Below are 288,358 nucleotides of genomic sequence, written 5' to 3' on the forward strand. Positions count from 1 at the left end.
TGGGGTGTACAGTGCTTTTAGGAATACGGGGCAAGGGTGAATTTCTAATTAGCTTAGTCTTATTTTCCTCCAAATATAGATAGGTACTTCTTAGCTTTCTCAACTTTAGTACTTGAGAATAGGCAGCCAAGTGTGGTCTGGGAACTATTTGCTAGGGAAGTGTGTTAGAAAAATGGGGATCCAAAAATTATTTCTATTTTAATAAAGAGAGGATAAAGTTTTTAATGATGATAGCTTTATGGAAGTGCAACCCTTATCCCCCTCCCCCCTTGAATAATTCCCTTTATAAACAGAGATAAACTAGATACTTGCTTCACAAGCTACTGCACTGTCACATTGGCATTGTGTGCTGGTTTGTGAAGTGCTGCGTCCTTGTTTCAATATGCCCAAGCCCTGAAACTCCTAGGGATAGACACGCGTGCTGTGGGAGCTACCTCCTATGCTAAGGCCCACTGCGAATCTGCAAGTAATGGTCCTCTCAGGAAAGAAGTTGAGGGCACTTGGCAGTGGAAAGTATCTCGCCCATACTGGAGATAGTGACAGAGTTGGCAATGAGGAGGTGACTAGTCATTCTGCAAGGCCTGGTCTGGGGCCAGTTTTCATTTTCGTCTTGTTCTCTTTCTGTTTTTCTTTCTCTCTTGCTTTTGTTATTTATACCAATGAGCAAATGTTGCTTATTTTTAGCAGCCTTTCTATTTTGCTCAGGCACTGATCCTAAGTAATGGAATGCCGGTGGCCCTCCCTAAGGCACCATCCCACCTCTAATAAGAGCAGACAAATGCAAGCTTTGGTGTAAGGAGTTATTGATTTGCTTCCAGGCAAGTAGGTATGTGCAATACATGTAAAAGGTGCCCATGCTTACCATATTATTAGCACTCCAACATCTTAGCAAATGACCTTGCATGATCTGCCTTGGGCTGTTGGTGAGAAATTATTTCTTTATGTGTATAGCTGCATAAAGCAAGCAGCCTTGCAACTTGTTTTAGAGCATATAAAACCAACACTAAAAACGCAAACACACCCAAATATACACACCTGTTTACACAAAACAGAGCAAAAGCAAAGTCCTCCCTCGAGCACAGACAGTCTCAGTTCTGGCAGGAGCAAAGTACATGGACCAATTCATGGAAGCAGATGTAAGAGTTACAAAGATAGGAGTACATGATGCAAGTACTATTTTTTGCCTTTTCTCTTCTAAATGTGTGTTACTGCGGAGATGCTAAAACAAAGGACAACAGAGTCCTGAGGGAAGCAGTTATGGGAGGAGTTTCACTGAGGTGTGGATGTCCAGGGAGCCCCTGCCTCACAGATTAGCAGCTGACCAGCAGCATCTTCCACTGAGTGTCCTAGAAACGTTATGTCTACTTTCCTACTTCAGGAGACAAGTGTATGACCTTAGACACTGTCCCTCTTCTAAACCTCTTTAGGCTGGAAATAAAATGTAAGGGAGGGTGTATCCAACCTGAGACAACAAAGTTTATCCTTTCCTATCCTTACTCAAAGTATATCCAAAAGAACTTCAGAACCAAGCAGGAGTAGCTACATACTTAAACTGTAAGGTAGGAGATGCAAACTTTTATGTCTTGCCCATCCATGCCAGTCCTGCATCTCCCTGAGGTACGAGGGATTTTTCTGGGCGAACAAGTGCCTTTGGTCACTGCTGCCTACTTTGCATCAACAGAGCTTCACTGCTAGACACTAGCATTTGTATTGCTGTTGGTCAGGTGTTCTCTGGCTTATGCCTATTGCAGTTTTGGCTGAAGGAAAGCAGGTGAGGAAGCTGTCCCACTCCCTTAGGGTCACTGGGATCCCACCCAGCCTGCTGGCATAGCTGCGCAACTGCTTGGTTCTCTCAGTAGCGTCTGACTTAGTTTAAACATTTTTAATTGGTTTTTGTCTTCCCCATTTTCAGGCCTGACTCATTTGATAGGGCTTACTATGTCATGCTTATGGTCTGCTTATGCTGGCAGAGGAAATGAATTTGCTGCTGATGTAGGAAGACAGGAGACTGGGGACATTACTCAGGTGCAGCCAGAACAGCTGATGGCCCAGTGCTTAATTTGCTAATGCTGTGTCTACTCAAGTCTTCTCGTTTTTGCTGCTGCTAGGGGATTACCATTGATTGACATGGAAACGTATCGGAGACAGGAGGAGAAGAAACCTTGTTTAGGAAAGAAAATTATGCTTCCTTTGAGGGGGACCCAAATAAGTTTTCTATCACAGATCTTTGTAATCCTTCCCCCCTGCTCCCATTGCTGCTGGCTTTTTTCTTACTCTGCTGGATCTCTGTGATGAAGTAAGTCTTCTCTGTGCCAACTCCCTGTCTTGTTATTGGCATTCAAGATCCAGCTCTTTAACTATCCCCAACCTGGTGGAAAGGGGGTAAGGTATCTATTCTGAAGCTGCTCTTTTAAATTCAGCCCTATTTGTATACTATGATCTGCATGCCTCTCTGCCCCCAAATTACTAAAATTGCAGCACAGTTGTCCAAGGCTTATTTTTTAGTAAATGACTCTTATAACTGGCATTCAGATTAACTACCATCATAGTCTGAAATGCAGCAAGACATTTAACATGTGTGGGATATGATATGCATCTCAAATAAATACAATACTGCATCAGTAGATATTTTCATATTCTCAGGTAAGCAGGCTGGTCTTGGGGAAAAAGGTTAGTCTATTAACACCTCGGCTCAAAGCAAGCCAACTTCCTTTCTACATGGAATAATTTTTTTTTCACATAAGCCCTGTAGTGCCTCTGCTGTGTTTGCGCTTGTAAGTCTCAAACATCCCAGTACAGATCGCCCTTTATGAGTGGAATCTGACATCATGTGTCTGCATTTGAAATTCACTGCGCGCGGGCTATCATGCACTGGCTTGTGAATTCTGTAGGTGTAGGGGCTATGGGCCCGTATTTCAGGTGTGAAGAATACAGAGCATCCATGTGTGCAGCTCACAGCTATGAGTACTTTTGGCAAAGCTTTATAAATTCTGTTGATTCATAGCTGGCATCTCACAGTCTGTATGTGCAGGATTACATATAAATATATATGTCCTGTACATAACAGGACCATTTAGAGCATGCCTATAGCATAAAGGTAAAGTGAACTTGGGCACAAAAGTCATTATACCTCTGTGGAAGACTTGCTGGGGAGAATATTGAAAGGTCTTTTGTCTGCCATAGCCCAGGGCTCATAAGTGATTTTAGGTGGCTAGTGATCTATGCTTCTGTTTATGCAGTTCCAGCAAGGATTAAGGATTTTTAACCAAAGACAGTTCAGAAATAGGTGATGGTGGGAGAAGTGATTGTAACCAGCGTGCCAAGGAAATCTGAGAGATGGGAAGGATTCCATTCTGGATCATGAATCCTGAGGCTTTCATGGATAAAAAGTTGCAGCTGGAGTTGGAGAGAGTACAACGACACACAAATCTTCGGTTTAATCATCTTCTAAAGTCATGCCCAGTGTTGGCTTACAGAAGATGAAAAAAGCTAATGAACCCTGAGGAGGACTGATCTGCAGCTGTCCTCAACAGCTTTCTTGAAGGAGGTCTTTTTTCATTGCATATATAACTGCTGCATGTTGCTGTTTTAAGCTACTGTGTCTTGGCTACTCCAATATGCTCATTGCTGGAACTATTTCTTAAAACTCTGGCCAGCACCTGAAAAAATATTATTATTTAAGATGGCATTAGCATCTAGGTTCCAGCCACAATTTTGTGCTGGGGATAAAATAGTTGAAATATGAGAGGCTGTCCATGCCCTAGAAAGCTCATTTTCTATCTGCAAACACTGAAAGAGGAAATGGGGAAAAGTGATCTAGATTTTTTTCATCCAATATGAGCTGGCTAAACCAGTTAAGGAGATTCTTAACAGGTGTGAGATTGCTAGATTGCTCCAATCTTACTGCAGAAAATTTGACGGGGGGAAAAAAAGCCCCAAACAACCCCAAAAAATTGTGTCAATCCACACTCAATAGTGGGGCTAGGAGAAGGACCTCAGGAACAAAGGGTAAGACTGAATTTCAGCTTCTCTTGCTGTCTTTGCCACTAAATTCTTGTGTACCTCTATAAAAACCTGTTCACAGCTGTACTAGATCCAGAATTTACACCTTGCACTACTGTATGCCAGAATGTGTGTTAATCTTGCACCAATTACACAATTTACAAGAGATATGCCCAAGTGAACTAGAGTGACTGTAACTATGCTGGTGCAAGAAGTCCCCATATAAGGTGAATTCTTAGCATGCAAAGTATAGATCTGTAAAAGCAGAGTGGCATGACAATCTAAAGGAAAAAAAAAACAGCCCAAAACAAAACCAAAACCACCAAAGGAGAATATGTTGATGCGATAGCTCTAGTGGTACAGCACTGCAAAAAGCAAATGGTTGTGCTGCAAAGAGGAAGGCAAGCCTTTAACATCTAAAATGTAAAAAAAGAAAACCGAAACACCAGTTTGAAAGGTGTCTGTCTTTGCTCAGCAGATAATTTTTTCTTTTATTTTATATCCCCCCCCCCCGCATATTTCCAGCTTTTTAAAATCAGGAAAGTTTACTGGGGGGAAACTATTAATGAAGCACAGTGGAATGGTGACAGGAGGAGTAAGTGCATATATATTCAGGAATTGAAGGGGTATGTTCACAAAGAAAAAAGTGCATTACCAACATCTGTTACTAAAATATGATAATTATCTGGAGGTAAGAGTTTAAGGCTGTTCTCTTTGCTCACAAGCCCATGTAGGGTAACTGGAAGAGCCCTGGGGTGAAAATTGCAAGCTGTCTAAACGCAATGCTCAATACTATGGCTGTGTTTTTAAATTGCTGCAAGTAAAGGTGCCTTTTTGTCCTAGCAAGGATGAAGCGTTAAATGAGATGTTTTGCAAATGTTTAAATATATGCTTTTGTTAATATGTTATTGGCTAGTTAATATTTTGAGTAAAATTAGTCATTGTGAAAGCTTAAAAATTAACTCTTTGCAGCTGATCATTTAATCATAACTAAAGGCAGTGAAGGAAACCTGAAACATTGGGTATTTTCAGCAGTAAAACTGAGGAGGGTATCTTCTGAAATTCTCTAATATTTCAATGCAAGAATCAGAGGCAGGGGATTTATTTCAAAGAATTGCTTTTGGAAAAATATTCCTACTAGTAATTTCTTTTTTATTTATGGAATACCCAAAAGAGGGTAAAACTTTGTGAAGGAAAAAAAAAAAAAAACAACCTGCAACTTGCGGCTAAAGGTGTTAATACTACGCTAACGAACCAGAGCCTTTCCAATGCGTAGCTGGCAACATTACCACCCATCTGTGCCGAGTGGGATGTGCAAGCAGAAGTCAGGGCTGAAAACCCTCCACCTGTTTTGAGAAAGTAAGTGCGCACACACTGAAGTTACTCAGCGTATTTGTTCCGTCTTCGCCGGTCGGGGTGATGTTGTTACTACTACTTTTCTGCTGTCTCATATCTCCCACCGCCATGTGCCAGCTGATAGGGGAGCTGTGACATACCACACCCCCGTGGCTGGGAAGGGGGTCACATGGACCCGTCTCATCCAGAGCACTTTAAAGAAACTGATAAGCTCTATCTCGTTTAACTTGGCCTTTGGAAGACACTTGTGGAAATTTCTGCAAAGGAGGTGACATCAGTTGTTGTCACAGCTGCTGTGTAAGTCTGCAAGACCGCGTCTGTTCAGTATCTGGCCCGGGTGTGTATGTGTGTGCAAGCAGATATTGTTAATAGATTGCATTTAAATCAAAAACAGTTCATATGAAGCTGGCAGGGAGGTTCGATCACTCAGAATAGTTGCATTATCGTTGAGATTTAAGGCAGTGATGGAGTACCTAAACTTAATAAAGCAGAAAGATGACCAGCTTTGGAGGGCCGATGTTACATTTGAAACAAACCTTGTCCTGGGGGAATTCCAAGTGTTAGCATGTGGGACATACTCCAGCCGCTAGCTGCTCGCACTTAAAATAAACCAGGCAAAATCCCATATTGAGGCTCTACCGGCAGAGGCAAGCTGCTATTGCAAACCTTTCATCTCCCTTTTTCGTCCCATTGGGTCAGAATGACAGTATTTTTAAAAGAGCATTTAAACCTTAGCGTTTCACACAGCTTTCCTTGTGCTTCTCTCAAGTGATGTGTTTCTCAACATAGTTATAAATTTAGCAAAGAATCTGGTTTGTGCAGGTTGAAACACTGTCCCAGGAAGGCTGGAATTAAAAAAGGGTTAGAAGGAATATTTCTACCTTATGTGACAATGACACTGCTACCAATACCACTGCTTTCCTAATCTAGGTATTTCTGAAATCGCAGCATAACTTCATTAAGAGAGGACTATTCTTCTTATTAAGTCAAACTGGGGAGACCCTTCTCCTTAAAGAGAAACACATGTGACTTTAGGGTGGTTTGCTTTTTGCTTTTTTTTGCCTTAACATATTGAAGAGGAAATAATTTAATGTGTCTGTGGAAGGCACCATAGCAGAATTTCAGGAAGACAGACAGCTGGGAGATGCATGGTTATTTGACAACTAGAATATGATTAACTTTGAGGAGGTCTGAAAATAGACTACGGTACTCTTTGCCTTGTCTTGTGATTTGAGATTGACTTCAGGTTTGTTTTTTTTTAAATTATATTTTAATAACTGACTATTATTCATTTCTAAGGTACTGAGATACTTGGGAGGGGTGGGAAACAAGCAACTTAATGCAATCTATGCAAATAATGTCTAAATTTCTTTCTTTAAACTTTATCCTAGATGAAACTTCATTCAAGACTTCTCAGTTTTTCTGTGATGAAACCTGTTGAGCAACGTAGTACACAACGTTTAGGAATTTAATGCTCTTATTACTGTCAAAGCACAGATATCAAGCTATACCAGTCAGCTTGAGAAGTGTACAAGTGACTGCCACAACCTACCTTCCTGCTTCTTTTCTTCTTCCTTTAGACACAGACACACAAATTCTTGTTCAAACCAACAGGCTTATCCAGAATATATTTATAAGGGTGAACTCTGTCAGGCGATGGTTAATCATATACAGTGCTAGAGATATCTTTTGAAGGTATCCTGAACACTGTGACAGAAGTATTTGTCACTCAAACTATTTATAATTCTAAGAGTTTGGAGGGCAGACAGATTTTTTTTTTTTTTTTTTTTAATATGAAATGGAAGCTCTTCCTTTGTACCAAAGAAATGGGATATGTCTGTATGGATATGTCAGGCAGATCTGGAGCGTGCTGTTTTTGGGAAGTGCCATGTTTGCACCCTGGACGCTCTGCCACTCACCCGCTCAGCCTTTCTGTCTCACAGATGACTTTGTAGCTGCGTGGCAGTCAGCCCGTTGTCTGCTGGACCTCTCACTTCTGTGGACTGTTGGAAGAGGTCAGTGCAGGGTAACTTAAGAAATGTGAAGTTGTTTTCCACATAGCACCTCCATTAGAAAATTTTTAAGGGCTTCCAAATTGAATAAAACTATGAGCCTCGGCTCTAATGGTAACCACACTGTTACATTATCTATCTATCTATATCTATCTTTTGGGGGGTGGGAGTGGGGGAGGGGCAGATTGGGGAGGGATAGAGTGCAAAACTATACTCAGGCCAGTCAACCTTTGAGAAATAATACTGATAACCACCTCAAGCAAATAGTTTTGAGGACTTTTTGACAAAGTTTACATGCAGGTCATCCTTCCCTACTATTCCTTGTTATGTATCTTGAATTATTCTTAACTCTGTGTTTTTGGGAATCACAGGCAATATATATATACATAACGCCTTCAGCAGGCACGCAAGGAATGTTATGAGGGTAGCAAGCTTCCCGTTTCCCTGGTCACTCAGAAGATTTATGTGCTAGTGTAGTGAGAATGAATGATGAGCTGTTGTTCATCGACAGAGACCTTATGGGGTTTTGGACGTTGATAACCTTTGTGCTTCAGGTTTTGTTTTGAATAAATAGGAGAGGAGAAAATAGTTATTGGTAGATATAAAACTGGACAGACAAACTGAAGGGTATTAGCCAAGCTCTGGCAGTAAATCTGAAAATTGGAGATATTTATACAGTTGGAAAAGGAGCTGGGGTATTTTCATTATTTTGGCACACAGTATTGGCTTTTAAAGAGTCAGGAGATGCGCCTGCCTAGAATTTCAGTCTCTTCTATTTTTTAGGTCTCTGTGAGACGATGTGATATATCGCAGCTTTGGTCTGAGCACTGGCCAAGTATAAATGGAGGGGCAGATTTTGAACTCTGAAACTGAGAAGTCTCTAGGTCACTCTAAACTTGCCTGGAGACAAGGCGTGTTAAAGTATTTTTTTTCCGTTCAAGAGCAAGATAAAATGTCCATAGACAGAACCACTATTACTACTATATAAGTTATTGACTTCAACACCTTTCTCATATCATATCAAGTTAATGACCGTTTTGTGCGTCTGGTATACATCCAGAACCCCTGTTGTAAAGTCAAGGTTGCATGAGATATCCCAGTTTGCATTAGTAAATGCTATAGCACACTATATTATTTTGACAAGTATCATAAAGATATATAAACAGAAACCATGCTTTTAAGATATTTTTTTTCCTAAAGGGTATGAAGTGAAGATTAAATACTGAACATTGATTTTAAGATATATTATACCCCCCTCTCCCCAAAACATCGATATCCCAAATAGTAAATTCTTGGGACCCTAAAAGCTAAGAGCCTGAAATTTTTTGCTTTTATACACCTAAAATGTAGCCATCTTTAACAGAAGCCTAAGTATTTTATCTACTGGAACAACATTAATTCAGAAGAAACCTCTGTCTTCTGTGGTATTTAACATTTCGTAATACCCACTTTCTTAAATTTTGGTTGTCTCAAATATTCCAGCAGCTCCACATTATAAGCTCTTGAGGCTGATTTAAAATTTCACCATGCATTTTTTTTTTTTTTTTTTTTGCAGTGTGATAAAGAACTTGAGCCAGGACTTAAGGGCTTAGGTCCTATTCAGAAGTTACCCATGTGCAAAAACAGTTTTCTGCGATGTATGGGAAAGAACTGGATGCTCTTATGTATGTGCCTGGAAGTTAAATCGCTGTGATCTGTTTTTAAAAAACAAGAACCATAAAAAAAAATCCACCCCTGGAATGACATGAAGCTTGTGCATTTTCTTTTTAAAAGGCATTAACTTAGTGTTTTTATGCGTACCTATGATATGGTGGTTGGAATGGCATTTGGGAGCACTCCTTAACAATAGTCACCGTCCTCATATCTGTGCTGGCTGTAGGGGAGACAGATTGTTATTTACCCCTGTCTTGTTGTATAGCAACCCGTGGAGGTTAGAGGAATAACTGTGTGCATTGCTTAGCATTGGCAGCCAGGGTGGATGGCAGCAGTGATGGGGAGAGCCTTAGGTACCCCATGCAGAGCTACGGGCAGTGGTGCTGTTGAGCCGGGACTCTGATGGAGAGAGGAGGCAGGAGGACTGGCCAGAACAGCCCCATTCTCCCACGTGGAGCAACCAGAGGAGAAGGAAGGGGACAAAATTCTCTTTTGGGAGCTGCATCTTTTCTAGGTGTGGGCCTGTGCTTAGATGATTTCATTCATTCATTCATTACAGAACTAAATCTAGCCAGGGACATAAAAAACAATAAGAAAAACTTCTATAGATATGTCAGGGATAAAGGCAAGACTAGGGAAGTTGTGGGCCCTCTCCAGAAGGAAATGGGAGACCTGGCCACCCAGGATATGGATAAGGCTGAGCTACTAAACAACTTTTTTGCCTCAGTCTTTACTGGCAAGGGCTCTAAGCACACTGCCCAAGTCACGGAAGGCAAAAACAAGGGCTCTGCGAATGAAGAACTGCCCACAGTAGGAGAAGATCAGGTTCGAGACCTATTAAGGAACCTGAAGGTACATAAGTCCATGGGACCTGACAAAATCCATCCATGGGTCCTGAGGGAGCTGGTCGACGAAGTTGTTAAGCCGCTTTCCATCATATTTGAGAAATTGTGGCAATCTGGTGAAGTTCCCACTGACTGGAAAAAGGGGAACATAACCGTGATATTCAAAAAAGGAAAAAAAGAAGACCCAGGGAACTATAGGCCAGTCAGTCTCACCTCTGTGCCTGGCAAGATCATGGAGCAGATCCTCCTGAAATATCTGCTAAGGCACATGGAAAATAAGGAGGTGATTGGATGGAGACAGCCAACATGGCTTCACCAAGGGCAAATTGTTCCTGACAAGTTTGGTGGCCTTTTACAATACTGCCACAGGGTTGGTGGACAAGGGCAGAGCAACAGACGTCATCTACCTGGATTTATGCAAAGCGTTTGACACTGTCCCGCACGACATCCTGGTCTCAAAATTGGAAAGTCATGGGTTCGATGGATGGACCACTCGGTGGATCAGGAACTGGATGAATGGCCACACTCAAAGGGTTGTGGTCAATGGTTCAATGTCCAATTGGTGGCCAGTGACGAGTGGTGTTCCTCAGGGGTTGGTACTGGGACCAGTGCTGTTCAACATCTTTGTCGGAGACATGGACAGTGGGATAGAGTGCATCCTCAGCAAGTTTGCTGATGACACCAAGCTCGGTGGTGCGGTCAACACGCTGGAGGGAAGGAATGCCATCCAGAGGGACCTGGACAGGCTTAAGAGGTGGGCTACTGCAAATCGCATGAAGTTCAACCAAGCCAAGTGCAGGGTCCTACACCTGGGACGTGGCAATCCCAGGCACAAATACAGGTTGGGCGGAGAATGGCTGGAGAGCAGCCCTGAGGAGAAGGACTTAGGAGTGCTCGTGGACGAGAAGCTCAACATGAGCCGGCAGTGTGCACTGGCAGCCCAGAAAGCCAACTGCATCAAGAGAAGTGTGGCCAGCAGGTCGTGGGAGGTGATTCTACCCCTCTACTCTGCACTCATGAGACCGCACCTGGAATACTGTGTCCAGCTCTGGAGTCCTCAACACAGGAAGGACATGGACCTGTTGGAACAGGTCCAGTGGAGGGCCACGAAGATGATCAGAGGGATGGAGCACCTCCCCTATGAAGACAGGCTGAGAGAGCTGGGGTTGTTCAGCCTGGAGAAGAGAAGGCTCCAGGGAGACCTCATAGCAGCCTTCCAATATCTGAAGGGAGCCTACAGGAGAGCTGGTGAGGGACTCTTTGTCAGGAAGTGTAGTGACAGGACAAGGGGTAATGGTTTTAAATTGGAAGAGGGGAGATTTAGATTAGATACTAGAAAGAAATTCTTTACTGTGAGGGTGGCGGGACACTGGAACAGGTTGCCCAGGGAAGTTGTGGATGCCCCATCCCTGGAAGTGTTTAAGGCCAGGCTGGATGGGGCTTTGAGCAACCTGGTCTAGTGGAGGTGTCCCTGCCCATGGCAGGGGGGTTGGAACTCGATGATCTTTAAGGTCCCTTCCAACTCTAACCATTCTATGATTCTGTGATTCAGCTCTGAACATGTAATGGAAAATCTTGCATGATTACAACTTAATGTACCATAGCCTGTATTTATAGCTGAGTTGGCTTGAGTTAACAGTACCTTTAGAGATACACTGCTTGCAAAACATGCACCACTAGCCAAAGCATGCCTTCTATCAAGATGGGTTAGGAATATCCAGTGCTTCCCTACAGGCATGTTGCTGCCTGTAGCTGAATTTAATAATACTAGATTATTGTAGTGTGGTTTATACTGGCTTTTTTCTTCAGTCTTTTGAATCTATTTATTTACTTAATTTTCCTACCATCAAGAAAAAAGCTCAACTATGAATACTTGCAAAAGCAGGGTCAGATGCCAAGACTGGATTGAAAGAAGATATTTAGGTTCTTGGGATGATGCTCAAAAGAGCCTATGGGCTCAGCTATGCTACAAGCCATGTACACTATAGAGATCCCTGAGCTACTACCACGATTGGAAACTCTGTTAGTGGTGTTGTGTTCTCCCTGGGCTAATTAACAGGGGTGCCTCTCAGCATACCTAATTAGCTCCATTTCTGCAGCATCCTCAGGGGCAGGGCTAATTAGCGTGCATGCTTTGCTATACAGACACAGCTACACTGCCTCTGGGATGTAGGCTAGCCTCTGTGCATGGCATTGCAATGTACCATGTAGACAAGCCAGTTTCCTCAAAGTTACCTCAGGATCTCTAACAGCCTTTTGCTGTGTAGACTTGCCTGCTGCGTTAATGAGACCCCAAAAGCTTATGCAGGGAGAAGGATAGCAACTCGGGATGTGGGCCAGAGGGTAACATTTTGGGAGACAGATGTTTTAGGGTGAGTCCCAGATTCATTTGCATTTTACTTTACCTCTGCATCTACTTGTTACCTTTGGATTAAAGACAGTATTAAAAATAAGCAAAAAAATAAACCTAAATTGAGGTGTACGAAGTCTGAAGCTGCTACCTTGCTCCTTGCAGGTTTTTGTTTTTAGATTCTCAGCTAAACTTAGAGCTACTAAAAGTTAGTAATGAACCAATAAACAAGCATTTTTAAAGCATATTTCCCTATTGCTGTGGTCAAGTAATAATGGTAACAAAGTATCCCTTATGGTTTTACAGACCCTGCTTTCTCTGAAGTGCATTGCAAGCATGAGTAAGCACAGCTTCACATAAGCCAGGTCATGAGGCAATACAAGGATTCCCATAGTACCAGTAGCAAATCTGAGATACAAAGACGAGCCAAAAGGAACTTGCATTTATTAGAAAGAACACGTTCTCTCTGGTTTAGCTTATCCTTGTGCTGTGCTCCTCAGAATTTTCTTGTACTGACATTTTTCTTATCAGCACTACTTTAACTCCCTGATAGCAGGTGATTGCAGATTCAGTTTAGCTGAGCTGACCTGAAAATGTTGCATTGCACTATACAAGAGCTGCAGAAAGGTGGTTTATTATTCACAAAGGGGCTGTACACTGCAGAGAGCTGATAAACAAAAGATCCACTGTTCCTGTCTTCTGCTTACAGTATCAGTAGCAACAGGCTGCACTGATACCTTCCGTGATAGTTCAGCCTTGCACAGAAAAACAGGGCCATTTGTGGTTGCAAATTCCAGCCTCTGCATGGAGTCCTCACAGGGGCTCAGCACCTCCTGTGAGCTCAGTGGGAAATTCTTCCTGACGAGTGGAAAAGATCCGTGAGAGACAGCCTAATACACCTCTGAATCTTGCTTCACTTTATTCTCATCGTTCTAACAACCCCAAAGATACATAACACACAGCTCTCCAATTTTCTCTCCTTCCCACAAGGAAAGCCTGTGGCTACACCTGCATCATATCTGACCGATCTTGGGAGTGGTCTGAAGCCTGCAGTGCTCGTTGTCTTTGCTGTGCAGAGTTCAGGTTGCCCAAGTTGTGCCTCCTTCAGCAAATGATGGTGATGCCCATTTATGAGACACTTTCTTTTCTGGGAGGACAGACTGGATATGTGGAAGTGGCTTGGTCAGGCAAGGGGAGGTGGCTGCTGGAGTCCCTCTGCAGCCATGTATGTCCTTCAGTGCCTTGACATACACAGATCAGCCCAGAATGCATACCAGCAGGTAAAAAATCTAGACAGTCCCTAACTATGTCCTTAAGTTCAACCTCAGGGATGAGCGTTACCGAAAATAGAGAGCAGAAGTAGCCTCTGCTTCTCTCAGTTCCAACAGGGAGAAGTACTGTGAGTGATGCTGGGCCTTTCTCTAACCATGCAGGTGGGAGAGGGGTCTGTTGCAGCCAAATCACCCTGTGCCTGGTTCCACATCCACCTGCCAAAAGCAGCAACCTACTAAACGCTGCTGTGGTGCAAAAGGGACCTATCTTCCTGACCTTACTGCTTTGATCCATTGTAGTTAGGCACAGCAGGTGAGCTTTCAAACAAGAGGTGAACACGATCTTCTAGCAAGAGCTCTTTGCAATACGCTCTTCATAGAAATGACTTCTGGTTTTAACAGCTGACGTGCAGTTAGAAAACAGCATTGTCTACATGTACGGATCCCCCTTCATTGAAATCTCAGAAACATTCTTGCTTGAACAAAGTGCAGAAGAAATCTGGGATTAAAAAAAGGCCTCATGAGCAAAGAGGAACAAGAGACAATAATGGATGTGTGTCTCAGCAAGACTTCCACCGAGAAGCCTCAACATGCGTGCAAGGTGAAAAAGAATAACAGGATGACTTCAGCATTGGCTTGTGATGGGCAAGGGAGGGCCCTTTTCATCACCGTCTGGCAGAAAAACGTATAGCTTCAGAAAAGGGAGGAAGTACAGATCCTTTCTTCAGAAATATAAATCCTTTTTTAATAAGTGACTGAAACTGTAGGAGTTCCTAAAGACTTTAGTCAGCTTTCCTGATCCTCATATCTTTAACTCTTTCCCTGCCTGATGGAATGCTGTTATTGCTTTCACTTTCCTGCTTTGCTCAATCTTCTGTGTGTTTTTGGGAGAGAGAGAGTGCGAGTGCGAGCAGTGTTACCTTACACAAAGAGGTCTCCAAAAGGTCAAAAATCAACACCAAGACCTGCGCCAGAAACAGCTGAAAGCCAGGGTGGTTCCAGAGTTCCCAGTGGCTGTATGATCCCAGTCTGAGACATCTGTAGTGTAGGGCTACTGCTTTTAAAGGAAAAGGCATGCACATTCTTACTGAATGTGATTTTTTTTTTCTTTTTTCTTGGGGCTTAGGTTCCCGTAACAGATTCATCTTGCCTATCTTGAGCAATGCATCTAGTTGCTTCAGCCCTGTTTATAGTCAGTGAGGCTAAATAAGCATGTCCAGAGGGCAATTCATCCCACCTGTGTTAATTTGGGGAGGTGGGGGTGGTGATGGTGGAAATAAGTGCCCCTGGGGAGGGCCTGCCTGCTCCAGCTGACCACACAGGGAGCCCAGACAACTTTCTGGGGCTGTTTTTTGTCCATGGCAAAAGCCTGAGTAATGCAGTACTGCCTATGTTTTTGATTTGGCTGAAGCAAGGAAGTACTGGTAGTTACATGGAAGAAGCTGTTACCTGGCTGTTTTCAGGCTGAAGCCCTGAACCTTAACCAGGCATCCCAAAAGTGTAAGGAAGGGTCCCCACCTTTGAATAGAGGATGCAGATAAGAAAAACGCTTGCAATTTAAATATGCTTGGACTTGAACAATTGCTACCAGGATCTGAGCAAAAGACATGAAGTCAGTATTTGCATGCTGGTTTTGGTCTGTTACTGTTGAAGTTGTGATCAGGTTTACAAGCTATAATAATTTACAGAGAATAAGATACCCTTGAAACTTATTTTGCCATACAGATAAAACGTAATGAATCACCTAGTGTCATACTGCCAAATTTTCCACTACCCTCCTTATGTTCTATTCTGATATCTGCAATCCACCAGTTTAAACAAAACTAATGGGGTTTGATTTACTTTGCGCAACAAAAGTCAAGGCTAATTTTCATAGAAATATTTAATTTTAGTACTGAGATAAGAGTGACCATCCCAGATTCTGATAGACGATTTTATCAGTGCAGTCCAATGTATAACTCTTGTTGCAACGACACTCGCCCTGAATAAAAAGCAGGTATGCTAGCAGAGATGAGAGATTTCCCAGCCTAATGCATCCCAGATGATTTCAGTCTGGGCGTATCGCATATCTGTGCAATCCGGGTGAGGCTGGCAACTCTGTCTTGCTCTCTGCTGCATTTGTTGGAGCCAGCAGCCAGCCGAGGTGCTCAGCACAGCAAGGCTGGGTCTGCTGGGTCCCAGGATGGTGCAGAATTCTGCTGAGAAGAGAAAGATTCATGAGACAAGCTCAGTTCTGTGCTTTTCCATAAGTGGATTGCTCTGCTGACTTTTAGCAAAACTGTCTTTAGCACATGTGTGTGGGAGGGCAGACAATTCCTTTTTAGATGACCTTATTTTGTGTCAAGCCAAATCCAGAGCAGTGATTTCTCTCTTTTCCCTCTTTTCAAATTTCTGGAGCCTCACTGAGGAAAAAATAAATACTTACAGAAATCTGGTGTTTATGTGATGGAACAAATTTAAATCGGAAGCAAGTTAGCGAAAAGTTTCTTGCTGAAACTTGAAACTATACTGAAACATAAAGCCTAAAGTCCCAGAGCTGTTTTCCTGCTGTTCTCTTCATGACCTGATTTACGAATTTATGTGTGCTTAACAGGTATAACCCTGACATAGGATGTATGTTTCGGTTCAGGCTGCAATTCCTTCCCGTGCCCTCTCCCTGATTCTCTTGCTCCCCATGGCAGCAGAAAAATTAGGACATGTTTTCAAGGTACTGTTCTTTCTTCCTTGGCCCCTCATACTAGCTGGATGACTCATAAGCCAAACATTGATAATATCAGCTGGCAGTTATTTAAACCTGAGGTTTCAGGTTAAGGAGTAACAATGAATGCAAATCTAGCTAGTGAGAGACTTTGTAATGCACGCGCATGTGTTAGAGCTTCAAAATTTGTAAGGATTGTTACTACAAAGCCCTATAACACAAAATTATAAGACGCTATATAGGGAGTCCATTCTAGGGTGTCCGTTTTGATGATGTGGAGGTGTACCTGCTTCTCAGGTACCCCCCAGAAAATTGCAACTTGTCCCTGGCCTCAACAGAGAGGATCCTATTGTTTTCCTTGCAAACACCACTTGTTAAAAACAGAAGATTGCTGGTCACTTGTGACTGCCTCCTGAAAAAGGAAGGTATTGTACGGTAGTTTAAAAAGAAGTGTGGCATAAGTACCAGTAATTAGTTAAGCTGTGCCTGGGAATGTTCCTAATGCATGGGACATGGTCATCTCTGCCTGTGACCCATTAGAGCATTCCCTGGAGACAGGGCATCCCAGAGACCATCCCAATAGGCAGGCTGCACACAGCCACCCACTTCCACAGGCTAAAAGAGGTTGCTAACATAGACATGGGCCATTTGCAGGACAGTTGGCTATGGTTCTCAGCAATGTCCACAGACAGATTTCATGGTCTCATTCTTTCAATGCAGTAATATCAACTATGATGCTGTCAGAAATGTTTCAATTTAGAAAACGTCCTGCTTATTCTATTAGGGGGAATATGGCTGCTTATGCCCCACATAGAATTTTTTTTTTTTTTTCCCCTGCTGTGGATGGACAGATGGCTTGATATTTTCTGATATTCTGGAAAAGAATGAGATTCTTTGCTGTAGTTCCTCACCTGTACTGCTGAAAGAACTGCGTTGCTGCTGCTGATTTACTTCTCTGTGGGGTTGCTGGTAATAACTGATACAGACTCCTGGGTGAGAAAGCTCTGACTGAGCCCTAGGCTGAAGCAGTGAAACACCCGTGAATATACAAAGTAAGCCAGCAGCAGACAGGAACAGTCTTAATTCTTGTCCTTTCCTATAGTGGTGACAGGAAATGGAAGAGCCTCTGGGATACACCCTCACTCTTCCTCTTCTTACCTTTAGGGCAAAGTCTGTTTCTGTTTCCAGCAGTTGTCCAACCTCTACCTTTTCCTCGCCCCTAGGACTTTAGATATGCATATTTTTTCCAGGGAAACCTGAGAGAATATGGCCTAGACTATATTAATATAGGTATTGAGATTGCTTACTTTCAATATTGAAATACTTTTGACATTTACTTGTGTGTGTAGAAAAATTAATCTATAATACTTATGTTAATAATGCTACTGTGGACAAGAAAAAAACCAGACACTTCATACGAAGTGAGATTCTGCTTAGACAGTTTGGTAGGTGTGTTACTGACAGATGGATGACTGCATTCATGTAATCCTTTACTTTGACTCATTTTTGTCTGTGTTTGGACAAAAGAGGGATTAGGAATTATTTTTTTTTTTTTTAGTTTTGGAAATTCTAGCCAAGTGTGGGATGATACTGAGAAGAATGGCTGGGTCTTCTACCTGTAGACCTCCTGGGTTTGTGACTTGTTGGCCTATATCACTTGACAGAACTTATTTCATTGGGTTAGTTATATTGCACTGGGTTGTATATTCATTCAGGAAGAGAAAGACTTTGATCACATCATCATGAATTACCTTTAGGCTTAGTCTTTACAGGGGATATTAAATTAAACTACTTAAAATCCTGGAAACATTTGTGAACAAGGCACATAAACACATTAAAACATCCTAGAACAATTTACAAATAGTTTAATTAGTATTTAGAGTAGCTTACCTTTAGCACATTTAATAGCCAATTCAGCTTTTGAAACCAAGCTAGTTATGTGCCAGACTGGACACAGGAATTAATTTCAATCACCTAATTTCCCATTATGTGTTCACAGTTCATCACAGTCCTCATGAAAGATTCATTATTCCCAGGAATGGGAAATTCTTAGAAAAAGCTGCAGATGAATATTGGAAATTGTGGGACAAAATTTAAACTCCAGCAGGTCTTGTTTATACAAGTCCAGTTCAGCTGATTCAATTACAAACCGTTTGTTCCTGTTGTGTAAGCATGACCCAAATGAGATATGAAAGTGGAGTTACTTTTCTGAAACCCCATCCCATTATACCTCACAGCTGTGTCTTTTATCTGCCAGTGTGGTTTTGGACAACCGTAAATAGAAACCATACAGACCTCCATCTATAGTTGCTAGTTGTAACCTAGCAAAGTCTGTAAAGTGGTGCAGAATTCTGTGTGCAGCTGAATCTCCTAAGTTTCTCCATGTAACCTACTTTATGTTATGTATTCACAGCATTTTCAGGTGTTTTTCCAGAAACTAATCCTACTAGTGTCACCTTGCAGGAAAAAAAAGCCACAGTACTTGAAAGCAGACAGTCTCTCATGAAAGTTCACTGTGCCTTCTTTGAAAACAAAATACTTTGGCTGTTTTTAAAACTTGTGAGGAAAACCCCTTTCCAAGAACTTCACAAAACTTTGCACTCCTCAGTCTGCATAATGGTAGATAGAAGACGGAAACACTTTAATGAGTTGGAGGTTGTCAAAGTTACTTATCCAAATAAAGATTAATTGGCTGAGTTCTGTTACATGGAATAAGTGATAAGAACAAAGTGTTCCGCCCAGGTTCTGTGAACAAATTAAATTATGCCTTCGTCCCCCTGCAGCATCAAATAGTTATGCTGTAACCGTTGCTTCCTCTTCCAAAGCGTTTTGTTCTGGTTTCATGCACTGTGCAATTGGTAACCCATATTTACTTCACAGGGGTTAAGGCTGTGTACCACGTTGGTCTTGGTCTGTTCTGTGAGACAGTGGTAGCAGCATAAAGTATCAGTAGTGTATTCATACTGGATTTTAGTAATGCTGTGTAAATATGTCCAGAGAAGAAAAGAATTTCCCCAAACTAGGAGACTTTTTTTCCAAAGATTTGTAAAAACGCAGTAATAGTTCTGTATTCATGTACAGCCTGGCATTCAAATACAGGAAAAGAGGAGGAGCAGCAAGAGAGTTTGGTGGCTATGTCTGGTTTGACGGATACCACATGTTTTTGTAAACTTAATTTCTAAACCAAAGTAAACTGCAGACATTTGGATAAACAACTGATGATATCTAAAGTTTCATTAATGTTGCTCATTAATATCTGTTTCTGTACCTCTGTTGCAACTACCTTTGCATGCTCTTCTAAAACGTGCCTACTGTCTCCTTTTCAAGAGCTCCTTCTAAGAGAAATGCCCTTAAGAAACAAGTCAGTAAAATATTTGCCAAAACACCCCTAAATACCCACTATTTCATGATCTGTAAGTACTATTGCTCAATGTCCATGCAATGTTACTGATGATAACTTGCTTTATTTCATTATTTCAAACCTTTTTTTGGCCGTTTATTGCAATTCTTGGGAATCAAATGATAAAACCTTCCTAGCAAGCTCCTCATGCGAATTCCCTGTGCAATCAGTAATGAATGGTGATGGTATCTGAAGAAAAGCTTTTAAGTTCTTTAGTGTTTTCTAATCATATTTAATACTACATTTTTCATTTGTTTTTTTCCTGCAAGTAAGACACTATCACTTCTTGCATTTAGTGCTACGTCAGGAGTCGCACAGAGCTTGGATCCATTCACTAGCAAATAATATTGCCACAAGGACTGCTCTTTTTCATTATTCCAGTTCTTGGATGGGAAGAGTCGCTCTGTGTGGCTTTGAGCCTCTTAAGTCACTTTTGTTTTCTTTGTCAAAGGCCATTCTTGGAAAGTTTTCTGTTTGTTCTCCTGCCCCAGCTAGCAGGGATGCTAAAAAAGGGGTGCAGCTGTTTGTATGTTTAAATAGGCAAAAAAAAAATTCATTTTGAATAAAGCTAAATCCCCTCAAAGACTGCTACTTATCTGCTGATGTGTTGCGTAAGCAGTAGACTTTCCCCAGAAATGGTTTAGGGCTTCCAAGGTAATGGTAGGGCTATCGTGATAACATGGGACCAGATTCCTAGCAGCCTTTGGACAGGCTCTCACTGGCTCCAGTGGGACCAGCTCCTTTTTCTGCTCGGGGTGGTGAGGAGGAGAAGGAAAGGGCTTGGGATCATGAAGAAAACAGGAGTCAAGTAGCATGTGACAGAACTGAACTTGGCCCAGTAACAGAATTGTGAACCAGAAGACTCTTCTGCCAATGTTGTTTACACGGGTGGGAGCTCAGGTGCAGACAGTGTCCATTCTCTATAAGGGGCTAGCATACATTTTCCTGTAATAGTTAAAACAGAAAGGGAAGTGTAGCTTGCCCAAATAAGTGCTAAAAGAACTCTGCAAGTGAGGAGTCAGGGGGGCAAGGATGACCTGGATTAAAACCAGGCTGGTTATTGACTGGGACATATGTGTTGGGACACCAGTAAAGCAGAATGTTACATAGAACAGCGAATGCTGCCAAAAACACAAGAAAGTGCAGTTTTAATAACAGAATACAACTGTGTTGTGTTTAGCAGATGTCTGATATACTATTTATCCTACCACCTGCAAGATTAGCCGCCAATGTAAATTCTGAGAAGAGATGAAAGTATGGTGCCAGTAAGCGCTCTTTTTAGGAAAGTAAGACCAATACTGATTTATTTACCTCTATTTAATGTAGTGTCTAAAATGTACTGGGTCTCTTGCAAGAAGGTCTGACACAAAAGAATAAATCCAGCCTTTGATTGTAAGAGACTAAAATCCTGTTGCTTCTGAACTTTTTTTGCTCCTCAGTGTGCATTTTACACCACTGAACACCAGGTTTTGACCAAATTCTATTCAAGTCAGTGGGACAGCTTCTGTTGACTTGAGTAAGGTTGCTATAGGAATGCACCTCATCATACTATCTCACAACATTTAATGGTAGCTTTTAAGGTCAGTTCCGGTAGCATTACTTGACAAATGGTACGAATTAAGGCCTTATCCACCAATTTTTAAATATTCAGGTATCAACACTGAATTTTGACTGTTGTTTCTATCTTCCCATATCACTTACAGTAACGCTGAGTGACTACTCTATACTCCATCTGCAGATGCTGTAGTTTGCTCCTCAAGGTTCCTCTAGACTGTGAAATGATTTATTAAGATATGATCCATATCGGAGAGATTGCAGATCAGAAGTAGTCTGATTAAAATATTTGGCAGGCCAGGTTTGCTTGAAGATATGTTAGGAGACTAAAAGAATGATCTAGAAAAAAAGAAGTTCCTGTAATGAGTAAAATATTTTTCTTCTTAAGTGTTTCTAAGAACTTTGTCTAAGTTATCCATTTAATCTCTTCAAAGATTTAAGAAATTACATAGACTCCTAGATATTTTCCCTTACAGCAAATCCTACAGTACTGCCAAATGAATCCTTCCTGGTTTTCTCTATTTCATTGTGTATCGCGGTGATAGCTAGCATGCAATGATCCAGATCTTTGCCTCAACCAGATTGCTCTCTGGCTAGCTTACCTCCAAGACACGTGCTGGCATGAAATGAGAACAATAACATAGATGCTAAACATTGGTCTTTGAAAAATTATGAAAGTTGCTAATAAATTATTCTGTATCATTTTTCAGGTCTCACAAACCTACCTAAATTTAGGTGGCATGAAGGCCACCTATATTTATAAAGGGCTCTGAGTTATCTCAAGGTATTTACACAAGTACAGCTAAACTTGAGTTGCCTAGATTCACTGCAACAAACCTTGGAGCGTGTGGTCACAATTTAAGAGTTCTGCAGTTCGTCAAGAAGCCAAGGCTTTGACCATGTGTCCTCAGGTGACTGATTAGGTAATATTTGTACACCTCTACAGAAACATAACAAGTTTGTATAGAGAACTATGTAAATATTAGCTATTATAGTTATTAATTATGTTTTGCCGACTGAGGTAATCTGTTAAATTCACTGTTGTACGTATTTAGCAGGCATCCCTGACTTGTGGGGTCCCCTCTTCCACGGTGTCCGAGGAGCTCACATTTCTTTAAAAGATCCTTTAAAAGAGCCTTAGCTCTTCACCCCACACGAGCAAGCATGCGTGCTGACCCTCGTGTGGCACCATGCTGTGCATGCTGTGCTATGGGGTGCAGGATGGGTGCCTGGAGCCGTCCCGGGGTCCCTGCACTGTGCCCCACCATGCAGCATAGCTGGGGGATAGACAAACTGCTCATGGTCACATGGGGGGCAATGGGTTTTCTAATACTTGTGGGGAAGCTTTAGCCCATCCATCTTCTCTCCTAAGGCGCTGCATGCAGTGAACCCAGAATTAATCTGGGCATCCACCACGCCTAGGGGAGAGTCTGCCACATCATGCAAGGCTTACAACATTGGGTTTCGTTCAGGCTTGTAGCAAGGTTGGGATGGTGCAGGGTTCTGCGGACTGCCTGCCCCATGGGCTGAGTGTCTGCTGCCCGGCATGCCTCCTCCCCCAGTGAAGTGACACTCCTGCCTGTCATGCTCTCCTGCCCGCATCTTGCCCTGGGCTGGCTTTCTCAGGAAGGTAGCACTGGGCTGTTCACAGCCATCGTGACTGCCTCTTGAAACGAGGCCTTTCTCCTGCATCTCAACAGACCTTGGTTTAATTTGGGCGGCAAGCGCTTACAGATTGTACCTTCTACTTAATAATGTTTCTGTGGCAGCTGTTTTGTCCAGCTATCATAGTCATGTAAATGTTTTCACCCAAGATCCTTGGATACTTACTAATATGGTACACTTTCTCATGTGTTTGTTAATTGCTACTTGTTTGCCCGAGAAACTTGCCGAATTCATAACATATTTTTTCCACTCTGCTTCTGTTTCAGGGTAATGCGTAATCTGCTACTCGAAACAGCTTTTTCATTCTCTTCACTATAATAAATTATCAAACTGAAAGAAATGGAACTAAGCTCCTTTAGCTTAAATTCACCGAGCTTTTGTTTTGAGGTTGAACAGTGAATCTTAGAAAGCTTGTTTTTCATTTGTCCTGAAACCTTGCCCCTCCTGCCTCCCCCTTTTCATGCCAATAAAAGGTAACCAGAGACAGCTGGGGGCTCTCTTTCTACCTCCCTTGAATGGGAGCGTCTTCTGAAAGCCTCTTTCATGTACCTGCAAAGACCCCTCTCTACTAACTGCTGCCGCCAAGGTTCTCAAAGGTTGAATAGGTTTTCATTGCCTGCATTTCTGGTCTGAAGCAGACTGAGAGAAATGAGTGTTAAGTAAACGCAGTGGCAGCCCTGCCAGCGTCAGCATTCCAGCCAGCAGCGTCGCTCTGGACTGGGACACCGCCGGCACAGGCTTCTGCACATCCAGCTGTCGGGGGGTTGTTTTACTTGTTAGCAGTTGAAAAGAAGAGGGATGCAAGGCAAAGCGAAGAGTGGCGAGTCTGGTTTTTATGAGGCTGTTTATTCTTTCTATAACAAGTGTGTGGTGCCTTATTGATGTTGAATGGGAATTTAATACAGCGATAAAGTAAAACTGTAAACTTACCAAGTCTGTTTTCAGCTGCCTTTGTTCTGTACCTCTAAGCATCTGCAGAAAACATGTTCAACAACACTCAAACACTTCTGTGAAATAAGGTGTGATCTTATTCAGCACCTTCTGCAGAGAACTGATCACGCTGATCGAAGTCAATAGAAAATGAAGGTGTCTGTCTGTCTTTCCATACCAGGCCTTTTGCATGTGAAGTCAGCGTTCGCAGGCTTTTAAGTGAAAACAGTTTTATTTTCAGTTTTCTATCATGAGCATTTTACAAATGTTCTGTTGTGGTTTAGAGATCAAGATTTAGGAAACAGGTACTTGATAATAGAGGTTTTTGGATTTGGTGTTTTTGTTAGGGCAAGCAGCCTAATGCCCAGTTTACAGTGGAAGTTTACACATGGAAGGACTGTGCATTTATAACGTGCTAATAACAACGTCAGAGTATTGTCTGTTGCAGCAGGGGAAAGAACCTGAACTGCATGAATTGGGGCTTTGTTTCCACAAACACCTAGGTATTGTGTAGACAGGAAAGTTTCCCCCTTCTACCAAAATAACCTTATTCCTTACCACACGTAGGCACTCCTCTACCAGTTCAAGACCTTCCCAAGTGAAGACAGTTTTATTCAGGAATGAGAATGCGAGCTCAGGAAGTTATCTTGCTGCAAATGTAGCGTGGGTTATGCAGATGCTTCCACCTTGCTCTCTTCCAGTTGCAGCTCTGTGAGCTAGAGAGGTTACTCCCATCTCAGCTACTTGTTCAAGATCCTTTGCTGGGTGATACCAATCTCAGCTCTGCCATGTAGCTGCCCTGGAGAATGCTCTCTGTCCTGTTTCACTCCACTGAGATGGTGGCTGGAGCTGCATTAAGGGCATCTTGAGACATGTCAGCATTATCTAGATAAGGTACGTAATGTGGATGTACTAACGATGGCCAGCGTAATGCTGTGGCAGTGTTAGTATTGACTTCTCAACCTAATATGTGTGCTTTTAGGAAGAAAATGACAAGTAAAAAGAAAAGTAAAAAGGCTTGTGGCTCGATCATCAGTGGAGATGTAACTGTAGAAATGGGAGCTGGGAAGAGTTACTAACATAATGCATATCTTGTTCTGCAGCAGTTGTGCACCACCTACGACCTGTGGCAGACACGATGGCGGACGCTGCAGAAAGGTCCTGTGGTGAAGATGAGTGGGAGGCCCGGCTGCTGAGCAGAGAGCTGTTGGGCGGGCTGCAAACAGCCTCAGCAAAATCGACTTGTCCATCTCCGTTGTGCCCTGCAGCATCACTGCTTCTGGGGCCCAGCTGCACGCCAGTGGGCTTCTGGCTGCTCAGAAACACGAACTAGAGTAACTTGCCCTAATAGTTTTCAACTGTGAGTTCCCACAGCATCTGAAGTTGTGTTTACAAAAATGTGTACATAAAGTTACCAGTCTTCAACTGTCCCAGAGAAAAATTCACGTGTTGACTTAAGAGTGACTACTAATGAAGAATGCTTCAACTTCTTGGAAACTGGATGTAAAACATCTTCAGAAAGGTGTTTTTTCCGTACACTCAGAACCAGGCCCAATGCACCTTCTATTTAAGGTAACGAGAGTCACAAGTTCCTGAAAATGAAGACCCTTTTCCCCTCTTTCCCCTCTTTTATTGTTGCCAGTACTTGTTACCGTGTCATTAAGATTATTTTTTTTTTACTCCTAATTGATGGTGCTGTGTTATTTGAATAGTAATTATTTTCAGTTTTGTACGTAGCTGTTTGTCAGTTTATTGAAATGAACTGCCATCCGCGCACCCTGATCAAAGCAAAGGGCATGAAATCCCACGTGTTGCACTTTTGAGAGCATCAACAATGAAGCTAACCTTTCACCCTTGACTTTCTTTTAACCCTAGTTTTGAAAGACAGTAGCAAACAATTTAGCTAACTTCTTAAGTGAAAGAATATTCAAACTAGCTCGATTGTAATGCAGTGTCCTTTTCAAGTGAATGGGAGATCTCAAAGTAATGCATACAAATACAGAGGCTGGGTAAGTTCATTACTTTGGAGTTTCTGGTGTGGCAATAGCAGTGAAATGGTTAAAAGGTTGGCTTTAAAGTGGTCACAATTAGGCTTCAAAGTTAACACCCCACCCCACTGAGATGAATGGGAGCAGTTGACATTTCTTAGTGCTATTGTTTCAGTCTGGCTTGCTATAGCTTCTAAAATAAGACAACAGTACATCTGTTTACATTCTGCTTCCGCAAACCCAGATGGGCTAGAAACTTCATTGTTTTTTAAGTGGAAGCTTAGATTCTGGAGAATACAGCAATATCCACGGGGTATCTGTAGGAAGAAGAGCTGAAAGCCGCCTTAATCGCAGACATCTCCCCCTTCCCTGTAAACTTCTGTTGTCCCAGGACAAATATGTAAACCACTGGGGTGAAAAATAAAGTCATGTATGTTTGAAGTGCTTTTTACTTACTACATGACATGCACACAATAACTTCTCAACAAGTCCCTAGCGTGCGAATTTTCATAAATGGATATGGGGGTTTGAATTTTTTTCTCTTTTACTGTAAAGTAGCATGTGCTCTATAAGAAGGTAAAGGTCCTGCTTTTACTGAACGTGGTAGCTTCTCTTAACCTCTTCTAACAGAAGAACTTCTGCTGTCTCTAGAGAAGCCAGAGTTTCACCCAGGAGCGTTTGAGACCAGGTGTTACTTTCTGTATTCACATGAGTAGAATCCTATAATTTATCTCTGAGAGCGATATAAGAGGAAATAAGATTCTTGAGAGGTATGTCTTGCATTTTTCTGATGCTTTCAAATGGCAACTACATTAACTGCAGTAAGCTCTTACAAGCTGGAACAGTTTAATAATGGTGCAAGTAGGGCCAGAATTTGTAGCAGATGGTCTCTATTACCCCGTGCCTCAGTTTGTGTAGGGAGTACCCAGTGTCCTCTCTGACTTTTGTTGAGGGGTCTGCACAGTGGCAAACTGCCCTCAGTAGCAGCCAGAACCCTATGAGAGCTACTCTGATAAAGGCGGCCCATTAGATATGCTTAGGCTGTAGATTGAAACCAGCTGTGAATCTGTCGGAAAGATTTTCCTCATTGTGCTTTCATCAGAGTGGAAAGTTTGTTGCTCGTTCTGCATACATATATGTATTTTGGGCTTCCTTGCTCTGACTTTGTGAGTCCTAGAGCCTGCCAGTGATAAGGGCTCTCATGCATACAGGCTCCTTGTGTACACTGGCACCCACAGACCCTGCCTGCCTTTTGCCCATGGACATCACAGCGTGTGCTTCGGAAGTGACATCGTGGGTTCTTCCAAATGGCATCTCCCAGATTTCAACCCCTGGTGAATCGTATGGTGAATGTAAGCGTGCCATCTGTGGTTTGGGCTCGTGAAGCTTGTTTCCTGCCCAGCTTCAAGCAGCATTTTCACCCAAGTATAAAATAAAGCAGCCCTGCGCCTAGACAGGCCTCCAGGCTGTCTGAGACAACCGTGGGCATGTCAAGAGTGTGAGCTGTCTCCTCTCTTGTCCTTCTCTTCCCTCCCTGTGTTAAGTGGGAGAGTGCAGCAATCTGGTCTGTATGAAGAAAATACCTGAGAAAACCCAAGAGGAATATTTATTTTTGAAAGCTTCTCTCATGAGTTTGCGTTATCTATTTAAAAAATTGCTTAAAAAATAAAGTAATGTTAAATCATGCTAGAGAAAAGCAATTCTGATGTGACAGAACTCCTACAGTGTGCAGCAAGAACCACTCAATACAGCTACAGGAGGAAGGGCATGTTATTTAATCAAACAGGGATTTAGAGAACAGCATCAAATATGCATTTGTTATATTTCTTTCCACTTTCTGTTTCCCTAGTCCATTTCTGACTGTGGATCTCTATAGTATTGCGTAGACATGAGTTATGTCTTACACATCTTGTGGAAGAAAAGAGATATCTATTAGACCTTTCAAATACAGGCAAAATGACTCCTTAAGGCTATGGTCGGTCAGAGGCAGAGCTTGGAAAAGAAGTTAGGAGGTGTGTTGGCCAGTTCTGTATATTTTAGTTTGCAAACTGACCTTATTCCCTGTATTACAATAGCATCGTGATACCTACATGTTCAGAAGCCTAAGCGTTGCATTTTCCCCTAACACAGAGAGCTTCCTGAATAGACATGAAGAAAATATTATTATGTCTCCTCTACCACTTGCGCCCTAACCTGCTTTTTGCCTCATATTCAAAGGTGATTTTGATAACAGAATTATCTTTTAGGGAATATGAAACACTAGGGATTCAAACGGACAAATCCAGACAGGGCAGGAATCAACTATTGTGATGACATTTTAATGCAACTTCTGAAAAATTAATGTGTTATGAGAAAAACCCCCAACTTTTAATTTTTGAACTTTGTGCTGTTTTATTTTTGTTTCAAAAGAAAATTGAGCCTTCTATTTGGAAAACATTTAGTTTTGAGTAAATTGTACGCTTCCCTTTTGTGGTGTGTTTTTTTAGTCACTTTATAGTTTGCATGCCTACTGCTCCCAGTCTTTGTGCTGGTCTGAGCTTGCTTGCCAACTGATATTTGCCACTGAGCAGCAGAATACTTGTTCTCTCTTTGAGCAGCTTGGTACGGTATTGCAGTCATTATCCCATAGAAGAGGATGAGGGATACCAACAGTCACTCCTATAGCTCTCATGAGTAATGCAATAGCAAAACAGTCCAGCAAATTGAAACAAAATTGAATACTAAAAATTGGAGTTTTTTCCCAAAATAACCCAAAAGTTTTATTTCTTATTGGATTTTGGAAAAAAAAAAAAAAGAAAAAAATTGATATTTACTTACTCGTCTCAGTTTAGGAAAAAATGTTGAATACAAAAGTATTTTATAGGATTAAATTTCTGTCTTTTTTTCAGCTCTAATTATGATAATGATGTGCAAGGATTTTCTTTCCCCCTTTCCCCCTTTTCCCCTTTTCCTCTTTCTCTCTTTCTCCCTCTCTGATTCCTTTTTCCACCCTAGACAATGAAAATAATTTAATCTAACAGCTTTTACATTGTGGTCTGTGGACTAGAGCTGGCTTGTAAAACGTTTTCTTTCAGTGATTTTATTGTTCAAGAACTGATGCTTCCTGTTACTTCTGGCCATGCATTTTGATTTTGTGAATGAGTAAGCTTAGACAAAAGAAGAAGAATGGTAATCAAGTATATACCTTTTGTCCAGCTTTATTTTCTCATTAAATTAAAAATGACATCAGAACTGCAAAGGTAACAACTCCTCTGAAAGATGGGGTCAGCTGAAGAAAGGCAAAAAAGGCAGCAGTGAGTAAGAGAAGTCTGGGACAACTTCACGTCACGCATTCAATAAGGAAGAGGAAACAGCACAGGTAAAACATAACACAGCATTGGCTCTGACTGCATCTATTTTAAACTTGATGGCATAGGAACTGTTTTGCGTTGCTTTTGAAGGAACAGAAAGTCAATGGGGTTCTTGCTCTTGGCGGGGACTAACAAACCAAGTAGTGATCAATTATGATTTAAATAGATAAGTGAGAGCTACATGATCTTACCTACTGCATCATACTGAGTTTTTTGTTTCCATATTGCTGCTTGTGGTTTTACTGTTCTAATGTTTAATTTTTGTATAGTTTGAAGGTTGTTGTGTACGTGACTGGATTCACTCCCTACTGGGACATAGGCCAAGATTTTCAAAGTGATTGTTTATTTTGAGTGCCTCCATTTTTTTAAGGGTCCAAAAGTGAGAAATTTTAGAGAAGGGTGGCTTTAAGGGAGTGCAGAGCATGCATCTTCTAAAATTTGGATGTGTCAGTATGGCACAGAAAAACAAAAGAATTAAAAAAGGATGCAATCAAAATCCTTATTCACTCTTCATCGTTTCAGTGTCTGATCTTTGGTTTGCTGAACTGAGGTGACCAGATTTGGGTACTGCTGTGCTGGAACCCAGAATGTGTACCCTGCCATGGTCCAGGCTAAAGGAAGCAAAGCTGAGCCGTGTGACAGCACCCTGACTCTGCAATTCTCTTTATTAACCTCCTAATTGCTCTAGGGCTTTATCTATGATTTAGATGTGGTCTTCTGCAAAGAGGTGTTGAGATCAGTGCTGACTGTACCTTATGGGGAATATATGTAATAGCTACAGAATATATATTGTAATGCATACATAATCTGTGTATTCCATCTTTCTGTCCATTGTGTGGGTGAAACTAGCAATGCATGGGTAGCAAGAGGACAGGCTTTTTTAAAGGACAGCATGAGCATGGGTGCTGTCAGGATAGTTGGCTTATAGTTCACTTTTCCCTCAAATTCTTTCTTGCTAATACAGAGCATTATAGTGTTTGGGTTGCAGAATAAAGTTTATTTAAAAGAAATACTGGTGTTGAGTTTAAAAAAAAATAAAAAAAAATAGTAGTCCTGGAAGCATTTCTATAGATTTTTGTTTTTTGAATGCCTATTTTTAATCCTAGATGTCAGCTGACATAGGTCCTTTAAAAATGCACTCTGGATTCAAGGAAAGAAAATAACGAAGGCTAAGCTGTGTAGTCTTAATTGTTAAAAGTGCAACAATAGCTTAAAAACAGGCTGCAAAGCCTGTTCTCACAGCTGGAGGAAGGTATACTTTATTAATAGTTGCAAGGAACGGGTGGATAGGGCTTGAAAGAGGTGACAGGAGATATAAAAAGGAGCCTTGTAAAATTAAACCATTGCCAAACCCCTTTAGTGAACAATTTATGAAAGAGCCTGCATCGCATAACTATCAAGATAATACACAATGAATGCGATATAACAGCCTCTGAGTGGTATGCCTCACTGAATGTTAAGGTGCACCAGTGGTGCGCTCCGGCTCTGCTGTGGTGGATAGTTTGGTGGGCTGGAGATGAGCAGCCGTGGCTCGCTAGTCCAACAGCTTCCGTTTTCACAACTAGAAGTTTCTGGCTGGTAAGCCACAGATGATGGTTGCGGTGACTGGAGAGGGCACTTGCTGAATAATCATCACACTTCAGTATTTTATAGTCTGATAAATCCCCCAAACGTCCTCACAACTGGTAGCCAAGCTGGCCTGCTAGTATGATCTGGGACAAATAACTCTATACCCATTTCCTGGGGGAGGCAGCAGGGAAGATCCTTCTTCATGGAGATTTCATGTAACTGCAGTCCCCCCAGATTAAATCCCCAGTTTAAGCACAACTACCTGTTTTCTGTGGCCAGAAACTGCACGGGAAATAATGGGGACTGCAAAATCCCCCTCATTGCTCCAGCCCCAGCTGCAGGACCTCTGTGATCCCAGACCACCTGGGTGTCCAGCAGTGCAGTGTCCCACATTAGGCTATGCCTGGTTGGTCTTGACAGATCCAGACTACTGCAATTTCCCAGTTGTTCCTTAAAATAAGTCCTTAGGTAACTGCCAATAACCCCCAGAATTTGGGAAAGCCTTGGGAGCAGAAGGGCTGCAGTGCTAGGGAAGTTTTGATTTAATTTGAAAGCATATATCCATAAAATTGCTTTAGTGCAGACTCCCTGTCTCATGCCATGCTGACTCTGTGTGAGATCTGACATTGTTCTCCACTCTTTAATCACGAAAGCTCTGGGGGGCAAGGGAGAGGAAATATAAGCAAAAATCTAAGCCTGATTTTTACCATCATACAGATTTAATCCAAGTTGCCTGTGCCAATTGTAATCCCTCCTTTCAGGTTTGTCCTTTCCATGTGGGTCAATGGCAACTCAATGCCTGATGCATCAAATCTGGAAACTTGCTGAGACTGTCAGTATCCCTGGCAGCATCACACAGTGCAGATGACACTTATTTTGACTGTGGTACATGGCAAATGTATTCTTAGGGCCAGTCTTTGCTGTGGGCATGGTGTCAGTGTGGCTTCCCTGCTTTGCTACTGCTTCCCTCTGTTGTAGGTGTGTTGCACTGATAGGAAGTGTTGTTTGTTTTCAGCTTTGTTTTAACCATCTTATCAGGTTGGTTTGTTTGTTGTTTTGCTTTTCCTAAGAAGGTTGTTTTTCTTTTTCACCGGTGATCTTAGCCAGCTTCACTGGAATCAATGGGAATCTTTGCTCCTGCTACTCTGCAGCAGATGTCTTTTCTAAAATATTTGGTTTCTTTCTGCATGTGGTACAAAGCAGGTGTACCCTTTAACAGCTACTGTTTGTTTGCAAGGGGAATTGGCAAGGTAGGTATTTCCTTGCAGCTTTTCCTGCATATTTTTCCCCCGTCCTTGTTGTCCTCTCTGGGTAGCACCAGTACCGGGAGCAGCAGAGGAAGTGTGGGGACAGAGGAGCTGCCATGTTGTTCAGATTTGCTTTGGGTGGTATAAGCAGTTAGCTAGTTAGAGGACCAGCCCTGCGATCAAGTTGGTGTTTCTATGGTTATAAGCAAAGTAAAAATGCAAAGGTAGATATTACTTGTGGCAGTGCTGAGGAGAATTTGTGTTGCTAAAATGGGAGAGGAATTGCATTCCCGTGAGATGTTTGGGATTTTGTCTGCTGGATTCTTTTCGCATACTGTGCGAGGGAAATGTTTAAGGGGCTACCCTTTTATATAATGTGTAGGAACTTGTTCAGCCTAGTGATAAAAAGGGGGTAATTGCAACTGCATTCATTAATAACTTGCAAGCTGAGAATCCGTTATGGTAGACTTTGTAGAACATGATTAGAAGGAAAGGCAAAGACAAATGCTTTTTGTTGCAGCCACTGATAAGGTGTATAGGCACGTTTTTCTTATCTAAGCCATGCTAGCATGTGACAGAAAGGGAGAGAACACCACTCCTCATCCTGCCTAAAGGGGTATTTATTTATTATTTCTATTGTCTGGTCTGATTGGCTTCCTCTGCTCAGATATGCTTTTGGTGAGAAAGGGCTCCCTTTCTTTCATACATTCTACCCAAAAATGCTAAATCATGGTTTGGGTCCATGTTTCAGCTGCTCTATACTGAAACATGTCCATCAGAATTTCCAGTTTAGTCCCAGGGAGGCCTTTCTTACAATTTCCGAAATGATGAAAAGTTGAGGTTAGAGATACTGCTAGCCATGCATCTGATCCACAGAAAATATCACTTATGTTAAAGGAAATATTTCAATCTCCTTTGTTCTTTTTACTCAGTTTGGATTTAAAGTGTTGGCCATTCTAGCTATACCAGAGCATGTTAATGGCTGCTGTACATTATTACTGTTATATTCCAGGTGAAATATATGCTTTCAGGACCTACTCCTTTTTTTACTAGATTAGGAAAAAAATTTATATAAAATATATATAAAAGATGTCACATGAGGCCGAAACTGTAGCCCATCTGTTGGGAGACTTCTTGCTGATATAGGAGAGGCGTGGTGATGCCGTGCTTCCTGAAGCAGCAGGACTATTACTTCCAGTGACCGAGGCACATTGCCAGTGTGTGGGGGTCCCTACCCTAATTTTTCTAAGGTAGGCTACTCTGAAAGTAAGGTAATCTCCCTGCCTTTCCTTTACTGGCCTTTTTACTACTTTTAGGCATCGGTTGCCTTCCTGGGTCTTTTTTATGATAACAGTTATTAAAAAATCAACTGGTTTGGGTTCCCCACCTAAATAGCTTGACTGAGAACCTATGATACTTGCCGTTCTCCCATTTCTTCAAAGCTAGACTATGATTCATGAAAACTTGCAAGTGGTTTGTTTAATATACTGTTATTTTTTTGAGATTTTTTTTTTCTTTTCTCTCTCAGCATTGCAGCCCATGAAGCTTCCTTGTACTTTGGTTCTTTAAACGTTATTCAGATCCAAAAATAATTTTGCTCCTTACTTGGACTTTGAACCCTTTGAAATGAAATCAAGTGAGTTTGCCTGTATTCATCTTATTAGGATCCCAAGAGCTTCTACTGTTTTCCTGTGTAGGAATTACCATAGTTGATTAAAACAGATTTGATCTTTTGTCTAATCATCTAGATCAGCAGGTTAATTTGTGATTTTTGATCTACAGCAGTATCACAAAGTTGTAAGGTATCACTGCAGTCTGACACTTCCATAGGAAAAAAAGTAATTCCACTGGGTTTAGCCAGGGTTTGTGAACCATAGTGATTCATATAAAATACACCTGAAGTTAGAGGCTATCAGTGCAGTTAGGCTATTGACTGTCCTCAATTCTACAGAAATAGAGAAGATGGAAAAGTACAAAGTACGAATGATTCCATCACTGTCTCCAAAACCAGGACTAATCATGATGAGATAAACACAAATATATATATGACTATATACACACATATATATAATGTATATACATATGTATGCAATTCTGTACATGTTCTGCATCGGCTCTGGCCTCAATTCATTAAGTTACTAATATGCGTGCCTTATACTACATATCTATACATGTGATAAACATACGATGATAAAAATTAGACCAGGCAAAAATGTGTTGCAGAATTTGTGATCCGAATGAGAAGACTTATCCCATATGAATGCCTACAGTGTGGTAATTTGAGTTCCTTCCTCTGCTGTCCCAGTAAGTGGTAGCTGCTCTAGAAAACCCTCTAAGCTTTCTGTAACCAGATGTGCCACTAGTAATCTTTCCAAAATGTGATGTCAATGGAGCTGCAGCTGGTTAAAGGGCTATGCAGGGCAAAAAGTGGTATTAGTGGCTAATAAAGGCTAATTCTTTTGCAAGCAAAATTAACTCGCTTCACTAGCTTGTTATGACTTGAAGTGTCTGGCCATTGAACTATGCATCTGGCTCATTTGTTGCTCTCAAAGAGATCACACCCTGACTGACAGCTGTACTGGACTGGAAAAAAGTAGCCCAAATGAGTAAGAACAAGAGGACTTCAGTTTGTGCAACTTCAGGACAGTAGCAATCCATGCAAACAACCTCAACAAGCAAAAGCGATGAACCCAACAAAGAATGCGTGTGATATAGACCCTGGATGAGGGCACTAATTTTCCTTAAATAACTAGTTACTAATTCAGAACTTTGTTGCCCACAGATGCTGCCTCCCACTCACATTATATGTGACTACCTAAAAGACACAAATGTCCAGTAACTGGTTGCAGCAACCCTAAATACTCTCTAGGAGCCTAATTTCCAGCAAGTCCCCAGTCTTCTTGTGATGCTGTAAAGTGATTTAAGCAGCACCAGAATAGCCTAAGCTCTGTGGATGTGTATTTATTTTTACTCACTGATGTTTTGGGGTAAATGCCACATCAGAGTGTTTTTATTATCAAGTTCCTGTTCCTGCACAATGCAGCTGTACCTATTCTAAACTCCTTCATCAAAGGGGACCATTTCCTTTTTTCTTTATCTCAGATCAGTTTACCAAGAGCATTTGTCCCTGACTTCCTTAAGCTTGCCCTGCATAAAAGGTTTTTAAAGTCCTCCCTGCATCCTTTCTTTCCTTAGCACATACTTAGAAATGTGTGTGTATGCATATAAATGCGTACACACACACGTGCCCATGCATATTTTAATCAGTTTCTGCTTCAATCCTGCAGCCTTGTGCATGGTCAGACTGGCAAAGGACTCATGGAGAAGGTTACTGCCAGAGAGCAGCAAAGCACACGCTTCCTCGTGTACTTCAGGTGCTTCCAAATGGCTTTAAATGCCTTCTTTATTTTATGAGATGGTTCAAATTTCTGAACTCTGTGATAATACCATGTAGACAAATGTGCACAAAGGTCAGGACTGATTGCTTTTTCACTGTGGTACTGGTTTTGCAGGTGATTTGAGACTCAGTGTTAATACAGGTCATCAAGAGTGAGAGGTTGGTGATGTTACCTTTTGTGCAATTAAACCCTTGAATGTTGTTCCTGGATTGAGTTTATAGAAACCACATGGAAGTATTGTTTTTTGTTGTTAAGTAAATTCTGGGTCCCAAGGATATTTTTTTCATTATCAAATAGTATTTGAGTTGAAAGGAGACCTTAGACTAATGAATGAGTGAGTTTGGCCTCTGTAGCGTGCCTGTGACATTGCTTTCCTTGCACCACAGAACCCTGTGAAGAGCCGCCACTAGCATTTTGGTAGAGGCTGGAATATGAAAGAGAAATCTCCTGAGAGAAGACCCATAGGTCCGACTCATCACCTCCAAAATGACAAAGGAGAGAATTACTAACTTATATAGAAATATGATGCTTGAAATTGGGCTTTTGCATCTGTATTGTTTTGTTCCTTGTGAATTTTTTTCATATTAGCCATGGTTGGGTACAGCCTGGATGCCCAGCCCTGTGAGAGGCGGTGAGAGACAGTAGTACAAATGCTCTTTGCTTACCGAGGATCTCAGAAAATCATGCAAGATGAAACTCCCAGTATTTTCTTTTCACTCCAAAAGGGATTTTTCTCACACAGAAAGGAAAGTAAAGGCTCCTTGATCCAGTGGTAGACATAAAGATATACTTAAGCATTGGGTAGAGGGGAGTCTAACTTACGATGTTTAGTAAATGATAACTTTGCACATTGAAAAGATGAGAAATTACAGAAGAGAGATTTGGTAACAACCAGGATGGTAGAGAGGAGAATTGGAGCTAGCTTTGGATCCAGAACAAAACTAGCCAACCAGGAAAGCATTTGCAGAGGTAAGTTGCTTACCGGGGTTCCAGAGAGATTGGCGCTGAAGAATCCCGCTCTGTTTAGATGCTGCCACAGCGAGAATGGCAGAAATACATCAATGCTGCTGACCATGCTCAGACTGCAGGTGACAGCCACTTCTCTGAATCTCAAGCTCAGTAGTACCATGTATTATCAGCAATGACTGGTAGAAAATTTCTAAACCTATTTTAACTTCACTGAAAAGTCAGAACAGTCTGTTTCTTTTTGGATTGGACAGTTTCTTTGTAAGGAAGCAAAGAAATACTGAAATAATGTAGGACATGAGATCTTCCTGCTCCCATTAGCATTTACCATTGTCCTTCCTCTCAATTTGTGTCCTCTAGTAGAATAAGTCTCATTTTTGAGTCCAACACGGGGAGGGAGTGGCAGGATGGGATCCTTTTAATCTTTTTCTTGTTATGGGCTACACTGTGGCCAGTGTTGTTACCTTTCCTTCTCCTTTGCCTGCTGAAGAAACTCAGTTCTGTATGAGTATTCTTACCGTGTCCTGCTGTTACTGCTGTACCTCCATGGTTTCAGTTCTTGTCTTTTCCCTTTTATCAAAGGCAAAAGCACTACTCAATCTTTTTTGGTAACAACCTTTTTTTGCTTCTACAGTATCCCCGGTTTCTCCTGCTGTAACTCTACATCTGGAGGTTTTTTCCCTGCTTTTCTGTCTTTAGTCTGTGACGCTGGTTTTGTGCAAAAAATAACACCATGCTACAGCAACAGCCAACAGTAGTGCAGTTGCCCCAGTGGTAAGCTGATAATGCAGACAGTGCTGAAAGACTTCTACTTTTGTGCTTTGAACTCCTTGTTGGAGATGGTTTCCTGACTTGTCTCCTTAGCACTGATTTGCTTTGTATTCTGAATGCAATTGCTCTGTTGGTAAGAGTTTACAGCACCTAGATCTCCATTTTTCCCTAGTGCAGGCAAAGCAGCAGTGACGACTGCCTCTCCCTGGTTTTTCCTTGGCAAACTTCCCAGAAAGATGTGTACTTAATTGTAATTAGCTCTCTGTGGTCAGCAGCAGTATCTCAGCTTTTAGTATCTCAACAACGTCTCTATATTTAACTCTGTATGTGTCTAAGGCCTCACCTGCTCTCATACAGACTGACTCTCTATTACAATTAAGTTGAATATATGTAGCAGAAATGATCACATTTATTGTATATACAGTTAATTCCCCTTTCATTTGCTGCTTCATCAACTTGTTGTGACTTCAAAACAAAACCACTGAACAAAAAAAACCCCCTATCACTTTCTGGGGAAGGCTTCCTCTGTGCATCTAGTAGATCATACTAAAGCTGTTATTGAGTTTTAGGCGGAGAAGCAATTGCCTGTCAAAATGCCTCAAAAGAAACCAAGAAATGAGCAGGCCATAAACCCAGGAGCAACACAAGAGTGGGAATATGAGACCTGCAATATGTAATATGAGTCTTTTAGTCTAACCTCCCCCATTTCCACCCTGGTGCTAAATATACTGCTGACGTCCTTGCAAGAAAACAAATGCACTGCGCTTGGACATCAGTGCTGCTGGAAGGGCAACAGGCACCGTTAGTTTAGGGTTATTTTCATTTCTGTAAATTGCCTAGACGATACATGAAAAAAAGAAAAAAATTCTTGTAATTGCATCTGTGACTGTGGAGGTGAAGTTTGTCAAATATCAGATCACCTTATTCAAATGTTTAATTTTAAATCTAGCAAGTAATTTTGAAATTATACATTTAATATAAACGAAACAGCTTTCAGTCCAGGTACATAACATGCTCTCCAGGAACTTCTGGATAAAGAAAAGTGAAATTTGCATTTGAAGTGCATTAATAGCTGTTGTAAGGGAAGAAGGTTATTTCAAAATGTTTAATGTGCCTGCAGCATTTGCATCAGATAAGTCAGCAGTAGTCTGCTAGCCACTGTTGTATTGTATTTTATGCAGGAGACAGATAACCATCCCTGTGTGTCCTGGAATGAGCCTTTCCCTACTGTTGGTCATGTGGTAGTTTTGTTTTTTCTTGCCTCTAACCTCAGGGAATGTAGGGAAAAGTCAAATTGTTGAAAAAACCCAAACAGATTCAGGTTAATTTGAAATTAAAAAACTCAAGTATTTTTTTCTTGTATGTGTAAAAATAGTATGTTGATTTTGAAACATAATTATCCAGCTTTTCCAGATTTCATCTTTCACCCATCACCATCTTTCCTGTACGGTTTTATAATCATGTTTGGTCATCCCCAAGCTGAATTTTTGGGGAAATGTGTGATTTGCCACTTTGTGCTCTTAGGACTGTTGATGGAGAACAGAAAGCCCATCCAGTCTTGTAAATGACACCTCTTCAGTATTTCTTCTGAAATAGAAGACAGTGACTCTTGTTTTGAAGTTTTATACGTAACTCTGTTTTGTTTTATAATAGCTAACTGGGAATGGTTTCTCTTAAAAACGTTGATAGAGCTTTGCAGCAAGCTTTTCAAGATCTCTTTCAGAATCTCTTTCTGTCACCATTCAATGAGTAGTTCAAGTCTCTTTTTATAGCTTTTATCTCAGAATTTTCTATTTACTCCATTGTTAAATGAAGTGTTTAATTGGTTTTAAAATATTAAATATTGAATACAAGTTCCTTATGAAATCAGGTAGGTTTTCTTAATGTGATTTATTTAAATGTGTTTTGTATAAACAGTAAGTTTCACTAAATCATTATGAGTATCTCACAGATGAGTAATACTTCTTATAGGGTATTTTTTTATAAGACAATGTGCTGCCTCAATGCATGTGGATTGCTAACATCTGAATCTGATCACAGGGGTAAGGACTGGCATGTGCCACATGTCAGACATGGTGGGTGGGTCATGGCTTGGTTGCGGGAGCTCTCATGTCAAGTTGTGTCTCGCCATGCTCCTTTCTGTCCAGGATCAGTCTCAAGTGGCCATGGAAGGACCATGGTGTCAGCTTTTCAGTGCAGCATCCCTCTCCCTGGCCTCTGGGGGAGACAGTCACCCCTGTTGAAGGATCCTCCCCAGAGGCTGTTGCCTCTGAGGGGATTACAGAGCTGTGTAATAACTGTGTCTGGCGGGTTGGGATCCCGGCGGAAGGGTCAGGAAGCAACGCTGTCCTGAAGATGCACGAGAGCAGCATTGCTGCCATACAGAATAGGAGTAGGCGATTAGAAGTGTCTCTTGTGTGTGAGACCAGATAGGGTCTATAAAGTTTGGGAAGTGCTGCTTTTTGCTGATTTTTGCACTCCAGCCCCTACAGCAAGCTTACTGCTGGCTGACTGCAGAGAATCACCTCATGATTCTGAGTAGCAGTTTCTCCATCTACAAAATCAGGCGTGAGGATCAAAGTATCCTGAGACAGTGGGATGAAAAGAACCAGGGTTATTCTGATATTAACAGCAAGGAGTATAATCATAAAGGGAGATTCTATGTTCTTACATTCGGAAAGAATCAAATGCTGTGAAACTAGAGGAATTGTAACAATAGCATAAGGAATGCTGGTAAAATACCAGCATGACATGGCTTGAGTTAGAAATATTATATTTTTTGCCACATGTTAGGAACCACTAATCCTGGTGGCTACTGTAACTGATTAAGAATTGTATGGGAATCTGTTTTCAATATCTGTGATTTAAAAATATCTTGGAATGTAAAACTGGAAAAGAAAGTATATTTCCTGAAATCTGCCTCAATGCCATTTTGTCACTGTCTAATTTCTGGTTTTCTTCTGTTGAATTTTTTTTTGTTATTAAAAAAAATATTATTTTTTACACTGTTTCTTCATTTTCTGGAAGAACTGACATTTATCATAGGTCACACGCTGAAAATTAGCTGTGTACATACATGCTTAATTTTTTTTTTCAGAGAGAATGTTAAGCATTTCAGGGAGAAGAATCTATTTGTCCTCCTGATTTCTGTAACATAAAATGGTGAGGAAACTTGAAATGTTTTCTGCATGCTTCTGTGTCATGCCTATTGATTTTTTTAAAAAATATTTTTTGCCTTAAATATTTGACCATTACAGCTGAAAGGATCTGATGAAACACCTTAGGTTTTTTACAGTTCCTATTGTCTCTACTTAAAGTGCATTAAGCACTTAAGCTCTGACTAAGCTTGAATGGATGCTTTAAAATAAGAATTATCTTCCATTCTGTAATAAGGAAACAAAAACTGTAGAGCTACAAGTATCATCATGGCCACTTTTCATCATAAAAAACTCAAACAGCTTTAACTCACTGATAGTGTGATTTCTGCCCTGTGGACTTGAAAGCTCAATGAGAAGACTTTCCTGTGCTCCGGAGAAGAACAGGGTATCAACAGTTCTGAGGCCAATTTCTAGCTCTGACACAGATTTCTTTTGTGGCTTAGAACAAATTATTTCTTCCTCATACGTTTTAGCTTACTCACCAGCTATATAAAACCTCAGAGGTGTATGTGCTTGCAAGATGCTTTAAAGCGGTGAGGCAAAAGTTTAAAGATTCTTTAAAAAAGTTTCTGTGAGGCCTCAGCTGCTTCTGCAGTTGTCAGTGGACGTTTTACCATAGACTTAAATGGTCAGACTTAGGTTTAGACTGAATTCTGTTAAAACTCCAGCTACAAGAGCTTTGTAAATTTGAAGTATTGTTTTCAGCAATTGCTTTCATTTAAATTAGTGACTTTATGTTGGTATTCATATTAACAAGGTTTCTAGTTTCCCTGACACTTTATTCAGATTAGAACTTCATTCTCCTGAGCTGGATTTTAGCAAGTATTCAGGCAATTAATTTAGTTGGTCCGATTCTTCTCCTTTCATCCACCTAAAAACATACCTTCCATCATCCTCAAAGGCATATCAAAAAAGCAGCTCATGGCTGAAATGTCACCATATTTAACCGGTTTGATTTGGAGATGGCAAGGTCTAGTGTCCCTGAACCTCAAAAAGCACTGACAGTGTTCCCTTCATTTAATAAGGGATTTGTGCTTTAAAACCCTCACTGCCCTTAAATGTGATATGGAAGTAGGAGCAAGTGCTGTTCAGATACCAGACCATAGGCTGTAAGTGACTCAGTAGGACCAGAGGATTGGCTATCCCAGCTCAAGAGCACTGTGAGCCTCCCAGCAAGGAGGCTACCTACTGTCCTGGTAGTAAGCAAGGAACAGCACGGTGTACTAGCACTCGTGTCTGCTGCTAAAATTGATACTACCAGGTTGTCCCAGGGCAGGGGACAGGTTCAGCATCTACATATCTGTCTATATCATATCAGCAGTGGTGAGCTGATTGTCTCCTCCTGCTAATTGATCCTTGATCTCCCATACATCTGTAGGCTTCCTAAGGTGTATGGTAGGTACCTTGCTGCTTTGGAAGGCTCAGGTGAGTAGTTAATATGGCCACATATGAGAAGGTTGGCCACAGCTGTGTAGATAGTCCCCAGTTGCTTCCTCAAGGTCGCTGTCCTCAACTTTTGTTTTCATTGAGCTCCAGTAAGCCTGCTCTGGCCCATGCTTCAGTGTTTCGGTACTGGCTGAAGCAGATAGTACCTGAATGATAACATGCATCAGCAGCAGCCCAAGAGCATGAGGTCTCCTGCTGCCTTGCTAGCTGTCCTAATGGCCGTGCAAACATTTTATGCAGCAGTGATTTCAAAGTGGCATTCCTCTAGACTGCACATCAATGAAAACAGTTCTACCAGGGGGCAGGCCTGTGTGTCTACTCCTATCAAAGACTGCAGTTGCAGGCTACACATAATGAACCAGATATCTGGCATCCTACAGCAAACCTGTGAAAGATGCAAATCTTAATGCAAAACCAGGAATTCCAGCAAGGCAGAACTTTTCTCAATATCTGACTGAATCTAGTGGCTCCTCAACCTGGAATGGTTTGTATACAGTAGTAATGCTTAGCAGCAAATTATTGAGCAGACAGATGGAGGCACAACAAATAGTCTTATAGTCTCAAGAAAACTTTCAAATGCAGTATTCTGATTTAGGGAATTTTGTCCTCAGTGTCAGAAAAACAGTTCCCCTAGATGGACTTGGTAGCTTAAAAGCTCTGTGATTTTAATAAGGTTGTTTTGGACATCAGAACTTTAAAAAGCTGAAATGATGTAAGGTGTTGGAATAAATGTGTATGCAGAGTTTGGTCTTCGTGGCTTTACAGAATTACTCAGACTTCCTTTATTTAAAAAAAGGAACCACATTTCCCACGTCTTAAGTGGGACATTCACTATAGGACATCCCGACAGTCCCTATAGTGAAAAGAAGAACTTGGTAATCCTCAGCTTGATGATAGGGGTCAGTGAGATGCAGAAATAAATGCTCCTTGAACACATTGACCCAGATGCACGTGCAGGGGTTAAAGGGTTCACAGCTCAGAGGAAATGGTATAGTGGCTAAAAGCTACCTGGCAAACAAGGTCAGCTCTGAAGCTATTGTGAGTTTTCTACTCAGTGGCCATAACACTCCTACTCTACTACAAGTGATTAACGCCCAGATGAAGCAGTTTTTTTTATATTTGGAATTGGCTGAGTTACTTTTCATGGTTGGAACTGAGCTAGAGAAATGGTCAAAAATATTTGAATGGTCTTGGCACGTTTGGCGCTGTGTAACTACTGACAAAAATGTAAATGATTACATGGTAATTAGAAAGATGCATGCCAGGTTAGTAGTGTGAGAATGTCTTGGAAAATTAGATTAATGACTGCATGGGAGACACTCTGGTAAAGCTCCCGTTAGTCATATGAACATGTTTGATGAGAATGTCCGTAAGCTTGAGCAAACACAGTCTGAACCAAGTGCTTATCCTGTTAATAGAAGAGACTCCCAGAGTCATACCAGCATGATCCATCTTTCCGTGTGCGTTTACACATCCCGTTGTCTTATCCATGAAGCTGCAATGATCAATTGGGGCAGTTGCAGTCAGTTGTTCGAAGACACTTAGGGCAAATAGGTATTTAGTGGAATTGCCAGAAGCTACCAGAGGCTTATTGCTTTTGATTTGATGATGTTTTTGTGAAAATCCAACCCAGGGCTAGGTCCACCAAAGAACTTCTGTGTTCTAATGCACCTAATGGAATTTATCCAGAAAAGATACACTATACTGTGCTGAGGAGCATGCCTGGGCACCTTGGGAGGGAATGCACGATACTTTGTGCATACCAAGGAAGAAACTGCTAGCAGGTAGGAATTGTTTGGAAGAAAGATAGGACTTAGCTTACTTCACTTTCCTTTGCGTTCAGGATGCAGTTCAGCCTCCTTCCTCCCAGGTTTCTCAGCCATAAACTGTTGTTGAGTGACACAGCTTGGCACTGCATGGCTGACATAATCTTCTGTAGCTTCCTAATGTACAAACAGCTCCCCAAAACTCTTTAGACAGTTTTAGGCCCTTTTTCAGCTCCTAAGAGAGTCTCCTTTTCAGCAGCTTTTCAAAGTGCTAATTCACAGCCCACTGCTCCTTTTCTCACATTGTCTTTATTCCCTCTAAAATAAATCTCTCCTTCCCTGACCCTACTTAACTTGTAGTCTTGTAGTGGCTACAGAAACACCAGCCTCCCAATTCAGTGGGATTAACACTGATACTGATCTACTATTTCATTTCTCTGCTGATTAGAATTAGTCTCTCCAACTGTTGTCTCAACGATCAGCATCATTATTTTTGCACCACTAATATTTTTCAGCTCTACAAACTCTTACATTTTGTAGCCTGATGAAAGGTCCACATAATCAGCTAAGTGTAACCATTTATATCCATGGAAATATACATAATGAGACGGGAAAGCTTCAGTCTTGTTTATGGTCATTTATGGTCATATGCTGAAGTACTGTAATTGGTTTTAGATATTTTGTTTAAAAAAAAGTTGGCTAAATCTTGAGCTATGTAAGAAAAGTGACAGTAGGCTTGCAAAATAAGACCCATGGTATGCTGTTGAGAGAATTAATCACGTTAATTCCAGGAAGTTTAGAGTGACCTCTCTTACTGTCCACAATAGAAAAGAAAAAGAGATGATATTTGATTATGCTCATTAGTTAACAAGAAAGAAAGAAAGAAAAAAGTGGCCCTAAGCATTGTGAGGGGAAAAAAATCAGGGAAATGTTTATAAACATAAGACCTCATAGCCAAGGAAACCAGCTGCCAAATGAAGCTTTGGAATCAGCACTACTGAAGATATTCACGGCTCGGCTAGATGTCCATCTATCAAAAAAGGATAAAGAAATCAGTCCAGCCACAATGTAGGGATAATCCAAAAGAGTTCCCTGACAAATTTTTACCCTCAATAGTGTATGATTGAGTTGGAATGGGAAAGGAAAGCACTTTGACTTGCTAGATCTTTCACTGATATAATCTTAAAAACACAAATTCTTCTGTCTTTTTAAAAAATTATTGCTAGTAACTTTAAAAAAAAATTGTTTATTGTAACTGGAATGTGTAGGCTTTGCTGTAATTTCAGACATGTTGATCCTAGCTTAGAGTGTTGCTACATTTTCTTGAAATTAAAAAGAAGAAAAGTTCTTTTTAGAATAACAAAAATAGATCTTAGAATGAAAAGTTGTTTCACGACATCTTTTCATAGCAATTTTCTGGACATTGTCAGATCACTCATACCAAGCCTGAGGAAAGACTGTCAGGAAGACTGTTATTCTTTGCATGCTTAATTAGAACATAGTTTAATTAGAGGTATGAAGGATGGTAAGACTGGTGGGTTAGGATGGTTATAATGGTATGGTTAGCTTTTTACCTCTATGTCATGACTTCAAACACAGACCAAGAGAAATATTTCTCATTCATTACTTCTGAGTTACTACTCAGATGGGTGGTAATGACCTAGTTCTAGTGGGTAGGATGGTAGCACTGTATACTGTAGTATTGTGTTCAAGACTGAATTGAGCTGGCAGGCTAAAACTACTGGTTGCCAAGAGCTGGGGTGCAGATTTTTAAGGGTATCTAGGCATTTAGCATTCAAGTAGTTGCCTATCGCAATTTTAAGACATTTGAAAGCCTTCACCTTGAGCTGAAGTAACTGGAGTGGAGTTAAGGTACCTAGTCTCTTTACAGGAAGCTAAATATACTTTTATCTGTAACAATGAGCACGTTTAAAATTACAGCCTAGCACCCTCAACAAATTTTCATTGAAACGCTGTCCCATCACTTTTCAATGTAGCCTCAATAAGCCCCTGATTTCCCCATTGTTTATCCCAGCACATACTGTAGAAGGGAAGATGGATGACAGTTCGTTAGCTTTTAAGTGCTCTGCTGCAAGCGTAGTCTCCTTTCACAGCGATGTCTTCCAGAGCCTCAGTCATATGAGAGATAGCAGGCTAGCCCAGAGATGAAGCAGATAATATGGTTTTGAAGAGGCGGTTTCAGAAATAGAATTAGCCTTCAATAACAAATGAATCTTCAGACTAATTCAGTGCATACTGATTTTCTGCAGAAATGTAACACGTAGAATTTAATATTTGCAAGAACAGTACTGTCCATACCTTGCATTCTCTAATTTATACTGTAAAAATTAGTGCTAGTTTCTAAAAAAATGCTGCAGAGTAGATCAAGGCTAATTCTTTGCAAAAGTCTGCCACGTTGTCACTCTGCATTATGAAAATGTGTCACATGATAGAAGGGAAGTACGAATATCTGCTATCTGATATATACAATTGAAAAGGGAAAACACAGAGTGAAATCATCAAGCCACATTAGCCAAAGTGAACAGATAAGAAAGGGTATAACACTGGAATTGTAAACAATCAAGCAGAGATTACACCTCTGTGTGGAACTGTGCATGCTTTTTAGATGTGAAAACTAATGTATTGATAGTAGAAAAAAAATTTAAAATCTAGCAGTGTTTATTACAGAAAATGTTCAAAATGCTGTATGGATGGGGCAATAATCGTTTCTGTGTATAAAAAAATGCTATTTTTTGTCACTTGAAACTGGTCTGCAAACAACACAACTTTAAATGAAGGGAAATTAACTGCCACTGGACTCCAACTGGGCTTGTGTACATATGTGCATCCTGTGCCCCCACACCCGGCTTCTTGCCACAACTTTGACAATGTCACCAACTGCATGCCACAGCTCTCGCTGCTGCCCTGCCAGCCTGGCCTGGCATCCAGCACACCCTTCTTAGCCACCACAGGAAATGGGTCATGCATGTGCTGCTCATCGCCCGCCTCTATCTTCCCTTCTTAACGTTTCTGTGAAACCACATGTGCTCAAGTTTGTAAATATGGACATCAGATAAAACGCAAGAAAGCCTCACCATCGGAAGATTTTGCCTTTGAATGTGGCAAAGTCTCTATTTCTCTTGTTCCTTCCCCCTCCACCATCGAGAGAGAAACCACAGTGACAGGAAGAGCGCACCATTTCCTCTCGAAGAGACCCATTACTGCTGTCAGTAGCTCACATTTACCCAGATTTTTCTCTTTCAGTGTTGACACAATTTCAGCTGCACAAAATATGAGACTTAGCTGTACACTTTAAGTCACTTAAATAGGACATTTTGGTAGAGGAAACAGTCAAATCAGGTTACCACATAAACGGGAGCTTTTATAGTTAACCATTCAGGCAGTGCTGCTGACTGCTGAGCTAGCTCGTACTAAGAATGTGCAAGTTGTGCTATTTTTACTTGCTACTTGTCTAGCACTGGACTTGTTTGTAATAATTCATTTATTCTTGCTTATACAGGTATATATCTAGCAACAAGAATTTAGAAGAATTTTCTGAAGCTAATAGTAGTCTCACAAGACTTCCATTGAGGAGGGAGAGAGAAAACCTTACTGAAAGAAACTTTGAATGAACTTCAGAAAAAATGTCCAAATACACTTGACATTCCTCTCAAAATACTCACGTTTTTGCCTGTGGCGAGCACACTTCATTACCCTTGTCATGCCACTTCATAACTTCTTGTTAACTTTTTATATTTTACCTGCTCGTCTAGTTCAGTGGGTTTTATTTCCCTGGTTTTCAGCCACTACCCTTTTCCAGTTTTCACTCTTTCCAGCTTGCACACAGACACCATCTGGCTTTATCCCCAGGGTTTCCTAGACAAGGGCAATCTAGTTAGCCTTGTGAAATCCAAACCCCAGGCAAAACAAAAACTGTACAAAACCTCCACAAGACAGGCTTTCTCACTTCTGTGTGAGGGTCATCTACATTACCCATAGCAACTGTCAGAACAGGAATCACATCTTGAGCAGTAAGCTATCTTCTCAACCAACCTAATCTTTTCCCCAAACTCTTCCTTTCAATTTACTGGAGTTACTACAAGTCTGTTCCAGTCAAGAGAAAGTTTGACCAGTGTGTGTGTATAATTACAGAGCTTCAGAGTAGAACATCATGTAAGAAACTGTCTATAAAAATGCTTGGAATAAAGTAGATTGAAAACAGATTTACTAAAGAAATTAGGAAGTCATTCCAGTGTTCTTTTCTGTTCTAAATAACATAGTGCAAATAAATCTCTGAGGCAAGATTCTGGACAAAGACATTCCTTTGAAAAGAGACCACAAGATTCCTGGTCTTCTTAATGGAGAAAACAGAAAGAATTGGTCTCAGTCTGGGACACTCAAAATGCTGATCCTTTTGAACAATGTGGACAAGTACAGAATATTGTCCAATGTATTCATCCTTGAGCAGAAATAAACCAAATTTCTCTGTGCTCTGTCTCATAGGAGCTGAAAAACCCCCTCCAAACCTTCCCTTTCTTTTTCATGTTTGCTAGTTTCCGAAGTTTCTGAAGGAATTTATTTGGGCAAGGCATTTTGAGTTGTATATCTGATTTTCCCTGAGTAATTATGATCTGGTTGCACAGTTCAGTGGTTTGGAGCCACATATGGGTTTTTTTCAGGCTTTGGGAATTGAAAAGTCAGTAGGGAACTACGTATCTACATAGGTGCAATTCCCTAGTGCTGGCCACGGAGTTAGGACTGAGGCGAGTTCTCCACAACAACACAGCCATCCAGACTTTTAAACTATAAAGACTTCATTTTTATTTTTCATTGTTTATTGTATATTCTTGTCTCTCCTGACTTAACAGTTGCTCCTGTGTGTCTTCATAGGAAGAATGTGTATCGTGGTCCTGCTCTGACAGAATAGGCTCAGTGAAATGAAGAAGGCAAGCGAGTTTTCTGCTGTTGTACACCATGGAAAGGTATAAATATAATTAGTTGCTTTCTCTGCTTGGCATTCACAAGATTGGAAAGGAGGGTGTATGTAGCAGTAGTTGGCGATAATAAAGTTCAACCTTGTTAAATGCCCCGTGAAAAGCAGCATATATTGCTGTCTGCTCTCAATAGACTGAGATTGTATGACATTTAAATGATAGAAGACGGTCATGTAAGAGGTAGGTGATATTAGATGTGCTATCTTTGCTTTATAACGTTCTCCAGTGAAAACTACAATTTCACTTTGGTTTAATAAGCATGGCCTGATGACATTGGTAGGTTTATATTTTGAAGTGAGCACAAGAGTAGAAGTAGACTGGCTAATATTAGTAGAGAGCAGTGTCTGATATGAATTAGGTAGTTAGAATTTTGCAGTCTAGAACTGGGGTTTTGTTGCTCTTTGAGCTGTCTTCTAAAATGGTGGCCTTTTCAGTTAACACTCTACAGAGAAAAACCTTGCTGGTTTAAATTCTTGTGTCAGTTAACAAACTCAGTTATTTAGCAACAGCCTTAGAAGGGTGACTTTTAAAGGATGTGAGATGTAAATCAGCAATCTCTGTTTTTAATCACAGCGGATGCACAGGTTCCCTTTGAGTCCTAAGGAAAGAATCTGGAGCTGGAGACTGCAACATGTTTGAATTAGTTTTGGTGTTCATTTTGCAGATTTCCAAGGTATCTAAGATGTGGCTAATAATAATAGCAGGTGTTGTCTGTTTCTCTCAGCATGTGGCATGAAAGTAGTGTGGTCACACAGCTATGCATTATTTACATGGTGTCAATATGTCAGCAAGTGGGATGGCAGAGAGCCAGATTAAATCACTTCTGATTTTACATACAGGACACTGAATAATAACGCTGTGTCATACTTGAGGACACTGGAATCTGGCAAATCAGCAGTAGCTTAATGTGCCAAGCTCATTTGAATAGCTTCCCCACACCCTGAAGGATGAATCAAAATCAAGAGTCAAGGAAACTATGTAAAGTTGGCGGGAGTTTTGGTGGTGGCTTTTTTTGTTTGTTTTGTTTGTTTGTTTTTCTCAAAGCAGAAGATTGTATCCAGTAAAGAGATGCTCTTTGATCACTTAATATAAAGATACATGGGTCTCTCATGCAAGAATGTCTCTTCCTGAGAATGGGCAACCGCCCTATAATACATCTGTTTGCCATTTATCTTTGTTGTCTCTGGTATATCTGCTTGGTACGATTACTTTCTTTCATTAGTTTTTTGCAGAAGCTAGTGCAACAGGTCCACAATCTCAAATGATAAGTGGCATTCACAGTAAGAGGCAATCACATTATTTAGAATGGGTGCTTTAAGGGTTTGGGGTCTTCCAAGAAAATCTAGGAGTGCTGTTCTCAGCCCTTGCTTCTTCTGCACCAGCTCTAATTTCTGTATCACCCCTAGAGCTGGTTTACCTTGCTCCTGGTAGGAAACTAACTCAGCAAAATAAAAATATGAACAGATTTTTCTTGGTTTAGTAATCCAATTGTGTTCACCAAGGAGCCATGTGAAAACCAGAGAAAATGGAAGGGAAGGAATGGGCCTGCATGCCAGGGAAGGAAGGATGCAGGGAGAAGTGAAGGGAGCAGGCCTGCTAGATGAGCAGCTTCTGCTCACAGCAACTGTCTACGTATTTTACCCACTAAACTGAATGTCACTGTCCTCATTTTATACATAGGGCATAATGCAACTTGTTCGTGGTGCTGCTGTAGAGGTGGGACTAAAGCAGAAATGATCTTAACTCCTAATCAAGGACATCACTTGCTGGCCCTCTGTAACGAGTATTCCTATGACAGACAACTGCTGAAGAGTGAGATTTGTGTTCATGAGGAAGACGAGACCCCAGCAGTGCACTCTCCTAGCTAGTGCTCAATGGTCTCTTGGCAGTATTTTGTTGTTTCCTGCAATCAGGTCTGCTAGGGAATCTTCTTTGCAGATCCTATCCTCAACAGCTTTCCTTTACGTTCTTTGCATAGAGCTGACCTTTGTCCTGGATAGAGTTGAACATTTAGATCGAGAGGAAATGGCCTCAAGTTGTGCCAGGGAAAGTTTAGATTGGATATTAGAAAAAATTTCTTCACTGAAAGGGTTATCAAGCATTGGAGCACTTCTGGCCAGGGAAGCGGTTGAGGCACCATCCACGGAGGTATTTAAAGGATGTGTAGACGTGGCACTTGGGGACATGTTCCACATGGTGGATGTGGCAATGTTAGGTTATGGTTGGACTCAATGATCTTAAAGGTCTTTTCCAACTTAGACAAATCTATGAATTCAGCCATAATGCAAAACCTCACCTTAGAATGGTTAATGCACAAGGAGGGAGCTGTTAAAAGAAGCATCCAGAATACTGGGATTCATTTTACCTTGTCAACATGATACCCTTTTTATGAAACTAGAGCTGTGTATGCTCATAAAAACCTTTTATTTTTTTTTTTTTTTATTTTAAAAGATAATGCAACCATTGGAGTCTGTGCACAGTTCTTTCAAGTTAAATGTTTAGTTCAACATTCCACTTCTATTTCCTGGTAGAAAATGTTTTATATGAAAGCAACTTTAACCTTTCAGAGGGGTTCATTTACTGTTATGTTTGGTATCAGCTTTCAAAAAAATGCCGTCTGTATTTGGTGTATTACAAGTTCTGGTTTTAATATTGGTTTAGAAAAAAGAGAGTCATATGCCATAAGTCAGAAATAAAATATTGCACCAGAATTCTCTCTGTACATGAATTCACCCCATGAGCAAGTGGCTTAAAGTAAGTCTGCTCACTTAAAGCCAAGACTTGGGCTCAATCTACCCATGAACCAGCTGGTAACAAATAACACATTCAACTCTTGGTCACAGGAAACTGTTAGGTTGCCTTTTTATAGACAACTACAGCCCTACAGCTCCTGAAGCACAAGGGAATATCATAAGGACTTGGAGAGTGTTGAACACCTACCATATGCACATAAAGAAGGGTAATAAAGATGAAAGGCCTGAACTGAGCTTTAATTCCTATTTTTCTGCTTTTGATTTATCAACTGCTTCTGCACTGCTGCAACTTTCTTTGGCCTAAAATTAGGTAGAAGATGCTTGAATTGCTTAGTCTGATCAAATTAGTCAAACTTAGGCTTCCCTCTCTGTCAGTGTAACAGATGCTAAACGTAAAACTTTAAAGTACTCTCTTCCTTTCTTTTCAGAATTATTGTGTGTTCGTTTCTGAAGTGCTGACTGCTATAACCATCCACTGCAGTGGGCAGTTCCTGGCCAAGTGTCGCTGTTATGGAGGTGTTATGGAGATGAACAGTCACGGAGAAATGGGCACTGAACTGGTAGAGCTGTATCAAGGTGACTCTGAACTAGAGCTAAGGCTGACTTGGCTGGGTGCAGGGCCATAAAAACATGTCTGAGCTGCTTTTGGGACCTTAGTGGCTTCTCTTCTTGGTGCTGCAGTATGCTGTAGCACTATCTCAGCTGTCATGTTTGCTCAGGACTCTCTGCAGTGTGGTCCATTGCCATGTATGGACGTATTCTGGGAATTATCCTCCACAGGGCTTCTGCCATCAATAAGCACCTCTTACAGAAAAAAGGGCCTTTAGACAGGCCTGGCCATGAGCGAGACAATAAAGGCTAATCCTCTGTGCTGCTGAGCCTCAGCTTCTAATAAAGGACTCAGAACTTGTAAGGGTAAGGCTTCAAAGTAACTACAGATTTACAGAGGGAGGGCAGATAAGAGGGTTGTAGCCCACCCATTAAGACCACCTGGTCTTAATATATGGTAGCATTCAGCCTTTGTGCGACACACTCTTTCCATATCCTAACCCTGTTCTAGCGAGTGAGATTTCCAAGAACTCTGCTGGCGAAGTACTTGTCAAAGTTGGGTACACTACAGAGGCCCTGTCAGTCATACGGAATAGTTTTATCACCCCTTGAACTGCAGCAGCTAAATCTGACAGTGATGGTGAAGCAGAACATTAGTAAAATAATGTTTATGACATTTAATATCAATAAACTTTTCTGTTGATGAATGCATGTCCAATGCTTTGAAGATGGAAAGGTCTGCAAAAATGCAAACTATTATTTTATCTGGAAATGTGTTTTGTGGCGTCCCAAAGAGTATTCACATTTCGTACTCCTTTTTTGTCCATATGCAGGAGTTCTCATGAATTTTCAGCAATGAGTCCATATGGGAATAATTTCACTGTGAGAAGAAGGCTTCCATTCTATCAGGAAAAAAGGCTGCATGGAAATCACAGAAAGCTACAGAAGAGAGTATCAGTCATTGTTTGAAAGCATTGTGGCCTATGGAGATGGAAAACAGAACGTGGATTTGCCTCCAAATTTTATAAGCTTCTAGAAACCCCAATGATGAGAAACAAATGCGAAAAGTTCACAAAAGCAGTGGTTGCTTAAGAGAAAAAATTCTTAAAGCCCTGTTGCTTTTATGATGAACAGACCTGGCATGAAGGATATTAATTATCTCAAATACCATCGTTTAAACAGGTAGAGCTATTCCCGGTATTTTTTGCTTGCCACCTAGATTAGTGTTACACTCCTCAGTTGCTGAGGAGTTAACAATGAAGTTATCAATCACTGGAACTAATTATTAAGTGGAACAGTGACCTTACCATTTCTCGAAGTCTTCAAACTGAGAGTGGATGGTATGCTTTAGCAAATGATGAAGACACAGCTGGGTGAAATTATATGATTTTACTAAAGAGAAGACAACACGAGATATTCTATGTGGTCCTTTCTAGCCTTAAGAGCTATAGGTCTAAAATTTCACAAATACCTTTACAAAGACTCCTTAGAAGTAGTGATGACCATAGTACCAATCTGAGTCCATTTCCTCATTTGGTGTAGATTATTCCAAAGTATTTAAAAATATTACAGACTGTAGTACTGCTTCTACATGTTTCTGTCACTATGGGTCATATTACTAGCATAATTTTACAATATTGGAAATCCCTTTTGGAGGACTAAAGTGACTCTTCCTCTCCCCCAAAGAGCTCAATGTACTTCAGTTCATGAAAGCATATATAAGCAAGTAAGCACGCATGCTGCTGCTTTCCTGCCAGATGTATTTTGGTCATTAAAATCTGAAATCAGTAAGCTAGATTCACTCAGTGAAATAAAAGACAATCCAGGAAGGAAATCATAGAATCATAGAATGGTTAGAGTTGGAAGGGACCTTAAAGATCATCGAGTTCCAACCCCCCTGCCATGGGCAGGGACACCTCCACTAGACCAGGTTGCTCAAAGCCCCATCCAGCCTGGCCTTGAAGACTTCCAGGGATGGGGCATCCACAACTTCCCTGGGCAACCTGTTCCAGTGTCCCGCCACCCTCACAGTAAAGAATTTCTTTCTAGTATCTAATCTAAATCTCCCCTCTTCCAATTTAAAACCATTACCCCTTGTCCTGTCACTACATCTCCTGGCAAAGAGTCTCTCTCCGGCTCTCCTGTAGGCTCCCTTCAGATATTGGAAGGCTGCTATGAGGTCTCCCTGGAGCCTTCTCTTCTCCAGGCTGAACAATCCCAGCTCTCTCAGCCTGTCTTCATAGGGGAGGTGCTCCATCCCTGGAGGTATTTATGAAACGTGTAGACATGGCACTTCAGGGCATGCTCTAGTGCCCGAGATTGTTGGTTTGTGTCTGCTGTGGGTGGGGTGGGGTGTGGTTGTAGGCATTTGGTTTGTTTGGTTTTGGTGTTCTGGGATTTTTTTTTTTGTGTTTGTTTGTTTTTGTTGGTTGGACTCGATGATCTCAAAGGTCCCATCCAACCAAAAATATTCTGTGATTCTGTGACCCGTGGGTGGATTTCATCAGGTCCCATGGACTTATGCACCTTCAGGTTCCTTAATAGGTCTCGAACCTGATCTTCTCCTACTGTGGGCAGTTCTTCATTCGCAGAGCCCTTGTTTTTGCCTTCTGTGACTTGGGCAGTGTGCTTAGAGCGCTTGCCAGTAAAGACTGAGGCAAAAAAGTTGTTCAGTAGCTCAGCCTTATCCATATCCTGGGTGGCCAGGTCTCCCATTTCCTTCTGGAGAGGGCCCACAACTTCCCTAGTCTTGCCTTTGTCCCTGACATATCTATAGAAGTTTTTCGTATTGTTTTTTATGTCCCTGGCTAGATTTAGTTCTGCCTGGGCTTTCGCTTGCCTGATCTGGTTCCTGGCCACTTGGACAGTTTCTTTATATTCTGCCCATTCTACCCGTCCCTGCTTCCACCCTCTATAGGCCTCCCTTTTGGTCTTGAGCTTGTCCAGCATCTCCTTGTTCATCCACACAGGCCTGCTGGCTATTTTGCCTGACTTCTTCTTTTTCGGGATGCACCTCTCCTGAGCTTGGAGGAGGCGATCCTTGAATGCCAACCAGATTTCTTGGGCCCCTTTCCCCTCCAGTTCTTTCTCCCACACTACCCTGCCAATCAGACCTCTCAGGAGACCAAAGTCTGCTCTTATGAAGTTCAGGGTAGCGAGCTTGCTGCACACCCTCCTCGCTTTCCTATGAATCTTGAATTCTACCATTTTGTGGTTGCTGCATCCAAGGCTACCCTTGAACTTGACATCCTCCACCAGTCCCTCCTTGTTGGTAAGAACAAGGTCCAGCATGGCTCCTCTCCTTGTTGGCTCCTCAATCATTTGAAGAAGAAAATTATCATTAACGCATTCTAAGAACTTCCTGGATTTCATGTGCCCTGCTGTGTTGTCCTTCCAACAGATATCGGGGCGGTTGAAATCCCCCATGAGGACCAGGGTGTGTGAGCGTGATGCTGCTTCTATCTGCCTATAGAGGGTCCCATCCTCCCTGTCACTCTGATCTGGTGGTCTGTAGCAGACCCCTACTGTAACATCACTTGCCCCTGTTCTCCTTTTAATCCTGACCCAGAAGCTCTCTGTTGGGTCTCCATGCATCCCCAGGTGGAGCTCCACACACTCCAGCTGGTCATTGACATAGAGGGCAACACCCCCACCCCATCTGCCCAGCCTGTCCTTCCTGAAGAGTCTGTAACCCTCCATTCCAACACTCCAGTCATAAGAGCCATCCCACCACGTCTCAGTAATGCCAATAAGATCGTAGCCCTGGAGGCGTGCGTGCATCTCTAACTCCTCTTGCTTGTTCCCCTTGCTTGAAATTCTAAGATACTTGTCATTGTTGCAGACCATTTCTAAGCTAAGCTTTCATTTTCTTCTTGTAGGGTGACCTGGCTCACTGCTTAAAAGAGAACCTTAAGATATTCCGCCAATGTAAGAATCTGGAGGAAATATGCAGATGCTTGTCACATACAGGCATTCAGATTGCTTTATCAAGCAGTCTTTTCTGGTTCTAAGTTCCATAAATTTATAATTTGTGCTGATTCAAAAAGTTCAACTTTCTCTTGCTAATGCATTTTGTGCTCTTGAGAAAAGATGATTGGAAAAGCTGGATGCTGAAAAAGCGGAGCGGCCTTCGACTGCTCATAAACTTTTCAAATATGTTAACCTTTAAAAAAACAACAGCCCAGTTTGTAATAGCAATTCCAGCATTGTCAGTGACTAATCTATTTGCCATACAAAGGCCATAGTAAAATATAGGTGTGTATGTTTAATACTTTGATTTCATGGATCTACAAGAATGATTTTGGGTTGATTTGGTTGAAGGAACTCCTTGGTTTTAGTCCCCTAAAGACTGTCTGTGTAGCTCACTTCTAAAATGTATAATAATAAATAAAAAAAAAAAAAGAGGGGAGGGGATTAAGAGGTTACTAAACTTTTGAAAGGTTGGAGGTCTAGACTATGTTTCCATTCACCAAGGTGGTTCTCAAAAGCAGTTTTTGAGCCACACTGCAAGGAAGCTGGGAAGAGCTTGAACCGGTAATGTTCCCTTTGTTATGTGGATATATAGAAAACAGTTTTCTTGTCCCGCAAGGATTCTGTTGATTTTGAAATTTTAGGCCTGGCATGAGGATCAGTGAATATATGAGTGACTTAAGAAACAAACAAACATATTTCATTTCAATGCTGACCTTTTTTTTTTCTTTTTTAACCTTTTAATATAAACTAAATTAAGTTTCAACAGGAGAAGATGCTTTTAACCGCAAAGACAAGACTTTTTGTTTTAAAAATGTTGAAATGGCACATTTCTAGAATTTCAAAACCTGTTTTTCCATTTTTTTTTTTTTTGAGGACAGGAAGCTCTTCTGGGAATAATTTCAGATTTGATGAATTGTCAGTTGTGATCATCTCTCTTCTTCTGTATGAAAGCCCTGTTCTCACTCCCAACTTTAAACTCAGGCTTCCCGTACTTTCCAGAAGTCTACGGTACGATGTAACTAAGTGCCTTAGTTATCTTACTGATGCATTAGAGCGAGACATAGATTTTGGGCAACTGCCATTATCTACTGGTGGAATAAGACAACACTGAGAATGTTGTGATGGTCTTAATTGGGATTCTTCTTCCTCTACAAGTACATGAGATTGTAATAGTTCTGTGTTTTGTGTTTCTGCATTTTACATACATACTGTTTCATGCCAATTATTGGTTCACAATTTGTAAACAAGTAGATATGTTACATGTATTACATGTAGAAATTAATTTCATTAACACACTGAGTGCTTTCTTCCATTACATCTGTCAAGAAGGAGTATTTTCCTATAACTAATGGCCACGGTTGTGCTGATGGGACAAAATCTGATGCCTTCAGTGAAGGATTATTAATGAACCCTGCCTTAAGAAGCCTGTATGGCTCTTATACCTAGAAGCAAACACTGGATATTTTTGACTTTTGTTGGCAGTATTTGTATATATTTGTATTACCCTAGAAATTTAGGGTATTTATTTAGGAATTTATTCCTTTCACAATTTGACTGAATAGACCATCTATTCTGCTAGGAAGAAACTAAGGCACAAATTTCTCTGTAGCCAGAGGACCCACCCGCTCTGCAGGCTGGAGATGGAGGAATGGTGGAATGGAAGCACCAAGGGCTAGGTAAGGTCTGCACAAATACTGCCAAATTATTCCAGTGAAACTCCTTACGCTTCTCTCCTGCCTGAGAAAAGAAATCCAAGTTGAGGTGTTCAGAACTCTGAAAAGAGTGGTTGGTTCATAGGGGTTGAAGATGGAAATTATCCAGTAATTGAGAAGGGGTTTCTTCCTTGGTGAACCAAAAAGATCTTGCACTCAGCAGGCTCTTCCCTTCCCTTCTCCAACTGAGCACTACTGTATAATGTCTACCAGTTGGTAAACGTATGTTACGTTATATATGAACAAAACAGTGGCATTTTTAATAACTCATAATCCTGCTGTTTGGTAATATTTTAAATGTATTCGATTTATAAAATTGCATAGTTTACTCAGCTATGCTTCCATAGGCATCATTAATGAGTACAGCTTTAGAGTGTCAGGGCCCAGGGGGCACCAACAGGCCCCAGTGTCCCTGCCCAGCTCCTGGGGCTCTCCCACCCTGCCCACAGCCCAGGACCCCAGGTCAGCCCCCGGTGCCACCAGCTTCTGCCCCAGCAAGGCCACAGCAGGGACAGTCTTCAGCTCCTTGAGTCCTTGCTGTGCCCAGCCCTGGGCCCTGCCAAACCGGTCCCACCCGCAGGCCCACAGCACAGTCTGGCCTCGGCCTGTCTCTGTCCCCCAGGTGGTGCCCAGTGTCCAGGGATGGAGCTGCCCTGGTGCCCCCCGGCTGCCCACTCCTGGCTGAGGCGGTGGGACAGGCCCTGGCTGGTGAGGCCCTGCCCTGATGCAGCCCTTGAGAGCCCTCCACTGCCAGCAGTGCCCTTGCTCCAGGGAGCCACCGTCCCGCATGGCACCCTGCCACAGAGCTTGTGGTGAGCCCTTGCTACCCACAGTGAGTAGAAATACCGCCATTGTGTCCGGACAGAGCAGACGCAGCCTTTTCTAACAATATATTCCTGTGAGGCAGCATGAGCCTCCAGAAGGAAAGGGCTCCTCATGGCAGAAGCACTGTCCTTCATTCTCCCATCTTTTTCCAAATAATAGTTTTGAAAGATGCATCCCATTATCCTTCCAACCTAGGAAACCAGAGGTCTTTTCTATTTTCTGTGCCAAGACCTCCTTTCACCCTTATTGAAAACTGGCAGCGCACAAAGAGCAGCTAGTGGAATATCCCATTAGCCAAATGCATTACCAAAATTAAACGCCCTACTCGTGTATTAGCCTTCATGTAACAGAGAACTCTGAGTGTCATCCCTTGCTGTCTGTGCTAATCAGTAGCACTCTTTCGCTATCCAGTTCATTTTGTATTGTTTCAAATCCTAAATTTGAAGCATAACACCAGTGTTATTTTTGGACTGACAGAGCACCAATGCATTGTAGAAGATCAATGGAGACATTTTGGCAGTGGAGTAGGGAGCAATGGGGGCTTGTGGTGCTGCCCTTTGCGCTTGGAGTTGAGGCAGAAGAGGAGGCTTGTGACGGGGGGCAGGACTTGCACGCTGCTTTCTGTAGGGCACAAGCAGTTTGCAGCTGAAGGCAGAAGGCAGAGGAGATTTGGTTTTTGTACACCTTGAGCACCATGAAAGTGACTAACTGCTCTTTCATTTTGAAACTGAAAAGGAAGCACATCAGCTTGTGGTTCTGCTGCTAAAATAATTTGTTTCAATGGCAATTCTTGTTTCTGAATCCCGATGATCATTTGATTTTGCTGATTGTGAGTTTGGAGCATATGCAGACTCAGGAAAATTTTAGCAGCTTCTATGTGACATCAGTTTTAATATCTTTCTTCATGACTATGGGATAAGTACTTCTCTATAAAAAGAAGAATAACTCTTCTTGTGTACAGTTAAATGGCAATTTAAAAAAGGCAATTATTTGGAAGTTAATGGTAATGGCATTTTACTGCATTATCTACTTTGCCTGCTTAGAGCTGACTCGGGGCAGCATCCTGAACCTACAACTGCATAAAATAAGTGGTAGGCATCATGGCACATAGAAACCTTGTTGAAAATAATATTGGCTCTGAAAACCAAATGACCTCTTGGGAGCCTAGACTTAATACTAAATTTTTGATCATATTTATGTCTTGAATTCTCACTGTCTGTTGTTTTGGAAGTATGTTTGGATGTTGCAACCTCCTCCTGTCATTGCGTTACTTAAGTATCATATTAAATGTGATATAAAAGCTTATGCATGGATGTTGTCAAAAGATAATGTTCATCCTCAAAATTGAGAATACAATTAAATGACTTTATAAATCAGGAAGGCATATCACATTTTCTACTGTTGGTTGAAGTACCAGCTATCAGAAGGGGCAGTGCTGATAAATAGTGTGAATAGTTAGATTTAATTCTTTGTTAGGATAAAACAGAAGCACTGGATTCTGAATAACTTTATATTAGCTGCACTCACTGAGAAATGATGCTCCTGACTATTTCAGGTAATTGAGCAAGCTTATGTATATATTGCAGACTGAATACAAGCCCTTTCTGTTGTTAGGAAACCATATACTTAATACTTGAAGAAAGAGCCAGTCTTTACATTGGGACATTTTTTTCTTTTCCACCTTTGACAGCATGTCTTCTGTACTTCCACATTCAGCTCATAATAATAATTGCGACTGTTGTTATCTAGACAAAGACACCTACTGTTGTAGATTGGTCCTGCCCTGACTTCATGATGCTTCAGCTCCTGCTTTCAGCTTAAATTCTTGCAGGAGCAGCTTAGGACTTTGACTGAAGGAACCTGTTGTTTTTAATACAGCTATGAAGGGCAGCATTTCATACTGACTTGCAAGAAAAGATTTATTCTGGACTTTGGAGATGTTACTTTTATGCATATTTTGGAGAATTGAAGGGAAATAAGTAGCCTTCTACCCTCTTCCCCCTGAAGCAAAGAAGTTTGACAGCTGTGAATGGAACAGGCTGAAGCCATTTTGGAGATGGATGTTTAAGTTGTACAGCATGGATAGGATTCTTTAATAAGTATTCTCTCTTTTTCTTTCATTACATGAGGTTTTGCTTTTCTTGGATCACACAGATTCTTGTAAAAATGTAACAAGCTACTATTCTGAATATGCCAAATAAGAAACAGATGGATCTCTTTAAAGAATAGTCTATCAGTAATATTAAAGGGATCTCATGTTTAGGGACCAGGCGCCTCCCTTTCCTCATGCCAGCCTTCTTGGCCTGAACAAAGAGGCTCTTCTAGCAATGACTTGCATATGGCAAAGGAGAAAAAGGAGGTTTTGGTAATTACAAAATAAAGCACAGCATTTTTTTCTCTTTTCACAATGTATTTTTAATGTGCTATAACATTGGCTATTATGCACAAGGTTTTATGTGGTGGACTGATTTAAACACAAAGCTTGACCCCGTTGTCAATGTCTCTTTCACATCACAATTCAACTGGTGTAACTCCATTGCCTCAGTGGAGTTCCTCTGACTTGAACATGTTCCTCCCCGATTAATACCAAGTAGAGCCACATGACTAAGCAAGAGCCTTCTGAATGAAGAAAATTCCAGTTGGGATAGTGTACAATAGGATGTACATAATACTCCTTAGACACCAACTTATTTATTTTAGATTAGAGCTTTACTTCAGGTTTTGCTTTAGCTGAAGTGGCCCTGCAGTCTTCTCTTGCCTTGTGACACCTTTCTCAATAAAGAAAGCTTAGCGGTATGAATGACTAAGTACTGTGTGGATGACCATCCTCTCCTTCTTCATGAACACCTTCAAATACCACATAACATATATTTCTGTGTTATATAGTATCAAAACCTGACTTACCTGCTGTGCTGAAAGTAAGCCACAACAGCAGCTTCAGAAACTTCAGAGTATGCCCTTTTGAGCTTATTAGACTTCATGTGAGTATACTTGGTGTGTCAAGTCTTGGATTGCCCATGAGACAGCCAAGTGGGTAAAGGCAAGCATGAGACGGATTCTCTATTTCTTGTAGCCACCCTGACTGCTCCCAAGGGTGTTATGGGCAAATCATGTGAGTTGCACAAAAGCTGAGATGTTCCTTTACTGCTGTTATTTTCTATTACTTGGGATATTTCCAAAGTTGGGCATGTGGGATATACAGTACTTGTTTGTTGATGAAATAATAACTTAACCTAGATAAAGCACATACATACTGTTATTTTAATAAAAGAAATAAGGCTCACGTTTAAAAGGGAAATATAATACAGTAAACATCCTTCTGTACTGGCCTAGTTATTTTTCTAAACTTGTGTGAAGCTGAGGTATTTGCCTTCCAAAATAAAATTTCTGCAAGAGTCTGCAAGTTCTGTAATACCTTTTCCATTATCTGTTGAGTGAGCCAAAGGTCTGCGGTCAAGTGGGCATCTCAGTTACAACTCTTTTTGAGCATCTAATACATTAGGCTTTAAGTCCCACAGATCTTTCTGTTCCTGAGCAAAGCTGTTAAGCATTTAATTTTCAACTTCATCTTAGTTCCAATGAAAACACCAGAAAGTGAATCCAGTCTTCAGCTGGTGATGTGCATGAGTCTTGGATGTCCATGATGTTTTGGTTTAAACTATTCAAAGTGACCAGGAAGATTTGTTTTTTTTTTTTTTTAAAAAAACAACACCTTGATTTTACAACAACCTGAAAACACAGTGAAAGAACTTATGTTTTCAAATTTTAACACTATATCCCCTAGAGCACTGATTTTTTTTCAGTAGTTATTGAAGTCTTGTAAGAATGTCCTATTCAGATTTTCTCACCTTTTTGTGCATCTCACTTTTAATGCATTTTAGAATGATTTTTAAGATTTTTAGAATGATTTTTAAATGTTTGATACATCCGTTCTTGTTCTGTAGATGTTACTGCCACTCCTTTCAAATTGTAGTAAGACTACCTGTTGTAAACAAGGTAGAGATCAGAATGGAGGTAGATGTGAGTGCCGCTACCCACGGTATTGAGGATAATTATGCCAAGTTACTGGTCTGGGATGCTCCCACTCAGAGATGGCTCTCATCAGTGCATCTGGTCTATTGTAGAATTTCAGTGTTAAAATGAATATGTTCCCCTGATACTCTGTGACCTCTCAGAGGACTCCAGATGGAAACACCCTTCTTAGACAGAAGAAATTAGATTAGGGAGTGAGAAGTGTTGTGAAAATAGGTAGTATCGCCTTCATAAATACATCTGTGTTCAGGATCAGTCCGGTGTGAAGCTACAGGAACCTGATGCCACCATTTGTGCTTAGACCTGCTAAAATAGGAACCATTAGAATCTACTCCAGGCCTTCTGCACTTCCATCTCTAGCATCCCTGTGATCCTTCCAGGTGGCTTAGAGAGTGTTCATTAGGGACATCAATATGGGCTTCCCATAGGAGAAATAATGTCTCCTTCCTTTATAGCTGGAGCAAATAAAGGGGAGACCAGCAACTGCTTCGATGCTCAGTGATGGTATTGGTGGGCTGAATGTGCCCCAGAATTAAGTTATGGTGTCAGTATAGTGGAGAGAGTAGAAGCATTTGCCATATCTTGATGGGGAGAAAAGGGTGCACATGGAAAAAAGTGTTTTGTATTTGGTATTCTCTCCCCATAACACCAAGTATTCTGGTAGCACAAGCTAACTTGCATTTAGAAATCTTCCTAAAAATCTTCAAAATAGTTTGTCTTTACAGTAGATGAAGATTGCCTAAAAAGATGATTTCCTGCCTGATGGGATGTTTGAGGTTTCAGAATATATGTAGTTTATTTTTGTATTGAATTAGAACAGAGAATCAAAAGTGTTTGCAGAAAAAAATTTGAAATGTTTCTCTTTGATACTATCAGATCAAATATAAGAAAAAAACTCCTCTCCTTTCACAGAAGAAATGCTGGATATCTGATGATGACAATATTAATGACCTTTGAAAATGCATTATAAATCCAGGGCAATGTCAACATTGGTATTAGTGGTGGATAAGTTTGTTTAAATAGCATTTAAAGCAGCTTATTCATGAAACACAATCTTTTGGATGTTTAGAAATGTCTTATTATATTATTATGCTTAGAGCTTATAGTTATTATATTTAGAGCTGACCTGTTGCTCGTTTAGCTGGAACTGAGAAGTTGTTCTTGCAGTCTGTCCTATTTGCTTGGGAGGAAGGAAGGCTGGCAAAAAGCAGCATTGGTGTGAAGAGGCACCAATAATGTTCAGATGAACATTGAGAGCGTTAGGCCCTCTCCGTCAGAATGGTGTTATGTACGAACATGTTCTACTGTCAATTGTAGCCAAAAGAATCCTAGTTTAGTGTCTCTGGACAATGCTGGTACTCTTTTTTTTTTGCAAAGAACAATGCTGGCCATACTTATCCATGAGATAGTCATTAGTAATTTGATTAGCATTGTTCTGAAATACGATTTTCCAGCCAAAACCTAACAACCTTCCCCTCAATCCCCCTCTGTGAAAACTATGCTAAAACTCTGTAAAGAACAATGAAGTTTTCCAATTGTTTAGTGGGCACACTTTTGTTCTTTTCATGTCTGTACAGTAAGGGGAAATCTGCAAAGGGATGAACATCCTCATCGCCTGCTAAGTTCAAGAAGAAGGACCAGAGTTTAATTAGTCTTTAACATCTCTTTCTAAGAACTTTCCATTCAGAATTATCAAGATGACCTTATCAAAATGCTCTCTTTCAGCAATGAGGGAGTGTGTTATATTTTAAACAAAATACACAATGCCATGCTGATTTGCAAAAGCCCAGGTGATTCCATGGCTCTGAGAAATCTGCTATATGTAAGGACCTATGTATAGTTTGATGGGAATTTTTGGTATTAAAAGTAAGACATAGGTCCAGCTCCTGAACAGAAGAGGCTTGGTGCTGCAGCAAGGGCTTGGTACTGAGACATGTCTGAATCTGAGCTTCATTAGTGCTAGGTGGAAGAAGTGTTCCTTTGCTTTATGAGTTTAGGGTTGATTAGTGTGAGTGATTGCCTCTGCAGTCTGATATTCTATTTCCAAGGTAAGCAGAAGAGGAAAACCATGAAGAGACAAGACTAATGCCTTCTGCAGACTATGCAGTACTTTAAGACTGAGACTTCCCTGCTTTCAGTCTGTGTTACAGAGGTACTAACCATCATCAGCTCAGGAGTATACCTGTGAATTATAGGATCTTTCTTACCATTTCTGTAACACTTATATGTCTCTCCAGGTCTGCAGAAAATGAAGCTTTCTGCCAATGGGAGATAAAAACATAGGTATGGATCTATTATACTCTGAATTTTTAACCATGTCAGGTGAAGATGAAGGGAGAAGATATAAAGGAAATTTAGCTATTAAAGTTTGCTTCTGTGTTTCAAGGCTGGAATAATTACTGAGAATACTGAAAGATGTGCATGACAGCCTACTCTGTATCTGCTATGGTGGTAAGCCCTATGTTCATGGCATTGACCGTGCAGTTGTCACTCAGCAGCAGAAGCTATCAATTCCTGACTTTTAACTGTCTATGGACAAGACTTGATTTCTTGAGGCCAAGAGTTGGAGCCTATTGAGAAATATGTAAAACTGTAAAAGATAGTTGCCTAAGCTATCAGCAAAACAGTGATATGTCAAGGCAAGGAGAGGCATGCCTGGCTTACCCCATTTTGTTTCAAGGGAACTGAAAGAATGCATGTCTCTACTCTCTTTATTGTAGTTCTGGTGAGGTTTTCTATTAACAGGAGAGTGTTTTTCTCCATCAATTTGTGAGCCATCACAAAACAGTTCTGGTCTTTCTGTATCCTTCAGTGATGTCAGATAGGGTAGAATGCAGGATGTCTGAGCTTCAGTAACTTTTTTGTAGCTATGTAAAGTTGCATAAAGGAGACATCCCTTCTGGCTGGCCTTGTAGAGATCACAGAAATGAGTAGACTACATCTTTCTCCTTGATGACCTTGCCTAGTCTTTTCCTCAATATCTCTGGTGCAGCTACAACCTGTAGGATCATGGTGGAGTGTGCAAAACTGGCAAAAATCAAGATGTCAGCCGATAGTTGTGGCACTTTACAGAATCATAAAATTGTAGGGGATGGAAGGTAACTTCAGAGCTCATCTACTCCAACCGCCCTGCCAAAGCACGTTCACTTAGAGCAGGCCAGACAGGAACACATCCAGGTGGGTTTTGAATATCTCCAGAGAAGGAGGCTCCACAACCTCTCTGGGCAGCCTGTTCCAGGGCTCTGTCACCCTCAAAGTAAAGAAGTTTTTCCACATGTTCAGACAGAACTTCATGTGTTCCAGCTTGTGTCCATTGCCCCTTGTCCTGTCACCCGGCACCACTGAGAAGAGCCCAACCCCATCCTTTTGATACCTCCCCTTTAGATATTTATAAGCATTGATAAGATCCCCTTTCAGTCTTCTCCTTTTCAGGCTAAACAGACCCAGGTCTCTCAGCCTTTCCTCATAAGAAACGTGCTTCATTCCCTTTATCATCTTCATAGCCCTCCACTGGACTCTTTCCAGTAGTTCCCTGTCCTTCTTGAACTGGGAGGCCCAGAACTGGACACAGTACTCCAGATGTGGCCCCACCAAGGCAGAGCAGAGGGGGAGGACGACCTCCCTCAACCTGCTGGCTGCACTGTTTTTAATGCACCTCAGGAGGCCATTGGCTTTCTTGGCCACCAGGGCGTATTGCGGGCTCATGGTCATCTTGTTGTCCACCAGGACTCTTGCCACAGCACTATTTCATCCCCAGAATTTTTGTTATGTGTTGCCCTCAACCTGGTATTGGCTGAAGACTGAGAATGGTAGACGTCAAAGATCATCTCTGTGCTCTCACAAAGCCGCCATTTCTGTGTTCTCTGACACAGTCTTGGGACACCTTCTTTCAGCATTCCTGGCATCTCTTCTTGCCTTTAAACCTGTAGTCTGGATAAGGGCTGTGCCATAGTTGATGTTTTAGAATGACATGTTTCAGCAGATGATGAATGCGGATGTCCTAGCATCAGAGATTCAAGTCCTGATCCTTTTCTGACATGCAGTCCTCACAAGTATTTTTAAGGCTTGGGAAGGTCTACGGGTAAGAAAAATACTTTTTTCTCTTAATTTGGAAAACTTCAGTATAAGGATCAGGACTTGGACTGTTTTCCTGAATTCACAGCAATGCCAGGTGTCTAAGACTGAGGGCTTCAAGGAGGTGCTAGGATTTTGATGTAGGCCAAATGATGGCGTTGGACATGACCTTCTTAGAAACAGTTTCAAAGGTAATCAAGAGGGAGCAGAAAGTCTACCTATGATTAGCTAAAGTTGTCTGTGACTAGAGGATGGGTAATGGGGAAATGAGAGAGGCAGTGGACCCTTATCTGCATTTTTTGATTGTATTCAGGCAGCACTACTATAATGATATACATGACATATTGTGTAAGGCTGAAAAGCTATCAATTCTTCATGAAGTTACAGACGCTTGTTTCTGCTGAAATCCTGCAGAGATGGAAAATGATGGCTGCCTTCCCTGCTGCTGAGAAAAGCTTGCAAACCCTGATAACTGATTTTGCAGTAACTGACTTCAGTGCCAGTGTCTTACTTATGTGTCCTGTGTTGGCAGTTACAGACAATTATTTGAGCTGGAAAGCTAGGACAGCATGCATGAGGTGTCTGTTTTTGTGGTTAGAACCTGGGTTTTGGCTTGTTGCAATGTTAAATTATGAATCTGCTAAACTGAAAACTTAACCAGCTAAGATCTGGGAGTGAAAGACCATGTGCTGCCAAGGTTTCACTATGGTGCTGCATGGAGCAGGCAAAACAGGGAGTTTGCAATGTGTTGTTAGACTGGTTGCAGGGTGGGGGGGAAGTCACAACTATTTATGGAGCATCACTAGGCTTGAGGATCTTCCATGACTAAAAGACATTACATAAGAGCGATCTACACACTCAAAACCCTGTAAATATGTCCCTTCTCCTGTTTCTGCCTGGACAGATTGCTCTGATTGATCTAGATTGTAATGAATGCTCTTGTCCGCCCTTGTATGTGAGTTGTACTTGATCTCTCCAGAGACACATACATCCTAGATATCGGACCTGCGGCCCTCCATGCCCTGGGCATTTATTGTGTTCTTGTCTGAAAACTATCTCTGTCTCTGGATATCTGCCATACCAGCCTGCTTCCTGCAGGTGCCTATAAATTGTGAGATTTGTATGACCGTGTTCCTGGATTATGCATGACCAAGCTCCAAATCGTTTAAGGCATTGTTTTGGCTTGCTATCTTGCATATAACCTTCAGTGCCTATAGTTTGGTCCGATAATGGCCCGGGATCCTGATGGTCCACATGACATATACTGCACATAAATGGCCCATAGAGCCATGCTGCTCTGATCCAAAGAAAAATGAGATTCTTCTGGGATCACTCTCACAGTGAGACAGATCAGACTTTGTATGCTACAGCTGTGGCCTTATAGTGGTCACAGAGATGAAGGCATAAATGTGGCCATAAATAGGTTAAAGGCTAGAAGTATTGTAGAGGTGGTTTATTTTGCAGGAGAGTTGCGCTCTGTAGGTAGTTGAAGGTGATAGCAGCAGTATCCAGTGAAAAACAGCATTTCTTTCTCCGCACAGAATAGTAGAAACAGGGCCTTGAATTTACTTACAAAGGAAGCGGGACATCCAGAAACATCATTTCCAAATCTTTCATGACTGGAGAAGGGGAAGCAAAGGCCTCCAGCTGGGTGCAAAGGCAATTCAGGGCACAGTGAAGTACACAGACGATCACATTTTTTTCCCAGAAGAAATGGGTGTTCTGACTTCATCTGAGATTTAGGCTGAGTTAAGTCTGAGCTGCCAAAGCCAGTCTTTGGTCTGTATTATGGATCAGTGACCACTTTTAGGCGGTTTCACTCAGGTTTCTATCATTTTATGAATCAGACAGTATGATGTTATCCATTTATGAACATTTCCCTCACACAAATCTTTTCAGCAGCCCATGAGCTTGTCAATCTGGGCAGAGGTAACTGTTGTGGTGTCAAAAAGGCACAGCTTTATTAGGCTGTGTTAAAATGGGAAGGGATTTTTTTTCAGCCAATTAGTACTGAAGAAAAAAGCAAACCTCATGTCTTCCTCAAACACAGCACACCATGTACTTCTTATTAAGGACAATATGTGTGCTAAGTGTCACATTTCAAACTTCAGCTGGTTTTGCTGTTGCCCTATTCAAAAACAAGTATGGTTAGAATTTCATTACAATGGGAAAAGTGTGTGTGTATATTTGTTTCCCACTGTTCCATAGCACAAAAGCTGTTGGGAATTTGCTCCCATTTTAGCAAGATGTACTGGTGTTGTGTTTTGTTTTGTTTTTACCCTAAAGCATAAAAAAAAAAAAAAGAGCTTCAAAAATGGACAAATGTGTGAAACCAAGAGGCTAAGGAAGAAATTATTTTCCATCTTTAACAAGTATTGGTGCTATTCCTGTGATAGTTGGCTGAATTCTTCAGCTAAGGATCTCAAAGTACATAAAATTAAAGATATAGTTAGTATATGTATTTCTGGAGGTTCGACTGAGATCGGGCTATTATGTGATGTAGTATGTTACTTCTGTGAGTAGCTTTGTGGCCTCTGTGTTTCACTGCAGGAATCTTTCTGTGGCTGGATAGGAGGCTTTTAGGGCTCTCTTACATTATTCCAACCACATTATGTAGGGTGAAAGGGTTAGTGTACATGTCTAATTTGACAAGATAGATGAAGTGAAGGAACCAGTCTTTATTGTTGAGATAGGGAAATGAGGTGAAGGAGACATATGCCAAAGATCAGATAGATTAAGGCTAAGAACTGAGGCCATGTCTGACAATTCCCTTAATGATAAGAGAAAGTATTTCTGTTTGGTTATGGCAAACTAACACAGGTAGTGTGCCATACTGAAGTGATGTCTGTTAAGGTTTTTTGGAATTCCCCTCTCTCCTCCACTGCCTATTCACAGCAAAATGTAGTTTCACTAACAATTATTCTGCAGTGCTTTTGTACTATATGTACAGGAAGCTGAATGAGTGTCTGGGGACCTTTTAACTGGATCTATAAAAAGTCTGTGTCAATAAAATCCTGTCAAATCTATCCTTCAGTACTGTGATTACAGAAGAGGAAAAAGAAAGACACTGCTTAATGTGACTGCAATATTCCAGCGCGTAATCTTCTCCCATGTGGTCATGTTTCCTCAGATAAGAAAAATTGCCACTCTGGTGTCAGTGGGGATGGGGTCACTGAGTGGGAACAGGAGCGTTTTCATTTTTTTCACAATGGACAGTTGTTTTGTGTGTTTTCCTGCCTGGATAAACTATGTCCATGGTTACTGAGCAAAGTTTATTTCTGTAGGAAATAGGTAACCATGTTTGTGCAGTGGGGGTATCAGAACACAGAGGATTTGAAAGGAAGGGTCCAGAGGTCATCAGTAGAGGGGATATGATGAGGAAATGCAATGAGATATATTGTGTGGATTCTGGCATATACTTCATGGGATGCTTCCTTTCAGGCAGTGGTGAGCAAGAGAGGGGAATAGAAGCTCTTTGATAACATAGCAGCAGGGTAAATTCATTTCAGGGCCAGCTCTTCACCTTGTATAAAATAGTGCAACTGATTTATGCCCGCAGAGGATTTGGCTTGAAGCTTTAATTGCTTTCTTGGCTAAGTTCTGTTTTCCTTATGTGTGCTCAGACTATCAAAAGAGTGTTAAATGTTATATTTCACCAAAACCTGTTGCTCCTGCCACCTTATTTGTTCATTATGTTCTCTTGAAGTATTGCTGCAGAGTAACTTTATTTCATAGCTCCGATAAAATTGTGGCCAGAACTACAAATGGCTTTGAGAATGCCAACAGCATTCTTAAATTGTCCTTTCTTATTAAGTGACCAGTGGAATGCTGACAGACTATAAATGTAGAGTTAATCTTGCCAGATAATTTATGCCATTGCTACAGTGTCTGTATCCTGTGTTTCCACATTCATCTTCAGGTTTCCACATTGCTTCAGGTATAACGTGCACTGTGACCTTGTGTAACTGTATTGCCTAGAGCACCAATTAAACTGTAACTGCAGCTCATGTAGGTATGAGTGTAAAGCTGAGTGCTGTGGAGAGTGAGAAGTGTTGTGCAGAGCAGATTAAAGACCCTGCCCCAAAACCAGGATGGAAACTCAGGCAGTTGGTTTCTGCTGAGTGCTTTGCAGTTATCCTGCCTAAGTTTAGGATCTAAGGCCCTTCCAAATTAACATCTACTTGAACTGGATTTACTCTTGAATACGGTGTAACTCTTACAAGGAGAAAGTGATGATACTATCTCCAAAGGGTTGACAGTATAAAATAACAATGGCAAACAAGTAGTGGACAGCAAAATGCATATTTTAAAATCACTTTGCTGGGTAAGAATAAAATGCATAGAGAGACTGAATGATTTACATAGGATAAAAATGTAGGCTAAAAAATGTGAAATGTGGAGTTAAACTGAAATTTCAGGCCAGCACCTTATTGGCAGAACGCGAACTACTTTTGTTTCACTGTTGCTTTGTGGTTATGTGCATGAGTGTATCCATATTTTGGTTGTACTTGAATCATAATCAAATACTCAGGGTAGAAAAAATGGCTGTAGCAAATTCAGATGTGACTGTATCCCTGGCTGCTTGTTACCATATTTCTGAACCAGGTGGTGGAACAGGATGCAAGAAAGTGCCTTGTCTGAGTCCATGCAGAAGCCATCTGTGTCTGGGTTAGCACGGAGCTGGTTACCTACGGGTGGCAGGCTGATGTTGTGGTGGAGCAAGTCAAAAAGCATTCACCGAGACCATTTCTGCTATAACACATGCTATGATCTTGTACACTAGGCTAGATAAAAATGCACTCATTAGAAAACTCATCATTACTTTCCTCATATCCCCCAAAGGATCTCAAAGTTCGCACTAGAAGTGGTTAGAAAGGTGTGAAATTGTGCATTACGCTACACTCACAGTAAAAGATTGTTTTTGCAAGGGTAACGTACCTGTCTAAACTGGAGCAGACTTTTTGTGTTACCTTTTCTCTCATCGGGTGCATATTCTTGGTATTGGGAAGCTGTAATGCAATCTGGTACTCGACAGTTTGTGATGTACAATCAATTCCCTACTCTTATAGCTGTAATAATGCCTCATAGTTGCAGCATGTTTTTATGCAGCACAAGAAAGTCATTGGTCCTCACAGCATGCCTCAGGTGCTGCTGGAGGCTGCAATGAAGAAAGTGAAATTAGGAATTAGAGTAATTTTTTGGCTTGTGCAGTCCTTCTGAGGGAAGAAGAATGATTGGACCACCTGTCAGTGGTAAGCCTTTTCCTTGATTGCCACTCTTAGGGGCAATGTCAGCTGAAGCTCTTTGTGGGCTGAATGCAGGAGGATTTATGATGATTTGTATTACAGATCATGGATTTGCTGCAGATAAATAATGGGTGTTCAGCCTGGGGTGGAGACAGCTTCAAGGGTGGACCAACAGCAGCCCCCCAGTGCCTGTTGGAAAGCTATTGAGAAGGTGGTGCGAGGCTGTGCACAGCAGCGCATGGTGGGAAGACAAGACCCAACAGACATTTATTAAAACAAGAGAGGAGAAAACTGTACACAGGGAGGAATGTTTTCTCCATGAGGGCAGTCAGGTAGTGGAGCAAGTGCCCAGAGGGGTTGTGCGGTCTCTGTCCTTGGAGGTTTTCAGGACCCAGTTGATCACAGCCCTGAGCATTCTGGTCTGACCTCATGGCTCAGCCTGCTTTGAGGAGGAGGTTGGACTAGAGATATCCTGAGGTCCCTTCCAACCTAAAGTATCCTCTGATCCCATTACAACCTACACCACAGAACTTTACCATGTAATTTCTTGAGGAAGCTGATACATTTTGTTTTAGTGGAATCATACATCTCTTAGAAATTATTTTTTCTTCAGCTTTGATTAAAGAATTCTATCCTGTTATAACTATTTTGTTAATTATACTTGTCATTTACAAAATGGATGACAACTTATCTCAAAACCCTCCATTCCAAAACTCATAGTAAAACCAAAAACCTCCTACCCCTTCTGTGCTTTTCTTCTTTTCCTTCTTCCTCTCCAGAAAAAGTCCCCAAATAGAATTGAAAAAATCCCCTGATTGTTAGGTGAAATATCAATATAGAGGACAATATTTATTGGTCCAATCTTTGGCTCCACTTTAGTGTTTTTAGTTTGTGTCCTTAAATTAAGGATGATGTCTTTTGTTCTTATTCAAAGAAGGTTCTGCTAAGTCACTGGGGCAATAAGAGTGAATTATGGGCCACGCGGGGCACATTATTTTTCAGACATACATTGGACTGGCAACTGGAAGTTCCCATAATCTCATTTTAGGAGTTAATACTCAAGCATAACCAATTTTTTTGTGTCTGCAAAAGTCATAGAGCAAAATACTTTTATATTCTTAGAAATGCTATATTATATTGCAGAAATGAAGTTGCAAAAAAATACAAGAGGAGAATAAATAGCACAACATTGTTCCAAGATATTTATTAGGAATTCTCTGAGCTAAATCCATGCTAGAAATTCAAGCATGTTTTTTGTTTGAATCTTTAAATGATCTAATGCACATGGCTCAGTTTTTATTCACCATGTACAAAGTTGGGTATATATTCAAGTCATCAGTGAGAGGACAAGATTTTGAAATCTTTGGCATTGTTTTTGGCATTTAACTGGAAGAAGAACATGATAGGAATCACATTCACATGGTATTTGATAAAAGAATAGGGTTATATCATGCTGTCAGCTCTGCCAGCTTTATTTACCTAACTCTTCAGCTAGTATCACTGCTATCTCAATAGGGCTATTGATTTGATAAAGGAGGATTTAGACAAGTAATGGTAGCAGAAGTAACTTAAATTCAACTTGTTTGTCCCTACACCATGAAATAAATTCCTCTTTAACAAAGGCTCATCTTCTGTCTCTTTTTCTCATTCTCAATGGTAATGTACTCCAGTTGTAGTAATGTATTCAGCAGTGAAACACAAACACCAGTAAGGAATGAATTAATCTCATATAGATTAGTTGTCTAAAAGCTACACATATCTGAAAAAGTAGCTTTGGCTACTTTCAAAATTAAGGCAAGTAATAGGTGTTCTATCAAAGCTGTTCATCCCATTATAGGAATATCTAGTTGACTAAGTTAAATGTTGTTCATATTTTAGTTAGTTAATGCTAAATGAGATGAGGCCCACTATAAGCATGGTAGAATTTCTTCTTTTGTTTGCAGAAGTGGTAGTGTTTATATATATTGACCTTTCTAGGTGGAGCTGAAGTAAATTAAGAATGGTATTCTAGTATTCAAAAATAGCCCATGAGTCATTACAGGCTATTTTTCTTTGAGTATTCGAAGAAACCTACATTCTCCCAGCTATTAAAAATAATATTTTCATTGACTAAAATGGCAATCTTCTGTTGCAATTTGTATATTATGTAGCAGATTCACTCCTGTTCAACAGCTTTCTGAGCAGTCATTTACTTTACTGTGCCACAAAGTGGGATGCAAGCCAGAAACATGAACAACATAAAATAATGATAGTGTGTACAAACCTATCAGTAGCACACCTTCAGCTCAAATATTTACTGTATGCAATGTTTTGGTCCTGCAGTGCACAAAGAACCTTTTGTCCAGAAAGCCAATAGAAATCATGGAGAATCACTTTATATTTTCTGCAGAAGGCCCTGAGATTAGCCAGAGCAGGAAAATACCAAAGCGTCAGTCTTGATTATGCAAACATTAATTCAGAACAAAGATTTTGCTTTTATAGCTGTATTTTTTTTTAACAAGTACACTGTTTCTCAGAAATAAAAGAAGATACCAGACCCAGTTGCAGTCCTAGACACGCTTTTGCACCAATTTCCCCAGTTTCTTGGCTGCATATTTAAGGTGAGCCTGTAAACCAGAGATTATTGAGCCCAGCAAAGACAAAGTGACATTAGGGGCGGTAAAGCTACGCAGTCAGAATTGCAGCTGCAGAATTGATACACCTGACGTGTTCTCTGTTCTAAGATCTGAAAGAGTTTGGTATAAAATGGGTTCGTGGTTAGTTATAAAATGAGTTAGGAAGGGCTAGTTATAAAATCTTGCAGTGCTGATTGTGATGAATATGCTGCTTCAGCAACACTAGCACTGAGGGAAGTATTTTTTTCACCAGATCTCTATTCTCAGTGGGAAATATCTGAACCTTGCTCATGGTCAAGTGGCTGAGGCACAAATAACTTTCTTTACACAAAATAGACTAGTTCTATTAAGTTGCTTTTTTAAACATCTCTCCATCCCAGTTTGTGCTTGGAATAAGGTGAGGTCACCTCTTCTACAGGCCCCCTGTATCTGACAGATGAAGCAACCCCCGGGTTCCTTGACATTGTATTACTTGTGTTTGACTTGCAGAACTTCAGTCCCCTGCTTTATATTGCCAGTAGGTCCAGCTTTCAGTAGACCGTGCTGGCTCTTCAGATGTTTTAAATGGAACAATGCATTATTCTTATGCCATAGTATGAATTCATGGCCCTTCCGCAAAGGAAATTACTTCTACCTACTTCTAAGACTTCTCCCATTCAAGAAAATTAAACAAAGCACTCAGAGATGTTTTTAATTGCTTACGACTCAGTTGAGAAACTTCTAAGAATGAGTTTCTTTTGTAATGTAACTTGAGAGCTCATTCATTGAATGTAATTATGCTGTATGATGGATTGGAAAGTATAAGTGGAGAGCTAAATAAGATGGAGATGACAAAATAATGGTAATAAAAATAATAGTGCTTGGGTTATGTGATACTTCCTGACAGTGTACATCACCCCACTGTCACTGTCTTTGAATACTAATGTAGCCTTGTGGCTTCTTCCTGTAGCACGTATTTAGCAAACGGCTTGCATTGTCTCTCTTCGGGACTTTAGTGTACAAACGGCTTGGCTACAGGCTTTGGAGCTCTTTCGAGAGGTGGGAATGAGAAGGCCTTTCATCCTCTCTGTGGAGTGAATGCAGACCTGCATCCTTGGGGTCAATGTGCTGCCCTTCTCATCTGTGAGATCGGGTGGGATCTGTGAGATCTGTGTGAGTTAGGGAGACAAGCTGTGCCTCTGCTCTTTCCCTGCCTGGGGGCTCAGCTGGAGTCCAAGACGAAGCCTCCAAAGAGCTGGAAAGGCTGCTGGGTGCAGACTCCCATGTGTAACACCATAGTGACCCAGATAAGGCACTGAAGTTGTTTACCACTAATGAAACCTCCATGACTTTTTCAATAGCAGTGTTAGAAAAGGCTTTTATAGATTCTTTAACACAAAGCAAACACATTTTATCAGTCACATGAATGAGTGTGTTTGCCTGTCTAAATTGCTGTATGGTACCAGGGCTGTGCCTGTTAATCTGTAACTAGGAGGCTGGCTGGAGAAGAATCGCTTTGCCACCTCAGTGAAGCCTTCACTGTGGCCTGCAGAAGAGAGCAGCCCACACATTGGTAGAAAGTAACTAATGGAGGTGGCTGAGGTATAGCTTCAAAGAGAGAACAGAAGTACTTCTGAACATGAGATAAGTGGGGAGGAAGGGCTTATTGCTAAACATTTTATTTTCTGAGTGCTAACTTTCGCTGTAACTTAAGAAACCAGACTTCATGTGCTTTCCAGACTCCCTGGTTTTGTCTAGTGAGACGAATCCAGCCTTTCCCACTCTTCTGTTTCTCTTTTCCCACCCTATTCCAGATGTGCAGGCCTGTATAAACCAGCAGGATTCCAATTATAATGATACTTTCCCATTCACTATTCATCCAGTTTTTTCTTGATGTGAAAATGAAATGTGACCCAAAATAACCCAGTTTCGGGGAGGGGGACATGGACAGAGTCTATCATTACGTACGTGCAATTTATTTTTCCACAGTGTTTTTTTTTTTTTTTTTTTTTTTTCAAGTACTAAAACAAAACAAAACCCCACAAACAGGAAGAACAAAGAATTGGATGTATGCAGGAGACTCCTATTCAAACCAATGACATCTGAGGACAGGAATTATCTCCTAGATGGAACAAATGAGCAAGATCCTGATACATAATGATTACTAATTAATAAAAACAATATCAAGACCCATAGTGATGAGACTCAGAAAAATGACTTCTGCAAACAATACCAGCATTCTTGCTAGGAGGGTACGGATGAATAATAAGAAATATAAAGAAAAAAACCTTTGACACCAAGTCCTGGAGTAAAATTTCAATTTACAGTTCACTTCAATAACAGTTTTTCCAGAATCACAGAAATACAGAATAGTATAGAATAACTGAAAAGGAAATATTACAGTATTTACCCAGCTTTTAATACCGACTAGGGGATTGTAATGCTGTTCTATTTTTCCTTTCCTGGTAAGTTGTGAGAGCAAAAAGAATGCCTTGCTTTTTGTTGTGCAGTTTGTACATCAGAACTGGGATGTGTGGTATTTTACAGGCTAAACAAACAATATCCAGAGGCAAGCTGAACTATAAGTCAGGAACGTAAGTTTCTCTCAGCTCCTGTGCACTTTCCAGAAAAAAAGAGCAGTTTTTAAAGAGTAAGCCATGGTATTTTGAGTCTGGGAGGAGGCTGAATGAAGGTATGAGGACTTCAAAAGAAAGGCCAGGAAAGACCTGAGAGAAGACCGTGAAGAGCCTGATATAGCCAGTGGTCATGTATCTCCAGAAAAGATTGAATTGATCATTCAACATCAATTTGAAGAAAGCACAGCTGGCTTTCTTTGGCTTTCTTTTACTTTTATCTGAAAAGCTCTCAACTGTACTTTCCTAAAACAGGTTTTTTGGGTTTTGCTGGAGACAAAATCTATATAAAGCTTGTTATAAAAGAGTCAGTGGGGAAGTTGATTTGGTTTTAGTTGCTAAACAATCCAAGGTTAGAGGAGTTTTAACTCAGTTACTGCTCTGACAATTAAACTCACCAGGATAAATAAGAATGTGCTGAACTATCTGAAGAAACCATTTTCAAAATTGGCTGTTTCCAATGACTTGTCTCTCATGTGTGGATAGCACCTCTCCTGTGCCAGAACTAATTGCTAGTTTAAGGCCGATGCAAAGGTTTCAGAAGATCCAGAGGAGAAAGTAGTGCCTTATTGTAAAGCCTAATAGATCCAACCAACCTCTCTAAACAAGGAGCTCTAGGCAAAGTTCTCAACCTGATTACCCCATTTCTGCTCTTCAGGAGGTTTTGGCCCTTAAACAAAATTAAAACTCTGTTTAACAAAACTGTCACATATCCATTAAGTTCAAAAATTAGTTGACCTTTACCATTTTATACACTTTGGTCTCATTCCTCTTTCCATCCCTGTAAGCCGCTGAGGTTTTTAATGACTGCAGCTTGTCTCACTAAGGGTTACGTAGTACCCTCTGAAAAAGTGAGTCCCTAATTACTTTATGCTTCCAGGAACATACAGAGTGTAACTCTGGCAGAGGTGAAAGGTGAGGATGCTTTTTCCTCTTTTTTTTCTTTCTTGACATTTACTTAGTCACATACTTATTACTTGCAAAATCTATTTCTCATGCATTTGAAATAAAAGACAGTATAATCTCATGATAGGGGGGAACCATATAGTTTGCTGCATACCTACAGACCTGTTCACAAGTTATCAAATATTTTAATGAGTGCCTTGCTTTGTCATAATTCTGAGTACAAGACTGTAGATTCCAAATAACTTAATCTTTTAAAAGTTTTATTGTATAATTGACATCTTTTCCTAGAATATACTCTTTGTAAAACACTGGGGTATAGTTGGAATTTTTTAAATGCTCCTCTGCTTGGCTAGACTCATTGTCCAAATTAATTATAATCTGTGCCTTTAGCAGTTTAAACAATTGGATTTTTGCAGAACTTGATGTTCTGACCAGAGCAGAGACATAGCCCATCATATACACTCTCATGGGCATAAAATTTTAATAGATTTGTTTGAAATCTAACTCTTTACCATTCACACAAAAACTGGACTCAGAAGGTGTTATTCATGTGAAAATTCTTGTTTACACCAAAGGAGATTTCCTAGCACAGTGCTAATCTATAAACCTAGATATATCTGAGATTTGCCTTGCAGCACTTATTCAAGGAACTAAATAGCAAATATGCCTTCTGAATTCTCAGCAGCCAGAAGAGTTGCCTGTTGATATTACTTCTTGCTCCTTCTCAATGGAAGCTGATATTCTAATTTTTCTTATTTTTGTAGATTAGGAAAGTAATATAAAGGTGCCACGGGGGAGAACAGAAAGTTACAAGGGAAGTCTGTTGGATCTTTGTGACTGCAGCCTCCATCTGCTGATACACATCTTTTTCCTGTGCTGGCTGAGAGTACCAGCCCAGGAGTTCTTCCTTTCACAACAGTTCTGAGCCACCCTGTGGAATGTAAATAATATAGGTTCTCTCTTTCATTCATCCCACTGAAAACTTTCTTCCAAAATTAAATGATGAAACTTCTTCCATGATGGTTACAAACTAGTTTGCAGATGACACCAAACTAGGTGGGAGTGTTGATCTACTTGAGGGTCAGAAGGCTCTACAGAGGGATCTGGACAGGTTGGATCAATGGGCCAAGGCCAATGGGATGAGGTTTAGTAAGGCCAAGTGCCAGGTCCTGCATTTTGGTCACAACAACCCCAGGCAATGCTACAGGCTTGGGGAAGAGTGGCTGGAAAGCTGCCCAGCAGAAAAGGACCTGGGGGTGTTGGTGGACAGCCGGCTTAACATGAGCCGGCAGTGTGCCCCGGTGGCCAAGAAGGCCAACGGCGTCCTGGCCTGTATCAGGAATAGCATGGCCAGCAGGAGTAGGGAAGTGATCGTGCCTCTGTACTCGGCACTGGTGAGGCCTCACCTTGAGTACTGTGTTCAGTTCTGGGCCCCTCACTACAGGAAAGACATTGAGCTGGTGGAGTGTGTCCAGAGGAGAGCCACCAAGCTGGTGAGGGGTCTAGAGAACAAGTCGTATGAGGAGAGGCTGAGGGAACTGGGCATGTTCAGTTTGCAGAAGAGGAGGCTGAGGGGAGACCTCATTGCCCTCTACAACTACCTGAAAGGAGGTTGTAGAGAGGTGGGTGTTGGCCTCTTCTCCCAAGTGAACAATGACAGGACCAGAGGGAATGGTCTGAAGTTGTGGCAGGGGAGGTTTAGATTAGATATTAGGAAGAATTACTTTAGTGAGAGAGTGGTCAGGCACTGGAACAGCCTGCCCAGGGAGGTGGTGGAGTCTCCATCCCTGGAGGTATTTAAGAAATGTGTAGACATGGCACTTCAGGGCATGCTCTAGTGCCCGAGATTGTTGGTTTGTGTCTGTTTGTGGGTGGGTGTGGTGTGTGGTGTTTTGTTGTGTGATTGTTTGGGGGTTGTTTGTTTGTTTGTTTGTTTTTTGTGGTTGGACTTGATGATCTCAAAGGTCCCTTCCAACCATGAAGATTCTGTGATTCTGAAACTGGTGAAACTCTACAGAGTTCAGGAGTTTTTGGTGTCTGACAACCAGTGGGATAGGAGAAAAATCAGGCTCACAGATTCTCCTTTAGATGCCTGGTTAAAACAGAAAAGTCACATTTAAAAAGGCTGAGCACTTGCCTGTGCACTTGACAAGATTTTAAACAATTAGGCAACCAGCAATGGCTTCTGATCCCATGGAAACGGCTGTAGAAAAAAAAGGCCTTCCTGCATTGAAAAGTGATTAGTTTAAAGCATTCGGTCCCATTTTTGGCAGTTTGATGGCAGTTTCCATGGGGATGGGAGTAGAGGATTGCTGAAGTGTTATCATAACTCCTGCAAATGACACAGATGGAGGTTAAAAATGTAAATTATATTTCAACAGCACCTGTAAATGTATTAATTTTGGGAGAGGGAGAAGGGAAAGACAACAAAACATTTTTTCTCTTTCTCTATCTGCATTACATCTCTGATGAATGACGCAACAAGTCAGAATAAAATAAAATTATCTTTTTGGCCTCTCATTCATAGTTCTGCAATGTACTAATATTTACTGCTTTGAGAACACGATGACTAGGGGTGTCTAATTTCTTCAAAAGTAAATAGTTATGCTCATTTTATAAATTGGACAGCTGAGTGAGAAAAAAGGTTAAGTGGCCAAAAGACATGGGATTGGGGATATTGCTGAAAAAAACAGTCTGCTTGTTTCTAAAGTCCTGGATAGGTGACTGTACAACTCAGATAACGACTTTTTTTTCTCAGGATTCCCATCTCAGGGCCCAGGGGCCACCAACAGGACCAGTGTCCCTACCCAGCCCCCAGGGCTCCCCCACCCTGCCCACGGTCCAAGACCCCATGTCAGCCCCAGGGGACATCAGCCCTTGCCCCAGCGAGGCCACAGCAGGGACAGTCTCAAGCTCCCCGTGTCCCAGTGAGCCCAGGCAGGGGCTGATGGCCCCGGGCTGGGCTGGCATGGAGTCCTGGACCATGGGCAGGGTGGAGGAGGCCCAGGGGGCCTGGGTAGGGTCAGGCAGGGCTGCAGGTGCCCACAGGGCCTGGCCCTCTGGTGACAACCAGTGACAGGCACAAGAGTTTTCTTGGGAGTTGAATTTTGAAGCTTTTCGGCTCTGGCAGTCCTGAAACAGAAAGGTAAATCTTGTAGCTTCTGAAAACGATCTCAAATCGAGTGCTGCACCATGGCAGCTTTCTAACATCTCTCCCATCTGCGATGTGGGGAAATGATGGCACTCGAACCCAGTGCTCTCTCTGTTTCAGCTGACGGTTGGGCCTGAAACCTGAAGGTGTGAATTACTTGTTCTTTGATAATTTTTGCACTCAGTCAAACAGATACCTGAAGGGATTTTTTTTGGAGAGGAGGAGGGGAGATTTGGGAGGGGAGGAAGAGAGTACACAATTCTCACAGACCCAAGCTGCGAAAGGGTCTTTTCATCACCCTCTGTTTCTTTGTTATTCGAATTGGTAACATTGAGGACATAGTTTGTGACTGTGAATTGTGGATTATCTGCGTGGAGATTAAAATCTCCTCAATAGATTCATGACGTGAAAAAAAATTATTATGTGTATTGCTCATGGAAAATCTAATTTTAAACAGTGTTGCTTAGCTGTGATTTGTTGGAGAGCTGCACGGCATCATTCCTCTGGTCTGATGTGATGAAAACTGAGGTGCTACTGCATATTCCATACTAGCTTGTAATTTCCTATGAAGGACATAGGATGCACTGAAGAATAGATATATTGACCTTTGTTTAATGTTGTTTCAGTACTGCATTATGCAAATATGATGTTTTTTGCCTATGAGTATTCGTGATAAATACACAATTTTGCTATTATTAGTTCCAGTTTCTTTTTTTAAAAAAAGCTTGTCAATTTTAATACATGTCAGTTTATCTTTACTCTTTTAACTTGTGCTGTGGAACTCTTTACAGTTACAGCTGAATTTCATTTTAATTTCAAGCTGACTCCTAACCTAAACAACATTTAGTGCATTTCTATAATCTGCCTAAATCTATTTAAATGAGGAAAATATTCTTTCCACTATCCTATTTGGATGGGAGAAGACATCACTCATTTCACAAGTGGTAAGAAACTGAAAGAAGAAAGGTTTAAAGGTGAACACTACATAATTACTTAGTGTGTGACTTTTGATGCAAGTGATTTGTGTCTATTCATTTTCAAACCTCCATCTGTAGTTTTGTGACTTGATGAAGAGTCAGCTTTGTTAGAGAGAATTGCTGAATCAGACTGTGGAAGTATTGTTTCCTAAAGTTCAAATCTGAATTTTAAATTTTCTGGTTTGCTTTTTGGATAGGTATTTAAATAATAGAAGACATCTTTTATCAAATATTTTATGTAAATTTTATAGTTTTGGTGTGCAATAAATGGCACAAGTGATGCCTAAAGAAATGCCTGATCTCACAAAGAAATCCAGAAATTTCAGAAAATCTGTGAAGAGGATAATCACAGGTTGAAGTTCAGGGACTGCATTAGGGGGAAAAACATGGAGATCAGCTGTGTTTGGAAGAGCTACAGAAAAGAAATAAAGCCGTTAGTATTTTCAATGGCTGAGAATGTCTAAAATCTGATAATACATCTTGGTGGCTATTTAAGTGAAAGCAAATATTTATGCTCATTTTCAGTTAATTTCTAGGCAGAGTGGAATTGCTAATGGTAACACCACTACCTATAAATGGTGCTGAGTTGTCAAAGTTGAAATAAATGGAATATTAGTTTATGCTATATTTTCAAATACTTTTAGTTACGTTCACTGTTGACTGAAAAAGTTCAAAATTGAAAATTATTTATGACACTTTCATATGCATATTAACAAATAACTTTCAAAACTACACTGAAATTGTCATGAGTGGACCTCAGTCACAACAGAAAGTTAAGCGCTGTTAAACTAAGTTTTAATTTACACTGCTGAAAGAAGAGCTAATACAATGTTCAGAATAGTAAACTTTCTTCTAATAGGATATATCATTTAAAATCTGGTGAAACTTGGAGCATTAAATTACTTCATTTACTGTTGCAATCAAGTGGTTTGTATGAATGATTTAAGACTAAACTGTGTTACATTTTTATTGCTTTGGTAGCACTTGGCTTACATATAATTTAACATTTTTCAAAAGAGAAGAATCTGGTTCTTAGAACCTATACTGATTTTTATTTTTTTTCTGGCATTGTTCTGATACTTGTACTGGAAAGTCCACTGTGAACAACTGAGAAACCTCTGCATAAACTGCAGCCTTATGGCAAATACTTATCTTTATTGAGCTATGTGAAATGATCTTCCAACTCACTCTGGAAAGAACAAGTTGTCTTTTTAGGGATTGGATGTCTGTGGGATGTAATCGTTAGAGTTACTAGCATGTCTGTGATCTGTAAAAGGAATGCAATAAGCTAAAAATTCTTTGCTCTGTATTTTCAGTGTGTTGGGCCAGTAGACTCTAGACACTATGCAGAATCTTTCCCACAGAAAAGTATGCAGGATAGATTTTCAAATACTAAATGATCAAGCATACAGGAAAATCCTGGATAAACTAATTTTAAGGCAGACTAGAGCTATTGTAGAAATTTATTTCTCCCTTATTTTCTTTTGCATTTCAGTGCCATTTTTAAAATTAGTCCATAAAGCAATTTAGAGTAATCAGATTTTAGGATACTCCTTTTTGGAGAACAAGTACGTTTGAATGAATTTCAGACAACAGTTCTTTGGAAGGGGGGGAAATGAAATAGTTCCAGAAGTTTTTTCTTTCTCCTTATATGCAATTTCTGTATCTAAATGTATAAAAATAGAAGTCTGGGGTAACATTAAGATAAAAGAGTAAAATTTGAATGATGAAACTAGATAATTGTGTTGTATTTCAGATGTGCAAGTTACTGTATTAATGCAGATGTTTTAAGTATTTTTTTATTTTTATGTTGTTAAACATAAGTGCAGTGAAATTCTACACTGAAAATAAGGTTTCTTAGTGTTTATATTTTATTTTGATCTTTAAAGAAAAAGACAAGAAAATAATAAAATAAGGGACCATTCTTAAAATAAGGGGTAGAGTGTGATTCTCACAGAATCACAGAATGATATGGGGTTGGAAGGGACCTCTGGAGATCATTTCGTCCAGCCCCCCTGCCAAAGCAGGTCCACGTAGAGCAGGTTGCACAGGAACATGTCCAGGCGGGTTTTGAATGTTTCCAGAGATGGAGACTCCACCACCTCTCTGGGCAGCCTGTTCCAGTGCTCTGCCACCCTCAGAGTAAAGAAGTTCTTCCTCATGTTTAGATGGAACTTCTTATGTTGTGCCCGTTACCTCTTGTTCTGTCATTGGGCACCACTGAAAAAAGACTGGTCCCATCCTCTTGACACCCACCCTTTAAGTATTTATAGACATTGACTCTGTCTGATTTTGTATTCCCACTGTAACTGTTTCTTGTCCCCTGGTTTTCATTCTGTGATTATCTTCTTTCCAACTGCAAAAGATTTTTTTCTGGAATTCTTAGATTTAAATGTAAGAGACTCCAAAGACAGCTCTCAAGAGCGGAAAGTACTTGCAGATCTCCTGAGTCTGAATGTATGTCTGAATCTGAGTCTGAATGATGTCTGAATCGCCTGAGTTTGAATGTAAAGATTTATTTGTAAACAGCAAGTTACTCTTCAGTATCATTATAATTAAATGAAAGTTACAATGTTTAGAAACGTGGAAAGTAAATAATCCATGTATGCATATGTATGCATATAGTCAGCATATGTATTAATTTCTTCTTCCCAAAATATCAGAAGGATCTTGGGTTCCGAGACTTGCTTATTAAGGGCAATGAGAAGCACAGTGAAAAACTTCATCGGTGACTTTATATGATGAATCCCAGCACTTGGTGCAACCCATCACTTATGGAAACAATGTATGAATAGCTGAGTGACTCTTGGTGCAGTAAACTTTGTGTACAGAGATTTCTAAATATAGACATAGTAATTCAGAGTTACTGTCAGTCAAATCAATATAGGTATTAAAATTGTCTGAATGTATTTTTGATGTTCAAAAATAACAGCAGTTACTGAGATTTTAGCAACTACATGATTTGCTTTTAAGAAACTGTGTGACTGTTTATCCATGCCTTAGTAGCCTGTGATAGAAATTGATGTGACTGTTCTGATATCTGCATCTCTATATTTAATACATATACCCATACACACAACACATTTTTCTGGTCTAAAAAAGAAAGGCCTGTAGTGGAAAGTGCTATCTATTGCCATGTCCAAAGCTGGGAGCGCATTTTGAGAAGCTGACATTTGCCTTCACATATAGGAAATTCCTTCTTCACTGTACAAAGCAATAGAGAGACCTTGTGTGCATTAACATATATTTTGTCCCTTTTAACTTGTTTGTTTTAGTATCACAACAAGCAGCCTGAGTTGGACCTGTGACTGCATTTTATGAACACTGTGATTTTTGGGGGCTGAAAATCCATTAATTATGATGAAGTTTAATCATAATATAACCCCAGTGTTCTCATAAAAACTCTACAGATATTTAGTATAAGAGGAGAATGGGGAGAAAAGACACAGAAGGCAGAGCAATATATAACCGCTTTTCACTCCTGGTGATTTTCTCCATACATCCTAAACACTGGTTGTGTGCTATGTACTCTTCTGTCAGATCAGACTGACATATGGGATGGGGTAAAAGTCAGGAGAAAGGTTATTCTACAAGCTGTGAAACAGTTCTACTGTTGCCGAGAAAAAGAAAAAAAAAAGTGTTAGCATATTTAGAGGAAGCTTTCATCCTAGGGAAACGCCCTAGCGTGATTTTGGTATACTATAGATTAATTTCCCTTACATCTGTTTCAATATTTTCTGTGACATGCCTATTAATTATAAAATCTGTTTGTTGCACTAGCACTTTTCAACCTCTAATGTTCACCGTAGCCCGTCTGCTCCACCCACAAAACCAGAGTCCAGAATAGTGAATTGACTGTGTCACGGTTGCTTCCCCAGCAGTCAGATGTCATCTGAAACCAAAATGTTTGGCTGTTAGTGGTCTTTTTAACCAGAGAGGGGACAGTCCTTCAGACAGAATAAGCTAAACTGCCCAGTTTCACCATGAAAAAGATACAGCTATTGACTTCAGACTGGAAACGTTCATTTGGTTAAACCATTATAGCTGGGAGAAACATTCTGACATAACTAGAATCACATTCTTTTAAAAAATAAGAGTAAAACTAAAAAGGGTTTTAAGTGAAACCAAACCCAAGCAGTTTACCATGAATGTTGTGTTCCATTCTGGGCTTCATGTTAACAGGAGGTGTAGTCAACCTCAAGGGAACCCTTACAGGAATAACACAGGTATTACAAGTATCACCATGGGGTAAAAGAGAAAGACCAGCTGAGACACAATGTAGCAGCTCAAAAAACATTTTTAAAGGCTAAAAATTCCGAGCAGGAAGAAACATTACTCCGTGTAGCATACGAAAGGTGTAAGACTTATGGACTTTTTTGTCCCTTTCTCAACTACACAATCTTTCAGCGTAATTTGGTGGTGTTCTGTGATTCTTTGGATTTTTTTCTTACTAGGCCTGGCATTATCAATTATTATGTGACCCTCTCTCCAGCAGGGCAGGTCAAGCTTCTAAAATCAGGTATATTCAGCTCTATAAGAATGGAAATAAGAAAGTCTCATGTAAGAGTATGAGTGAAAAGCAGAGGACCTCTGTTTACAGAGCTGTGGGAGTGTGTGCCCAACGCAGCAGAAAAACTTACTGAAAGGAGCCAAGCTTTAAGGCCAGGAAAGCAGGTAGATTACGTGGTTTTAAGAGGTCATTTCACCTTTGCCTTGTCACGTAATATCTAAAATTATGCCTGTGTTCATATAATACTTTGTGATGTCAGTGCTTTTACAAAGGCAGGTAGTACTGTCTTCATTTAAACTGAGCAAAGTCACCAAAAAAAAAAAAAAAAACAAAAAAGTCAGAAGAGCTTCAAGACAAAACTTTGTAGTAAAAAATTGCACCGTAAGACCCCATCGGAACAAGACTCCAGGCTTGCAATTATAGGGAGCATTTCCATGTGGTGTGGCCCCAAGTTCATATTTCAGTTTTAATTCCACTGCCATGTAATGAGGAATAAAATCTGTCTCCTGCTAACACAGCTCTAGGGGACAAATACTTGGTCGTTCTAGAGTTTTAGGACTGCTGCTGTTGCCCTGCCTGCATTTCCCATAAGGAACTCACTTTTCTCTCTTTCCCACTGCATCTACAAACAAATCAGTCAAAAATTGATTATATACATGCCTCTTTTCTAGTGACTGTATACTGAGTACAGTTTAATTACAAGGTGCTACTGACTGGATCTGGGATTGTTTTATATTCACCTTGCACAAGGTGTAACTCATTTGGAGAGTGTGATCCAGTCTTTATATTTCCTCTTGCCTTCTTTCTTCTCTTGCTAACAGCTATCTTCAGTTGGAAAAGCTGTGGAATTTGTGTGGGGTATAGAATATACGATGTTGTGGGTTAAGAGATTTCCTGGTAAGTGAGAATTTTGTTTTGTTTTCCAGGAGGGAAAGTACAAATTTACTTGAACTGCCCTGACTCCAGGATGGAAATTACCCATATTTCTGTTTAGGAGGTGAGTTTATGAGCAGCAAGCAGATATGATTTTTAGTAGAAAACAGAGATACAAGGAAAGGGTTTTTTAGTAAATAGAACGTCTAAAGAAATACAATCACATAATAGGGATTAATTTCTTAAAATTCTCATGCTGCAGACATTCTTGCTATTTCTTCACTTCACATATAGAGGTGTGCAGCTGAAGTGGCTTTTGGACGATTAATCATAAAACAGAGGCTCAGTTAATTTGTCTCACAAATACATTTTTTTTTTTCTGTAAGGACTCACCAGAGCTTCATAGCATTAACATTAACTGTAATTCTCAATGTGTGTAAAGAAAATGTGGATTGATCTGTGCGCTAATCAAATTCTCCAAATAGTGACTACTGTGAATTAGAAAGTTTAAGATCTAAAAGGTGTTTGGCAACTTGGGGTATATCTGAACCCTTACTTCCCCCTTCTCAGCACTGGTTCACATAGTATATTTGTTTTGCACATCTATGGTCTTGAAACAGAGGGGGAAATACAACTGGGTAGGAGATGATGTCAGCCTCTCTGTTATCAAAAGATACAGTGAGTATGTGTGTGTGTTTGGAAAAAAGGAAAAGATACTGGCTTTGAACCCAAGTAAGACAGCTGTGTCTGCCATGCCATTGCTGTTGCTGGATCAGTACTGAGAGAGGAAAAAAACCCAATCCTTTGGACCCTCTGCTTCTGCAGCTGTCGGACAAAGGTCTGAGTTTCCTGCAAACACTGTGAAGACAGCATCTCTCAAAGGGGCTAGGGAAAGCTTAATAAAAGCAGAGAGATGGAGGGAAAACCTCTCCCTTTCTCCCTCCCATCTACAGGGCACTCATCCATTGGTGTGCCAGGAATGAAGTGATTTTCTGTCTGCTCTGCTTATACAGCCTCATTTCCTGTGCATGCTTGGGCCCAAATCCTCAGCTAGTTTGGCACAGCTCTTCCCAAGTCAATGGAGCTGCCCCACTCAGGACCTAGCAGCTGAGGATACAGCCTTCAGTGTTATTCTTAGGCTCTCTGGCATGCTGAAAACAGAGGAGCATCGTGCTTGTCTATGCACCCTTTGACTAGGTGAGCTGATTTTACAGCTATGAAGCTGAGTAGATGTGAGTTTTGGAAAGGGGATGCACCATTTTCTAGGAACTGAGTCCTAGCTGTTGTTCTGTGTTTACTTCAAGGGTGGAAATCTAGACTGCTGGGACAGAGTTAAATCCTTTGGGAAAGTGCAGTTTTCATGAGTCTGATAGTCTGAATTTATGCACTCTGAATTATTTTTTTAACCATTTCTTTTCTCTCCTGACAGAAACTAATCCTAAATCTGGATTTTTGTTTTCATTTTTACATTTTGTGCCTGAATTTCTGCCAGATTACACCTGGGGGGCACTTGAGTCTTTAGCCACATAATAGGTGAGTGAGCTTAAGAAAATGTACATTTTCTGCACCTTGATCATTCGAAGGACCACAAAACTACATCTAATGTATTTGTAAACCAGTCGCATGGGAAGGAAGGTCTGGAAGTATTGAGCAAACTGAAATCACTTGCTGGGTGTTTTTAGAAATTCTTCCACTCTTTAGGTGGAATGTGGCAATTGTTAAACAGTACATGGCAACCACAGAGACAGTCTGGGACAGGATGGGAAACAGGAATACAATATTCTTGTGGGAACTGTGGGGGAAATAGAGAGAGACAGACTGCCATGCAATAAACTCCAGGATCTGTTTGTGCAGAGGAATGCACAATTGGAGGGGTGGGGGATGGAGGGGAAGAGAGGAATAGGAAAAATAGACTTCCCCTCCATGAAATGGATATTATTTAAAACAATAGCTGAGAATTTCTCAAATTACCAAAAAATATGATGCTGAAGAATACAGAGACAAATACACAAATGAAGAGGGGAAAAGAGAGAGCAAGAGAAATCTGAAAATCAGCCGGATAATGCTGGTAATTTCAAGACTACAGGAGAAATACTTGTTCTAATCTGTAAGCCTTCTTGATACTGTCTAATTAAAAAGTACAGGGAAGAGAATTTTACCAAAATTGCTATCACGGAACATTAAACCATGGGGATTTCCAACTGGGGACTTCCTAAGTTGAACTTTAAATAGGACCTTTTTTTTTTCTTTTCATATTTCTGTTTTTAAGGCTGTTGTTTTGTACTTGCAGTTATTTTCAAGGGAAAAAGCTAATTCTGAGCCTACAATCCCGTAACTAAAAAGGAATTTTCAAAAGAGTTTTGCTCCCACTTTTATCCTAGGATATGTGACAAACTTTCCAAATCTTTTAGTTACCTTTTAAATAAGACAGACCCTAAGTGTCTGGCTGTAACCTTTTGGGTACTGAACACTTTCAAAAAGCTGAGCTGTCTTTAGCTGCCTAATTAAGCACTGCTTGTGAGTAGTAGAGCATGTGAAAAATTGCTCTTTGCCCCAAATGTCAAAAAAGATGCCACTCAGCCTCTTCTGCATTCTCTAGGTTCCAGTTTATCTGAGACTGTTCATCACAGATGCAGTTCATTGCTGCTTAATCTTCAGGTTTGCTGTGTTTGCTGAGGGCTTAACCTGTGAGTTTCGGAGTACTGCTGATGAAATCCTTTCAGTTTAGCTGGAGAGTACTCCACAAATCACCAGCCCAAGTCTGATGGTGTTATCCTTGTGGAAGAGCTTGAGTATTTTTTTTCCTTTTTCCTAGAGTGAATTTAAAATGTGATTTGACTCAAGATTTTTGCAACTACCACTGTTACTGATGCTAGAAAGTTGGGTATGTAGCATAAGTAAACCTGCTATGTTTGAAGAATCTTGATCTGTATGACTGAACTTTTGAGCCTCTGTCAACTTCAATGAGCACAGAAATCTGCTTGTACAGCTCAGGCCCTAATTGCGCAACGAGGACTCTGTTTCGTTTTTCCGTAATGCAGCATGTCAGCAGAAACATGAAGGGTAGAGCCAAGGGATCCTGGCTCCCAGGCTCCTACACTTTCTCTGGACAATAGTTTTCCCTTAGAAACCAATAAGTTATGGACTAAGGACTGCTTCATTTAAAACTATCTTGGGCTTTATGGGTAAAAGGATTTAATAAAAGAGGAGTGATTACTAAAGTATGTTACTGCTGAGGGGGGTGAGGGTAGTTAAAACTTATGAAAAGGCTTTGCTTGCAGCAGAAAAGCACAGTAACCACTTAAAAATATCTTTGCTAATGTTTTTATTTTAAAAATGGAAAAAGTGAGTCAGCACTGAAGGCTTAGTATTCACTGCTATGTCCAAACTCAGCTGCTCTGGAGAGTCTCCTCATTCCCTCCCCCCATCTATGCTGTTGGCACAAGTGAATATAGCTACTCCTAATTTAGCAACATGCAGTCCGCTACCTTTGCATGGGCTCTAACAATGATCCTGAGAGGTTTTCTGCTGTAGGAATTTCTTTTCCAAAGCTGTAAGCAATGGTGGCCTCTGTGCAAAAATACAAGGAAAATAATACGCAGGAATCGTTTTCAGGTGGTAAGTGTGTTCTGTCTCCAGACCGCTGGAACGAGAAAGTGATGCTGGTGGAGCATGGCTCCAGTAGCAAGAAACCAAATGGATTTTCATATATGCTCATCCTCATTTATACTTGGTCTAGAGGCTAATTCACTGTGGCAATAGCTCTGGGCATACCTACAGAAATAAATCTTTGCAAATTCTAGAAGATTTTGTAACTGTGCTCAGGGCTTGATCAGCTCTGATTCAATACTGTATTTTGCATTGTGAAAAAAAGCAAAATAGCTGTATTAGAGGGTCTTTAGCAGTTACCAGGTCCAAAGGAAATAAATAAGGGGAAATGTTTTCTATTGTACAAAGCAGATACTGTGGTGGTGTTGCAAACGTGCGTATGAAAATGTGGAACACAGCATCTTCTGTCTCATGCATGAAATCTTCCTGCCTGGTATGCAGCTTTTTTTTCCTAAGGAAAATCCGTATTCCTTTTTTTTTTTTCTTTTCCCTTTCAGTATCTCCTGTGGGTCCCAGGCTGCCAGGCTTTTTCATGCCCACTGCAAGCCTAAGCGAAACGCAGCCGGCGCTGGGAGAGCTGCCTTACATAAGAGGCCTCTGAGGCTTTACAGAGTGCTGGGCCGCAGTGTCAACTGTCTCTGGGGTGGATAAAAGCCATCTCACAACCTGGGATTAACACTGATTCTTGTCAGGGGCTCTTGATTTGAGAGAAGAGAAGGAAATTTGCATGTGCTGTTTTAGTGAGTTTTAGCAGCTATATAAACCAGAGTTTGAAAGTCTGATGTGTATCTAACCGTCAGCACGCCTGAACTGTATTTGATAAAAGGGGCAATGAGCTCCAGTTATGCAGCCCTTACTCCCGTTGCTTCTCCTCTGCAACCAGAGAACAACCAGGGCTATTTGCATATAAATCCTGAGTATTTGGCAACTTTTGCTGCAGCATGAGAGAAAGGGAAAGAAATGCAAATTCCCCATGAGTTAGCTTGTGTTTCAGCCACACTACAGAAGATTTAGCTCATCCACTGCTTGGCAAGTGATTCCAGCAAGTCAGCTGGGGGCCTGTCTGCCTGTCTGCTGCTTCTCTACAATGGCCAGAGCCCGGTATCTGGAAGACTGACTGAAGTTCTGGGGTGACAACGGTGGTTGCAGTTCGACCCCTCAGATACTGTGAGTGTCACTTTGTGGAGGGTGGGACAGAGCTTTCCTAGAGGTCACTCCAAAGCTCCTAACTAGACATCCATAGGGAATGCTTGCTGTGGCAGAGCTCACTTACTTCCAGTCTCAGTGGAAGATGGGCTGCTTCAGCTTTGCCTTGTCTCATGACCCAACAAGCTGCCTTCTAGTAGTACACACAGGCTTGGAGATGCCCTCCAAGACCTCCAGACAGGGCATTCCAACACACGTACCTTTTTAATTCAGGGGAGAGAAGTTGTACGTTACTCAGATTTCCTAGTGAACTACTGGCAGGCATTCAGATTGTATACTAGAAGATGAATACTTTAAATATCCGTTAAAAAAAAAATCAAAAAAGTATCTATATACCAGAAACATATCCCTGTAGTTAGTGACCCATTATCCTAAATATGGGTCTGCATGGGAGAGTTGGGGGAGAAGCTGGATCATAATTACTGAATGCCTCAAGTCATGCCTGCCATAATACCAAACATTTCACTGGAGATATTCAGCACCTCACAGAATCATATGAATGCTACAAGTTCAGTTTCAAAGCACAGAGGTGAATTAAGGGATGGATTTACAAAGAGGATGGTATAATAGCAAAATATTAAACTTAGAATATTAGTCCTGCACACCATCACCATACCATATGTTTTCTTCAATTTTTTACCAAAGAGCTGCAGAAAACTATTACATGAAGCTGTTAAATAAGGATATATAAATGTATCCTCCTGATACACAGTGCTTTCATAAAGCCTAGAAGCAAACTATAAAGTGCTGCAAGGTGTTGCCTACTGCAGATCACAGCCTTATCTATCAAATCTATGGGATACTTTTAGACTGCTGTTTTTTACGCATACTTATGTCTTGGGTAAAAAGATTTTTTAAATTGCATCTGCTTTTGTTCCTCATTTATCAAGAGTAATTCTTGGTATCTTCCAAAGGACTGCTGTTCTCTAGGATTAGCAAACAGTGGTTTGCTTAGAGTTGCAGATAAAACTGCCAAACTTTTATCAGCCAAGCCATCTTTAAAAGAGGAGAGAGAAAGGAGAAAGGCCTACACACAAGCCTTTCATGGCATTGTGTACTTATAGCTTTAGTCCGTACTGTGAATGAATGGGTCACTCCACAAAACACAGTGCAGAGGCATTTGATGAGCGTGCTCAGCAGCATGTGAGGCCACTGGGTGAAGAGGCAAAGGTGCAAGGAACCTCCTTGATTTTCCACTCTTGCATGAGGGAAAGAAGGGAAAGGCTTCTCTGAGTTTGGGAATGATTGAGTTTGGCACCGGAGGACTGGCTTTCTCTGAACTACTGAGGAGCCGAAGCTCTGCCCTCCCACTCCTGAGTCTTGCACAGCTCTCCACAGAGAGCTGGGGGACAATGGCAGGACAAAGGCTGAGCAATGGCTGTGGCAGCTGATCAGTCAGAACTTTCCAGAAGATGGTGAGGCCTGTGATCTGCTGGTGCTCTGAGGCAAAACATGCACAAGCCTCACTGGTGCTCCACCAACCAGCAAACTCACTGTCTGTAGTTCCCACTAGTACTGGAAGTATCTTACATCCAGAATGGTTTGGGTCAGTGTGTATACCCTGTCTCTGTCATCCAGTGATATGGTAACATATTTTGCACCTTTGAATGCCTATCCTGCACACTGCTCCTAACAGTGTCTCCTGGGGCTCTTTCTAACATTGCAAACTTAGTATGGCCTCAGTCAGCAGCCATCTTTTTCCAAATCCATCTGCTTTATTGAGTTCCAGTGCCTGGAAGAACGGCTGGACCAGTAGCAGAAATAAGACCGTTATCTTGCAAATCTGAAGGATTAGGAAAGGTAGCATACTTTACCAGAGAAAAGGGAGACTGAAATAATTGCTAACGGGAAATATTTCAGTAAATCAAGCATACTCAGGATACTGTTCTGAGTTATAGAGAATAGCTCTTTAATTTTATTTATTTTCTTTATATTATTCTTTATTATTATATCTTAACTTCTCTTATAACAGAATAGCTGTTATAAGAGAAATATTTATGGCTTTAAAACATATTATATTGCTTTCAATTGGAAATACAGTTTGTAGTTGAATCTGTGATAGTAATTGGTTCTGTAGAGCTTTGATATTTTATTTTTTAGAACTCATAACATTGCTAACACTGCGTGATCCTTATTTATTTGATTTGTGCAGAGTACGTGGAAAGATGCTGTAAGAAAGCTGGTTAGCAACTGAATGACAGGTCTGGGCAATTTGGAACAAACTGATTCAGCTGAGATCTCTTCCCCACCTGGAGGTATCTGCCTTTATCTTTCATGAAAGTGTGGGCATCAAGAAGAATTTACGAGTGCATTTTAGGTAATCAGCTCCCATTATTATAGGCAAATTTTCAGAGAGTCTGGATCTTAGTAATTCTGATAGTAAATGTAAAATTTTCAGTAGTAGCTTCCTATGTGACTGTGAAAATCTGTGTGTAGAGACAATATCAGCACATAACTCCACTTCTCAGAAGCATCCTCCCCAGTGAATGCTATGTAAAAGTACCCTGAAACTGTTTTTGGAGGCAATTTCTTCATGCTACCTCTTCTACTTTATTAATTGGTGAATTCCTCTTAATTAATATTGCATAACAGTAGGGAGAAGCAAGATCTAGGTCCCAGTCCTTGCCACAGTGACCATCTATCAACATAGAAACTAGAGCGTAGGTTCCCTCTCTAGTAGGTGAGTGTTGCAAGCTTCAAGTTATGGAGGACTTGCCTAATTTATGTTGTTTCTATAAAGCCAGGCTTTACAAATTACAGGCTTTACACTTGTAATTTGTCCCAGAAGAGAAGGATTCCAGCTCCTCTCAGGTAGAGGAAAGTTTTGAACTGTTGTCTCTCGGGAATGCAAATAAGACCAAAAGAGCAAAACCTTTGGAAGAAAATGTGCAGAAGAACCTGTGCAATGTAGGGCCCAACGATGTCTAGACTTGGAATGAAATTACAGATTTCTGTTTTATTTTTCCACACTTAGGCAAATATTGCCAAAACAAACTGTCCAAGTTATCTCAACCCATTAAACTGCCATCTATGCTGAGGATAACATTGTCCTACTGTTGCCAATTCTTTTAGCAATAAGATTTTAAAAGGAGGATTTTATGAACAAAATGTCTCTCAAAAGAATATTATCATTGCTGTGAAATGAAGAACCTTTTTTTTTTAAAAAAAAAGATGCTAGAAGAAAGATTTTCTTAAAAAAGCCACAAGAAAGCACACACTTTTAGATAAGGCAGTTTGGTTACTTTGCAAATGCAGGCAGATTTGCAGGTTCTTGTTGTTAGGGGGCATAAATGACGCAAACTGCAAGTCATAAATGTCTGTTGCCGTGAAGGAGTGGGTGCAGTTTTGGGTGAGCTGCGGTGTGATATTTCCATCTGATACCTGGAGTCAGCCAATAGCAGCAGGTGATGAAAGGCTGAAGAGCACAACATGTTCCAGCAGCACCTGAGGTTTGATCTCTGTGGCACACTTGCTGCACGCTGCACAGTGAGCCTCTGTCATTGCTTCATTGCTGTCTCTGAATTTGGTGCGTGCAAACTGAAATGGCATTTATTTTGTTCAGATCTTCAATAAGTAGTGGCCATTTCCTTAGAGGTATGATCCACTGAACCAAGAAATAGTTCTCAGACATCCTGGTGCAGGCATTAATTATTCTCTAGCAGATATATATTTACTTCTTTCTGGCTTGCATTCAGGAGTTGTGCTTTCTGCAGGATTTCACTCCCTACTGTCTGCAGTAATTACAAATGATGGGGGTTTAAATACTTTGCCAGGCTATGTTTTTTCTCTGCACAATTTAGAAAATCACAAACCTTCATGATCAGACATTAGGTAATATGTCTTGCACTACATGGAATCAGAAGAGGGACGGATGTGTTTGTTCTCTTTGGGGAAAAAGAGAAGCTGTGAGCCATGTTGTCTCAGGGATTGTAGATGTGCCTTCCCATGCTATTTTACTGCTTACAGCAAGATGTTCTCTGGAATGAATGCATCACCCTGGGAATGTGCTTTGTTTTAGGAACAGGACGTAGCTGCCACAAATGAAGGGACTGTACGTAAAGGTGCAGTTTGCTTTGGGTTCCTCATCTGTGAAATGTAAATCTTTGACAAACTGGAATGAACAGTTTTAACAAAGGTGATGTTATAGTTTGGCCTCAGGGTACGTGAGGCTATGGTGTAGTGCTCACTTCACAGGGTCCCCAAAGGCAGAAGATCACAGAGCTCATTTTGCACATGTAGCTGTAAATCCAGGGGGGACTTTTTGTGACAGCTTTCTGTGGACTGAGCAGTCTGGAAAAGGGTCACCTGCCACTGAATCCAAGCAGAGATATTTTAGGGTGTTTAGGTGGTGAAAACTGCATTGTAAATAAGAGTTTTGACCATAACTGTCCTGCTTACCTACTCCTGCAATTGCTGGATTTTGCAGGTTTTTTGGGGGGAATATAAGTACATGGGTAGTTTTTGTCTCTCTTTTCTTGGCTAGTTTGGGTTTTTGCCTCTTCCTCTCAAAAAAGAATGCAATTGTGCTTTCATGTCCCCAAGGAATCTGAGAACCACAAAAGTGGCCTACAGGGTTGTATCTCAATTTTGCAGAATGAGGAAGAGGAATAAGAGTCTGGTTGGGATCTGTATTTTCATTTAATTCAGGATGGTACCCAGGACTTGTTGCTGCCATACAGTTATTGCTGCCCACTGAACCTGCTGATGAACTGTGCCACCAGAACTCCTCAGCTGCATGAGGTTGTAGTAGTCTAGGCAGTAGGTGCTCATAAATTGCAGAGAGGGGGACCTGTTTCTTCAGTTCTTTCTTCTGATATCTTCTAATGGTAGCTGCAACATCCGCTGGATGTTGTGGGTTTCAGTCTCCTTTCAGTTTTAGTGGTTACATTGGTTTGTTACAAATGTAACAAAATGTTGTCTTCTCCTAGTGAGGCTGAATTAATTTGCAAACTGTGATAGGAGAATCTAATATCTGTGTTAATTTGTACCCCCATAATCTGTGTGGCCAAATCTGCCTTTTAATTATCAAATGTATAGTAAAACAACTGAGTGAAAAAAACTAACTGCAACTTTCTGATCTTCTGACACATTGGAAAAATTATTTTGTCTTTGACACAAAAGGAATCTAGTCACATTGCTGCAGAATACCCACGTTTGGACTCCAAGTTAGATCCAGTTGATGTCCCAAATACCCAGATGTAGGTGTTACTATAATTAAGATATCATTTGAGAATTTTTCTCTTTGGTGGAATTTCTTCTTTTTTTCCTTTGCATTTCATTATGTACTAGCAGAATCCAGATCTAAACATTGTTTGTACAATGCAAACAATTGACAAGTAATTAAGTCAATCTTTTAAAATTAATATAGAGAAACAAGTAGATTTTTAAGTGTTTTGCCCAGATGGAATTTTGTGACTGTCAAAGAGAAAATGAAAATTGATTATAGGTGAAAAAGTAATTTGAAACACTTCTAATTTATGAAATCCTTCAGCTTGTGTCAGGAGAAGGGACGGTAACTCGGTTATACTTAGCGGGAACGTGCAAAGCTGAAGTGAGATTTATGTCTTAACTTACATATACTTCTATGCCACTGTCAGTTGTTTTCCCTTCCGCATTTGTCTCTTCTGTTTTTTTTGGCATATTACTCCATTCCATAGGGGGAAACCTAACTAAAGAAAACGTAAGATTTTAAGTCAGGCTGAGGTTAGACTGTGCCTGATTAAGGACAGAATGGAGCTATGTTTTGTGGTTGCTATATCCATTTCTTGAAATGCTCTATGAGTATTGAAAAGCTACATATACACAACATCCTTTCCACAGGGTGTTCAAATTGCTCTTTGAGATGGTGCTGGTGCCTGCCCACCCTTTGGGAGAAAATCTGTTCCTTTAGGCTCAGAAGGAGAAAGGCCCAGGGCCTGTACATAAGAGGCATTGGGCAGTGGAAATCTCTGTAATTCCTGCTAATTTAGTAGTGCTGTGAAACCACATAAAGGCCAGTCATTGCCTTGTCCTGGCAACATGTGTTATGACTGGTTGCGAAGAGGATCAGGTTACACCAAACTCCAGTGTCACGAGGCATCCAACCTTCGCATTGCTCTGGGAACCAACCTTCTCACTTTACCCCATAACTCTTAGCACAGAGGTAGATGTGAAAACACATTTGCTTAGGAATTTAAGACCAGAGAGGCACCTTGCCAAAGGCAGTTTTCTGCAGTCCTACAGTCGATATATTTTGTGTTTGTGAAAATGCTGCAAGAGTAACTTGATTATGTGTTATGTGTCTTCTCAGATCGTATCATCATAGGTTTCAGAAAAGACGTATTTTCTGCTTTCTTCATCTGGTGGAATTCTGGTGGAAATTAGAGTTGTATGATACTGTTGTTAAAACAGCACTTGTCTTACCAGGTGCTATTACCAAGATAGAACCAGTCTTGAATGATCTTGGTCAGATACTACTTTGTGAGTTCGTTATGACTGTGCACTGAAGATGTTAAGCACTCTGTTTTTGAGGAGTTTGTGTTGTGATTGACTGCATGGCAAAGATCTTCTCCTCTGCCTCCAACATAGTGGTGGAGCCACACTAACAGCCCTCTGCTAAACATGGAGGTAATGTAGCTGCTGGCGTCTTGGCTACATCTAAGGCAAAATTGCCCCAACTGTCAAAAAATCCCTGTTGCCTCTTGACTTACAACTTTGCATATCACTTTGTGAACTATTCAATTGTCTGACCTAGATAAAATTACCTCCTATAGCAATATAACACAGTGTATTTAAATGAGTATGTGTATCTTTCATTTCCTACAAGGTGATGAGAACTCCCATTAGCCAATAGTTTCAGTGGAAATTCAGGGCCCTTGTCACCTTGCAACACTATGTCAATAAATAAAGAGCTTTTGGGCCTGCTCTGCTTTATAGTTTTTGAAGTGCCCTACACATTTATATCACTGTGTAAACAATAATCCTTAGTCTAGAAATATTGCCTTGTAATAAAAAGAAATATATAATAAAACCCAACCTGAATAGAGAGGGATATCTTTCTTTAAAAGAGTTTTCCCACACCATTGGGAAGACCCAAGTTCATTCTCAATCAGAAAAGAGAGGCTGCCTGTGAACATTTAAGTAGTTTCCTCAAGTTTATAATTTAATTAAAGTTTGTAATCGCTTTTTTTGGGCAAACAGGATATTTCTGTAGTTAAAATAGAAGGCTCTACATTAATAATAGTAGTAAATGCAGATGACATTATCCAACCATGTCAAAACCCAGTGCTGTATCCAACGTCCCAGCACTAAGACCGTGGCAGTGAAAGGGGCAGTAGTGAAGCACATTGGGCTGCAGCTCAGCAGGTCCTGGTTCCTGTGTCCAGTTCAGGGCCTGTTCGACAACACCATGGCTCCCACCATAAACTTCCCTTCTGAGAACAGCCAGGTAGGAGTGTATGATGGGTGAGGAAAGTGGTGCTCAGACTGGTCCTACCTGAGGATGCGGTGAGGATGTGGTGAAAGGGCATGCCCTCCCCTGGGAACTGTGGTGCCCTCCTGCATCCTGCTGTCTAGCTACAGCTTTTGAATCTACTTTTCTGAAGATTGAGGATTATGAACTCTAAAGGACTGGAATAGCAGAAGGTAGATTGCATTTTAAATAAATTTTGTTTAGTTACTGCCAAAAGCAAAGGAAAGTGTGCATTTACAATGTCCAACATATTTACTAATGCCTTAGGAACTGAGGTGATAAATCTTCTCTCTTTGAGAGACAATAGAATATATAGTCTACTTTTAAACTCCTTTGAGTGAATGGTTCATTATGTGGCTTTACTTCTATATGGTAGAGTATGTCACAGAGCAGATATATTAGCTCAAGTCCCAGAAAGAGAATCGCAATTTAGTGTTGTTCTGCAGCAGAAGTAAAAAACCCGAGCTTTGGCAAACCTTACTGTGTGTATTTATGAAGCTACAACATAGTGACCCCAAGCTTTGCACTGAAATTTCAGTGCATATTCCTGTCTGGCAGTAACTTTGGTGGTAACACTGGTGCTGAGGAGAGCTGGCTGACCTTGGTGTGGAGCTGTGCAGATACTGCATTTTGTTCCTCAGCTATTCTTTACAGCCAAATGGGGTATTTCCCTGGCATACTTCATAGCACAGTGGTCATAGGCACAACTAGTCCTTCCCTGAGGTGGAAGGTTTTTGTCCCCTTTCACCACTAGCTTGTTGAGGCTCCAAGTAAATCATACAACTTGCTGCAGAGTTTGTGGCTGAGTCTGGAATTGAACCAGCATCTTTGTGTCCCAGCCTATTGTCCTAGTCTCTCTCTGTTCTTCGGGGTCTGACTCAGCTCTCCTCAAACATCCTGATTTCCATTTTTCCTTTTTTTTTCTGATTTTGTGTTCTTCCCCCCAGCAAACTTCTGCCTCCGCTTCTATTTTCCCTTCTTGCCGCTCTTCATTATTTGATCTTTAAATATTCAGAAAACTCAATGAATGGCAATATAACATTGTGGAAAAAACTGTTACAGTTGGATGATGCTACAGAATCTCATTACTTATTGTGTTAGAAACGATTTATTCTATCAGTTTGTGAATAGGTTACCCTTTTCCAAATACTAGGATGTATTTTTTTAATCTCACAATTGATCCTGTAAGTTCAATGCTATTTATTTTCATTTATTAAAGCTAGGCTCCTTTTCACGGTCAAAGAGGATACTGAGTTCTTTCTGGGTAAATTTATAGATTTTGCCAGTCTCCAGACTCTCTGGAAAAAATGTGGAAATGATAAAATGTCATCCAAGATAGAAAAAAAATTGAGGGATTCCTTTTAAGCATGGTCATAAGAAACAAAAATAATCTTTAAAGATTTTCTACCCCCTACATTTTTTTTTGGGAGGTCGTTATAACCAAAGCCAGTAAACTCCATTTGTAAACTATTGATGAGACCAATGTTGAAAGGAAAGATTTTGTTTTGGAGGATGATTTCAGGCTGAAAGGCATTACTCTCAAAGCACACAATGTTACTAGTAAGAGGAAATATTACACCTCACTTGACATCATTGCATTGTTTCATGAACTGTGCTTTTGTTTTATCTCCGTGATGGTCTGGGAACATCTCTGCAGGTTAAAATTATGACATGTTGTGATTTAGCTGGCATCCTCTTGTTTTCTTCGTTTAAAAAACATGGTCAGAGCAATTTGGTTTGGAGGAATAGATTGATTTAATGATACTTGCGCTAATATTCTACATAAATGTATTAGCAACTTCTATGCTGTGTGGGGACATTTCCATTCAATCCTATTCAAATATCCCTATGAATCATATATGGATGGGAGAGGGAAGGATAGTCTTAACCTCTTTTTTCTGTGGTCAGGTTTATGGACAACATACTGGGTTTATTACAGTGATATCAGTGTTCTATTTTTTCCCTGTCTTTCATCTCCTTTTTCTCTTCATGCAAGTTGGATGTAGGATATAGACTTTTTTGTTTGTAATTTTTCTAGTAATTTTTCCTGTCTATCTTTGATGGGAAGCTACAATGTTACTGCTTGCCAGCAATAGTAAAATCTTAATGAGGTATTTGAGAAGTCCCAATGGAGAACCTGCCACATGTAAAGAAAATATAGAATAAATGCAGGAAATATGCAGAGCAATGCTTTGCTTTATGAATTGTCCTGTCACACATACAGAACTGTTCATTTAGTCATTTGTATGACTGTTCTTGATGAATGTTTTTTATATAATTATACCTTTCCTAGCAATTCCTCCCAGGAAACTAGGTAGCTGGTTTCATCGAGGCAGTTGAGCAGAGCAGTTCTGCCTTCTGAGAAAATTCAGGTCCATTTTGGAGATTCACGTCCACTTCTAACCTTAACCCATCATCGATTAACTTTTGTTTCAACAGTTTTGAGAAACCTTTTCTTTCTAAAGACTCCACTTTTGGAGTCTATTGCTAAAGGTAAGGGCAGTGAAGGATCGGAAGCTGAAGCTCCTTCTCTCCTCGTGTTTTTATCGAGGTGCTTTTCATACTGGTAATTTCTAGACTTTGACAACAACTGAGCTTTCAGCAAATCAGTGCACATTAGCACCCTCAAAACAAGAAAACCAAAGGCAACTTGTGCAGCTGTAGTGCATTAGACTGAAGAGTGACTTACTTTCTATATCAGGGTTATGCTCACACTGTTGTCTGGCAAACTGTAAAGGTAAACGCCCAAAGAGGGGATGGCAGTGGCTGTGGGGTGAGCTGTAAATACAGCAGTCTGTGAATCAAACTGCTCTCTCTCTCCCACCCTTTCTAGAAATCTATCAAGCTGGCAGGCTGCCCTGCTTGAAATAAATGTGGAAAATATTATGTAACTTTGCCCTGTGCTCTGGGCTGACAGCGTAGGCACTAGGCAGGTTTCAGTTACACTATCTGCTGCGGCTATTTTTGGTGACCAGAGGCTTCTCTCTTTAAATTTATGTCTCTGTTTCCTTTCCCCCACCCTCTCATTTTTTTTTTTTTTCCACTGACAACAGAATGCAACTCAACATCTGCAAACAGGAAAACAACATCAGGAAAGCTGTTTGAGGGCAGGCTTCACTTTAAAAAAAACCCAAAAAACACCCCCCAAAAAACCTGCCAGAGGAGGGATATATTGCCTCTAACTGTAGCCAGGCACTGAAACAGTCAGTCTCAGATCCCCTCCCCTGGAGTTATATGCTGTGTCAATACCTCCCTCTGCTGAAAGCTCTACATTCTTCCTCTCTTGCTTGACTTTTTTCCTGTGACAGGACTTGCATAGATCAGGAGCAATCTGTAAGACATAATAAAGCAGCCTGCTTTCTGCAACAGTTACCCAACCAAGATTATATGCTCCGGGGAGTGCATAAACTTAAACTATTTGTCCTTTCTCAGTGTGATTTTTTGTAGGCTAGAATCTGAGGTTAGGAAAAGATGATAATTCAGAATCAGATGACTTTTAAAAATACTCTTTAAGAAACCCCTGTGCTGGAATTCAGCCATTGCCAAGGGACATTCTGTTTAAAGACAATTCTATGTGTGTGTGCCTTATAACTTCAATTTATTTCCTTCAGTTTTAGTCAGTTTTTGTTCTAGAAATAGTAAAATTACAGCATGGTTTGTGATCCATTGTGCTGTATGAACTACCATGTAAGACTTTAAGTGTTGTGTTACTCAAACAGATTGAATTATCTTAATGGTTGGAAAATCTATGAATCATCTCAACTACAGCTGGTGTGGTTATTAGGGAGCTCAAAGTCAAGACCTCAGTTTTTCAGAGGCTGCCGGATTAGGGACCCAAGCCAGTCATTTCTCATCTCAGGTCATTATAGGATAAAGATTTTAAAGTGACCAGCAGATTTTATTTTTCTCTGTTTCAGGGACCCCAAACTGACATACCAAAAAGGGCAGTGATTTTGTTAGAGGTGTATGATCAAACTTAGTGGAGAATTGGGCAACTTCAAGATATCTTGAGTTTAGTCCCTAATTTCAGTAGGGGGCTAGAAACAAAAGGCCCTAGTTCATAATGAGTATTTTCTTTCATGTCTGCCCATCCCTTCAGAAATTTTGAAATTTCTGCCAGTGTTGCAGGAAAGGCTAATGTACTGTAAAGCAGTAGCTAAGGTGCAACAGTTCACAGCTTTTTTTCATTAATAATCCTTAACATTTCCTCATTATGTTCAGCTGCTTCAGAGGCAGTTGAGTTTTCCCTCTATTTGATGGCAGATGGGAACAACCACTTTACATCAACCTTGTTTTGGAAGAAGTACAAATCAGGTCATTCCTATTAACTTTTTCAACAGCACTTTTTAATGTCTTTGGGGACTTTGGTAATGTTAGAGGTGGGAGGAGGAATAAATCACACAAGCAAACAAATATCTAAGGAAAAAGAATATATTCTGTGTACAGGCAAATTGTCCTGAGTTGGTTGGGGTTAAAAAAAACAACACATGAGGCAGGGAAAGGGTAGAAGGCAGACAGTAGGGTGCAGGAAGAAGCACAGCTGTAGGGAATTAAAACACTCAAGGGAAGGTCATATAAGAAGGAGAAGGATGCATCACATGGGTGAAGTTTTCGGGAAGGTGCTATTTTATGGAGACTTGTGAGGAGACCTGACCTTATAAAGGAAGAAATAAAGGACTACTTGCCACAAAAATGATGGTAGGAATTACACTTTGGTGGAAGAGAGGGGTGTTTGACTGGAAGTGTGCTGTGAGGTTGAGGTTTTAAGGCTTTCTGGAACATGGCTTCTCCTATCAGGAGAAGGCTTGGCCAAGGAAGCATGACTTGAGGAATGGCACCCTGTCGAGAAAAAGAAGTGTCAAAGATACCCATGTGATTCATTGAACATCAGGTTTTGTATGGAGGTTTGCTCACTCTTAATCATAGTGCAGAATATTGTATCAGTTCTGCCTCATATCTTGTATGTTCATATCCGATAGAAAAATACTAGCGAAATTGCTGGGTATGTGGAAGGAAAATCTTGGCATGTGTTTGCACTTGACATTTCTTCAAAATGATAAGATATGATGTTTAGAGTTTATTTGGATATTAAGTCCCACGTATACAGGTTCTATAAGATACTGGATGTGGATGTGGACTGCTGAGCTGAACCTGAGAGAAGGAGGTGCAAAATTACTTAAATAGATATGGAAAAAGGGATCATTATTGGTTTTTCTGCATTTCAATGCTTTTTGGATAATGCCAAGATTTCTGGCATTAGACTGGATGTTATTATTGCTAAAGAAAAAGGCATATTTTGCCTCTGATATTTTTTTTTTCTTTTCAGCCTGTGGTGCACAAGGGTGATTTAGACAGAGTCCGGTAGCTTTGACTGAACTGCTCAGTTATTAACGTATAAGCATTGCTGAACTTTGTGTTAGCTTGTGCTCTGTGAGAGTTTTAGGTGGATGCGGTTAAGAGACAAAGTCCCACTCTGTGCTTTGGAGTTTACTTAGTGAGCGCTCAGCTTAATGCCTCTTCTGAACACGGCTAGATTTAGACAGAGGGAGGCAGGCTATAAAATGTGCATCCTAGCTGTAATAGGACAGTCAGAAACACATCTGTAATGCTGTGGGTATGTATGTAGCTGTTTGCAGTCAGCTGAGTGACAAAGTCTAAAGTGGTGACTCAATGGGAATCTGCTGCTGGCTTTGGGTCTCCAGAACTAGGTTCGATTCTGTGAGCTCTGGAAAGTTTCCCCACATTCTTCAAGACTCTTCAGGGATGAAAGTCCTTTGTGAAAGACAGATGAAATGAGGTTGTGATGGGGTCTGCACTCATAGCGTGACTGCACTCAGTTCATTTTTATCACTTGTTTCAGACAACAAGAGATATATTTTTGTAGGTTTTTTTGCTCAACACAGTGGCCATGCTCTAAGATGGCTCTTAATGAAGCTGTATTTTAAGTGTCAAAAATGTCTGAACAGGCTGGGCTTGCAATACATGAAACATGAATGTATCAGATACCTAGAGCAACTTGTTAGGGCACACTTCTCTTGCAAAAGCAATGCCACATGTTTATGTTGACCAGCCATTAGAAAGTAAACCAAAAGACTCAAGGAAATGGAACATATATCAGAAGGGATTGTTATCAGTTATGCTAAATGCTCAGTGAAACGTGAGGCCAGGCAAATCTCAACTGGTTTCAAGTTTTCTTACAGTCGAAACTCGGATCAGATTCCTCAAGAGTTCAAGAATTTCTGAGCAAACCTAGACCTGCTGAATACTTAGAACTTGAATAGCAGCTTTATAGTACATGTTCAAAGCACTTGCTATAAACATTAATAAATTGCCACAGCACCCATGTGATTTAGAGATGTTTGATTAACCTTCTCTTACAATTCAGCCTATAGGCAAACAAAGAAGCAGATTTGTTAAGGATTTTAGTATGTAATGATGTGGTTGAATATCTCATTGGGTGATTAACCTCCATAGGTAGGCCCTCTAGGTTCCTATCTGGTTTTCAAGGACCTATAAACCTTTAAAAGTATTGTACTACACAGGTTATCTTGGTGAAGTCTGGTTGTGAGGAGAGCTAGATAAGCTATCTGCAATAAATGCTTTGTGACAACAATATGGGTCCTATTTTTGGTTTGTAAATTGATTTTTATTTTAGTATAGCTGACCATTATGGAGACTGTTAGGTGAGAGATTAAATGGGGCATTTGTGGATGGAGCAAGATTTTATCTGTAAATACTATGATTTGAATCCTGGTGCTATTCTCACTATCCCTCTATCCAGTGGCTGCAAAGCTTGATGAGGTGCACAGTGTTTAGATGTGAATATTTGGGAGAATGCATACTAATGTACATCTTCTGCCAATTGTTTATTTTTTGGCAGGGGTCCTATGGAAATATGGTCTGCAGTATCACATATAGTACTTCATTTTGATGCATATGGGTGTGTGTAAGCACGCACATCTCTCCCCTTGATCCCCAGAAGAATTATACAATGTACATGTGCAAAAGAGACAGGATGGCCTCTTCATTAAGTCACTGAACAGGAAACCAGGAGAGTTAACTCCTGTTCCTGACTCTGTGAAACTTTCTGCCTGCAAATCTGGGAAATCCACTTAGGAAAAGAGAGCTATAAGTGAGCTAATTGGTGATGTCAAGATTGGAGGCAGCCTGTGCTGCAGTGATCATGCACTCGTGGTTTGCAGTCCTGAAGGATGTTGGTCAGGCAAATAGTGAAGTCAGGACTGTGAACTTTAGGAAAGTAAAATTCCATCTCTTCAAGGATTTAGTCAATAGGACCCCCTGGGAAACTGCCCGCAGGGACAAGGGAGCAGAACGGAGCTGGCAGATCCTGAAGGACGCTTTCCATAAAGCGCAAGAGCTCTTGATCCCCAGGTGTAAGAAGTCAGGAAAAGGCAAGAGACTGGTGTGGCCGAATTGAGGCCTTCTGGTCAAACTGAAGGGCAAGAAAGAAATGCACAGGCAAAGGAAGCAGGGACAGGTATCCTGGGGAGAGTCTGGGGATGCTGCCCACCTGTGTAAGGGTGGGGTCAGGAAGGCCAAGGTGCAGCTGGAGCTGAACTTGGCAAGGGATGCAAAGAACAATAAGAAGGGCTCCTACAGGTATGTCAGTCAGAAAAGGAAGGTCAAGGAAAGTGTACCCCCATGATGAGCAAGACTGGTAATAATGGATGAGGAGAAGGCTGAGATACTCAACAACTTTTTTGCCTTAGTCTTCACTGGCAACCTCTGTTCCCACACCTCTCAAGTGGATGGACTGCAAGGCAGGGACTGAGGGAGCAGAATACCTCCCCCTGTAAAAGATGAGGTAAGAGACAAGTACTGTTTAGTATCTTTGTCAATGACATCAACAGTGGGATTGAGTGCACCCTTAGTAAATTTGCCGATGGCGTCAAACTGAGTGGTGTGGTTGACATGCCTGAGGGACAGGATGCCATCCAGAGGGACCTGGGCAAGCTTGAGAAGTGGGCCTGTGTGAACCTCATGAGGTTCAACAAGACCAAGTGCAGGGTCCTGCACCTGGGCTGGGGCAATCCCTAGTATCAATACAGGCTGGAGGATGAAGGGATTGAGAGCACCCTGCCAAGAAGGACTTGGGGGTACTGGTGGATGAAAAGCTGGACATGAGCCAACACTGTGTGCTTGCAGCCCAGAAGGCCAACCGTGTCCTGGGCTGCATCAAATGAAGTGTGGCCAGCAGGTCGAGGGAAGTGATTCTGCCCCTCTACTCTGCTCTGGTGACATCCCACCTGGAGTACTGTGTCTGGCTCTGGAGCCCTCAGCACAGGAAAGACATGCACCTGTTGGACCAGTTCCAGAGGAGGGCACAAAAATGATCAGAGGAGTGGAACACCTCTCCTGGGAGGGCAGGCTGAGAGGGTTGGGGTTGTTCAGCCTGGAGAAGAGAAGGCTCCAGGGAGACCTTACTGCAGCCTTTCAGTACTTAAAGGGGGCTTATAAGAAAGATGGGGACAGGCTTTTTAGTAGGGCCTGTTGTGATAGGACAAAGGGCAATGGTTTTAAACTAAAAGAGGGTAGATTTTGACTAGATATAAGGCAGAATTTTTTTGCTATGAGGTGAAACACTGGCACAGGTTGCCCAGAGAGGTGGTAGATGCCCCATCCCTGGAAATATTCAAGGTCATGTTGGACTTGGCTCTGAGCAACCTGGTCTAGTTGAAGATGTCCCTGCTCAGGGTATTTGGACTAGATGACCTTTAAAGATCCTTTCTAACCCAAACTATTCTATGATTCTATTCTATGAAAGTACATGAAATCTATCAGTGAAACAGGAGATGAGTAATTTCGCTGTTGTATCTGAATACTTCAAACTGGCATGGAGAAAACTATGTAAGTGTATCAAAAATACTATTAAAACTGACTTTAAATCCTTGAAGCATGTGTGCCCTTGTACAGAAAATACTTTAAAGATATACTTCAAGGTTATAGGTACATATTGCCCCCAAAAGTGTTGCCTTGACTGCTTTTCAGTCACGAAAGAAAATCTGGCAATATCAGAAGACAGATCTGTATTTATTCTGTTAATTACTCTTGGAATGTTTGTAGAATTCTCTATCAAAACTTACATTTTTGCTTGAAATGTCCATTTTTGATGTGGGTCAAATGAAAAATGTTGCTTCTACTCTGGCTTTTTTAATGACGTCTCAATTTGTGTACAGTCTTAGCATTCTGCCAACAAAAAATAAGTCTTCCTTTCCAAAACTGCCAGAGAAAGGAAACTCCTCTTATCCGTTGTTCTGATTAGTTATATCGTCATGCTTTTACCACCTGTAAATGCTTTGGATACTCTGTTTTGATTTTAGTGTTGGTACTCTACCATGTCTCTGCTTGTTTCATTGAGGGGGATTATATTCAAACATATAATCCTAGGAGTGGTAGGATTAGTGGAGCCTGATGTCCTACGGCTTTGTCTTATATGAATATGGCTTGGAAAGTTTTTGTGCACTGTGTGTTCATAAACTTTGTCTCCTTTCTGTTGCAGATCCCTGGGTGTCTTACAATGTGTGAGCTTATTGTTACTTTTCCATTAAAATATCTGCTAGGAAATGTCCCTGTTTCCTCAAGGGAATGTCCCATGTATGCAAGAAAAACTACTGCTAAGTCACTTTTCCAGGTTAATTGCCTTAAAAAAAAAAAAAAAAAAAAAAAAAAAAAAAAAAAATTAAAAAAATGGGGTGTTTTGCAGGCCTCTTTGCTCTACCTAGCGGCCCACTTAAATCTAAACTTTGGAATCACCTAGGCCATAGGAAACCTGCCTTAAAACAGATGAAGTCAATACAGAGCTGTTAGATTTTTTTTTTTTTTTATTTTTGTCCTCTTCCTAAACCATAGAGACAACATACCTTGGTGTTTCCGCATAAATTCTTGAGCAATAGTTCAGGAAGCTAATTTCTTCTTCTAAAGGAGAAATGAAGGCAGATGCTTAGTGGATGACAACTCTTCCTAGCTACACCATTTTAAATTCTAGTTGCAACCTGATCCACTTCTCTAGATCTTCCTCCAGCTGTACAGCCTGTCACCTTGCCAGTCCTTTAGCAACTTGGACTTCAGGCACCCCTTTTTGTGTATTTGTTCCTCTCTCAACCCAGAGTTCCAACTCTGGACTGGCCAGCAGTGGGTGATAGGGGGTGAAGTAATCGGCACCTGCCTGTCCAACACCATGGCATCCATTCTGCCTCTACAGGATGAAGATGCTTAGCTGGCCTTGTGCTTATAAACCTTGACTGATAAATGCACCTGTGTGGCTGCCAAGGTCAGGCTGTCTTCGAGAGAATGTTTTATCACCATGGGCACCTGGCTTGGAATAAGATTTAGGGATGTGGCCTGTCTTTGACATAGTTCTGGCAGTCTGAAAAGACTTTGTTGCAAGACATTGGCTTGCAAAGTCTAGCCAGGTGACAGCTTTGCCTTTGGACAGCTATTAGGAACTTGGAACAAGGAAGAAAGTCTGAAGTCTGCCTAGTGCATCAATAATGGATGTTAATACCTAAGGAAAGATAATTACTTTTTTCCACTGATGAGCACACTGCCTCTGAGGGCTTGGGTTTAAAGAGGTTAGAGATTCCTTGCACTGTTTTTGTTTTGTAAAGCAGGTGCTACTTTCACAGATTAGTATATTTTGATTTGGTGGAGGAGGGGTGGCAGAGAAGTCAGGCTAGGTTGCTCAGGGTTTTATCCAAACAGATATTCAAAACCTCTATTGCTAAAACCTGCACAGACACTTTGGGCAACCCATTTCACTGTCCTCATGGGGCTGAAAGTTTCTCCTTGCATCCAGTCTGAACTTCTCGTGTTTCAATTTATGCCCATTGTCTCTAGTTATCCCAACACATATCTCTGCATTGCCTTGCTCCATCCCGTCAGCAGCCTCCCTGCAGGCACTGGGGAACTGCTCTTGGCTTCCCCCAAAGCCAGCTTTTCTCCAGACTGAGCAAGTTCAGGTTCCTCAGCCTCTCCTTGTTAGGCAAGTGTCCTAGCCATGGTGGCCCTCACACTTTTTTTAGAAGTGAGGGACTGAAGAACAGAAATCTTGAGGGGGAAAGGCTAAGAGATGTTACAAGGAAGATGAGGGTAGATGGAAGGAACAGATAGCCTTGGAGAGTAAGAGGTTATTCTGCTAGTATTACCTCACACCTACCCTTGAAAGAAGTGGAGAGATTATTTGTAAAGTGGGACTGAGGCTGCCAGAGGTAGAAGCTCAACGTGTTGATTGCAGATGACATAGCAAGGAGCTGGAGCTGCAGAAGATAGTGCAGCTGGAAAAATAGGCATGGCACTTCTGCTTGGCAGAAGGACTTTCTGCAGAGAATGAGATGACGCAATGAGTTGGTCACACTGTTAAACTATGAGAACTGGTATAATTTTTAAGCAGATGTTTAAGTATGCTATAGTTCTTTGAATGGTGCATACTACCATGTCACTTACTGAGACTAAAGCTGTGTTCTCTTGTGTTACTAGGTACTGAACTCTTGAATATATGCTAGCTTTTCTCCAGATCCTGCAAGTTGGAGTTTCAGAACACTGACCTAAATTTAAAATTAGAGACTCCTAAGTACTTGTTTAGGCTGCTTCTCAACTCTTACAGGGTCTTGATACATCTCTGCAATGAAAGTGCTACGTTGAATACAGTATGCTTTTCCATATCCTACTGTGGTAATCTTTTCATTAGAATGCTCTGCTCTGGAATGATTGGAAGTAAAACAAATCAATAGGATGCTTAAATGCTATGTTGCATTAATCTATCTTACAGTATTTTGAGTCGTACTTACACTAAGGCAACCATTTTGGAACAGAACATTTTGCTGCAAGATCTGGCTAATGCAGGGGTTGCATATGTTAGGTTACGTGGTATGTTTGACTTTTTTGTGGTGGTTTAGAGTCCCTTGATATCCATAAAATCACTGCTCGTACTTGTGACAGGACTGCTAACAGACATAAATAATATGTACTCCTTCTTTTTCACTTCCTGATGGGTAATTGGTGTATTGCCCAAAAGTCCAGCTCCAGCAGAAGCAGTTCACTGGAAAATGTAAGTCTTCATAGTGATTTGGGTAATAAAAATGTCAGTCAGGCTTAGGCAATGATGCTAAAGCTTTTCTATATAAAAGCTTGTGTCACAGGATAAATATGAGTGTGGGTTTTAACCCACACTGTTTCAAAGAGTTCCTTCAGCTGGATCAGAGGAATAGCAAGCTATGTTTGGTCTCCATGTATGGATTTGGGCAGGAAAATGATGCTGAGACACTTCTATAGATTTATAGATTGTGTTTGAAGGGAAATGCACAAAAACTTCTATAGCTGTTCTAAATAACACAGGTCTAGGCTTCAGGCACTGTTAGAAGATGAGGGTGAAGATATTCAGTAAACTTTTATTTTAAAGACTGGTTTAATGTGTGTGGACAAACAAATGTCCTTTTGGCATACCTGACCACAAGTACAAAATATACTACTGTGTCTAGAGTTCTCATCTATATTATTCAGTACCAGACACAACTGGGATTGAATTTTATTTTACCCCACCTGTTTTTCTTCAAACTGTGCAATCTGTTTTGTCCCCTGCTGCTTAGTCTCCCATTTGGCTATCATTTTGCTCTGAAAAAACGTTGGCTCTGTTAATTTGCTTACTCCCTTGACTGTATGCTTTTTTGTGTGTGCTCTTGCATCGTGATTATTTGTGTATTAGAGCACTTTTTTTTTTTTATTTTTGCTGCTTATGGAGGTAGCAGAGAAAACTGCACAGGAATTAATCTGAAGAAAATAGTTCTCAAGCTTTGACAGGAAACTTTGACATGACTGGAGGTCGAACTCTATCCAAATTACTCATCTGAAGCACTAACTGTAAAGATTTGAAGAAACTTACTGGGCTTTGGATAAGGCTTTTGAATCCTGAGTTTTAAATGTAGCGTCTTTGAATTCAGTGTAGTTACTCCACTCCATCATGTAAAATGGGTAGGTGTATCGGCACGACTGGTGAATTTTATTCCTTTGGTGTAAGAGTTCTGGTTCTTCCTATGTAGTTATTTACTGTGCTGACTATTTACTAATTTATATAAAAACGTCAAGTATTTTATTGCCTTTCCAAATAGTAATACTGGGACACTGCAGAATGGTATGCAAAAGAATTATCCTCTTGATGAATCTATTACAAGAGTCTTGGAGTCCCTATCCAAGAAGACCTTTGGGAATGGCAGTTTGTTGTTGCCATCCATTTTTAGATGGACAATAGCTAAGATTGCTGGCAGCTGTTTTGCAATCTATAGGCACCCAGCTGCAAATTCATGATATCTCACTACTTTAGACAATGTGAAGATGTCTCAAAAGCTCAGCTGAAGAGAAATTAGAACAGGAAGTAAAAAAATGAGACCATGTCCTGGTGTCATTTTCAATCTGCTTACATCTAATCTGTTTACATCTAATAGACTTAACCCTGTTTCCACTGAAGCTGATGGAAAAATTGTTTTGCTTAGTTGAATACATTGGTCTTAATTATATCCTTGTTTTAATTATATGTTCTGAATTTATTTCACTTACCTCTAGAAATATCCAAGAGGGTGAGATTTTGTTGTGCTGTTTGCTGGAAAAATGAGTAAATAAAAACAAGATTGTACCCTGGGCAGCTTGGAATGTCAGCACTGTCATTTGGCAAGTGGATAAGTTGTGGGGAGCAGTCACCTACTACAGCTCATTTGACTGCTAAGGCAGAGCATAAAACCTGCAACTTCTAGCTTCTCATTGAGTCTATGCATATATTTTTTTATTTCCACCACTTTCTATTTCTTTTCCTGTTGCCTGTGTGTGAACATTTATATGAAACCTTTAGCTTTGCTATATTCTATCATTCATATCACATGGTTGCCACCAACCAGTGCAGTTCTAATTTTTACCGCTGTTTTGGTGGAGCCTGTGCAAGAACCGCTGTGTGCCTGTATGGTGTGCTCCACAGCTCCTCAAGTGTGACTGTGCCATGAGCAGCAAGGTGTAAGCACAGTGTTTTAACATCAGTCCATTACCTAAGAAGTGTGAAACCGCATAGAGAAACCAAATGGGTACCACGTTCAGAGTGTGCCTTCCTGTTTTTCTAGTGTGTTCTAACTTGAGCTTAAGGTGTAAACAGACATTTGTTTTTGTTCCTTTTGCTTAGCACGACTCTATGTGGCAGCATTCTCCATTCAACTATCAACAGAGAAGCAAGGCTGTTTCCCTTGAGCAACTCTGTAAAACATAGTAGGCTTCAGCCCTTGAAACCTCTAGGCGAGCCTCAAGCTCTTTGCTGAGCAAAATTGATTGACCTCGAGTGGGAGTTTTGGTTGAATAAAAGGGTGTAATTTTTTTTATTCTAATGAATATTTAAAGCATATATAATTGTTTATTGTCTTGCTCTGACACTGTAGAATTAAAGCACTGTTTTTAAAATTTTCTTAAACATTCAACATCAATATCCAAGCAATAAGGAAATAAAGCAGAAAGTCTCTTAAAAAAAACAACAACAAAAAAACCAAAAAAACAAAACAAACAAAAAAACCCCAAAAACCTTGCTGTGAAACTTGTGTTTTTCAAGTAGTTAAAAGTAGAATGAGACCTGTGGTGCTCACCAAAGGTCTGTTGGGTTATACAGAAACTGCTCCTTTGGAACTGTTTGCTATTGTTAACAGAAAATAAAATATTTAAAATAATGTATGGTAAGTACTATACTAGTTTTCACAGTCTCTGGCTTTGCATTCTTTGGTGAATTTTGGTGAATTTTGGTAAGAAAAAACAAGTTGGATGAGTTCATACTAAAATACCAAGTGCAAAATTGAAATGAAGAAGTTCAGTTTAAAAGCAACTTATATAATGATGTAGGGGATTTGTCAACAGTTGAAATCTTGACCTCCATGCTGGATGCCTTTCTGAAAAATGTGCTTAGTTTAGTCAGATGTTTTGGACTTGCAACAGGACTTGCTGGGTAAAATTTTCAGTTTATTCAGGACACCAGCCCAAGTGGTCATAGGTTTCCTCATTTCTGCTTCTTGGATAACTGCCATTGACTTTCAGGCAGTGGAAAACTGAAGGCTGTATGTATTCAGATGCCATATATATAAACTTGCTGCCAAATAATTGAGTAAAAATAGGGGCTCTAGATCAAGATTGCAAAGTGAAGCATTCGGTGCCTGGTAAATGAGAGAATGCACATAGGATGAATGACAGGTTGTTATTCTGTCTGGATAAGTACAAGTGTGGAATGAAATCCAAAGCTGGCTAGTCAGCTCCACCAATATTAATTGATATGGAACCAAGGGGGAATGTGGGTTCCCGGGATCCCATTTCAGGCTTTGGAGGACAGTAAGCTTCATTCAGGAAGCCCAAAATATTCTGCACCATTTATGCACAAGAGTTCTGTTGTCTTTAGACTAGATTTTTCTTAACTTGCTCCTAATTTTGTGTCAGTCCCTGCAACCACCTCTTGGTCAGCCTGGCTCTGAACTCCTTGTCCAACTTGTCTATTTGTTTCTCATTCTGCCTGCTCTCACATCACAGATCCCTTCCTGGATTTCTTGTTCAGTCAGGTGGTTTGTGTCTTCTCACTGTAAATGTGCTGCCCACCCAGATCCAGTGCTGTCTGTTCCCTCCCTTGCTCCACTGCTCGTGTCGTGAACCTGTCAGTCATAGTCCTTAGACTGTCTAATGCTTATTTGCATGTCCACCTTCACTTTCCTGTTTTCTTCTGTGGGTCTTTAGATTGTGCTCAACCCCTCACAGTCTTTACCACTGGACTTCTCTGCTACACTAAAATCTGAAAGGCATCCTTTCTCCAGACTAGAACCTCCTGCTTCTTCACTTGTGTCCCCCTGTCTTCCCCCAAGCACCACTCTGTTGTCAGTTTAAAGGAATATTTTTTTAGACATATTAAAGACCTTCAGGGATTCACTGATTTACCTAGAACAGACAAGGTCCCTGCCATCAGTTTTCCAAGCAAAGGAAACAGAACGAGGTATTGCATTAAGAAAAGTAAAGATAAATCCAGATTCATCTACTGCTTCTCAAGCTGGAGTGAATTCATACATTCTGTGGCAGCTGCAGGCAGAAGTTGTAAATGTATGGAACATATTAAAATTTCCTGGTTTGAATGGTATACACAGCTTGAACTGATGAGAGATGGCAGCTTGCTTAATGAAGAGGGACTAGGAAATGTTAACTGTTAAAATATGTCTAGGTACAAGTGGAGACTTCACTTAATTTTTCATTTGCAAGAGTTTAGTGTGGCAGAATTGAGGTAAGTGTACCCAGGAACCATGAAGGTCCATCCTTGATGCAAAGGTTTCTCTTTTAAAATGTAATGTTCCTACTCCAAGGTCTAGAAATGTTAGGATGCTCAAAGAAAAAGTTGATAGAATTTGAGCTTTGCAAAACCTGTTTAGTTTTGATGCCCCACATTCTTAGAAATAGCTGGGCTGTTGACTGAATGTCTTCCTCTTCTTCCCTTCCTTCCCCCTCCAAATTTGGTTTAGTCAAACACATGGCATGGAAGAACCTTAGCCTTGTTAGTCTTACAAAATTAGAAATTTGTTTTCAATTCATTATAAAGAGAGGCCTCTGGATATAGTTAAAGGGAGGACTATGTTTGCCACTGTTGTAAATATTTCTTCTGATCTTCCACACTATGTAAAACTAGAAAGAGAAAGAAAATCAAAGAAGAAAATTTTCTTGCATCCCAGTTTCCTGCTTTTGGTTACTGATTGGATGCATGGAGGGACATATGTGCTTGCATACGTACTTAAATTGACAATTTGGCCCCATGAGCTCTTGGAAGTAGTCATCTTCTAAGCCTAGCTCTTTTTTTTTCTTTTTTCCAAAAAACAATTTGTAAATTCTAGGTTTATACTTTTCAGACTCTGCCTTGTATTCTGAAAGTCATATTCAGGTTTCTTGATTTATATTTTTTTCCTCATGAAATGCTGAGCTCTATGACTCCTTGACCTCAGGTTGGGTATCCAACAAACCACTAGTGACTTTAAAGATTATTTCTTCCAAAAACTTCAAAAGGAAAAATAGTGGAGACTTCTGGTAGGTTACTAAATTTTTTTTTTGGTGATATCTATGCAATATAATGTTGTTTTTTTTCACTGCTGCGCAAGATTTAAGCAGATAGCATCAGTAAACAGCAACCGAAGTGTCAGAACTAGTTGGATTTCTCTTCCCATGTTGCATGTGAAAAGTCCTGAAAACTGTAAAGGGCTCTACTGTTGAGAGATTTAATGGCACACAGTTCAAGTTCAGCATTAAGTTTTATTGTGAATGGCTTTCTCAGAAATGAAACAAAATAGATTATATTTCATAATCTCTGCTGTTTCAGGTTTTCTCTTTCTCTTGCTACTTCCTTTGTTGGTGTTGATAACCTTAGCCAAATTTCTAGAAAGCTGAGAATGTGTGTCAAGGAAACCCTTGAGAAAATTTGGTAACAGTAGTAACTTTGCATAAGGATAAATAATAGCTATTTTAAATATTTCTTACTGTTAAATTGCCATTTTTACACCTGGTGCTTTGCAGACACTAAAAAAAGGGTTGGCTATCAGTCATTCATGACCCCTTCCCCTTATTTTGGAGTGAATAACAAGACAAGAAAACATGTTATAGCTAAAGCCTTTGGGGACAAGAGGAGACACTATAGCTGAAGCCTTCGGGGAGTACAAGGTTTCTGTTGCAGTCTCTGCTGTAATTGATTGCAGTTGAGAAATGCCATGTGTTAACATCAGAATCCATAGGTTTACATTGGTGGCTGCATTTTTTTTCCCCCCTCCTTATCCTAGATCTCAATTCTTCAGACATCCTAAGGTCTGGGCTGACACTTTGCTAGTTAGAGTGTAGTCCATGAAACTGAGAAATAGTTTTGCTTCAGTTACAAATCCCAAGGGAAAGAGGCAATTTGATCTCATGGAGTGGAGGGTAGAATGTTCGTGGCCCCTTGGGCAGAAATGTGTGTGTTGGTGGGGGGCAGTCCTTAGCGCCAGCGTTTGTACTGGTAAACACTGCTGCTTTTTTTTATCAGCTTAGTTTTTGACTTTCCCACTGATTGAAATGTCTTTCTGAAAACCACTACATTCAAACAGAACAAGTTACAAGAATATTTGTAATGATTCCCCCTGAGCCTTTGCACAGCATGGGCAATAACAACTATTTCTATTAATACGGGGGAGTTTCCCCAAGGCAGCTATTCATACCTCTGCACAAATGTTTTTAGAAAGTCCTGCACAGTCCCTTTTTATATTGCAGTAAAAGTTTGTGGTTTAAGCCTCTTAGAAGATGCTTATGTATAACTAGACTGAAAATCCCCTTATGTGAATGCTGTCAGTGGCCAGACAGGTTCTTCATATTTTTATTGTAAGGTTGAAGAACTACAATGAGGTGCTATTTGGCAAAGATGCTAGTTAAGCAAAAGGTTTATAAAGTGTTATGTAATCCATTCAGAAGCAATGTTTCCCTAAATGTCTTCTCTAGATCTAGGAGTAAGTCTGTTTAAACAGCTTATGATACCTCATGCTACACAAGCACCTTTGCTTAAGTTAAATTCATGACTTGTTGAACCCAGGTACTACTCTATTTCAGTAGAATATCTAGAAAAATAACCCAAACCTGTTTGTTCTAGATTAGTCCAACTGAGTTTCATCTCTAATAGGCTAAAATAATCTTCAGGAGTAAACTTTAGGATCTTGTGGAATGACTCCTCAAGAGAAACAACTAATACTAAACCTATTTCTCCTAACACCTGCTACAAATTGATGTCTCTCTGATTTCAGCAAATGTGATCTGATTTTTCTTTATGATGCCGGTGAACCAGATTCCCTTGTAGATGGAAAGGACTATTCTGGAAGTAATGCAGAGAAAGTCAAAAAGGTGCATTTGGGACACAATGTGTCCCAGAAATGTAACTGTAAAACAAGGACTGTACAAACCTGAGTTCTAGTTGCAGCCTTGATACTGGTGGTCTCTGATTTTGGGTGAAAAGCTTCAACTCTTGCTCTTTTCCTGTCTTCTAGCTGATTTGTATATGTTGGCCTTGTCTCCGAGATTAAAATGTACCAAAGGGAGTGAAACACTTAGTCTGCAATTTTTGCTTAAGACTGAAAAAAACACAATCTATATTAGTTTGTATCCATCTGACCTCCATTTTCTTAATTTTTTTCTTTCTCTCTTCCCCCTCACTTTGTTCACCAAGTATAGCAGGAAAAGAAGTGGAAAGCTGAGATGAAGCCTAGGGATTGCCCCTTGCATTGCTGCCCATTGACAAGTGCCGGCTGCTTGAAAACATAACTTTCACAGTATCTTCTCAAGAAAATTTGGTGGGGGTTTTTTCAGTTCTGTGAACATATTTACATATTTGCATATTTACATACAATTTGCATATTTATCCAAAAATGATTGTTACTGCGTTTTGAAACAACATACCATTACAACCAATTTATTTTGCTGAAAATAGCTTTTTCTTAAGTTCCTACTTCAGTTAAAATTAACTTTCTAAGGTGGCTTAATTTGTCTTCCATCACACTAGATTTTACTCTGGGATTGCTCATTTGGCATTTGGGGGTTCATTTGGATTGTCACTTGAAAAAAATGAGAGACAGGTGAGGCCTTTTAGTCTATTCCAATTTTAATTTTTATATAAACGCCTCAAAAGCCCATAGCAGCCAACTCCCATCTCAAGTTTTCTACTTAACAAAGTATTTCTAACATTTTATGTACCCCCTTATAAGCTATATGTTGTGAAATGAGGTCCAGCTTTACTCTTTGTTAGGTAATTGCCATATCAGAATGTTAACACTGTAAGTCGTATGGTGACAGAAAGAGCAGTAAAAAATTGCATATAGATTTTCATTTAAAACATATCACTAGAGGTCTTGGCAGCTCTGTTAGCCTCTCATAGCAGCAGCAGTGAGAGAGAGCATTTGGCTCTAACAGCAATATGATCTCATTACGCAGGACAAGAATATAGACTAAAGAGACAAAGCACTCTGTACTAATTTTAGGTTCCATTTGAATCTGTGACATGTCTTTTAAACTTGTCTTCTCATCATCCTAGTTCGGGTTGAATCTCTTCAATAACACCTGATTTGAATGGATCCCCAGCAAACAGCATAGCTTCTTGGTGTTGCTTTGCTTCCTGTTTGGTAGTGGAAGGCTTTTACGTTTACTGTGGTACTTTCCTCTTGCTGACTTTTTGCATTAGTATCAGTCAGAGCAGAGTATCATTTAAAACCCGCCACACGCTCAAGCTGCCTGAGTCCACATGACATTTTGGGTGGACCCATCTCTGGTGTTTTAATCCTGTTCACAAAAAAAGAAAGTTGAAATCCACAAGCAGTACACTCTTGAAATGCTATTGATTTAAACTAGTAACTTGATTTTATCTTTTTTTTATCATCTTAAATCACTTCTAGACAATCCATAAAAAGTCAGTGCAGTTATTCTAATTCTGTAGCACATCTCGTGTTAGTAACAGGTGGAATTTCTGCAGCACCTCGACGCCAGAGCCGTACCCAAAGCTGATCTAGCACCTCTGTGCTGCTCTGATAGCTCAAAGAAGGCAAAGTCGACTGACTTGCCGAGCTGGGGATTCCCCAGGCGCGGGGGAATCTGCAGCTGGTGCTCTCTCTGCATAGCTGTCTCTCTCCACGAGCACCACGCCGCAGCTGCTCGTAGGGGAGCCAGTTGGGACTGGCCACCAGGCGTGAAAATGAGGGTAGCTTTGTGGCTGCGCTGATACTCACCCAAGAGCTGTGCTTTTCTGTAGTCTGTCTGAAGCCTAAATGTATTAGAAAGCCCGCTTTAAAAAAAGAAGGGGGGGAGGGGGAAAAACCCCACAAATTTTTGACTGCAGTGATCCACAGGTGGTTTGGATTACTCGCATATAATCTGAACTGTTTGAGTTATATAAGAAATATTTCCCTCTCATGCTCTACGGCATAAGCCTAACATAAAAGCTTAAGATTTTCAGAAGGACTTAGGATGTTAGGCACACAAATCCCATCGTATTTTAATGGAATTTAGGGTATTATTTGGTCTGTCTTGAAAAATTAATTCTAAATCTGTGCAGGATTAGAGGAAACTCCCACTGTGAACAAAACTTTTTTCCAATAATGCACACCTTTTCCTGAAGCTTTTAGCCACTGTTACAGTGTTCAAAATATCACTTCGTGCCGGAGGAGTCTGGCAGAAATCTTTTAAATTTCAGTTCAGGAGCCTGCACACTGATCTAATTTACAGCAGCAATGCCTATTGCCCCATGAAACTTTGGACTTGCCTTTCATTTAAGTTAATAGAGAATTTATACAACTATATTAACAGTTGCTTGAGGCAAAGAATATATTAGATAAAGGCTACAACATTGAGTTTTCCTCTTTTTTTCCTTTTAAATGGTAAATTAGGTGGTTTCTGGTATTGTTTTAATTGACATGCTGTAAAATGTATGCTTTTCTTAAAAAGTGAACATCCTCCTAGTTTGTGACAACATTTCAGGCTTTCAAAATCCTAGCACTTACAATAGCTGTCTTAAGCAATATTGCCAATATTTCCTCATCTTAAGGCTCTGTTACCCCACTCAAACAACTGTCAGATGTTCTGCCCTTCAGAGTCTGCCTTTGCACCCCTGCAACTGCATATGGTCTCCCCTGTCATTTCCTTTCAAAATAGGGCAGTTCACAGGTAAAGTATTGTAAAAGTTGGTTGCCAGATATCTCCCAGCTGCAGAAAAGAGCTCTGTTCTAGATACTTCTTCAGTTTTATATTGCTATCAGCTTGCAGCTCTTCCCCTATTCCTCTCCTCGCTGAGCTCGCTGCATTCCCGCCTCCGAGAGGAGGAATCTCCTGGTGCTATTTGGCTTCCAAACTATTTACACTGAAACATCCATGTAGAAATGGAAAGAAGCAAAGGTCATGTTAACAGCCCCATGTTAAAGGTCAGCAATACCATGGTAACAGCAGAAATCCATCCAGATGCCTGCAGAAAAGTTGAACCCCTTACGAATAGGAAATAACCCAAATAAACAGGGAGGTAGATAAAAAGCAGTATCTTAGCCCTGAGCCATGCGTCAAGTGGAAATGTAACATTTGAGAGCTGCTTGGGTATTTCCTATGCCTAACTTTGAACTACATTGCTCAAAATACAAAACTGTAGCAAATATTCAGAAAAATAACTGCCTTGTAAGTGTTCTCATTCTCAACCTGAGGCTTTTTTTTTTTTTTTACTGCAAGTGTGTAATGCAGCCAAGTGTTGTTTAGTATCCTTCCTGTGCCTTAAAGTGTGACTTTTATGGGTGACGTTATGTTTATGGGTCTTTGTTCATCCTCGGCCTCATGTACCCCACTGCTGTTTCCTCTGAGGCTTTGCCGCCACACCGCAGGGTGTTAATTTCCTGTTTTGAGTCTGTCACAGGCAAATTCAGAGCCTCGATTAAAACACAACACACAGATACATGCTGCTGACAAAGGCACTAATAAAACTAAAGTTTAAAGGTGGCCCTGGTGTTTCCTCACCAAGCAGCATGGGGACCTTTCACCTCTTGGAGACATGCTGTTTGCAAAGGTTTCTTTTCTTTTTAATTAGGGCTTGCCTGAATGAGTTTTAGTAAGCTGCTCTAGCATTTGGTGTGTTTGGTTTATGGACGCATTTACCGCAAAACATGCCCAGCTCACTTGAGTGGGGTTTTTTTTGGTTGGTTGTTTTTTAAAAAAAGGTGGCCTTATGAAACTTACATGAACTGCATATCAAAAAAAAAAAAAAAAAAAGGCTTAGAAAATATATTGGTTATGGTGATAGGTCTGGTATGTATGGTCTCTGCAAGACATATGCATGGGCATCTGAATTTCCTGACCTTTTATCTCGGTCATTGAGCAGAAGGGAGGGAAAAAGCCAGCTCTTTTTTTTTTGCTTTTGTGAAAATCCTTCCTTTTGCTCTCCCATCCAGCAGTGGGAGACTTGCAAAAGTCATCCCTTAGGCATGAATTTCTGCTTTTTTTTCCCTCGACTTGTTCATCTAGCACATTTTAAAGTGTCTCAGCACATTTATGTTGGACCATCCTGTAGTCACAGATCTAACAAGCAAAAAAACCTTTTCCTGTTACTCAGTACGTGTTTTTTCTCCTCTTCAATTTGTTGTGTTGTTCCTAACACTGCTGTAAAAGCCTTTGCCCCTTATTATAAGTACTGCACACGTGTTTACAACAGTGCATTTTAAACTTGGATTTGTTCTAACGGAGGCCTTGTTATTTTCATGCAGCGTTGGGACCTTTCTTTTTTTCTGTTCCCAGTAAAATACTCCTTAGTTCTGTATGCTAATGAATTTTAATATTAAGGAGTATATTTGGAAAGCTGAAGTTTCTTACTTAGTCACTCTAATGTATGATTACTAGTTTGCATATCTGCTACAGTTACTCAGAAAGCCAAATACCTCATCATAGAGTCCCCTTGTAATCAAGAGGGAAGCTCTTACTTTCTCTACTGATCTGTCTTGGAGAGATCTTTTGCAATATACCTGAAGTTTAAATAAACTTAGGCTACTTCTATCTGGAGAACAAATTTTGGAGCCTCATTTCTTGCAGATGCAGCTGTGCTCCTCTCCCTCGTGTTAAAGGAAATACCAGCGTGTGCTCTTCATAGCCTTCAGATAGAAAGGGTCTTGTAGCATCTGCCTCTGACTACCCCTCACTGGCTGTCTTTAAGCCTGCCATGTTTTCTTTCCCCCTTGCCCTCCAGTGTCCAATGTTCGAGCCTATCTGAATTACTTCCTTCTCGCCTCTCCTGTATATCCCCACTTCAGTGGTGCCCTGTGAGACCTGTCCTTGCATCTAATTTTCCTTGTCCTCAAAACCAAGTCCCAGTGTGGCTGTGAGGATCACTTCAGGCCTGATGCATGGAGAGGACATCATGCTGGGCAGCATGAGGGTTCACGTGCTGCAGATGCTGCACATCACCTTGTGCACATTACTCTCTGGTACAGGGTGGAGGAAGTTAGCTTCAAACTGCACTTTTCCTTTGTCTTTCTGCTGCAATGTTTCCTACAGCTCGGGTCCATAGCCTTATGTTGTGCCTGATGGGTTCCTGGACTCTCTGTATATGCTGCTTTACACTAGAAAGAAGAAACTACAGATGTGATTTAATACTCCTTGTTATCTGCCCAGTCAGGCCATAATACTTAGCTGGGGGCGGGGGGGAGAGGAGGGGGAGGAAGGTGGCAGGAAGGGTGGTCTGGGCCACCCCATCAGTAGTTGAGCGAGTAACATCTGGTACCTCTAAAGACAGCCACCTCGCATGGCTCTGTGGAGCAAAGCCAAATAAATTTTTTTTTTTTTAGTTTGTTTGTTTTAAGCAGTACCCTAAGCCCAGTAAACTGCTGCAGGTTTTTCTCTAGGTCTGACTGAATCTTAATCTAATCTTTGTGAGCTGTTTTACTTGATGTTCTCCTTCCTTTAGTTTTCTATCAGCTGTGCTTTGTCCTCAAGTCTTTCTCTTCATTTCTGTACAGCTTGCTTTTTGCTTTGGTGCCTGTTTCCACCTCTATCCCATTCCATCTAAATCCTCACCCAGAAGAGAAAAAAACCAAACAAACCAGAAAACTGCTAAAAGCCTTTGTGACTTCTGTAGTTGTGCTGTTTTTGTTGTTTCTGTAGACTGTTGCTGTCCTAGACTGCCTCTCGGTCTTGTCTATTTAGATGGCACTGTGGACAATCCATGGATAGGAAACCACTCTTCTTGCAAAAGTTGAGTATGCCAGACTTCCTCAGAATTGGTGGATTTTTTGGGCAATGGATGTTATTATTAATTTCATGTAAGGAGCTGGTATATTTCTTAGTATGGACTATGCTCTGTATGCTCAACAAAAAGGGACCTAAAAACACACTACTACTACATGGCTCCAGGCTTAGTTGTTGAAACAAGCTCTGAATTCAAGCTCTGAAATTCAAATTCCAACTAAGAAAATTTTGGCTTACAAGAAAGACTAATGCTTTATTTAGCTGCTGACAGACCTTTGGTGCTGTTAGCCCTTTATAAAACACTGCAAAAGGTGGCATAATTAGATAAGTAGGCATTCCCTCGGTGTAGCGGGTGTATCAGAGATGGAATAGGATGCCATGGCTCTGTGCTCAAGCTGTAACTGGAAGGGGTAGGAGCGAAATGCTACTACAAAACTTTGGGCTAAGTTAGGGCATTGGTAAGGCATTCTTAACTCTCCCTGAGGGTGAGTTTGGTGCATTTTACAACTCTCATGTCTTTACGGGATCCCATTTTTACTTTCAGAATGTGTCATTGTTATTTGCTATGGCTGAGTTGACCTAAGGATTGGTAGGAGAATTAAGCTGTAAGTCTTCTGAGGCAGCAATTCTTTGTTTGACTCTGCACTATATAAACATCAATATGGGTGGCAGCCCATAAATGAGATCTAGGCACGCCTGCTATATGTATGATACAAGTGCTAGATGAGTGTTCTGCATTGTTCAGTCTTTTCTGTTCTGAAATGGTACATTCTTCATTGGTCATGCCTTCAAGGTTTCATCTATGGGGAACAGTACTTCATCATGATAAGCTTTTTTTTTTCTTTTTTTTTTTTGAATCTGGATGTTAGCAGTGTGATAGCAGCCACTATATAGCTGGTACGAGCTGTGCAAAAATGAGAATGTGAATCATGTTTTAAATGAGTTAAATGTGATGCGTTCCATGTGCAGGATATATATGCTGCTCTCTGCATTATGAGTAAGACACAGATCTCATGCAAGTCATGGGTTCTATGTTTTTTGCAAAACATCTGTGACTTCTGACCTTTCCATGCTTGTGTGCATATGAGTGAGAGCACTGGTGTGCTCACAAACTGTGGAACAAACTTCACTGAGAATAACAGAGTAAATCTTGGAATGCGTGAGAGAAGCTGGTGGAGAGCTAGGGGCCAGTGGCAACACTGAGAGACACAAAAGATCAGACCAATTTCCCAAGGTGGTCAGTTGTTTTAGCTGGACCAGCTAAAACAGAGGCATTGCCAAGGTTTCTTGATTTTCTAAGTTATGCAGTTGACGTTCCTAAAAGTTATTCAGATGCAAGAATGATATGAAAGTGATGCACTGAGGCTGTTCCAAACTATTTCATGTTAAAATCATACCTAGAACAAGCTGTGTATGCAGCGCACGCAGTATTGATTAATCTGGGAAACAGATCTGTGAGTGCTGGCTGTCAGTGTGAAGGACACAATGAAGCAGCATCATTCAAATCCTCTAATTTCACTCCCTATACTGAGGCATTAACAAATTCCGTAAGTGTCAAAGGTGTTTCTCTGTTCTGAACTAATTTTAGCTGGTCTTTGCTCTTGGATCCTTGCCTTGCTTGTCTCCTGGCTACTCAGATCTGCACTTTTCCTCTTGCTGTCCAAGAGTGCACATTCTTCCTCTTTCATTGCCTCCCCATCTTATTATTTTTCTTTGATAAAGCTCTCTCTAATTTTGTTCACTTCTGTTTCTCCTCTCTCCTTAGTTATTTGTAACCAAGCCAAACCACCTCTTTTACAGCTAGGCTTCATGCTTCTATTTGTAGTGCTTTACCTGTTCCTGTGCATGGTGGTCATGCTTTCCTACTAAATTCTTTCTTAACATTTCCTGTTTTGTGTGTGTGTTTTTTTTGTTGTTGTGTGTGGTTTTTTTTGGTTTTTTTGGCCCAGAAGCCTCCAGTATGGGCCTGTTGAAGGGAAACCACTACCACTCTTCCAGCTTGAAAAAACTGAATAGAGAAAAACCACACTAACTAAACCAAATGTCTTGAGATGGCATCTCCCTCAGGAGAGAGGTCTGCACCAAACTCCCTGGGAAAAGGAAGCATCTTCTGTGGTGTATAGACAAAAATGTTGATTGCTAAATGCTTCAGACTTGATCACAGCTCTGCCACAATCACATTATGAAAGGCACAATCTTGACTTGCTGTATCTGCAACAGGTTAGATGACAGATTAAGATTTTTGTGTCATTCTGAGCAGAATGTCTTGCCGTGTGTCTTCATCAAAGCTTGGCTAATGTGTTGGAGATGTAGGACAGCTGCAGGATATTTCTGCTTGCATGCTGAAAGAATGCTGTGGGATATCTTATGTTCTTTCAATCCATTTGCTCCTTGCAAGCTGAATTTAACAAAAATTTAGTAATTATTGTTTTGCTGCAGTCTAAGTAGGTGGTGCAAGCCTAGTGCCAGGAAAATCACTCAACAGCATAATTCTATTGAGCTGTAAGTTTCCAAGGGTCATCAACTTGATCATAAGCAGGCTGAAGAAAGGTTGTAACTACTTTTCTAGAAGCTATAGGAAAAGACAGACCCTAAAATGATTTTAATTTTTTATGAATAGTCCTTATTATAATAGGCTATGATATGTAAAAGGTTGGAGTCCTCAAACTTACACACTATGGGCCCCAGACTGAAGAAAGACTTAGAGCTGCTGAGGGTACTTGATATTGCCCAATCAAAATCCTGCCAATATTGCTATGGCAGGAGTCACTAGATGGCAACATTACCTGTAGTCTTACAAATCCATGCGTGTGGGCATTGTCCAGCCTTTTGCAGAATCATGCCTTGTTCTGTGGAAATCTATCTTCTTTTGTGGGAGCTCAGGCCAGCAATAGGGGTGAAGTTGCCTCTCTATCCTAGCCCTTTCTGAATGGGGAGATTGCTTGAATGCTGATAACTGCACACACAGTGTGAAATGAGCCACTCTAATGGTATATCCACCATGTTCTGTTTACATTACCGTGCCAGAAGTAAACAGTGATTTAGGAGTGTGTATGTATCCTATTCAGCTGTGCTTGCTGTCAGTGGGGATGTCGTAGTGGGGGGCGGATGGGAGGCAGCAGTGAATTGGAGGTGTTTCTGTTGCTCACTCACCTAAATCTGCCAGCAAATGTGAATTAAGACCCCTTTTAATGCTTTGGCTGGAGGCTGTACAGCGGGGGCTTCACATCTGCTACCACTCAGAGAAGCTGAGTATCCCTCTTCATTCTGGGCTTGGCAGGTTTTGTACATGGCTCTGATTTTGTGTGAAGTTGATTTTAGGTATGCATCACAGAGGTTATGCTAATCTACCAGAAAAAATGTTATAGGATTTCAGTACCTCTGTGAGAAGTGTGGTTAAGAGTAATACTTGAGATTTAGCTGTTTATAGTTGATTGAGAAATCGGCTAGATAAAGTATACGATAATAAATGCGAGCGCTAGGCTTAGCTCATTTTGCCTAAGTTTTCCTTGTTAGAACTCTGCAGCAATATTTTAACAAAATGGGTTTTTATTTAAATTCAAATTTTAATTGACAAAGTTATGACTTGTTCATGCAGATTATCTGGAAATCACAGAGCTGCTGAAGTATGCAAAAAGTGCCACCTTCTCTGCCCTTTTTGCTGCAGATGTTGTTTCTATTCTTATGTGTTTTGACTCAAAAATCTCATTGAAAAGAATCTTAGGGGGACCCCGATTCATAAAAATTCTGATGAAGTTAATTATTTCCTCTTAATTTACACTTGAATACAAAATAACAAATAATAGACTTCTGAGGGTAAATGCAAAACCAACTGAAATTTCCCCTAACGAACTCTTATTAAAAATCACAATTGGGGGATATTTATTTTAAATAGTGAAACCTTTAATAACTATAAAGAGTAGTATTTGGAATAGATTAGTAGTTTTCCTTCTCGCCATATTGTTCAAAGTTTGTCACTGCAATAAGTGCATTGTACTTTTTGTTCTTGCAGCTACATATCCTATCAGGAAAGCGCATCCCAGGCTCACGTGTAGGGCAGTCTTTTCTCAACTCCATAGTCAGCAGAGTAAGTATGAGAAACCTTTTTTTCCTCACCTGTATCATATTTTTCATTTGTTAACTGATTTTTTTTTTTTGAAGAAAATTCAAAGGTCTATTGTAAGTAACATACTCTTGAAGTGGGAAATGTTGTTAGGCACAGCTTCATCTTGTAAATAAACAATAGAAATGCAGAATATTATTATTTTGTTTTCTCACCAAGGAGAAAAAAACCCACACAAGCTCTTTTGGAGGTCATTGATTTTATCCTATTATCCTGAAACAAAAGAAACTGTTGTGCAATGTGAACTATAGAGTAGTATGTAATGATAGCCACACAGCTGTGCTCCTCTTCCCCTCCAGTCCCATAACCTCCTGTGTTGGTGTTCATCTCCACAGGTTCCATGCATAGACATTTAGGGATAGCATTTTACAGGATTCAAAATAATTTTCTACTAGTAAAGATGCATCAAAACAGGGCAACAACTGATGGAGATGCCATGTCTGTTGATTGTCATGCTTTCTCTAGAAAAAGAGGGGAAAGTGATTTTTTTAATTTATTTTTTTTTCCCCTCCTAAAGTGCTGAACAGTCACTTGTTTTTGGGGTAATCTCTCCATAAAGATAGCAGATGATATTAGAATATTAAAACCATATTCATTAGCAACAGCACCTATGTGTGCTACTTGCCCTGTACTTAGTGAGCTGCTGGGTGCCGGGTCCAAGCAGTGTTACTGAAAGCCCATGCTGAGGGTGGCCAGGCCAGCTTGCTTTGCAGAGCACCAGGATTTTTCCTGACTCTTATTTGCACTTGGTGAGGGCCCCTGGTGAGCACTAGTGCTGCTGCTCCTCATATTGAGTGAGGAAATTGAAATGTACTCGAATTAGAAACAGATGACTGGAATTTAGAGATGAGTTAAAACTGCTCTAAGCAAAGGGCAAGAGTGATATAATTAGTCTGGCTTGCGACTTGTTTGCTTATGGTACATATTAGAGCCCTTTTTTATAGCTTTAAAAAGTAACAAAAGAAAAATGAGATGAGTGTAGATACAAACATAACTCTTGGATTTGAACTTTACAGTACACTCTTAGATCTAAAATGTCCCAAAGTAAAATGCCAGAGCCTGATTCTCTGCCGGTCTTGCACAGGTATGATTTCACTGGAACCGGTAAGATGGTTTTGAACTGAGATGGACATTAAAGGACCACAGTGAAATTACTTCCTCTCTGCCTGCTGAAAGTTTGACTAGCCTCCTTGGTTTAATAATGAGAAAATTAAAATACATAATAGAATCTGGCTCCTTAATTTTGTAGAAGCTTGAGTCACTATTTAAGCTTATAGGGCTTGGATCCATCTGTTTGAAAAGCTTGAATTTGATGTCACTGCTGAAATAAAGAAGTCTATCCTCTTAGCTTTACTACCAGCACCCTTAAAGAATATTAAAATGAAAACCTGTTGAGGAGGAAAGTGATCCCCGTTGCTTTTTGGATGCTTTGTCCAGTGCTGACTGTGCTCCAGGAGCATGGTGATGCCAACATCCACTGCACGGATGTGTGGGTCAGTGTAACACTGCAGAATGACTCAGTCTTGGTTTTCAGAAGGCATATATCAACTGAAAACAAAACAAAAAAAGTGAAACAAATCCAGTAACAGATTAGTTCAGGTGCTAAAGACAAACAAGTCTTTTTTTGTACATAATGCTTGGCTCTCACCTTGTCCTTCAGAGTTCTTAGCTGTTAGAAGAAACTCACTATGTTTTAAATGGTATCAGTATGAATGGGTGCACCACGGCCTCCAATCAAATGAACATAAACCTGTAGATAATGAATTCCTGTTATAGCTGCAGGAGTTGAAGAATAATTATGCCAAAATACAGCAGAAGGACAGAGCAGCTTTATTGCTACAAAAAGCAAAATGATTGACACGTTCAGGCTCCTTGTTTCAGAAAAGCATATGTGGAAGGTGCAATGGAAGCACAACTGCCCTTTTTAGTGCCACAGACTCATCTTGTTTGGCCAAGATCAGTTTAAGTTAACACAGAGAACTCTGACCTCAGAAGTGACTATGATGGAAGAGATGCAGGTTACCATTTGTTGTATATTGTTTATTTTAGGGCATGGATACTGTAGCTAGGAAAATGGTCCTGAAATGGTGAAGTAGTTGTGTGTGTGTAAAATGTGATATTATCAGAGGATTTTGGCAAAACTCAGGTGGAAAATTGAGAGCATATTTTCAGGACCAGCATATTTTTTGTTGTACAGTGATCTTCACAGAGGACTTTCATCTGGAGCGCCTGGATGTTACTGTGTAATGGATTATTTGAGCTAGTAATGAAATATTATTCATTTGAAATATTTCTTTTTTCAGAAATGTAGTTTTTCTGAATTTGTGGTATTTCATAGGAACATAAAAATCATATGCATTTGTTATTTTCACTGGGGAGAACTTGTTACTTTCCATACTTTGAAATGTTTTAATTTAGACTTTAAGATGTTAGAGAATATTTTCAATACCTTACCGTTTTAATGTACAAGACATTGTGATATATTTTTATGGGCATAAATTAACTTTATTCAGATCTTTCTAGAAAGCTTAAATAGTTTAGCCTATCACTTGGAATCTCTTTTGTTTCTTGTAAAACAAATTCTGATTTCTGACTGGTTTTCCATATAGCACTGGAGTGTAGTAGGGCATCCAGTCTGTGCTGCTTCAGATGTTTCTCTGTTCTGAGAGAGGTGTGTGTCTACATGGGGAAAAAAGAATAGTTGCGTTTCCCATTAAAGATATAGGGCGTTTTTGGTAATTTATAGCAAAACAGCTTTATGGGCTACTGCACAATGTGACTGACTGCAGCTACTCAGGAACATCTGGACTACCTGCACATTTCTGAAGAGTAATGAGGAGTCAGTACTTCAGCTCCTCTGAGAGGGAGAGGAAAAAGTCTGACTGAGAGTGGTGGGGAAGTGAAGACCCAGAAGCTTGGCCTTGTAGTATGGTTTGGCTTTCTGGCTATCCCTGAACTCATTGACAGAAAAATCTTCATTTGAATACCTGGAAGTCAAACAGCCACATGATTTTAAAAAGGTCTTACTACATTGCTGAGGCTTTCAACAATATTAGAGCTCTTAGTTTTGCTTTAAGAAGTGGCTTTCATCTGAATCCAGGTGGATTTCCATAGTGTGCCCACCTGCACAAAATCAACAAATGCAGTGAGCCTGTGAAAACACTTCTGCTTGTGCAGAGCGGGGACAGAGGTAACAAGTTAAAGCTTGTTGGCGCTAATGCAGAGCACAAAGTCTCAATATTAACCTGCCCAGAGAAAGGCATTTCACTGGGTGTATTGCAGCAGTGCTCAGTGGGATTGCTTGTTTTTCCCTTGGTCTTTCTGTCTGTTTTCTACCCCACTCAGTCTCAGAGGCTGCCAGGTTATCCTGACCCTCATACAGCTTAGACTCCCTGCTTGTGAAGGAGGGTCACGGTATTTCTCCTTTATTTTGCTTCGTGCCTGGACTGGTGTGCCAGGCAGCTGGTGTGGCCTGACACAGCTGAACTTGCACTGCCCTCTGTTAAGGAAATGCTTGAGGCATTGTCAGCTTTAGGACAGATTTAAGTGACTGCTGCGCTAATTAGGTTGTGCAAAGGAGCCTTAAAAATGCTGAAGATCTGCTTGTCTGGCTATTAGGACTTTTCCAAGTAATTACTAATGTTTGACATGCAGAAACTGCCAGTTTTTGAACTGCTATTTTGTTGTTGTAAAATTATGGTAAGAAATCGTTTTGTCTCCATTACATTCTCTAAAATTGAAAGTACAATTAACGAAAAATCAAATTTTCCAGTTTGATGCAATGAAGCATCTGCAAAAATACTCTAGAGGACATGATGATAACCACAATCTGCAGCTGTTGTGTTTTTGAGAGCTGATCTCAGATCTGTGGTCAATGCCGATTTCAATTTTGTACTTCATGTAGGGATTCAACTTTTATTTATAAAGTCTTATTCCAAAATGTTGCACCCACTCCTTGAATGTGGGATGAATTTGAGAGTCTAGAAATAAGCTTGTTATAAATTAGGTCATTTACTAAACAATTCTTAATTGGAAAGTTCATCACTGTGCACTACTCTTTTGTACACAGGATCTCCAAAACAGAATAGCAGTTAAAATCATATTTTACCATGGTTAAAATTAATTTGGAACTTAGGGGCAAGCTATGTTTGAAGAGATATTTTCATTTTTAGAAGCAAGGATGACTTGTTACCGTTACTTATCAGACTGGAACGTGGCAGTGGGGTGCTTTCCACCTGAGAAATTACCCTCTTCAGCGTTTCTTGAGGTTCTTCGTAATGATGGAGTTCAGACTTAAGGATCCCGGAACAAAGACAGCTTTAACTCAAGTTTGTGCAATTAGGAGTCTGGGTTTGTAGCATTACTAATGATGATTACAGTGTTACAATTTTTCATGGAAGGGCACCCAACAATCATTTGACTCCTTTTGAGAATCTCAAACCTCACGCATAGCTTTCCACTAGGAAACATCTGCCCCTGAGTGGTCTGACTTTGAACCTCAACTTCCTATCACGTCCCATGCAAAGATGTCTCCTGCTGGTGCTTATTAAAGTAGAAATAAAAGAGCAAAGTATGCTTAGTTAATAATGCTATGCTTTGGGGATTTCACTTGTCATCTATGGGGTCATGAAAGAAAAACTTCCCCACGATAAGTTATAATTTGATGCGTGTTTTTTGGGTTCTCTGGTCTTTCTCTGAAGCACAGGAGATTAAACACAGTAAAAGAAGGGGTTTAGGCAGGGTACATTCTTTGAGCAGCATTACATTTTCAGGGGTCTGGTTCATGTTTTCTTGTAGACGTGTTTGGGTCTAAGACTGCCGGCTTTTGGGTCAGACCCCTTTTGATTGTCAAGGTCTACTGGACAATTAATCCTTGAATAGGCAGAAGGCTGCTCCAATTCAAACTGAGACAAATTAGGTGTATCTGCAATTCAAATCTGAAAAGTTATTTGATAACTTCTAAACTGATGTTGCAAACTAATAAAACACTTTGCTACAATATATGTATACTGCAACCTCCTAAGTCTGATGGGTTCTATTTCTCTCTGCAAAAATGTCATGAAAATCTCCCTGCCACTTCTAATCTGACTGGCAACCAGATGCAATGTTGCTTCAAGCCGCAAAGCCTTTTCCTTACCATGTGCTGAATAGTCCAAGAGTTACATGTAAAACTGTGGTTAGTATTTTTCATTACACTTGAAGAAAAACTTTTCTGAAAAGAAATCACATTATGATTTTATGGAACTGTCAGCTACAACATAATAGATTTTCTGAGATTTGAGATAAGGAAACACATAAAGTTTCACTGAAAAGGTGATATTGTAGCATAGTTTAGAGGAATTGACAAAAAGTAAAAAGCTAGACTTAATGCTTTTATGAATCATAGAATCATAGAATGGCTAGAGTTGGAAAGGACCTTAAAGATCATCAAGTTCGAATCCCCCTGCCATGGGCAGGGACACCTCTCACTAGAGCAGGTTGCTCAAAGCCCCATCCAGCCTGGCCTTGAACACTTCCAGGGATGGGGCATCCACAACTTCCCTGGGCAACCTGTTCCAGTGCCTCACCACCCTCACTGTAAAGAATTTCTTCCTTATATCTAATCTAAATCTCTTCTCTTCCAATTTAAAACCATTGCCCCTTGTCCTGTCACCACTCTTCCTGACAAAGAGTCCCTCTTCAGCTCTTCTGTAGGCTCCCTTCAGGTATTGATAAGCTGTTATAAGGTCTCCCCGGAGCCTTATAATAATATGAGTTATACGAGTTATATAAACTTATATGAGTTTTGTATACTTCTGTTTCTCTCCAAGAAAGCTTTCCCATTGGAAGTCCAATGAACTTTTATACTCTCTTAGGCTTATAGCTATGTGTCAGACCAACAACATCTATTTGCATTTAGACCTCTGAGTTGGAAGGTATCTTTAGTATAAAATCTACAAGTGGTCTAGATTTAGGTAAGCTTTGGTTAAATGGGAACTAAAATGAAGCTTGTACTTAAAGTCTGCTCACAGTCACTGTAGTGCATCAGCGGTTAAGTGCCCTTTTAGAGAGAACTCATTTTAATGCTGCTTTATTTGTATGGGTATATTTGAAAGAGATTTTGAAAGATGTGCGACAACTGCATAGTTAAACTTGTAGCACGGACTCTGATGCATAAGATTTGAAGATGAGAAGCAAAAGTGGAATTTTTGAACCCTGTGCTTGGAAGTGGAGTCCTTGGTGTTTTCTGTTTAATACAAGCAGTAAAGAACAGCTGCTGCTACAATAAATCAGAGCTCTATCAAGAACTGGGAAGGTGAATATACTGTGCTAGAGGAATGCAGGACAAGAATACAACAAGAATAGGAATTGTTTGCCTTTTTCTCAGAACCACAATGGTGGTGGGAATGGAGCGGAATAAAGGATGGGTAGAGAAAAAGAGGCCCAGAGAATAGAGACCCAGAAATTAGAGTGCAAAGCCTTTATGATATCCAGTGTAGATGGACTGCAGAAAAACAAACCCTGCAGAAGTGGTCTTTCTTTTATCTCTTTCCTGAGTGCTGGATGCCAGTGTCTTGCCCCGCCCTTCCCCACCCCCACGCCCCACCCCCCTCCAGTTTCTGTGCTGTCTTCACACCTCAGAGTATTTCTGCTCCTACTACCTGCAAATGGTAGTTGATAAGGGCTGTATGAGAACGTGCACTTAGCAAGCAGCCGGGGCAGATCCCCTTGGTCCATTGTATTCATTCAAAGCTCTGTGTCAACATTTCCCTCTGCGTGTAATTGTTACTGGATTTCCCAATTTCTCTTTTTGGGGAGGAGGGCATAAAACAGTGTAAGTTACTCATACTATCACCCTGTTCTCTGGGCGTATTTAACCTAGATGTCACTTCAGGTATCTGAAAAGAACAACGATCAGGTTTGCTGTGCTGAATCCAATTGCTGGTATCCAGCTTCTTAACGCTTTTCTGCAGATCTTCAGAGATTAATGGCTAAACACAAACCTACTCATGCTTGTATGACAATAAATGCTCTCTAAGTTCAATATAGTATCACCCTAGAAAGGCAGAAAGAATGAGAACCGCTATCTAGACTACTTTGTTACTGCTCATTCTAGATTTTCAGTGGCTGGTGATGTCTTTGCCACGCTATACCCCATGCAGGTCTATGATCTGCAGGAGATTGTATAAAGTGTATATTGGAAGAGATTCCCTCTGTAGTTTTACTGTCTGGTAGCTTCTCCATAACAATTTACATGAGAAATGGCACACTCTCATGTTTTCTAAGCGTAATAAATAAAAGAATGAGTGACTAATGAATTGCCTTTTTTTTTTTTTTCCCCCGGAGATGTGAAGAATCTGCAAGATTGCTTCAGAATTTGTCTTTGATGTTGTTAGGAGGTTGGTAGTTGTAGCACTCGCTCTCTTCTGTTCTTTCTGAAGTCTGCAAAACATTTGCTGTGATTTGAAAACCATCATTCACATTTCATGTCCCTTCAGTAAGAATTTGGTTCTATTGGTATGATGTCTTTAGTACTGTAATATCTCACTGAGTACTATCGATGCTTGAAAAATCAGTCAGTTAGGAGTATGATAAATCTCTTGGAAAATGGTAGATTTTGAATTTGCCTAAAAAGTTTTAATCTACCTCTAGATAAAAGTTTATTTTGAAAGTCACTGGTCTCATCCTTCTGACATCCAGATGGGTGAGCAATTGTTTTAGAGGAAGGATTACTGTAAGGGGAGGTATGAGAAATAGCAGACTGAGCAACACCAGAATTACTGGTTAATATATGTTAAATTTAAGTTGATTGTCAGTTATGTGGCATAGTAGGGTTAAGTGTTTTTTTTTTTCCCTATATACAATCTTAGACATATGTACATTTTTTCTCCTAGTGTAGTTCTCTGCTTTGTTTTGTACTCAGAGCTGTGCCATACCAGTTTGCTCGAGCCCTTATGGCAAAATAGAGGAAGACAAAGATTGTGTTTAACTTTCATTCTTGTTGACTATGTTAGTCCCAAATGGCTAAAACTCTTTTGTCTTAGTCGTAGAGGATCAAATCCTGGAGCAGCCCTCACTTAAGGAAGAAAAGTAATCTTAAGTCGTTGAGCTGGACCTCAAATTTTGTGAGACACAATTCTTGTTTTTGTTTGTAGGACTGTGCTGGAATTGCAAAGACTCTTGGCACAATATAGGTCTGAATAACAGCTTTGAGATTTGGCCCCTAGGAATTTCCTGTTTAAAGAATGCTGGGCTTGGCCATGAACTTCTTATGTGCGGTGCACTCAACACCAGATGCATGTACTCTCTCTTACAAAGCTGAGGGAACTGAAGGCATTCCTGGATTTTAGCAGGATCTGCAGAAGCTCTGACAGCTGATAGATACTAATGTTGTATCCATAGCTCATGAGTTGCCATAACATACACAGTACTGCATAGCAATTGAGAATAATCTGTAGCTTTGCTTAGGATAGTTGGAGTTTAAATATAACTCTTAGTACAGAACACATTATTCTGCTCTTTTATTTATTTCCTATGTACGTAATTTTGAGGATATGGAGCAGCAAAGCATGATTTTAAATGTTTACTTGGAATTAAGTGTGTAAGTTTTCTGTGGGTCTTTGAAATAAAGTAAAAGGAGTACCTGATTGCAAGATAATTTTACCGCCCCTAAAGCTGGTTCATCCTGAGGTGTTGCAGAAGCTGCTTCAGGATTGTAGAATCAAAGAATGGTTTGGCTTGGAAGGGACCTCAAAGATCATCTTGTTCCAACCCCTCTGCCATGGCCAGGGACACCTCCCACTAGATCAGGTGAGTGATCTAGTTATCACCTGAGGATCTATTCTTAAAACAAAAGTTCGATCTGATTACAAATGATGGCCCAGACATTTAAAAACTCATCTGGTATAGCCCTGAATCCAATCAACATTTAAGCAGAATTTACAAAAAAAAAAAAAAAACCACACGTAGAAGAAGCTGTCACCCAACTGGATGCTTCAGCCCCTGGGACAGTAGGAGCTAATGGCAAAAGGCTCAGCATAAGTAATTGAGGTAAGACTTGGAGTGTTTCTCTTTCGTGTAGAACCTTACAATCTTTCCACTCAACTTGGGCGTATCAGATGTATAAATTTCCCTCAAAATATATGGCAGATGCTGTTTTGCACCTGCACAGTATATTCTAGGATAGGGCAACTGTTTCTGTTGAATTATTCCAGGCTGATTGGCAGGGGCTTTTAGGGGTTGAGCTGAGCAGCCTCTTGGTAGCTTGGTCTGATTCACATTCCTAGTACTAGTGGCTTTTTTTCTCAACCAGTTTTGTATCTGTCTCAGAATTATTTCCCTCATCTGTTTATGAGAATATTAATTGTCTCAAGTAAGATCTCACAAAGCCGGTGTTTGTGTGTGTACACATAAGGTATGTGCATACACTTTCTTCTTCTTATGGATTTATCTTCTTACTCTGTCTACAGAGGAAATTAATATTTGTTTCTTCTTGGCAAATCTGTACCAACCTTTCGTACCCCTTTGTACTCTTTAGGCTTGTGGTGCTTGCTGGTCTTGGGTGCAACAGTTTGAGTGGTCCACAGCTAGCCTCCTGCCTGAATAAGTGAAAATAAAAACTTTGGAAATAGCCTGACATGTATAATTACATTACTTTGAGGGTTCCTGGTGTCCTTTTCAGTTCAAGACTTAAGCAGATCTACAACAGTCATTTCTTACAACTTGCTTCATCACCTATATGATACACAAATAAATACTAACTGGTGTCTTCGAATGCTGTTACTTTTCTACTCCCTGGATCTTCTCCCACTTTTTCTCACCTTCAGGCTTTGCACTCTCTTCTCTTCTGAGCTTTTGGAGACATTTGAAATTGCTGAAGCTTTCTAAAGGAAACTTAATCAGTCCCTGCTGTCTAGAATTAATCTTGTCTAAATATTTTTAAGGTGTTCTGGCTGATATTCCTTCTCCCCTAAAGTATCTTAACAGGTTTAAGCATATTTTCAGTGTTAACCCTTTGTAGTAGGAGGAGAAAGCTCCATCTGTGTCAGGCTCTGGTAATAGCAGGATCAGCTGTAGTTTGTGAAAAAAGGTAGGTGTAGTTTCCTCGTGGCTGGAGGTGTTTCAGGGCTGTGAAGCCCCTTTACAGATGATCATCTTGCTCAGCACCACCTCCTTTTCAGCATTTCCTCTTGGCTAACTTGGGTGGCTTCTTGCCTCACGTTTTTTGTCTGAGTTCCCGTCTTTGACACTAATTTCTTCTGATGTGTTCTGCAAAGAGTGTTGGGTCCTAATTGAAAATTTTGGATTTCAGTAGACACCAATTCATTTTTAAGCACAGGGCTGAGGATAAGCTCAGTTACTGTTGGGTCAGGCAGCCTTGAAAACTGTACCATCATTGGATTAAAAGTTGTTTCCGCTATGTTTGTGCTTGAACTGGCAAAACCTTATGACTACTCAAAAAAAGATAAGACTTTACTCTTACCCAACTGCAGGATGATAAAGAACTCTATTTATTTAACAAGTAATCTCTTCAGGCTAAACTGGGTTTACTTTTCCTGAGAGTAGATCCTCTCAGAGTTTTACTGAGGCCTTGTCCATACTTATAAACTTTGCCAATGCTGGGTGGGACCTTTAAAAAATAACAAAAACAACAACAAAAAAAAAAGATTCAGGAACTACGCTGGGTGAACTTAGATTAAGATATGGTGGCTGAAAAGTCCTTTTGCCACTACTGTTAATTTAATCAAGCAGTGATATATGTACAGAAAGGGACCATTTAGTAGGTGTCAGCTTTACCTCCTCTTAAAGGATTTGACAGCCAACAGATAGGAGCTCTGCTTAAACTGTCCACACATGAAGAACGGATTATGCAGGACTTCAAAATGAGTCTACTAACTTGGTTGAGAAGGGCCTCTTCCTTCCCCCTATGGGTGCATATTCAGGGTTTGATTACAAATAACAAAATGACAGTGCTGCCTTCGATGTAACACACCTCAAGACGTGCTCATACATTCCACAAGCAAAACCAACTGAAAGCAGGAGGACAGTAAAAGAGAAAAGGGGCAAAAGTCAGTTCCTTGACTCTTATGGCAATTTCAAGTGATTTTTGTAGGCAGACAGTAATATTAGCACCAGGATTCCTTGTTCCTATGCTTGTCCCCATGACAAACATGCTGTCCCCATGAGGCACAAAATTAAAGGAAGGGGAAAATGGCCAGCCTGGTTGAACAAAGAGCTTTTGATGGGACTTAGGGGGGAAAAAAGGAAGGTTTACCACCTTTGGAAGAAGGGACAAGCAACTCAGGAAGAGTACAGAGATCTTGTTAGGTTATAAAGAGAAAAAATTAGGAAGGCAAAAGCCCAGCTGGAACTCAACCTGGCCATTAATATAAGGGACAACAAAAAAAGTTTTTATAAATATGTCAACAAAAAGAGAGTCAGGGAGAATCTCCATCCCTTACTGGATGCGGGGGGAAACATTGCGACCAAGGACGAGGAGAAGGCTGAGATACTTAATGCCTTCTTTGCCTCTGTCTTCAATAGTTGGACCAGCTACCCCAAGGTTGTACAGCCTCCTGGGCTGGAAGATAAGGATGGAGAGCAGAACAACCCCCCCATAATCCAGGAGGAAGTAGTTAATGATTTGCTTATGCACCTGGACACGCATAAGTCCATGGGGCCGGATGGGATTCACCCAAGGGTACTCAGGGAGCTGGCGGGAGAGCTCACCAAGCCTCTCTCCATTATCTATCAACAATCCTGGTCAACAGGAGAGGTACCAGATGACTGGAAGGTGGCCAATGTGACGCCCATCTACAAGAAGGAGGATCTGGGAAACCATACGCCTGTCAGCCTGACCTTGGTACTGGGAAAGATCATGGAGAAGATCATCTTGAGTGAGCTCTCACAGCAAGTGCAGGGCAGCCGAGGGATCAGGGCCAGCCAGCATGGATTTATGAAAGGGAGGTCCTGCTTAACCAACTTGATCTCTTTCTATGACCATGTGACCCGCCTTCTGGATGGGGGGAAGGCTGTGGACGTTGTCTACCTGGACTTTGGTAAGGCTTTTGACACTGTCCCCCACAGCGTTCTCCTGGAGAAGCTGGCGAATCATGGCATACACAAGTGTACTCTTCACTGGGTAAAAAACTGGCTGGATGGCCATGCCCAGAGAGTTGTAATTAATGGGGTGAAATCCAGTTGGTGTCTGGTCACCAGTGGTGTCCCTCAGGGCTCAGTTTTGGGGCCAGTCTTGTTTAATATCTTTATTGATCATCTAGATAAGGGGATTGAGTGCACCCTCAGTAAGTTTGCGGATGACACCAAGCTAGGTGGGAGTGTTGATCTGCTTGAGGGTCAGAAGGCTCTACAGAGGGACCTGGACAGGTTGGATCAATGGTCCAAGGCCAATAGGATGAGGTTTAGTAAGGTCAAGTGCCAGCTCCTGCATTTTGGTCACAACAACCCCAGGCAATGCTACAGGCTTGGGGAAGAGTGGCTGGAAAGCTGCCCAGCAGAAAAGGACCTGGGGGTGTTGGTGGACAGCCGGCTTAACATGAGCCGGCAGTGTGCCCCGGTGGCCAAGAAGGCCAACGGCGTCCTGGCCTGTATCAGGAATAGCATGGCCAGCAGGAGTAGGGAAGTGATCGTGCCTCTGTACTCGGCACTGGTGAGGCCTCACCTTGAGTACTGTGTTCAGTTCTGGGCCCCTCACTACAGGAAAGACATTGAGCTGGTGGAGTGTGTCCAGAGGAGAGCCACCAAGCTGGTGAGGGGTCTAGAGAACAAGTCGTATGAGGAGAGGCTGAGGGAACTGGGCATGTTCAGTTTGCAGAAGAGGAGGCTGAGGGGAGACCTCATTGCCCTCTACAACTACCTGAAAGGAGGTTGTAGAGAGGTGGGTGTTGGCCTCTTCTCCCAAGTGAACAATGACAGGACCAGAGGGAATGGTCTGAAGTTGTGGCAGGGGAGGTTTAGATTAGATATTAGGAAGAATTACTTTAGTGAGAGAGTGGTCAGGCACTGGAACAGCCTGCCCAGGGAGGTGGTGGAGTCTCCATCCCTGGAGGTATTTAAGAAATGTGTAGACATGGCACTTCAGGGCATGCTCTAGTGCCCGAGATTGTTGGTTTGTGTCTGTTTGTGGGTGGGTGTGGGGTGTGGTTGTGGGTGTTTGGTTTGTTTTTGGTGTTGTGTTTTGTTTGTGTTGGTTTTTTTTTTTGTTTGGTTGTTTTTTTGTGGTGGTTTTTTTTTTTTTCTGGTTGGACTCAATGATCTCAAAGGTCCCTTCCAGCCAAGAAGATTGATTCTGTGATGATTCTGTGATGATTCTGTGATGATTCTGTGATGATTCTGTGATGATTCTGTGATGATTCTGTGATGATTCTGTGATGATTCTGTGATGATTCTGTGATGATTCTGTGATGATTCTGTGATGATTCTGTGATGATTCTGTGATGATTCTGTGATGATTCTGTGATGATTCTGTGATGATTCTGTGATGATTCTGTGATGATTCTGTGATGATTCTGTGATGATTCTGTGATGATTCTGTGATTCTCATCAAATACATAGGCATGTACTGAAAACAGAAGAAATGAGAGGCTTTTTAAATTGGGTCCATTTTCTCAAGCCTGTTGAATCATAGAATCATCTAGGTTGGAAAAGATCCTTGGAATCATCGAGTCCAACCATCTACCCTACTCTACAAAGTTCTTCCCTACACCATATCCCCCAACACCACATCTAAGCGACTCTTGAACTCATCCAAGGACGGTGACTCAACCACCTCCCTGGGCAGCCTATTCCAGTGTCTGATTACTCTTACTGTGAAGAACTTCTTCCTAATGTCCAGTCTAAACCTACCCTGTTGCAGCTTGAATCCATTCCCTCTTGTTCTATCACTATTTTGAAAAGTGAGAAGTAAAAGAAACGAAGGAGGAATAGAGAATTAAAGAAAGGAAATGAGGAACAAATAGAAAATTCCAGAGAACATGAAGGATAAATGACAATGGAAGTGGGATGATATTAGAGATGGATTGAATAAATGGCTGAGAAGGTCCACATCAGTATTTTATACACTCTTCACAGCGAATGAAGGGATTCATTGAGTACTGCGCTCCCCCCCAGGGGTATACGTTAGTAAGTACTGTAATTCTCTCTTGGTTTTCACCCCCTTTCCCTCATAGGAGAAAAGCAGTAAAATATGTTTTTCTGTCAAAATCTTCAATATGACTCTGAATAAAATATTTGCTTTTGTTCTTTTTTCCTGTCCAAATTTTAGCAACGCGAGACCTGTTTGCTGTGAATGTCAGACATGGGTAGCTGAGCCATATTGAATAAAAGGGAAGTACAGTTGACCTGCTGTTATTAGAGTACCCTCATCACTGCTGTTTTTGTTATCCATATGAGATCTTTTCTTCTTTGCACTACTATTCCTGTCTAGGTCTGCCCACTTAATTGTGTTGAAAACTGGTCCCTTTCTAGGGAAGGGACCAGGGAAGGGAAGGGACCAGGGACCTAGGGAAGGATCATCTAAATAGTCACAGGACAGAAAACTTCAAGTAGACTAAAAGCTTAGATGCAGATCCTGAAAGGTACTAAATGTCCACTTCTACTCACATAATTTCACTGGGAATCAGAGCCCTATTGTGGACTGGAGTAGTAGCATCAGTGAATGCTGAATTGGCAAGGTCCTATACCTGAATAATCCCAAGATGCTGAGGACAATGATAAGTGGGTTCTGCCTCTTTCCTGCCACCTTGCACAGTGCCAGGTCTCAGTGACCAATGACTGTCACGGTGGGATCTAAAGAGGAAGGCAGTGCACTTCAGAGGTAGATCTGTCTCTATGTTGTCCACATCTTCCACAAATCCCACAGTGAGTTCTTCTTGCCATTAATTCCAGAGGGACATGTCAATGCTTATAGGTGTCTGTCCCTAAGAAGTTAATGTTAAAAAGCAACCACTAGGCTGAACTATCCAGATATGCTGTATGTACAGCATTTGAAGAAACAAACTCTTGCTTTTTCATGTGATATCAGTATGTCTAATTTATATACAGCTGCCTGGGAGGAGTTGAGGAAGACCACAGGTAGACAATACAATCCCGAATGTTACTTTTCCTTGTGTGGAGTTCACCATGTAGCAGGGCCTGTAAAATATCAGGTAGGCAGAAAAACTGTCCCCATGAAAGAAACAAAGAGGATGACATAGGAAGATGAGTCATGTTATTGCTAGACAATGCTATTCAGTTTGTGTTTCCTCCCACTAACGAGTGGAGATTTGGTCCAAAATTCAAGAAGTGCTGTGAGAGACATTAAGATGCGGTGTTAAATAAGAAGAGAGTTATTAGAATAGTATTTTCAAGCTAGCAATCTGTCTTTTGGGGTGCAATGTTGCAGGTGCTTTGCAACAAAAGGGTAATGAATATAAACTGTTGACTTAAGTTTTAGAACCCTTTTTTGTTGCTTTGTACTTCGTAAATTATTTAATACCCTGCCTCCCAACTGCCTGTCCCGGTTCGAAGTAAAACTGAACCAATTTTGTTCTGTAGTTTTACATCTTAGCTAGGCCTCCTCTAACTCTCTGAAATTAATGGCATATTGTGGAGAAAACTGCTCGTTCTCAGAATGATAAGACCAATGTTTGTGCTCCATGCCAAGGAACGGGATGCAGAGAGGCCCTTGCTTATACTTATCGCTATAACAACCAAGGTCAGCCCATTTTCATTATTTGCCCCTTAGAAGGTCAGAAATGGAAAAACGTAAAGGGGTCACATTGGTGGGGAGGAGTGGACAGGACAGGTGACCCAAACCTGACCAACTGGGGTATTCCATCCCATCTGTCCCATGCTCAGTATAAAAGCTGAGGGATCAAAGGATCAGCCCTTCTTCCTGCGATGGCTGATGTCCAGAGAGGACTCTGTCTGTTCATCTGCCTTTGATCCCAATCTGTGTGTTCCTGACTCCAGAGCTGGAATCCAGTTCCCATCCATCACTGAGTCCAGTCTGGGACTTCCCCAGTGCCTGCCGGTGACGTGACTGTCATCCTGGGAACTTGACACGGTTTTGTATATATTGTATCTATTTCATTATTTTATCTTTTTGTTTTATTTTAATATTAATCATTAAAGTAGTTTAGTTCATTCTAAACTTCTAAATCTCCTTATCTCTTTCTCTCCTCTCTCTTTTGTGTGGGGTAGAGGAGGAGAGAAGGGCCATCTGCCAGTCTGGTTTTGGTAAATTCGGCTGAAACCTCAACACTGCCTTTTCTTGCCTCTTCATGGGTGCAACGGTATAAAATTAGCTGCTGAATCTTTGGAAGGAAGCTCCAGGAAACAGATGATATGCTTTCAGGCTAAACTTTAAAACACTTCCCCAGCAGATCAGATTTATTCTGTACTGGATATTCAAAAGGGAAATAGTAAATTATGTTGCTGTGTCCCTTGACTGAGGAACAATCCAATTTGAATGCATTATGCTCGAGCAAGGAATGCAGTATTTCTCTGGGGTGGGCTGTGGCTGAAGTTGTTCACTTTGTCCTAGATTCTGGAGAAAGCATCCAGAGAGATGATTTCATGTAGCTCTATAATGAATGACGTTTGGAAGAAGCTCCTTCAGGAACACTAAAAATATCTTGCTCTATTTAGCCTTTTTTCTTGTTCTAAACAGGTCAGATGGTTTGACAAGGAAAAATTTTAGAAAAAAAAAAATAAAAAAAATTGGGGGTGTGTATCCTTGCGTCTGTATTAGGGATATAGAGAATTACTGCCAAGAAGAATTTGCAGACCTTCAGCTCTATATTTACAGTAGCCTTTGTTCTTTCCTCAAGTAGGCATAAAAAGGTCAAAGTTTATCCCCGTCTCATGTTTTTTCATGTATTAGTAACATCCATACTCATTTGCAGTGTATTTTCTTTCCACACACTGTCATGTTATATGGATATACTTAATCATTGCATCCTTATCATGAAGAGGTGGGGGTTCAAGTCATGCTATTTCTGACCTCACACCTCTCAACGCAAGTAGCTGCTGTAGTTACAGGTTCTGGTCAGATTTCAGAGATCATATGGGAAGAAAGTATTTATTCCTCCTTTGAAATAACAGATGGTGTGTGAACACTGGTATATCAATAACTGTGGACCCTTGTAGTACCTGTAGAAGACGTCAGGCTGTTCAGTGAGCATGAAGTTCACCGGAAGGGATAGGTACAAGTTGGGGTATGCTGGTATAAGGGAGTGGGTAGCCTGGTTTGAAGTAAAAGTAACTGAGGATTATTTGAAAAACTTAGAGGCCTATACACCTGTAATCTCAGCGTGTGAACTTATCCCCACTCTCCAATTTTGAAATTTTTTTTAAAATTAAAGTCTCTCAGTTATTTGATATTTGCCATTTTTCGCCATGTGTTTTTACTTAGAAGTATGCAAAACAATTTTTCTTTGATAAGAATCCTCAAGACAATTTTTATGTGACTTATTTTCTTGATTTTTATGCTGTGTCTGGAAGCAGATTCATAGGTTTTGAAGACAGAGGACTGCTGGGATCATCTAATCAGATCTCTTATGCAAGACTTCCTTGAATTATTTCTGTCTGGAACTAGAGGAAGCCTTTCAAAAACAATAAAGGCAAAAATCTTCCAGTCTTGATTATAAGTAGAGATTTCCTTTATTAAAAATAAAAAAAGTTACTTTGATTTGTTGAGTTTTGGAGAGTCATTCAATGCATAGCATTTTAAAGTGGTTCTGATTGTTCATCTTTTTAAAGGATAACCTTGGTAACAAATTTGTTTCATGAGTAACAGGATTAGGAGAGCCAGCATTTACTATGGATACACCCTTTCAACACCTTTTACTCTTCCCTCCTCCCAAGTTACTCTTAGATATCTCAACTGAGCAAGGGACTACTACTGCACTGTGCTAGTTCAGGAGGGTGTATGTGTTTACTGCCCAGATGTCAAATGGACTTGCTGGTGATGGTTTCTGCCTGCATTTCCTCAAGTGGAAAGCACTAAATGAAATCTCTTAGCCATGTTGTTTTTACAAAACTTGATCTTTGAGACTTCTATCCGGCTTCTAAACTTGAAATTGCCCAACCAATACAAAGCGGACTGGGGAGGGGTACAGACAGGAGGAGAACAGCCAGATTGGTGATGGTCATGTCTAAGCCCCATTCCCTTCTATGTCTAACTGACACGTGATAAAATCTTAAAAGCTGGAAGTGTGAAAGATTTAGTAGTTCTAATTATGGCTTTGAGTTGAGCCCACAGATTCAGATGTTCCCTATCTTTATGTTTCATGGGATGTGTAAACTTTGCAGCTGGCTGCAGTTCATGACGGATGTCAGAATGATTATCTTCGGGATGTTTGAAGTCGAACATTGGGCTCTCTTTAATCACATTGTCCATGTCTTTCTCTGCTAATATGGTATTTTCTCTCGGTGCTTTTTCATGGCAAATTGAGTATCCCATCTTCCAAATTTGTTTTCAAAAGCCGAATGTGTTGTATCATTTCATTTAGCAAATCTAACATAAATTGAGAATTCAGTACCACACGGTCATAGTAGACATAAAGTTTCACAGACATTAGAATGTTTTATGACTCTTAGATGTGCTGAGAACTATAATTGTAAGAGTCATCAGACATTAATGGGCATGGAAACTAAACTGCTGCTCTGCTGTAGAAGGAGAAATTATTCCTCCAGGTCATGGGTGAAATGATGAAGAAACAAACTGAAAGGAGCTGACAGCATACTGCCCACTGGCAATTGCTTTTGGACTGTGGCTATAATGATTTTCCTTATGTTACTAAAAAGACCCTCCATCTTTATTGTAGACAGAACTGGCACTAATAATAAGAATTCATCCCATTATTGAAGGTAGAGTCTATTTGGCCAGTTATCAATGTTCATTTAAATTCCTCTGCTGGAGATTTAAACTGGCACAGGCAACTATTACCGAGGTCACAAGTGAGTTGCATTTGTCTTGTCCCAAGATGGCTAGCCAGTCTGTTGCGCTGCATGTGTACACGCTCTTTTTACAGTACTGTCTATTGTTGCCAGCATTGATGATCCAGAGCACTCCTGCCCAAAGGCAACAGGCTCTAGGAATGTAAGCTATTTCATGAGTCTTTGCCTTTTTCACACACAGAAATAAAAGTAATAATAGCCTTGGCTGGCTTGTACAAGGGACCATTAAAATAATCAAATAGAGAACATTGAACTCACATGTTGGAAGCCCAATTATGAATGGAAACTTGATTAAAAAATAGTTGCTGTCATGTCCAAATAGCAGAAGGCAAATGAATGTTTCCGTCACTGCTGTGAGATGCAACAACATATTTAAAGTTCTACTGTTTAATCCAGTGACAGACACATTAACAAGAAACAAGTACTGTCATCCTCTTTCTGGCATTGACTTTAAATTTAATTGTGTGAGTTGTCCCTTGGCTTGAAAGGGAACGTGCTTGTTTTGAGCATGTGTGAAGACGCCATTCTGGACTGGGTCCTGTGCAGGTGCAGGTAAGCCATGCTATACGCATAATAAGATATGTGGAAGGATGTGTATGTTTGGAAGCATATACAGCAAACTTACTGATCTCACTTTGCAGAGATCCAACATATGTTATCCTAAGGAGGAGTTTGTGCTTTATGAATTTTGGATTCCAGTTTTCTTTTGAAATGGAAGTAATACATGAAGCTGCTTTCTTGGTTTGAGATCAGATTAATGGGAATCACTATGACTGTAAACAGGTTGATGGTTTTTGGATCTAGCTATGTTGGTTGAAAACACTAACATCCCTAATGCTTCAGCATGGCCTACAGGTTGCAACCTGCAGTGTGCATAGTTCTTCACTGGCACATAAAAAGAAACTGAATTTGCTTGCATCTGTGCTCTCGTGAGTCTTTCCGTCATGCAGATGAGGAACACCATAAGATACTTCTATTTTTAGCTTGCCTGGCTCTTGACAAAATTAATACCTTTGTACGGCTTAAGCAACTCTGGATTTCTCTTTGAAATCTATAACTGAGTCTCAGAAGTTTAGGTTTGACTTTCGGGTTGGTATTAAAATACTGGTGTAATTTATGAAACTGCCCCCCTCCCTCCCCTCCCACCCCCCGAAGTAACCATAATGTTGTCTCTTCTCTGTGCTTGCAGAGGCATCTGGGTAGTTTGGTTTTCAGATCCTGTTTGCCACACACAAGCGTGATGGTGTGCAGTTAGCACTAAGCAGTATGAAGGTGTGAATGAGCAGCCAGGAGCAGAGATGACTTGCGCAGTATTGTTGCTGAAATTTAACCACCAGCTGCCATTGATGTTGCTTCTGGTAACAATTTCAGAGGCTTTGGTTTCTTCCTGGATGGTGGCTATGGGAGAGAAGAGTAAAAACAACTAAAAGGCACTATATAACTTGAAATGCTGTATACCTTGAACTTGTGAGAGTTATGACTCTGGTTTAATTGACATACTCATAAGGAAGTGAGGGAAACAGAACAAAAATGAGATTCTTCCAGACAGTGACAAACTAATTGGAAGGAGGATGTTATCAATGACCCTTTGTCATAATAGTGTGCCCCTGAGAGGGGCTCTAGGGAGGTCTCACTACAGCTTGGTTTTGTTGAAAATATACATGACCTGGATGATACATTTAAGGTTTGTAGATAATACCCAAACCAAACCTGCTGAGGAATGAAAAAAAATTGAAGAAATCTTGAGAAATTGAAGAAGCAGTCTGAAGAAATAGGATGTAGTTCAGTAGGAGTAAGTGTAGAGGAGGGATGACTTGAGCAGGCAGCAGTACAGACACAGGACAGAGGATAAAATAGGTAGATGTTCAGTAGAAAAGAGCCTGGTGCTGTTATGGTTAAGCAGCTGAACAGGAGCCAACTGTGATTGCAAGGAGGTGAAAAAGCAGGTGCTACAGAAGGGTGTAAAAAGCCACAGCTTTGCAAGCTGCATAAAATGAGCCTTCTGATCTCAGATTACCTTCCTGGGTTCCAGTTTTGGATGCAGGTACAGATCAGTTGGGAAGAAGAACTAAAATAGAAGTTTTAAGGGATTAAAGAGAGACCTGCATGGAAAGACTGAAATCAAGCTTTCTTAATCTACGTAAGAGAAGTCATAGTTTTGAAGTATGTACCAAGGAGCTGCAAAAAGGAAGGGATCAATCTGATAACTGTGTCCCTGGAGTTAGGAGAGGAAGTTAATGGGCATAAACTAGCACAAGAAAGGCTCAAGTCAGGTTTCTACTGGTAAAGCTAGGCAGATGGTATAGCACTGGTAAAAAATGCGTGGGAGAGGAGTACAGGATCTCCAGTGACAGAAATCCCAATAGGTTAGATAACTATCAGGCAGGAAAGGCATAGGTAGAGTTCATCTTTCCTTGAGGTAGTGGAATAACCTGAATGACCTTTTGAAGACTTTTGCAGGCTAAGTTTTCTGTTATTCTAGAACCAGTTGCCTGTACTTTTTGAGTAGTAGTGTTATTGCACAACGAAACTCCAGGAGAAAATACTGCTTCATGTGCATTTCAGTCCAGACATAAACTACTATTTTACACGAGTTACAGCTGATGTCCCCATGTATCCAGACTCACTGGCCATGTTTAGAAGCTGTGCCCATTGACATCATGTTTTCAGTTGAGAAAATCAATTACATTGCGTACAAGGTAACAGAGAAATGAGGTCTTAATAGAATGCTTTCTTTCAATACCAAATGGATCAAAAATGAGTTTGTTTCTTTTTAAATTGCTTATTAAAAATGTTATTTGGCTTTAGGAAAAATATCTGTATCCACAAATACTTGTTTGCTTTGTCATTTGTGTGTTATCACTTCATGAAGTTAATAACGTGTCGAGCCAACTGTAATCCTGTTTAAATTTGGGATTAAGTAGACTGAGAATTGTCACGAATATTTGATTCTTGACCTAGATCAAACAGATTTAATTTGAAGAATTGTCTGACCACTGTGTTTTCATTCTGTATACATTATACCTTTGCTAAGGCCATATTTGTGGCAGACATGTAGGATAACCTCCATGTGGAGGCTTGATCTGAACACGTAGGATAACCTCTGTGTGGAGGCCTGATCTGAATAAAAATGGGATGCAATCTCACATGCGCTATTTATTATTGAAGCTGGTGCTTAATTGATGTCAAGGCTGGTGTTCCCTGCAACATTCTTTCCAGAAAAATGTCAGGATGTGTGTGATGGAATGGTAAGACATAGAAGAAAACAGTGCGTATGTGCTGGTCCTGTCTTAAAATGAAGAGGCATGGAATATCAAGATGAAAAGAACTGGAGAATGACATATGATGCATTCAAATGAACCCCAAGAAAAGCCTCTGAATCTGTCAAAAACCAAACCATGTCTCTTGAGCTTCTGCCATATTCCCCATATTTTCCATCTATGCAGAAAGAAGTTCCCTAGTTCTAGTGCCTGCAGCAAATTTCTGTCGCTTACTTCCGCAAGGCTTTGTATTCAGGATAAAGGTAGATTTGCTATACCAACTCATGAGTACAATTCCCTGTGGCATTCCAACTTGTGAAGGCATTAAGTGCTGGAAGCAAAAGGATTTGTACTGAAAGCTAGTTCTCATGGTGCTGTATGTGCGGTGAGAGGTAGTTTGCTGGAATACAGTGGCTCCTTCATGGACTCTCCCAGATTGTTTTTAGGGACACTGATGTCCTCATCTCTTGATTTCTTTTAAATGTCTGCAGATTTATAGGAGGACTGAAGGATATTTTAATCTTTTCAGATACACTGTATATTTTCTCACATCTGAAGTCCCTACATTTAGAGGAAAGACAAAACTGTATAGGCTGATAAGAGAATAGTTTGTATTTTAGTATGTGTATTCTTAGCTTGCAAGCTACACGTCACTAGATCTCCATAGCCTTACACTAGAAACAAGTGTCTTTTCTTTTTTTCAAAATACTGGTAAATTTGTGCAAACCCAACACTCATTTATCTTGTGGCTGCCTAATAACTGTAGTTTCCTTTTTTTTTTTCCGAAGTCAATGCCAACACTTAGCTAGTTTAATCAGTTTGGATGAGTAAACAAATCCATCTTTTAGAGTGGGCAGAACAGGACTGCATAGGAAATTGTTTGTGCTGATGCTGTTGAAATAGCAAAGATGCCTGATATGCCTGGTGCAAGAGTCTGAAAATGTTACATGAGAAAGCTGCTATCACTAGACCTCACAAGAAAAAGATAGTTACCATGCTGACTTTATAAGACAAGTCTATTCTTGCAATAACAGCTGCAGGAAACTACGGTGAAGCTTTTCTCATCCCTTCAGATAGTCTCCTGACCCCTGAGTTGGAGTCTGTTTGCTCCTGTCTGTTGCAAGTTGGGCAAAAGAAAATTTTGTAGCAGGAAACTGTTTGGTTTAAGAGTGCCCTGGTGGTGTAGGAAGTGCTACAGAATAGACTGTGCACTCAATGCTGTCTGAAGCCATCTGCTGTCTCCTGACTTGCGCTGAGCAAAAGCACATGGTGTGTAATACTGGTGATGAGAAATGATACTTGCAAATAGTCACAAGCAAGCACTGCACCTTCCTCCCCACCAAAGCCATCAGAGCTGATGACTTTCTTCTAGAGGACAGTAATGGTCAGACAAATGTGTTAAAGGACCAGACCCTTAGCCATCATAAGCAATTGTAAAGCCCTAAGCAGCAGAAGAATCAGGCCTTGCAATGAGGCATCTCTTTCTGGAATAGATATCAAAAGATTTGCTCCTGAGCAAAATTCCCATGGAGAGGAATAAGAGGCTCTGCCTCAGGGGTGACCCACCTGCCTGACCCAGTGAGTAGCATATTTCTTATATGATAAAAGGCACGAGACCCATACTATCATTAGGGAACCAGGAACATTTGAAAAGTGTGACACAACAGAGTCCAAAGCTTCTGCAGATCGTGCTCAGGTGTACTGGAGCCCTAGTATAGCTAGAGGAGTGGTGGATCTGAGCCTTCTAAACATGGAGATTGGAGTTGTACCACAGCTTCTTCATCAGGAAGGTGTTGCCCCTACACAGAGTTCTTGCTTGAACCAACTGCCTGGAAAACACAGGCTGTGGCTGCCTCTGTCATGATTTGCTGAAGCCTTAGCAAGTAGCCTTTTCCACTGATCTCAGATCCATAGATCTCTCCACCCTTTCTGCTCTTTCTCCTCTTACTGCCTTCATCATGTAAGAAATCTTATTTTTTGTTCTCAGGCATGTGGATGAAATCTCTGTGGATGAGACTTGGACATCTCTCTTCAAACAGAGCAGTGTTTTTTGATGGGGTTTTTTAGATAATCCTGAGATGAGTGGATGTTACGGCTGTTAAGCCTGAGTAAGGGTTTGAAAGTCTGCTCTTCAAAGATTTGTGAACCAGTTTACTTTCATCTTCAGTCCTAGCGCAGTTTCCAAGAGAGCTTGAAATTCAGGGGGAAGTTCCCTGTGGTTCTTATGCTATTGTCATTCTCTAATATCAGCTTTTATTGTTTTCCTCTGAATTTTACTTACTTGATGGACTGCATGATTAGAGATACGTGGGCATCTTGTATTTCATAATGAAACACACAAAGGGGGTGGAATCTAGCAATAATAAATACAGCTGAGCAAGATTTTCAATGCACAGCACACGTTTTCTGCTTCAGATATTTGTGTCATTCTGAGCCTTTGGTAGATGCACCAGAAACTATTGCAAGCTTGTGTATCACACTGTGATATGGGGAAATCAACTGGGAACGTATTTCTAATGATACCAGTGTAGTAGTAAATAGCTGATATGTGCATCTAATATTGAATTGGAAAAGAGAAAAACAGTTTTGTAAATTGTTCAGTAGGTACTTGATGCAAAGCACTCTTGAAATCTAAATGGAGATCAGCAGATTTTGAGATGTACCTGACCATATTGCGAATAGCTTACGCAAAGTGTGGTTTTTAAAAGCTGTTACCAAGCAGCCGCTTAGAGTTGGTGAGTCTTGTTTATTCCGTATGTGGCTTTTCTGGCAAAGTGAGGCACTGGACTTGTATCTAAAGCCTCATTAATAAAGCACGGTTATATTACTATTTTATTATTTTTATTATTTAATTGTCTGTAGATGCCAATAGTCAGGAACAATTAATAGCTATTTGAAAAATACCAATCCAAGTCATGGATACATTTTAAGCTCCAACTGAGGTCCTGGATGTTCAGTGGAACAAAACAAAAAGCATCTCCTGGTATATGAACTATCCTTCTTTGTCCTCCTCTCACATCTGCCCCCTGGAAAGGAAAGAATTAGGGATATTTTCCATGAAAATAAAATATTTCCTTCAAAACCTTCTGAGACTTCCAGTTGATCAGTGTGAAGAGAGATGAACATTCATATGGCACCATTCCTGTTAAACTTGATGCATTTGGGTAGTTCCATTGATCTCTATGGGACTACTGCTGTGATGTATTTTTGATCCAGTAATTACCACTTTGTTCACTGCAGTTTTGAAAGCTATTGTAATTGCTACGGGAGAATCAGAAGGACATAGGCAGTATCTGAAGCTAAGAAATAGGCCAACATAAATTCTTGAGTCTTTTCAGAATAAATGTAGAAGACTGGAACACCTATGACACTGCATCTGGAGTAGTGAGGTAATTAAGTGGTGCTTTTCAAGCTTTTAATGTTTTAATAATAGCAATAGTCCCGAGTGGATGTTATTGTGGTGTGACACAGGACACAGCCAGTACTAAAGCTATCCCTTCTCTCACTGTATTGTAGGGCAGAATTTGGTAAGCTGGAACAATTCCGGGGCTGCACAGTTCACAGACTGTAGGTTTAGAGAATATGGAAAAACATATTTCAGTATATCTAAAGATAATTCAATGCAATCTGTCATCTAGGCTTTTCCGTTTATTAAAGGAAGAGTGCAAAAAATAAATCCTTTTCTTGTTGGGAACAATTATCTCCAAATTTGGAGAAGCCTAATAAAAAGTCTGAGCATGATCTTCCCTTTATTTAAACTTAAGTTCCTTTTCTCTGCACTGCTGACGATTTATCTAAAATGCATCACCGCTCACTGGATTCTTGTGGCTGAGAATAAAGTTGATAAACCTGTAGATTAGTGATTTTTTAAAATATCTATAATGATGTATGCACGTGCACATAAACATACACAGACACCAGTGAGACAAGTTTCATGCAGCCGGCTCTGCAAATAATCTGCATGGAGATTTCATTTCTCACTTTGCCATAGTTACCAGACTAGTCTGTCAGATTTGTCAGGTTGCTGTTTACTGATGAACGCTTTGTTGTGACATCCAGATTTATAGTTCTGATACTTTAATTTTCAAATGTTGCCTGCAGCCAAACTAAAGACTCAGAAACTATATAGCTGCTTATATTCAAATGTTTTGCTGGAGTGGAAAGCCTACCTTTCCTACCCTGTCTTAGAAAGATCCTGAAGCATGATAATGATGGCACACTTAGCCACTTTCATGTTGCAAAAGGTATGCCATGCCATTGTGTTTGTTGCTAACATTACAGTATTAAAACCATTTTGGTAAATCTCTGCCTTCTCTGTAATTAATTCTCTGTGAAGGTGTGGATTTACCAGGTTTCTGTCAGCTTCTTGTGTTACAACTTGGAGGTGGTGGTGTGTGCCTCTGCCATGTGGTGTGATTGAAGTTACCTGGCCACTCCAGTCAAACATGAACTGCGTTTGCTCATACACAATATAAAATATAGTAATGTATTTTTTGTGCTTCTCTCTTGAATATCAGCTCTTCAGTAGTAATTGAAAACAAGTCCTGCATCTGATTTCTTCTCCCCCAATACCTGTACGCTGAGAGTGCAGTGGAAAGTTAAGAACAGGAGAGCCTTTGGGATAGTGAGGGCAGAGCTATGGATACTGGAGACCAAAAAGAAAGGGAGCTCGGGAAAAAATTTCACCTCTGTGCCTCTGGCAATCCTGAAAAATGTTGCACTCTTGCAGAAACAGGGTTTGCTTTTTACTCATTAATGGCATGTGCATAGGAAAGCTGCAAAAGATCAAGTTGATAACGATGCTTGTGTGAAACTTGTTTATTTGAACCTGGTATCATCAGGATGCCTACAGGCCTCCATTAATGACAGGTGGATGAATGTCCCTGACTTCTGTGGATGCTAAGGTCTCAGCACAGTTCTTGTGCTTTCTGCTGGGAATCTTGACAATAGGGATTACAGCTGGAACATGTTATGAGGCTTTCTAGAATATAGGACCTCATCCTGTCAGGGTGGGGTGGAGAGGACTTGCTTTGGTAAGACCTTTCTCATATTTTTTCCTTCAATTCAGTTCTTGAATGTGAGGTCATAGTCTGTCCCTCTGCATTTTACTCATGGTCATGATCAATGCAATACTGAAAATTTTTGTTTCAATGGAGTTACCTGTTTGATTCTTTACAAGATCAGGGCTCTAAAGTTTTGGTTGCCCGTTCTCCAAAACCAGATTTTTTGTTTCAAAGCAAGATAAATGAGTAGGGCCACAGATGTAGACCTGAGTGATGCTGGACAGACATTTACAACAAAGAAGATAGGCAGGATCAAAACAACAAAAGGCTAAATTTAAATCTGCATTACTTTATTCAAATGGGTTTTGAAACATTTACCAGCAGCTTTGAAATATTGCCAGCAGGCTGTTCAAAATAATAACAAACAACATTTTCTCACTTAGAGCTCATATAAATAATAACAAAAAGCAACTCCTCAACTTTCCAGTATTTCTTTTTTTCCCCTCTTGGCAGCAGCAAATCTACTATCTGCTTTCTCACCAATAACTGCATTTTCCGCCTTTATTCATTGCCCTGTTTCTCATTAATGATCTTTTGCTGGCTACAGTCTTCTATTTTGAGAAAACAAAGAGCTTTGAAGATAATTGTTTTATTAAATGTATGTAAAATTGTGGTAGGTCAGTTCTGTGGTACACCACCCTTGACAGTCTCTCTTGACGCTTGCCTCTGTGTTAAAAATGGAATTATTTGGTATTGTGGTAAGAAATGAGCGGGAGGGGGAAGAGAGGACCTTTTATGAGGTGAAGTCAGGGACATGCTTGCCCAACATAAGATGCTTATTCTAGATGCTTTGTGTTATGGAAATGGTGGTCAAGGCTGCGAGGTGACTCAGCTATAGCAGATTGGCGATTCAGAGCCATTTCCAAAGTACCTTGAAAAAAAGATGATGATGGATTTTGATGGGGTTTTTTTATCACCTGCTTGTTGCCAAAAGAGTTGTGTAGATCTTGGCTGATAGCCTCTAAATCTCAGAGAGACTGGGAGTGCATATTATGAAGATCATACCAAGGGCATAGCTTAAACTTGCATATTCATCTGTTTTTTGATGTGTCATACATCCTGTACTTCTGGAGTCTATCAACTGCAATTACAGTAATACAAAATGGCCCTCTGTGTTTTGTTTCTTATGATCATTTTTGTACATAAAACATATGTGACTCTAGTTGGCCACCAGTGCTTCTGATTTGCTTATTCCATACATAAAAGAGCAAAAAACGATGGCCAGGGTACCCCAAGAAGATTTTACTAAAACCGTTTGAAATGTCTGGTCAGTGAGCACCTATCTTGGGGCTCGAGTCTGGGTTTATTGGGTAAATCCTGAATCTCCAGGATTTGCTGATTGAACTAGTTCATTTAATTTAGACATGCTCTCTGCGTCAGGGCTTTGGCTCCCTTTGTACACTTTACATTTGTCTCCATCTTATGACTGTCAAACAGTCTGCTCAGCCTGTCTGCTCTTGAACTTGCCTTGAGAAACTCTAGGTGGCATTGCCAAGTGTCCATCATCTCAAGGAAGAGTTATTTATTGTTGATTGTCTCTATGACATGCTGTGAATGTAGAAAAAGAAAATTGAGCAGGGGTTTTGAGATGTTTAGAAGTTTAAGGAAACGCTCTGCAGATTTATTGAAACAATTTAGAAAAACAGCAGCTGCTGACAGTGCCCTTTTACTTGATACTACGTTTGACAAAATCGTGTGCCTTTAATTCAGGGTGTGATCTAAATGGGATTACAGTAGGTCACTCTGAGACCGTTTAATTTCAGAACTGGGATCTCTGTTCTATGAGTAATAGCAACATCCCAGTGAGTTCAGGTGGTATCCGCAGGGCTCACCTAATATCCTCTGCAGAATAAAGAAGAGGGAAGAATTAAAGCAGTTCCTTGTACATGGAAAGGAAGTTATGCACTAGGTGCCAAGAGACGAGCCGTTCAGAGCACATCTACCAGCTGTTGTTGGAGTGATACAATAGAGAAGTGAATCAGGACAGGCGGTGACCCTGGCTCGGGTTTTAAATGGAATTTAGGCCGAGTGACTCCAGGGTCTGTCAGATTTTGGAGCTGATTTATACTTCTGAGTGCAAAGCACATGTCTACACCATGCAAAAGTGGGTGGCAAAAAGATGCCTGAGTCAGCAGCGATGGTGCTGGAAATAGAAAATACGTAGCTGGATTAATGTAGTGGTAGAGTGGATCATGCAGGGCCTCCTAAATTGCTGTATGGATGCAGCTATGCTGGTTCTTGGGTGTAACTGTGGAGCTGGGCTGTGTGGAGTTCCCACTGAGGCACTACCCCAGATATTTTGAGCTGCAACGTGGCTATTGCTCTAGTTTTCCAAAATGCTTCTGAAAAATAATGTTCCTGTTCCTATGTGGTTTAGACCTTGCAATACCATCAGAAGCAACTCTTGAGTATTTTATAATCTGGGCCAAGTTATCTTTCCGTTTGGGGAACTCAACCCTTCAACGTGTTTTTAACTTGGGGAGCAAAATGAGTCAGAAAATATTTCTTAGCTGTGTAATTTGCTAAATAGACCTTGTCGCTGGGATTTTCTAATGTTGTTCACTTTTGAATGTAATCTTGCTGGCAGAAGCTATTCTATTCCAGGAATAAATTACTCTCAAAGGATGGTGACTGTTAATGTTTCCACCACTACCTTCGTATGGTGGAGGATAGAACCTACATTTCCACCATAAAATGGCGAATTTATTTTTCTTTTTTTTTCCCTTACACAAGAATATTGATCTTGAGATAACTAGCCCACTGTAAAACCAAAGCAAAACAGAACATCACTCCTTTCCCTCTGCCAAAAAAAATCCCCTTCTATTCTTCCCCTCCTCCCCAGCAGTGTGATGACAGTTTATACGTCTGACTATAATTATGCATACTGAGATAAAAATAAGCCATGCTTCTTCTCTGTTACTTATCTCAATGTAAAATTCTATTTTGACATAACAAAAAGATATATTTTACTATTATTATTCCCTCTGCTTAAGGGAGAACCTCTGGTTGTGCGGGGTGTCGGAGAGTGTTTAGTGACTCTATATAAAGGGACATACTCAATACAGCAACATACAATTTTTGGGCAGCTATGGGATTGCCAGCTATTTTGCAGACCAGTCTGATTGTCCATTAGCATTTCCATCATTGAAGATTCCTGGCAGGCTGAGTTCAACTGCAGTGAAATGAAAGCCCAAAATGACTCAATAAGGCAGAAGCAGAACGTGGATGCAAACTACTTTAGAAAGTACTGCATGAAAATAGATGGCACCAGATGTTGATAGGAAGATATGAGGAAATCCAAATGGATAACTGCATGTGGAGCCTACCTGAATGATACGCTCAGAGTATGTGCAAAGTGAGACTGGGGGGACTCCATTTGGCTTTGGAGTTAATGGACCACTTGAAGCAGGCACATGAGTGCTATTGGCTTTGCATGCAGAAGTAAATCTGAGTGAGAGGAAGGATGTTTAGATGGGAAATTGAGTTCACAGTCAAGCTTTATTGCTCACGTGTAACCACTCTGCCTCAATTTCCCACCTACAACGTGGAACTAAGAGTGCCCCCATCCCTCAGCTGTATTGTGAGGGTGAGAACAGGATTTGTTACAAGAGTAAACCTTTTTTTAAAAAATTATTATTATTAATTTACCCAGTGTATTATCATCAGCCTTCACGTGTAGTTGTGCAAACTGCATTGTTATTGCATTTGCTTCTGAAGTTTCATTTAAAATGTCTTCACAATTCAAAATGAAACTGTCAAATTTTTACCCATTTTACCTAGTTTGATGTGAAACTGCACATTTCTCATGGCTCTTTAGATCACAAAGCTCTGCTTGAGGCTGGGCTCCAGTTGACTGAATAGTTATGCAAGCATTAGCAAATTTTCCCTTGAGCTAAGTTTCATGTTTGCAATGAAACCTGAACTCAGGCAAATTTTGTGTGGTTTTCATTGCAAATGTGTAGGCAATGCAAGAAAGCTGTGCATTTTCCTGTCTGCCCTCTGGAATGATCTAATTTTTCATTTTTCTCAGGTCTCCTATATTAATGCAATAGCAGAGTCATTGTTAATTTGAAGTTTAATATTTCCATGTTAGCCATCAGGTAGAGTGTTTGCTGTAATTTTTGCAAGGCATTTTTAGTAATTTGGGCAATTAGAGTTTGACTGATGGTTTGCATATTAAGATTTTAGCCAACACATGAAAAAGTCTCCTTTTTTTTTCTTGGCATAGTCTGAAAACCCAAATGTACTTTTTTTGTTTACTTGTTTACAAGCATGTGTCATTTGAAACAGAAGGCCAACCGATCAGTGTGAATGTCTAGTCCTCTTCTGCCAGATTTTATATTTGGGCCGGAGTGGAGGATGGCTGTTGTTTCTGTAGATTGGCAAGAAGTGTAATTACACAGAGCCCTTCCACCCCCTTACGGCGCACTTGGAGTGTATAGTGCTGTGCTTTTCAGTCCACAGAAATCTGCCCTCGGTGCAGGAACCCTGCCAGCTCTGAGCAGTGCTAATCGAACTTCTGCCACCAGCAATAATTATCAAGAGTTCTACCTAAAATTCCCCAGTTATACCATGTATATAATATGCAAGGTCTAGGTTGTTCTTTGTGCTTTTTGTTTTTTTCATAGGGAAATTATTTTTGTTTTCTGCTCCGTTTCAGTCAGTTAAAAAAATTTAATTTCTTATGCATATTAACAGCCTATGGCAAGTCTTGCACCACCCCTCCACCCCCCTGCCTTCTCTCCCTCCATGAGCACAAAAAGGAGTACTTGTAAGCTAGTGCACGAGTTGGGAATCTTGATTTATTGAGCTGAGATACCTTTGCCTGTATGTGATTAGAGGCAAATTAGGAGTTCTTGTTGGTGCTAGTTTGCAACCCCAGATGACATAGCTTTGAACAGAAAACAAAGTAGAGAAGTTTGCAGAGTCCTGAAGCTGCAGAGGATGTGGCTGTTCTTGCCCCATGCTCTGTCACAGGCTCCCCTGCTCAACAGGGTTAGAAGAAAGCAGTGTGTGCCCTCAATGACTCCCAGGCATCGCCTGGTCTGTTAGCTTAAATTCCCAGTGGAAGTGGTACATTTACACTGAAACACAGGAGTTTGCAATGAAGTGAGTGAGGTGCAGTTTTCTTTTACAGGTCCTGCTGCGGTAAGGGAGTCACCTCGTGTGGGGGGATATGCTGGGAGGCTGAGGCTTCTGTCTGGCCCTTGTAAAATATTTAACTGAAAATACTGGTAAATTACTAGTTATAGAGCAGGACAGTTAATAGTGCATTAGTCTCTGAATTATTTTATCCCTTGCTAAGCGTATATCTAAGGATCTAAGGGTAAACTAAGGATATATCATAGAAACACAGGAGCTGTGATTCTCCAAATCTGGCTGTTTGCATTCTAGTACCCAAGGGGTGATGAATATCCAGTGCTTTCCAGAATGAAAAACTCTTTATGAGCAACTGTTCATTGCGCAATGTGGTATAGAGGGTATAAATTAGACGGACTATTGAAGGGAATCAGTTTGAGTCCTGAAGCATATTATTTAGAGACTTATTTAGATATAAAATTGTCCTTTTTATTTATAATATACATAATGTTACTAATGCTTAAATGTATTAAAGAGATCCCATTCATTCAAGCATGTGCACAGTAATCTCAGTGGAGATTTTGTTGGTTATCCCCATGCTCCCAGAGACAGAAACGGGGCTGTTTGGACTGGGAGCAAAACAAAGCTCACAGGACAATGTCCTTTACAAACTTATGGACATTATTTTTGTTTTCCAGTGCATAACAGCCAAATATTCTTGTTTTGCTAGTATTATTTTTTTACCTCATCCCTCCTCCTCCTTTGTCTTTGCAGTTAAATGACCTTTCTCTGTCCCAAGTCTTTCACGTGAATATGGTTAGTCTTTGAGATGAATATCCATCTGATGAAAGAGAAACAGGAGGCATCACAGTGATTAAGATATGGGTTTAAAGTTACTTTTGAACATGCAACAAATGCATAAAAACATACGAATTCATACATTTATGCTTATTACAGCTTGATATGGATGCATAATTTTATACACTAGCTTCTGCCCAAACATTTTATGCTGGTTCATCAAACAGCAACAGCCCCCTTCTCACCACTCCCTGTATGTTTATGTGAGTGTTTAGGTGAATTCAGTGGCATGCAATGTTAAGATGAGGGATAGATGTAACAAAATTCTGTAAAACATTAATGGCAAAGCTTGTTTATTGGTAGTCATGGAGAAAAGCACAGCAGCACTATGCTAGCTGAATACATGTAGAGCATGTAGGTACTTGGGCTGTAGCTGTTTAATGAGAACCTGATTATGTGTTTCTATCCATCTGCCCTCCAGCTTGGGCATACAGGCATGGGAGGAATTGTAACTTGGAGTGGATGTCACGGCAAGCACATTATTTCAAACTTCAAGTATAGACCCCTGTTCTCTTTGAAAGGCTGCAGTTAGCCACAGCTAGTAATATCGGGAGAGCAGGGCTCTGGCATTTTTCAGCTTTGCTTGGTCTGTTTGCTGTTCAGCTAATATTGGCATCTTTTGCACAGTTTTTGTTGGATTGGTTTGGTTTAGTTTTTTTAGCATGTCTCCCTCTCATTCCTTTTCTTTGTCTCAGAATTCTGAACCCTGTTCCCTCTGCCTCACCACCCAAACTCATGCTAAATCCTTCACCATTTTCATTGCAATGGAAAAATCAGAAGTGACACACAACAAGTCTGTATGATTGTTGTATCACACCTGGATTGTCTGCGTACCCTGGCAGTATTCACTACTCTGCAACAAGGATAGAAGCAGTCTTTTATTGCTGTCACTTTACTCGTGTTTTCATTAAGTCCCTCTGTTAGGATACATAATACTTTCCTGTATTTATTCATAGTAGCTTCGCAATTTGCTGTGATTTCTTAAAAAAACTTGAAATGTTGAAATTTTTATGTAGTCCCACACTTGTGTACACAGACTTGATCTGAAGTCCATATACCTCCACTGAATGACACAAGCTGTACAAAATTGCTGTCTGCATTTTTTCTCCTGTAGGTTCTTTCTCAGGCTGCTCGAGTACTGGGGGAACTTCAGCTCTGAACAGTTTGTTAATGGAGTTCAAAGATCTCTGGTGCAAAAATGTTTGTTCGTAGTGTGCAGTTTTGGTTCTATTACAATTACAGGTGAAAGAGGTTCTAACACAGGATATTTAGTTTTTCAGATTAGCATTACTACATCAGCTTACTTCAGCCTCATCAGATCATTTGCTTTCTATGAATCTCTTTTCCTGCCTCCCTACACCCACCCATTAGTTCCTATGTTTTTTTGTGTACTTTTTTTAGCTACATACATTTTTTTATTTATTTCTTTGCTGCTTAAATCAGAATTTCCCCTGATTTAACATAGTAAACAAAACCAAGGACAACATGGAAAACATCTGAAAAGATTAATGCCAGCTGCAATCATGTCAGCAGTGCAGTTTATATTTAGAGGGGAAGCGTGCTGGAGAGGAGGTGAAGAGTTCAAGCTGGGATTCAACCTGAGTGCTTGGATCTGAGTGAGGGAGGACAGACTGCTGCTAGGACTGAGCTGATCTTCCCAGCTCGTGTTTGTGGTGCTGCTTTCAGTCTATTAACAGGGATTTTCCCTCTGCAGCCTTAGAGAGGCTGCTTGGAAAGAGGAGGATGCACCAACATTCACCCTTTTGCTAAGAAGCCACAAGTTCAGACAAAAGGAGTTTTTGATGCTCTCTATCCTTGCAAATTGTCTGGCATAAATCTGACTCTTAATTCTTAGTCCTGCTCAGTGGACTGCAAGCCTCTGTATGGACTGTGAGTTTTACTGTCTTGATACTTACATGTCCCCTTTTAATGTGTGTTGATCACATACCCCAAAATTCATGACTTTATTCCTACAGTTCTCTTGTCATGGAGGGAACTATTTCTGGATCCCCATGTTACAGATGAGACATTAATGCTGACAGAGTGATCACAAAACAGAATTTCAGCAGAACAAGAACAGGGCAAGCCTCTGTTCAGTTTTGATGGAAACATAGCTGAAATTTTACTTTTTAATAGGTTTTGAACTATCACATCAGTAGCCTTTGCAATATTTCCTCTACTTCTTGATCATTTCAGGAGAAAAAAAAAATCCAAGGCTTTTCTCAAATGTTACACTACGTCTCTGATTCTTGCACAACAGGTACAAAAAGAAAGTTTTTTAAACACAGCTAAATGCACACAGTCAAGCATTTTTTTAAAAGGTCTATTTCATATCTTTTTAAAATAAGAAATTTAATGAGATGAGTTGGTGAGGGAATGTTCTTACTTCAGTATTGTTTGCACTAATATATTGCTGAAAGGGAAGATCAGAGGTTCCAGTTAGTGTAAAACTGGAAAGCCTGAAATAATAGTTTTGTAATATTATGATTCAGAAAGATAAGAAATTAATAGCTACCTGTCTGTTAGCGCTGCAGCTAGCATAGCATCTGGAAACTGGAAAAGAAAGGAATTATCTCAAATGATGCCATTTATTAGCTGAAGGAAGTGAAACCTTTCAAAAAATGACCTGGAAGCAGTATAACTAAGCATTTTTATTATTATTTTAAATTTGCATTTGGGGAGACTGGGATGAGCAGGTTTTATGCCTTAATGTATGAGGAAAATAGCTGTCTTGCATCAGTATGGTTTAATGGCAAAAGACTTTATAACCACAGTAATATCCATTATGTCTTAAGTAAGGCTTTTTAAATATCTGAAAAGATTAAATGAGTGGTAGTGTATATAGTGCTGTCAGCCAGAAGAAATAGCCCTTCCTGAGGTTTCCTAGTGTTCCCTCTCTGTACCCCCTCTGGCCTGTACGAAGGCATCCTGCAGTGAAGGGGTTAAGAATGCACAAGAGTGACTCTCATAACTGAATTTATCTTGGTAACCCAAGATCTTCGTGAATGTGGAACACTGTTACTACCGTAGCTATTCTTGTATTGGCTTCCCCACCAAGTCCTGACATGCTTTCGTCCATGCATGCTCCTTGAGTTTCACTCCAGGGGAAAGTTTGGGGGAGATCTGGTGACAAACAGGCCTCAGTCCCTTGCATGCTTACTGAATCAAGTTGGTTTTATTTTCCACGCATCCTGCTTTTGTTATGCTGGAACTTTTATTTCCTTGTGTTTTATTATACTCTTGTGTACTAATTAAGATTGCAAATTATTTAAGTGTTTCCATTGGAAAGCAGAAAACAAGTGTGAGCCTCGATTTATTTTTTTTTTTAACTTATTTTTATAATCTAGCATTTAAAAAAGCAGGTGGACAGAGGAAAACTGTCGCTCATGCTCACGAGAGTACAGCGGATTGATAGATTTAGACACAGACTTCTTACAGATGGCAAGTATAGAGCTGCATTATTATACAATCATGATGGAAGGCTGAGCTTTTTCCCTAGATTTGGCAGTTCCTGGCCATCCTGGTGATCTTCCAGGGGGCAATGAATGCTTCTATGAAGACAGCAATTTCTGATCTTTATCACGTGACAAAAAGTCAATTTGTTCTATTTACTGTAGATACTGGTTTATACCAAATCCTGATTCAGAAGACGCTGTGGGCTTCGGAGAAATTTGAATTGTATTTCTGCAAACTAGCTATCTCCTTATCCTGTTCATTTTCTTGCTAAAATCTTTGTATACGTTGGGCTAAAACCTAGATCCAGGTATCTCTACCAATACAGCATTAAACTGTATCCAGCCAATCTGGCACAGCATATAGCTCTGCCTTCTCCTTGTGCTAGGAGATAAGTGTTTTAGTATCACTCTCAGAGTGAATATTATATATGGGAATGTGCATCGCCTTTGCCTTCCAGAGTATTGTATTCAAATGCAACTCAACTAATGTCTAGAAGCACGGTGTTTATGAGGCAAGTGAAGTGTATTGCATATGCTCAGGCTGGTTTTGAGCTCTTTACTTCTTCCAAGCCCTGAAGTTCAGGAAGCAGCCAAACTGGAACAATCTGTACTGGAATAATAAAATGAAAGGTTGGGTTTATAGATTGAGCTGATACTTAGCATTTGTAGGACTGGGATTGTAACAATGCTGTTGCTACTCAGATACTTGAAGCAGAATTTTTATAAATCACTTAAAATCTCCTTTTGTAAGGTAAATTTAAGCTAGACTTTAATTAGATGAAACTCCTTTTATCCAGAAAAAGAACATCCCCAGAGTGAGATTGTTATGCTCTATTTCCTCTTAAGTCTCAGAAATTTATTAGCTTCAGTAAAGGGCTTTGTTAGGGAGAACAATCTTTGGGATTGGCTGGATGGGTGGAGCAATGGAGGTAGGTAGCATTATCTTTGGTCCCTCTCCTAAAAAATGCGTGTGCACAAGTGTGTGTGTCTGTAGATCATCTTGCTTCTTTTCTGGGATTTTTCTTTTCATACTTCTTGGCAAACATTTGGTTGCACAGAGTGATAATTGGCCTCCATCTTACCTGTGCAAACCGCTACGTGTGTATCTGCAGACATGAATAAATACTTAGGAGAAACATTTTTGTTTATGCCTAAATAAAGAACCTGTAGCTAAATTATCTTTTCATTTAGCTGGAGGATTTTGAGTTAATCTGAAAAAGATACAAGAGTCAATATTTTCAAACTAAACTTCAATACCTAAAATGAAGTGCTGAAACTCAGAGATGTTGAATATCCATTTTTGAAAATGGATAATGGAAGTTTTCTATCTCTGGAAAAGCAAACCGTAAGCTTAGAAGTGTAATTCTAGGCTTCCAGTTTTGAAAATAATGGTTGATACTTCCTCATCTCTAAAACTGGTTATCTATTCTGAGGGAGCATTGTGAACTTGCATATGCTCATTCTGAGAAGTGCTTTGAGATCAGTGGGTATGAAGTACTGGAGAGCTGTAGCATAGAATTGTTCCAAATTAGCAGAACATTTTCTTTTCAGCAGGAGACAGTATTTTTAACCTGCTCCCTCAAAGCTGGAATGATGTTTGCTCAACTGCAAACATGATTGTGGTAAAAGATACAAATAACAGAAAAAGGAAAAGCAAGTGCCTTGAACTTGGTAGTAAATACATCCAACGTTACTATTATGAGGAGACTTCCTTTTTTGGGAAAGAAAATTTCTACTCAGCACAACATCAGCAGAAGTTCCTTTCCTTCCCAATTCTGTGCAAGAAGAAACTTCACAGTTTACAAGGCTGTGGTCGTCTCAGTAAACTGATACAAGCAATGCTGACTACATGCTTTGCCTAGCAGTATGTGGTCAAGTGCGTATTAATAAATAAGAAAACTCTTAGTGGTTTGGCCCAAATTCTTTTGGCTCTATTGGTACTCCTGTGCTGTATGTGGGAACAGGAATTGAAATCCTCTGAAATCCTGCAACAGCTGAGTGTTGTTTTAGACTATTATGAAAGAGGTGAGAAAGGAAGCTCTCACTCTGCAGACAGATATCTCTACTGATTTCTCAGCAACTTGATGTTGCTTGAGATCTGTCAATAATAGTGTCATTTTCAGGGCAAAATTTGGCAGATTGGTTTGAAAAATGTCCAGCAAAGGGCAGCAGAACTGGGGGAATGCCTAAACTCCAGTGCATTGCTCAACGGCAGTCTGAGAGAGTGCTGTTGGTTTCCCGCTTCTGCAACTCTCCAAGTTTCTCGCATCTGAGAGGTCTTTGGTGGGATGTTTCTGAGACAAGAGTCCCAGCTCTGATTTGACCACTTGCTCAGCTGGGATGGGTTGCTGAGGAGCCAAGTTCATGCATGATAATACATGTCTCAGTAGTATAAATGCCAACTGATAATATCAATGAGTGAAAATTACTTAAAAATGATTGTAACTTCTGCGCCCTTGGATCAAATGACTAGGGTAACAAATATACCGCACTTGAAGTTTGTTCCTTTTCTTATAACTTAAAAATGAAGTGTAATGAAGGCAAAAGTCCTTATTCAGCATGATCCTAGTGGTTAATAAATGGAAGTGAAAACTCCTCAAAGGACTTTTAGCTTTTTACCTTTGTTGAATCTGTTAGCCGCAGAGGGCATAAGGGTGTTGCTCACACCTCAGTGTCCCTGTTTGTGTAGATGGGCTTAACTCATTGTAAGGTGGTAGGATTTCAGTGCAAAATTGTGGTGAGCTTAAGTGGAGTTATTGAAGATGTGCCCACCAAGGGACACCTCTGAGGGGCTGGGCTTACCTCAGTGAGCAGGCATGAGGTTTGCAGTGCCTCATTCCCTTTGAAATGAAAATGCTCTTCAAGAGTCCTGCCCTGTGGCCTGATTTGCAGACACCTGACAGCTGCTGTTGTGGAGTTGTAATAATTTGCTATAAATTCAAGTCTTCACTGCTCTGCAATGGCACTTTCCTGCCCTGCCTGCAAAAGGACAGTGGCTTCCCTGCTCTGGAGACCATTAACAGCTTTGTCCTCCATCGTCATGTGTATCTAAGTACTGGAGTGAATGTGAAATACAGGCTGTTAGGAATAGGAAATCAAAGGATGGACTGAAGTGGTGAATGTGAGTGAAGTGTGGGGAAAGAATGCTGTACTGGGAGGATGGTACCCAGGCTGTCAAAGTCACTGTTGTGAACTTAGGCAGGGCTAACGCTTATTTGTGTATAAGTCATTGGGACAACCAGCACACATTTAGTATATTGACTTGGGTTGTTTAAGTCAGTTGTGGAATCCTAGTTGCTGCATGATATTTTCAAAGCCCTTTGTAATGTAAAGTGAGAAAATTGAACTTGTCTATTAAGTATATTTGAGAATGCATGCTATCGTACCTGCTACTTTCTTCAGACTCTGCATCTACGGGGGGTTGCTTTTCAGTAAGCTCATGCCGTCCACCCTCCAAGTGCTAACTCCTTTAGAAAATTGATTGTATTAAAAAACAAAACCGAAAAACAATAGCCCCTCCCCTCAAACAGAGAGCTCCTTAAAGCATGAAAACTCTCTTGAAAAAGCTGACTACTGATTAGTTTTCTCAGAAGCTCAATATTTTAAAAGAATATATCCAATTCAGCTCAGTGCTACAGATACAGGTCCCACAGAGACTGAGCCTAAGATGAGTTGGACCAGATCTTCAGATACTGTGAATCTGAGCAGCTCTCCTGGCACAAATATGGTAGTGCCAACCTGTGCCACCTTAGGATTTGTGTAAAAGCAGGTCCCTTTATTAGAAAACCAAAATCATGTTCAAATACACTAACTGCTTTTTGAACTTCAGCTAATTTTTGTGATTTTTTCCATTTGTTAGCTGTTTTGACCTCATATATGAACTTGGGTAATGGTGCTTGGGGAGGGAAAAAAAAAACCTTTGAAAAGAGGAAAGTAAACCAAACCCATCTATTTTGAAATGATATGAAACAGCTGACTTTGTATTGCCAAATTTTTTTTTAAAGCTGATGAACATTTTTCTGTCCCTAATTTTTTTTCTTTCTTTCAAAATGTTCTTTTATTATTGCAGCGTGTGAGATCACGTAAATTCCTATAAGCCTGTCCTTTGCTGAACTGTTACAGTATGCTGTTCCTTCAAGAGATGATGCTTAGACCCTGACACAGGACTCCATTTACGTACCCCTCTGCTCTTCTCCCCCAGACTCACAGCAGGTTCTTTTTACTCTCCTCTGACCCTTTTGTTATTGTGAAGGAGCAGAATCAGGTCCCAATTGGCCAGTTAAGACCTCCTCAGGTATAAAGTGGTGGAGTAACTACTACAGTCTCTCTCTTTCTTCCCAGCTAAGGAAGCAGGAGGATCTGGGCTGGAAATGTTTCAGAGCCAACAGCAGTTATACGTTGCTCTGCTGGTTTTCAGCTAATGTACAGTTCTGGAGTGTGTGCAGCTAGATGATGTTTGTTAAAATAGCCCCTTTATGTGGCTGAAGATGCACAAGTCCTTTCATGGCAGCAGCTGAAACAGCTGAAGAGATTTAACATCTCCGCACCCTGCACCAATTGCGGTGACTAACCCATACTGAAGGCTACAGATTTCACTGTGCTGCCAGTTGTACTTCTCTTGATACAATTCCCAATTACCATTTTCAGTCAAAATGAGCTGAGTTGGCACAGACCAACATTTAAATTGCTTAAATTATCTGGGCTCTTGAATGAAACAGGCTAGGGATGACCAATGAAGCAGCTCATCCAGCAGATCTGAGGAGGCAATAACCTTTGGCAGAAAGGCAGTGACGAGTAACTGGTGCTGGGTTAGAGCCTGTAGCCTCCTCAGCTGGCACTGCTGCAACTGGAAGAGGGTGGCCATGGACAGCCCAGGCTGTCCAGCTTCTGCTTGTGAGCTGGGGCCCTGTGTTCACTGCTGGATCCTTGCCTTTGCTTCCTGGGTAAGTCTAAGAGGCGGGATGCTGGATAATCATCTCTCCACTCAGTGTGTTTACCAGGCTACACAAAAGGCAGTGGTCCTACCTCTCCCCAGTAACAAATAAACAAATCTTGTGGCACATCCTTAATACACTGCTGGCAACACCAAAACAGTGTATGACAACTTTTGCCATGCTACTTTGTGGGGCAAGGTAGAGCTACAGATACCCTGGGCCAAATGTCCTCTTTCATGCTGTTCCTGGGATCTCAGCCCTTTGCATAGCTGCCTGGGTTCCCAGAGAGAAGAGAAAATAATTTTTCCCCTCTTCTTCCTCCTTGCCACCTATTTTGGAATGTGCTATAAAAACCCTCTCCTTCACCTGCTTCCATTCCCTTCAAGAATGAAACTCCACTTAAAACTTCCTCTATTCTCTGAATAGTCTTAAAATCTCTTCCTTTCATTTGTCAGCTGATAGTTAACCCTTCTCGCTAGTGAGCAGTTACTTCAGCAGTATCATCCTGGAAACCTAAAGGGCTGTGTGTCTGTGACTAACTCTTCTCTGGCAGTACCAAAAGAATTTACAATTTGAGCATATTAAAATGCTTACGTCACTTGTTTTTGTATTTTGCACTACTGAAATGATAAAAATAATCTGGGACCTCTAATTTGCCTTTCACAATTTGACATTTGCATTTCTGTTTCTGTCATAAACCTGGGCCAACCAGGCTTAATCACATTCATGTTCGATTGCTACATCTCACAGATCAAGTAGCTGTCATACAAATGTTAATGGGAGATTTTCTGCCGCAGGCTTTAGCACAGGCAGAGGAAAATCTTCAGAATTTGGCCTGTTGATTCCTTCTGCTGGTAACAGCTTCCTGGGTTTCTCTTCAAAACTTCCAGCCTCATTTTCCATTTATTTTGTGATAATTGAGTTGCTAAGCTTTGCAAACATTTGTCTAAAGCTGGTTACGCTGATAGTTTTTCTGGCATGGTTTTTGTACAGATTATTCTGTTCTCACTTGCTTGGGCTAGAATGATCCCTGGGGAGTGTTTCGCAGGTTGGGATAGGTGGATGTGCGTTGTACTTGCCCAGCTCAGCTCCCCTGCCCTGGAACGCCTCTTCCCTGCAGCCAGTCTGAACAAGACCCCAGCTCCTGTGGGGGAACAGAGTTGTGACTACAGCTGCTGCTGTGAGATCCCCTTGACACGAAGAGTTCTCTTCGCCCATGGCTGGTCCCTCTGCATGCGCTCTGTGGAGAGCACACAGGACTGAGCAAACGTTCTTGATCTTGCTTGTTTCTTAATCAAAACCAACAAGAAGCCAAACCATAGTTGGACTGTCAGAACTTTGATTTCAGTCTTGTTTCTTGAAAACAAAGACACCCTCATTTCAAGTGAAATTAATTAAAACATCATTGTACCCCTGGCATTGACTTTTTTGGGTTTGCAAAAAAAATTGGAAGGGTCTCTCTACCCTGTATGCCAAAAGGAGTCACAGGATTCTCTGCAGAGCAGCCTGACACCTGAACTTCTCTAGATAGTGTGTGGGACACACAAAAGGTAGACATAGCCTCCTTACTATGGCACATAGCAGAGTGTTCTTTGAAGTTAATATCAGTATTTTGAGACTCTCTTAGGCTTTCTCAGAAAATGTATCTTGCTAACTAGACATCTTTTAAGTGTTTTACTGGTGTCTGTACTACACATAACTCTGCATTCAGGAATTGGAGCAAAAACCAGGATGCAAAAGGAAGTGAGTGCACTGATGGTATCCCTTAGCTAAAATAGCAGATGCATTATGCAGATCAGCTCCAAGAAGGGTAAACATGTGTCCAAGGTCACTGCTTCACCCTTGGCTGACTGATGTCCTTAGGGGAATTTTGGTTTTGACAGAGCATATTTAGAGCCTCTGCAAGTTGCACATCATTTCCCAGGTGCCCCTTATTTTCTAAAGTCTGGCTTGAGGCTCCGTGTTCCAAATTGCCTCTTTCATAATCAGCTTTGGCAGACTGTGCTGCAGAAGTATTCTTTGTTTTCGTGGACCCTCCACACAGAGAAAAACCAACTTGCATTCCTGAAAAGAGACCACAAATGAGAAGGGTACTGCTGCAAGTACAGATATGCATTACCAAGTATTGACAAATTTCTATTGATTTCTGTTTAGATGGTAAATACATCTCTAGACAGTCAATAAAAGGAATAAAAATCACATTCTTAGAAGGGAATCAGCTATTGCTCAATTTCGGCTTGTCTTGACTATGGGTGAAAAGAATCTCACTATAGTTTCAGAAACTGCCTTTAAGCATTGCAATATTTTTTTCCTCCACCTCTTTCTATCTTTCTGAATAAGCTGCTTCCTGCCACCCCAGAACGGTCAGTGCCACCCCTTAATTTACAGTTAGGAATGTAGACATGAGGGAAGGCAAGGGGATGAAATATGGTGTCAAGTTTGTATCTGCTCACATTTCACACACTAAGGAGACAAGCCCCTTTGGCCAGTTGCCATGGGGAATTTTCTTGCAGAAGTAAATAACTCAGAACAGAAAGAACTCAGATTCATACTACTGCAGCTGCAGAATGTCATTAAGTCTCAAAGGATGCTATGTGCATTGTGTGAAAGGAATTTTGTAGTCTGGCTATAACTGCAGTTGCAAAACTACGCTTGAGTTTAGACCTTTACTTTAAACTTTTAATTATTGGCTTGCTTCTTGCATGCTGATTGTCTTATAAATAGTTTCTATTTTTAAACCATAAAAAGGTTTAGATTAGGTGTTTCAATAGCAGATGAGTGGTTGATTTTGTTTTGTTTTCTTGTTTCTTCATATGCCAACTGCACTCTAATCTCCATTTTCTAATTTACTTTTTAAGGATGCTTGAAAAAGGAATTAAATCTAACAAGGCACTCAAAATATGTAGATAGCTTTTTTATTTTAAAGTGTCATTCATTACTTGACTTTCTGACCCTAATAACTTTCACAAACTTGGGGGAAGTTTGTTTTTTTGTTTCTGTTTTTCTTTTTTTCTTAAAATGTCTGAAAAGAGAAAGCACAGGCACCTCCCTTCCACTAGTAGTTAGACAATTCTTTTTCAGTTTGTTACATGAGTGTGGTATCCATGAAGTTGGTTCTGGTATACACGGGAGGAGACTCAACCTGTGTCTTCATAGCACTGGAGAATAAAATAATGATTCTTCTGTTCGGGTGGGGTTTCTTCTAGTGCTAGTACCTCAGCTCAGATTTGGTGAATAAATGGGGAAGATGTATGCTTTTAGCAGTGATTACAAATCAGCATTTGAAATAAAAGCTGTTATCTGCTAGAAAAAGACATTTTAAAAGTTGCCATGTAGTTGGTTTCTACATCTCTGGAATAGCATATAATGGCACAACTTACAAAACAGCTTTTCTTTAAGTATTTTGGTTGTTGTCTCTGTGACAGTACGTGCCATGAATTGCTTGGAGAAAGGTTGATGCCTGTGTAGCTGCAGTCATTAAACCATGGGTTCATACAGTGCTTTGCGTAAGTGCATTGAGCAGCCCATGCAGGGATGTTTTAACTGAGGTGGCCTTTGAACCCACTGATCGCTAATGCTGTAGTGACTGCAGGCTGCCTGGATAGGAGCAGGGCAGGGGATGTGTCTGCTGACCAAAGTCCAGAGATGTGGGCCCCCATGGCTCCCACAGACCTTCCTCTTGTCTCGCAGACTAGTAAGGGCTCGTTCCTAGGTCTGCCTCAGAAGTGTCGTATCGGAGAAGCTGAGGCTTGGTGGCATTACAGGCTCCCCACCTCATGTCTCCCACCCATAGTGAATTTATGCTAACAAAAATGTCAACCTAAGCTTTAAACTGCTTTGTACTTTGTGGTGAGAGGGTAAAGTTCAGGCCAGGGCCTGCCAGGTCCTAAGCATCCTGTGTGACACTCAGTGGCTCTGTCAAACTTCCCTGCAACCCAGAGAAAGAGGGGTTAGAAACAAAAATACCACCTGGGTGGAAGGGACAGCATGCGTGTGTTTCTGTGTCATCGTCCATTAGTTCCCTGAGCTGCAGTTTGGTGGAACGTGTACTGAGCTGTACGCCAGGAGACAGAACATCCTGCTCCCAGCTCTTTCCCCCGACTATTTTTGTGCTCTTCACAACTGTTATTAAGCAAGACCACAGAGTATTTTTACAGCATAAGCAGAAGTCTATCCTGCATTTTAGCGCTGTGATCAGTCAATAACCCATACTGAAATATAGGCACATGTAATGTCTTTACGTAATCTGAAGAATGTGCCCTGGGATAAAAAGGAATTTGGATGCTGTTAATGTTTTGTTCAATGTTTGATCAAACAAACTAACTCGTCATTGGATTCCATCTCCTCTCTCTGTTTCATTTAAAATGCTTCCTATAAAGTTTTTAAAAAGCTGTAGGGCAAAATGTGCTTTACTTTGGTTTTGGCGTGGCGAGGGGTTAGTGGGACTTCCTAGACTGGGCACAAAGCAATGCTACTCCAGGTTTTTCTGCCTAGGCTAATACAGCCAAGCAAATGGAAATCTTCTGACCTTGGTGTGAGACTCTCTGCAATGTCATCTTTATTAAGGCTGACAAGGCAAAATATTTCTTCTGCATCTTATTACTATAATACTGGACAAGAATACACTTGTAAAAATGACAAATTTTTAAGGACACCTCTACCCAAAAATTTGAACCAATTTTGCATTTAAGCCACTATCATCTTGTTTTGCTTTCTATAGAGCTTTATTCTTTATGCTTAAAATGCATGAGTCTATATTGCTGATTTCAGCAAGATTTGTTGAACTTTAAAGTTAGCAATTTCTATTCTATTTCCTATGCACAATTAAATGCTATAGCTGAATGCGAAGCCTCATATTCATTTTTATACAGTTTTGGGGTTTTAATGCCCAATTTAAGCCCTCTTGAAAACATTGAGTAACTTCATTTCCTAGACTCAAAATTTTTAAGGATTACATTTCAACAGGGAGATTAGGACCAGATGGTATAGGTGAGACAGTGCAGTTTGTAACTTATGAAGGAGACAGCTGAAAACAAGAGGGGTTACACAGGGTGCACACTCAGTATTGTGCTCCCCAGGACAGACTTGGGGACTATAATGGGGTTTGCTCTGGAGTATTTCTGTGCCTGCATTTCACGCTGTGGGAGTTCCTCCATGGAAATCTCCTTGGCTGTTTAGATCTGTGTGTCAGACCTGTAGAACAGACTGCTGCCTTCTTTTGAGAATGTAATGGTCCGATTTCTCAAAAATTTTTTAGTGTAAATCCAAGGTGATATCAGAGTAAGTGACAGAAGAATTTGTCTCTATTTTATTCCACAATTTTTCTTTGATCCCTTTTGAATTGTATTCTTATTTTGTCGTGGGAATTACTGTCAATTGAAGCCCAAAGTTTTGAGGAAGAGGGGGAAAAACCAGGAACTAAATTGTCTCAGAGTTATTTGAGTATACTTTTAAAACGTGGAGTAAGCATGAAGAAAAAGGAAGTTAATGACCTATTTCTATGAGACGAGGCAGACTGTAGATTTTGAGGAATGGATCTGAAGTGCCCCATAGCAGACAAAGTTGTTGCTGAAGAACTCTGATTCCCCTTTTGATATTCACTCATCCCCTGTTAAGAGATTTTTGTGGATTCTCAACCTGACAGCTGACGCAAAGTTAGAATAAGAGAGTTAAAATTTCCCCTCATGTTTATGTAGGATGCAATTTTAAAATGTCGGGGCTGTGGGGGAAGATAGGGCTGAATGAGAGCCCTCGGGACAGCCACCTGTGGTCGGGGGTGCCGGAGGTGGCCACTGTGCCCGCAGCACTGCTGGCCCCATGGGGCTGTCCTGGGCTGGGGCATTTCACTCATGTCATTCAAAGTGAGTCAAATTGCTGCTGTGGTTATTTGGCTGATCTGCTTCAGCTGTTGGAATGAGTATGTGTGTGTGAGTGAGTTAGGGAGCAATTGCAGAGTGGGTCAGCTGGCAGACAGTGGTGGGGCTGGGAGCAGGGTGAGCTGTAGTGCTGGGAGCAGCAGGGTGTCTGTTTAGCCCTCCAAGTTTACACAAGTGCATACGGATGGGGAAATTTTGTTCAAAATTTTCAGGTTCCTCTTTAACCCTTTCTTACAGAAGATATGGGACAAATCCAATTCTTGTCATTTAATTTCTTCTTCTTCTTCAATTTCTTCTTGTCAGGTTTTCTTCTCTAAGGGAGAAATACTCTTGGAGATCTATAAATGAAAGGCTTGGTCTGTGCCAGACTGCCTCCCTGGACAGTGGTGTGGCTGGGGGGAAAGACCTCCTTCCTCAGCAGGCAGAGAGCTCTGCTCCATGCCCTCTCCACCCCTCACGCAGCAGTAGGAACAGCAAACCCCAGATTCTGCTGCTTTCCTTTCCAGGCCCACCCTTTTCCCTTCCTCGCAGCCAGAGAAAGACCTGCAGCCTTGCCAGGCTCCTCTCTCCTTTCCTCCATCACCTGCCTGATGCTGCTGCCAGGCTCCTGGCATCCCCATGAGGAGAATGAGTTCTTGTGTGTTTCCCAAAGCAATGGATTTGGGTTTTGTCTACACACCAGTAACAGCCGCTCTGGGTCTGCTCCTGTCCCAGGCATGCTGCAGGCCTCCTGCAATGGCCGGCTCCTCCGTACAGTCTCAGCCCTGTGGATGGGCTGGAGGAGAGTGGTCAGGCTGGGAATGAGCAGGGCTGCTTGTGCATTGCTAGGAAAAGTTCTGACCACAGTAAGCTACAGCACCTAAGCAGCCTGTGGAGGGAAAGTGTCATCTTCCAGAAGACCCTTTGTGCAATCTCATGCTTGCAGCCATGCAATGCAGAGTCCAGAGTGTGGGGATGGGATTTAACACTGACTTTTGCTGCCTTGGGTTGGACTGTCTGTCCTTCATGCCTTGCAGCCTCCTCTGCCAGTTTTGGGTAGGATGCCTTGAAACAGGGAAAGAACATCAGTGTTGTCTGTAGAAAGGACATGTAATACGATTACTGCACCATTAGATCCACTGAGCAACGTAGAGATTTTCCTTTAGCTGAGTAAAGTTGGTGCCAGTTTAGGTAGTTCTTTTACTTATGTATTAGCATTACTTAGGATATGTTTAGCTGAAGGTACTGACACTGATTTTTTTCCTCCACCATGTTTTCTCTTCACAGATGTGAAACCTTTAGTTGTCCCTTTTAAGGAATGCCACAGGGTTATTCAGAGTTGTTAGATTACTGTTTTAAGTAAGGATTTTTGATGTGATGCCTCAACGTGGATTTGACAAGATCTAACAACTTTGGATTATGTGTAACACTTATCACAAGTGGCTCATTATGTTGATTGGGAAAGAAAGTGTGGTGGTTTTGGCTTACTTTTCCTGCACCCCAGGAATTAAAGGAACTGGAAATGAGCTGTATGGATTTTGTATAACAAGTTAATGTTTTAAACATTACTCTGTTTGTCTAGAATACGAGCTACCAATACTTTTGTTGTTGTTGCTGTTGCTAAGTTACATGCAAGTGTTTCTTTATGATGTGACACCCTTAAAAAACCTCCACTGGTTTGAAAGATTTTGCTGAATCCTGTTTTCTCTTCCCTCCCCTCTTACTCCTTCTCCTCCATGCACTTCCTCTCCAGGGCAAAGGTAGAAAATTACTCTGTGATAAGAGGTCTAGAAATGGCAAATTATGATAATGAAAGAACACCAATGGGATCTTTGACTAGGATCGCTCTGATGGATTGTAATTTTTGTGTGCCCATCTTTACAGAGATGCATCATTCAGTAGGGTGCACTTTTCATCGTGCATGCTGGTCTCTTTAGTGCATGCCAGATCTCTGAGTGCTGCTCTGGTTTTCACTCCGTAGCAACACAGGAGTCCTAAGAAGATTAACTTTTAGGGAATGTTTTCATTCCTTTTGACTGTGGAAAAGTTAGTGTATTGCATGGGTGCTTTTAACTCTCTGCCCTGGCAGTGCCCCACGGGCAGCAGCCTGGCGTCTCAGCCTACTGTGCAGCCTCACCTCCACGATGGGCATGCGCGGGCAGGGGGAAGGAGGGGAAGCTGGTCCTGTTATCAGGATCTTCTTACAACTTTTGCTTTTATAGTTTCTGATGGTGCCAGCAGAAGGATTTTAAGTGAGGATGCTGGCCTTTCTCGAGTCATTTATATAATATCTTTCAGTAAAATGTAAAAATCTGGCCTTGTTGTTGCTGTTTTAAGGGCTGCCCATCAAAATATGGGGAGTGTTGGTTAGGGTGGCTAAAAGAATCTGGCTTTTGAATATATTTCTGAAGCTAGGGAGCCAAGTTTTGTCCTGGGCTACACCCACGTAACCTCATTCAACTACAGCATCAGTGCTGCAGAAGTGGGGAGCCTGTAAGCAGCAGGTCCGCATCAGCAGGGGACAGCAGAGCGGGGCGGAGGAGGCAGAGAGTCCAAAGCATCTTTTCTGCCAGCCACTTGCTTTCCCAATGGGGCCGTGAGCTCTTTCTACCTCAAATCCAAAAAGTCTGGTAGTAAATGGGGCAATATTCCTGGATATGCGCTTGCCTGCTAAAAATGCTGTGAAATGCATGAGAGGTGGCCAGGTGATCTGGGCAGCATCACCGACACACTTTGGAGAATGAGCTTGCGGGGAATGAAAGCAGCGTGCTGGCTCTCTTAACAAGACTGAATTTGTTTTTCTATAGCCCTTTGAAATCCTTCTGGGCAGAGGTTTTTAATTGCAACGTGCTTAGGAGGAAATTTAAGGCTACTTATGGTTAGGTACATTATAGGTTCAAACAGGAGACATATCAAATACCTGGAAGGAAAGTATGACTATTTTGGTTTGCAGGGCAGCCCAGATTTTGCAGAAAAATGCTGTTTCAAAGTGCGAAGGCAGACACAACAGTTTTCCTGAAATAATACCAGCAGTAATCCTTTCAAACATCCCCAAGTGCATTGGCTCACGCATGTTTTAAAATTCTTTCTCCGTTTTGTTATAAAAACTTGCATATTTTTCTTCCCTTCACCATATGAAAATCTTCTAAGAATTTTTTATGAGCTTTTGTAGACTTCAGAATAAGCTCTTCTTCCCCTCCCCTTCCTTACTTTCTAATCCAATTTAGTCAGATAGTTACTTCAAATCCCTTGGAGGCCTGTAGTTTGTTCATTCTCCCACAGTGCTGAGATTTCCCTCCAGCCCAGCTGGCAGGAGTTTTTAGAAATAACAATATCTCAGGGGGAAGGAGCTGAAGATTGAATGGGGTCTTTTGTCCAGGTCTCTATGAAGCCAGATTAATTATGCATTGCAGAACACAGTTTAAAGCTCTGAATTAGGTCCTCATTGCAATGAAAGGAGAGCACAGGCTTGAAATCTGAAAGAATTCCCATTTCCATCAGAGGGACGGACATATAATGACTGAAAGCAGGAAGAATTTTTGAAAATTGCAATTAAACAGTATTTTGTATTTACCACTCAGTAGCAGTTGTCTTAAGCATTTACAAAAGTGATTCTTTGACATTTTTTCACATGATCGCTCCATAGGTGGCTGGACTTTGAGGATTTTCAAGTCTTTTCTGTGTTACTAGGCTACTTTTGAAAGTACTTGTGCTTTGATGAATGAGAGCGGGTTTTTTTGGCCAGCACTTACCTGAATAGAGGTCTTTAAAACCTCAGCAGTACAATTAGCAGTTGGTCAGATGATACTGATGGTACAGGAAAAAAACGAATGGTTTTCTCCTTTACTTCTGGGGATTTTCTAAAGCTGTCTGACCCAGTGTGATGTGCAATAACAACATTTTTCTTGGTTCCCTAATGCACTTTAATTCCAGTTTGAGGAAAGTAGAACTCTTTCACGGATAATAAGTCCATAATGTTATACAGCTGCCAAAGAAAAAGTTGTCCATGGACATTTGTATTCGTAAGGGCACTTTCGGTCAGGATGGGGGATTGTGTTTTGGGTAAAGGACTGGGGCCAAAAGGGGGATAAGGAAAAGGTTAGCTATGAAACCTCTTACATTAAAAATCCTTCATACTCTCAGATATGACCAAACTGGGATAGATGGAGTGTGAGAAAAATAAACTGATTATTTTCATCATCTTCTTGAAATCCCATATATGGAATAGCACTCTGTAAAATAACTATACCATATTGAACTCTGCAGTTCAATTAATTTCAATTAAAAATTATAAACTGTAAACATCCAAAGAGATAGCCAAATGCATGCTTAGAAAGATAGCAGTGTTTTGAGGCTGAATAAATAATTTACTGAATCACGCTAGAAAATCTACAAGTAGGAAATTAGTGGAGAAGCCATTTGATATAAATATTGTGCAGGAGAAGCATTTTCTGCAGAGCAAACAGACATATTAAGCCATAGCATTCTTTAATGTTCAGCATTGTGTGATGAACATAAGCATTGTCTGAGCTGTAATCTGTCCAGCTGTTTGTCATACTGTGGAAAAATAGCAAGTGCCTTGTTATTAACCTGAGCACAACCGGAATGAATCTGGTAACGCAAGGTACACGAGGCTGGCACAGCTCTGTGGGCAAAAGTCCTTCAGTTGCCCTGCTCCCAGGCACGCTAGGTCTGAGGGGTCTCTGAGCTAACTATGTAAACTAATAATGTGCTTGGTCAACATCTGAGGCACAAGGTTCATCATAGATCGTCTCCACGTTGCTCCTCTTGAGATGCAAAGAATTCATTGAGAGCTACGTTGCCCAAAAGCAGTTGCTGCCAGCAGGGAGTGGAGGAAACAGGCACCTTTGGCAAGGGTGTCCTACAGTTTGCCCTAAAGAGGGAACAGTATAGGAGTGTGTGGCTGTATAACTTCAATTCACAACTAGTGTGCAGTTACGGAGGAGCCATCTCCAACTGGTCTCATTTGGAGTCACCCCGAGTTACTCTGTTTTGTGGTGTCAGAATGGAGCCAGCTGAGAGGGAGTGAGAAGTGCGCTGTAACCTCTTGCTAAGGCACATCCAAGGCTGGTTTACCATGTATCTCTGCTTCTCTTCACTTCTGCTTTGCTCTTTTGCAACAAGAGGCGAAGAGCCTTGTTTTAATTCTCTCCATGCCTGTCCTGGAATGAACCAGCTGGAGTAATTAGTACTTCCCAAATCTTTTCCAAAACTCAAATTGAAATAAGGTTTCTGAGATTTGAAAGAAATGTGAGTGCTTCCTATCGTCATTTAATTTACAAGCATTTATGCCAGGGAAGTGTGGAAATAGCTCCCACTGACTTGAAGTGCTTGGTGAATAAAGGCTCCAGAGAAGTTAATGCCAGGGCTGGAAATACCCAGGTCACCAGGTCCGCAACAGTGGTCTAGCTCTTAATATCTGCCTTCTGAAGCTTCTCATCAGTAGGTTTTGGACCACACACCAACTCTGTCCAGGTGGTCTCTAGGAAAGATGGACAAAACTCAGGTTTGCCTGATAACTTGCAGAGTAAGAGTAGGGCTCGCTACACCAGTTACAATGCTGTTCACAAGTGATCTTTTCTGTGTCACTGGTCTTGAAATAAAAACAAAAAGTTGTTTTTAAGGTAAGAATACACAGACAGCTAGAACTGTCCAGAGCCTTTCTCCACAAAACGTCTTCTGTTAGAAAGCTGAACAGGATGAAACAAAGTGTACTGCAAAGCGTCAGCTTTGATCTGCCAATAGAGGCAAAAAAGGCTTGCTGAGGAAATGTGCCTCTTTTCAAGGAAACCCTTTTAATTGTCTGCAATACAGCCTGCCTCACGCCAGTCTGCTTGGGAGCTGCCATAGTTAAGGACCTGGGAGAGCCTTGCTTGGAGCCAGAAGGTCTCTGGGCTTCCAGGACTGCGTCAGCGAGTCTGCAGGCTTGGGCTCAGCTTTTTGGGGCCCCAGGATAGTTGGGCTCCCAGCCACTGGGCTGAGAGCAAAAGAAAGGGTTTCACAGTCTTCCAGGAGCATGTGCTACTTGGTGAATCTCAGTTTGAAAGTCTGTACATGAGGGAAGTATTTCCATTAAAATAAAAAGAAATAAATTAATCCTCCTGCCTTGAACATATAGTTAATAAAGGCTGCAAAGATAATTAAAATTAAAGCCAAGGCATTAACAGTGTCGTGTCAGCTTTTTACCTCTGGATGTCATTATCTGAATATTTTGGACAATCCTCTCAAAATTCTAGTAATGATATATGCTTAACCCGTTTCCTCCTCAAACTTCAGCTCTTCCATTTGGAGAAGTTTTGAGTTTCTCCTGCAGAAGACCAGATGTTTTTTAGCGTTCTTAAAAATGTTACTTAAAAAATTAACTGTTCACTTTTGAAAATCTTATCTAGTTTGAATTCCTGTGAAATATATTTCTGTCATTCTTCTCACTGTCCAATAAAAAAAAAAAAAAGAAGAAAAACTAAGTAGAAGAAAACCTCTAATGAATGACAGTGATCAATGTAAATACTTAATACCAGTAATAAAACTGAAATCAAGAATTCTGTATGTTAAAATTACACCTGAACTTCAAAGCAGCAAACCAGCATTGTCACAGTGACTGATACATGGCTGTCTCTGTTAGTGGGAGATAAGGAAAGTTGTTAATGATAATTTGTTTTTTCTCTTCTTTTTCAGTGAGCCTTAAAGTTATTTTCCTGAGCCGTATAGTGACAGTTTCATGTGACCTAAAAGTGCCTAGCTTTGTCTAGATTCATTAAAAAATCCTGGACCTTCAACACTTGAAACCTATATGTGGATGTAGGGGCTTTGCTGCAGTATTCAGCAGCTTTGGCACAAATAACCCTTGTGTCTTAGCTGGAGTATTTGCTTTCATGTCAAGAACTGTGCTGTTGCTGCTCAAAACTTTTTTTTTTTTTTGACTGTGAGGTATTTACACGTAGTGCTCTTACTGGACTAGTTTAGTTCCTGAGTTCTGCATATGTGCAGTTGTAAAGAAATCAAATATTACAGCTGGAAACTGTGAGATCAGCCTTGTTGCTGCCCTGGCCTCCCATTTACCATGAAAACAAACACAGCTCTCTTCTCATGTCTGCCAGCAGGAAGGGGGTGGGGAGGCAGGCAGGGAGACGGGAAAGTTTTTTCTTCAAAGAGGAAGAAGGTCAACTATTTTGGGAAACTCAAACCACTGAGCAATTAGAAGAATTCTTTTCTCTCTGCTCAGTGATTAGAGAATTCTTCAGGCAAGCAGTAATTGCTGCAAAAACAGTGGAGCCATGCAGATGGACAAGAGGTAAACCCATCTCTTTGCAGAAGATGAAGTGGATAATGCAATGTATTTTGCTTTGCCAACAGTTAAACTGTAACACAGAGTCTATAAATCTCTGCACTGGATAAGTCGGTTCTTCAGGTACAGTTAGTCAGCTGATGTGCTGAAGGCAGGGACTGCATGACTGATTTCCACCCGCTGCTTCTGACATCTCTGTGGGACTGACTGTGTTTCTAAGGCTGCACCCACCTAGGACAGGGAAAGAAATAGGTCTCAGAGAAATTCTTGTGTGCAAGATGGAAAACAATGAAAAATTGGAATTCAAACAGTAAAAAAAAATAATTCCAAAGCTGAGAAGTTCCTTATTTGCCTGAAGAAACTGCAGAATATCTGGTTAATGCAACTTTGTTGTAGGGTCCTCTGGCTAGCCCTGTACCTCCTGCCAGGAGTTCAGGTCCCTCTGTACTCTTTGGCAAGCAGAGCCTCAAAGGAACTCATACAAAGAAATATAGACACATTCCTTATGACTCTCTTTCATGTGTTTGTGAGTGCCCTTAATTTCTTTAGGTTCCGCCTCATGCCAATCAATAGTTAGAAAACTAGTATGGTGTAGGATCTGAAAAGCGTATTTTTGAAGTGACCTATTAAAGTAATCTGATCTTCTGTTCTGCTAATGGGCTTTCATGCAATGAAGATGCCCTCATATTTTTTAAGACATTATCCCAAAGCCTGATACTTCTCATTCTAGAACTTTTTTTTCTCAATAGATGTGTTACTTTTCTGTGTCTACAGTTATAATTTGTTCCCTCTGTTCTTGGTGTTTACATTGAAAATACTACCAGATTACTATTTACAGTCTTTTCTTTGAGAGCTTTTATAAATGTATTTATACAGAAAATTAAATAATCTATTACAAAGCATTGCTCAGCTCAGAAACTTCCTTAGTTTTCATCATATGGTTCTGGTAATCTGATGCCCAACTGACTGTAGTATTCCATATAGGATCATACGGGAACTGCCTACTGTTGGACCACTAAAATGTCCAGTCTGCACTACCTCAAGATGTATATGTGCATGCAACACAAAGTTGTATTGATCTTTGTAGCTGTGTTGCAAGCTGTTGTATAATTGGTACTCTGCAATCACTCCTAGGTGTCCTTTGTTCTTTGTTCCTTGAGTTTTTTCATCTGATTATGGACATAGGTCCAGATGTCTTCTTCCGGATGGATTCAACTGTTCGTGTAGTCTTCTAGTGGCCATGCCTCTTTTTTGTCCAGTAATATCTGTGAAAAGCATAAGTTTCCACTTTTCCCATGTCCCTTAGGAAGAACTATTGTACTATAATGGAAAACTAATTTGTCTTTCTCTCTGTGCTTTCAGCGAGGGTTTAAGCAAAATACCTAGGAAAGAGATTCAAATAGTGCTATTCAATGTACCTGTCTTGTGGGTGCCTCAGTGTAGATGTGTCCTGGAAGGCACCATGAGTCCAAAAAACTGTAGGGAGTTTGCAGCCTTTTCTTTGTCTTAACTGGAGCTCCTCCTGCAGCATTCATAATTTTCTCAGCCACTGGAGCAACTGTTTCCTTTCCCCATCTTGAAGATAAAAGAATTACTACTCAAAATGTACTCTGAGATTTGTGCTGCCCTCTCCATTTGCCTACGATACTGTGCCTGTTCACTGGCTTTACAGGCAGTGAACACTGTATTCAGAGGGGAACACAGTGAGGAATGGCCAGCAAGAGTCTTGAGAGTAAGATTCTTCCCTGGTGTTGGGTGTGCACAGCCTTCTCAGGCCATGTCTGCAGTAGCCTTTTCTTCCCAAAATTCCCATTGTTATTACCACCATTTCTGCTTCGGACATGGTGTTAAGTGAGAAAGTTCTTTGGCTACTGATGATTTTATTACAGCATTTCCAACCTTTTCAGGCCAGGTCGTAACAATATTTGCAACATCATTGTGTCAAAAGTTGTGTTTATCTTTTAATATTTTCATTAAGTATTTTAAATATATCCTATGTTAGATAATATAAAATAATATGATATTTTAATTTTTTTTTTTTTTAATTAAAGTTACCTGTCTTCTGTAGCATTTTGCTGCTAATAGTAACATGGAATGGAGGGCAACAAAAATATTTGGGACTAGCATCTGAGATGACACTTTCATTTCTGTTGGGTCTTTTTGAGATCACATACCCTTGTTACAGGGAGTTAAAATACTTTGAATGCTATGGGGGAGAGGAAAAGGGGGAGATTTTGGCTGACAGTCAGATAGTCCTCTCAAGTCTTTCATCTGACAATTCTTGTGCCTCTCCTGTGCTGATCACAAGGTCATTAGATTATTTAGGAAGACAATTAGTGAGGTCGATACTAACCGTAAAATTCTCTCTCATGTGTTGAGATTACTATGCGTTTGTCAGCCTCTCCATTATTAGCTTAAATTGCCAGTTCATTGGGATGCATAATTATTCTGCTTTGAGTTCATTTTCATATTTTTCAGGTAGTTCTGCAATGGGACTGCAGCTAGGCAGGAATACTACTGGAAGGTCTTGGAGCAGATCCAGCCAAAGGTTAAAAGATGGCTATTACTACAATCCAAAACATTTATTCTTTCATTGCTCATCTATTCTGCTCAGATGTCAACCTATGAATGCACTATGACACATCAAAATACCCCAATGAACACCTCCAACAAGTATTTGAACACAGTAGCTGCATGAATCATGAGGCGTTGTTCTGCCAGCATACGGACATGTTGTTTTTGTCCTGTTTGTTATTAACTACTTGGAATCTTACAAACTTCTCTAATACTGCATTTCTTCACTGCTTATTTTGGAGACTACAAATTTTCCTTTATTTGAGATGCTATAAACAATGTAATTTCATGAATCACTATGCCGTAGGGACTGGTATAGTTAATGTTTTTAATAGAAGTCACTGGCATCCATAAGTTTTTTTTTCCCACTAGTGCATGGAGATTTAGTAAGGGTTTTCTCAATCTAGGCTAGGAAAGTCCATGGTGTAAGTCTAGGACAGCCCGATCCATAGTGGATACCAATCAGTAAAGGTAAAATGCATTTCACCTACACTTAATGGTCTAAATTTGGCTTTAGAGGCACATGAGTCATTTACTTTTTTTTTTTTCTTTCCATTAATAGAAAAAGGCCTGTGTCCAGAGGGTGATTCATCTGAACTATGTAAACTGCCTAAAATTAGGATGAGATGATTGCTCTCTGGTAGTCCCTAATTTTCTCTATTGAATAGTGTGCAGGAATCCTAGATGAGGTTTAGAGGAGGTACCCGAATTTTACACAGGTAAAAGCAGATGGGATGAATCTTGCCAACAGATAGCCATAGCATTCGAAAAAATGTAAACTCCACTACTTCAGGTACCTTCTCACACTCTCAAATGGAGTGAGTTTCAAAGAGGAAGGAACTGACATACATGACTGGAATGCACTTTTGTACATAGAAGGATTTAATGAAAGTATGCTCCTGAATCTAAAAAGGAGTCTTCGCTATTCAACGTAAGTACAAACACAACAGGACATTATAATTCATTGACTAGTTGCACAAAATTAATATGGTCATCTTGGAATGTAAAATGGGTCACAAAACTTGTGATAGCTGTGTATGGCTACTTTCTGAGCATGCAGAAGCTTCAGTTTAGAGAAGACATTTTAGTGAAAATCTGTTTCAGAAAGCGGGACTGAAAATTTACCAGGGAACGTGAGTTTGCTGTGCTCTGTTCTGCTGAAAATCCTTGTAGTGAGCCTTAACAAGATGGTGCTGAGAAACTGAGTGGAGCAAACTGGTGAAAATAGATGTTTTCCCTACAGTGCTTTCCACCAGCCACCCAGCTTTCCTAAATCCATTCTGTATTTTGGCTGTAAAGCAAGTGGTCTGTGTTTTCTCAAATTGAGGTTGGACCTTATGTTGTAATCATGTTTTGAAGATTAGATACTAAAATAAATTCTCTTCCTTCAGTAATGATTTTTAAAAGTGTCCAGGTTCCTATACCTTTATGATTGCTGTTGAAGTCAATGGAACCAGTCAGAAAGTGGTTTATTGCAATGGGTTTATTTCAGGACTGGGTTTTTCATCCTAGTTTATATGCTCATAACTTGCTTTCTTACTCATGTCAGCATCTAAATTGGTTAATTTGTGTTTTTCATACCAATGTATTAAAAGCACTGGTGGTCCCATTCTCTCTCACTCCAGATCAACGCTGAAGTGACTTCAGTTTGGTAGTAGTGTCAGTACCACTAAGCCCAGGTACATTAATGTATGACTTGTTTAAATTCAGACTAGTTCAAGCATACCAGGCAAGTTTTCAAGTCTTAGCTAACATGGTATTGTAACTCTTGCAGCTAATTAACAATTTGTTCAAAACATACTCCAGAACTGGTATTTAGGACTTGAAGAATTTGTTGGTGCTTTCCAGCATATGCATTAACTGTGTTTGTGTGTTTTCTTTTGCCTGGAAAAGCCTACAAAATCTTTAGCAAATTGCTGTTTTGTGTAGATTCATAGGCAATTGGCGTTATTTTACAAAGCATGTGCAACATAAATGAGTCATTAAGATTTCAAAGTTTAATACACTGGAGAGAGAAAAGAAACCAAATTATATAAACCCTTGTAGCAATAAATATTTTGTTTTGTTTATGTTGTGAAATTCAGTGACTGTAAGCCATAGAAATCAGAATTTCTATTCTTTACTTAAGCAGCTGCTGCTTTTACATGTTTCATTCACAATGCATGAAGCAGCAAGCTGACACTTGGCATGTTCTCTATTCATTTTTCTCAGAGCTCTAGCTTGGGATCACATAGTCTATGAACCATGTTTGAATCCGTGAACTATGTTTGATTTCTGTGGGCTTAGATCCAACATTGAGTATATATCCATACTGTTTTGATCTGAAAAAATTCAAAGCATTCCAAAAAGAGATTGATACCATTAGCCTTAATTTATAGTTATAAAAACTGGAGCAGGTCTTGTATAGCCTCGTGTCCTACGGTCAGTTAAGCAGCATTGCCTGGATTTCGCCAGGAACTCGTGGAAGTAGGACTCACGAGGTTTTGAAGTGGTTGTAGGGTTTGAGGTCTGAGTGACTGTGGGCAGTTCTTGGTTTTGTGTTTTGTTTCATTTTTAAGGTATTTCTTATAACTAGGAACTTGAATCCACAGCACTTGAGTTCCATTTCTGATTCTCTTATTGACTTGGGAAGATGGTCAACATTTCTGTTCCTCAGAGAGGTATAAATTAATCTCTGTTCATTAATTCTTACAGTGAAGATAATGTAGACTAAAGTTAAAAGAATCTTGATTAAGGCTTATCCTTCCATGTTTAATAGTAGTAATTTTAAATGTTCCTTTTATTGAAATAAATGGTGATTTTCCTCCATGTATACAGCTTGAGGCTTGCTAGACCACAAATTAATGGAACATAAGTCCTTGTGAGCTTTGTCTAACTAAGAATTGAAGACTCAGTTAAAGATAAATGGTGCCTGACAACTTTCTATTCCCTGCTTTCTAGGAATCATCATTTTTAACTCTAAAGGAAACTAGTGGTGCAAATAAACAAACAAAATCCCTGAAATTTAAGATACAATACTTGAAGAAAAAATTCCTCATAAATTTAAGATAATTAAGTTATTTAAAATTTAACTGTGTCCAAAAGAATAATAAAACTTTCTGTTGCTGTTTTAGAGGTAATTTTTATATTCTTCATCTTTCATATCCTTTATTTCAACACACATGATGAAATACGTGGAGATTTACATATGGATATTTTATCTGTCAATCTACCTAACTGAGCTTTGAAGGTTTCTATCACTACATTTTTTCAGTGCCTTGTAAATCATGACTTTTACATTAAACACTTTCCCAGATATCCTTGCTCTAAGCTTTTGTGTTGAAGTCTACTGAAAGAAATGGGAATCCTTTGACTGACTGTCATGGATCAAACCTCCCAAAGATACTTTGACCTAAATTTCATATTTACTTAGACACAATGATATCAATCAAATTTCATTCTTCTTTGAAGAATGAGCTGCTTGTTAACTATATTCTGAGCTACACTGGCAACAAAATTATAAGGAAGTGCATTTTATTAGTGCTTAGAGTTTAAGCCTGTATTTTCATGAGATATTTGATAAGGGCATTTTATACTATTTCTGACTCTTATTGCAGTTATATTTTTTTAACTTTTATTTCTTCTACTTAAATTTTAACAAGAAAGCAGATTGCTGTTATTTAACTGCTGAAATATACACATTCAAGTACTGGCATAAAAACATTGAATATAGATTGAAAGAGAGAGCAGTCCTGCACGATTTCGTCTTTATGCACTCTAATTTAGATACCTTAAATAATTACATGCTCTTATCTATGTGTGTGATTGATTTTAATGATATCAAAGTGGCAGAGTGACTGCAAATAAAATTCCCTACTCAACAAGTCATCCAATAATTTTCTGTGAAAAGTTGCAGAATTTTCCTGAAAAGTGCCTCAAATGATCCCATCAAAGTGAGCACATTTCTGGGAGGCAAATTGCTCTGAAATTTAGGCCTTTACTCTCAAAATTAGGTCAGAATACTGCAATGGTATGAATATACTCTTGATTATAAATCCAGTGTTTCTTTTGCACTTATCAAATAAATGAGGATTTTCCAAATGATGAGCAAGGAATAACAGCCTGTTTCAGAGTCCCAGGAGGGGCAAAACTACGTGTCCTCCTTTATTTTTCTTTTTGTCTGGCAAAAGCCAGTGAAGGGGCTTAGAGAAGAGAATAGTCTCCTTAAGAAATGAGTGGAGATCGTTGTGATGGAGGGAGGGAGGGAGGGAGGGAGAAGAGATTCAGAGAAAGAACAAAGTGTTGCCATTGGAGAGGGCCGAGACAGCTGAATCAGGGTGATACAGACTTTTCATTATCAGAAACAATTACTCTGGCAAGAACAGCATGGGACTTCATGAAATGTTTTTGTACTCGGATTCCTGATAGGAGTGCATTACATAACTTTTGCTTTGTGAATGCTGGCAACCAGCAACCTACAGAAAGACACAGCCAGAAGCAATGCGCTCAACTGCTTGCTTTTTTAAAAAAATATATATATGGGCCAAGCATTAAACAGACAAGCCTATCTTTACCCTGCTCCCTCCATCAACAGAAGCCTGGTTTTCATCACAGATTAATAAATGAAACCTTCTATCATTTTACTGTGCTTCCCACAGCATTTTAGTAGGAGTTAACAATGCTGCGAGTCAACATTGCCATGGTACTTGAATTGTCTTTGCATGTTTGTTCACTTGAAAGAGTCGTAGCGATGGGGTTAGAGAGAGGGTTTTAAACTGCCAATGTGTACAACCTCAGAAACTTTGGGATGGTTTTGATTGCGTTAAGTTCGAAAAAAATCTGTTGGGGAGCTGCTGCTATTGCTTTTGTCTTTCAATTTTATAATAACATTTTTTTTCTTAAAAAGAGCCCATGTTATGTATTCTCTATAGTCTCCTGAAGTGATTATTTATATCATTTGCTGTTAAGGAAATATGTCTTAAGTGCTGAGGAATTCTAATTAAGCAGGCTCAGCTGGAGTGAATAGCTGGAGGATTTCACAATACCATTCTGAAATTATCGGCAGACCAGAAGCCAGGGAAATTCTCAAACTTTGGGGTTTTACCACAGTGGACATAGCCACTAAATCTTACTTATCTGTTTTTAAATCAATGGGTTTGTAGACCGTATTATTTCACAATCCCTGTTGGTCATTGTTTCTCTTTTTTACTTTCTCTTCCATCTGCCCTAAAAAAAGATGCAATCTTAGCCAAACAAGCAGGACCTCTTCCACATTTCCAAGAGAAGTGTTTATAGGACTAAACACCATAGAATTTCATTGGGTTCGGATGGGTTATTTATGAGAAAAAAATTGGTTCATTGTCCTTGGAGGTAGAGACAATTCTGCTGAGCCCTTGAGGGCAACTGCATTGTAGGTAATTACTGAATTCATGAAAATTTAACAGTAAAAGCACATATTAAATTCTGCTGTAATAAATCTGTTTCTGCGTAGTGTGTGCACCAAAAACAAGTTAAAAGTTTTTTATGTTGTGTAACTCTTTATTTCTCTGTTTATATGGTAAACACTACTTTGTTTTGCTTTCCAAGGGACATCACTCCCTGCCTGCCTAATCCTACTGCCTAAATCTACTGCTAACAAAATTGAGAGTAGCGAACCAGGGAGGAACAGCCTTCTCTGGCCCTTTGTTTTCACTCCACTGGGTGAACACGTGTTTTTCCCTTTGCCTTTTCTCCTTTTCTCTTCAGGGAAAGGAAACCATTTGTATGCTGCACTAAGGAAAAGTGATTGAAAAGTGGAAGCCCATACTTTTCTCTTCAGCAAGCGGAGATCTGTTTTCAGTCTGATGTTTGGTGAAAGGAAGCTTCAGAGCTGTGGGCCAGCTGCCAGGAATGTCTGATTTCCTTTCCACCCACTCCTATGATCCTCCCTTTTGGCAGTGATTACAGATGACCACAGCTGTCATGCTAGGTCATGGTAAGCTGTCAAGCAAGGTAGTACACGAGGTATACAAGGCCCAGTCCTTGATCTGCGCTGAAGAACAGGATCTTACGTTGAATCTGGTATCAGGCAGTGCAGGAGCATACCACAGCAAACAGCATTGGGCTGATGTCAGCTTGTCATTCTGGTTTCTTGAGGTGGGAAAGGAGGTGCTTCTCCAGCCAACAGAAAGCTTCTGCACAACTTTTCCATAACTAGTGATATCCTGAAGCATGAAAAGGGGTTGTAATTTAGTTAGAATGGATGATTGTCTAGAATGGGTAAGTCCTTCCAGGCAGCTGAAACTAGAAATAGCACTTTGGGTTGTTCTCACCCTGTAAGTATGTAATAATAAAGGATGACTCCATAATCAATGATCAGAACAATAGCGTTCTGGTGGCTGTGCTGCATGCAGCACTCTGTATGGGTGTCTGACTGTTGAAGTTACAGATGTGGCTGAAAATCACCACGGAACTGTAGACTTCAGAAAATGATGGATACTGTTGTCAGGGACATAACTTCTATAAATAGGACTTGCGCTCTATGTAATGTAGTATTTTGTTAAGCTTCACGTTTAGTTCCAAGTGCATAAATGTCTTCTGAAGAGGTAGTATTTTACTATGTTTTATACTGTTATGCTGGCTTCATAACACACTTTTTGCTGTAGCATCTGTTCCTCTTCTAACAGCGTATTAAATAACGTGACTAAAATCCATTAGGTGTTTGTTCTGTATGCCTTCCTCCAAAGGGGGAGGTGTTTGCAATGGAGTGTTTGTTTTAAAAATATATAAGAACAGGTTGCTTTCTGTTTCCCAGAGAAAAAAAGGTCAACACTTAAGGGACAGAAGGTCATAAATGTTCTGATTGTCCATTGTTTTTTGTGGGAGTTTATTGCAGCTTTAGGCTGGCAAAGCCAAGAAACTTGCCTTCAAAATAGCCTTAAGGTACACGAGATGTAGGTGATGCTAGTTTGCTTCACTTCTCATTTAAGATGACAGGATCTGATCCTTGTGGTCTTACTGTAGTTGGAGTGATGATCACCTTAGCAAGTCCCATCTGAACTTCATTTGGTATGATTTACTTCAAAACAGTAAACATAATTTCAGTTCTTTTGCTCTTTGTTCTCACAAACCACCTATGGCCTTGTAACAAATCTTACATAAAATTAAATTTGATTTTATTAAACTCTTAAACAAGGTTGGGAGAAAATTCCATGAACCCTTCGGACAAGAGCTGGTTTCTTTACAGTTTTCTCCCGGCCAAACAAGGCAAGTAATGACTACTTTCACAAGGCTGGGGAATCCACAGCTTCAGCTAAGAAGGGTACAAAAAATGTAATAAATAAACAAGTCCGTCCACAAACCTTTCCTCAGGAAGCCAGCATGGGAAGCACAGGCATTTAGAATGACAATCCAGCATGTTCTGCCAAAGAGAGACTTTCCAAAACAGCTGTAGAAATGGCTACAGTTTCCTTGAATGTTCATTTTAATAGCGTTATAGCCTCAACTGTTTATGTGTTAATCTAATTGTTTTCATGCTATCAGCTGTATCTCTTGCAGTTGTATAGTTTTAAACCCACGTAAGTAACCCTCAAGAGGGAGTGACAGACTTCAACAAACGCTGCTGTCCATGAACCCAGCTACCTCCCAGCACCCTTTCATTCAGGTACAGTTGGTTTTGAGGCTGTGACAGAAGCTGTTGTTCGGTCTCTCTGTGGGATACCACATTTGCTTCATTTGTGCAGAAGGATTTTCATAACTGTCCCATGTCTGGAGCATTCAGGAATGAATATTCTTCCTCTCTTTAAATAATGGTGGAAGAGGAGGTATTTAAATAACCACATTGCCATGTAGAGTATCTCACAATTTCAATCCTCACAGTCCCTGAGCTATCTGAGCACATATTTGTAAACAGCCTCGTGAATCCACTTTCTGGCTACTTATCAGATGTGAGCTTGTGTTTCCACTTTAAAAGTGTAACTCTATAACATAAAAATATTGTATCTCATGTTGTTAGCAGAATTTATTTTTTTTTTTTTGTCTCCAAGAACAGAAAGTTCCCAACATAGGACAAACCCCTCTTTGCTTTGCTGTCTTGGACTGTGAAACATAGTTGCTGAGACATGAAAGGATTTCTGTGTCTGGCCCTTACTGCCATGTTAGCAAGTTTAGCTCTAAATATATTTGCAACTGGGAGTGACCTGTGTCCGTACTATTGAACTCTCCTACACTCAAAAAACCCAAACCACCTTGTGGGAGCAGTCTCTGGCCTATACTAACTCCTGAGCTGTGGCTAGGAATTAGCTGTAACCTGGCACTCTCCCAAATGCTAGCTCACCCAAACTAAAACTGTGTCAGGGCTACTCCACCACAAACAGGAAAGGTGTTTGACATTGCTTAATCTTCCAGTCTACGTGCAACTCTTAGCCTTAGACAGACCCGTCTGTACTGGTCAAAGGGAGGACTCAAGCCCCTTAAGTGAGACTCAGATGCCTGAAGTTCAGTTCAGATTGAGAGTTCACAAGGCCATCTGCAGTCATTGTAGTTTCTGAAAGCCCGGAGACACAATTTTGCCAATGAAGTCCTTTATTCAGAAGTAATACCACTTTGGCAAGACTGAGCATCCTGGCATGGTGAAAGCACCATTAGAAGTCACAAAACAGTCTTCCCTGATTTGACATCTCCTGCAGGCTTGAGTTTGGTAGGTCTGCTTGTGGTGACAGTGGTGGTTTGAGCAGAAAAGTGAGCAGCAATGGATGCTTCCAATCAGGAGCAGGGATAGTGCTGGCGGTGAAACACTGAGGTGTGTGTCAGGGCTCCCGCCCAAACATTCAAAGCCATATCCTTCACCTCGGATAAGAACAACTGAGACTTACATGGAAATACTCTGAGGTTTTCTGCTGAGTGGGTGATATGTGGATTTAGGATCTTAAGGGTCCTGGTTGCCTATTTCCTGCAGAAGTCTTCTGTCCTCCATGCTATAGTGTAAAGTGAATGGTGATATTAGCACTGGCTGCTTAAAACAGGAGAGTGATCTTGATCTAGTCATCCACACTCAAAGGGATGTGTGAGTCCCCCGAATGCAGGAGGGGCTAATGAGTAATTCCTATGATCAGCAGTGAGTTTAAAGAAGCTCTGTTGTGCAGAGAAACGAAGGATTCCAGACACGTTTCTCCATTTGGTGTTTCCTTCAGCGGTTTGACTGACTGAGCCCTCTGGCTGCTGGGAATCCTGTCGCCATGCATGTAAGTGCTTCGTGACTGCACAGGAGTTGCTACCTGGCCTGAGACTGCGCAGCCTGGTCTGGAAACAGGGACATTGCAGCGGAGGTGAGCATAACATCACCATATGAGAGTCCCACTGAAGATGCAAGCAGCATTGACTCAAGGAAATTGAAAGCAGTGCCCAGTGTCCTCGGGTAATGCCTTGACCAGGCAGCTGTGTGTCTGTTCCAGGGTAAATCACGTTGCTGTAAATAAAAAGTGGTGCTTTGAAGCAACGATGTTCCTTGTCTGTCTCAGCAGAGCTTGTGCTAGCAAACAAGGAAATTCCTGCAAAAAAGCTGCAGAGAGACCTTCACATTCCCCATCTGTGAACTCTGCATGAGAATTATTTACCTCTTGCAGTACTTCTCTGCATTTTACATATCCTGTCAGCCAGTCTTGCCCTTATATTTGAGAAATATTTGCATCTGGTGTTTTTTGCCTGGATGTCCACCCAACAGCTGCTTCAAGAAAGACTTTAGACTAAGAATGCTCTGTTGGTCAAAGCTTATATACTGGTGATAGCAGTGACTCCATAGGATGTCAGAGAATATTGAATACCCACTTTTTGAAAGCTGTAGACTGGCTTGTGTTGGATAATCAGAAATAAGATTCAATACTAAGTTTTGAAAGTTTTGATTTACAGTTGTAAAATAAATCTTCCCACTTCTGGCTCAATATTTTACATGCATGGTAAGGAGGGAGTGTTAATTAAAAACTGGTATAAGAATGACATATTTTGATAACAGGAACTGTTGTGAAATGTGGATGGACTCAGATGTTTTTAGAGTGTGCTAAAACATTAAAGAAAAAAAATTATTAGAAGTGCATAAAATTCTACTTCCTTGCTATCTAAATAGACATTCAACTAAAGTTAAATGGTTGTAAATTTCTGTTTAGGCCTGCTTCAGTAGTTTGACAGACACTTGGCGTAGGCTGTGAACCAGATTTAACAGAAAACTGCTTAAGACTTTGCGAAGAGCCTTCTGCTAGGGTTAAGAACTGGATTAGAAATTACTGGATTTCTCACAAAGGAAACATCAGTCATGAAGTTTTATTCCTTTGAGTGCCCTCAAGAGACCAGGCAGATCTGACCTGCGAGGAGCACTGCTGACTCAGGCTGCTGCGGGAAGACGTTGAAGGCCAGCCAAGGAAATCTCTGACCTTCTGACCTTCACTTTGCCACTGACCGTCACTTGGGTTTTCCTGCCTGGAAGAGAGGCGGTGGGATGGGGTAGCTGGGGAGGAAACAGAGACCAGAACCATTGACCTCAATCTAAACACAATACAGAAAAAGACAATAAACTCCAGGAGGAAAAACACAGGAGTGATTTACCTAGGAGGAAGTGAGAATATTAAATTCTTTCAAGTAACTTCAGGAGGTGTAATAGAGGAAATCTATTGAAAACACACAGAGAAGACAGCTGTCTCTAGCCAGTGAGTCCTGTGACACACAGAAGTGTTGGATATCTACTATATAATTCATATTTTACAAATTATTAAATCTGTGAATGCCACGGGATTATTGCAATTGTGCATTCATATTGCTTTTATGCATCTGGAAAAGTAGAAAGGTTATAAACTGTAATACATTCATACTAATTTATCTTTTTATCTGAATATACATTCAATGTAGCAAAATTGCCCACTTGTCAAGTGTTGACAAAGACTTTTAATGTGCGTCACAGTGACCTGTGGTGAAGTTCCTCTCCTTAAAGGTCTGCTTTACCCATTTTACCTATTACTACTACTTCTTCTCCTTCTCCCTCTTCTCTCCTCTTTGCTCTTCCGTATATAAAAAAAAAAAGTTGTGTTTAATACAAGAGAAGAACTTGTAGCTATATGAATTGGCAAACACATGGTAAGATTTTGTTTTTTTCTTTTCTGCAGAATTTGCACGAGTGTGTCAGCTTGGCTTTAGGTTTTCACAAGATTTCTGCTCTTGATGCTTACCTTTACCACAGAGTGATAGTACCTTTGTGCAGTCAAGCCTCTTTATAAAAAACATGGGAAAGTGACTGGAAAGCCAGTTTGTAATAGTGGACAAGTTATAAATAGCAATTTGCAGAATCACACTCTGAACAGAAATTCTTTGATTTTATTCATTACAGAATTATATTACATTAGCTCTGTTTTCCATGTACCAGAAGTGTGTATCATATCCTTAGGTTCTTAGACACAGAGAGCAATTAGCAAATGTCAAGGGTAATTCTTATACTCTAACTGCGCCTGGCTGACTGACAGCACCTACACATGTGGAGGGGACAGAACAGCAGAATTTAGGTCTCTTAAAGGAATTGTGTCTTGTCAGATGATGAAGACTAAATAATGGAAAGTATTCTTTTTCTCTCCAGTCTCTTGAGTTTGATATTTTTATAACTTTTAACCCAGACTAAATCTTCAGGCATTTTGAACAGGAAAAAATATAGATTTTCTCTTTTATAGAGTACGCATTAATTAAAAAGGAAGCTAGAAAACCACCTTCCTTCGATAAGAGACAAAAGGAATCAACTTGTCCTCCTTGACTGCAAGCTAAACCTTAACAGCACAACTCTATAATGAAAGTGAAAATAAATTTTACTCCTTTCTCCTAACTGATGCCATATTGCCAGCTAATTGCAATCCTTTTTGTATGCACGCCTAGTACATTGTGCTCATGTTCAGTGCTGTGAAAGAAAATCCAGTAAAATTCTCTTTTGCAGTGTTGAGAGCAGTTCTTCTTTTTTCAAGGAAAAAAAAATTTTGTAAAGTCGACAGTTATGACTAAGTGTGCCCAAACACAAGACACATTGAGTAAAACAGTGCAGTTGTAAGCCTCTTCATTTTCTGCCCAAAGCACCCTGAGAAAAACTGTCTCTAGAGTCTACCATGTAGCATATAGGGAAAGGAAGAGCATACCAACTTCTTACCGTCAATGTGTCTCATCGTTCCATACTTCGGCACATCTTTTCTTTATTCCCTGTACTAATATTTTAAGTAACTGAACACATGGAAATATATCTTACCATATCAATATTTCCTTGATGTAAACAATGTCAAGCAATGACATCATAAAATAGGAAACTGAGAACAGCTTTGAAAAAGAACCACTGTTAGGCTTAACTCTGTTGACTGGCCAAGAATTAAAGAGGAGCTTAACATTTTGTTTATTGCTTGTTCATTGTGTATCATTAGGGCCATACGATGTGTTTGGGTGGCCTAGTTCTCATTCCTATAATTAAAAGAATTCCTGAGTGCAGGAGTACTTCTGGGAAAACAATAGAATTAGATCAGTAGAGGAGATTTGATTTGTATGAACTGTTGTCTCTCATCTACTTTGTCTCCAATCCTCTTAATTTAGGAAGATCTAGATATCAAATGCATAGGAGTTTTATGACAAGTGCTTTAGATTCAGGCTCACTACGTATTTAATTTCACTAAGCAGTTCACTGCCCTCCAAACGCCTTTAGAGTTGAGGTAGTCTGTTGGTGCACAGCGGGTTTGTAGAGGTTAGTAAGTGGTTAAACCTAACTTTCTAAAAATGATCATGTAAAGTGTGATGGTACGACCAATTTAAAAGTCTTTGGAAAGTTCTGTATTTCTTCATTAGAGAATATAAAGTTATTTTTCATCTCTGTGAGTTATCTTGACCCTGAGTCCTCATGCAAATGAACACCAACTAGTAGGAATACTTCTGTAATTGCAGGGTGACATAATAAATAGGGGTGATAAATTTCTACAGCTGTTTGCGTTCTGGTTCACAGGCCTGTAGTGTAAAATTTTTCTTGTGTACTTTGGTAACATTTTCTATCTAAGGGAGTCTGCATCAGCTAATGGCAGAATTAGCTGTAGCAGTGTGGCAAACCTGTGATTAGGTACCGTAGCCGGGGAATCATCATGGATACAACCCTGGATCTATACCTCATGGCAGACCCAGCATCTATGGCATCTTAGTGATGTGTGCTTGAGCAGGAGGAAGGTGTGCTCTTGATCTTTGGAAAGGTCATGTTCTAGCAGGCCATGTGCCCTACAGTAGGATCTGCGTGGATCTGGGGAGAACATTTGGTTAGGAGTCTGTCTTAAAAAGGCACAAATCAATATACCAAAGGAAATTTTGTGCACTGTCAGTTGGCATCTGCTTCTAGTAAGAAATGAGAAAGTTGAGCTATATACCAAGCCTCCTGGTCATCTTCTGTGTTTGCCTTTCATGCTGTGCGGGTAGAAATACATGACCTTAACGAGTAGTTTCTATGGTCTCAACCTGCTCTGTATTTCAAGTTGTGAATGAGGAACTGTGTTACAGGCAAATTCTGGAGAAGATAAAAGCAAAATAACAAAACACTAGAGGAAAACCAGGTGGAGGATTTAATGTTACAGGGCTGAGAACCTAATGCAGACATGCAGCTGGAGCGGTGGGCTGGGTACTGTGTGCATGACCGGCGCTTCTAATATCCTTTCGTCCTTGTTAATACCCCTGGCACTGCTGAACAAACTGTGTAGAGTTCCTTCAGCTTCGTTTTTGATTGTTGTAACTTTCTTCCTTTGGATAATCTAAAATTAAATACTCTGTGGATTCAGCTACAAATTAGCTCAAATTGTAAATCGATCCTAGCTCTGCACGTAAAAGAAACCTCCTTGTAAACCAAACATCCCACCGCCACGGAGCAGCACTGCAAGGCTGGCACTTGCTGCGGGATGTTTGGGCTGCTAACAGACTGGAGCAGGAAAGGGAGCACGTAGGGACTTATTGGAATACATCTGAAGAGTAATGGCTCATAAAGACTTGCAATAAATAATAAATGCCCAAGGTGATATTCTTTCTAATGAACATTTTAATGGTTTCTTTTCCACAGTAGGGGACTCTCAGGCTTCTTAATAGAGGCACAGAATGAACTCTTTGTGCGGTGGCTGTCTCTCTCCGTCACTTTTTGTTTTCTTCTCGCCTGTCCCTTATTGCTGGCTGTCACTGCTTCATTCTGCCTCCAGCTGTGAGGGCAAAGTTTACAGTGTCTTCAAAACCTGCTGTTTGTTTTCTTTGGTTGGGGTGAAGCTTGATGAGACACAAAGCAAAGTGCCTCCTCTGCCCACTGGAGTGCCCCAGGCAGCAGGGAGAACATTTCTGTGACTCTGCCTTGCTCCCTTCACCAAGCATGAACTGGGAACAGAAGAACCAAGGCTGCTTCTGCAGTAAGGCGCTGTTACAGACTGTCCTGGTGGCATGATGATGGTTAGCTGGATAACTTTTTCAACTATCATCCAAAGCAAACTTCAAACATTTTTACATGGAAGCATACTCTCTACATAGCTCATCTTTGTCTATGGATTCTTTGCTAGATGCAAGCTTCTTTATTTTTTCACATTTTTCCCCTAAAATTTCCAGAGGTACCTTGCATGATGAAAAGTAACTTCATGTTCTGCCTTGCTGATCTACCAAATTCTGTAATATCAGAAAATCTGAATAGTATTTCTCTATCGAAGTGCTTTGAGTTAAAATTCAGTCCTGCTGGGAGATTATGTCTAGCCACCTTTAAATGGTTAAAAACTGTATTTTTAACTGGAGTTAGAATATTTCCTAAAGGAACCTACAGTCTGAGATGGAGTCCAGATGTACATTTGAGATGGCTAAAATGGAAAGTCCTGATTTTTTATTAAGCATGCCATTTAGAGTGCAAAATGAAGTGTGAGCAAAGAAAGCACGTTGGCATGGCAACAGCAAGTATAATTTAATGCAACAGGTTTTGATTCTGACCTGAGAAAGGAACTATTTGTCCTGAGAGTCAGCTTGTAGCCCATAAAAGTTTTAAAAGACAGTAACTCGTCTTCACTAAAGGCCAGCAACTGGAGAGATGGATACCTCAGAGCTCTTTGGCCAACAAAAGAATCTAATTATTCTAATGGTTGTTGTTCTGGCATAGATGTGCAAAAAGGAATTGCTTCAATAATGCATCTATTGCTCACATGATAACCACCTGCAGGCAACCTTTTAAGCACAGGGTCTCTCTGTTGTTTTTAATAAGGTATGTAAGACATAATGAGGCTAAGTACTTTGCAGAAAAATATACACAGTGTCAATTACCAAGATTAAAATTTAGGGTTAGAAATCCCTGTCTCCCAAATCTACGATGAATTCACAATTACATCCCCACTACTTGTTACATCTACTCAACTGAAAAGACTGAGAGAAGAAATGAATATGGGAAAGCAAGCTGTTTTCTAGATTAGTTTATTAAGGCTGGAACTAATGGCCGATAGCTTAAACTGCACATCTGATGCCAGCTATTTGGTTTTGAAGGACGTGCTCATTTTTGTTTCAAGATTAGCTGCTCTGGATTCCTGAGAGTGGAGCTGGCTGCACAAGCCACGTTCAAAACATTTGACTCTCTAATTCCGTCTGCTGCCACCTCATCTGTCTCCACAGGAAAGAAGCAAATTTACAGGAGCAAAAGGAGGAATGAACCAGTTTCCACTTTTTTTTTTACTTACAGGAAGAAATAAGAAGCATCACAAATCTTAAGAGTAAATTTGATCTTCCAGGATTTGCAATTCACCCTCTGGACTAAAGATGCTTGAAGAAGTTTGGCTAAGGGTAAGGTATAATTGTCCAGAATGAATAAAAGATTCTAGACTCACCACGGAGAGGACTTGGGTCACCCCACTGGAAGGCAGGCAGAGCATAGGCATGTGTGCCCTTTGTGATTTAAGGATCCTTGTATTGTTTTCACCTCATTGTTTGCAGGTGTCTTCATAGAACAGTGTGCAAAGGGATCTGTGTTTACGAACTGCCTGTGCACTGAAGGCAATAAAATCTTCCACTCTGTAGAAGATGCCTGTGAAGTAAAGCTTTTATAGCCTTCTGACACACCATGCCATGCTCTTACCATAACTATATTTGAAAAGCTCAGGGTATGTGCAGAAACCAAATGTAGCCTCCTTGTTGGTCCATGATTTGTTGTTGTTCAAGACTTGTATGACCCCTCCACAACTTTTTCTATAGTTGAAAAAAAAAAATCATTATAAAACACACAAGACTTGAGTTTGGTGCATTTCTGATACTGTGATTTCTGGCTGTATTTGGAATATGCATCCTAGTTAATATAGGCCTATCCTTGCCTACATTAACAGTCCCTTTGTCTATATATTTAATATTTTCTTTCATTTAAAAAGAAAGGTCCTTAAAATGTTCCAGTGTGGCTGAAAGCTTTCAATAGAGGTACACTTAAAATGCATATTATGTGGTTCCTACCCTGTTGAGAGGAGGAAGAACATGAAGTGGGGTTGCGAGCAGTGAATTTAAATGTCTTTTGATGCAGCATGGGTCAAGTGCATGTCACGACCTGAAGTCCATTGAAGCCCTCTTTTATGTGGTTCTTCCTTTTCTGCTCTTGGTGAATCTTTTGAAATTTTCTCCTGTTAATGAAATTATTTTTTCAGAAGCATGCATATGTGAAATTTTGCGTGTTTAATAATGTCACCTAGATCCTCTCCCATTGCCTGCTGAAATCAATGGAAAGAACCCCATTTCATCAGTGTCTTGTAAAGTTCTTTCCGGTTCTGATATTTTTCTGATTGCTGCATTATTTCTTGTTACAAGTATTTGGAATATAGCAGGAACCGGTGGTACCTCTACTGGGATAAATTTCATCAATCACATGCACTGTAAATTGCTGTCCACTTAAAATTCATCAGGTAGACACTACCCTTTGCTTCATCACAGTGGGAGGCAGCACAGGAATGCAGTCGCTTAACAGTGCATGATGAAAATACTAAAAAGATAATATTATTTCCTTCTGTTTAAAGTGTACTATGTAGCACTTTCTTTGGAGGAACTGAGAATTATCATACCACCATTTCTTCAGAGTGACTAGATTAACAACAGGTTATGGGGGTCCAGAGCAAGGGAATTTAAGCCTTCTTACCATTTATAGTTTCTCTCTGTGTCCTATAATATGCTTTCCCATTAGCTAAAAGTGCCATTTCAGGAAATTGCCTTCAAGGGTTGGTTTGATGTGGGGTGGTGATGAGTGAAGAAAGCAGTTGCCATATTACACTATAGCTGCAGACAGTTACTTAGTAAGAAGCGGGTATGCAATTTTCTTACCTGTCAATTCTTTTTCATTTATCATTCACTAGGATGGCATCATCAGGAAGTTCACACAGGCCACTGCATCTCTTCCTTTTACAGGTAGGCAGTAATAGGGTAAAAAGAGTGAAGGGATGGTAATAAATCACCTGGTTACAATTTTCTAGTTTTGTTAGTTGCTAAATTTTACTAGACAGAGACTGGAATATTAGCCTTATTAATATTGTTTAATCATAGCTAAATGGAAAGACATTTTCCTCTTACCCTCAGGACCGGTAATTGTCCTGAGATTATTTTCCTTTTGTGCCATTACTGTTCCTGACAGGACAACTCCTCCTGCTCTGGAATGGAACAGTTGACAGGCCCAAAGGCCATGTATAACTTGAACATATCTTAAAGACCTCAGTAGTTTTGATTTGTGGTTTGAGAGATTTACTGTCTCCTGTTCCATGTTTATTGAATTTAGAAATTCATACATGTCCAATAAAACAGTCCCACAGGTGGATGTGTTTGGTCTCAGACTCCAGCCTCAAATATATTTTCTCTTACTTTGTTGGGTTTTTTAAAATCTTTTCCTGCTCCTGCAAATTCAAGAAGGAAAAGGTTATATTTTTTACATAAAGTACTTTTAATCCTCAATGAATGAGATTACTGGGGGAAAGAAATCTAGCAATTGAAACTCTGGATAAATTTACGAGTAGAGAATCCCCTAAATAACTAATTCCTTGCAGAGACATCATAAAGTGACACCGGAAATGAAAACCCAGCAAAGGCCTCATGCGCTACATATGAAAGCCAAGATTACCTATTTCACTTGAACTATTTAATGTAAATCTGGAATAACTCAATTTAAAATTAGATTAACTGAGAGAAAATTTGTCCCTAAACAACTTGTGAAATTCTACTTTCCAGCTTTTTTGGTATACTTTCAAAAGTGAAGATGCTCTTCCAGCAGTAAGTTTTGCACAAAATTTTCTGTGAGCAGGAAACTTCAGTAATATTCTGGATTAAATAGAATTTATTCCTGGAAAAACTGATCTACATATTGACTTTTATTCTCATGTGACTCATTATGAACAATCCATTTTTATGTTGGGTTTTTTTTTTCCCCCCATTAATGCAGAGAAACCCCACACCTAGACATAGAGAGATTACAGTGACTTTTAGGATTATTGGGGTTTTTGTTTCAGTTGTTATTCCTTCAACAGAGTTGAAGGAATCACAGAATCACAGAATCATGGAATTCTCAGAGTTGGAAGGAACCTCTAGAGATCATCTAGTCCAACTCCCCTGCTAAAGCAGGATTTCCTATAGGAAGAGTTGTTTGTTTTTGTAAAACGTGCATTTGTATTTTATTTTGCATAAAAGCTAATAATTCAACATCTTTATTTTCAAGGGTAATTCTATTGGAGTGTTACATCTCAGTGCCTCCTGGTGTTCCACATGACTTCAGATAAAAAGCAGATCATCTATTTTAGTAGCAAAACTGGGCAGGGTTGTTGTGCCACTTAATTTTTAACTGGATTTTAATTTGACAGATGTGCATTTAGCCTATATCATGACTGATGCACAAAACATGTATTCCTCCAAAGAGACCATGTATCCTCTTCACCTTCTCCATCTCATTTATGCACATCTACAGATAGTGCTGGCTATTAAAAAGATATCGATGAAAATGATGACAACAGATTTTTTTTTTATAATCAGAACAGGGCATGACTGGAGCAAATCAAGAATGCTTCAAAGACTGTGTGCCAGACCTCCTTGACAAGAGCAGGTGGTTGAAGAGTCAACAATATGACATAAGTGCTTTGAGTGTGATCCGAATGAGCATAATTGATTCACTACCACATGATATCCATATACTTTGTGGGTCCTTTATTCCAATGAATGCTGCATTGATACATAAATCAGCATAAGGGGATGTTTCTACTAGTGCTGATCAATGAGATAGATCATATATGCGTGAGATGCATGGTTCTATACTTACTTAAGACCTCTTACAGATGCTGCCCTCTTTAACAGTGAGTATTTGAAGAATGTTTTGATGACAAAGAATTCAATAATCCTTTTGATTTTTGCATAAAATTAATTTACCCGGTATTGCGTGCTGGTACTTGATTGCCAGTTACATACTCGATGACAAAATCACCAGAATCTCTCAGAAAAAAATTGTGCAATGAATGTCCTAAACATTCATAAGCAACTAGAATACGGCATGGAGAGAGGGGGTAGGTAATAATTTGTCAAGAGCGAATTACGACAAAGCAAACTAACTCACTGCTATGATGAGGTAACAGGTCCAAGGATGCAGGGGATGAACTAAGTTTCCTACTCCTACGTTACTTAAGTTTTGGCACTCTGTTGAATGATATTCTCGTTGGAAATCTAAGGAAACATAATCTTCAGAATAATTGTAAAACTGAATGAGAAGTGAAACTCAGAGAACAATTACCTAATTTTATTGTTTAATTGAAATATATTGAGAAGTTTCTACAGGGAGCTGTTCTTGATTAAATATTGTTAAATATTCTCATGAATGATTTGAATGAGGGAATAATATTATATGCAATAAATTTGCATATGACAGGAGATGAGGGGATTCTGAACATGTGGAAAGTAGAATTAGAATCCCAAATGATCTTGACAAATTGAAGAGATCATCTGAAAAAAATAGGATTAAGTTCAATAGGGACAAATGCAAAGTGTTAGGCAGAAATAATCAATTGCACAAATACAGGATGTGGTAAAACAATGGACAGCAGTTCTCTTGACAAGATCTGGGAATGAAAGTGAATCAAATTAAACATGAGTTGATGAACTATTAAAAAGCCAAGTGGCCAGCTAGTATGCATATGAAAACCGGAATGCAGCCTGAAGAAGTAATCTTCTAATATTTTATACCGGTAAGGACTCAGCTTGGAGCACTGTAGCCAAAGAGAACTTTAACAAATTGGAGTTATTAAGCACTCAAAAAGAAGACAGAAGGGTCAGGCAATAATTAAAATGTAAAAAAAACCCCACTGTTGTAAAGAGGAAGGGAGTAATATGTCTGTTTTGTTCATGGCAGACATAATAAGAAATAACAAGCTAAATTACACCAGGGGAGAGTCAGAATAGTTATTAGGAAAATCTTTCTAAACATAAACATAGCAAAGCCTGGGGAGGTGGTGAAGTCACCATCATTAAGAACACACATCTGTCACAAGTGACATGAATATTGATTCTGCCTTGAGGACAAACCAGATGACCTTTTAAAGTCCTTTCCAACTCTACTTCCTATAATTTTATATCAAGACAGCAATAGGTTTTGCAACTCTGCGTATCTCAAATAGCAACTAATTCCACGAGGAGATTTATTGAGTCACAGGAAAAATTCTTAGTCAACAAGAGCAATACTGGCCCACGTGCAAGAACTGGATTTGGTGAAGTTATTATTGCTCAGCATTCTTGCCATGTGAATTCTTGAATTTGTGATTTGTTAAACTTATATTGACTTATACCTGGAAGTATTTTAAAATCAGTACTTCAGGTTAGTACTAGTTTAATAAAGTAAATTCTGAAGTTATTTGATCGACTTAGGGAATAAGATATTAAGTAAAATTAATTCTTGCTCAGTGGCCCATGGAAAGTTTTGGGAAAAGAAAGGTGACTGACTCACGCCACCTTTATTTGTACTCCTGCTGTTTTGGGCTGCAGCTGTCCCAGGAGCTTATGGCTGTAAGAGACCCACACAGAGCACTGAGTACTTTGGTACTGTGCACTGTGTCCATGACCCCAACCTCTACATCACTCCCAGCAGAATGGGAGAAATGAATTGCATAAATCCAGGACACTGACTTTTTCTCACCTGGGCTTTGTTTTCAATTATTTCTCCAGGGCACCTTTTGTGCAATGCAAATGGGGTGGCCAAGGGCCATGGGATGAACTGTATCAATTTCATTCCCATGTCTATCTGAAATTCTCTCTTTTGATAGGAACTTGACGTTCTGAAGCGTTACCTGGTCTCTGCTCTCAGACTGTTGTTTGATTAGGCTCTTGATGAAATGCTAAAAGGATCTAGTGATACAGAAATATTTGCCCTATCCAAAAAATATATATGTATTTCTGAATACTTAGGGGAGCTTGTGAAACTCTTCATACCTTTCTGCTCACTGAATTCTGTGGTAACTCTTTTGTATGGTGCTTCCCTCCAGCTTTATGTACCACATGGTACCAAATTACTGGAGCAGAGATTGGGAAACCTCTGTTTAGCAGGTCTGGTTTATGGTTATGCTAAAAATAGAAGTGAAATGTGTAACTCATTTCAAGAACAATTTCTTCACTGAGATCACAGGATCATTTAAAGCTATCCAAACACTTAGGGAGAGTGTCCAGATAGTCTGGATTGATGTTTTTGGTTTGTTTTTTGTTGGTTTCCCCCCCCCCAGGAAATTTGGAAGTGGGACAGCTTACTCACTGTAGATGATTCATATCTTTATGTCCTAGTTTGAAGTGGTTTACCACACCGTGGTCACAACTCCAGAAGTGTCAGATGATCATCAGACATCACTCCTGCCTGTAAGACTGGATCATTTTTCCAGCTTTCTAGAGTTTTCATAACTTACTAACCTCTCCCCCCAAACTCAAACAATTTAGGTTCAAGAACAAGCATTAGGAAACTGTTTACGAAATAATTAATATATTAAATTCCCCAACAGACAAAGCTCTTGAAGATAGAGCTCTGTGGACTCAAGTGCAGAGATATTGCACTTCTCGTGGAGTCTTAAAGCACTTTTCCATCTTCCTTTGCAAAGGTTTTATCTTTTCCAGTTTTAAATCTTTTTGTCTAGACAGCAGTAAGTAACTGGCATACCTTTCAGTCAAGAACGGTATGGTTAAGTCTTTCAGATAAATATAGCTGGATATTTAAATACAAAAATAAATGTCTAAAGCTCTACTTATTAGTAGCATCTGTCTCGTGCTTGATGTGTACTTCTCAGAAATATTCTAATACCTACAGAGGCTATATTTAAGCAACCTTGCTTCTGCTTTGGTGATCACATGTCATGCACTGCCTATATTGTTGATTTTGTTGCTAAGCCCCACTGTGAGTTTTAGTTTCCAGTGTTTCAGGTTACATGTTTAAACCTGGCCTTCCAACTGTTTCACACTATCCTGCGTGTCCCCATCTACTAAAGCTGATACTCCAGAGGCCCTCTCTTTCCACACTGATCCACATTGGCATGAAAAATTGAGTGGAAGGGGGAGTTAGGATTACAGATTTTTTGTTTACGATAGTTGTTAACTTTTCACTTTGGAAATGTCACAAAGAGGAAGCCTTAGGAAGCACATATTGGGTGTACATGGTCAGCAGATCGGCCTCGGCCACCTTCCCCCTTTCCCAGTGAACTGCAGCCATTAAGGAACAAAACCCAGAAAATATGAACCTGGCAGACATCAAAGCTGAGAAACCAAAGAGAAATATAGAGAAAAAAATTCTACTTTAAAACTCTTTCCTATAAGCCTTCGATTTGATGTTTCTCTTTAGGACAGCTAAGGAAAAATTTGATCTTATGGACACTTCTGTGGAGGATTATATTTAGGCCCACTTGCGTTACTGGAAGAGAGCTCCCCGTACACCTGTGAGGTTTCAAGTAACTTACAATATAAAGCATCAGTGACTTCCAGTGGGACTTGGGCTATCCCAGTTACATTGTGTGCGTGATCACATATCAGTCAGCATGACAGGGCTTTACTTCTGCAAGTAGAAACCCCTCGTGCGCTGTGTTATGGAAATTATTGTTCTGTGCCAAGAAACTTTATGTTAGTCCATCAGGCGCAACTCCATTCCTCTGACTCTCTGAATATTTTCTGTACGTGTCTATGGGTCGTTTGTGTTTCTTCAGTGAAATAGCTCTAGAGTCTGTATAAATGTTTTGATGCATTGTGAATTTTTTTGGCAACATGTTATTACTCCTTTGATTAGAGCAGCCACCATTGTTTGTTTTTATATTTAGAGCAAAGAAATACAAACATCCTTACCATCAAGAAGGCTAGGCGGGGTAGTTACTAAAGGTAGGTTGTTTTTAATCTCTGTACTGCCTGTATTCTAAGCTTATGTTTGTGTGTGCCTGTTTTGCCCTCTGGTCCAGCAGAAGCTGCTGTTTCTCAGGATGCAATAAAAACTATTTTCTGAAGACTTGCTTGGAGGGGTTGAAGGGCAGAGGAGAGAAAAAATCCAAGCTGAACAAACCCGTACGCTGAGGTTGACTTTACCTTAGAAAAGTTGCTTGGATTTTCATACCCTTACAGCAGTTCATTGATCTACATGCCAAAAAGAGCTGGTTGGTTTTGATTTACAGATTCTACATTGTTTAGGAGATTATAGTCTAATTCTCCTTCTGCTGTGACTAGTCAGGGCATGAACTGCAGTCTTAATGATAGGCACTCTGTTTCTGGATTTTAGCATGCCAGGCAAGGAAGTCACTTCAAAGTAAAGCTGAAACACGTGAAGAAGTTGTTGTGGGGGAGAGAGCACTAGGAGAAGGAAATTAGATTGACCTTGGCTTATTAAAGACTAGTATACACTGATGAATGAGTGAATTTAGTCACCACTAAAAAGGATAGTATGGGGTGAAAATGATATCTGGCTTTTATTAATAGAGTTGGTGTGAAATAGCAAATGGAAGAAAAAGGTAATTTGGAAAAGGGGTCGATCTAATGGGAAAACGTTTTGTTGCCAATGGTTGTTGGTAGTATTTGTATTGGAGTTATGTTCAGGTTCTGCTTTGAGATTAAAGCACAGGGAGGAGCCACACTGCACTTTTCACTCCGTATGTGTCTAATAAAAGATTCCCTGTCTTCAGTGGTTCGCAGCTCCCACAGAGGCGGGATAAAGGGAGTTCCCGCTTACAGAGAGCATCGAGGGCAGAAGCTTAACTGCAAGACTTTGAAAATGTACTTCAAATTACTTGGTAAAATGTAGTTTATGAATGTGTAAAGCTGCCCTAGGCATTTTGGTTTCATTCAGATTTTTCTGTTTGCTTTCTTTTTTCTCCCCCCTCTTCTCAAGGCTGGCCTGAGATCTTAAAAGGCACTGTAGTTTAGACCTTTGTATTTTAATAACATTTGGCTCTTTCTAATCTCTTACCTTCACACCACTCCATATGCTATTACAGCACAAATGAAGTATCAGAAGCCCTTGGTTAGGGCTCTGGATGTTTCTTTGTAATTGACAAATTATTTGTTATATTTTGCCTCTTTGTAGCCAAACAGGGTCCTCTTTCCTTTCCTATTTTAAATCATTTCCTTAATTATTTCTGGGACTAATTTTTGGGTCGTTGCTTGCTCAAAAGTAGTCTATTGTGTGGTCTAATGACAAAATTTGAGCAGATTAGGCTTGCTAGTACTTGCTTCTATCTAAAATAGACGAGTGTCATTGTGAGGGCTGAGTTTCTGACACAATATTTACAATTATAAACTCAAAAGTTGCTTTCTGTGCATTTTCTTCAATAGTCAATTAAGATTCTTTGTCCTGGTTTCAATCAGTAAATTCACTCATTAGAGCATTTTTATGTAACCACTTTTTGATTGAGACATCTATGGAAAAGTGAAAGTGAAAAAGTGATAACTAAGGGAAAGGTTAACAAGTTAAACCAGACATCAAACTTTAAAATATTTCAATTTGTGAAGCTTTAAAGCTGTCCTATGTATAAAATAATTTAGATTTTGATTCACCAGTTCATCCTTATTGTGGAAACACTTGAGTTTGGGGGCTACACAGAGATTTTAATTTAGGTGTGTGCCTCTGCCCTGTTGAACCAGCCCAGTGTTATTTTGCTCACCTGGAGATCTACTTCCTCTAATAGACGGAGGCCAAGTTTGTTTTATAACTTGAATATTAACATATATCAAGAAAGCCAGATTTCTTAGGGGAAGGTTGATTTAATCTGAAAACCCAAACACTTCCAACTGGATATGCTTACATCCCGGCTGCACAGAAGCACATTCTTTACTCCCTGGCAGTGAAGAATACGCGATGAAGCAAAGATTTCTCTGACGTCGGCATTGCAGAGCCCCTTTCTTCTTTCTCTCCTTCTCTCCCCTGCCCTTCAGTTTTGGATTCAGGGGTCAGAGGTCAGAGAGGTTCAGTTTGGGGATTGAATTACAATGTTGTCACTATTTTGGAAAGGAAAATGCTGGCTGAGAATGTGAAACCCATTTTTCTCCCATTTTGTGTGGTAAGTATCACCACAAGTAAAAATATATGGATGTAACTGCAGTGCCAAATTAAATGCTATCAAAAGCATGGTAGCTTTAAAATTGTAGAGGTATGTGAAAGACTGTTTAATCTCTTACCTGCTGTATGTGATATAATAACATTGATATATGTTGAGCAACCATTTGGGATTTTATATATCAGAGAGTCTGTGTATTTTGAAATTTAATCCTCATGAAATATTTGACATCCTGAATGGGATAATTGACACAAGGACACTAATTAGAGAGTTGTAATTCAGAAGGTTCTGATCATGTACTTTATACTGACATGTATATTGTCCCCCTGGTAACAGTGTTAATGGTGCTTAGACATGTGCATCAGGAAAAGAGACCGTACCCCTGGGAGCTCTGGAAATCAATCTCCTGTGTAATGCCATTTTTATAATGCTCTAGAAGGAGTGGATTTACACATTTTTCCATTTATTAAGCTGATCATACATAAAATATTCTGTCTTTGGAATAGTTTGACTCAGCTGGTGTTTTCATTCTTAAAAATCTGCAGTGAATAATATCTTCCCCTGAAACTGAGCTTTTCACCTAAAGTGCTTTGCAGTTCTCAGTGTTCATGTGAAATCTTGAGTAAATCTATTATATTCGGCTGAACCGAGTCCTGTTTACCTTATGCAGGGATTATTTCATCAGCTCCTGAAATGCAAAACCTCCTGTGGCAAGAGAGAAAAGGCGGTCTTGCGACTGCGTCTCTGACCTAAAGGACATGCTGTCTCCAAGTATGATTTCATTCAGGTAGTGGGAGCAAGAACTGCATTAAAACACAACAAGATTTGCCTTAGGCAGACAGGTGAGCTCAGTTTTTTCTCTCTTTCCTCCTGACTTTGTGATCACACTATGCATATAATCAGACTGTCTGCCTGCTCCAAACAGAACATTCCTTTATGGCATTTTGACAAATCTGAGAGTTCTCGGACTCTGTTTCCTTGTGTTTACCAGACTTTTCAAACTTTCTGCATGATCATAAGGCTTAAGTCAGGAAATACTTTTAAAGCACTCATTTGCTAGACTTTAAGTCAATACAGAGAATTATTAGTTAATACTGCTTAAGGTGTAGTACTCTACCACTATATAAGACAGAAAAGCATAGAACAGGCTAAGATCCATTTTAAATTCCTGGAGTCTGGCAAAATGTAGTTACCAAATTTAAAACCCCCTGGGGGATATTGATCTCATTCTTGAAAAATGTGTAGAGGGATTTTTAACTTTTTCAAAATTAAACATTTTTTAGGTCTCCTTGTGTGCAACTTCTCCAGAAGCTGGCTCCTTCTGCAGTACAGTGTGTCCTCTAATGCTCATGTTTGGACGTTACTTCAGCAATGACTCAGAGTTCCAGCTATTGTTTCACTAACACCAGCTCCTGCCATGCTGGGGGTTTCCCCTCTCATCTCTTTCCCAAATTATCAGCCAGACCCAACCCTCTTCTGTTCATAAAATCTAACAGGAGGTCCCAGATTGGGCTAGGATGGCTACAACATACTATTTATGCAATTCTAGCGCAGCAGCTACCCTGCAGAAGAAATAATAGTTAGTCATTTTCATATCTGACATGGGAACCCAAATGCTTTGAGGCATCAATGAGGGGAACAGTCATTGCGATACAGTGCGGGTGGCAGCACTCTGTCAAAGGCTGCGTTTTGGTAGAAGTACCTCCTGTAATCAGCGTATCTCGCAGCTCTGTGTGGCTTCTCTGCAGAAGAGTCACACTGTCATTTCTGTAGTTCACTTGGGGGGAAAAAGAGGTAGATAGGCTTAAAAATGTTAAGAATTACTGGCATACAAAGATCATGGGGAAGACCTTTCGCTATTTAAACAGAAATACGGACAGATAGAAAGAGACAATGTGTCTTGGAAACAAGACATCAAGTGGATTGCTCTACTGCAGCTGTAAATTCAGACTGGATGGGACTGGAAAGATCTGAGAGTATCAACCTCATATGTCCTGTAGTGCAAGGACAGGGAAAATGGAAAAATGAACACGTGATGTACAGGCTAAGCCAATGTTTTAAATGTGTCCCTACCACCACAGCCAGACACCTGGCCTGGAACCCGTTATCATTTGGTCTAATGCTAGGGCATGCCTTTCACAAAACTGAACTATTTATGACAGCTCTCATCTGTGGAACACACGTGCCACTGTGACAGGACTGCTGACGCGAACTTCTCTGATATGTTTCATCTCATCAAGGCTAATGAGAATAGCCATTACATGTGTTCAGAAGTGTCCGTGACTTATGGCAGTGGCCACATCTCATGTGGTTGCAATCTTCCTTGCATGTGGATATTTCCAGAAGATTTTTTGAAGTTTTTTTTGTAGTTTCCTATGGAAATACAGAAGAAATTTTTAATTTGCCCTGTGTGAGGGCTTTTCTTTTAATTAACAAGTTTCCATATTCATGTTACCCTTACCTGTTTTCTTCATCTCCATTTACAGTTATTTAATCACCTGTAAATATGGATTATAATCTCTTTTGAGAAGAAGCTATATGCCCTTTACTGCTCTGAAAAGCACGGGGCACTCTGAAGTGTCATAAAATATTGGCATTCATCTTAAATTGCATCTTTTTCATATGTCCTTAACCTTGCACCTTAACAGCAGTCTAAATTAAATTCATTCATTACTTAGCCCTATCCTCAGAGATGGGCTAAGAGGTGGAATGAGCAGGTCTCTAGTCAGCCTGAAGAATTGCTTGGATGCTTCAGCATGAGACATAGAGTTTTCCATTTTAAGTGCCTTAGAGGGCATTGTTGGTAAATTCTGGCAGGAATAAATATTATTTTGCGTGAGTCTTAAACTTTCCATAGGCTTTTTTGATTTTATGTTGCTTACAGCGCTTGGACTCTCAATATAACGGAAAACAATGCTTTATTAAAACAAGCTGCTGTATAAAATGTGTGCTTACTCAGCTGGAAGCTACTTGGCCATTTCTGCTGCTGCTCTCAAGTTCCAGAGCTGCAGATGGAGTTGGGTTAATGTAACATAATTTTCCCAAGAGCCTGCAGTAGGATTTGACGTGTTTTCTGCTACATATCCTCATCTTCCAAATTAACCTGAAGACAAAAGGGATCTGTTTATTTGCTACTTCTCTGTGACAGTGTATTTGGCTGTCATAGTAGTGTCTGCTTTATATTTTGGGCAAACCTGAGTCCCTTAAGGAGCTGGTTGACTAAAACCAGAGAACACCCTATGTGCAAAAAGAGTCAATGGCACACTTCAGCATGCAACACCACAGGGAAAAAAATTGAAAAATCTTGTGAGAGGTGGCTTGTGTGCTCGATCTTTGGTTCAATGGCTTCCCATCTTTCTCTAGGCAAGTGGCATTCAGTTATGACTACAGAATCACAGAAAACCTGAACAACAATAGCAGCAGTGTGGAAATCAACCCATGTACCCACACTTACTGAGCGGTTCCAGAAGATGTGGGAAATTCTATTGATGGAAAAGCTGATTCATACAGTTCTCCCTACCCCAGAAGTACGACAAACAAAACTACTCCTGTACACAAGTATATTTGGAATCTGTCTGCTGAATATGCCAGGTGCTAACAAACAATACTCTTGACTGTATTTTTATCAGGAAAACAAAATATTTGAGAATAAAGCTTATGAAAGACAAAGCCCATAACAAGGTGTGCTGTGAGCTGGTCTCTTTAACAGAGAGGACTGACAACTGTTACATTCCCTTTTCATTACTCCGTGAAGACAGACTGGAACAGCAGTGGATGTGTAGCTTCTCAAACTGCTGGATCTATACTATTATTCAGGCTGTGATTCCAATAGTTCAAGCCATAACTGACCAGGCACACACTTGGAAATGCCTGTGCAACTTGCCTCTTGTGTCCTGTGCTCTGTAAGAGAAAGGAGAACACTGTGATAATGAGGTTGTGATCCAACACCGAGCATCCAAGCCAGAGCTCATTAGTACTAAAAGGTGGATTCCTGCTGCCCTCAATGGATCCTGAAAATGTGGCAATTTTTTTTAAATGCTATCTGTATTTATACTGACCTAGTTTTTTGGAAAGAGGGAAACTGCATTCACAGAGAGACATTGTGATTCAGTACCTAGCACATTTAGAGATGAAGTAGCATGGGAAAATCACTTTTTTTCAATGCCTCCAGCTTGTATGAAGCAAAATAGATTATTAGCATTACCACTTGGGACAAGCTGAAGCCGTTTCAAAGATATACAAAACTTACAGATGAAAATACAGAAATACTGTAGAGACTTCAGCTTAATATTGCTTCATTCAACACTCCAAACTGAATTTTTACATTGCAGCTAAAAATCTCAATGAGTGAGTCCCTAATTCCCCATGGTTGGGTGTGTATCTGCCTAGTGTCTTTTATGGTAGCTGCTGTAAGACCAATCAACCAGTTATACTTCAGGAAGACCATAGCCTCCTCCCACCTGCTGTTTGCATCCCCACCCGTTTAGCTACAGGGCTGGGCAAGGGAAGGAAATCTTCTTGCACTACATATGCTTACGTGACACAGTACGGTGTGTTAGAAGTAAGTGAACTGGTTTGCTGAGGGTTGAAGTTAACTAGGGGTCTTTGGTTAACTCTGACAGAAGCCACACTGGGTCTTCAGCTGCACATTCTCCATAGGTGAAGGGATCTGGTGACAGAACCAGCTCCAAGTAACAGTCTCTCTTCTAACCCAAAATTGGATTAAAGCAAATGAATTTGAGAGAAATAATTTAAAAAGCAGAAACTGTAGGAAAAGACTCCAGGTGACATTGTGTCCATGGAAATATTAGGACAAGTTTGCTGTTCGCTGTGCATTAACGTTGATCAACAAGCTGCTTTCTTTAATTAGCAATGGCAATGGTGATGAGCTGATGGTCTTATTTTTTTGACTGCACTCCTTTAATGAGATAAACCCTCAGCATTATTACTAGTGTTGAAATGTGTCAGTAACAGAAATATCAAGAGTGATGGAAACCAGCACCATTTTACATTTTTGGTAATGTGGGGAGCAGATGTAACTTTCCACTTTTTAGAAATGATTTTAAACACCATATTAATAATAATTTAAAAAATAGTGAAAGCCTTAGTATTCATGGGATAAAAATACAGCTATGGGTGACACAGTTTGGTCTGGATTACAGATGGAAGTTGAAGAGTGCAACTTCAACTCTAGGTTCTAATAGGCTGTGAAAGAACAAGATGTGAAAGATATGCGCAAACAACACGTGACAAATTCCTTTGAGAAAATTATTACTCCTCCTCTTTTCCATTTAATTCGGAATGAAAAGAGAGTCAAACAGCCTATTCTGTTGTGTTCACATTTGCTAACTGTTTACATTTCCTAGTTAATTACTTTCTATAGTTTAATGGAAAGAAAACCCAAAATACCTTGTTTTAAAGGCTTACATTTGCCATACCAAAAGACTCAGAAAGTTCATGCTCATTTGTACCTTTCAGTCCAAAACACGATCTTTCAGAGATTTGAAGAAAAAAGAGCAAACACCAAAACAGACTTTAAAATGCTGCCCATGCTGAGATAACGTCAGATAGGAAATGAAAGTTTAACAGTTCAAATAGGGAATATTTCTTCAGCTTCTGGGGCAAGACAGAGTTGCTCAGGAAGTGTGGCGTTTTGCCAGCACAGGGAGCCTCCAGGAACTGAAACAGAACAGGACTGGTGACCCTTCACTGCCTTAGACCAGCTGTTGGAGAGAAGGCAAGCACTGGTGTGTGCACTGCTACGTGAAATAGAAGAAACAAGAGTACATGGAAATCGTCACAACAGCATTAGGCTGGGAATGTGTATCTTTGCTGATGAGAATGTAATGTTTTCAGAGTGGTTTGTTTTTTTTTTTTTTTCTGGAATGTTCTTTTATAGGCTGTATCTACAATGATAATCCCCCACACCCCATAGAATTCTACCTATATTTGTGCATTTTCCTGCAAAATACTATGCCATTCTTACGTGGTCACAGAGAATTAATATTGCAGTTGCTGGGATCTGTCCTTTAAAATTACTTAAGTTTAAAGGCATGCTCTGGGGAGTTGGTTTCTCCCTGTCACCCTAACTAATGGAGAACTGAGGCTAAGGAAAAATCAGGAATGGTAGTTGCTGTGTTTTGGGGACCCTAATGCTATTCACCCAGAAAGGGTGACTTCTTATTCCCGACTGGATCTGCTCTGTAAAGAGATCTCAACTGAGTGATAGGGACCAAGTGCATGGTGATTCAACTGAGTAATTGTTGGATACCTGCTCTCTGTACTGACTGAGTTGGAGGGAAGGCATTTGGGCTATCCCAGCCTGTGCTACACAGTCTGTGGGCTGCAGGAAGCCTGTGAAGCAATGTATTGGCTGGCTGGGCAGCCCATCCTGGCTGGGATCATCCTGGGACGTTTGCTGCCTTCCTGAACACCACTCAGTGTACTTTTGCCTCTGGATTGCTGGGCCAACCCAAAAATAAAAAAAATAATTTAAAAATCAAATGTAGCTAAGAGGAAGGGGAAGCTTAAGCCATGCATGCTGTGATATTGCAGAGAGTTTCACAGGGCACTTGAGGATGAGGATATCTCAGTTGGAGTGAAACAGGAAGAGCCAAATGTTCAGTTGAGGACACGCGCTTGTTTAACTTGCACAGTGCTGACACACAGTGGAGGGCTCCACAGTCCCCTTTCTGAAATTCACTCCAGTCCCCAATGGGGAAAGAAAACAGCATTTTGAGTACAGAGGAGGCACTTGGCAACCCTAGAAGGAGTAACAGCTGTTGACCCAGCTACAGAGATGGCTAACCAGAAAACACTGAAAGCTGAGATCAAACAGATGAGAATGGAGCAAAGAAGCAACAGGAGACAAACAAAAGGATGCAGCCCAATGGGCTGTCTTGAATGCAATTCTCTCTTAATCCCAAGTGACCTGGGTTTGGTGCTAGAATGGGAAGTTTTCCTAAAATATTATTAGCCCTGAATGGGTATCTGATTCCACTTTCTTAACTTTCACTGAGGTATCTCCATTTATACTACTGAGGGATCCTGTTTTCAATATACTTTTACATCTAGGAAGTTATAACTATCCATACTGCTACATAATTATCTTCTAGGAGGGGAAGGGGCAAATCCACTACAAGTAACTGTTAAGCACTTCTTATCCATATTGCCTGGATAAGAATTACAGAGCATGGCCTTTTTTTGAAACTCTTCTCACCTGTATGGGCATGACCCTGCTAGCTTAAATAGATTTCCTTCTGTTTTGAAATAAGTCACGTGAGAGGATACTCCTAATTTTCTTGTCCAAATTAATAGGGCTGTGTCCTACCCTGGGAGTCACCAGCATTCGCTGTATTCTTCAGAGATATGTATTTGCAATTAGTCATCTGTACGAGGGGACTGTTTAAGACAAGCCTTTCCCCCAAAGCAGTTAATTCTTCAAAATGAAAATAATCAGATAATGAGTTCATTTCCGATTTCACATTTAATGCCAAACATTTTTGGGTAAACAAGATATGCTGGCAGAGCTCGGCTCTCATTGTATGTTTTTTATTAACTGGGAAACAGACAGTTGATTCTTATCCTCTCTATCAGCTCAAATAAATTGCACATATTTCAGAATGAGAGACTTGTGCAAACTGGCTGGCTGGTTTCAGTGTGGGAGACCATCAGCTGGTCTGTGTAAACTGCAGCCAGGTCCTGCTAGCGAGAAGACAAACCCACCGAAGACCCAGCTTGGGAATCTCCCACTTGACGGAAACTTTTACTGCAGTAATTCATTTTTCTGCAGCATGAAAATAAGTAAGGCAGCAAAGAGTCCGTCTCTGGCAACTTTACCAAATTAGACAGGCCCACTATCTGAGCTGTCTCTGGTGACAGCCCCTTGGTCGTGCAAGGGAGCCCCTGAACAGCGTGGGTGCTGCGGCATGGTTCCATAATGCTCATGAGCCCATGTAGGCCTCAGCTGTTTGCAATGCACAGGGCAGCAGATACTGCAAGGTATTTTGGGGTTGTGTTTTAAAGAGGTTGTGGAGGGAGGTGAGAATATAGCAAAGCATGGGACCAATAAAAGTGTTTAATGCTATTTTCTCTCCCTGGAGCTCAGCTTTGGTCGATGGACTTGCTGTGGTTTTACAAACCTGCCAAGGAGAACAGAATCTGGCCCTGAGTCTGGGGCCCCTGAAGCTTTCAAAATCAATACTTCTTTTCAGACAGGAGAAATTGAGAAGATTTATTTGGAAGTGGTATTTGTGACATATGCTATGTCAAAAGTATTTAAAGAAGATTATTCTTAAGGTGTCCCAAATTTTATCGAGACGTCAAGGTATTCACAACACTTTCTAATTTTGAACATTGTAGATTAAAATTCAGATTGATGTCTGAAGTCTCTTGTACAAATAATATTCTCCCTATCAATGTCCAATAAACTCCCAACATGTCATGAAAAGACCAGTCATTCGTAAACATAGCAAACTTGTCTTCCCTGATGATCCTTTATATTAGCTTAGTGCCTAGGTTGATGGTGCTAGATCCTTGTCCAAACTGAGAACAAAAAAAAAACAATCTCTGCACTAAAGGGCTCACAGTCTAAATATACGACAAAGATTTAGGAGATGGAGACAGACAAGAAGAGGGAGTACAAATGCAGTGATATCGATCAGCACAGCTTAAGTGCAGCAGTAATTGCACTGCAGTTAAGGTTTTAAAAGGACATTGCAGGAAAGGAGCATTTCTAGGTAGGATTTGAAAGAGAGCAATGTGCTTATTTTTATAGAGGTTTATCTATTTTTTTTAAAAAGAGCGAGAAGCAGTGTCAGAACAATTTGTCTGAATTGGGGTTGCATTTTTAGGAAGTCATAATTGACCCCAGAAGTCTCAGATTCAGATGTTGAACAAAAAAAAAAGATCAGTAGAATTCACTATGTTGATAATTTTTTTTTCTGATCTACAAAATAACATCCATGACAATAGAGGCTGTAACAGAGCTACGTAGGTGCAGCTGGAGGAAGACTTTGGCTTTGCAAGCTCTAGACATGTCCCGGCTCTGACAACTTCACTGTTTAGCTTCTGAGAACTCATTGAACAGAAGTTGCCTGCTCTTTTGCAGGGGAATGGAACAGAGGGAGTCTGGTGTCCCCAAAATAAACCCAATCAACATTGTGGTATCTGGGAAAAACAATATTTGCAGCATGGGCTCCAGACAGGAGAAGCCTGGGGTATTAGTAACATGTGACTGGAGACAGTCTCAGCAGTACAGCTCTTGCTGTTGAGAGAATAAAGGAGTGTCTTGAGAGAACTGCTCCTTTCCAATCCTCTCCTTAGAAGGGGAAAAGTGCAAATATTTTTCTTTCTGCTGTCATTCTGAGGATGAAGCCACCATTTGGATTTTCCTAACCCAGTGTTTAACTTTCAGATGACAGAAATACAACAGTTCACAAGAACCTGGTCTCAGCCCTCACGCATATGCTAGTTAACACTTTCATGGCTGAGTTAAGTGCTAAATAAATTAAGCTGCTTAAATATGATTTTGGCACGTTACAACCACCCCCCTCAAAAAATTAAAAATCCCAGTGAATAAAGATATATATCTCTGTTCTTTCCCTTTTAAAGACCTTCTCAGATTGTTTTCTTTTTCAGTAAAATCCTGATTTGGAAAGTTATTGTCTGGAGGCTGTATTTGCATAACAGCAAGTAGGCTGAACCTGCATTGTCCAGTATTGAGGAAAAAATAACCTTCGGAAAAAAGGAAGGCAATTTGCCCTGTTGTGAGTCATCAGGAGCTATTGTGCTGAAGGAAGGAGACTTTCTTGAGGAAAAAGTTGCTGGCATACTACTGCAGGGGAGAAGCAGTGTTGTACCATTGGTATGGTTTCACTAGGAGAACAGTTAACAAATTAGGCATGTGCTCTGCTTTTCTGTTCCCAGGAGGTGATGGTCTCTGATAGATTGATAGTGACAGTTGTTTGTTGCAATGCTTCAAGGTTGCTTCAGCCACTTCGACCCAAACATATGCCTAGTGTTTGGGTTTACAAAAGCATGAATTTCATTAGATGTCTACCGGTTTTCTGTACAGGCAACGATAGGCTCTGGGCTCAATGAATCCTTAATCAAAAGGTTCCTTCTGCCGCGTCTGCCGAAATTTCTGGTTCACACTTGTTGTTCCAGAACTTGTTTTGTATTCTGTTTGCCTCCATTTACAACAACTTTCATACTATGTGGTTTTTCAGGAAAGAAAGAAAAAGCTGTGATGAGGGAACATTCAGGAAAACACTCAGCTTCTCTGCAGGGTCCTTTAAGGAACTCCACCGCAACAAAAATGTTATACCTGAGTGGGGTGATATTTTTCTAATGGGTCTTAATACTTTACCATCTGCTTTGCTAGCCCGTTCACCTGTGAATGTGTATTTGGTACTAGCACCCCATTTCATCAGATAGGAAGGTCACCGCATGGTATAAGTTTTCCTTAACTTCTACGCTCTAGTCACTCTAGAATATATACATGGCATTTTGAGTGAGAATACCCTGTTTACATTAGTCCCTTGGCCACTCCAAGGTCTGCCACAACATGAACCTCTCCCTACCTGGACTCAACCAAGAGGGCCCCCGCCTCCAAGAGAAATGGCTCAGGACCAGCACTGCGACCTCCAACTGAAGCGTGAAACACTGTTTTTTCCTTCAAGTGTGAAGCCAATAAGGACTCTCTACCACAGTTTGTGAATGTATTTCCAAGTATGGCAGGGCGCAGTGGCAGGCACATAATAGGACTTTTGGCATGTATTATACTGTGCTCAACAACTCCACTCTCTGATCCAAACATGCCCACCAAAAATAACTTCAGTGAACAGCTTTTATTTTAATTATTCCAGTGTGGGACTCATGGAGTTTTGCCAACAATCTGGTTTGTAAAGCTTTTTGTATCTAAGCATAGAAACCCGTAGTGTGTAGTTAATCCCCCACTGGGATTTTCCTGATCCAGTCACACGTCTATTCTGCAACCTCATCTTTCTTTATCTTTACCTCTCTCTTGCTCTTAATGTTGTTCACCCCATCGACTCCTTGAAATCTCGCCCTTTCTTGGCTCCTGTGACTGTTCTTTCCCAGCTTTGCCCTCCAAATTTTCTGTTTTCTCTTTCAGCTCCACATTTAGTCATTGTTAGTGGTTATTTGGTGGTTCCCCAGATGTTCTGATGTCTACAGGGCTCTCAGTGAGATCTGTATGTTGACTCTCCTCCTTTTACACTCTCTGTCCAACCTACAACAGGGTATAATAACCGAACAACTGCACTTTTGCCAATGACTTGCAAATCTGCCTTTTCCTATCTGATCTGTTTTCTTGCCTCACTGAGTTTCTGTTTTCTTCCTCACTTGTTCAGCTCTTCCAATCTCCTTCCCTTCCTCCCCATGTCATAATTCATAAAGCAAACATAAGGAAAAGGACATCCCTGTTGTTTGATGGGATGAGCTGTATGGGTTCTGCAGAACACTTCCAACCTGAATGGATTGACTGCAGTCATTGCTCTGTATTCTCTGTGTTGGACTATTTATTTGACCCTTAGTTCATCAAACTCTAATTTACTTTGTGGGGAAGCACATGCAATTTGGGACATGGTGACAGTGCAATATTTAAGGAAGTACTTACTGTTACTTTGTAAATAGCCTCAGATAGCAAATTGACCCCTTAAGAAGATTAAATATGAAAAACAAAATAAAAAACAGTTGATATGATGTTCAGTTCAGGTTAGGTTCACTTCTTTAGGTTCCTTTCCTAAGCATGCCAAAAGAAACGTCTTTAGAAGGAAGAAGAGGAACTTTTCAGAGCAGGATAACCTATAGCCTGATAGTTTTTAGCGCAGGTGTGGATAATACAGGTTCAGATCCCTTCATGCCTAGAGGGAACTGAGCCCAACTCTCCCGCAGTCTGAGGGAGTGTAGGGCTATTGCATAAAACAGGCCTGGCAGCAACAGCACCCACTTTTCTTACTGTTTTGGTGGATGAGGGTGGAGATCCGTGCCTTGAGATAGGTGACTGAATTCCAGAGAGGCTTAAGGTAATTCCAGTATCCTCCATATTTCCTAATGGCTAATTTGGGCAGCTCCTGCTCAGCCCTCTGTTTGGGGTTTCTATATTCTCCACTTCCCAAAGCTGGGGACACAACACGCAAGCACACTCCTGGCAGTCAGGAGCTGCAGTTTTCAGCACTGTAGGGCCTAAGCACTGCTTGTGTCCAGAACAAAATATTTATCTGTATTTATGTAAAAGCTTAGCTCTACAGCGTCTTGTGCTTGGTTGCCTTGATAAGTGCTACTAATAATAACAATATGGACAATATGACATTTATATGCAGCATTCATATAACTTTTGCATGCCAGCTGTTACAACATCTATAACAGCGCTTAAATTTATGAAGCAAAACCAGGGAGATGTCTTTGCACCAGCTAAGGACAGACAAGACACATAGTTTTGTGAGAATCCCTTTGCATTCAACGTATTTTCAAACTACTGCTTATTAGCATGCTACTCTGTGTTTGACTAAAACTGAAACGCAGTATCTAATACTGGTATTTTCATTTTGTCTCATGTTTGGACTGTACTCTGGTTCTGCTGCCTTAAATTTCTGTGCATAGGCAGTGGGGAGTATACACCGGGGGATTTTCAAAGGTCTGGAGGTCCTTCAGTGTCAAATTACTTGAAATTCTACTTTAGCATTTCCATAAGGCCCCCAAATATTCTTGGCAATTTCCAATAGTCCCAAAGCATTTAAAATACATTTCAGATGTGCCAAGAATAATCAAGCTAAAAACAGAGAGAAAAAAAGGAATTAAATAATCCAGGATACAGTTAGAGGATCCGTGATCATTTAGGTATTCAGTGTTTTATTTTTACGGCTTGGATGGAAGTACATTTTGCTTTGAATTGTTTTTTTATTGACTCACTGATTGTGACAATGTAAGAAATGTTTCTAGAAGTCAGATTTGAACTAGAGGGGGGTTTTACATGAAATATGAATGTTTTTAGAGACAGAGTTGCAAAGATTAGACTTCATTATCTAGTACAAATACTGGAAACAAAAGGGTTCATTGATCTCCTTCTCATCAGTTTCTTTTTTCCAGATTTGCTGGTGCATTTGCCCATCTGCAATTAAAAATATAGATAGCCAAGAAACTTTTGCCTTATGGTAAGCGCAAAGAAAACAGAGCAAAAAGCTTTGCTTTATAGTAGGCAGAGGGATGCTGCAATATTTGAGCAAGTATGAGCCAGCAGCTGTTTTTAAAAGAATAATCTGAACTAATGAAAGAACTTCTACTTTAAAAATTTTAAACTTTTAAAAAACAACAACCACGGATCATGTAGATTTGGTGCCTACTCACTGGAAAGTCACCAAATCTCACTTGTTTTGCTTGGGCCTCACTCAAACATAACTGGCCTCAAGCTAGTAAGCAAGCCAGCAAATGTCCTGGCTTGTAAAGAAATCTGATCCAACTCTGTAAACTGAACCCAGCCGAAGAGCGGTGGTGAGGGGAACATATGGAAAATTAATGACAGATAATAGAATGGTGGGACAGCCTTAAATAATAAAAAAAATAAATAAAAAAAGATTGTTATTAAGTTTATGCAACAATTCCAGTTAATGGTCTTTTGGCTGGAGGGTGTTTTGAATTAAGAAAGTTACAGAGTAGCTGGGCGTTGCTTTTGTCTTTGCCAGCACCTAAGCTCTAGAAATGGCTGCTGTGTTGCTCTTGCCCCTCTGCAGCCTGACATTCCCCTTTGCACGTTCTTAATTGATACCTGTAGCAGAATTGCTTTATAAGCTGATTCAGCTGCAACAGCACTTTGGGAAGTACAGAAATTCTGGTCCCACCCGTTTAAATAAATGGGAGCCTCAGGAAGAGGAGTGGATTGGAATTTGCTTGTGCTCAAACTGAGTATAACAGCAAAAGCCAGGCTGAGAGCTACAAGCCTGGCCAAGCACTAGGAGGAGGAGGTAAGGGTGGTGTGTGTGTTTTCTTTTTCCCTCTGCAGACCTCCAGGCATTTTGCAAAGATAAGCAGCTTGTGGTATGATGTCACGGATGGGGAAACAGTCCCAGGGAGCTTGTAGCTGCACAGCCCCTCTCTGGTGGAGGAAGTAGGTTTCACAATAGAAAGGAAAGAATCATTTTGAGAAAAGTGTATGTATTTCTGAAATGCTCAAGTAGCATATTTATTTGGCTGATGGCCTGGGATGCTCACCTAAGGTAGACTTTGAAATGTGGCACCATACAATAGTTATTTTGTAACAAGAGAGAAGTGATTTTTTTCCCCTTTTATTCCTCCACTTTTCTTTTATTGAAGACCAGCTAAAATACTAATACTCCTCCTGCCTGGACCCTAAAATGTCTCTTGCTCTGCCTGTGTTGTTTCTGAAGAATCATTGTTCACAGTGCAGGAACATCAAGCTGCCTTTATTGCTGAATAACTCAGGTGTCTGCATTCCTTACCACCACGTCCAGCCCCCTGCATCTTTAGCAGACCGTGCGGTGCAGTGGTGGCTCCGCTAATTCTATGTGGAAAGCTGATGCCTCTCATGCAGAAGAAGCTTTCCTGTACATTTAAGGAAAAACAGCAAGGACAGAGGGTGAATGTCAGGCGGTGGCCTCCATCTCTTTATTGCTAAATAACATTCTATGACTGCTGGATTATTGTCCTTGTCTCCTGGTGAGTAACCTAGCAGGAAGAGCACAGCTTATGCTTTTGTGGCTGTAGCCTCTCTGCAGGAGAAAACTTGTTTGTGTTGTTTAGTCTTAAGTTTGTCTCTTCTCCTCTCTTTCATAATTTGAAATGAGCACTGTATGCTTGATTGTTGCAAAACCATTCCCATTTCCAGGGAATATACGATAACAGTAGCTCAGCATTTAAAGTATTCCCCATTCCTTGCTCACACTTACAGTATGGGGTATTGCACACCCTGTTATCAAGTAAAAAGCAAAGTGTCAACTAAAATGGAGTGGCAGCAAAAAGTGTTTCATACATGGCGTGATAGAAGAGCAGGCCCTCACCCTGCTGAAGAGTAGCAGTATTACCAAACATATTTCTGGCTGCAGCCATCCTGCTCTACATGAGCAATGTTGAGGTTGATTTGCCCACTCAGAGACCATTTAGGGCCAAAAGTTGGACAACTCACCTGTCTTTTTTTTAAAAAAAAAAAAGGAAAGTCTTGTTGTGCCACTCAACATACTTTCTTCCTGAACCTGTTGCCTCTGTGCCAACACAGTAGCTTAGGGTCCTTCCCAGAAGAGCCTTGGGAAGGACCAGAAGAGGCTGGTCCCAGAGAGGACCAGCAGGTTCATCCCAGGCTCCTGAAGAGCAGGCACTGGGCGTCTCTGACACCAGCTCTAAGCTTCTCTTCCTGGCTGCTCAATTGAGAGAAGAAATGGATTTACCAGTAAAATCTTTTAAGGTGCCTGTTTGCTACTGTATTGCAGTTCAAAGAAATATACTGGGATTAGGGTGTCAGCATACTGGTGAATTCTGTAGTTTACATTAAATAGATGATGATATTAGATCATTATAAGGATTCATGCTAACCATTAAAATTGATGCCTATAAAACTAAAAAACTAAAAAAAAATAATCCTGAGTTGTATAGGAAAAAAATGCACATGTAATGCAAAAACATATACATAGTGGTAGTAGTAATACCAGTAGTGCAGCAGAAAGCCTTAGCTGTGTGTGGGGTTGGGGGTGAGTTAGCAGGCAAACTTTTCTTCCTGCAAAGTAACTTTTAAACCACTTCACATGGTTCAAAGACTGGGAATCAGTATCGGTGGGGAAGGAAAGAAATGAGAAATGTTTAGAAATACCAATGTTTCCAAACATAAATATTTCCATTTCTGGTTTGATAAATCTGTTTAAATCCTTTCAGGTTCCTGTGGAGGAGTAAAACAGCCTAAAGGTAAGACTTATGATGTAAAAGAGTGTTTTCTGTGACCTTGGCAAACCTATGAACTGACCGAGAGAGGTGATGGCTCCAAAGGATACAGTGCGTATTTTGCTTTTCTAATGTCTAGAAGATTCAATACATTTGAAATATAACAAAAAAATTTCCTGCAGGGCAGTGGAGATGTCCTCCTGACAAGAGGGAGCTGTATTCTTTTCTCATCACCTCATAAACAGTGGGGTTCTGACTGAGGATGTTAGGTAATGCTTGCCATATACAGAACTCAAAGGGGGTATTACTTTCATTGTATAACCCTTTGAGATCTTAGGCAGTATTGTTTAACAAAGCATATTGTTTTTCCTCTTGCTCTTACTGAGCTTTGATGCTGATTTTAGAACTTGACAGCTGTGTTTAGACTTGTTTTACATCTCTCATACAGAGGGAGGGGGGAAATATAGATGTTTGGTGCAGCAGGCAACATAAACTGTGTGGAGGGGATGGAGGAGGGGGTAACAGAGGCAAGATTTGCCTTTGGAAATTGTAGGATAGGTCCACAATGTTGAACTTCTAGTCATACTCTTTTGGGAGACATCTTAGAGCTGAACGGGGTGCTGGTCCTTTATATCCTACCCAGGAGAACTGTGTGCCTTGGAAAGGGATTCATTGTGACCTAACACTGATGCAGAAAGGTGTGAGGTCTGGCTAGGCACCATGCTTCAGAAGGCTTCCTGTCTTTGCTTGGAATTGTGATCCAGAAGACCTCCAGAGACCCACAGGACAGCTTGACCTTCCCGATAGTGCTCTTCATTGTGACAGTATTTAGGTATGAGTATTTTGCGTGACAAAATAATTAGGGTGAAACAATACCTATTATGAATAGACTGAAAAAAGTCAGAACTTCTTACAGCTATTGTAATAAATGAAATGAGAAGAAACTCTTTATCATTACTTTCAAATCCCTAACATCAAACTAAGTTAATTCTTGTAGAATATTAACCTGCTAACCTGTTTAAGTTTGTCTTTTATGGCATAAAGAGAGGTATAAAGAGTTCATATTTGTTCAATAGCTGGGGTTTTCAGATGGCCCATCTTTGAATAATTATGAATATCTTGTTCAATATCTGAAAACTCTGATGTTCCACTATCTCTACAGATACCTAAGGAGAATGTCTTGAATAAGTCAGTGCAACTGCACACATGGAACCAGGGACTGGGGCCAAAACAGGAAAACAGAAAAAATCAAGGGACATTCAAAACTCTAATAACATAGAAGTCAGACACAATCCTGTTCAAAGTCTGAATAGCTCTTTTCTCTTCCCTATTCTGTCTAATGATAAAAGACCCAAGAATATTAATTCTTCTCAACTTCTGTAAGATATCAGGCAAACAAGGGCTCTTAATGAATTGTGTGTCACAATATTGTTTGTTTGTGTTTTTTTTCCCTTTGGAAAAAATTACATTTCCATGGTGTTTGATTAAGGCATAGCCCTCTCAGAAGAGGTCTCCTGAGTTTCAGCAAGATTATATCTAAAGGAAGATGCAAAACCCCAGGTCCCTTTAGATGTTTCTCTCTGTGCTGTTTATGTACATTCTTGTTTCCAAGCTGGAGTGAATCTTACAAGCACAGAACCTTTGAAGCAACTTCTCTGTAGGAACGCCACCTCCCCAGACTATGAGCATGTCTGTTCTGTAAATACCCTTCCCCCACTCTGATATGGGATGTCTTTGCCTTTGTTTTTTCACCTTCTTTTCAGAATTTGTTTGCCTTTGGCAGCTGAGGGATGGGCCATGATGAGCAATCCCTGCCACCCATTGCACACACTCTGAATTAATTTTTAACTGAGTATCAGAAGCACCATAATTTAAAGGCTACCACTATTAACCATTTCACAAGAGAACAGTTTAGCAGGAGTGTAAAATCAGTATACTTCTAAGCCAATATAATATTCTTTGTCACTGGTTGGTATAATTTGTGTCCTCTATAAATGGAAATTAGCTGTTCATAGGACTTATTTGAGCACTGAGCAGAGAACCTGCATTTATTCTCATAGAACAAAACTTACTACAGGATTGTGACTTCTAACCTAAGATGTGAAACAAATATCCCCATAGCTTAGGCCCCAAGTTTGGAGCATGTTAGAGGGGGAAAAAAATCTAAAAGTTCTTCAAGTCTTTTGCAGTAATTTAGAGCCAGACCCAAATTTCATCGCTCACAGTGTTCTTCAGTTCCAAACCACTGTGTCTGGTAGAAATGTCTGGAATGTGGAGTATTGTATTTAAAAACAAAGCAAAACAATCCTTAATAGCCACTCTATCATTTAGCTAAACAAAATCCCTACCCACACCATTCTGTAAGGGGGGAGTGCTGAGGATGGGAGAAATGGTGGAAAAAAAATTGAAGTAAAACTGTGTATACAGTGACCAGAATTAATCACTTTGAGGTTTGGAACAAAGATGAAAATGTAAATTAAACAAAACTGCCTTCATCCCATAAAACATTTAAAATGCTAGTTACAGAATTCAGAGGGTCCAGTGTTTAGTTCCAAAGAAAACTCTATGAAAGGCCAGGAAGCCACTTCTGCTTGGTTACCCTTACACTAAGGATCAAAGCAGAAAGGTATCTCATTTCCATGTATAACTTTGAAGTATTTTATAAAGCAAGTCAGAAAATGAATCTTAAGAGTAGGTCTTACTTGGCTGCCTTGCATCAGGGGAATGAGTAAGAAAACTATAAAGTCTCTTTGCTGGAAGATGTACCAGTACTGTATTGTACAGCAAACTTCTTCATCTGTCTCTTGTAACAATTGGTTTGTAAAGACCAAGAAAGAGTGGGACAGGTTTTTTATTGCCTTAGGATCATTTTTTTTTCCCCTCTGCTCTCATAAACCTTCCATATGCTTCTACATCCATGTCTTGTTTTCAATTTTAGTGAAGGTTTTTATTTGGAGTCTTAAAATTCTAATTTATTGCAGCTTCTTTTTATAAAATTGAGAGGGGAGGAGGGAAATATTGAGATAGCATGTGCAAGGCAGTCCCAAGGAATTCATTTGTGAATTTAAAAAGTGTTTGTCAGTTTATCAGTCCTTGCTTCAGTTATTGGTGACTACTTTTCCTCACTCTCTAACCTGTGATCGCGTGTTGTCACTGTGTGTATGGAAAGACTAAGTGGCTATCTAAGTATACTAATATGCACTTTTTTTTTTTTTTGGGGGGGTGGTGGTATAGAAGTCAAATGCTGAACTTTAAAACTCTTAAATAGGCCATACTGATGCATAATGTGTATACTGAGAGATGTGAGGAGAACCTGCCCTCTCAATGTGCCACATCTGGCACTGCTTGGTAATAACTTCTCATGCATTTTTGTGTGTTATGATCCTTGAATTCTACTTAAATCAGGGACAGGAATGTCAACTTATTGAGTAGCCACTGGTATCACCAGCATAAAGGAGTGCACCTCTAGCACAGGGAACAGCTTCATCTTTCCTCTTGTAGGGCAGAAGCCAGAGCAGAAAGTCCTAAGATGTGAAATGAACATACCAAAGTCAACCTCAAGAGAGGTCTGAGGAACATCCAAGAGCACAGTCAACTCCCGGATCTACCTGGTTCCTGTGCATGTGGACTCCCACATACAAAGGGATGTCAGGGGACAGCCTAACTGGATATGCCTGATGGGGAACAGAGCAACGAGTATGCTTGAATGTACATGGGCTTATGCATCACTTGATTTGCATTTTTGCATTTGCTGTTTACTTGGACAGCAAAACTGGTATACAAACTTATATCTGTCTGCTTAAATAATAAAGTCTCCTTTTCAGTCAGCAAACTATCATCATCCACAGGTAGAAAAGCCTCCCCTCTATATGGTGTGCTCCTGTTAGCAGTCAGTTCTCACTGGGCTGTCAAGGACTGACTTCTATCAGTGCACACCATTTGTTGAATACTCTGAAGAAATACACTCCAAGATAGCAGTGGTACATCCCTCTGGAAATCACTGATGACAGCTGACCCTTTCCTAGGTCAGGAGCAGAGTGTTTGCCTCTGAGGCAACAGGAACACTTCCAGGTTTACCTCCTCCTGGTCCATTCAGAATTGGATCTGGGACCAAACCGGACTAGAAATCCTGTTCTAGAGCAAGATTTCTACATAAGGGAACAAAGTGCATTTCCTGCCAGCATAGTTATTTTTATTTGCCTTTCTCCAGTATTAAGATGATCAACCTAAATAAAACCTCATACTTCAAATAATGAAGAATTGAGGCACTAATGTGTTACCATGGCTCAAAGTTACTATGAAATTTCAAGTACTCCCTGACTTCAGAAGAAGGAGCACATCTTTTTCAGCAAGGACCTACATCACTTTTGCATAACCACATGATGCACTGAAATTGTGCATGATGCCTGTAAAAACAGCTGTCCAGAGTTAATGGTATATTGCAAAATCTATATAGAAGGTATCATCAGGCAAAATGAGTAGTTTAAGGATTTTGTGCAAATGACGTATACTTTAGCATATGTTGTATGTTTGATAGACACATAAACATATATGTACACACATGCAGGTATTCTCTGAATATATTCTTTGTGAATCACTTTCCACTCTGTACATGTTATTGTATACATTAAGATATGTCAGTAACACAACACTCGTGTTGTTTAAATGTTTAGAGAGAAGACCCTCCTGGGAAAAGTTTGTTGGGGGTGGGTCAACCTAAGGACTGAAAGAGAAATCCAAGTCCTGTAGCACATTTGAAATCTACTCTTGCAGAGGCTGTAAGGAAATATGAGAGAAGCTCTGCTGGTGAGAAACTCCTGGGCACTGGATTTTTTTTTCCCCTCTAAATAAGACATAGAATAGGCTTTTAACTGCCTTTTCTCCATAATAGCTACTTAACCCTGTTCACTAACATTAAGGAAAAAAAAGAAAATTCCAAGCAAAATTCCTATTCAGAGTAAAAAATATAAATTAAACCAAAGTGCGCAACGCATACCCTTTTCTTTCCTTCCTATTTTGTTTGGTGTTTTCTAGCTCTGCTTTTCGGACAGCTGAATGGGGGCTGGGAAAGTGTTTACAATATTTTCACATGATTGAGATGGCAGAGTTCTTGCACTCTGTGAAAGCCCTTCTGTTTTCAGATGGCATTGAAAGTTTACCAGTCTTTCCAGACAAAAGGAAGAGAGCCCGTTGCCAGCGGATGAGTAATGGGCATGGCCTCTGCACAATACCTCCTATCCAGTCCTAAATCTACATGGTGTTCTTAGGCTTCCCGGCTTCTCCAAAGCAACCTTTGTCTCCGCTCTGGGAGACCAAAACTGCTCGTTGGGCGAGTGGGGATGCAGCCAAGAGGGGAAGGCTCGATGACAACAGTTGCTCAGTGCTCACTGCCCAGTATCTGCCTTCTTACTATGCTACTATAATAGTTGGAAACCCATCAACAATTGGGCATCTTCTATACAAATATGTTGCAGACCATCTGTATAGTTTTCAGTTCCAGAAGATTCCAGTAACTCACTAAGTTTTAATACTTTTTTACTTTTTTTTCTTTTTTTCTTTTTCTTGTTAATCTGATGGGCTGCCGTGAGATAAGTGATTAAAGCGAAAGCCTGCCACAATTACTTCGGAGCTAAAACTGCACAGAAGTTGCCAATTCCTTTATTTGTTTTCTTACAAGCAACTTGAAGCAGGCGTTTTCCACTATTAATAATTTTTAGGTTCTGTTAAGTCCTTTTTTTTTTGCCAGAAAAAAATAGTTTGGTGAAAATGATTGCTAACATACTCTGTCAAAATATTAGAATAGACAATTCTAAAGTTTTTACAGAGAATTTGTGCACTTGTTGGTGTTATAGAGAACAGTAGGTAACTTTTTTTCTTGTTTCTCTTATAAAGTTTCCTAGAATTTGTCTGTTTGGAATTTATTTGTATGTATATATGTAAACGTAGACTACGTACGTGTGGGGCTGGTGTGTGTGAGAGTGAGCATGTCTTTCTGTCTGCCTGTCTAAAAGAACTTGCATTTCACTTTCATGTGCTTTAGAGCCCGCTAAGAAAAACTTTCTAAGAATTAACTAAACATTCATTAACTACACTTAATTTTGACTGTGTGCTCAGCTGAGAATTACCAGTATTAAGTTCTTATTCCTTTAGGTTAATTTGATGTCGTACAGACACTTATTTATTGTTGTCAGGAAAATAGAAGCGAAGACGTAAGAGATGCTGGGTTTCTTAAGGGTTGGTTGTAGCTGGTATCAGCGATTTACTGATTAACCTGTAGTAACCTGTAGTGCTGACAGTCCTGGGTATACAAGCAGTGCATTAAGCTTATTAACAAAACTATTTTCTAAATTACCTGAGTAGAGCTTTCAAGGTAACTAATTCTATTCTTTGGACTTTTTTTTCTTTTTTTTTTTTTTTTTTTATTTTTCTGAGGAGTTAACTGTTTAAAACAGCATTAAAATAATCTGGCTTCATTTCCTCTGCTGAAAGAGCAAATCAGCTGAAACTTGGACTTTTTGCTGAAAGGGAGGAAAAAAAAAAGAGGTAGTTTTTCTTCTAAAGAGCATGACCATACACATTCCGCTCTGGTGCCTTTAAAGGGGACTTCCCTGTTTTAAATGCCCTCGAGCACAGAAATACCAACACCTCTTAATTGTTTAATATATTACAGCCTAAAACATTTACAAAAGTGCTTTCCAAGTATTTCACTGTTCCAGGTGCTTGATCCTGCACCTCTTAAAATAATAGGCTATTTCCCCTCAGTTTCCATGTGCTTGGTGCCACAATGAGACATATGCTCTGTATCAAGGGAAGAGGAAGTGAGGGAAATCAGTGGGACTGCCTGACATTGGTGCTTGCACTTGCGGCATACACAGACCTCTCTGTCTTGCGTCACACAGCTTGTAAAGAATGAGAAAATAATGTGGTTTGTACTTGGACTGTAAGATCCGAGGAAAAAAATATATTATTAAGCATTTGAATGTCAGTGCACAAAGAACCCCTCTCACTGCACCCTCTAAGCAGCATCACAAAAAGAATAATAATTCTAATAATGAGCATTGCTAAACATACACCAGTCCACAATGCAGCCGTCTTAAACTAATGCTCCAAACTATATTCATTGTTGCGTGGAGGTGGTGTGAAGCCGAAGTCTGATGTCTGTCACATGCAACTGTGCTTCAGGCTTAGGAAAAAAAATATTCTGAAAAAAAGTTTAACCTTATTTTGATTCAGTGGGGGCAAAGTATGACACAACAATTTTCTTGGCCTATGCTTAACTAATCTATTTCTCAACTTGTTTAGCCAAAATGTATTGAGACTTTTCCCCGCTCGAGAAATACATCCCTTAAAATAAAGCACTTAGGGCTCCCTAGGCTTCCACGAGACTCTACCCTGACATAACAGGATCCGAGCTACTCTGTCAATCTTATTGTCACATTGTACCTCTGCTAAGAGTCTTGGATGATGCCTGCTTGCAAGCTGTGCATTCAGATATCCACATGCCACGAGCATGGGTAACCTGAACGCTCTGTGATTCAGTGCATAGACACCAAGTGAAACTGGGAGGTCAAAAGGACTTTGTCTGGAAATACCTGTTCAAAAATTCTCTGTTCTCTTTCCTGAAAATCCTCCCTACTGTGCAAATGCAAGTGAACATAGATTGTTTAAAGAGTTGGGGTTTCAAGACCTTTCCCTGTAAAGGAGCAGCAGCCGGGCAGAGTTTCCAGTAAGAAAACTCTGGAGGGAGGGTGGCTCTGGCCAGCCCAAAGAGGCAGATAATGGAAAGTTAAACAATTCTGTGAGAGTCGGGGACTGAATCTTTCCGTGGCTGCAGCTTCAATCATGCACTTCCCAGCTAAATTGCCTGGTGTCCCTTTGAACCCACGTCTCCCATGTGACAGAGCAGTGATCTGGCTGCTGAGCCACTAGACTAATATTGTTCCTTTAATCTCACAAAAATGTGTTATAAAGGAGTTTGATTCACATGAGAAATTAAGTATAAGATCTGTCCTCATAAAGACATTATACCATGAATGCTCTCTTTCTGCTGGCTGCAAGAATAGGTGGCTCAAGGGTGAAAGGGTAGCATTTACATTTAAATACACCTATTGGAATCACACAAACAGAAGGCTAAAACTACTGCACCCTCTCTGAATGCTTTTAGAGTTTGCTGCTTTTTTTTTTTTACACAGCAGCATCTTTCTTTTCTTTTTTTTTTTTTTTTTTTACATAATCAAAAATGGGAAACGAGATCCTTAAGACTCCATAATATAAAACAAAGAAGGTCTTTGTGCCAGCAGGATAAATGGATGAACATTTTCAAACTAATTATTTTACTTTTCATCTGGATGTGCTGTTCAGGAGGTGAAATCCAGATACAAACCGGAGCTTTTTCTGCTGTTACACTAACTGGTAGTGCTGGCTGGGTGTGATGCTGTTTACATTTCCCAGAGAAAGTGAAATGCACTTTTTTTTTTGGTGTCTGCCAAACCCAGATTTACTCTGTGATAAAAGAGAAAGCCAGAAAGCTCCTTAACCACCTGGAGAAAACAGAAACTGCAAGATGGTGGAAAGAGCACTTGGTGCCAGAGTGGCCTGGCAGCCAGGGTGCAAGCTCAGTGAAACCCTTGAAATGCACTCGTTTGACCCAGACCAGGGCTTCTTCCCTTCCCTTTCCTTTCTGCCATCTTCCTCCCCACCACGCAGTGACAGAGGCTTACAGACTGGAGTTGCAAAAACTCACATTTTTGATGGCTCTTTTATCATGATTTTCCACCTCCCAAAAAAGGGCCAAAACCAAACAGCACAAATAAATGTCTTAAAATTGCAATGTAGCTGGAAATTAGAAGCTGCAGTCTGAACTATTTTTGCACACTCTCCAATTTGTATTAAATTACAACATAATATATAGCTAATAACGCTAATCATTAAATATGTTCCAGATGCCTCTCAATAGTGAAGAACTTAAAATCCAGATCTAGATGTTGCAGTTTCTTAACATCTAGTTAATATTTTCTCCTTTCAATATGTATGTAAAACTGTTATCTTAACGGACAGCCTTGGACAGTGGTGAATACTAAGGCATTTATTACAAACTTAATGAAATGATATGGACTTTAGAATCTCTTCTAAATGGAATGAAACGATCAGACCTTCAAAATGCATGCAAAGAAAGAAGAAGCAAAGGAGTGTGTATCTCCATGTTCAGTAGCCTCTATGTGTCATTTTTTAAGAGTACGTCTAATTGTATTTTGATTGGGTTTTTAAATAGTTTTGGCCTTTACAAGATTGTGTGGCTGTATAAAACAAAACAGTGCATCCCTTAGTCTTCCTAGTATATCTTCCTAGCTTTTATGTTATGAGGAATGCTGGAGAATTCTTTCCTGTATACCTTCCTCATTTTTTTCATAATTTTATGTCAACTACTCATCAGCCATCTTTTTTCCAAACCAAGGAATCCTCTGTGATAAACTCTCCATGTAGAGAAGCTTTTCTACACATCAGATAATCCTTGTTGCACCCCGTTGTAGCTCTCCTTTCTGCTATGCCCTTGTGGAGGTAAGGGGATCAGAAGTGTGCTCAGTATTCAACAATGAATGTAAAATGGCAGAATGATGTCCTCTGTGTTGTTCTCCCATCCCTTCCAAAGGACTCCTGACATCCCACGTGCTGCCTGACTGCTACTAAGCGTTAGCATGATGTTTTCATGGAGTTTAAAGGTCCATTGTAAAGAGGAGTTATTCTCCTCATGGAAATGGAAATGGAAATGGAAATGGAAATGGAAGAGGAGCCCATGGAAATACAGGGCCACGTTACCTGAATTCAGAGGATTTAATGTCTTCTGTAGAGCAGTTTAGACAGCCTAAATTGCATACTTACGTGTTTTGATCCTACAGTACAATGAAGGAACCTCAGTGCTTCTGAGGGAGAAGTCCCTCCCAGCCAGCCAACAGTTAATATGCACCTTAGCCCACTGAGAATTTAGGTAAAAATTATCTTCTGAGGAATAAAACATCAACTAAAGCCCATTTTTAAAAAGTAGAGAGGATGGTACACATTCTGAGGTTTTGATTCCTGGCCTCAGTTTCCTGTTTTAAGTAATAGTGTAACATAAAATAGAAAGTTATCCCAAGAACAAGGACTGGAATCCTATAGCTATCTACTACCACTAGCTTACAGGTCATCATCTCTCTTGTCTCCCTGGTGGATACTTAAAGTGTTTCTGGGAGAATGTTGTGGAAACTTACATGTCAAAGAAGGAAGTCTGTAGTCGCTTTTGGGTTCTTGTATCATTAGACTGTGTGGGCAGAAGACGGTCCAAGTTGCTGTTTGAGGTTAGAATCAGACACCTCCATTCCAATTCAGGCAATGTTATTGGATATGGGCCAAGAAGTTTATGTTAAAATTTAGTATCATTAAGTTATATCAGGTATAGCTCAACTACAATCAAATACTAATTTCCTAGCTTGAGGCTCTTATTTCACACTCTGAATGAATAAAATATAGCCCGACCAAACAGAGATTGTGAGACAAGTGCATGCTCTACTTAGAGGTTAACAACCTGATTTCTCCCTCACCAGTTTTACGGTCATTTAGCTCCATTGACTTTGGTGGAATGAGTCCTGATTTACAGCAGAGCTTCAGAGCGGGTTTAAAGCTCTGTTACACAATAGCAGTGCTGGTGCCAGATCTTTGGGATTAAGGAGTGTTTGCATTGTGCATGCCACAGTACTACCAGTTCTAAGGCCCTAAAGAAAATGTTTATTAATTTTTGATCCACAGAGAAGAGATTTTCAAGAAATTATTTAGATTTATGATTTGTTGCCTTTCTTTTATGATTCATTATCGGTTATGGGGGTTTTTTTCAGTGATTTGTCACTTACCAAGGTAATCCTGGGGTTTCAAATCAAATATATAGGTTAGAGGTTTTACAGAGTTTACATATTTTTGTGTATTTTGGTTGGAACAAACACCCTCAACTTGAAATTACATCTCAAAAATGCTGTCAAATTTAAAAACAAAACCCCAACATCATAACGGATAGAATTAGTTTTTTTAGAAATGACTTGGAAATTTGTTCACTTGCTTGTCACCTCTCCCACGTGTGATTTTAAGTTTGCACACAAGAGACTACTAGTTCTTCAGAGTCTGATGTGCAACACCATAGGAGGTTTTCCGTGCTGATTCTTACCTTGTACTGACTTCCTAGCAGATAGAGGAAGACATCCGAGTGAATGCATCTGAGCAAGGAATGAAGATCTGTGTTCTCAGCTTGACTCGTGTAGACACAAAATATTTTTACTGTGGGAAAGCTAAGCAGACTGAACATGATAAACTTGCAATCTGCTTCACTGCTAGGTGGATACAACTATGCCTGCTGGAGCTCTCCTTTAGGAACTTAGCTCATGTGTGCTGAGGATATGGAAAAGCACGTGCTTTTGATGTCTCTCTGATGTCTCTCTTAAATTGCTAGAGCTCACCTTTCACAGTCCTTAGCAGGTGGTCTGTCACTGGGCAGCTGTAGAAGGATCTTATCTTCTTTGTGAGCCAACCCTTATCTTCTTATCCAGTGCAACGGCTATGTTCTTTGGAGAAAAGGTCAGCTAGCTCTCTCCCATCTCTTTCCCCATAAAATGGTCTGAAGTGGGGCAGAAGCATCAGAAGTGCAGTGCAGTGTCAAAAAGGATTTGTTTCCTGAGAGATGTCATTGTTTCTCGGTTCCCAGCCAGCAGCAGAAACTTTAAACTAATGATCTTTCCAGAATACATAGGCCAGCTGAGCTCAAGACTCATGTTCATGTTGTAATGATTTGATATTGTGTTATGAGTATTTCTAGCAGGGACAATGTTTTGCAACATCATATTAAGAATAATAAAAAACCCCATACTCTCTTTTCTCCCCAAAAAACAACCTCCACCATGTTTATTTAACCAGTAGATCTTGGGGGCTTCAAGGCCTTTATAGATGTCAGGGTTAGTGCAAGACAGACTTTGCTGAAGGAACCCGATGGCTGTGGTGCCACCTCTCTGCTTCTTTTCCTCCTCCCACCCCCCAGAAAAAAAAAAACATCCTAACTCTAGGGAGTTTTTTCTTATGTGCCTGGCTTGCTGGGAGAGAGCCGCATAGCTGTGGTCTGTTTGCTCAACATTAGCTGTGCTGCCCGCGTGTGAAAGCAAGCATGGAGGATAGATTCTTCGTGACTTTTGTGGGATCTGGAGCAGATCCATGAGGAATGCTACTGTTTTCAGCACTTCCCTTGCTCTGCCTAAGACCAGGCACACTGAGATATGAATGTTGTTGCAGCTGCCACATACTACATACAAGCCACATGTTGATGATTATTGCTTTAAATGAGAAGGTCTTTGTTTGAAGTGTTGTTTTCTTCCATCTAGAACCTACCGGGTTTTGTGCAATACTTAAAGTAATTTATATTTTTACTGTTGTTAGAAGTGTACCTATAATTTACATAATATCACATTTTGTATTTATAAAAAAGACTATGGAGTTATATATTTATTTATTGTGTAGACAACTTTACGGTAACAGAGAACTAGCCCCTAATTAATGGAAACAAATTGGTCTATTCATTCTTCAATTGTTTGTATCATTTTATGTTGTGGTTTGTTTATTGCTTCTCGGTCTGCTTCAGTCCACTCCCCAAACAGTGCATTTCTTTAAAATATAATTAACTGTGTTGCGTTTATGAGAGCTGCAGGGTCAAATCATGTTACTGCTGTCACCCTGCTGAATGCCATGTCGCACTGCCAGTGTTTGGACTGAGTACTGGTTGCTGGCTTAGGCAAAACTGGAAAGGAAAGGAAGACCTGGACACACTGACTACATCTAAACTATTAAATAAAATTAGTCAGAGACTTTTCCTGGAGGCCAACTGGCAGGAAAGAGCTTGCATTCACACAGCTAGGCTCTCTTACCCTCCAAATCACAGTGGCCATATCCAAAATACCTATTGGAGATGGTCCCTGACCCAGGTTAACACCCAAGCTGTGCTTTGGCATTATCTGGAAGAGCACACCAGGCTTGGGTCAAGACTGTGCCAGGGACGAATTTTGTAGTATGGATGGTTTCAGGCCCATGCCTTGTTAGTCCTGTTTAGTTTATTTAGTGTCAGAGTGAAACCTCAATAACACTGCCAGGAGTCAACGGAAAACCCCTATTGGCCTCAGTGACCAGAAGCCACTGAGAAGCATAATAATTAGTTTGTTCACCTCCTTCACATTTGGATTCTGTTTTTCTCTCATTCTTTTTTTTACCAAATGAGTACTGAAATGAGCATTTTTAAAGTCTCATAGTGTAATAAAATTGGGTTGTCACCTGCTCAAAACTTGTTAGTTTTGAACTATTGAGAAGTTTATCACACAAGCTGAGCTTCTGGAAAAGCCAGGTTCAGCTCTTTTCTGTGATGAGGGATCTCCTATAGCTTTGAGCAAGTAACTAAGATCTTCTATGACTCAGGACCCCATTTGGATAAAAGGGTAAAAAGCTGTGAGGTGTTGAGATACAAACACACCAGGCGTTCTCAAGGTCAAATAAGCATGCTAAAATGATGTGACCATTAACCTCCCTTTGATTCCTGTGTCAATTTCACATGTCTGGGAAGGAAATTTATTTTAAACCCTGCAAAATGGACACGAGTGTGTCCACCCCTATAGCAAGATGTTGTCACAATCAGAGCACTGGGTGTGGGTTTGGATATGCCTGAAGTGTCCTACAGGGATCGCTGGGATAGTTTGGGGAGGTGGTGCTCTGTGTTTCTAGGGCTAACTGTGCATCTGGTACCCCAGTTTACCCATGTAACACTGCCCTTCACAGTACTATGTTATACTTCTGCCTGCAGCAATATAAATAAGAATCGGGCAATTCATGCTATAATATTTTTCTCTATTCTAAAGATAAATGGCAGTGAAGTAAACCAAGTAGGTTTAAAAAGCTCATAATACGAAATGATTACATTAGGCCATGCTGTATTGCTGAGATTACAGAACATGACCTACATTTATTGAATTAAATCATGATTTTCCAATGATCTCAGCAGCAGCAGCAGATTTGGAACATTTTAATCATTGTGTTATCAGTTTGGTAGGTAACTACTGTACTGAATTGCTGCTCAAAATGAAAAACTGTATTGTTTTATCCAGAAGGTTTCTGGTTTCTAGCACTAGCCTTTACTTTTCTTAGAGCTCAGGCGTATGATTGAATTACTGAAGCTGACAAGTACTGATTTCAACGACATTTAAGCTAACACATTTTTTGCCTCAGGTTTGCTACAGGCTAAGAGCGTGCTGTTAATTAATGCAGTCATTTGATGTGCAGCACCTTGCTGAACTATGAGAACTTGATTGTGTGCCTTTGCTCAATGTTCCTTTTAGGTTAAAAAGCCTCTTTGTTTCTTAATTGACCTATTCATGGATCAGTCTCATAAAAGAGGCTATGGAGCCCGCCATGTACATGGTCATACCTGGCCTGGGCTGAGTGAATTTTATTTAATGAAAATGTAATGAAGAAAAGAATAGAATTGTTGCCCAGAATGATTTACACAGAAATAGATCTTTTTTTTCTGAGCTGGTCTTTGAAAAGCAGGAAGTGTGTCAAAGCAGAGGAGGAACATTTGACCTAATCTACCTTTGGATCCCTTTCTCTTCCCTTTCCGTGTTGCCTGTCAAGCCTGAAGCACTCTCCCATGGATGCTTGCAGATGGTGGCAGCTCTGCTCAGACCAAGTAAGACCATTGCATCAGTAAAGGTTTCCAAGGCCACAATGTGTTTATTTTTGTAGTCTGATCTGGAGAGAAGCCATGGAGGGCTTGCATCTCACCGCCACTGATAACAGTGGTGTTGAAAGTGCTCAGTGCATTCCAAGGCAAAGCCTTGAAGGCTGTGGTCTAGAGAGCTGCTAATGCTCCTCTGGAAGTACATGCAGATTCCTTTGGTCTTCACTGGGGAAAAGCCTGGCTCTCCATTAAAAAAAACCAACAAACCAAAACAAAAGAAAACAAAGCAAAAAACCCCAACACACAAACCCCCAACACAGTAGTTGTAGTGGCCCAAATAAAACATAAAAAACCCAGTCTCAGCCCAAGCGCTCAGTTTGCGGGTCCTCTGGAATTAGGCAGAGGCTTGAAGCTTGACCCAGGGAAGAGTAACTCCATGGTCTTCTCGTGGGCAGAAGGGTGCAGGCTCTGCCCATGTGCGAGTGGCCTGTGGTGTGTGAGGACAGTTAGCCCAGTGACCCCAGCTGGTCTGCCCTGCCTGCTGGGCAGAGGGTATTGCCACAGGCTTGATCCTTATTCACGCTGCATAGGCTCTGAGCTGTGCTACGCAGCCATCACCCCAGGCTTCATCTCAGGATCTTTTTGAGCCTGTTTAGCTTTTTTAAAGCTGGATCCTTTCAGTTTATATTCTCTCTAACAATTCTCTCACTTTTTTTTTTTTTTTTATTCTTGCTACTTCCACAGCTGAACGTGCTTTGCCAAACTCCCCACTCCACCGTCTCTCTACCCCATATGTTTATATTTTCCTATTGCTGAGGCACATCGTGGTGACCTGCCTGGACAGAGCTCCTTTATCACAGAGATAAACATGATGTCCCCCTCACATAGAGTTTCTATCATGTGTGACCTTTCATCTTGAACTGCCATGACCTTTTTTTTATTAATGCCGTACTGTGCTGCTTGCAGAAGCCAGGAAAGAAAATCTTTTGTTTCTAGATAGAATACTGCTAAAGGACATGATATGGTCTTGTTTTTAATCCAGCTAATTAAAATCTGCATGTGCAGTGTAACTGAGAACGCAGCCTTCGCCCACCACTTTCCCACAGGCAGGGAATAAAGGCCTTTAGTGCAGCAGCAGTGAGCCACCCTTGGATAACAGAGAACAGAGCCCACAATTCATCCCAGCTTTCCTTATCATATCTGCGGAGGGCTTTCCCTTCCCTCCCCCTTTCTCTCCATGGAATCACTTACTGTAGCTATGCGCCTCTATACATCACTTCAGAATGTAATCAAGTTAAAAATATGTTGGCTCTCGTTTATCTGTGTTCCAGCGTGCTCTGACTATAATTTATTTCCAGTAAGAAAAAGAAGAAAGAGAAAGGAAAAAAAAAAAGAGAAAGAGAAAGAAAAAAGAGAGGAAGAAAAAGAAAGAAAAGGTGTCTATTTCTAATCAAATGTCAAACCTATTTATGTTAAAACTGTTCTGCCAAGAACTAACTGAATAACACAGTTTAGCAGTTCACACTTTTGTACGTTCATTATAGAGGCTTTTTTGGATTTGCTGGATGGTTGTGGTTATTACTAAGGCTGCCTTTTGTGTGTGTGTGTTGGGGAGAGGGTGCCATGGAATTTTTTTTTGTGAAACGTTTCCTTGGTTAGTTTTTCACTTGTTGCTTTTTGTTGGGTAACTGAAGTGGGGGAGGGAGGAGAAGAAGGAGGGCAGCCGGGTGGGAAGAAGCAGTGAGGGCAGAATGGGAAGCACTAAAATTGACCCTCCACCTGTTTTCTCTTTCTTCAGACATGTTTTATATGATGATGATGAGGTCAACAGGGAGCATAAAAATGTGCCAGGAGATTCAAAACTTGGAAGGAGCCTGTACAACATGAGTAGAAAATACATTTCAGTGCATGTAAAGAAGCCCTCCCCCCATATCCCCCAGTAATGCACACAAACAGGCTTTCTGTGGGCATTCCCTGGTAACCCACACAAAGAGCTGTTCAAACAGCTGTGCCTTCAGCTAAACACCATCCACAGGCTGCTGCGGAAAATGCCGATTTTTGTGCATTAACTTCCCTAACTTAAATGCAGTGAAATAAACTTACTATTATTAAAGGAAGGGATTTTGAGTCCTGAGTAAATATGCAACATGTCAGGAAATGATTTACTTTTATTTGTCTGTAATGAATTATTCATGTATAGGTTGTACTCAGGGAATGATTAAAGAGATATGAAAAGCAGTGTTTTGAAATCTAATAAAGCTTATTAGGTGACACCAGTCTAACTAAAGCACCTAATATCACATTTTTTAAATACCTAAGTATTTTAGAAACACAGAACACAACGATTAAAACACATCAGAAGTACTGTGCTGCCTATATATTAAAAGATGGTATGTTGATCAAGTACAATAGTGCTTTTCATCACAACTTGGTTATCTTATGCTGACGTCTATAAGCAGGAATAGAGCGAGCTGTACATTTTTCTGCTTTCAGTACCTATGGAAGGATAACATTAAATAAGAAATAGCTATTAGTACTTATATAACTCTGATATATTATATTTATATAACACATCATGAAATTACAGCAATCATAAATTTTTATGTACTCTGGAATTAGTGTCTAATCAGTAAAACAGGGATAGACAAGAAGACATTTATCTGTATTTTATCAATTTAAGATTTTAGTTTTTCATATTTTTGAGGAATATATTCAATAATTACTTTTCGATAGTGACATTTCCTTTGATACAGTAAAAAGATTAATAACAAGTCACATATTTTTTAAAGAATGAGTGTTTGCATATTGCCTAAGCAATATAAGATTGATGAAGTTTTGCATGTTTCTTTTAAGTGTGCTAATCCTAATAAATATGACATTTTTTATTGTTGCTTAGCAGCCTTCCTTAAGCATTAAAATTAACTTGCATTCTGGGGACACACATCATTTTTACGGGCAGATGTGATGTTAAATAATGTCCTGTAATTCTATGTAGCTAATAACATAATTTAGGGTGTTGATTGTTATTTTTGTCACTAATAACTGTTGTTGTAGAGCCCTTCTTATGCAGAGAGCACATAAGAGCTGAAAATCGACCACATTGCTATGTTAGTCACACATGACAAGCAGCATGGCGTAAATTCCCTCTCAAAGTTACTGAAGGATGCTGAACATCAGGGCATGCTAAAGGTCAGGCTTGATAATGGGGCATAAGTCTTAGATCCCCCACAGTGAACATTTAATGTATTGGAAATCAGGGTGCCTTTACTAAGTCGCTAAACTACTTTATGCACTCAGAACTGCATCCAAAGCGTCTTGCACGTGGGAGCTGAACCTGCACTTCAGATGTTTTGGTTCATCTGTGTCATCAGCAGCCATTTACGGGGATTTCTCATTGCTGATGCCATGGAAAATAAGACTGTGACAAGAGTCACCTGTGACTTCAGTTTTTTGTATCAAATAATTTTCAAAGTTTTCTGTTTCCATTTCAAAACTTTATTTCAAAGCTTTCAAATTTTCATAGTTAGTATCTCTACTTTTTATGTTACTATTAATCTTCTACACAGCAGATATATACTGATCTGCCAGAAGTAAGAGCAACTTCTACATTAAGTGAAAGTTAAGAAAACTCAAGAGGCTGATTCCAGTTATTTAAAATGTTCAGCTATGGCTACAGAAAGATCCCCTTAAAATGACCATTCTTCTTTCCTATACTAACCTCATATCAAAGCAAGTTCTTAAATCAGTGCCGAAAGAAGTGAAAAGAATAATTGTGATTAAATTTCTTTTGACACTGCAAATTCCTCTCACAATCCAAATCTCAGATTTCACTGCATCCCTTCCAAACAAAAGCCATCTAGTCCAATTGTGCAAGAATGTTTTATAAGGCTATGAAACGAAGGGTCGGTTAATTATGCTCTTTCTACAAGTGATGAAGACCATGGCAGTAATGCTTCATCCAAACTGATGATTCAGGGGGACAGTAGGAGGCAGCTGCTGAATTGCAAACAGAAACATGAGTCACCCTCTCTCTGACTGTTAAATAAAACAAAACAAAACAAAACTACGATTAGAAATTACTTTCCCTACCCTCAGAGTAGAGGAAGAGAGTGGCAGCTCATCTGTTCTTTCAAAATAACTAGGTAAGTTTATTACTGGTGGTAAATGTTAAATGCTGTAGCCAGATAGCTCTGGAAACAGGAGAATAACAGGGACCAAATGATCACGCCAAAGTAGGGTTGTACCTACTGAGAAGAATTCTGTGTGAATAAAAACCGAGTTGGGAGCTTGGGATTTAGCCTACTGCTGGCATAATAGTAACGACAATAATCCTAATAAGTAGTTATTAGTAATGGGAACTCAGTGACAGCACTTGTTAGTTATAAATAATTAGTTTTCAGCAATGGGAAGCCTGTGGGAGCCCAGTGGGAGCCCAGGGATGGATGCCCTGCAGGTACCTGGCAGATGGAGCGCAGTGGGAACACCCCTGTGTCTCCTCTCTTCAGCAGGCTGAGCGTGAGGTGTAAACTACTGAAATGGAACAGGGGTAGCCGCTTATTCATGGCATTGTAAAGCTGCCTTTCTACTCATTTATCCTCGGTCCGTGAGTAAGGTCCCAATTTTTCTCTGAGACATGGTTAAGTCCAGAAGGATCAGGGCAAGCTCCTGTTCAGGTCAGCATAAAACCGAAAGTGCAGTGCTTCCCAGCACCACTTCTCCACCTGTATTAAGAAGGCTTAAATCCCTTTTAAAAAAAAACAAACCTGAAATCTATTTTTCAGATTTGAGCCTGATGCTGTTGCTGCTCATGTTGGTTGAACCAGCATGCCTGCCTACACCAACACCCAGGTTTTCAGCTTTTCCTGCAAGAAATAAAGTCCTGGATGTACTTTCTACTAACATCAGGAAGACAGTTTTGGACAGGAAGAGTATCTAAAGTTTGGTTTTCTGGGATTTTGCCCATTAGCAACTAGCCAGTTTGGCTCTCTCAATCTCTTCACTGCCTGTGAGAATGATGGTATAATTACATTTAGCAGCAATGCAATAATCCAAAGAAAAGCAAAATAACGTTTTGCATATTTTCTGATACCAAGGGATTACCATTTTCTGCTGTTTTCTTTAGAAATACATACATAAATATACGTAGCCATTTTAGTTCTCTCAAAAGAAATGGAATCTGAATTACATCTGACCAAGCTAACTAAACATTTATTAATGTAAGTAAAATAATTCATGATTCATCCCACCTTTATGAACTTTTTGTATACTGAAGTTTGATTCATTTCTCTCAGACCAACAAGCACTGTGCATGTGCGTGGCTCAACACTTCTGCCTTGCTCCCTGTCACCACAGGAGGATTGGGATAGCCTTCATGTTTGCACTGGGTCAGCTAGGACATTGGTAGCCGCAGCCCTTTTGCTGCCACTGCAACACTTTTTGGGTTTCAAGTAGCCAAAATGTGGTCTCTGACAGCTTTAACATATTGGGAAAAATGGAACATCTCTGAAAGTTTCACTTAAAAATTTAGCCAGTGTCAGATCTGGCATCATTTGTTTTTCAGAGATAAACATGTGGGTGCTTAGAAGGAAATATTCCTGTAGACATGTTGTTGGAGTTTACCTCTGATGACTTCTTTGGGAAACACACCGAAACAACGCACAGGTACAAGGCACACATAAAGCCTACAAGCATTTTACCAGGTGGAAAAGCCCAGTGACAGCTAAGGAGGAGATGAAACAAAAAAGACTGAGTTCAACAAAGCACACACAAGCACTTTCTGAATGAAGTCAACTGAAAGGTCAAGAGAATTATCTGAGTGATAAGCAATGCAGTGAGGCACACACTAAAAGTCATTTTCAGCTGTGCTTCCAATCAGCTTCTTGTTTGAGAAAACATCGTTTCAACCTTATTTTTTGCACCTGCAAGTTCATTACCTGGATTAGCCTAATACTTAACATCTGCCCTGCTGCTTCCCTTGCTTCCTGCTCTTCCCTGTTGGGGCTGCTTGTGCTGATGCCTGGTGTTGGTGCTTAGAGCTTGGGCTGAGGGTGCTGTGTGCTTTTCTTATCCATTACAATATTCACATTCCTATTTTCTTGGCTTTGCTTCCAGAAATCTATCAACAAACCTCTTAATCTTTTTTTTTTAACATCATCTGCCATTTTTTCTTCTGTAAAATAAAACCTGTCACGTCTTGAAGCTCAGTAACTGTCCTTTATGTAAACCTGCAAATTCTACTCAAAATTCTTTGAGCTCTGTTTAATCCCTTTCTCTGAATTAACTACTTTCTCTTAATTTCTAGTTACAGTATTTTTCTCATCTTCTACCTCAAATGCTTTTCTTCAGATAGTAGGATTTTTAATTTCTAATTTTGTTCTTTCTTGTACTCCAAATTGCTTAAAAAGTTCTGATCCTGCTTATCACAGCCCTTTCCCTAGACATCCTTTTTCAGAGACTCAGCTTCTCATGCCATGTATTTTCAGTGATTACTATCCAAGCAGATGGAGTTTCTCTTTTGAATCTGGTAAGTAACCTAACAAAAGTTAGGGGGCATTTGTGTCACTTGTGAGTTTAGGATTCGATTTCTTTCTTCTTTTACCAACAGCCAAGAACATCATTGGTTTCTGCAGTGAAGATGAAAAGTATGAGCCACTCAAGTTAAACTGAGGTTCTGGAGGGACCATACTCTTAAAAGCAATGAATTTAGGAGGCAGATGTAAACTTTCTTAATGTGATGAAACCTAATACGCTCCTGTGAAGTGTGTTTTAAGAAATGAAAAGTGCTAATTAATCATGCTTTGAAGTTAGTATACGAGTTGACTTTTCAACTCTGACCTTGACTTAATTAGCTGGCAAAATATTATTAATTAAAATACTTTTTAAAATTTTTTTAAGAAATTCTTTATATGTTGCCTTGATGAAGATCATAATATAATTTTAAGCAGTTGTAAAACTCTTCCTTCCATTTCTAAGCATTTACTCCTGGAACCAATCCTGCTAAAGTCCTTGGGAGCAAAGGAGTAAACCATCTGGCCTGTGAGCTGGGAGAGTTGCTGCTCTCATTCTTACCATAGCTCTGTCTTGCCTGGTATCCTGCTTTGTCTCTGTCAGGTTCATTATGAAAATGAATTATCCTTTGTCAGTATGTTGTTGGTAGATTTAAATAATTCTTAGCAGATTAGTGAGACACAGATTTTCTCTGTAGAAATCCTGCTGATTAGACTCTGTGGCATACTGAACATCCAGCTGTTTTATTATTTTGCTTTTAATGACCATTTCAAAGTAATGCCCTGAACAACCAGTAGAGATTCTTCTAAATAAAGGTACAGCACTTGCTACCTCGTCTTCTGGAACAGTGGTTGTTTTCACGCAGACTAAAATTTTAGTTTCTTCACAACTTGCATGCCTTGTGGGTCTGGTAAATTTTTTTGTGTTGTCTATTGGCAATTCAAAATCTTGGATAGCTTCTCCTCTTTATTACAAAACCAACCAAAAAAAAAAAAAAATCCAACAAGAAGGTTTGAGTTTAGAAATCTCCTGATATTCTGAGCAAAGAAATCTCATGCAGGAAAATAATTTAGCTCTCCAATAACATGCCTCAGCTTTTCTAATTGATTTCTTTAGGCCTTTCTCATCTAATATGATCACTGACTGTTGTGTGAGCCTTTTACTTCTGATGAACTTACTGATTTTTATTTTTTTTTCGCTGGGTCTCAGCTTCTGATATACCCTCAAATTCATGCCCCAGCTTCCTGTTTCTGATATGCAGAACACATGTCAGAACAACCGGCCTAACTAGAGATGAAAAATAGTGAGAGAAACTATAAGACGTAGGAAAGGAGAAGTACAAACACCAACTCAGTATGAGCGTTAGGATGTTAAAAATGAGATTCTAGAGATTCAGTTGTCATGTAAATGAACCTGAGATTTTTTTTGTTGTTGTTAATATAAGATTCTTTGGGTTGTAAAGGATTCAATGTATGCATGGCTGTTTCTCATTAGTGGTGGCTGTCACTAAAATGAATATGTTGCTGAGTGTTCAGTTTCTGGGAAACGTGGTTGAAACATGAGCAGCTCTCTCAATGCAGAGCTCCAAGTCAGATGTTTTCAGAGGGGATGTTCCCCATTAAGTAATGACAGAGAACCATACGGAACACATTACAAATCGAAATACTGATTGATGAAGTGCCTGTGGTCAGCTTTCTACAGAAATGAGAATTTTGAACGTATTATCACATCAGCATGGAACTGATCTCACGTACAATCACATTCTGTTTTCATTTCTTTTTTGCTTCACAGTCTCACACATGCTGTTCCAGATCACGTTTATAGCGAGCAGAACCTCAGACCGAAGGAAATAAAGCGTCAAGTTTGAGCTCTGATGTTTCATTGATTTAGCCCAGTTCACAGAAGCCCAATAAGTCTGAGTTTGTTCACACAGCTGGTAAGCTATAAACTTTTTCTCCCTGTAGCAAACTTCTTTCCTCCTTCCCTAGAGCTGGGAGAGGGGACTTGGGGAGTGCTGAAGTGTCCGGTGTTGGGGAGGGAGAAGTGGGGTCACCTGGTAAGGCAAGGTGGGTCCTGTGCAGGTTTGAATTTACCAGACTAAAAGCTCCACTTTGGCTTCCTAAAAGCAGATGCTTTCCTTTTCCTACTTAACTTATTTGCAGGGGTTCAGTAAAGAAAATCAACCAGTTCATGCTGACTTCAGGGCGAGATTGCTTGATTGGTTTGCATTCAAGTTACTTATTACTCTGGCTTCATGCTCAGGGTTGTTTCAGATACAGTGACCTCTTCTGTTTCACACAGAAAGCAAACAGCGCTGGTCATACAAAATGTATATAGCTCCTCACTGTATACACAGATTGCAAGTGAATGCATGTCTGAGTCACAGCACATTTAAAGAAAAATATATAGTCAAGTGGTAAATTTAGAAACTTAGGTCAAAGTATCTAGCTCTCTTTTTGCCAAACAATTCTTAAATGGTGCTTCAGTGAAAGCCTGAGCAGGAATAGACTTAGACACATATTTAGCACAGTGTTATGAACACTTGAGTATTTCTGTTTCTGAGATCCCAGCATGAGATTATTAGAGTGCTAAGGCACATCAAGTTTGAGAGCCAAGTCTTGCTTATGCCTTTGCTAATGGAAACTCACTTGAGTGAATAGAGTTGCTAGGTTTACATTAGCACAGCTGAGGCCACAGCTTGGCTAAGGACCTAAGAATTTGAACACAAGGGGAAGTAAAATCAAATGCCTAGAAATGCCTAGAAATGTGAGCAGTGGACTGGGCCTAGAACTAAATCCAAGAAGAGAGAAATATCAGACATTCATGTAAAGCCCATGGATAAATGTTAGGGTCTAATTTTTCATAATCGTTTTCAGACAATCGGGACCTGATTATTCAGAATTGTAAAGAATACACAATTCTTAGCTGAATTCTCTTAAAACTAAATCTTTGAGGCTTACAGCAAAAATTATAATAGTCTCCTAGCCCTCTTAAATACATGTGAGATTTTTTGGTTTTTTTTCATTTTCAAAGAACTAGCCATGGCAAACTGTTTTCCAGGGATCTGATTTCTGCTCTTCAGACTTCTACAGATGTTATTGAAAATGCAGAACAACTATACCTTGCTGATAAGCAATTTGTTAGTTTTCACTTTGTGTTTATTCGTGGCAGAAATCTATATTGGTATGTATGCAAACAGTGTTTAAGTAAGTGCTTCATTAATTCAAAGGATAAATAAAAGTAGAATAAAATGAGAAAACATTTACAAGCAGCTGTTCAAGGATATTGGATTTTAAGCTATCTGTAACCTTGATAATTACTTCAATGTTTTTCCTCTGTTATTAAAATGCAGACATTATAATGATAGTAATGATGAGTAATTAGCTGAGATTTTACTCATACCTTTCAGATATTTCAGTCATTAAATACTGGGAGAGTTTTTGATAGTAATGGTTAGTCATTGGCAACAGATACTGACTTTTAATAGGGCTGAAGGACTTCACAGCAAGAGAAATACTGAGAGAGCTGCATCCATCATTCAGATCACCTTCCTCATGTACAATCTTCTTACCATACCAGAAGACCATACCAGTCATCTTGGCTCTTCATACCAGAGCCATGAGCTCTGCAATTGTACTTCTGGTACCATCCAGGAATGTGACTTGGGGCTTAGATGGGGGTACAGATCAGGAAAGACTCACTGAGCCAGTATCTGGCATGAGCTTCAGATCTCATGTAATCCTGCTCATCTTGGAGGATCAAATGCTCCAGAGTCCTCCCTGAAACTGCTCCCTCAGCCTAAGATGAGCAATAGGAGGGATCCTTATCTGAAGAGGAGAGCCGCTCAGATAAGGAGAGGGAAATGCTGATGGCATTTTCTCAAGTATTGTCTGCATCTCCAGGAGAAATGTCAGTGTGGGGCATTCCTATAGCACACTGTTTGGCCTGGGATAGATGGTTGAGGCTTTGGTGCCAGAAGGACTAGTACTGGACTGGGTGCCTACTGGCATGGGCACACAACCACATTTCTGACAATGTAGCCAGAAGATAAGTTTTGTGACTTCCAGACTTGCTCTGCTGTGACATGAAGAGTAAGGGTGTGGTTCCCCGGCTCTTGAAGTAGCTCCAAGCCAGGGCTGAGCAGGCTTGCTGTCCTGGAAACCCCTGGTCATGCATTCAAGCTGCTCTCCTGAGCTGGAGCTAATGCTGATGTGAATGGGTGGTGAACAAATTTAGAGCTGCAGAGAGAGATCAGTCAAATCAGTTATCTGCAGGCTGAAAACACCTCTCTTGTTACCAGCACTAGGCAACCCTAAAACTGATAGACACTATCAATGAACCTGAGGTTTTTCTATGGATCAGATAAAATAAGGAATTCCTCTTCCTCCGCTGAAAGCTTCTAAGCTTCTAGTGGGACCTAAATCAGGGAATTAGGAATCTATATATTATTGAATTTATCTGCTTCAGGACTCAGTTTGTTCTTGTATACGTGAAGATAACAGCATAGTTTTGCCTTGGATAAAAATACTTGGAAAGCATTATACATATTGCTATAGCTGCTGTTACCATTTTCCACAAGTATGGGTTTTGGAGAGAAAAGACTTGCCAATATAATCAGCATTATTACAGGTTTATATTTCCTTTCATTATTGTATCTTCAGAATGGCATTGTTTGATTCCATTCCTTTGAGGAGGATTGCTTTATTTTTTAACTTGCCAATTCTCATACATTTCATCAGCATTAAAATTAATATTTTCAAAATGATCAAGTAACTTAAGACCCTTCTCTCTTTCTCATATGTGATCTGGAGCTTACATGTGGGTCTGGAAATGCTATTACCTGCCAAAATTGTAGTGAAACTGGTATGATATAGATATCTAGGATTTCTAAGCCTCTTGGTCTCCTATAGAAGATCTGGCACTAGTACAACCATTTAAGTTACTGATATGTGATTTTATTGAAAAACATCCCAGTATGACCACATTTATAGATATAAAGACATCCTATGTTGTTGCTTTCTTATGCTGCCATTTCCTTTCTAGATTGAAATAGGTGATACTGCTAAGAGTACCAGTGTAACTGCATCAGTATTAAATGCCATATTAACTATAACTGACATCTTGCTAAAAGTTGTGACATAGGCTCCTAAGTGTTAGTCTGTTTTGAAACCAAGATTTAATTCCACAAAACTTCTTCACTCTCTTTTTAGATTAGGATTTTGTGGTGTGTGTGTGTTTTTTTTTTTTTTTTCCTGTTTGGCTCTCTTGAAAGTTTTTACATTTAGGTTTATGCTGCCAAATCAGATCAGGATTCGGTCTTTGGGTAGAATGTTGAGTATTATTATTTCTGTCTCACAATAATGATATGACAAGGATTAGGAACAGTGTGAATGAAGGGTGAGGCTCAAAGCTTTTGGAGAAGAACTAGCTCTCAACAGAGATGAGTCCATGCTAATATTGCACTTCTTTTATGGGGCTTATTTTGAGTTTTCTTAGAATTCTTGAGGCAGTCATCTGAGAACTAAACATCATAGCTGCCTGAAAAGTAAACAAATGCTTTTAGATGTGGTGGGCAGATCAGATTGGGTATGAGTTCTAAGAATGTACAAAATTAAGTTGGCTTTATTTAGCAACAGAACAGTTACTGCACAGTGGTAGCACCACATGTGACTCATCCCCAGTGTTGCAACACCATTAACCAGAGAGATTGGACACAGAGATGCCTGTTCTTGGCCTTGCTGAGGATACCAGTAAGAAGTCTAACCACTGCCAGTTGTGCTGTTTCTGTTTACATGTTAGTCATATACAGAAAAAAAAAAAATCAAAATTCTGTTGTTCCCTACCAAGTCACACTGAGTATTGAACATACCTAAGCATTACAGCTGCTGGATTTCCATAGGCCACTCCAGGACTCTTCCCATCAGGACAGCACAGCTGGGTGATCACATCTGGCCATCAGGGAGCATTTGGGTCTACTTTTTCAACAGGAAAACTGGTTTGGACCCGAACTTCCCCATGACTGTCGTAGTTGCAGTGTCAGCCAGTCTGTATCATGTATTGATCTGTAGTCTCTGTCCTGTTAGAGTAGTGGTTATGTACCATTAATCATGACTTTTTTTGGAGTGCAATGAAGTTTCCACCACCTTGTGCTTTCCTAGAATGATGTGGGACAACCCCTCACCCTCCCCCCCCCCCCCCAAAAAAAAATATCCCGAACCCCTTCTTTTTCTGCTTGTCTCATCTATAGAGTGCAAACTGCCCTTTGCTAGAAGGGCCAGCAGTTGTTGCCAGCCCCATCATGCACTTTACAGTTTTTCTGCTCTTTATCCCTCCGTTGGTTTGGTTTTGGTTTTTTCTTTTTTTTTTTTTTCAATTGTCTGGTTACTGAAAAGCATCAAAGACAAAAGAAGAACATAAAGCAAAGGTAGGACTACTTTCTTTTTCTCGGGGCCACTCTGCTTCCAAGAGCTGTGAAACAAGAGGGCCCTTCTAAGTCCCACAGCAAGAGCATGTTTTTCTGTAAATGCTCTCTTGCTCTTGCTTGCTTTAAAGCATACATCTGACACAAATTAATCTGCAGGGTTTTTAGTCATTTCCCATCCGCTGCTGGGGCAAATTAGACTTGCTGATGTTGTTTTGGCCTAACCCTGAAGCAGCATGAAAGGAATGGCCCAGCGAGAGAGCGAGCATGTTCTCCTTGGCTCTTCTTCCATGTACTCTCTGGCCTGCTCAACAAAAAAATTAGTTCAATTGGCCTGAAAGGCACTGGGATATTGAAAACCTCTCTGTAGTACCTTAAAGAACCAAAATTACTTAATTAATGTGGAGGCCATTATGTGCGGTTACCATATGAATGAGTAAGTGCACTGCCTGTGTTACAGAGCAGGAAAGAGGAGAGGATATCTGAGGTCAGCCTTGTCAGGGTAAAGGAATCCTAAACAATGAGGGCATTGGTTTAAGATTTGAGGAAGAATTTGAAAAAGAGCCCTGAGAGTGAAATTAAATGAAGCATGGGAGAGTATTAGTGGAGATTAGCAGCGCTGTGAAGGAACCCAGAGCAGATTGCCAATTGCCCCTAAGCACAGGCAGCTTTAACTGGGCTGCTGCAGACAGGAATTAGGCAGTACGCTGCTGGAGTTTGACTGAAAAGTATTTTCTTGAGCAACATTAAAGAGTTTCTCTTCCACACCCTCTCTCTTTCATTGACTTCTAAAAGTGAACATGCCCTTTTCAGCTGCTTGGGTTTTTTCGTGTTTGTTTGGTTTGTCTTTTTTTTTTTTTTTTTTTTTTGCCAGGCACACTTATGACAGAAGTAGAAAAAACAGAGTCAAGATTTTTAAATCACTCTGTCACTCTGTGTAAATGTGAGATTTGCTTAGTAGCACAGGGTTGTCATCACAAATGCACTGCTTCAGACGAGCAGAGTACAAAGCCTAGCAAAACTAATGAAATTAATGGCTGTGTTTATAGTTGAATTTGGTGAAGGAACTGATAAGATGCATTTGTTCACATATAGAGTGAAAGGGATGGATTTTGGTTTAGTGAAAACTGGATTATTTTTCCAAAATTTGAATTCTTCCAGAGATCTACATTTTTCAGAGTTCTTTGAGACCAGTTCAAGATTTTTCTCTCTGGAGTTTATCTTATCAGCTGTAATTTCTAGAAAGCAGTACCTGCAATAGAACAAGCATGCATAGAACAAGAACAAGCTGAAGGCAGTAATATTTTTGGAAGATGAACAGCCTTGAGGAGAAGGACTTGGAGGTATTGGTTGATGAAAAACTCAACATGAGCTAGCAATGTGAGCTTGTAGCCCTGGAGGCCAACCATATCCTGGGCTGCATCAAAAGCAGTATGGCCAGCAGGTTGAGAGAGGTGATTCCGCCCCACTACTCGGCTCTTGTGAGACCCCACCTGGAGTATGGTGTCCAGCTCTGCAGTCCTCAGCACAAGGATATGGACCCGTCCAGAGAAGGGCCATGAAGATGATTAGAGGGTTGGAGCACCTCTCCTGTGAAGACAGGCTGAGAGAGTTGGGGCTGTTCAGCCTGGAAAAGAGATGGCTCTGGGGACACGTTAGAATGGCCTTCCACTATCCGAAGGGAGCCTACAAGAAACTTGAGAGGGACTTTTTACAAGGGCATATAGTGATTGGACAAGGGGTAACAGTTTCAAACTGAAGGAGGGTAGATTTAGATTAGATATCAGGAAGAATTTTTTTACAATGGGGGTGGTGAGGCACTAGAACAGGTTGCCCGGAGAAGTTGTTGAGGCTCCATCTGTGAAGTGTTCAAGGCCAGGCTGGATGGGGCTTTGAGCAACCTGGTCTAGTGGGAGGTGTCTCCTCCTGGGGCAGGGAGGTTGGAACTAGGTGATCTTTAAGGTCCCTTCCAATGTAAACCATTCTATGTTGGCTACAGCATTTATTTTTCTTGGCTTTGGTTTTGTTTGCTATCTCTTTGAAGCAGTATTCACTTATTTTCGGAACTAACAATCTTGACTGCTGGATATCAGTTCCTAGCATTTATTTTTCCTACCTGCTATAAACAGAACTGTTGCTAAAAGCGAGGGGAGAGAAAGTGAATCATTTCTCTGAAAATACTTTTATTGTGTGTAAATTTTCCAGAAGACTGTGGACTAGATCTTGAGTAACACTTGCAAAACTATCCACAGAATCCTGAGTTGAGACCTGCCAGAGCCTGTAGGAAGTCAGGAATCATATTTAGACCACATCCTTCAGTAGTGACTACTGATCCTGTTTGACTGTATGGATTGGTAGCTCCTAACAGCCTTGGAGAATCGTCATTCAGTGCTTTGGTGGTAAATGCTGTTGTACTATGATACCCAATAGCCGGTTGCATGGATTTAATCTTAAGTATCCATCTTTGGAAAATTGCATTGAATCCTTTTCTACATCTTTACTCCTGAAGGCTGTAGGTCTAAGCTCACTCACTGGGGTTTAGCCTTCCGAGGCATGCTCCTGAGACACCCGGGGAACCCCTGTGCCTGAACTGAGGAGTCGAACTAGATGCTTAAGTTGCCCTGTGAATAGGCACACTTAAAGCCTCACCGGTTTATGTCCCTAAAACGTTTAAGCCCTTCTGGGAAGAGGTGGGTGGGGGAAAGGACACAACATCAACTAGCTCTGACTGTTAATAATCCTAATAGTTTTCAAGTAACACCAAAACTGGAGTCTGACTGGTGTTATAAATTGGAGTAAATTAGTGGAATCCACACAAATGGTGCTTCATTGCATAAACTGCATTTCAGAAGCAGATTAGATGACATTTTCCAATGTTCCCTCTGCAGCAATTGGTTCATTCCTCTGCAAAAGAACAATTTAAGTAATTGAATTTTCCCTCAGGATAGGAAAAAATTACCCCCCTCTCAGCTCTGTCTTTTTTATTTTCCCTTCTATTAATTTAATTGAAACCAAAATTGTTTGAAATATTAAATACCATTGGAGGCTTCCCATTACTGAGGCTAGAGCTGTGTGGGAAATACTTTTATAACCTGCAAAACACTTGTATTTTCCTAAACATTCCTGTTTTGCTCCGAGATACTCCTGCCTTTAAAGGGGGCTGGTTGTATGTGTGCTTGTGTTTATGTATGGGTGTTAGCATTACGAGAGTGGTATGTAGCCCTCTAGAAGTTTTAACTTCAAAATGTCTCTTTTTTTTTTCTTTTTTTTTTCTTGACCAAAGAAAAGAAAAAGTTGCCAAGAAAAAAAAAGTGAATGGTTGTATGACTTCATTCTCTACCCAGAGCTTGAGCAGGCTTGCCAGCAGGGCATTGCCTTTCAGCTGAGTGCTCTGCAGGTTAATCTGAAGGCCATTAGAAGTCTGAAACAAGTAGAAACCAACACACAGCATGGCTCCACAAGTACTTAGCTAGACTGCCTTCAAAACATACTTTGCAGCCTGGCTGAGCAAGAATTAAATTCCCTTTGGAAAGCAACATTGCTTTAGGAGACTTGTGACTCACTAGTCACCAGTTCTATAGCTGTCATGCAGGACTTTGGGGGTATTTTTCCAAGCCAGGCCTGACTGACGTGTTCCACCTGGCCTAATGGAGTGTGTGCAAGTGGCTTGAGCTGGGCTTTGCAGTGCAGCAGAGGAGGTGCGCTCAGGCAGTCGGCCGCAAGCCGGGCTGGGAGGCAGAACTACCTCTTGTGCCACAGATGAGGCCAGTCCATGATGGTGGATGAATTTGGAGGCAGCAGAAACAGGTCAGGAAGCCCTCCAGGCAAAACCCCTGACCAAACCTGTTGTGTGTCTTTGCATATTATCTTTTTTTTTTTTTCCCCCACATAAAAAGAAAATCACGCCATATAAATGGGAAACAAAGATGAAGCTAGTTTTTGGGTTTTGTTTTTTTTTTTTTTTTAAATAACTCTAGAGCTAAAAAAACTGACAGAGGAATTGCACACCCTCTAAATAGCCTGTATTGCTTCTGGTAACAATACCATATGTGATGCTCCTGCTAATTCTGAATTGACCATGGAGTTACTCAACATATCTTCCTGCACTGCAGTGCTGATTGCTCAACATATGGCCTAAATAGAGTTCGCAGCTGAGTGTGACTTTCTGTTAATGTAAGGTATAATGACGAAATTTTGCCAAGTATTAATCTAATCAGCACTGGAGGACATGTTTAGTTAAGAATGCTTTTTCTACTAAACATGTTGCAGGCAGTGTATTCCTGAACCATAAACTATCCCTGTTTCTCCACTCCCATCTGAATAAAACACAGTAACTTTCTATTGAAAGATTTTTGTGTTCAGACTAACCCTGACAGTGCTTCTTAATGAAATCTAATTACAGAAATGTGATTTCATTTTAAGAGGTTTTTCTCTGTCCTTCCCAGTTCACAGCAATTCTTTGCCTTAGAGCTCACAGGGAAGAGAGACTCATATTACTTAAAATTTCAAGTCGTATTTTTCTTGTGTGAACCCCAAATATATTAAATTTCCATGATTCACAAATTAAGCTAATAAAAATAAAGGCAGGAAGGCTGGTAGCTTCATACTTTCTAAGAGTTTGGGAAAGGTTTTTGTTTTTTTTTTATTTAAAAAATCAGAAAAACAGCTGAAGTCTCAGGAAAAAATGAGCAATACATGAGATCAAAAACTATGTAGTTCTTTCAAAGGATTCTGAATAACTAATCCATTATTAAGAATCCTTTTAATGGCTGGTGCTCCTTCTAATTGGTTAAACTACTTAAGGAAGTATTTCGATGCAATCATTAGCATAGAAAGCATGATTGTTTATGCCTTTTGATCATTGATGCTATCAGGGAAGAAGTTGAATTTTAATATTCTTGAGAAGGATGAGTAGAGTTCTGACTGCCATCGAGGCTTCTTGGTTGTAACGTTATATGTCTAAGATCGTTAAGTTGCATATAGATATCATCTTATTTCCTCTCATCACATGCTTTCATAATAAATGCCCTTTTTGTACTATTTATTATGCGTTATCCAGTGAGCTCCTTGGGAATCAAATAACTAGAAGTAAGAGGTAGAGAACACATTCTCCTTTTTGTAGGCTGTGTGGACCATATTGTGCCCTGCAGACAAATACTTCATTAAAAAACCCAAAGCTAGTATCTGACTTCTGAATTTCTATAATTCAGTGTGAGTAGTTGTAGAGGCTAAATCATCTGCCATCTGCATTTCATCTATTCATATTTGACCTAGGTCAACAAGGTCTACCAAAGTAGGCATAAAGAGGTATTTATGCAAAGAAATGTATCAGCTAGTTTTGGTTTGGCAAGTTTACCAGCATGTTCTTTTGCTCTGAAAATTGAGAAGCAATCCTCTCAGGTGAAGCTTTCCTACAACATTTCTCGTGCTTCCAGCCTTGAGATATTGTTGCCTTACTGGGTTTTGCTTTTGGTTCTTTCAAATCAGCCCACGGATGACCTGCAGGCCACGAGGAATGTAAAATTAAAAGCTAGCTGGTCTGAGGATGTATTGAAAATACTCAGAATAGTCCATGGCATTTGTCATGGGCTGATCTCATTCCTAGCACCAGCGGGTACCCTGATGGTGCTTGGTCCTTAGTGATGGCTGGTAGTAGAAATCAAAGGAGTAGCATCTTTACTTTAAATTGCTTAGAACCCATAATTATACTGTCAGGGATAAGTAGTTGTACCTTTTCTGGACTGAAACCACTGAGAACTTCATACTAAAGAAATCCATTATGGCTACGCACATGAAAGTGAAATTTTGATCTAGGGAGAAATTGTACTGGTTGTAAGGTCCTGCTGCCTTGGATTGTGGCCAACAGTAAAGCTGATTTTAAAAAGCCTGTCCAAGCTAGTATCAAAACATTCTTTCTTAGGTAGGTAGATAGGGGCATTTTATGTTAATCTGCTTCGGAGTGAGTCTAGAAAGCAGTTTTTAAAAACATACTTGTTACTGAATTCAAAACTGTGTTTTGTGAATCATTAGCTCACGTTGTGCTCATAGGTAGGTTCCATTCTTTGGGCTGACTTTGAAAATGCGGGTGGGAGCACACCCACATAAGTAGAGCTGAGTGAATAATGAAAGGGCAAATAATTTATCTGATACATTTTTGGTGAGGTTCAGGACGTTTGCAAGAAAATTGATTTGGGGGGTAATATTTTACACTGGTGAGCAACTACCAAGTCCTGGAAATAAAAGCTTTGCTGTGGAGCTGCTCTCTGCCTACATGTGTGCACAGGCAGCTCTGGCATGCAGGCCAGCGGAGGCAAACGAAACCTTGGGTTCTGGAAAGCCACGTCTGCCACACTCCCCCTCCCCCAAACCCTGCTTTCTGCTGATATGTTTGCCAGTAAAACCCAACCCTGTGAACATTTGCAGACACCAGTCATAAAAACAGGCCAGGCACAGCAACAGCTAGAGATTAATAAAAAAATATTGAGAGTGATAGAAAATAGGTGTTTTCTGTTTTCACACCCCCACACACCCCCACCCACCCACCCCCCAACCTGTCCTCTTAGGAGCATTTCACCAGGAAGGAAAATAATTTAGTTTTCATGACAGCTGTTACAGATTGCTGAACGTTTGATTTAGGCAAAACTCAAAAATTTGTTTCCTTATTTCTGCTTACACAGATTTTATAATGTCTTTTGGAGAATCTTTTTTAAAAGGTCTTTGAATCTTTGTAACTTAATTGCATTAAAAGTTCAGAGACAGTCATTCAGTTTCCAGTCATGGCCGTTGCAATTCAGACCGTAAAGGAAAAGAAACTTGAGGAGGGAGGCTGTTTCAGAATGAAATGCGTGATGGCTGCCCACTCTCAGCTATTTAGTCAGAAGTCATCTTTAACATTGTCCTGAGTTACAGGAATTCTGCATTTAGCAGCCTGTTGTCCCCGCCGTGGGTATACGGAAAGCCTCTGTCAGCAGTCATAGGCAGAAGAGACAGTTTCATGAGGTGAGTGGGCGGTTATTCCTAATTATAAATGTGTTATACTAGCATTTTATTTCAAACCCTTCTGATCACATGCATGAATCATTCAATACGCTACATGACTCTCTACCTGACTTGTGAACTTAGGTGACGAGGAGGAAATTCCTGGTGTGGGGAAGTGTCTATGGTATGAATTCATATAAGGTTCCTGTATTCATCAGAACAAAGCATAATGCTTAACTTGTTGACTGCTCAGCCCTCGATTCTGTAACGTACAGACAAATAGATACACACACTGCACACTTAGTAGAGAGGGATTAAAGTTGAGTATCTAAAGCATTTGGACAACTCTCTCAGGACTTGGATGCACCGGTTACCATTAGTATAGGAATAAATAGGTTTTTTAATATAGATGAGAAAATGCTACACCTTGAAAATGCATTTGTGGGCCTGAAAGTTTTTTTCTAATTATGCCAGCTGACCTAAAAAGTTTCTCTCTCACTGTACAAACCCTGCCTTGGGAATATCACAGGTCATCACTTATTTCCAAATTCTTCTTTGAGAGAAGTGTATGTTTCCATGTATTTCAGCACTGGAAAGCCTCAGTTTTGAGTGGGATCCATAATTAAGACTACTGTAACTAAATCTCAACAGCTTTCTGTGAAAGGGAACCCAAACACTGTCTTTTGCTTGCTCCCGATCCCTGTGCCTAAATTAATGTGCTAACATTAATTTAGACCCAGACTGAACATGGTTATCTTGCCCTCATCAGTAAATTTCAAACAGTAACAGTTCTCCATTCCTTTCCTGGGTAACCTTATATATACACCTTTCCTGTTTATATACCATTCCTCCCAAAAGGATAAGTGGAAGAAGTTAAACAGAGTTCTTCAGAATAAACTCTGGACTTCTATGCAGTCTGAAGCATTAGAGCTTCAAATTATAAAAATGGTTTGCCCTTTTTGTGGCCTGAGCTTAAAAAGCATACAACCGTCTAGTTTATGTATTAAAAAGCAGGCTAGGCTGCGGATGTGTTACTTGGAAGAAACATAAGGGTCTGTAAACGTGCAAAGTGTAGCCTGCCCATGAAGTGCTGCTTCTAAAGCAGCAGATCTGGCATCTTAAGAGACAGCATGTGAATTTGATAGGTTTCTTTGTTTAATTAAAGGAAATTATTTATCTAAATTTCAACTTTCTGGGTGATAGAGCTGTAGCTATCACACAAGAATTCTGCCTAATGGCTATTTTAAGTAGGTGTTGAATTGTATTGTGTTCTTATTTTGGCGTAGGAGATTTCTATTTTTGAAGAATGATTAGACAGCAGTTACATTCTGTACCATTATATTTATTACTACTTTAAAACTTTGACTTAATCAAATTTTCATAGTCTCATAGGAAGTATTATGGTGATTTACACTACTTCATATTCTGTAACTAGCGACAGACCGGTTCCCATCTCCCTTTTGTGCTCTGAGCACTTGATATAGGATGCTTTCTTTGCTGGTTTGGTTTTCTGTTGTTCTGAACTGGTATTTCCACAAATATTTCCATTCTGTCATGGATTTAACACCATCAGTGTAGCACCTGACACTGTCCTGACTTGCAAAGTTCACTTTCAAGGCTTAGAGTCCCTGGCTGTTTCGCTCTCACAGCTTATTAGGCCCTTTTTATAATATGGGTCTTGGAAACTAGTTTGGAACCACCAGCTTCTTTTCAGACATTTTTGAGTGGTCCCAGAGATGAGCTAGCACAAGCCATCACACCATGCAACAGAAAATCAGTTCAGAAGGTGCATTCGACAAACTAGTATTTTAAAAAATTCTCCTTTTCCCCTGTCCAGCTGCCTGGTCACATCTGTTTGGCAACATCCTTGTAATCTAATGAAACTGATCGGTTGAATGTTTGCAATGAATAATTCATACCCCTCTGAATTCCCCAGCTCTTCACTCTCCCCACAAATTTCCAAGTGATTTGAAGAAATAGATTTACCCTATGGTACTGTTTAGTAATCCAGATTCAGCTGAAATAGTTATGTTTTAGGAGGGATGTAACTGTTGAAAGTACACAATCTTTTAAGTGAGCATCCCCATTTCATTCAGGATGTAGAGATTAAATTTGGGACTGTATTTTGAGTTATGTATGAGGCTTAAAAATTAACAGGGAAAGTTGGGAGTCTGTTTAATATCACAGTTTCTAAATCATCTGTCAGGATCTTTTCAAACAAGTCACAGCTAAAATTATTATCATGTTCGTTGCTCTTCTATTATAGCTTTTCCATGTCTCTGAGTGTAATATGAATAGGTTGACAGTTGCGTTTCATTTTGTATTGCATTTCCACATACCCTAAAATTTGCCATTGTCTGCTTTCCCTAAAAGATATGCAGAAGAATCCCATGTCTCCTTTCCTGTCTGTGTGCATATTTAATAGATAGGTTTCATCACCGAAAACTCTTCTCTGTTTACAGATTCAAGGTATAACACACAATGCACAAATTGCTACCTATAGAATAAATTCGGGCATGTACGTTGTATAATTAACTCCAAGAGTTCCAAATTACGTATTGTACTAATTACATATAAAGAAGCTAATTACATGGCTAGAGTTGCTTGTTGCTGCTTCTGCAAGTTCACAGAGCGCAGAACCTCCTTTATCTATACTGTGATTCTGCAGCTGTCAACCGACTGAGGTTTGATGATTCAGAAGCATCTTTTCCCAGGGTCAAAACAGGTCATTGGAGTATCCTCAGTGATTTAAGTTGTGGCTTTTTTATATCCTGACTCAGCTAGGTTTCTGATTCTAGGTTCAGACTCGCGACCTCCCTTTGTTTGGCTGATTAGACCACGGAAGTTGCAAAACACTGGTCGAAAGTATACATAGGAGAACCACATTTTCCATATAGTTTTATTGCAGTCACTGGGATTGGCTTGGTCCTAGTGCACTTCTTCAGAAGTTTGGATAGTTTCTGTTACTAAAATAATGGTGTGAGATGAGGGGAATAAAGATGAAAGTCAGTATTTTCAATGGGATACCTTGACTAAGCTGAAAAAAATATAATTTACACAATGTATCAGGTGATAATTGTCCCTTTTGTTTTCTAACCAGCACTTTGCCAGGTTACTGTCTGGAATCTGAATATCACAACACTTAAAGTGAGAGAACAAGCAACACCAGGAATGTCCAGATTGAAGTGCAAAAGCAAATGTATACCTTTGTGCATACCTCCTTGATCTCAGCACCACAGAATCTAAACACATTATTATTATCTACAAACACCACACCTTTCCAGAATTCACCCCGAAGTTGGAAACACTGCAAAGGGATGAATTGCAGGAAATTCTTGCCTAGTACTGTCATTGCAGTCCTGTACGTTAAAAACTTTGAGCATCTCTCATCTACATTTTGCCTTATGGGGAATGAAACTGATATATTGCTTACCTCTGTGGAGTAGAGGGCAGATCTAAAGCAGGGGTAGTCACAGTGAGCAATATATATTTTCTTCAAAAGAACAGTGGCACTTTTGATCAAAACTGAGCAGCATGGAAAGAGGTACTAGGTTGGAGAGACACACAGAAAGGAGGAGATTTCTTTTATGCGTTCAGCCTGTGTTCAAGTTAATCTCCCTAGGTAGTGAAATGTATTTATGTAACATCTGAGTGAGTATGGGCTCACTGTATAGCATGTCTAGTATTCTCAGGTGGTCATCCCTGTGTTCTGGCAACTGCTTATTGGACTCCTTTAAAAAGCAAGGGTCTGGACCCTCAACGCTATGATGCCACAGGAGAAGAGAGGATTACCTAAATGAAGTTTGATAGCAAGTAAGTGTACAAGACCAGGGGCCATCAATGATTCAACTCCTTTCTCCTAAAAAAAACAAAGTCAGCATCATTGTGTTAGCATTAGAACATCCTTCTGTGATTGAAAACACTTGTAATTTGGTGCCAGCATGTTGCTGTTTGCATCCAAACAATAATCAAGATCTCACACAGTGATGATTTGTTGTCAGCTATTTTTCCTGCGCTAAACAAGTCTGACACTAGCAGCCCACAAGCTAATTAACTCAAGTATCTGGCATGGGAATCTACATTATAGCTATCAGCAGAATATCCACAGAACTGAAATAACCAGCCAATTGGACTGATGCTCTGGGGAGATAAAGAGTGTCTCCTTGAGGTAGAAAGGAAGAAAGATGAATGCTGATAAACAGGATATCTGCTCCCTCTGCCCCCCTTGCTCTCACCAGCCAGAAGAATTTCTCTCAGGTCTTTTTTTAAACAAAACCTCAAAACCTTGAAAAAAATTTTCTGTATTCACTGAGCTGAATGCTTCAGACTGAATATTGGTCACTTGTCCTGTTAGTTCTTTATTTCTTTCATGCTCTCTTTTCAAGCTTTCTGGTTTACCTTTAGCCTGTTCTTAACGCACAGAACTGGGTTCTGGCATCAGTTTGCTTTTGATATGTGCCCAGGTTCCTTGATGAGACAAGATTGTGGGATGCCTTGCTGTTCGAACACTTTTTGTTGCTCCCTCAGGGTACTGTTGGCATCACATGGCATCATGGGGCAATCACAATTCAGAAATAGCAAAAGTTTCTAGAATTCCAGACTGTTGCTAAAGTGTTGCAGTAGGCTAGAAGAGTTGAACTGCCTAAGACAAAAAGGTAACTATAACGAACTGAATGAACAGGACGTTAATATTTTGACACCTTGTCAATCAAGGGACCCATATTTCAATTTTATTTTTTATTTTGGTATGTCATATAGAATTAGAAGAACACTCATCTGTTTTTCTGTCATTCCCCTGAATTAAAGCAGAGCTATTGATTCTCAGTGACTTTAGGAGTAGGGCCTGAGTTGTCTCCTAAGCAGGGAAAATTGCCGCAATAGTATCCTCTTGCCACTGTAACACTGGAAGTGAACTCTTTTTTTCTGGTTGTTTTTTTTTTTTTTAAAAAAAAAAAGATCATGTGGGTCATAATGACCAAGGAATATATGTAGGCAGGTCTATACAGAAAGACTAGTTTAGTAAGCATAGACAGGTCCAAGGAGAGCTAACGGAGATATGTTTTTTAATTAAAGCAAATTAGATCCCTTCTGAGCAAGCAGGCAAGAGCTGTTGTGTCCATATCCATTAAGGAATTTAAGCATTTGGCTCACACCAAAATTAAATACTTATGAGCACTATTTAGTAGAGAGTCACTTTACTCAGTAAGAGGCTCTTGAGAATCGCAGGTCAGCCAGAAAATATGCGGAAGAGAGGGCTGCTTCTGAAAACTTGCCACTTTGCTAAGTGTGTTGCTGCGAAGTCAGGTGTTTCTCCCTGAAGCTGTGGTACAGTGATCTGTTCCCATCTCTCTTTTGTGTAGCAGGTATCAGCACAGAATAAGAGTTCAAAAAAGATATTTCTTGCCTTCACAGCCAGAAGAGTTAGAGATGAATCATTCTCTTAAAACTGAATTTGTTGTGTGAAAGGCAATACAAGATTCATTAACTCCCAACAGATTATAAGCAGAGGGATAATGACGAGGAACATACTCCCTTGGAGCGAGGAAAGCCTGAACAGCTGTTTAAAGCAGTAATGAGCATATCCACAATTATAATACCATTGGATAGATTAAGAATTCTGTTTTGGGGCTTGGACCACTCCTCAGTTATTAAGGAGGAAGTCTACACTGTCGTTCAAAAGGACTATTACAGCAAACAACGTCAATTTGCTGTCAGTCAAACAAACTCCAGTATCAACAATAATGTAACTGTGGCAGCATTAAGCTCATCTCAAGATCTGAGCATATTTTGCTGAAATTAGTGCTACAGTGGGCTAGAAGGGAAGGGAGTTAGTCCCCTCTTTGCCTACTCTTGAGCTCTTAAACTGCCCTGAGTGGTCTGGTATTGATAGTCCTCAGAAGCCTAGTGCTAAACTCTGTTTTGGGTCTGATCCATTATGGCTAGTGCAGTTTTCCTTCAAGGGAAGCTGGATGTAAATGGGTATGTTAAGTTGCACTTTTGGCAAGTCAGAAGTAGACATGAGGCTGGCTTTACCCATTTGCCCTGTCCAGACTCAAAATTATTTCAAGCTTCTTGGCCAATTTCAAACAATGACTAAACAAAGAAGGCCGAAAGAAACCTAAACCCAAAACCAAAACAAACCACCATAAACTTGAACACTTGTTGTCTTGCCACTGTTTAATTGCAGGTTGACATGAAAATTTAGTTGTACATCTGTGGCAGTGTTAAATTACATTTATTAAGAAATAACTTTTTTAGTAACGTGTGCGCTTTCTCTTGCTCGCTTTCGCACTGAGCTATATAAGGTTTCACTTACAGCATTCTTTTCCAGGTTGCTTCTGAGAGTTAATCGTCAAGTGGATTTCTGCTTCTACTGGGCCAGCCCTCCACAGTATTTAAATTTTTTTGTTTTTATTTTCCAAGCACTGCTTTCATCCCTCCTTGGGTCATTTACTATTGTTCAGTTAATCCACCCTAGTGGAGTAGCAAATGAGACTGGCACCGAAGGCATGTCTGCTGCTAATTCCCAGCATTTTCTTGCGTTATAATAGCAGCTGAGGACATTGTGAAAATGAAGTTCATCCTCGTAAGACAGGTATATGGAAAGCGATCATGAGTAAGTCCGCATCAGGTACAGGTCATTAAATTAAAGGAAGTTACTTTACGAGGAGTCTGTCCGTTGCATGTGTCAAACCTGAAATGATCACATTCAAGGTACGCTCTTACTGCCATGCTCTTACTTTGTAGATAATTTTTTGTTAGAGGATAACTTCTGAAAACAACAACAAAAAGAAATGGTGCATGCAACAGTGATTTTGGAAGGTCCCATTGTTCCCATTTGCCCTTCCTTGTTCTCTCCCTTACCCATGTCATAGCCTACACATTTAAAAGTTCCTAACTAGATTCTGCAAATCCATGTATAGGACAGGCAAAAGCCTCTCCTATAGGTGCAAGTGTCTAAAACTCAGAGGCACAAACTCCTCTGAAAAAGATCCCACCCAGTTTCAGACTAGCCACATTTGGTAACTATTTGGACTAGGTCTATTAAAGCCTCCAAAGAAATGTCTTTAGGAATTGCACATCCTGATTGCAGCGTGGACACAACGTGAGTTACTCATGAGATATCCTGAGTGTATTAGGAAACTATAGAAGGATTCATATCAGTGTGCACATCAGGCGAGTAAGCGCAATCATGCCTTAATGCATGTCTGCACCTAGAGACATGTTGTGAAGCATCCTCCATCAGAAGACCCCACCAATATTTTTACAGCTTACGTTAAGTTCTCTAACAGGCTGCTGAACGATTTAATAAAGTTTTTTTAAGATGACATAACCATTCTGCAAGCTGAGTGCTATGTACTTGGTAGTTTAACACTAAGGAAGGCAAGCTGAGGGCATGTCAGTAAAGAAGAGCTTCCCATTTTGTTTTGATTTAAAGTTGATTCCTGTCACAAAGTGTATTCTGGTACTTTGCTGAAAGCACTATTTTGTCAGATTCCCCTCAGTTCCCATGAAAAGATACTCTAAGATACACTGTTAACTTCATCCAGAGGGAGAGAAATAAAACGTGTTAGAGCAAGGATGAAGCAGCACAACTCTCCTCTGAACCTATGATTGTCATTGTATTTATTGTGTCATTGTACATACGCGTACTGCGCTATAGCAATTCCCAGAGTTAAGAGATCAGGATGTAACATGTGTTGACATCTTTTATATCTCTACACTCGCGTTTCTGCAAATGCAGGACTCCAGATAGATGAGCTGAATGATTTAGTTTATTCATGAAAAAACAAAGCAAATGCTAATTCAAACTGTACTCTGCAGCTACAGCACAGGGACAAATGGAAACGCCCCTGTCATGCTAGCTTGTGCCTAGTGCTTACAAATGCTTTAACCACAGCTCCTCAGAAGGAGCAGAATACGTAGTTCTCCAGGCTAACTGCTCCTCGGGGAAAATGACTGCTGAGCACAAGTGGTGTCGGTGTAGCCCAGGGAGAGAGACATGTTGCATGTCAGCATCAGCTTTGCATACAGGGAAGTCAGTGGGAGCGCAAGCAGTTTAAATATAGGAAAAATCTAATTGCCAGTAATCATGCGATTACTTACAATTACTTAATATAGCTCGGAAATTAAAAATTAAAAATATATCACGTTCAGGCACTGATCTATAACCTTGGCATAAGGATGTACTTTTGGCAGAAGTATACTGTAAACAGAGTAAATGGAAAGCCGCTGCCTTAAGGAGCTATCAGTCTTAGGTTTATTGCGAGATGTAATCAGAGAAGGAAACAAACAAATGGACAGGAGCTGAAGCAGAGAAGGATGTGGGAAGAACAGTGCAAGCACATTTTTCACAGACATGTTGTGTGCATAGTATCACAGTGAGCAAGGGAGCCCTGGGAGTCTCTTGCTTCATGTTGTGGCTTATTTAGGCACAACTCCCATAGACTTCAGAAATTTTGTCTTAAACAGAACCAAGGAGGAGAAATTGGGGCTCGTCACAAAATGATGATCAGGCATGTACAAATGAATCAATGTGCTTCCCACTATGCTGACTTAGTGTTGCAGAGAAAAACAAAGCTTGGGAGGAACAAAAAAGCAGCTTTTTATAATTATGGATCTTTTTGAGTTACTCTGAGCCCTCCCCTTTCCTTCCTTTACCTTCCGCTTCTCCTCCCAAAATAATAACACATTTTGCCAATAACTTTGAGGAAGTCTCAGTGGACCAGATGGAATTCAGAGAGAGGGATCTAAAGGAGTTTCGTGTCATTCTTCTTTCTCCTGCTTTTTCCCCCTCCCCCGATTTTCTACTTGTGATTTCTTTCTTTGGCTTATTGCATGACATGGAGGTGGTGAGGCAAAAATAGAAGTTAATGGTACTACCACTGTTTGTTTCTATTAGCGTTTACATGTGAAATGAAGGCATTTTGGAAGAGAACCAGACTGGCCAGTAAAACCTTTCACCCTCATAAACTGTACATTTGGTTTGACTTTGGCTTAGATCCCAGAACTTGTCACAAGCTTTATTATGAAGCTGTAGTTCAGCTAGAGTTTTGTTAGCTTTATTACAACAGCTCCCCCTCCTAAAAAAAAAAAAAAAGAAAGAAAGAAAAGAAAAAGAAAAAGAAAGCAACAAAGCAAGAAAGAAAAGCTTTTGTTCGTTTTTTCATTTTGAACACTTTTCAAATTCTGGAGAAAATATAGTAGAAAATGCAGTTAACCAGATAACTGGTCAGCATCAGTCATCAGAAAATAAGTGAAGTTTATCTAAAATTTACAAAAATTATACATCACCTCCTTAAAATAGTCCAAGAGTGACTAATCATATAAACAATAAGGCAGCCACCAACACTCAAGCATGTTACAACTTCTGAGAAAGCGCAGGCCTAACACTGCCAAAGAAGAGTCTACAGAGCGACTGGAGAATGATATAGACATCTGGAAGGAAGATGCATGCTACACTTCAAGAGATTTTTTTTAATTTTTTTTTTAATACACTTTCCCAAAGGGGTAATTTAGTTCTGCGTGAATTCACTCAGGGAATATATATGGAAAAAAAAGAAGAAGAGGAAAAAGAATGTGTTACACAATACACAATTATAAAACTGCTGGACTCATCCTGCTTTCATGCATCCAATGTCTCTCATGCACAGAACCCCCTTGGTTCAGGACCAAGTACACGTGAGAGCAGTATAGGATTTACACAGTGGTAATGGGATTTAAAGGGATTGCTTTATACAATAACCATTCATGAATTTTTAAAACTTGTTACTGCATATTGAACAGTTATCGAGAGGATATGTAGAACTGCACTGAAAGATTGGTTAGTTCATAGCACTTGGCTGGAATTTGAAACATGGTCTTGTAGCTAAGGGACTAATTTGAGATACAGAAGATCTAAATTTGACTCTTGCTCCTGTCAGTCAATTCCCATGTGATTCTTGAGTAAGTGACTTATGCTACCTATATTTCAATTCCCTGTTGAGGAAATAGTGACCCGAAATTCTTATTTCAGTCTAGTTTAGACCAGTCTAAAAAGTTTAGATTGGTCTTCCAGTGTAGAAATTTTCACTCTTTTAAAACTTCTTGGGTCAGGAACTGTTAATTTGCTGTGAGGCCTTGATTTTGATTGGAATTTATAGAAACCAGATTCTTGAAAAGTATTTGATTCCCCAAAAATGCAAACATCAACTCAATTTTTTCACAGTACTTTGGTGTCTGATTCCAGGAGAAATAATTGCAACCCTGCACTTTTCAATGTAGCACTGCACTGATGGTTATTCCTCATTCTCCAACTGGAAAATACAAATTCACAAAACCTTAAACTTTGCTGAGAACCTACTGAATTGAATCCCATGTCTCCTTTGGTAGTTGCTGCCCAGAGCTTTCTGGAACCAGGGTGCCCGGGGAACAGGACTGCTTGAAAATCTCTCTTCTCATGTAAAATGGTTAGTGTTTGGATGCGAGCAGTATCTTTTGTGGGGGAAGGAGATGCATTTTCTTATTACTACTCTTGGAAAGCGAGCGTATTTGACTCACCAGCAGTTAAGCCTGGCTCCCATGCCAAGGCCATGGTTGGTAGTGGCTGCAGGCTGCCTTGGGACTGTCTGAACCCTCCCTGTGGAGCTGGGCTGAAAGCTCCACCCTGCTGGGATCAAAGATGGGCCTGATGGAATCACTGTCATCACTGGTGATCAAATTGCTGTCAGAACTTTTCCTCCACCCCTTCCTGGAGAGCAACGTTGTCCGGCAGTACTTTGCTATGGGTCATCTAGCAGAAAGTTAGCCACTCCGCTATACTAGTTCATTAATGTTGTCCATCGGCAGCCAATAGAAGTGAGAATTTGTGTAGTAGATGCAGGTTGTGTGATCATTAGCTTTAGTCAAGTAGGAAAATCAGATATGTAAGAAGTGCTATGTAATACGTTGCTACCGCATTTCAGTTCACAAGCAATGCCTGCAACTCTCCAGAAGGCTTTGGTAAACACTGATTTGCAAATTTTAATCTGATAAGTGGGAACTTTGAAACTTAACTTGATAGTTTGCTTGAATTAGAAGTAATGAATGTAAAAATAAAGTTATGAAGGACTTGCATCTATCAGTAAGAGGAAATCAAATTGCAGGATGAAACTAAGGCCCCAGTGCTGTATGGCATAGCATATACTGTGTGAAGTGTTGAGGATGAGATTGTTTTAACAGTCAGCGGGAGTCAGAGCCTCAATACCTCCAAAAAATCTGTCTCTATGCTTTACATTCTTATTGCTTTCTTTGAGGAGGAGGGAGGTTTGAAGGTCACAGAATCAGGCCATTTGTGTAACCAGAACCAGATGATTAATTACTTTTTTAGGGATTTTGTTCCTCTGAAAATTTTATCCCAGAAAAGCATGAGGACACACAAAGTCTGTGGTTGAAAGAAAATTATATTAAGATTACAGAAAATTGTACGTCACAGTTCTATGGGAAGTGGCTTTTCATTGTTTAGCATAAGAAAAAGAAATACTAACAAGTCAGGCTACACAGCTGGGGTTTGTGCTGTGTAATAAGCTCCAAATAAAGGAGTTTTATAACAAACCTTTAAATATTGCGCCCAGGCTGAAAGTACATATATTGGAAAGTCTCAGACTGAAAAGGAATCAGTTAGCAAAATTAACATTCAAACTAGATTAACTGTCATTTTAGCTTAAAAAAACTCCCACTCCATTCTTTCATGCTCCTCTCTCCAAAAAATTTGGAACTCATCACTGGAAATATCACCTCAAAAATCCTTTTCTGCTTTCTATTATTTAAACCAGAGACGTATGTACTCGTTTGAGCAAAATAAGAATGAATCTAATTTTTTTTTCTTAAATCAGAAACAGATCCAGACGAGGATTTCAAAATTATGAGAACACTTTTTTATTTAGATTTCTGTGCATTTAAGTAGTATGTTCTAGGGAAAATGCTGATTATTGTCAAATGTTGAAGACTAAATCGCAAAGTCCATTGAAACCGCTGGGAAAACTGCAAACAATTTTGATGTTCTTTGAATCAGGCCCTTTCTGGAACAGTCCCTGAACATAACACATGGGATGGGATGAAACGTATCTCATTATGCTGCTCCAAAGGCTCTGTTTATCATGGCAAACTGACAGGTTTGAGCACCGTCACACAGTCTGTTTCCTTCTTTGCACTTTGTTTAGCTCAATTTTGGCCTGGGCTGACCAGCTTCTCCCAGTTAATGACCAAACATTATTTGGGTGACTCTTGCAGACCCAGGGCTCTTCCCAAGAGGCAGCATGGATGTGGTAACCGGGGTTAGGTACAAAGAGGCAGGCTGGTTGTGTAAGTCCAGACCATGCTAATGCCATTCATCCTCAGAGCCGGAGAGTGGTTCTGGACACTTTAATAGGTGACAGGTTTAGCAGAAGGGAGGGCTCTGTCAACTCTTATCCAAAAACCACTCTTTTCAATGAAGTCTCTCTGTTTTCAGCTGGGTTTACTCCGGAACGCTATTTTTGTAGTTTCTCATTTTCCCTCCCATTTCCTCTAACCTTGTTCAGCGTGCGAGTTGATCACAGCAGCAAACGGGTATGGAGAGGGCTAAACAATACGGCAATGGGCAGAACTATAAAGAGATCGTGCTGTCTTCTGCAGGTCCTCTTCTATGTGTATAAAATCCCACTTGTGAATATGTTTCCAGGAGTCAGCCACACTGAGCCTGTAGGAGGAAGCACAAAGGGGCTGGTGCCATACCAGGTGTTCGCTTCTCCAGAGCTTGGCTGACCTTGGTTGAACGCTGCTTTGCAGCCTACCATCCAGGCTGGGAGAGAGGGCATGGGCAGCAGTGCCGTGTCCTGCAGGCTGAGCCACTCCACAGCTCCCTTAAAGAAAGCAAATCCTCAGCTACTTTTCTTCTGGACTGCTTTCTGGTGGTTTTGTCTTGCCCTTCCTCAGCACCAGGAGCTGGTTGAGCCCAATGTTTCTGAAAGCCCTATTCTTTGTGAATGCTGCTGAACGGGCTTTTTACAAGGTAAAGTTTGACCTAAGGCTTTTGATATTCTGAAAGGAATCCCTTTTACAATGAGTGATTACATTAAAAGGACAATTCTGTTCTCTCACTGGAGTGAGATCAGAATTGAGGTTTCTGCAATTTTTCTGTTGACTATAGCTTTGATATAACACAATCCCCCTGATGTTTTTAGTGCTGATAAATAACTGTATTTATATGTTGTGCTCTTACATTCTTGGTACTAACTGAGGAAGCAGAACAATAACATACTCTTGTCAATACAAGCACTGCCCTGGGAATTGACTAATTAACATAAAACTCAGCCCTGCAGGGACATTTCCACGTTCATTTTTTGCTGCCTCAGCAAACTATAGGGTTTGGGCTGTTAACTACTTTCAGATGCTCTTTGTCTTTCAAGAAAGAAATAAAGAACATCCACATTGCTTTAGGCAAGTTAATGATTCTACAGAACACTTACCTTTTTTACCTTTTTTACCATATGCTTCACGGCAGATTAAAATCCTGAAGGAGCTAAGGATTATGTACCATGTATAGTCCTTTGACAGAAAAACATGTAGTCTGAACTGGAAGTGAATGGCTGAATGTGACATTTATATTCATTATTTTTCCAGAACTGCATATAGGATTTTGATTTTACTCAAAATAATCCCAAAGCAGAGGTTTTGTAGGTGCTTTGATTTCTCAGGTCTCTTAAGGTTATGACATGCAGTTCACAGTGGCTACTGAGAAAACTAGAGAGACTTGCATATCGACTTCTGTAAAATTAGAAGGAAAGCTGGCCTAACTTGGCAAAAAGGAGATGTGCCTAAAATTTTCAGAAACTCAGAATTCTTGGGGATCGTGTGTGAGCATATGTGTTTTTGTGAATTACTTACTTTTCATACACATTCTTTTCCGTGGATCACAAAACAAAATTTTCTTGTCTACAGGAAAAATATGAGAGAAAAGAGAAAGAAATTCAAATGAAAGGACATTTGAATCTCACAGGTAAAGCAATCTCATTATTTTTACTCATTTTCTCTAGAGCTGGATGTTATAGCAAATTGCTCTCCTCCTTGTACCGTTTGTCTGTTATTATTATTATTAATTCATTATTAATGGACATGTCTGCCCATTGCTGCTAGTTATCAATGAACAAAATCTCATTTCGCAATTCATAGAAATCAGCTGTAGAATGTAACAACAGAATAATTTTCTGTTAGAGGATTGAAAACTCTTTGATTGGTGCTAAAGAGCTACAGCTAAAAGGACTCAGGAGTTACATATGAATAAACGCAAATACTTTCAAAGTGTTTTGTAAGAGCAGAGAAAGAAGTATATGTGCAAAGAACAAGTTTGAGAAAGCCGATGCCGTGGCACATGCAGATACACGCAATATTCATAGTTCTGTTTTATACACACATTTGCTTGTTGGTGCATGAATGTGCTTATTTTGTGAGTGCACTTCAGGCATGATTATCAGAAGACCACTTGTGTAAATATAACTATGCATGCCTTTTGGCACAAGTTATTAAGGTTGCCCAAACCTATCTGATCCTGGTGTATGAGCTTCACAAACTTCACACATTTGGAACAAAATTTTACGTGATCTATGTCTGCTTGCACTTTTTTTCCTGCAAATAATAGTTGAACATAATAGTTCAACGTTTGCTAAAAAAAGGAAGAAAAAACCCTAAGAAAACACATACTGTTTCATTCTTAATCAGACATCCTGGAAAGGTTTCATTTGTGTCACTGTGGCTTTTAGGTTTCAGATTGAGGGGAACTTTGAACTGAACTAGGAGAACTTAAAGAAATCAGGAAGGTGGGGGAAAGTGAAATCTGATGTGGAGCCAGCAGGTAGCCAGGACTATCTGAGCAAGGTGATGCCTAAGAAAAGAGAGATTTATTGTGAAAGATGTGTGACCACAGGACGAGGAATCAGAGGCAGAGAAAAGGAAAGTTTGCTACAGCAGTATTTTGAAGAGGATGAGGCAGCAAGTGTCAGTCTTGGGTGATCAGAAAAAAAAAGCAGCCTTTGTGCCCATTTACCACTTGGAACGGCACCATGTGTCTGTGAAAGTCACTGGCAAAATCCTCGTTTCCTCTCATCCCCGTCCACACAAGCACTGGCTATTTGCTACTGCCATCATCTACTATGACAACTCTAGTGCCAGTCGCAGAGGTCTGTGTTTCAGTGTTTCCAGCACTGCTGATTCTGGAAGTCAGCAAATGCAAAGATGCCAAAAATATGCTGATGAAATCTTAACATTCTTCTTTATTTCCATTAGATACCGCTCTCGTGATCAGTATAATAACTTTTAACTAGTTTAGTCTGACTTTACTCTCCTGAAAAGCTCCTGAAAAGGAAAGCTGGGCATAGGTTGTATTTAACTTTTCCCTGGAGATTCTTCCCTGCACGCAGCAACAGTGGCTGTCTGTCATATATCTACAGTATGTTAAAACAGAGGGAACACTGCTTTTTGCCTTTATTGCCAGGAAGTGTCAAAAGTATTAATAGCATAGATTTTGCTAGCTAGCTAAAATTCTCACACTGCAATCCTGTGCATCAGCATTTTTTTTTACCGCAGATGGTCATTTATGTAACACTGTTGGAAATTGTGGCTGTGTTCCACAGCAACAGGAAAATGGGATACATCTGCACTGTGTGGGGAAAAATACAAATGAACTAGAAGCTATGCAAACATTTAAATTACAGGGAAACGGGACTCCGATAAGCCCTGGACTGCATGAGCAGGAAGAGAGTGTCAGCCTCACCCATGCCCTGAAAAAATGGTCACATTTATGGGTTACTCTATTGTACTGAGTGGAAGTTTGTTTATGAGGGACCTTCCTTCCCTCAGGACTTCCTCTGAGAGGAAATGTCGTCACTGTTCAGTAGGGGTCAATTGTTATGCATTCAAAACTCAAACATAAAATACTATCCGTGAGTGCAATAAAGTGGAAAGGAATAAATAAGATTTCTCCATTTACATATTTAGAAACATTCACAGCAGTTTTTCTTGCTCACCAATGCTTTTGCTGAGAAAAATCAAACAGGTCTTGAGTAGCCAGAATAATACTGTTTTACAGATACCCCAGACACTACTCAATATTTGACGAATCCCACCACTTTTGTCAGTTCCGCTATGGGAATATGTTTTAAATGGAAGAAGGGTAAAAACTCTGCAGCTGTAAAACCAGGGTTGTGCTGTTATGGGAATACTCAGGTAAGTCTGGTCCATGTTTCGGACCAAAGTTCTCTGGATCTGAAGTGCTCTGGATGAGCACTTTTCTGAGGCCATATTTGCAGCTTAGATGTTTCTTGAGTTTTAATTTTTCCTCATGGTAAAACAAGAGTATTGTTTGAGGTAAAAGAGCTAATATTAGTGTTGCTTTCCCTTTGCTGTTGTCATTGTGCTGTCAGTCAAGTGAAATAACTATGGATAAAACTTGTGGATGGGGAATACACTGAGCTCTTTGAGTGACAGAATGATGGAACGGCTGAGGTTGGAAGAAGCATGTGCATGTCACCTCATTTCATCCAACCCCTTGCTCAGGCAGGATCAGCTAGAGCTCCATGCCCAGGACAGTGTTGAGTTGGGTTTTGAGTGTCTCTAAAAGAGTGGAGACTTCACAACCTCCCTGGGCAACCTGCTCCAGTGTTTGGTCACCCTCACAGTAAAAAAATATTTTTCTTTTGTTTAAATGGAATTTACTGTATTTCATTTTGTGCCCGTCGCCCGTGTGCTCTCATCAAGCTTGTGGTAACTGTGCTGATCTGGCACCAACCACATTGGAAAGGTGCTGGGCACCAACCATACAAAGGCACAACTGAAAAGTTTTGTTCTCAACTCACAAGAGGCAATTATTAAATTTTTCTACCTTAGGTGAGTAGACTTTGTCTCCAGGTATGTATTGGCTCACACTTTTATTTTCATTTTGCACTAGGCTGTGGGACAACTGAAAACAGAGGAACGTGGGGAACTGCCCAGGGTCCACAGCAGTCTTCCAGGCACATCTGTGTCCAGAAGAGGCACCACAGCCATGACGAGCGTTGAATTCTCTTGACAGCCTGTCTCCTGAAGTTTCAAGTTTCAATGCCCATGCAGTATATACTAAAAGTAAGTTGCCTATCCTCTCTCAGGTAAATTTTCCTAAGGGTGAGGTAAAATAATCAAGGGGCCAAGGAAATGTTATTTAGTTTTTCCAGTGGAGCACTTAAGATCTCTCCTTCAAAGACAATAAATGAAATAAAGCACAGCACAACATTACAAATTGGTGTCATCCTGATTAAAGCTATGTTAGATAAAGCACCATAGTCTCCAAGCTTATTTTATCCTGGCTAGAGATCTGGTCCAACATGTTCAAACCAATTCCTCCCTCCTTCCTCCCTTTCTCTGCCTTCTTTCCTCCTGCACACACAGGGATTACCCAGGTTTTCAGCCTCTCAGTGAAGGAATAAGTGGAGGGGCTTTCATTTCGCACACGTACACGTAACCTTTCCGCCGAGCCCCGCAGTCCCTGCAGTCCCGGCTCCGGGCCGCAGCCAGGCCACCAGCCCCTTGCATCACATCTGAAAGAATGTCGCCTGTGAGGCAGAAATTCCCACCATGAGAATCGCGCCTCTGTGTTGCACAACAAAGGCCCCCGCATTGTCTCCCTGTTAAGCGAGTGTTAAAATGCGCATATGTTGGCCAGGGCTGCTGCATACGAGGGTCCATTTAGGAAGCAGTGGTTTTTCCCGACCGCTGACTGCTCTGAATCCCCTCATATTAGCACATTAGCACACATGCGGGCCGCCTTATCAGATTAGCTACAGTTGTCACAGATTAGTTCACCCTGTGAAGGAGCCGCAAAGGTACCTTTGACCATTCATTCAAAAGAGCCAGAAAGGTTTTTTTTTCTTGTGTTCAACCATCAGATTGCAAAGCAAATTAAAGGGAAAGTCTCTCTCTCACACACATTTTGGTAACAGGATAACTGAAGGATGGATATTAGGGTGGACTAAACAGACAGACATTAATGGATACCTAATAGTCATCTCAAAAATAGATTTTATTTAACCCCTTAAAAACATTTCTGTGTTTTCTTTCCTCACCAATGACAATGTTCTTTTGTTGAGATACAACCTTCTGAAGCTCAAAGTTGCTTTTTTATGTTTTGCTTCTCTTCTTTTTTTCCTCTCTTTTTTTATTATAGCTAATTTACAGTGTGGTTCAATGATCACTGTTCTGCAGATTGGGGGTGGGGGAGAGGAAAAGACTTGCTAGTAGCTCATTACATTATTTATTTAACCCATCTTGCTCCTTAAAAGGTTGTGATAGCTGGTAAAATAAACAATGACTCAAAATACCTTAGGCATGACTTGCAGTCTACACAGGCATCAGGACTGAGCCTAGAGAAGACATAACACCTTGGAAGTGTAGTGACAGCAGGGATTTCAACGGCTGTCTCTGAATGAACGTGGTGGTAAAGGGGGCCTAGAAAGTTACAAAAACATATAGCTGAAACTGCTAGTTAGTATTCACACCTCTGGCACGAAAAAAAAAATATGGAAGGAAACTGTGGTGAGGAAGGAATGCAGCAATTCCTTACACCTCGGTGCTTTCTAGGGGAGGTGTTCCACATCCTTGCTGCCAGGTGTAGCATTACTGTGCTCAGTTTGAGCTTGTCTATAAACCAGAGAGGCAGAAGGAGAGGGCAGTGTTGGTGCCCTTTTAATGCCCTCTGCAGATTAGCTGTGCTGCCAGAATATGGGAGCCAGAGGGGACAACCCTCAGTTCTAGGACCAGTGTTCCCTTTCTCATAGTAGTGTATTGAGAGTAGATCTGCAGTCCCTGCTCATTGGTCTGGTGCAGAATATTTTCTCTAGGAAATGAAGAAGAAATCAAAAACTGAGCTGTGACTTTTTTTCTGATTGCAGTTAACCATACTGCATTATCATTAGCAGGATTGTAATTGTTAACTCTTCTTTCAGCTTCTCCTACAAACAGTGGAGCACAATCTTAGCACTATTGTGCACCAGTCTGTTTCTCCACACGGGCTTAAACCTGGCTCTGTTTGTAAACAGTAGAAAGTACAATAGATCATTTGTAAGGGCACGAGTGCACTAACAGAGGCTGGAGTTTCAGTTCGTCTGAGCAAACAGCCTGACTATCTGTTCTCAAGTGCATGCAATCATACTCTTCTAAGACTACAATTTTAGACACAGAGCATGAACATTTTGGTCCTGGAATCATATCTGACAATGAAACCCTAAAATATTCCCAGCCTAATTCTGACTCACTTTGTAGATCCTGTTGGAATGCAACAATATTTCTACTCCAGTAATATTTTTTTTTATTGTTTTCAAATCATAATGCCACATCTATGAGACAGGGCTGTGAAGGATGTGGCAAAAACCATCCCTCAGAGCCCTATGTCAAGAAAACTTACATCACTGGTGATGCTTCCCAGCTCTGAGTTATAAACAACAATTTATGATCAAGATAGTGAGGCAACAGCAGTAACAACAAAGCAGGGAGTATGTGGGAGAAATCAAGGAATTGCACCCTGCTTTCGCTTTAAGTGGTTGCATCTTATTAGTTGATGAAAACATTCTCCGTGCTATGAAGTTATGAGAAGAGTTCATTGGGACATCTGTTTCTTCTTTTGTCAGATAGGATGGTAAAACCTTACATTATTAATTTCCTGTCTCATTTTCTGATAAAAAGCATCAGTGTTTATATTTTTTTATTTCCACATGCACCTAGTTCAGTATGGTAATTTTAAAATTCTATTTCATTATATATATATTTTATATATATATATGGTGTTAACTGATTTGTTCCAGTTTTGAATTTCTCTTTTGAAAGGGTGTGATGTGAAAAGTAGCAGTGAAAGTAGAATTATAGTTCTCAAAATGATTATTTCCCTATCCATCGAGAAATTATTTTCTGTGTTTCTGTGAAAAATAGTTTTTCAATCCTCCACAGACACCTTTCAAATGCACCCACTGTGAGTCTATGTAGCTTATGCATTGACTTCAGTCATTAACCTGAATTTAGCAAAGCCATTTTGTTGATGATCGTCTGTCTTTATCCCAAAGCATGAAAATAGCTGCAGAGCTAAAAGCCTAAATTCACAGTAATTATGTCTGGTTTTCTTCCTTAAATAAGCACATAGGAGTCTGGGTCAGAGTATGACTCTTCTGTTTCCATTAGTTATTGTTACTACGCTTGTTGTCCCAAGTGTCACCTGTCTTGCCAGGGTGAGTAAAGAGTCCCAGTTCGAGGGACCCTGTTGAATGTGAAAGTGCTGATTTTCACACAGTCCTCTTCACTTAATGAAGTTAAGTGAATGTTGTCTGCAGCAGTGCATTTTGGTGCTGAGGATGTACATTAGAGTATTTTCTGGAACGCCAATTCAAATCCAAACAGTAACCTTCCTTGCCCCTAAAGCAAAATTTAACTTCTGTCTACTAAATGTTTGATTTTTATCTAAATGATAAAACAGTCTGTCTTGCTCGCCTTGGGCAAAAGAGACTAGAATTGAGACCTGTGGCATTTTATGCTTTGATTCATGTAACTGAGTCCCTGGCAGCTAACCCTGCATCTCATTTCTCTTATGACATGATGGCTTTCTCCCTTTCCACAATCCTGGGTAGTGTGGCAGCCTGATCTGTGAGCTGCCCATGCAGTCGTGACATATAGCATGTGGGGGCAGAAAACGGTGAGGTGGCAACACCATAGGGGATGGGGATAGAGAGCTGCTGCCTGCTGTGCTCCATGTGTGGAGACAGAGCAAGGCTGGGCAGCATGGTCCCTGGCAGGAGTTGAGCATCACTGCCTCGCTGCCCTGGCCCTGGCATCTAACCACTTGCTTTTGTCACCTCAAGTGGTCTGGCACTCTGGGAGAGAAGCAACTTGACATGCATGACACCCAGTTTTGGCCCTTCTTCACTTCCGTGATGCAGCTATTAGAAGAAGCTTCTTGGCTTTGGTCATTTTATGATCTAGTCAAAAGAAACACACAATTTGATTTGAAACACCCATGAATTTTTAAAAACTCATTTCTATCAAAATATCATCAGCACGTTATTGAATCATTTGAGTTGTCCTTGTTTCAACAAGCATCTGCTTATTTTACCACACTGGATTAAACTCAGTCTTCGTCCAACATGAATAGTAAATCAATTATTTTAAATACAGGAGAGTCTCTCCACTTACAAGTCTTTCCCATGCTGATGAACTCCTACAAGCTCCATGGCTGCTGACCTGGTCTGGGGAGCCTTGTTCCCATTGATAATGTTGCTTATTGTGAGAATATTGGCTACGCAAATCCTGACGCTTGGTGTGCAGATTTACATTCCAATACTCGGAGCACTCTGTAAGGGTGTGCAGGGCTGGTATGCTGGCTCTCAAAGCACAATGGGAATTACGGATACGTGTCTCTGGGCCAACAATTATTTCCATGTGTTTGCTAAATGAGTGCAGGGAGGGAAGACTTTCCCCTTGTTTAGTCTTTATCACTGTCTTTGGTGCTGTATTGCATTTTAATATAAACCTCCCCCTCCAACCCCACCTCAACCCAGCCCTGTTAGATATTTGCCTGGCTTTCATTAAAACACTAGTGCATGAAAAGCTGTAAGTTCACAGGGCTGGAGGGCATCTTTGCTGAAGTTGGAATCTTTGGTAAATAACTTGCTGCACTTCTGGAAGTGTTAGAAGTAACTAAGCACCTAATGAACGAGTACCTGAACAATAGAGTTAATCAAACTACTCCCACGATTCTTTTTTGCTAGTAGAAGTAAATAAATAGTAAGTGTTTTTCCAACCACTATATATTGTTGGCAGCTCAGGCTCCCTATCATACGTGTGTATGTTCACAGGGCTAAAGAATATCATACTAATGTATAGCGCCCTGTCTAGCTATCAAAAGCAACAGATCTGTGGGCAGACTTAGGCTTTTCCTTCTCTCAGAGCAGGCTGGGCTACAAAAATAATAGTATCAGAGCAACAGCTGGCTTGGTCACATAATGCTCTGCTATATAGTCTGGACTTCTTGTTTTCATTTCACTTTCCTTTGTTTTAGAGACAAAAAAGGAAGCCCTTGGGGGAAAAGACTTTCAAGTTTATTACTTGACCAAAGTTAGCTGACTCCAACATAAGCAGCCTTTATTAGCTGGAGCTTTAACTTTTCTTTCTCTGAATGTAACATTGACACCGGCATCTCTGTTCAGCCACAGAACCAGTACCAAACAGGCCCTGGTGCAGGGCAGCAGGCTTTCTCACGCTGCTTTTCCAACTGTTGTAATGTCATCTGCCACGGACTATTCCTAGGGTTAACAGATAAATCACCCTGTACAGTCATAAACATCCTAGACTCTACCCTTAGCCTGCCCACTTAGGTATCACTCTGCACTGTGTGGCTTCTATTTTAGGAAATGGTTTGAGGTCACCAAGCTGTTCTTCACATGGAAGCAACAAGCCTTTTCCAGTGCCAGCTCTACTATAGTTTGAAATCTGTGGCCCGTATCAGGGACTGATGGAACAACTGTTTGGGTGGGAAAGGGGGAGAGCTGGACTGTTCAATAGGATCTCCTCTGTCAAGCAACAAGTGCTTCTACTTATCCCATGCCTGCTACCCTGGACTGGGCTAGTTGAGGGCAGTCCAGTTACTGAGCCAGCTGCACCAGCCATCTAATTTCTGTGCACTGTTCTTATGGAAAAGAAATGGTGATGTCCTGGTCAGCCCTAGTGGGCCTAGTAGTGGTCCTAACTTAGACTGGATTGCTCTTGCTAAAAGGGTCAATTCTATTTCTTCAGTCCTTTGATGGAAGATCACACAAAAGAAGAATGAAATGGAGAATAACACTAGAAATTTTATCCAAGGTGCCTATAATACTGCATATTGGTGATGGATGACTAAATATTTTTGAGTCATCACAACATTACATAGCTCAGCAGAGTGATACACTGTCTTCTTCCTTTTGCTTTTTATGCTGAGCTATATGAACAGCCGTCTGGGTTCCTGAAGCAGCAAGTTAAATATTTTGTCTATAAGGTCACTTTTGTTATCACATGCAGTGTTGCAAGGAAATTTCCAACTTAGTTTCAAAATAGCTTTGGCAGAACATGAGATTCAAGCCAAGAAAGCCTCCTCCTCCTTTTCCCAGCTTCTGTCAACACCCGATCAAGGGTCAGCAACCTAAACCCGGCTCATATGTAGTTGGCTGGCTCGTTTTTTTATTTCTCCAGGGACAAAAGCAGAATTCATCACTAAGATAATGGACCTCCCTTCCTGCAGTGATTGAGGTCTAGAAACCCTCTTCTTAGGTGCATTGCATAATCTAGATTTTTACTTTCCATTCTTGGGTTAGGCATGAAACATATATTTCAGTTAAAACAAACGCTACTCCCAACATGTCTGGCTTTCTCTTTTGACACAGTTTCTTGAACAGGAGTTTACTTGCCAGTTAGCTGTCAAAAGGTTGGAGAAAATACAAATCTTTATTTGGATAAGCTGTACTACATTAGATACTTATAGCGGAGCTCACCTTTTGTAATAACCACTTTATGTTTTTCTCACACTGTATCTAATGTGTTTTGCTATAAATTTGTCCTTTTAGGTTATTTTGTGTGTCTGAGTCTGTATAAAAAATAGAAACAGGGATCTAAATTGTGTTCTCTGACTTGTTTCCTGCCTTTGAAGAATCTCTATAGACCACAGGATCAGCAATATTCAGGAACAGGTATATTCAGGACAGGTACTGATCATTGCCCCTGTGGATCTGGTCACCAACAAACTTCAAATAAGTCTTCATGCAAGATCACACATCAGGCTCCTCTTCCCCACTCAGCAGGCAGCTGAATTTGGATACAAGTACTGGATCCATGAGCCTTGAAGTTTTCCTGCATCTGGTCAGGCTCAGCTTGCTTTGGTTTTTCAAAGACTTCTTGAAGATCTACCTTTTTTTCCCCCCTAGACTTCAGTCATACTACTGTTTAAGGTGTTCTTATTTGGACAGACATCTGTTCATTGATTTTCAGGTTTTCTCTTCTCTGATAACAACCAGCTGATTAATTTTACTCTGACAGCTTCGGTAGTACAGCAGTTTCATCAGATAGATGAGATTCAAACCATTTCATAGAGTATCTACTTTTCATTCACAACTGCCCGATCACTCGAATAGAGGGTCATAGAGACAAAGCCTAGTTTTCAGAGAAACCGAGTATCAAAGCGATCAAGAGGAGCCCTGAATTTTCTAATTCAACATTTTACTGATCTTGCCAGATAAAGGGCACCACGTTCTTGTCCTGACTCAGTTCTTTAAAAAACCAACCCTATATACAAACAGAAGTGCAGAAGCTGAACACTGAGTAAAACTGAACTGAAACTGGCTGTGATAGTGGAGGAAGTTTAGGAAGAGAAAGGGTAGAAGGTGTTGGGGAAGATAATAGGTAGTGGCAGAGCTAATTTATAAAGTGTCTTCTTTTTAAAAATTAATAATAATAATAAAAAAAAAAACTCAAAAAGAAAAAAAAAGGATTGTAGTGGAGAGGGTTGCTATAGTGAGAGTAATCTTACGACCTAATGTGTGAGTGCTCTCAAAAGACTGGATGTTCCAGTTCAGTGAAGCAAGATGGCCCCCTGCAGTATTGTTAGCCCCCTCACAAAGAAAGCTTCTAATCTAGGAACATCACTGTACAAAACACCAACAGATCTGCTGTGGTTTACCATTAGTTTCACTCAAAACACAAGGTAAACATTCTTTACTTTAAAACACCAGTCAAAAATAGAAGTCCTCAGTTACCAGCTTTGCTCCTTGTGCTTCCGAATGCCTCCTGCACGGTTCTGACATGAGACTGAAACAAAATTGGTTTTAGAATAATAGCTCTGAACCCTCAGGAAACAAAAATACTCTCCCAAACTCATGTGGTAAAGTTTGCAATAAGGTAGTATTAAAGACTGAAAAGAAAGTCTTGCCAGAGTTGTGAAGCCAGGAGAGAAGTAAAACTTCCTCATGAGTGAGAAGGTAAACTTCAGAAAAAAAAGCACTATGCTCTGCATGCATTCGGAATAGGAACATTGATGTGTATTGTGCATGAAAAGCTTTGTATTTCTCCCATCCCTATTATATTTCCCTGACACTAGTGAGAATAGAATAGCATACTTTTTCAAAAAGAAAAGAAGTTTAAACAATATATTGGTATTTTGGCAAGTTCGGGGCTTTCAGGTTATCAAATTCTTTTCACTGACACAACAAATCACTGTAAATTATGTGCTTTATAACAGCAGAACAGTCTCATGCTTTAGAACTTGTACGTGCTGTGGAGTTGTATAACCAATATACATCTGTAACCTGTGCCTGGTAATATGCAGCAAAATGCAGGATTTACTGTTTATTTAGTAGTTATGCAGGGATATTCAGTTAGCTTCCCCTCTGAAGTATATGAGACTTCTTTTACTGCCATCTGCAACTTAAAGTACCATCCAGGCCACACATTGCAAAAGCTGGAAAAGGAGAGGGGGACCAGATAAAAAGGGACTCAAATATTTTCTTAGCAATTAAATATAACAGTTCATAAGGTTCATGATCATGAAGTCAAATAAATTCCTTTCCTAGTCCTGTTTCCTCTGCCCCCTCCCCCTGCTTTGTATACCTCTATGATTTCTATTGCTATTATTTGCAAGGCAGTAACACTATGACCAGTGCTTGACAGAGAGATGTGCCAGACGACCAGAAGTAAAAACATTTGAAAAGAAGGCTATTTCATAATAATTCTTATTCACGCTTTAGCTTGTTCCCATCAGATTTCCAATGTAACTCAGAAAATCAAAAATGGATGTGGGAAGTTTGAATGAGTGTAAACTTTAATAAAAATTAATTTCCTCTCTACCTCCCAATGCTGAACTTAACACATCACTCACCGAAACCCACCCAAGCTCTAAAGACTCAGTGTTGTGAGGTCTGTGTGGCCTTCTACAGAGTGCCTTGGTGTGGGAGCTTGGATTGTTTTTGACCCTGTGACACTGAATGGCCAAGAGCTTCCATGCAAGCACAATGGTGCTGTTACTGCCCATTACTAAAAGCCTTCTTGTTTCTTTCAACTGCTCAGAGGCCTCCTAACAATGAAAGAAATCCATACATCATTAATAAGGAGATTTAATTTAAATTCTGCTCTAAGAGAATTCTCAGATATCCTCCTCATTTATTTATTTATTTATTTTAAAATGAAAATTGCTGAAGTCTGATGTAAGGCAGAATCTTAATGCAGAGAAGAGTTGGGCCTTATTTAGGAATGCCTGGAAACTAATGGGAATTGTAATCATGGAGCAAACTGCAAAGCAGTACTTGCACACCAGTGAGCAGCTCCCATCGAATGAAAGCTTGCTGAGTTTGGGGTACGTCAGCTAGTGAAAAAAAGTCTGTGAGTCTTCCTGTAATATTTTGTCTTTTGACACAAGGGATTTTATGACTTTTACTTTTCTAATAATGGTAACTGTTTTTATTGGGACTACTACATGTAGTCAGAATTTCTATCAGCCATTTGTCACTCAGAATGGACTCATTTTCACTAGAAAAGGGAATTGGTAAATTCCAACAAAAAGTTGATGTGAAAGAAAATGGAACAGGATAGCTCATATTCGCCTTTGTAGTGAAAGGTTGTTAAT

Source organism: Numenius arquata, chromosome 2 (genome assembly GCF_964106895.1).
Source record: "Numenius arquata chromosome 2, bNumArq3.hap1.1, whole genome shotgun sequence".
Lineage (NCBI taxonomy): Eukaryota > Metazoa > Chordata > Aves > Charadriiformes > Scolopacidae > Numenius > Numenius arquata.